At 42.7% G+C, this 218,304-nt stretch overlaps 6 protein-coding genes across 21 annotated transcripts; 2 read left to right on the top strand and 4 right to left on the bottom strand.

Annotated features, from left to right (window-relative positions):
- The first annotated feature begins 14,171 nt into the window (after positions 1–14,171).
- Positions 14,172–25,577, top strand: LOC129869612 (proteoglycan 4-like). Of its 3 annotated transcripts, XM_055944172.1 has the most exons (16): positions 14,172–14,381; positions 14,509–14,600; positions 15,063–15,179; positions 15,393–15,515; positions 17,384–17,458; positions 17,581–17,664; positions 17,776–17,850; positions 18,587–18,646; positions 18,785–18,988; positions 20,139–20,999; positions 22,135–22,221; positions 22,672–22,808; positions 23,025–23,181; positions 23,566–23,673; positions 24,124–24,252; positions 24,876–25,577. In XM_055944172.1, the coding sequence occupies exons 2-16, from the start codon at positions 14,534–14,536 to the stop codon at positions 24,992–24,994; spliced, it is 2,403 nt and encodes an 800-aa protein (XP_055800147.1). In that variant the 5' UTR covers positions 14,172–14,381; positions 14,509–14,533; the 3' UTR covers positions 24,995–25,577. The 3 variants fall into 3 exon arrangements, with proteins under 3 accessions (XP_055800147.1, XP_055800148.1, XP_055800150.1); XM_055944173.1 differs by lacking the exon at positions 17,384–17,458 and having other exon boundaries at positions 14,173–14,381; XM_055944175.1 differs by lacking the exons at positions 17,384–17,458; positions 17,581–17,664 and having other exon boundaries at positions 14,173–14,381.
- LOC129869611 (nucleoprotein TPR-like) lies at positions 25,040–83,401 on the bottom strand. 7 transcript variants are annotated; one of them, XM_055944165.1, is made up of 49 exons: positions 83,213–83,401; positions 82,171–82,275; positions 81,904–81,977; positions 77,746–77,842; positions 77,559–77,662; positions 77,265–77,429; positions 75,365–75,538; positions 75,042–75,129; positions 74,802–74,942; positions 73,915–74,021; positions 73,504–73,701; positions 66,643–66,750; positions 66,254–66,480; positions 65,820–65,983; positions 65,474–65,607; positions 65,026–65,174; positions 64,580–64,742; positions 64,271–64,405; positions 63,994–64,134; positions 63,614–63,788; positions 59,200–59,366; positions 58,723–58,875; positions 58,383–58,499; positions 57,916–58,119; positions 57,433–57,620; positions 57,169–57,316; positions 56,823–56,960; positions 56,475–56,606; positions 56,119–56,249; positions 55,646–55,856; positions 55,158–55,304; positions 54,780–54,978; positions 37,354–37,550; positions 37,191–37,261; positions 36,880–37,079; positions 36,424–36,702; positions 35,995–36,239; positions 35,695–35,910; positions 34,418–34,549; positions 33,758–33,851; positions 33,285–33,445; positions 33,071–33,154; positions 32,351–32,445; positions 32,145–32,254; positions 31,814–31,912; positions 28,737–28,893; positions 28,478–28,596; positions 25,641–25,724; positions 25,040–25,385 (listed from the first exon to the last, which is right to left on the bottom strand). In XM_055944165.1, the coding sequence occupies exons 1-49, from the start codon at positions 83,361–83,363 to the stop codon at positions 25,333–25,335; spliced, it is 7,131 nt and encodes a 2,376-aa protein (XP_055800140.1). In that variant the 5' UTR covers positions 83,364–83,401; the 3' UTR covers positions 25,040–25,332. The 7 variants fall into 7 exon arrangements, with proteins under 7 accessions (XP_055800140.1, XP_055800141.1, XP_055800142.1 ...); XM_055944166.1 differs by having other exon boundaries at positions 32,351–32,442; XM_055944167.1 differs by having other exon boundaries at positions 33,089–33,154.
- A 9,457-nt stretch (positions 83,402–92,858) lies between these two features.
- LOC129869610 (plasminogen activator inhibitor 1 RNA-binding protein-like) lies at positions 92,859–104,203 on the bottom strand. 2 transcript variants are annotated; one of them, XM_055944162.1, is made up of 9 exons: positions 103,838–104,203; positions 102,258–102,453; positions 97,546–97,689; positions 97,111–97,182; positions 96,824–96,898; positions 96,489–96,660; positions 96,342–96,401; positions 94,543–94,788; positions 92,859–94,389 (listed from the first exon to the last, which is right to left on the bottom strand). In XM_055944162.1, the coding sequence occupies exons 1-9, from the start codon at positions 104,091–104,093 to the stop codon at positions 94,330–94,332; spliced, it is 1,281 nt and encodes a 426-aa protein (XP_055800137.1). In that variant the 5' UTR covers positions 104,094–104,203; the 3' UTR covers positions 92,859–94,329. The 2 variants fall into 2 exon arrangements, with proteins under 2 accessions (XP_055800137.1, XP_055800138.1); XM_055944163.1 differs by having other exon boundaries at positions 97,111–97,179.
- A 7,779-nt stretch (positions 104,204–111,982) lies between these two features.
- On the bottom strand, positions 111,983–166,185 carry LOC129869609 (discoidin domain-containing receptor 2-like). Of its 3 annotated transcripts, none has more exons than XM_055944159.1 (17): positions 166,020–166,185; positions 142,351–142,478; positions 126,649–126,751; positions 122,966–123,197; positions 122,601–122,748; positions 122,359–122,461; positions 121,202–121,385; positions 120,501–120,741; positions 120,298–120,369; positions 120,000–120,136; positions 119,554–119,773; positions 119,138–119,376; positions 118,720–118,847; positions 118,316–118,513; positions 117,966–118,200; positions 114,957–115,106; positions 111,983–114,857 (listed from the first exon to the last, which is right to left on the bottom strand). In XM_055944159.1, the coding sequence occupies exons 2-17, from the start codon at positions 142,430–142,432 to the stop codon at positions 114,726–114,728; spliced, it is 2,604 nt and encodes an 867-aa protein (XP_055800134.1). In that variant the 5' UTR covers positions 142,433–142,478; positions 166,020–166,185; the 3' UTR covers positions 111,983–114,725. The 3 variants fall into 3 exon arrangements, with proteins under 3 accessions (XP_055800134.1, XP_055800136.1, XP_055800135.1); XM_055944161.1 differs by having other exon boundaries at positions 119,554–119,722; XM_055944160.1 differs by having other exon boundaries at positions 120,000–120,112.
- Positions 166,186–168,822: 2,637 nt separating this feature from the next.
- Positions 168,823–202,192, bottom strand: LOC129869607 (UDP-N-acetylhexosamine pyrophosphorylase-like). Of its 4 annotated transcripts, none has more exons than XM_055944154.1 (12): positions 202,104–202,192; positions 198,192–198,352; positions 196,835–197,172; positions 190,589–190,793; positions 186,115–186,290; positions 185,861–186,033; positions 180,407–180,600; positions 171,937–172,077; positions 171,212–171,400; positions 170,977–171,018; positions 169,786–169,852; positions 168,823–169,590 (listed from the first exon to the last, which is right to left on the bottom strand). In XM_055944154.1, exons 3-12 carry the CDS (start codon positions 197,115–197,117, stop codon positions 169,498–169,500), a joined length of 1,563 nt encoding a protein of 520 aa, XP_055800129.1. In that variant the 5' UTR covers positions 197,118–197,172; positions 198,192–198,352; positions 202,104–202,192; the 3' UTR covers positions 168,823–169,497. The 4 variants fall into 4 exon arrangements, with proteins under 4 accessions (XP_055800129.1, XP_055800128.1, XP_055800131.1 ...); XM_055944153.1 differs by lacking the exon at positions 202,104–202,192 and adding an exon at positions 199,892–199,976; XM_055944156.1 differs by lacking the exon at positions 202,104–202,192 and having other exon boundaries at positions 196,835–197,168; positions 198,192–198,993.
- Positions 202,095–217,668, top strand: LOC129869608 (serine/threonine-protein kinase Kist-like). 2 transcript variants are annotated; one of them, XR_008761996.1, is made up of 8 exons: positions 202,095–202,404; positions 204,749–205,083; positions 205,296–205,493; positions 207,124–207,218; positions 207,434–207,510; positions 209,319–209,417; positions 210,642–210,745; positions 211,807–211,895. XR_008761996.1 is itself a non-coding variant. In XM_055944158.1 (8 exons), the coding sequence occupies exons 1-8, from the start codon at positions 202,095–202,097 to the stop codon at positions 212,197–212,199; spliced, it is 1,350 nt and encodes a 449-aa protein (XP_055800133.1). In that variant the 3' UTR covers positions 212,200–217,668. The 2 variants fall into 2 exon arrangements, 1 of the variants encoding a protein (XP_055800133.1); XM_055944158.1 differs by lacking the exon at positions 210,642–210,745 and adding an exon at positions 212,053–217,668.
- The last annotated feature ends 636 nt before the right edge of the window (positions 217,669–218,304 follow it).

Below are 218,304 nucleotides of genomic sequence, written 5' to 3'. Positions count from 1 at the left end.
CTATTTAGGCCTATAAAGCATTTGCAAAGCAAGTCATCAGCAGCTAGTTTATATTTAACCCAGGATTCAACAACAAAATGTACAATAGATAGGCCTAGGGTTTCAAACTTGGGTTGATTTAAAATATAATCTTCAGGTTAATCATTCATATTTTGGATTCAAGTCTCCATTTCAACTAAAATTCTAAGTTAAAGAATAGGACTAAATCCAATCAAACTTTATTTAAAGTTTGATTAGATTATACTCCATTCTTTAACTTTGATTTTTGGTTGAGATGGACATGTGAATCCAACATATTAACTATTAATTTGTAGACAAATTTGGGTATTGAATTGTGTTTGGTTTTCAACACAACCAAATATCAACATTTGAAGCAGATGCTGATTAATTTTCTGCTTGGATAGTTTGATCCGTGCCACTGATTTAGTCTGGCTTTAATTCCAGTTTGTCTACAAATTAATACATTTGCCAACAGCATACCACCCTGCATCCCACTGCTGGCTTGCTTCTGAAGCTAAGCAGGGTTGGTCCTGGATGGGAGACCAGATGCTGCTGGAAGTGGTGTTAGGGGGCCAGTAGGAGGCACCCTTTCCTCTGGTCTAAAAAATAAATATCCCAATGTTCCAGGGCAGTGATTGGGGACATTGCCCTGTGTAGGGTGCAGTCTTTCGGATGGGATGTTAAATGGGTGTCCTAACTCTCTGTGTTCACTAAAGATCCAATGGCACTTATCTTAAGAGTAGGGGTGTTAACCCTGGTGTCCTGGCTAAATTCCCAATCTGACCCTCATACAATCACAGTCACCTAATCATCCCCAGCTTACAATTGGCTCATTCATCCCCCCTCCTCTCCCCTGTAACTATTCCCCAGGTTGTTGCTGTAACTGAGAATGTGTTCTCAGTCAACTTACCTGGTTAAATAAAAAATATGTTGGATTCAATTCTCCATCTCAACCAAAAATACATATTTGGTATTATTATTTATTAGGGTCAACACTGACTTGTACCAATTACAGTGTCTTATGAAATGTTGATTGTTAGGTGAAATGTATATATTGTTTGTTGTGATTCTGTTGCGATCTAAAAACCAATTAATAAAAACTATTTAAAAAATGTTTTTGTTAAAGAATAGGACTAAAACAAATCAAACTTTAAATAAAGTTTGATTTGATTTAGTCCTCTTCTTTAACTTTCATTCTTGGGTGAGATGGAGATGTGAATCCAACATACAGATGAAGTCGGAAGTTTACATACACTTAGGTTGGAGTCATTAAAACTCGTTTTTCAACCAGTAGAAAGAGGAGGAAGGGAAGCGCTACTAAGGGACACAATAGTACATTTTGGTAGACAGAAGGTGCTCTTTGGTAAAAGGGGTAAATTGGTCATCAGAAAGAAAGGAGGACCAAGGCACTCTTCATATAATTAATTAAAATACCTTTATTTGTATGGCATGTTCAATAGAAACAGTTTTTTTTTTAAACGACGCATTTCGGCTGCATGGCCTTCGTCAGGGAGTACAGAGCAATAATACAATGTCCTCTTTTGAAATGCTTTTCCAATTAGCCCTAATTAGAAGAGGGAGTGGTTACAAAATTGTTTGGACACACCTAGTAAGCAACACTATACACATTAAAAAGTTAAATACTGTAGCTATGTTATCAAAAAATTAAACTCCAAGCTAGAAGTATCAGAACACTTAGAAAGGTAGTTCTAACCTTAAATATGACTGGGAGAAGTGTCAAGAATAAGAGAGCAATATATTCCATAGTACACTAGAACACAGCAAACATGAACAACAACAGTCTAAACATAGCTGAGGGCAATTGAGCAAAATGTCCACTAGATGACAGCAAATGGACCCATCACGACCCTACAGGAAGGGTGAGAAATCCATATCTTCATTTAAACCAGAGAACTTAGTGGCCTGTAGTTTGTAAATGCATATCTTCATTTAAACCAGGGTACTTAGTGGCCTGTAGTTTGTAAATCCATATTTTCATTTAAACCAGAGAACTTAGTGGTCTGTAGTTTGTAAATGCATATCTTCATTTAAACCAGGGTACTTAGTGGCCTGTAGTTTGTAAATGCATATCTTCATTTAAATCAGGGTACTTAGTAGCCTGTAGTTTGTAAATCACTAAACTTTCCCTATGGTTTAACTGTTTAAGACGGTCCCCTTTTCTAATTGAGGCCGGGACATGATCAATACCCATAGCTTGTAGGGAGGCAGGGTTGCCATGGTGTAAGGACTTGTAGTGCCTTGCCATGGGGTAGTCTTCATTGCCTACCCGTATGGTGTACTTGTGTTCCTCTAAGCGGTCTTGAAGGCGTCTCGTTGTCCGTCCAATGTAGAACACCTTGCACTGTGGACACTTCAATCTATAGATGACATGAGTGGTTTTGCAGTTAATTAAATGCTTGACGTAATACTCCATTTTAGAATCTGTGTCAACAAAATACTTTTTCTCTGCAATATTTCTGCAGTGGTTGCACTGGTTACATTTAAAAGAGCCCTTGGGTTTGTGGTCAAGCCAAGTTTTTTGAGAGTCACCAGGAAGATAGCTGTGGACTAATTTGTCATTTAGGGTAGGACATCTCTTAAAGCTTATGACTGGTGGCTCAGGGAAGACATGGCGTAGTAGCGTATCACTTTAGATATTTCCCCAATTATTTTTAATGATTCTTTGAATGTTCTTTGCTTCAGTGCTGTATTTTGATACAAAATACACTCTCTCTGATGTATCACAAGGAACTCCCCTTCGCAACAAGTTCTCTCTGTCAAGTATTCCAGCCCTTATACCTGCATCTTTCAGGACATGAACGCTGAAGTCAGAAGTTTACATACACTTAGGTTGGAGTCATTAAAACTCGTTTTTCAACCACTCCACAAATTTCTTGTTAACAAACTATAGTTTTGGCAAGTCGGTTAGGACATCTACTTTGTGCATGACACAAGTAATTTTTCCAACAATTGTTTACATACAGATTATTTCACTTATAATTCACTGTATCACAATTCCATTGGGTTTACATACACTAAGTTGACTGCGCCTTTAAACAGCTTGGAAAATTCCAGAAAATTATGTCATGGCTTTAGAAGCTTCTGATAGGCTAATTGACATCATTTGAGTCAATTGGAGGTGTACCTGTGGATGTATTTCAAGGCCTACCTTTAAACTCAGTGCCTCTTTGCTTGACATCATGGGAAAATCAAAAAAAATCAGCCAAAACCTCAAAAATGAAGTTGTAGACCTCCACAAGTCTGGTTCATCCTTGGGAGCAATTTCCAAACGCCTGAATGTACCACGTTCATCTGTACAAACAATAGCACGCAAGTATAAACACCATGGGACCACGCAGCCGTCATACCCCTCAGGAAGGAGACACGTTCTGTCTCCTAGAGATGAACGTACTTTGGTGCGAAAAGTGCAAATCAATCCCAGAACAACAGCAAAGGACCTTGTGAAGATGCTGGAGGAAACCGGTACAAAAGTATCTATATCCACAGTAAAACGAGTCCTATATCGACATAACCTGAAAGGCCGCTCAGCAAGGAAGAAGCCACTGCTCCAAAACCGCCATAAAAAAAGCCAGACTATGGTTTGCAACTGCACATGGGGACAAAAATCATACTTTTTGGAGAAATGTCCTCTGTTCTGATGAAACAAAAATAGAACTCTTTGGCCATAATGACCATTGTTATGTTTGGAGGAAAAAGGGGGAGGCTTGCAAGCCGAAGAACATCATCCCAACCGTGAGGCACGGGGGTGGCAGCATCATGTTGTGGGGGTGCTTTGGTGCAGGAGGGACTGGTGCACTTCACAAAATAGATGGCATCATGAGGATGGAAAATTATGTGGATATATTTAAGCAACATCTCAAGACATCAGTCAGGAAGTTAAAGCTTGGTCGCAAATGGTTCTTCCAAATGGACAATGACCCCAAGCAAACTTCCATAGTTGTGGCAAAATAGCTTAAGGACAACAAAGTCAAGGTATTGGAGTGGCCATCACCAAGCCCTGACCTCAATCCTATAGAACAGGGGTGTCAAACTCATTCCACGGAGGGCCTAGTGTCTGCAGGTTTTTGGTTTTTCCTTTCAATAAAGCCCTAGACAACCAGGTGTGGGGAGTTCCTAACTAATTAGTGATGTTAATTCATCAATCAAGTACAAGGGAGGAGCAAAAACCCGCAGACACTCGGCCCCCCGTGGAATGAGTTTGACACCTGTGCTATAGAACATTTGTGGGCAGAACTGAAAAGGCGTGTGCGAGCAAGGAGGCCTACAAACCTGACTCAGTTACACCAGCTCTGTCAGGAGGAATGGGACAAAATTCACCCAACTTATTGTGGGAAGCTTGTGGAAGGCTACCAGAAACGTTTGACCCAAGTTAAACATTTTAAAGGCAATGCTACCAAATACTAATTGAGTGTATGTAAACTTCTGACCCACTGGGAATGTGATGAAAGAAATAAATAATTTTCTCTACTATTATTCTGACATTTCACATTCTTAAAATAAAGTGGTGATCCTAACTGACCTAAGACAGGGAATTTTTACTCTGATTAAATGTCAGGAATTGTGAAAAACTGACTTTAAATGTATTTGGCTAAGGTGTATGTAAACTTCCGACTTCAACTGTATACATTAATAATTTGTCGACAAACTGGAATTTTTGTCAACCAAACACAATTGAATAATCGTTTCGTAATACAGTAAATAGCCTTAAGTTAAGGCTATCTTACAAACTAATGTAAGAGTATTTATTTAACCTTGTCAAAGTGGAAGAAAAATGTTATTTGTAAAAAGAATTATAAAAAATAAAACGAATTTATCTTGATTAGATATGTATTCAACCCCCTGGTTCAATACATGTTAGAATAACATTTAGCAGCGATTATAGCTGTCCGTCTATCTGGTTAAGTCTCTAAGAGCTTTCCTTTCCTGGATTGTGCAACATTTGCCTATAATGTTTTTCAAAATGATTCAAGCTCTTTCAAATTGGTTGTTGCCAAGTCAAAACTGTAACTCGGCCACTCCGGAACATTCACAGTTTTCTTGGTAAGCAACTCCAGTGTAGATTTGGCCTTGTGTTTATCCCTACTCCCTGTTTATTTTTTGTTGTTGTTGAAAATCTCCCCAGTTCTTAATGATTACAAGCATACCCATAACATGATGCAGCCACCACTATGCTTGAAAATATGGAGTGGTACTCAGGTAGCCTAGTGGTTAGAGCGTTAGGCCAATAATCGAAAGGTATGCTAGATCGAATCCTCGAGCTGACATGGTAAAAATCTGTCGTTCTGCCCCTGAACAAGGCACTGTTCCTAGGCTGTCTTTTTAAATAAGAATTTGTTCTTAAACTCTTGTGGCTGAAGGGGCAGTATTGAGTAGCTTGGATGAAAGGTGCACAGAGGTGCCCAGAGTAAACAGCCTGCTCCTCAGTCATAGTTGCTAATATATGCATATTATTATTAGTATTGGATAGAAAACACTCTGAAGTTTCTAAAACTGTTTGAATTATGTCTGTGAGTATAACAGAAATCACAGCGAGATATGAATGAGTATTCACTTCCTACGGCTTCCACTAGATGTCAACAGTCTGTAGAACTTTGTCGGATGACTCTACTGTGAAGGGGGGCCGAAGGAGACAGGAATGAGTCACCACTGCCATGAGGTGACCATTCTTTGACCATGCGCGTTCACATGAGAGGGAGCTCCGTTCCATCGCTCATCTGAAGTCAATGTAATTCTCCGGTTGGAACGCTATTCGAGATTTATGTTAACAACATTCTAAATATTGATTCAATACATCGTTTGACATGTTTCTACTGACTGTTACGGAACTTTTGGACATTTCGTCACGTTTTAATGAACGCGCTTCGTGACTTTGGAATTGTTTACCAAACGCGCTAATCAAAGTAGCTAATTGGACATAAATAACGGACATTACCGAACAAATCAAGCATTTATTGTGGACCTGGGATTCCTGGGAGTGCATTCTGATGAAGATCATCAAATCATCATGTAATTTCTGGTTTCTGTTGACTCCAACATGGCGGCTAATTTGACTATAGTTTTGAGCGCCGTCTCAGATTATTGCATGGTTTGCTTTTTCCGTAAAGTCTTTTGGAAATCTGACACAGCGGTTGAATTAAGGAGAGGTATATCTATAATTCCATGTGTATAACTTGTATTATCATCTACATTTATGATGAGTATTTCTGTTGAATAGATGTGGCTATGCACTATCACTGGAGGTTTTTGGAACTAGTGAATGTAACACGCCAATGTAAACTCAGATTTTAAAATATAAATATGAACTTTATCAAACAAACATACATGTATTGTGTAACATGAAGTCCTATGAGTGTCATCTGATGAAGATCATCAAAGGTTAGTGATTAATTAGGCTGTTTTCATATCATCCCCTTAACGGGATTGCAGCCATAAGAAGTTAACTGACTTGCCTAGTTAAATATATATATATTTTTAAATGTGTTGTATTGGATTTGTCCCTAACATAACACTTTGTATTCAGGAAAAAAACTTAATTCCATTGACACATTTTTTGCAGTATTACTTTAGTGTCTTGTTACAAACAGGATGCATGTTTTGGAATATTTGTATTATGTACCAGCTTCCTTCTTTACTCTGTCAATTAGGTTAGTATTGTGGAGTACCTACAATGTTGTTGATCCATCCTTATTTTTCTCCTATCACAGACATTCAACTCTGTAACTGTTTTAAAGTCACCATTGGCCTCATGGTGAAATCCCTGAGCGGTTTTCTTCCTCTCTGGCAACTGAGTTAGGAAGGACACCTCTATCTTTGTAGTGGCTGGGTGTATTGATACACTATTCAATGTCTGCCACACGGAGTGAGTCCATGCAACGTATTATGTGACTTGTTAAGCAAATTTTTACTCCTGAACTTATTAAGGATTGGCATAACAAAGGGTTTGAATGTTATTGATTTAAGACATTTCAGCTTTTCATTTTGACATTATGGGGTATTGTGTGTATGCCATTGACAAAAAAAATCTACATTTTATCCATTTTAAATTCAGCTGTAAGACAACAAAATGTGGGAAAAGTCAAGGGGGCTGTATACTTTCTGAAGGCACTGTAAATGTCTTATGCAATCATAGAACGCATGTTTGTTTAAGATATCATGCAAAGGTACTGTAGGCGGTCTGTGGAGATCTTCACAATTGCTGTAATAATCTGTGCAAAATCTTGAAAAGCATTGATCACTTGCGCTATGTACTTTTAATGTAATCTCAGCTGCAATCCAGGTCATTTGGTTGTGCTATCCCTCTTTCTCTAGGGTCTCCCAGTATCAGGGAGCTTGTGTATGTTTGAACCTCTGGATCAGCCATCTACTTAAAGGAGTCTATGTCCTTAAGATGCAGTTTGAAAACAGGTGCTAACTGGTCCTGGACATCGCTGGTTCAGACACACACCTCACAAAGTTATCACCCCAAATGCCTTGTCTGTGGAGACAGTTACTACATCACTGTAGTTGCCAGGGACAACGGCGGTGGGTACTGGTGCCAGGCTGGCTCGACCACGATCTTACTCAGTAACCCCGCCCCCCACCTTCCCTGGCAGTGATCCCCAGCAGCCAACAGCACTTCCAAAGGGAGCTCTTCTCTCTCCAGTGCCCTGCTGTGTCTGAGAGTAACTCCACAGAGAGTAACTCCACAGAGAGTAACTCCACAGAGAGTAACTCCACAGACTGGACATTGTGGCAGCTCACTGACTTTGGAGTTAGGTCTGGGTGTCAGACACTAGGGGGCACTGTCAGGAAGGAGGTTCCTGGAGCATGCAGCCTCTCTCTACTGTGGGCTGTACTGGTGTGAGAGCGGCAAAGTCACAGTGATCTGTGATTCAGGCCACCTGTATCACTGATCACTGATTCATTGGCAGCATTGGGGGGGGGGGGGGGGTGCCTTGTGCAATGGAGATTATGCATAACATACCAAATAATCTGCACTAGATGTAGTAGTCTAGTGTCTTTTCTTGTCCTCTCTGTCTCACAGGTTCCATTAACATTCTGGGCCCTGCTCACCCTGTCACTGAGGGAGATGTGATGCCAGTACTAGTTCCGCACACCTAGCCAGACCACCATCTACAAAGATAGAGGTTGTTTCTGTGAAAGTCACAGAGATGACCATAGACAATATGACCAGTGCAGGCACAGGCTTCTACAAGTGTGCTGATCACGACAAGAAAATGGGGAGCCAAGAGAGCTGTCTGGCTGTGAGAATTAAGACCTAATGGTTGTGCGCGACTGCGGCCCAAATATTTTACTGCCTTCTTACTGCTTGAAATACAGATTAATATACAAAATACAAGATGCATAAAAATAAGGAAAAAGTACAAACAACAATCTAATAAAGCAATTAAACAAAACAAGTGCAATCCTGTATGAGCAGGTGTTCTATTAATGCCTTGAAGCAAGCATAGGGGACAAAACTATCCAGTTTAACTGTGCCCTGGAGTTCATTCCAAGTCTGTGGGGCACAGTAACTATGTACGATCTGCTATCTTCATTTGATCACTCTGTTGTTGCAGATACATAACAGGAAATGCAAATTGTAGTATATTTAAGGTTTAAAAAGGATTCTAAAGTTAGTAATTTCCTCTTAAAAATATGACTTGATTTGTTCTAACGAAAAATGTATCAACCCCTACAAAAATGTACATGAATTATAATTCACATTTCCTCTTGCTGCAGGATTGAATTAAGATAGTGTTTCTGTCTCAGTTCATTAATTACACTCAACAGCCATAGAAAACAGCATGCAGGGAGTTGGGAGCAAATGTGTGGCAAATGCCACTAACCTGCCTGTTATTGTGTTCAAGGTCGCATATGTGGTGCACTAGCAGCTGTTTCTCTTGCAAAAAAGGTCCACCCCCAGGAGAGGAGCCCCAGACCAAGAAGGATGTGACAGATGACAGATTACCAAGATGACATTGAATGTTCCTGAGTGGCCTAGTTACAGTTTTGACTTAAATCATCTTGAAAATCTATGGCAAGACTGTTTAGCAATGATCAGCAACCAACTTGACAGAGCTTGAAGAATTTTTAAAATAATAATGTGCAAATATTGTACAATCCAGGTGTGCAAAGCTCTTAAGAGATTTACCCAGAAAGACTCACAGCTGTAATCACTGCCAAAGGTGATTATATTGGCTCAGGGGGTTGAATACTTATAATCAAGATATATATATTAGGGTTTTATTTGTCATACATGTTTTACAGATGTTAGAATGTTTCTTTAACTTTGCTATTCCAAAGTATTTTGTGTAGATCATTGACTAAAAATTACAATTAAATCCATTCCAATTCCACATTGCAACAACAAAATGTGGAAAAAGTCGAGGAGTGTGTATACTTTCTGAAGGCACAGTAACTGCCAAATGTTTTATTTAAAAAAATGTATTTCACCTTTATTTAACCAGCTAGGTTAGTTGAGAACAAGTTCTCATTTACAACTGCGACCTGTCCAAGATAAAGCAAAGCAGTGACACAAACAACAACACAGAGTTACACATGGAATCACAAACATACAGTCAATAATACAATAGAAAAAGTCTATATACAGTGTGTGCAAATGAGGTAGGATAAGGGAGGTAAAGCAATGAATAGGCCATAGTGGCTAAATAATTACAAAATAGCAATTAACCACTGGAGTGATACATGTGCAGAAGATGCGTGTGCAAGTAGAGATACTGGGGTGAAAAGGAGCAAAATAAATAAAAGTAATGGGATGAGGTAGTTGGATGGGCTATTTACAGATGGGTTATGTACGGGTGCAGTGATCTGTGAGATGCTCTGACAGCTGGTGCTTAAAGCTAGTTTTATTTCACCTTTATTTAACCAGGTAGGCTAGTTGAGAACAAGTTCTCATTTGCAACTGCGACCTGGCCAAGATAAAGCATAGCAGTGTGAACAGACAACAACACAGAGTTACACATGGAGTAAACAATAAACAAGTCAATAACAAGTCAATAACATGGTAGAAAAAAAAGAGAATCTATGTACAATGTGTGCAAAAGGCATGAGGTAGGCAATAAATCGAGTAATTACAATTTAGCAGATTAACACTGGAGTGATAAATCATCAGATGATCATGTGCAAGAAGAGATACTGGTGTGCAAAAGAGCAGAAAAGTAAATAAATAAAAGCAGTATGGGGGGTGAGGTAGGTAAATTGGGTGGGTAGTTTACAGATGGACTATGTACAGCTGCAGCGATCGTTTAGCTGCTCGGATAGCAGATTTTTAAAGTTGTTGAGGGAGATAAAAGTCTCCAACTTCAGAGATTTTTGCAATTCGTTCCAGTCGCAGGCAGCAGAGAACTGTAAGGAAAGGCGTCCAAATGAGGTTTTGGCTTTAGGGATGATCAGTGAGATACACCTGCTGGAGCGAGTGCTACAGGTGGGTGTAGCCATCGTGACCAGTGAACTGAGATAAGGCGGCACTTTACCTAGCATAGCCTTGTAGATGACCTGGAGCCAGTGGGTCTGACGACGAACATGTAGCGAGGGCCAGCCGACTAGGGCATACAGGTCGCAGTGGTGGGTCGTATAAGGTGCTTTAGTAACAAAACGGATGGCACTGTGATAAACTGCATCCAGTTTGCTGAGTAGAGTATTGGAAGCTATTTTGTAGATGACATCGCCGAAGTCGAGGATCGGTAGGATAGTCAGTTTTACTAGGGTAAGTTTGGCGGCGTGAGTGAAGGAGGCTTTGTTGCGGAATAGAAAGCCGACTCTAGATTTGATTTTGGATTGGAGATGTTTGATATGAGTCTGGAAGGAGAGTTTGCAGTCTAGCCAGACACCTAGGTACTTATAGATGTCCACATATTCTAGGTCGGAACCGTCCAGGGTGGTGATGCTAGTCGGGCGTGCGGGTGCAGGCAGCGAACGGTTGAAAAGCATGCATTTGGTTTTACTAGCGTTTAAGAGCAGTTGGAGGCCACGGAAGGAATGTTGTATGGCATTGAAGCTCGTTTGGAGGTTAGATAGCACAGTGTCCAAGGAAGGGCCGGAAGTATACAGAATGGTGTCGTCTGCATAGAGGTGGATCAGGGAATCGCCCGCAGCAAGAGCAACATCATTGATGTATACAGAGAAAAGAGTCGGCCCGAGAATTGAACCCTGTGGTACCCCATAGAGACTGCCAGAGGACCGGACAACATGCCCTCCGATTTGACACACTGAACTCTGTCTGCAAAGTAGTTGGTGAACCAGGCAAGGCAGTCATTAGAAAAACCGAGGCTACTGAGTCTGCCGATAAGAATATGGTGATTGACAGAGTCGAAAGCCTTGGCCAGGTCGATGAAGACGGCTTGGATTCCCTAGTGAGGGAGATATGAGTCTCCAGCTTCAGTGATTTTTGCAGTTCGTTCCAGTCATTGGCAGCAGAGAACTGTAAGGAAAGGTGGCCGAAGAAGGAATTGGCTTTGCGGGTGACCAGTGACATATACCTGCTGGAGCGCGTGGTGGGTGCTGCTATGGTGACCAGTGAGCTGAGATAAGGCGGGGCTTAACCTAGCAAAGACTTATATAGACGACCTGGAGCCAGTGGGTTTGGCAACGAATATGAAGCGAGGGCCAGCCAACGAGAGCATACAGGTCGCAGTGGTGGGTAGTATATGGGGCTTTGGTGACAAAACGGACGGCACTGTGATAGACTGCATCCAATTTGCTGAGTAGAGTGTTGGAGGCTATTTTGTAAATTACATTGCCGAAGTCAAGAATTGGTAGGATAGTCAGTTTTACGAGGGTATGTTTGGCAGCATGAGTGAAGGATGCTTTGTTGCGAAATAGGAAGCTGATTCTAGATTTAATTTTGGATTGTGAGTCTGGAAGGAGAGTTTACAGTCTAACCAGACACCTAGGTATTTGTAGTTGTTCACATATTCTAAGTCAGAACCGTCCAGAGTAGTGATGCTGGATGGGCGGGCAGGTGTGGGCAGCGATCGGTTGAAGAGCATGCATTTAGTTTTACTTGCATTTAAGAGCAGTTGGAGGCAACGGAAGGAGTGTTGTTTGGCATTGAAGCTCATTTAGAGGTTTGTTAACACAGTGTCCAAAGAAGGACCAGATGTATACAGAATGGTGTCATCTGCGTAGAGGTGGATCAAAGAATCACCCGCAGCAAGAGCGACATCATTGATATAAAGAGAAAAGAGTCGCCCCGAGATTTAAACCCTGTGGCAACCCATAGAGACTGCCAGAGGTCTGGACAACAGGCCCTCCGATTTGACACACTGAACTCTGTCTGATAAGTAGTTTGTGAACCAGGCGAGACAGTCATTAGAGAAACCAAGGCTGTTGAGTCTGCCGATAAGAATACGGTGATTGACATAGTCGAATGCCTTGGCCAGGTTGATGAAGACGGCTGCACAGTACTGTTTTTTATTGATGGTGGTTATGATATCGTTTAGAACCTTAAGCATAGCTGAGGTGCACCCGTGACCAGCTCGGAAACCGGATTGCATAGTGGAGAAGGTACGGTGGGATTCGAGATGGTCGGTGACCTGTTTGTTCGCTAGGCTTTCGAAGACTTTAGAAAGGCAGGGCAGGATGGATATAGGTCAGTAATAGTTTGTGTCTAGTGGTTTCGCATCCCTCCAATAGAGTTCCAGACACATGTAGAATCTATGCCAAGGCGCATTGAGGCTGTTCTGGCTTGTGGTGGCCCAACACCCTATTACGATGTTTGTGTCCTTTATTTTGGCAGGTACCTGTACGTGATTACATGGGCATGCTCATTTATACTGTCATTTTTATTCAACATGTCCTCACCTGGGATTTTTCACAGCATTATGATCTTCCTGCTAGGCCACCATGTCTATGTCAATGTCTCATTTAACCTGTAGTGCTACCCTTGGGACCATCAGGTGACATCTTGATGACTGATACACAGGAGAGTTCTTGCAACGTTTGCATGAAACGTGTCTAGAACATTAATATCTTATATTCTGAGAACATGTTCTGTGTATGTTTGGTGTGACGTTGATGGAATAATCTCCTAACCCTCAGAAAACTGGACACAGGAATATTTTTGCAAGGTTCCAATAAAACGTGTCTAGACACATTAATATTGAATATTCTGAGAACATGGTAACCACTTTCTGGGTAAGTTCTGTTTGACATTATTAAGGGAATGGCCTCTTGGAAACTGTCCTTGCACATCACTGTAACATTTTTAAGAAAACATTAGGTAATGTTCTCTGAAGGTATGGGAACATTTTTAAGAAAACATTAGGTAATGTTCTCTGAAGGTATGGGAACATTTTTAAGAAAACATTAGGTAATGTTCTCTGAAGGTATGGGAACATTTGTTGTTAGCTGAGTTTGATGTGATAAGTAACTTGGCTATGCTACTTTAACATTTCAGTGACCGGTCAGCATTGAATCAACATCTGCATTGAATCAGGTAGGTCTAGGTTTTTAGCATTAAGAATAACATTGATCCCATGTGTCATTATGACACATTGTTTTCTTGGCAATGGGGCATGGATATGGTTTTGACAGACTTGCCCTGCTTTTCAAAGGCAGTCTCACAGTCAAGTTCACTAAATCACACTTTTATTTATATGTGGCATGAGTAACAACCAGTGACCAGCCTGACCACACAGGCTAAACCACACCAATCATTCTAAGAATAAAAACAGTCTTCTGAGTAGAAGACTGGCGTGGTCCCACCAGTCTATTCGTTTCTAGTAAAATATTACCATAACCATTGCATAATCACATAATCATGCAATATCCTAATCGAATGAAATAGGCTACTTCTTCCTGAAAAATAGTGGCAAAAGATATTTTGGATCTGAACACAAAATATTTATTCAAGTTTCCTTGGTTGAATTTTGAGATGTTATTTCCGAGAACAGAATTTTATTGAATTCAGAAAAAGATAGAATAACCCTACCCATTTCAGATTGCCACCTTAGCCAATATTCATAGGAATGATCTGAAAAGACTAAATAAATAGCATAAGCCTATCTTGAGTTAATGTAATACCCTTTTGCTGAACTTCTTTTTGTAATCTTGTTTTGAAAGAAAAGGGTACACCAGTCTGTGTGATGTCATCTGACTGGCACAGTAAACACGTGTGTTGGAGCAGGTCCAACTCTTACTCAAAATGTGCAGGGAGAAATGTGCGGTCTTGGGTTCCCTCCCTTCAGTGCGTAGGAGTCTAGTCTGCGAATCACTTGTGGGTTTTAATTGGACCAGATTCTCCAATTAACGGGAATCCCTGTCAGAGAAGAAACCGGCAGCCTGCCTCTCACATCTCTTATAAAAGCAGACACAGTGCAGGACTCAGCAGGATCTGGACGGAGGTTCACTCTTTCAAGGTACAGTGAGACCTTTCACTCTCAATTCATTGTGTATAGGCTATATGATTTATAATGGAATATAAATTAATTGAGTTGTGATGTTCTTTCTTCTCTCCTTTCTGTCTGTCTGAATGCCATTGCTCAGGTTGAAACAGAGAACACCTGTGAAGATGACTCCATCAGTTCTTTCTGCTCTTCTTCTGCTGGCTTGTGCTCTCCCATTCAATTCTGCTCAGTGTGAGTATTTCTAATCACTGCATATGTAAATTGCTTTGATTTGTTTTCTGATGTGTGGTGTTTCTGGGTTTTACTCTAAATTGTTCTAACCTCCATTAGAGATGAAAAAGGATGCATGTTGTCACTACGTAAATTACCATGAGCATACTGAATTTCTTTCTGTAAAAGTATAACAGACTGTATATGCTTTATATACACTGATTTCTATTTACTCATTCACAAATGATTAACTAGGAGGGGGAAATAGTTTTTTCTGGCTCTGTAATGTAGGATTCCACCATTATCTTGTCAGTGTGACAAGTGACAAGTCCATGTAACAAGGCCTTATTGTTGGAATGATGTTGATACTGTTGCCATAGCTGGTGACTTGTGACTTTCTTTTTGTAGATATATCTCCATGACTGTGTGCTAGACTACTGAATGACACAAAATATTATTTATGTTGTTGACCTTTCTGTATAGCAAGCTGTAGTGGGAGATGTGGAGGAGAGTATTACAGAGGTTACATGTGCCAGTGTGATTATGACTGTCTCACTCACGAGGAGTGCTGTAAAGACTACGAATCCCAGTGCACCACCAGTAAGGACTTTTCTTATCTATTTATTTGTGGTATCCGAGTGACATTACATTATGATAAACAAGATGTGGATCATAATAACCCATGAGAATGCGTGACATGTTTTTAGATGATATAGACGCACATGGGTGTACAGGTATTATGCATGGGTTATAACATAACCAGGAGGGGACTGGTGTGATAATGGATGTACTGTATGTCTGACTGTGTCCCAGGTGACTCGTGTAAAGGGCGATGTGGCAAATCCTTTAAGAGAGGCAGGCAGTGTGACTGTGATCCGGACTGCGCTCGCTACAGCAAGTGCTGCCCAGATTACAAGAGCCAGTGTGGTATTGAAGGTTAGTAAAATGTCAAACACACTTAGCATGGTCTTCTGAAGTACAATTCTACACTGAAACCATGCATGTTTTTTTTGCATGTACGGTACCTTCAGAAAGTATTCATACCCCTTGACTTATTCCACATTTTGTTGCGTTACAGCCTGAATTCAAAATTGATTCAATAAATGTATTCTCACCCATCTACAAACAATAACCCACAATGACAAAGTGAAAACATGTTTTTAGAAATGTTTGCTAATTTATTGAAATATGTAAATGAGAGATTTCTGTAAGTATTCACACCCGAGTCAATACTTTGTAGAAGCACCTTTGGCAGTGATTACATCTGTGAGTCTTTCTGGGTAAGCTTTCCACACCTGAATTGTGCAACATTTGCCCATTATTATTTTCAAAATTCTTCAAGCTCTATCAAATTGGTTGTTGATCATTGCTAGACCTCCATTTTCAGGTCTTGCGCTCGATTTTCAAGTAGATTTAAGTCTAACTGTAACTCGGCCCCTCAGGAACAGTCACTGTCTTCTTGGTAAGTGTATAATAGATTTGGCCTTGTGGTTTAGGTTATTGTCCTGCTGAAAGGGGAATTCATCTCCCAGTGTCTGGTGGAAAGTTGACTGAACCAGGTTTTCCTCTAGAAATGTGCCTGTGCTTAGCTCTATTCCGTTTCTTTTTTTATCCTGAAAAACTCCCTAGTCCTGAACTATTACAAGCATACCCATAACATGATGCAGCCACCACTATGCTTGAAAATATGAAGGGTGGTACTCAGTAATGTGTTGAATTGGATTTGCCCGAAACATAACACTTGATATTCAGGACAAAAAGTGAATTGCTTTGACACATTGTTTGCAGTATTACTTTAGTGCCTTGTTGAAAATAGGATGCATGTTTTGGAATATTTGTATTCTGTTCAGGCTTCCTTTTTTTCTCTTTTCACTCTGTCAATTAGATTAGTATTGCAGAGTAACTACAATGTTGTTGATCTATCCTCAGTTCTCTCCTATCACAGAAATTCAACTCTGTAACTGTTTTAAAGTCACCATTGGCCTCTGAGCGATTTCTGAGCGATTTCCTTCCTCTCCGGCAACTGAGTTAGGAAGTACGCCTGTATCTTTGTAGTGACTGGGTGTATTGATACACCATCCAAAGTGTAATTAATAACTTGACAATGCTCAAAGGGATATTCAATATCTGCTTTTTTAAAACGTTTACTCATCTACCAATAGGTGTCCTTCTTTGTGAGGCATTGGAAAACCTCCCCGGTCTTTGGGGTTGAATCTGTGTTATAAATTCACTGTTCCACTGAGGGACCTTACGTATGTGTGGGGTACAGATATGCGGTAGTCATTAAAAAATAATGTTAAATGCTATTAAGCTGACTTGTTAAGCACATTGTTACCACTGAACTTATTTAGACTTGCCATAACAAAGGGGTTGAATACTTATTGACAGAAGACATCTAATTTATTTGTATTTTTTATTAATTTGTAAAAATAATTATACTTTGAGTTATGGGGTATTTTGTGTAGACCAGTCACAAAAATTCTCAATGGAATCCATTTTAAATTCAGGTTGTAACACAACAAAATGTGGAAAAAGTCAAGGGGTGTGCATACTTTCTGTAGACACTTACTTTTCTGTATTGCATCCACAGGTAAAGATAGCATATCATTTAAAGTATGAAATATTATGTATAATATGAAATAACATCGTATAAATTATAGTATTGACTTACAATGAAAAAGTGATTAGAGGTAGTTGATTTAAAGATAGGCATGTTGGCACTATGCATGTAAATATGCATGTAAATGTTAAACTCATGCAGTAGCTTACGTCAGTTCATTATTTTCTCTTTTAATAATTACTAGACACCAAAAAACCAGGCAGCACAACACCACTGAAGACTAGCTCATGTAATAACGTAAATGATGAAAAACCAAAAGGTATAGCTTTTATTTAAAGATAGGCATGCTGGCACTATTCGTGCAGTATATTCATATCAATATCGTTATGCATGTTAAAATGCAGAAGCCTGTCTGTTCATCTTAACTATTTTCTGTTTTAGTATTTACCACTTCAAGCACAAAACCAGCCAGTACAACACCGAAGACTAGCTCATGCAATAACGTAATTGATAACAAACCAAAAGGTATATTTCATAAAGCAATAATTATGATAAGTAATAGATTTGAGAGATATTATAGGAAAGTTTGTTGCTTTTGGATACTCTGACTCATTTAGTACTTGGTTGACACACCAGAGCCAGAGCCTCCCCAGATCCAGCCAAATGAGGAGCCAGAGATGACTCCCAATCCACAGGAGGAACTAAATGAAGGTCAGTGTCTTCAGAACAACTTTACTGAGGAGATGGATAACCAACACTTCAGCCCTAAATAAGAATGAAAATTGAATTTTCACAATTATTCACTCAGCCCAACATCTTCCAACAACAAAGTCAAACCATTCCCTGTAATAAGAGAGTAATATTGTCTAATGAAAAACACAGATCTTTTGAACTTTTCCTGACCAGTCAAAAATGGAAGAGAGTGTGATTCCAAGATATTTTGGATTGGCTGCCTGTCCTGCTGCTGTGACATTCTCTCTAGCTGTGACTTGAGCCGGAGCCCGGAGGCCATGTCTCCTCAGAGGTAGCCAGCAGCTCTGTGTCCGTGCCAGCCCCAACGGCCAAGAGAAACATGGGGAAATAATGTCATTATGAGTGGGCCGTGTGGAGGAGGGCAACAGGCACAGTCTCAATCAAAGAGAGAAGTGAGGAAAGGAGAGATGAGGCCAGGATGGATGAGGAGATGGAAGTGTTATATGTGGGTTGCAACACAAAGGTCGATTCGGGACAAAACAGGGTGTTTTTGGATTGATACACTCTGGCCAGCCCACTACAGATCCGGTGGCACTGTAGAAGTGTATTCCAGCCTGGAATGTCATCAGTGTCTGTGGTTTGATTCAAGACATGCCAGGATGAACTAGAAAAATAGAAAAATATCAGAGAGACAGAGTTGTGTAATTACACATGCCACCTATAACTCAGTTAAATTCATTTTCAAATTTGTCAGATGACTTGTTCATGCCATTGGTCACTCCAGAACCAGAACTCCAGGATGAACAGGGAGATGGTGAGAGAAACTTTTTTCCCTTTCAACATTTCTCAACATCGCTACAAATTCACTTTTTATTCAGCCTATGCTGAATTGCTAGTTAGAAGATGTGTGATTGTGAATTTTACATTAATTTGCCATTATTCCCTTCCACAGATATAAAGGGTGAGACCTGGCCAGATCTCCCTGTTCCCTCTCCTGAGGCTGAGCAAGAGGCCATTTTAGAGGGGGACTACACACCCTTCCCTGAGGAATTGGATCCAGAGGCAACACCAGGCCAAGAGTGGACCCCACCAGCAGAGGCCAACCTCAACCCCTACCTTGCCGAACCAGCCAAGGTGGCTCCCACTGAGACAGCAGGTAAGTGATTAAATTAAATTCAATCTTTATTGTCCCAGTACGGCAATTCATTGTGCAGTGAGGACAGGAGTTTACAAATTGCATATATACTGTTAGGTTCTTGTTTTTCAGAGTAAATAACTCAGACACTAGAGAAACTTAACCAAGTCTAATTCTGCCAAAGGATCTTTACAGCTGTAATTCAGACAGCCAAACAAACATTTCTCACCATCACAGGTATATACAGTGGGGCAAAAAATTATTTAGTCAGCCACCAATTGTGCAAGTTCTCCCACTTAAAAAGATGAGAGAGGCCTGTAATTTTCATCGTAGGTACACTTCAACTATGACAGACAAAATGAGGGGAAATAATCCAGAAAATCACATTGTAGGATTTTTTATGAATTTATTTGCAAATTATGGTGGAAAATAAGTATTTGGTCAATAACAAAAGTTTATCTCAATACTTTGTTAAATACCCTTTGTTGGCAATGACAGAGGTCAAACGTTTTCTGTAAGTCTTCACAAGCTTTTCACACACTGTTGCTGGAATTTTGGCCCATTCCTCCATGCAGATCTCCTCTAGAGCAGTGATGTTTTGGGGCTGTTGCTGGGCAACACGGACTTTCAACTCCCTCCAAAGATTTTCTATGGGGTTGCACAATTGGTGGCTGACTAAATACTTTTTTGCCCCACTGTATATCCCACTTAAGACACTCCTCCTTCTTATGGTTCCACAGGAAGAGGGTAACAGGATACTAAACCCTTATTACTCCCTTCAGGGGATCTGACCTCACCTCCTGACCTCAACCCCTCCTTCACCTAGTTAACAGATGTCCATCTGCCTCCCCTATAGCAATCCTTTGATCTCCTCCCGTCCACCCAGCACAATCCACAGCCGCACTGTCTTTCTACAGATCTCACTCAATATACTATGCGTCTGGTCTATCATGTCTTTAATATCTCAATGTTCAAAATTTCGAACCCAACAATACACACCACAGCATCTGGGCACAGTTTGGGAGATGATAGCGGAGCCATATCACACATATCACTATTTCACTGTTCCTGGAAATTGCATTTGACAAGGTGTTTCACAATCTACTTTGAGTCATTTGGAGTCAAATCAAAATCTGACAGACATCAAATCTCATGTTTTTCTAACTCACAGACTCCAGTGTTCCTGAGGGACAGCCTGATTCCAGCAGCAGCCCGTCTGCATTAGACACAACTCCCCCTGGATCCTTCTCTGAGCCCACCTCTGCCTCCGACCAGGTCTTCCCGAGCTCAGAGCCCCAGCCTGGGCCTACTCCTGCAGAGGACACCCTTGAACTCCTATCTGAAGGACAGAGTGAATTGGACCCTGAGGGTCAGGAGGCAGAATCTGAGAACACACTGCCAAAGGACTCTGAACCCACACCCTCAAACCTAGAGAATGCTGCCACCACACCAGCCTCCGACCCAACCTCTACCGGCCCCACACAGGGTACAGAGGATCCTGAGGCTACCCCTGCATCTCTAGACAGCACCACCCCCCCCACCAAGCCTGACCAGACACCCAGTGCCACTAAAGGAGATAACCCAAGCTCAGAGCAGGACAGCTCCAAGGAGAATGCCCCAACAACCACCCCTTTAGACCCACAGGATCCCAATGGGGCCTCTGAGGCACCAGCATCTGAGAGTGGTCCCGAAGCTAAACCTGGCAGAGGGGACACCCCAGATAGTTTTGATGACAGCAGTGTCCCCCAGACTGGAGATCTGGCAATGCCTCCCACCTCAGATCCTCAGGCCACATCAACAGACCCAACGGAACATGAAGAGAAAGGAGACAAGGCCGCACCAGAGGAGACCACTACCGACCCCATGAAGCTCACTCTCGTCCTCACCATCAAACCCACCCCCAACAAAACCACGGAGAAACCCAAGCCCAGCAAACCCACAGGGAAACCCAAGCCCAGTCCTACACGGCCCAGCACCCTCACTGATATCAACCAAGATCTGGGCACAGACAACCCCAGGGACTACCAAGCAGGTAAGCTTAACCATGTTGGACCTGCTTTGTCTTACTTTAATACTATTGCAAAGAAACAGTCAGTGGTAGAGTCACCAGCCTCATTACTGGGCAATGGTAGAGTCACCAGCCTCATTACTGGGCAATGGTAGTCACCAGCCTCATTACTAGGCAATGGTAGAGTCACCAGCCTCATTACTGGGCAATGGTAGAGTCACCAGCCTCATTACTGGGCAATGGTAGAGTCACCAGCCTCATTACTGGGCAATGGTAGAGTCACCAGCCTCATTACTGGGCAATGGTAGAGTCACCAGCCTCATTACTGTACAATGGTAGAGTCACCAGCCTCATTACTGTACAACGGTAGAGTCACCAGCCTCATTACTGGGCAATGGTAGTCACCAGCCTCATTACTGGGCAATGGTAGTCACCAGCCTCATTACTGGGCAATGGTAGTCACCAGCCTCATTACTGGGCAATGGTAGTCACCAGCCTTATTACTAGGTAGATTTGGCAGCCTATCCTTTCCTTAATGTGTAGAATGGGATTGTATTACTTCTCTTGGATGAAAAGAGCTTCCTCTTGCCAAGTGGAGCTGCACTATATTAACTGGTGACAGTCAAAGGTGACAGTTTTCCCATAGCCTAACAAGACAGTCCAGCACTTTCTGTGGTTTGGAAAAAAGTACTCCGCTCCTTCACAGAGAAAAACAGAAAGAGGTCACATTAAAGCGGCAATCAGCAGTTGAAACAAAAACAAAGCGTTCTCACGCCACTGTTTAAGTAAAAAGCTGAGGGATGGGCCTGGAGAAATATAGACTATGGATACAAGGACTGACCAACCCTGATATCAAAATTATAGTTTTAACCATGTTGAGGCTATATAGTGTTTGTTTACATTTACTTTGTTTACAAACATTGGAGTAAAACAAGCTTAAATTTTGGGTTCTGATGAAGTACGACAGCTAAACTAAGCTCATGAACTGTTATATTCTTCAGGAATCAATGGGTACATGTCATTCATTTATAAGGAAAAAATAATTGCTGTAGCAACTGCTGATTGCCCCTTTAGCCAATTAACACTTGGACAGACAATTCAAATGGTCCTGGTTCACTTGTTTTTCTTATTAGTCCTCATGTGGTTCCTTTTTCTCCAGATGAACACAATGACACCAACATCTGCAGCGGTCGTCCCGTCGGCGCGGTGACTACGCTGAGGAATGGGACCGTGGTGGTTTTCAGAGGTCAGTGCCAGACCATAACACTTGGTCTAGATACTGTAATTACATACGTCTATGTACCAGACACACCAGATGTTGGGTTTGCATTCCCAGACTGCATCCTGTCTGTCAGGCCTTTGTGATGTTGTGACTGGACTGTCCTTCAGCTCTTATTAACATTTTATAGATGGGACACTGATTATTTTTCAAACCCAAGAGAACCCCAAACATGTTGTAAATGTTTCACGTTCATTTACAAGGGTAAAGATGGTTAGCTACAGTAAGACAACCCTCTAGTATCTATCTTCTAGTCTATAATACAGGTGTAGGCCATCATTGTAAATAATTTGTTCTTAACTTGCCTAGTTAAATAAAAAAAATAAACAAATAGATTGAGGATGAAAAGTAAATTGGACTCGATGCAGATGGACATACCATAATACCAGTGTTGCTTCCACTGTCCACCTTCTTTAGGACACTATTTCTGGGTGTTGGACAGCAATAGGGTGCCAGGACCTGCCCGTGGGATCACAGACGTGTGGGGTGTCCCTTCTCCCATCGACACAGTCTTCACCCGCTGCAACTGCCAGGGCAAGACATACTTCTTCAAGGTACACCACCTATGTAACATTAAAACATAAGATACCCAAAGCAAAATGGGACAATTTCCATTTTGTCATACCCTTCACTTCAAGTCAGTAATATCTGTTCAATAGGCCTAGAATGTGACTATCCCAAACAGTGTTATAAAACCTACTTTTATACTACATTAAGTGGAGTTGATAGAGAACAAAATTGTTTATCTATGTGTCTTCTCCCCTCCATAGGGTTCTAACTACTGGAGGTTCGAGAATGGCATGATGGAGCCCGGCTACCCCAAGCTGATCAGGGTGGGCTTCGATGGGCTGCAAGGACAGATCACGGCTGCCCTGTCTGTGCCGGAGTACCGCAAGAGGAGAGAGTCTGTCTACTTCTTCAAGAGAGGTGACTGACTGCTGTACACTACTTACCCAGTGGAGGCTGCTGAGGGGAGGACGGCTTATAATAATGTCTGGAACGGAGCGAATTAAATGGCATCAAACACATGGAAACCATGTGTTTGTTGTATTTGATACCATTCCACTCCAGCCATTATGAGCCCGTCCTCCCCAATTAAGGTGCCACCAACCTTCTGTGACTAACACCATAATGCGACAATATTAACTCTGATATAAATACATTCGAATATTTTTATTGCTAAAGCCAGTGACAATATATTTACTCATAGGTTTCGGCTGTCTCTGGTAAAGCACAACAAACAAGCATGCCCATGTCATCCGTAGTATCCTGAGTTACCACGTCTGATATCTGTATGATTGTCTGTTCCAGGAGGCTTGGTGCAGAAGTATTCCTACCAGTCTGGCATCAGCCCTACATGCGGCAGGAAGGTCCACTACTCTGTTCATACCGTACGCAACCGTGTTGCCAGGCAAGCAGGTAATGAGCTGCCCAACTTGACATTTCAGTCCTTTCACTGAACATTTTATCAGACTGAGGCAGGCAGTGGTGAGAACCTTGAAAACCAGTCACGGACAGGTTTTATTTGATCTGAGATGCATTAGTTCTCTATAAAGACTCAGAGATGCGGCTCGGAAGGAGGGTAAGAGAAAGAGGAAACGAGGTTCACCGAATGTAAACAGGTTATTCAGAGAAAGCAATCACAATAGTCAGGTTGTGTGGGTGCAGAATCAGATTGTAGTGGGATGTCGCAACAATGTTTTTATTAGAAGTAAACTGACAGATTGCAACATGACAAATTTAAGAACTACATAATTTCCTCAAACTGGAATTTGTACTCCAAGACACCTAGACAAACGTTCCAGTTCAAATATCACTCCTCAATAATGACATTTGTCATTCTCTAAACTGAACGGTCTCTCCTCTCAGTGCCTCTGCTGGGAAAGGAGATCAACATCCGTCTGACCTGGAGAGGCTTCCCGTCCACCGTGACCTCCGCCGTGTCCATCCCCACCCACAGGAAACCAGAGGGATACAACTACTACCTCTTCTCACGCTGTAAGTATTTAGCCAATCTAATATTTTTATTAACCAAATCAGAGCCTGTACCCTGTCTTTGATGAAAGAAATTAATTAAATGGTTTGGTGGAAAACTCTGCACCTGTCGGTCTGCTGTAAAAATCCAGTCCTAGACTAGACCTTACACAACGTAATGTTGGACACGTCTGAGCCCCATGTGTCTGGGCGGGGTGTGTCAGAGAGAGGAAGGTGGAGTAGATGGGTCTGCTGGCACAGCTTGGTCCTGATCCTGTCCTAGGAGTTTGTGTCAACAGCAGCCCTTCCTTACTCCATAAGGAGGGAGGTGTTTGTCTGTCTAGTCATTGTCATTAAGATACACTAAATTGAGGCTCAGAGTCTGCTGTGGCCAATTAAGAGGCCTCCCACAGGTCATGTTTTTCTGACAAAACATTGATCATTGTTGGTGGTTCTGTCAGTATCGTATTATTACACAAACTTAAAAATTCTTGGACATATGAAGTGATTAACATTTTCCTTTGCCAGTTTTATATTTTGCATGGTTCAAGTCAAAACAAGGGTACTCTACAAATGACTACAAGTCCAGACCTCAAGTGAGCCCATATTTTCCTCACATTAACACACCCTCTTCCCGTGTCTTTCAGCCAAATACTACAACGTCAATATGGGAGATGAGCGACCTTTCATAGCTACTCCCCCGGTGAGCTCCGCTCCCCAGAAGAACTCAGCCAAAGACTTTTTCAACTGTCCAAAGGAAGTTTGAGGAGAAACAGCAGGGACATTCAAAAACAGATTCACTGACACACCATTTTCCTAATGGATCTCAAACTTTATTAGCATCATTATTCATAAAAACAATACCACAATGTTTAAGCAAGGACTCCACGTAACAAATCAAAAAAAAAATATATATATTATTCATCATAACAATGAAATGATCAGTGATCATCATAACTACAGCTGATTCTAAAGCACGATACATAATTTAGATTTATGGTAACCGCGGGTGTTCTCTTTGGAACCATGGTGACCAGTCTTGTAGCGGGAATCATGTCTTGTGGAGATGGAAATCATGTTGGGGCAGGAGCTCTGATCGGTTGTTTATCGGGCAAATCTCCTCCCAGTCCCAGTTACACCCCGTGATGGCAACGTCCCTAGTTCCCATCAAACGAGACATAATGATATAAGACAAAGGTCTGCTTTACCAATGTAAAAACAAGTCATTCTGATTCTGTACAGCGCCTGTATAATGTAAAGACGATGCTAATGTAACAAATCATTTTAGATTAAACGTTTCTCTTCTGTATTTAATGGACTATTAAAATCGATTTAACATCAACAATGAATCTCGACTTGGTTTTATATGTTGTATTAAGAGCTGTGTACAGTATAATTGTCTGTTCTCTCACCTCTCCTCATGCGGTTCTCTGTCCAGCGTTGGAGCTGTCGGCTGTGTCCTGGTCTAGAGGGTTTGGGCTGAGTCCTACTAGTGTCTAAGGCAGAGAGACAAAGGGAGCAGTTACACTCATTCTAACACTGGGTGCTACTACAGCCAAAACTGAGAAAGCAATACGACCTACTAGTCATAGACAATGGACCATTTAATTAAACATTCCGAGGTCAGAGCAAAGCTCCTATAAAACCAGCATTAATACTCAAATTTTAGAGGAATCTCACTACTAGAATGTAGACAATACACAATTCCAACAACCAGTATGAATGGAGGGGTATTGGTAAGGGTATAGAGTAGGCCTCTTGGCTTGGGTAGGGTAAGGTATTGAGGGTTAGCTAGTGGATAAGGGGTCCATAGGTTAGAGGTTAGAGTACTGCAGACCTGTCAACCCTGTCCAACTTTTTAGAGTACCAGACGCGCACAGCACATTGGAGATTCAACTCGTGTGCTGTTTGCGAGTCTGATCGCAATTATAGAAATTTACCAAATCAAGTCTATAAAAGGATGGAATAATTTCTGACAGCATTCCATTTACACATGGAAAAAGTCACTAACAAGATGTAATTAGAAAGAACACAAAGGGCCTTTATTCTTGGAGATTACATGTACAGTGTAGAATGGAGATAATTATCTATAACGTCTTTCTTAGCACATTCCCCCAGGTTTAGTCTCTATAGTAGAGGAATGCTTGTCACCTCTCAAACAGGGCCAATCACTAGGGCCAGCTCACAAGTATTGGCTTTTTAGACACGGTTCCTAATCAACACTAAAAGCGAAATCATTTTGAGAAAAAAAACAACTAATTATTGCATCGACACAGACCACAAACTGGCTACACAAAGCTTAAGTAGGCTACCACAAAGGGAATCTGAACGCTGTTCAGTAGGCTACCACAAAGGGAATCTGAACGCTGTTCAGTAGGCTACCACAAAGGGAATCTGAACGCTGCTCAGTAGGCTACCACAAAGGGAATCTGAACGCTGTTCAGTAGGCTACCACAAAGGGAATCTGAACGCTGTTCGCTAGGCTACCACAAAGGGAATCTGAACGCTGTTCAGTAGGCTACCACAAAGGGAATCTGAACGCTGTTCGCTAGGCTACCACAAAGGGAATCTGAACGCTGTTCGCTAGGCTACCACAAAGGGAATCTGAACGCTGTTCGCTAGGCTACCACAAAGGGAATCTGAACGCTGTTCAGTAGGCTACCACAAAGGGAATCTGAACGCTGTTCAGTAGGCTACCACAAAGGGAATCTGAACGCTGTTCGCTAGGCTACCACAAAGGGAATCTGAATGCTGTTCAGTAGGCTACCACAAAGGGAATCTGAACGCTGTTCGCTAGGCTACCACAAAGGGAATCTGAACGCTGTTCGCTAGGCTACCACAAAGGGAGTCTGAACGCTGTTCAGTAGGCTACCACAAAGGGAATCTGAACGCTGTTCGCTAGGCTACCACAAAGGGAATCTGAACGCTGTTCAGTAGGCTACCACAAAGGGAATCTGAACGCTGTTCGCTAGGCTACCACAAAGGGAATCTGAACGCTGTTCAGTAGGCTACCACAAAGGGAATCTGAACGCTGTTCGCTAGGCTACTACAAAGGGAATCTGAATGCTGTTCGCTAGGCTACCACAAAGGGAATCTGAATGCTGTTCGCTAGGCTATCACAAAGGGAATCTGAACGCTGTTCACTAGAAGAGTCCGCTGTTTCAGCCTATTGCATTTCTTCAGCGCATACATCATTTCAGATTTTGAAAATTAAAAAATCTCAACTCTAGTGCAAAGGTATTTCAGAAGCATTGCCTCTATAGCTAATACCGGACACGCGTCCATTTTTCATTGCGCAGTCTTCTAAACTCCCGACTCCATTTAAGGCCAAGATGTTGAGATGCATCTTTTGTAATGTTTTGTGTGACGTGGATCATAATTACAGTTAAATCAGGTTGCATGATCCTCGTAATGTTACGTGGAAAATACAACTAATGGGATGCAGAATTAAAAGTATTGTAATGAAACAGGCAGGGCGCAGGTCTCCAACCCTCGACCTTCTAGCCCGAGGTCCGGCGCGCTATCGACTGTACCGCAAAAGCATGCTCGTGCGGCAGTCGATTTCCATGCTTATAAACCCAGGGTCGTTACACTACTTCCTCCTTTCAAAGAGCGCGTCCTCGCGCTAGCTTGCGACTCTACGTCTTACAGGAACGCGCTCACCGGCCAAGCACCTGCACTGTCGTGGATGCAAGGGTCGTTACAGTATATCACACTCGCACAAATGCAACCAGTTATTTCTCGTATACGCATTTAATTTCTTTCACTAGCAAACGTGAGTGAACTGCTGGCACTTTAGAGCCCACCGAATGTCCATCTTATGTTCGCTAACGTTAGCTTGAAACAATTAGTGTTTACCTTTCCACAACACACGGAGTGGAAAAGGGATTTGCTCATGTGCTTACGTACAGCTGACAGTCGGCAAACTCAGCATCACAACAAACAAGAGGGGCAGACAAGGGGGTAGCTACGTCCAATAATGATGTATTAATCTCCATGTCCATTTACACAAACTCAGTACATGTCTGTGTGTTGCAGCTCGGGAAATCGGGATGTTAGATTTACTCAGTGGATTTATTTTGATTAAAATGTATTTAAAAAAAATAAGTAAATAAACAGGCCCTATTCATTTCTGCTTACTTTTAACTCGGATCTCGTACCTGCATACACGGACAGAGAATTGCGTAGTTGGTACGCAAAATGTGTGCATGTTGGCGGGTCTGGTACTGTAGAGAGTTGGGGTCAGTACCTGGAGAGCTGGAGGAGAGTTCCTGGCTGGTAGAAGGCAGGCCGCAGTCGTCTGAGACCTGGGCAGGTTCCTCTATCTCCCCCGCCCGAGACATTACAGGTTCCAGAGACACCTCCACACTGGACACGTACACAACACACACAGGTCATTCACTATGGAGGATCACACTATTATTACTGTTGCGGTTCAAGTTCAGTCAGCTATACAATTTGAAGCTTTACTTTTGATGAATTTCATAGAGTAAGCAAGGTGGTCTCACAGGTCTCCCCCAGGCGCCATGAAGACATCTTCCCTCTCGTCCCCTGGACTTGGTCCTTCGGCCACCACTAAGCCTGGGGTTGAGGTGGTTACCATGGGAACAGACTGAGAGGCATGTTCCGTGCTGTCAGATGGCGGGACCTCTGCAAATATGGACACTGGAGGGAAGGGGAGAGAATTAGCAGACGCTTATCCAGAGTTTGTTGAGATGTGTGTTACTTGAACACTGTGAAACATTTATTTGGGCTGCAATGGTGCAGTTAACTCTAATGAATTTATCCTCTTCAGCAGAGGTAACTCCGGGTCTTCCGTTCCTGTGGCGGTCCTCATGAACGCCAGTTTCATCATAGCGTTTGATGATTTTTGCGACTGCACTTAAGAAACGTTAAAAGTTCTTGATATTTTCCAGATTGACTGACCATGTCTTAAAAGTAATGGACTGTCATTTCTCTTTTCTTATTAGAGCTGTTCTCGCTATAATATGGACTTGGTCTTTTACTAAATAAGGTTATCTTCTGTATACCACCCCTACCTTGTCACATCACAACTGATTGGCTCAAACGCATTAAGGAAAGATATCCCACAAATTCACTTTTAAACAAGGCACAACTGTTAAAAGGATCAGACCCTTTTTTTCAATTTTCGCCTAAAATGACATACCCAAATCTAACTGCCTGTAGCTCAGGCGCTGAAGCAAGGAAATGCATATTCTTGGTATCATTTGAAAGGAAACACTTAAGTTTGTGGAAATGTGAAAGGAATGTAGGAGAATATAACACAATAGATTTGGTAAAAGATAATACAAAGAAAAAACAACCGTTCTTTGGTATTTTTTTTTATACCATCATCTTTGAAATGCAAGAGAAAGGCCATAATGTATTATTCCAGCCTAGGTGGGATTTAGATTTTGGCCACTAGATGGCAGCAGTGTATGTGCAAAGTTTTAGACTGGTCCAATGAACCATTGCATTTCTGTTCAAAATGTTGTGTCAAGACTGCCCAAATGTGCCACTTAGAAAAGTCGTTGTTGTGAAAGAAAAGGAAATTTATTGTCCATTTTAAAACATCAAATTGATCAGAAATACAGTGTAGACATTGTTGATGTTGTAAATGACTATTGTAGCTGGAAACGGCTGATTTTTAATGGAATGTCTACGGAGGTGTACAGAGGCCCATTATCAGAAACCATCACTCCTGTGTCCGCTAATCCAAGTTCATCATTTTAAAAAGGCTAATTGATCATTAGAAAACCCTTTCGCAATTATGTTAGCACAGCTGAAGACAGCTGTCCTGATTAAAGAAGCAATACACAACTGGCCTACTTTAGACTAGGCCAGCATCCCAGAGTCGCCTCTTCACTGTTGAAGTTGAGACGAGCATTTTGCGGGTACTATTTACTGAAGCTGCCAGTTGAGGACTTGTGAGGCGTCTGTTTCTCAAACTAGACACTCTAATGTACTTGTCGTCTTGCTCAGTTGTGCACTGGGGCCTCCCACCCCCCTTTCTATTCTGGTTAGTCAGTTTGCTCTGTTCTGTGAAGGGAGTAGTGCACAGAGTTGTACGAGATCTTCAGTTTCTTTGCAATTTCTCGCATGGAATAGCCATCATTTCTCAGAACAAGAATAGACTGACGAGTTTCAGAAGAAAGTTATTTGTTTCTGGCCATTTTGAGCCTGTAAATCGGACCCACAAATGCTGATGTCCAGATACTCAACTAATAACACAACGTGCTATTGGAACACAGGAGTGATGGTTGCTGATAAATGGGCCCCTGTACACCTATGTAGATATTCCATAAAAAATCTGCAGTTTCCAGCTACAATAGTCATTTATAACATTAACAATGTCTACACTGTATTTCTGATAAATGTTATGTTATTTTAAAATGGACAAAAAGAAGTGCTTTCCTTTCAAAAACAAGGACATTTCTAAGTGACCCCAAACTTTTGAACGGTAGTGTATATATTCATTGACCACAAGAGACAGGTTGGAATGTGACAAACACGTGACAAACCAACTTTCCCCCCCATAAATTAGTGCAGTTTGAATTTGTTGATTAAATACAGGACATTGTAAACAATGCCGGAAGAATTGTGTCATACAACCACTTAAGGAGATGTACTGTATGCTCAATACAAAATAACCAACTCATTGCAGCTCTGCTACAAAAATGGAAAAGGCAATTACTTAAAAGAGAAGGAAATTAATTAGTTTGTCATCCACCAAAAAAAAAAAATGGCTGAAAATTACTAATATAAATCGTAAAATGTATTAGTTTCACTAACAGTCAAGAGGGTTGACAACTATGCCTCATAAAATTCAAGATAGTTGGGAACAGATTTTCGATGTCCCAATATCATCGGATTTATGAACTGATATACAATACAACTGATGCATCAATTCGTTATTTTCAATTAAAGCTATTATCTAAAATTCTCACTACAAAAACAATGCTCAGTATACGGGGTATTCAACAGCCAGACCGGTGCAGACTGCCAAGCGGAAACAGAATCAACAGAGCATCTCTTTTGGTACTGTCCATCGGTGGCTTGTTTTTGGAGTCAGGTCCAGTAATGCTTATTATGACATAATATCTAGGTGTGGTTGGACCTGCAAACTGTATTGCTGGGGGACTTTGAAGACCAGTCAGTCAACAGGAAACATTGTGCACTTGGGTTAAAAAAAAAAAAAAAAACGTGGGGGGGGGGGCAATTTCAGCAGAATTGTTGCAGATGGGGGAGGATCAAGTCCCTATTGTGACACCATGGGAGAATGGAGGGATGCATTGCAAGAGGAAATGGTAGAATTGTGATTTATTGGGAAAAATTGGTTTATCTGTGGCTATCTGAAGGGTGGAATAAGTATATTGGCAAATATACAGTGTAAATGTCTGAGCTCCTCCAATCATGGGCGAGGGTCGGGATTATTGTATGTTTTGCTTTTCGTTATTTCTGTTTTGTTAAAATAAAATGTAAAAAAATTCAGGACATGATTGTTTGAAGGACAAAAGGGCCAAAATGCAGTACTGTCCCGCACAATCCAGGGACATGTGGTCACCCTCGTGTGTGTGTACTGTACCTGGTGCAGCCACCTGCAGGGGTGTGGTGGGAACGCTGAGGCCCCCAGACTCATCCTCATGACCAGGCAGGAACAGAGGACTATCATACATCCTAAGACCTACAACAAACACACACACTTGACTTTACCAAAGAGAGATGGACATGGCAAAAGTAAGATCTCTCCTAATCAAATGTCTCTAAAAGGTATCTGAGAAAAACAGTGAGAGGAGAATATAACTAACATGTTGATCTCAGTGGTGTGTATGAGGACAGAGAGCGTGGGGGTGTCTCAATGGTAGGGTATGGAGAAATAGAAAAGGGATGAGGTGTGCCTAAGTACAGTCCAGTACCTCCTTGTGATGCCAGATGTCCCAGGTCAGAGTGGGAGGTGGTGGTCTGGGGCATCAGGTCCTCTGGGGTGCCGAACCTGAAACGGGGTACACCAGCCACCTGGGGAGAACTGGACCATAGAGAGCGAGAAGAGGTTAGAAGTAGTATGGGGTTCCTATGGGGACTTTACTAGTGGTGTTTAGCTGCTGATGTGTGTGTTTCTCACTGGATAGCTTCCGCAAAGCTGTCAGAGCGGTGTGGCGCCACCAGAGTAGGAGTACTGGGAACCATCCTGTCATCATCGTCAAAGAAGTGCTGCTGCTGTAGGAAGGCAGAGGGAGGAAAGAACATTATACTAGAGCCTGACTGAAATTTATTTTTGGATCCGATACCGTTTTTTGTGGGGGACAAAACTCACCGATACATCTGCCGATATACTGTTTTACAGCGGGTAAATGAAAGTTATATTTTTATACATCGAATTTTCCTAAATTGCCATACAAAAGAAGAATTGTCAAAGAAATATTCTTCAAATGGTGATTTATTAGATTGTGACAATGACACATGAGAATGGCCACATTTCAGATTGAGATTCCCTTTCCCCCCATTCTATTTATTAAATATCGGTTATCGGTAGAATTATCGTCCGATACCGATATAGCGCTAAAAAGGCCAACATCAGCCGATAATAAAATCGGTGAACTGAAATATCATCCGGGATCTATATTGTACAAACACTGACAACAGAACACATGAGTTGCAGTTTAAAAGGATAGCGCGAAATGTTCTACTTAAACAGATAAACTCATGTATACCATTTTATATGTCTGAGGGGCAGTTTAAAGGAAGTTGAAGGATGTTTTCACGAGCCATTGCTAACTAGTGTTAGTGCCTGAAAGTCTACGGGAACAGGTAGCATGCTACCTGTTCCCATATTGTGACTTACTCCAATATTGTGACTTACTCCGCCGCTGGCCATCCCAGGGGTGAGCTGAGGGACTCTGCCTACCGACTGGCGACGCATGGGGCGCTGTAAGGCACACACACACAACTCGGTACTACACAGATGTAACCATACCACAGAAACAGCAAAACAATTGTCTAAGCACAGACACACACAGTGTAACTGGCTATATTGAGTCATAAGCACAAACCTGTACCTGAGCGGGTGGTCCCCGTTCCTGGGTGATGTTGAGGCGGGGGGGCAGCGGGTGGGGTGCTCTCCGTGGAGACTGGTGCATTCTGGGAGCAGAGCTGGTTGGGTCGCTTGAGAAGGCTTCCATACGGCTGCTGCCCTCGACTGACAGAACAGGAGACGACACTGTGGTTTAGTTTGACAGAGTTCCTACATCAAAATCACAACACAAACGTAATCTCTCCAGACAGACGCAGTTCGCGTCACCTTTCCTTGTTACATCATTGTCTGTTGAACTAACAGATACCCTAATAATATTGTAAAATAGGCTCATGTCTATCAGTTTCCGACATGTTGGTTAATCTACCAACAGAGTGACTAAAATGTATCTCTCAATCCAGACAGACACCAACATTATACATCTCTCTGTCACTCAAAAGTGTCAGATGTCTAACTGACTGTGGAGACAAGTGTGTGACATAGTTTCCATCGTCTTACAGCTGTGTGTCTGGGAGTCAGCCGGGCGCTGGGTGGAGTCAGATGCTCCTAGACTCTCCTCCGTCTCCGTGCCTGGATCCGTCCCATCAGGACCCTGGGAGGGAGGGAGGCACACAGTGGGAGAGAGAGAAGACGAGCAAAGAGGGGATGTTACAGGATGTTTCCTACGCACTATCTACTGCCCTGCAGTGTTGTTGTGGTAAGCCGCACATGCTGATTATGATTAATTTCCCTTGTACAGGCATTCCCTTAGAGGTCTAGTAACTTTACAGCTAGCTAGACAGAGGGTGTGCCCCGCTTTCTTCTGCACCCACACCCTGACCACAAAGCCCCCACCCTCCACCCACCCTTCTCCCTTGCCAACCCTCCAGGACCTTCAGTTCCCACACACACCGTCACTCTAGATCACAACACAGACATGAGGTAGCAGAGTGTAGCAAGAGCACTGGTGAGGCACCAATTCGTCACACAGAAAAAAGTGCATGTGCACACAACTTTGGTTACAACATTGCCTGGCTGTAACATCAGAGAGAAGTGACAGTTGGAAAGAATTAGGGAGTGGGTGCAAGACAGGAAATGAGAGTGGAATTACAAAACACATGCTGGATATGACATCATTAAGTTTGTAACCGTGCGCGCGTGTGTGTGTGTGGATCTTACCTCTGTGTCTTCGCCTTCATATGCCTCATTGCCATCTCCGCTCCCTTCATTGCTCTCCTCTCCTTCATCCCCCATCCCTCCATCATCTTCATCTTCCTCCTCCTCGTCATCCTCCTCCTCTTCATCATAGTCCTAAAGAGAGGATGTAAAAGGTCTCAATCAACAGTCAGTTGAATTTAACATTGAGTATGGGCTGCATATCAACATTTTCATCCCTTCAAATAGAGTTCCACAGATTTCTAAGTGCCATATACTCTCAGATCATTTTAGGCAAGATTTTGCTAGAATTTGAGGGAGTTCAATTGACCATTCGCTAAACCCCGCCCCAAATGTTGGGAAACCAATCACAGCGAGAGAGCAAACACCTCAGGCAAGTTCACATTTGAAATGCATGAAAGCCATTGAGGGCATAACAAAAACTGAGTTTTCATCCAAAAACAAATTGTTTAAATGGCTAAATAATTTAACACTACACCAGGGGTACTTGCTACTGTGATAACCAGAAATGCAGAGCCTGTTGGAATATTTTTAGAATACAAAATTATACTTGTGTTACATTGTTTGCTAGCTCAGCTGGTTAAGTAGCCTTCACTCTATTGACCACTCAATGTTGCTAACGCTAGCTAGCTAAGGAGCCAGTTAATATAACTAGGCTTTTTTCTAAATGTATGTTAGCTAGCTAAGTTATCCATGCTATGAATAGAAATCCCATCTGCTGTCGACATCTGGATACGATTTGAGAGTGCTAGATAGCAACTGTGTGCCCCTGTGTGCCCCGTGTGGCTCAGTTGGTAGAGCATGGCGCTTGCAACGCAAGGGTTGTGGGTTCGTTTCCCACGGGGGGCCAGTACAAAAAAAGTATGAATGTATGTACTTGTAAGTCGCTCTGGATAAGAGCGTCTGCTAAATGACTTAAATGTAAATGTAACTGACTGCATGCTGACAGTGCATTCAGAGCCATCCAGTAGCTAGCAACACAACAACATTCATTTTACCAGGTTCCTGTGAAGCAATTGCAATGACAATCCACCATGACATACCCAAGAGTCTCCTGATTAGCAAGGGGTAGTCACTTTAATTTCATTGTGTATTAAAAACACACTATGAGATCATTGTGAGGGGATTTCGCCAGTGGTTAGAAAAGGGAATTGGGCTTCCCGGGAAAATGTTGTAACAGTAACCAAGGCTTAGCGAAGGATCAATTAAAGTGTCTAGCAACTAAAATATTTCAAATCGAATATCAAATATTTCAAACAGTCGATTCCCTCAGTCCGTACCGGTTCCTCTTCCTCATCATCCTCCACCTCCTCCTGCTGCTCGTCCTCGCTCTCAGAGTCGGTCACTATGACGATGACATCGTGCTGGGGGGGTTCTTCGTTGGCGTCGTATGAAAATGAGATGAATGCGGTCTCGGACAGGAGCAGCTCTACAGGGACAGACTGAGACGCTGTACCCTCCTCAGCCTCCTCTAGTACTGAGTACTCCTCTACCACCTGCTGACACACACACGATTAGACACACAAACCAGACTGAAAGACCATATCAGCCTCTCGAGAGGATGGGTAGTACACACATACCTGGCTGGTTTCTGGGGCTTCCTGGCTCTCTCCAGGCACCAGTCCCTCTGCACTGCCCTCAGCCAGCACCTCCTCCTGGGCCTCTGGCTCCTCTGGGTCGACTCTCTGGATGATGCGTAGCTTCTTGGGGATGGGGGGTTCAGAGGGGTCCTCCTGGGTGTTGTCTGTGTCAGCCACCATAGAGCTGTCCTGCTCCTCCTCACGAGGTCTCTTGGACATGGAGGCTGTTCCTGGGGTGGCTGAAACTGGAGAATTGAAAAATACACAATTCTAGCTTAACTTGGTAGATATGCAGTTCTTTCAATATTAGAGAACCAGTGGTAATGCAGTGAGAACTTCACTCATTGTCAACCCTTAAGCTTAGTTATACAACACTACTATACCCCAAATCTATAGAAACTCCTGGTTAGATTTAATCGAGACGCTCACCTGTCCCAAACACAGCTGTGGACGTCGACGGCCTCTCCATTTGCGCACTGGGTGCCGCTTCCATGACCGGGGTCGGGGGCTGCTCCTGATTGGCTGGTTCAGTGTGGGGCAGGTTCTGTTGCTGTGTTGGTTGGACGAAGGCTGTGGTCTGGGTCTGGGTCTGCTGGACCACCAGCATTGGGTTGGTGGTCTGAACGTTAGGGCTGGTTGACCGTACTGAACCACTGGCACTGCCGTAAACAGTCACATGCTCAGGCGGGCCCTCGGATGACTGCATTGCTGGAGGGGTCACAGGTGACAGGGTCAATACGGTTCAGAGATGGAAATACCATGTCTGCGGTCTGATTCTCTATCCTTCAGACAGCCATCCTGCGCTTTAAAAATGACCAATACTCAAATATTAATGCTATAACATTCACATCACACCAACAGTGATATTGGTTCCACAGAACTCACCTTCCTGGTTCTCCACCTGTGTGGTGGGCATGACGGTGGCAGTAGGGGTGGGGGTGGGCACGGTGGCGGGTGTGATCATGGGCCTGATGCTTGCCCGGGGGGTGGACTTGTTCCCGGGGATGGCAGGGGGCTTGCTGGGGCCTTGAGCTCCCAGAGGGGTGGGCTTGATGTTGGCAGTAGGGGGCTCAGAGGTACTGGCGCTATGGGGAAGGGGAAATACAGATGAAAACATCATTGCACAAGTTACCCAAGTGTAGTGAGTGTGTTTGCGGGGGAGAGAGAGAGTGTGTGTGTGTGCGCAAGTACTTTACCTGCCCCGGTCTGCAGCTGGGGTGGTCTTCAGTGGTCCTCGCTGCTCTGTGGTCCTCTGCTGTTCCTGAGCCTATAGGTAGGAGAGGAAAAATCAATAGCAATCCAGGCTAGTCAGGTAGAAAGCACAAGTGCTCTATTGAAATATATGCCTCCATCTCTCACCTTGCTGGGACCCTGTTCAGGAGGCTCATCCCTCTGCTCTCCGTGTCTCTCCTGCTGTTCCCTCAGGTCCCGCAGCTCCCTCTCCTGGCGGCTCAGACGGCCCTCGTATTGGGACTTCAGAGCACTGACTCTGACCTCCAGCTCCTCCCTCTGCTGTTTCAGCTCCTCATTTTCCTTCTGCAGCTGGTCCTTGGAGCCTGGGGACGAGGATGGGATAGGGTCAAAATGTCCCCCTTTTTTTGCTAACATTTCATGACAAGACAGAAAATATCAGAGATCAGCATTCACATACTGTTGCGGACAAATATATTTGCACCTTTGCACTTTTCTTAAAGCTGCAATATGTAACTTTTTGTGTGACCCGACCAAATTCACAAAAATGTGAGTGCACACTATTTCTATGGTTCTTGTTCTTAAGTTTTACTTTTGTACACCAGATTCAAAAAACTTAAGAAAAAAAAGTGATATTTCACAGCAGTTTAGATGTGACAATGATTCTCTACACTATACATTGCTTGTTTTGTCAAACTGAAATTACGCAAACTATTCAATACCGGTACCCCTTGTATATATCCTCAGTATTGTTATTTTTATTGTGTTACAATTTTTCCTTTAGTTTATTTGGAAAATGTCAAAAAAGTGTAAATCTCTGCATTGGTGAAGAGCTCGTAAGTTCTACAACTGTTGTACTCGGTGCATTTAACAAACACAATTTGATTTGAAATGGCGATTTCTGAATATTGCACCTTAAAATAATTCTCTATTTCTTCTCAAATATGGTCCACATCTTGTTATTGGACAACACAGCAGAACCAAATACCTTTTTGTAAAACTTAAATATTAACTTTATTTAGAAAATAAAGACAAAATGGCATGGACAAAATTATTGGCACCATTACATTTACATTTAAGTCATTTAGCAGACGCTCTTATCCAGAGCGACTTACAAATTGGTGCATTCACCTTATGACATCCAGTGGAACAGCCACTTTACAATAGTGCATCTAAATCTTTTAAGGGGGGGGGGGCAGAAGGATTGCTTTATCCTTCTGCCCCCCCCCCCCCCCCAAGTACTAGCACCATAGAGCTAGTACTTGGCTGCACAGCCTTTGGCCAAGATAACAGTTAAAAAATGCTTATTGTAGCCAGCAATAACCTTGCTGCACCATTCTACTGGTAATTTGTCCCACTCTTCAGGAGCAACTGCTCTAATTCTTTAATGTTTGAGGGGTTCCTAATATCTGGACTCTTCCCTGTCCACTCCAGAACAGTTCAGTGCTTCTTCTTGAACCATTCCTGGGTGCTTTTGGATGCATGGTTGGGGTTGTTGTCCTGCTGGATGACCTTCACAATCAAATACCGACCGTATTACCTCCCAAGAGAATTCTCTTTGGTTAAAGTCACAGCCATGTATATTCCCCTTCAAGCCGATACCACAACGCCCCTTAAGGAACTACACTGGATTTTGTGAAAACTGGAAACCACATGTCCTGAGGGAGCATTTCTTATAGCTGGGGACTTTAACAAAAGCAAATTTGAGGAAACCGCTACCGAAGTTCTAACACATTGCCTCTAGTACTCGCCCTTCAAAAACTCTCGACCATTGTTAGTCTCCCTTCACGGGATGGCTACAAGTCCCTCTCTTGCCCCCCTTCGGCAAATCAGATCACGACTCCATTCTACTCCTCCCTTCCTACAGGCAGAAACTCAAAACAGGAAGTACCCGTGCTAAGGTCTATTCAACACTGGTCCGACCAATCGGAATACATACTTCAAGATTGTTTTGATCACGCGGACTGGGATATGTTACGGGTAGCTTCAGAGAATAACACTGACACGGTGACTGAGTTCATCAGGAACTACGACTATTAAAACCTAGCCAAACCAAAAACCGTGCATAGATGGCAGCATTCGCGCAAAACTGAAAACGCGAAACACCGCATTTAACCACGGCAAGGTGACTGGGAATATGGTTGAATACAAACAGCACAGTTTTGCCCTCCGTAAGGCAATCAAGTACAGAGAGAACGTGGAGTCGCAATTCAATGGTTCAGACACAACGTATGTGGCAGGGAATCAGTGCCACAGACGCGGCTCACTCCTGAGGACTGTGGGCTCTTGTTCTCTGTGGCTGACGTCAGTAAGACATTTCACTTCTTATGGCTGGGGGGCAGTATTGAGTAGCTTGGATGAATAAGGTGCCCAGAGTAAACTTCCTGCTACTCAGGCCCAGAAGGAAATATATGCATATTATTAGTAGATTTAGATAGAAAACACTCTTAAGTTTCTAAAACTGTTTGAATGTCTGTGAGTATAACAGAACTCATTTGGCAGGCAAAAACCTGAGTAAAAATCCAACCAGGAAGTGGGAAATCTGAGGTTCGTAGTTTTTCAACTCTTTGCCTATCCAAGATAGTGTAGATTTGGTCCGATTGCACTTCCTACGGCTTCCACTAGATGTCAACAGTCTTTAGAACCTTGTTTGAGGCTTCTACTGTGAAGGGGGAGAGAGCTGTTTCAACCAGAGGTCTGGCAGAGTGCCATGAGCTTAGTCTTGCGCACCCGTGAGAGGTAGCTGCGTTCCATCGCATTTCTACAGACAAAGGAATCCTCCGGTTGAAACATAATGGAATATTTATGTTAAAAACATCCTAAAGATTGATTCTATACATCGTTTGACATGTTTCTACGAACTGTAACGGAACATTTTGACTTTGTCTGGACCTAGTGCTCGCGCCTCATGAATTTGGATTTGTGAACTAAACTTGAACAAAAAGGAGGTATTTGGACATAAATTACGGACTTTATCGAACAAAACAAACATTTATTGTGGAACTGGGATTTCTGGGAATGCATTCTGATGAAGATCAAAGGTAAGTGAATATTTATAATGCTATTTCTGACTTCTGTTGAACCCACAACATGGCGGGTATCTGTATGGCTTGTTTTTGTCTCTGAGCGCCGTATTCAGATTATTGCATGGTGTGCTTTTTCCGTAAAGTTTAAAAAAAATCTGACACAGCGGTTGCATTAAGGAGAAGTGGATCTATAATTCCATGCATAACACTTGTATCTTTTATCAATGTTTATTATGAGTATTTCTGTAAATTGATGTGGCTCTCTGCAAAATCACCGGATGTTTTGGAAGCAAAACATTACTGAACATAACGCACCAATGTAAACTGAGATTTTTGGATATAAATATGAACTTTTTCGAACAAAACATACATGTATTGTGTAACATGAAATCCTATGAGTGTCATCTGATGAAGATCAAAGGTTAGTGATTAATTTTCTCTATTTCTGCTTTTTGTGACTCCTCTCTTTGGCTGGAAAAATGGCTGTTTTTCTGTGGGTAGGTGCTGACCAAACAATTGTTGTGTGCTTTTGTCGTAAAGCCTTTTTGAAATGGGACACTGTGGTGGGATTAACAACAAGTATACCTTTAAAATAGCGTAAAATACTTGTATGTTTGAGGAATTTTAATTATGAGATTTCTGTTTGAATTTGGCGCCCTGCACTTTCCCTGGCTGTTGTCAAGTCGATCCCGTTAGCGGGATTTCAGCCGTAAGAAGTTAACTTCTTGACACTAGGGGGGCGCCATTTCGACTTTGTAAAAATTCGTTCCCAAATTAAACTGCCTCTTACTCAATTCTTGCTCTTACAATATGCATATTATTATTACTATTGGATAGAAAACACTCTCTAGTTTCTAAAACCGTTTGAATTATTTCTCTGAGTGAAACAGAACTCATTCTGCAGCACATTTCCTGTCAGGGAGTGAGATTTCAGAAATCGAGGTCCCTGTTCTGAGGCCAGTTTATAAGTCCCCATGTAAGCCATCGGGCTACATGCACTGCATACGCCTTCCTCTAGATGTCAGTAAGCGGGGAGAATTTGAATGGAGTGGATTGCGCAATCTTGGGCCCTATATAAGACCGTGGAACGGAAGTACCGTTATTTTCAACGGGGCGCCTGGCGCAGCAGGGACATTAGTGGCCTCCTGCAAAGCTTTCGTTTTAGCAGTTCTATATCTCCGGTCATGTTTTTATTCGTTATAGTTGTTAAAGACATCATAAGGTAGTTAACCTGTCTAGGATCAGCGTGGCGCTAGCGGCACCCCCCCCCCCCCCCACTGAAAAACCAGTGCCGCGAAATTCAAAAAAAATTTTTTTTTTAAATATTTAACTTTCACACATTAAAGTCCAATACAGCTAATGAAAGACACAGATCTTGTGAATCCAGTCAACATTTCCGATTTTTAAAATGTTTTACAGGGAAGACACAATATGTAAAGATGTACATCTATTACCTAAAAACACATTAGCATAATCCACCATCTTTTATTTGTCCACCAACACCAGTAGCCATCACCAATTCGGCTAAACTAAGATATTTATAGCCCCTAACCAACAAAAAAACTCATTAGATGACAGTCTGATAACATATTTATGGTATGGGATAGGTTTTGTTAGAAAAAAGTGCATATTTCAGGTAGATGGCATAGTTTACAATTGCACCCACCATCACAAATGGACTAGAATAATTACAATGAGCAACGTGTTTACCTAACTACTAATCATCAAACATTTCGTAAAAATACACAGCATACACGAATCGAAAGACACAGATCCTGTGAATACAGACAATATTTCAGATTTTCTAAGTGTCTTACAGCGAAAACACAATAAATCGTTATATTAGCTTAGCACATAGCAATTAGCAGCCCAGCATTGATTCTAGCCAAAGTGAGCGATAAAAGTCAACATCGCCAAAAGATATTAATTTTTTCACTAACCTTCTCAGAATTCTTCCGATGACACTCCTGTAACATCACATTACAACATGCATATACAGTTTGATCGAAAATGTTTATATTTAGCCACCAAAATCATGGTTAGACAATGTGAAATGTAGACAAGCTGGTAAAGAAAAAGTCCTTGCGCCACTTAGACAGTGATCTACTCTTATACATAAATACTCATAAACGTGACTAAAAAATATAGGGTGGACAGGGATTGATAGACAATTTAATTCTTAATACAATTGCGTTATTACATTTTTTAATTTATCCTTACTTTTCAATACAGTTTGCGCCAAGCGAAGCTACGTCAAAAAACATGGCGTCCTAAGCCACTAAAATGTTTCGACAGAAACACGATTTATCATAATAAAAATGTCCTACCTTGAGCTGTTCTTCCATCAGTATCTTGGGCAAAGGATCCTTTCTTGGGAGAAATCGTCTTTTGGTGGAAAGCTGTCCTCTTGCCATGTGGAAATGTCAACTGCGTTCGGGATGAACTGAAAAGCGTGCCCAACTTTTCACATCGTTGCAAAAATAAATGTCCCAAAATCGCACTAAACGGATATAAATTGCTATAAAACGCTTTAAATTAACTACCTTATGATGTTTTTAACTCCTATAACGAGTGAAAAGATGACCGGAGAAATATAACAGGCTAAACTAACGCTTGGAACAGGTGCGCGCCGGTGTCCTCTAGGCTCATGACGCAGCTCCCAAAGAATGACTAGCTTCAGGGTTTTTTCATTTGTAGGGCCTGTGAACGCGCAATCGACCCCGTTGGAATCGTCATCACGTAAAGGCATCCAGGGGAAGACGTAAGAAGTGTCCGTATAGTCATAGCAACGACAGTGCCCTTTTAACTGACTTCAGAAGATTGGCCAACATTTCTCAAATCTGACTCCATGTCAGGGAAATTGCTGTAGAATGGGCTCTGTTCCACTTAGAGACAAAATTTCAACTCCTATACAACTCCTATAGGACAGATTGCTTGAAGTTTTGGCCACTAATCACATTGTTAACCACGAATTGTGCCGCTAAATATGCACATTTTCGAACAAACTCTATATGCATTGTGTAATATGATGTTATAGGACTGTCATCTGAAGAATTCTGAGAAGGTTAGTGAAAAAATTAATATATTTTGGTGGTTTATACGTTATCGCTATTTTTGCCTTGAATCAATGCTGGTGTGATGTTTGCTATTGTGGTAAGCTAATATAACGCTATATTGTGTTTTCGCTGTAAAACACTTAAATCTGAAATATTAGCTGGATTCACAAGATCTGTGTCTTTCATCTGCTGTACGCTGAGTATTTTTAAGAAATGTTTTATGATGAGTAATTAGGCAATACACGATGGTCTCTGTAGTTATTCTAGTCGCTTTGGTGAGAGTTGTGATGGTGGCTGCAATGGTAAACTATGACTTATACCTGAAATATGCACATTTTTCTAACAAAACATATGCTATACAATAAATATGTTATCAGACTGTCATCTGATGAAGTTGTTTCTTGGTTAGTGGCTATTTATATCTTTATTTGGTCGAATTTGTGATAGCTACCTATGCAGAAAAATAATGGTGGACAAAAAAAGTGGCGTCTTTTTTTTTTTTTTTTTTTTTTTAGTTTATTTTTACAGGGACAGTGCACATTAATCAACGTTTCAGTAAAAGTGCCGGTTTTAGCCAGCCGGCTAATTTTCAACCGCAGTCCCTGGGCAGGTTATTAAAAACAATTACAATATAGACAATAGCAACATAGAACAAGACATAGCATACAGACATAGCAACATAGGACAAGCAAGACGTAGCATATAGACAGAGCAACATAGAACAAAAAGCAGTAAGACAAAATTCATAAAAGCAACGAAGTGTTTCCACACCTCACAAGTTACAGACAACAGACATGGAAAGCGGCAACACACAGCTAGGGACCATGTTCACAAATCTGATTGACCTTTAGCCATGTATTCAAGCATAATGGTTCCAAGAAGGCGTAGCAGTCGGACGTGTGTTTGTCTTGTCTTGTCCCGCGTAAATAGTCCTCGTATTTTTTGTATACATTTCGTATATATTTTAATTTCACTTTCCATCTTGGAACTGAATATACATTCCCGCAACCCGCCTCACCCAATGTGGTACAGATCTGCTATTTTTTATACTTTAGAACCGTAACCCCAATCAGAAGCTAGCCAGATAACTAGCTACTAGCTAGTAGTCAGTTAGCCACTGCTGCGGTCTTCGCCCTTAACTCGGACACCAGCCAGCTTCAGCTCGGGCAAATACCTGCCAGTCTGCAGGCGCGATATCAACCCAGAGAATATAGGACTGCTTTTTCTCTACCACATCACCGGATTCCTGACGCAAGCTCTGGACAATTACACCGGATCATCGTCGCTAGCTAGCTGCAACCAGGTGGCTACTACTGGCTAATACCTCTGTCCCGAAACAAGCACCAGTTAGCCTTGAGCTAGCCTCGAGCTAGGCCCATCTGCCGGCTAGCCGAAGAGGCCTACCAGCGAATTATTGGGCTACAATACCTCTTTTGCCAATTGGACTGGACCCTTTATTGCCGACACGGAGCCCCGCCGATCCATCACGACTGGTCTGCCGACGTAATTGTCCGAGGTGGTTTCAACAGGCTTTTCCATTGCGACGTTTCTGAATACCCATCTGCTAAATTATTAGCTGTCTTATCGGCTGCTATCTAAATAAATATACCGGACAATTTATTTTTTATTTTCTCTTTTTTCCTGGGTCACTATATCTATTTTGCCAATTGGATCGATCCCCTCTACCACACGGAACCCCACTAATCTACCGACGGAAACGAACGAGGTGACAAAAAAAATAAAAAAAAATAAAAACAGACCTCCATCCTATGTTATCTTGCTACCGATAGCCAGCTTCCCGGCCAGCTGTCTGGATCGCCGTGCCCCCAACCAACCTCTACTCACTGGACCCTTATGATCACTCGATTAAGCATGCCTCTCCTTAATGTAAATATGCCTTGTCCATTGCTGTTCTGGTTACTGTTTATTGGCTTATTTCACTGTAGAGCCTCTAGCCCTGCTCACTATATATCCAACCTCTCAGTTCCACCACCCACATATGCGATGACATCACCTGGTTTCAATGATGTTTCTAGAGACTATATCTCTCTCATCATCACCCATTACCTAGGTTTACCTCCACTGTATTCACATCCTACCATACGTTTGTCTGTACATTATTCCTTGAAGCTATTTTATCGCCCCCAGAAACTTCCTTTTACTCTCTGTTCTAGACGTTCCAAACGACCAATTCTCATAGCTTTTAGCCGTACCCTTATCCTACTCCTCCTCTGTTCCTCTGGTGATGTAGAGGTGAATCCAGGCCCTGCAGTACCTAGCTCCACTCCTATTCCCCAGGCGCTCTCTTTTGATGACTTCTGTAACCGTAATAGCCTTGGTTTCATGCATGTTAACATTAGAAGCCTCCTCCCTAAGTTTGTTTTGTTCACTGCTTTAGCACACTCTGCCAACCCAGATGTTTTAGCCGTGTCTGAATCCTGGCTTAGGAAGACCACCAAAAATTCTGACATTTTCATCCCTAACTACAAGATTTTCAGACAAGATAGAACGGCCAAAGGGGGCAGTGTTGCAATCTACTGCAAGGATTGCCTGCAGAGTTCTGTTTTACTATCCAGGTCTGTTCCGAAACAATTTGAACTCCTACTTTTAAAAATCCACCTCTCTAAAAACAAGTCTCTCACTGTTGCCGCCTGCTATAGACCACCCTCTGCCCCCAGCTGTGCTCTGGACACCATATGTGAACTGATTGCCCCCCATCTATCTTCAGAGCTTGTGCTGCTAGGCGACCTAAATTGGAACATGCTTAACACCCCAGCCATCCTACAATCTAAGCTTGATGCCCTCAATCTCACACAAATTATTAATGAACCTACCAGGTATCACCCCAATTCCGTAAACACGGGTACCCTCATAGACATCATTCTAACCAACTTGCCCTCCAAATACACCTCTGCTGTTTTCAACCAAGATCTCAGCGATCACTGCCTCATTGCCTGTATCCGTAATGGGTCAGCGATCAAACGACCTCCACTCATCACTGTCAAACGCTCCCTGAAACACTTCAGCGAGCAGGCCTTTCTAATCGACCTGGCCGAGGTATCCTGGAAGGATATTGATCTCATCCCGTCAGTAGAGGATGCCTGGATATTTTTTTAAAATGCCTTCCTCACTATCTTGAATAAGCATGCCCCATTCAAGAAATTTAGAACCAGGAACAGATATAGCCCTTGGTTCTCTCCTGAACCTGACTGCCCTTAACCAACAGAAAAACATCCTATGGCGTTCTGCATTAGCATCGAACAGCCCCCGTGATATGCAACTTTTCAGGGAAGCTAGAAACCAGTATACACAGGCAGTTAGAAAAGCCAAGGCTAGCTTTTTCAAGCAGAAATTTGCTTCCTGCAACACAAACTCAAAAAAGTTCTGGGACACTGTAAAGTCCATGGAGAATAAGAACACCTCCTCCCAGCTTCCAACTGCACTGAAGATAGGAAATACTGTCACCACCGACAAATCCATTATAATTGAGAATTTCAATAAGCATTTTTCTACGGCTGGCCATGCTTTCCACCTGGCTACCCCTACCCCGGTCAACAGCACTGCCCTCCCCTCTGCTACTCGCCCAAGCCTTCCCCATTTCTCTTTCTCCCAAATACAGTCAGCTGATGTTCTGAAAGAGCTGCAAAATCTGGACCCTTACAAATCAGCCGGGCTAGATAATCTGGATCCTTTCTTTCTAAAACTATCTGCTGAAATTGTTGCCACCCCTATTACCAGCCTTTTCAACCTCTCTTTCGTGTCGTCTGAGATTCCCAAAGATTGGAAAGCAGCTGCGGTTATCCCCCTCTTCAAAGGGGGAGACACTCTAGACCCAAACTGCTACAGACCTATATCTATCCTACCCTGCCTTTCTAAGGTCTTCGAAAGCCAAGTCAACAAACAGATTACCGACCATCTCGAATCCCACCATACCTTCTCCGCTATGCAATCTGGTTTCAGAGCTGGTCATGGGTGCACCTCAGCCACGCTCAAGGTCATAAACGATATCTTAACCGCTATCGATAGGAAACAGTACTGTGCAGCCATATTCATTGACCTGGCCAAGGCTTTTGACTCTGTCAATCACCACATCCTCATCGGCAGACTCGACAGCCTTGGTTTCTCTAATGATTGCCTCGCCTGGTTCACCAACTACTTCTGTGATCGAGTTCAGTGTGTCAAATCGGAGAGTCTGTTGTCCGGACCTCTGGCAGTCTCTATGGGGGTGCCACAGGGTTCAATTCTTGGACCGACTCTCTTCTCTGTATGCATCAATGATGTCGCTCTTGCTGCTGGTGAGTCTCTGATCCACCTCTACGCAGACACTATTCTGTATACTTCTGGCCCTTCTCTTGACACTGTTAACAACCCTCCAGGCGAGCTTCAATGCCATACAACTCTCCTTCCGTGGCCTCCAATTGCTCTTAAATACAAGTAAAACTAAATGCATGCTCTTCAACCGATCGCTGCCTGCACCTGCCCGCCTGTCCAGCATCACTACTCTGGACGGCTCTGACTTAGAATATGTGGACAACTACAAATACCTAGGTGTCTGGTTAGACTGTAAACTCTCCTTTCCAGACTCACATCAAGCATCTCCAATCCAAAGTTAAATCTAGAATCGGCTTCCTATTCCGCAACAAAGCATCCTTCACTCATGCTGCCAAACATACCCTTGTAAAACTGACCATCCTACCAATCCTCGACTTCGGTGATGTCATTTACAAAATAGCCTCCAAAACCCTACTCAATAAATTGGATGCAGTCTATCCCAGTGCCATCCGTTTTGTCACCAAAGCCCCATATACTACCCACCACTGCGACCTGTACGCTCTCGTTGGCTGGCCCTCGCTTCACACTCGTCGCCAAACCCACTGGCTCCAGGTCATCTACAAGACCCTGCTAGGTAAAGTCCCCCCTTATCTCAGCTCGCTGGTCACCATAGCAACGCCCACCCGTAGCACGCGCTCCAGCAGGTATATCTCTCTGGTCACCCCCAAAACCAATTCTTCCTTTGGCCGCCTCTCCTTCCAGTTCTCTGCTGCCAATGACTGGAACGAACTACAAAAATCTCTGAAACTGGAAACACTTATCTCCCTCACTAGCTTTAAGCACCAGCTGTCAGAGCAGCTCATAGATTACTGCACCTGTACATAGCCCATCTATAATTTAGCCCAAACAACTACCTCTTTACCTACTGTATTTATTTATTTTGCTCCTTTGCACCCCATTATTTCTATCTCTACTTTGCACCTTCTTCCACTGCAAACCAACCATTCCAGTGTTATTTTTTTTACTTGCTATATTGTATTTACTTCGCCACCATGGCCTTTTTATATATTTTTTTATTTATTTATATATATATTTTGTTTGCCTTCACCTCCCTTATCTCACCTCACTTGCTCATATTGTATATAGACTTATTTTCACTGTATTATTGACTGTATGTTTGTTTTACTCCATGTGTAACTATGTGTTGTTGTATGTGTCGAACTGCTTTGCTTTATCTTGGCCAGGTCGCAATTGTAAATGAGAACGTGTTCTCAATTTGCCTACCTGGTTAAATAAAGGTGAAATAAATAAATATATTTTTTTTTTGTGAAAGTGTGATATGTGGTGCAGTTGTGTGTCTGATGGCAGTGTATTCCAGACATGGGAAGCTCTCACAGAGAAAGCGGATTTACTAAAGGTGCTTTTCCTTAGGGGAACTATACAGTCACCTCTCATGGCAGACCTTGTAGATCTGCTGCCATATGTTTGGGTTTTCTGTTTAACAAAAATACTGAGTGGAGGGGGAGCCAAGCCATTTAGGATCTTGAATACAAGACATGCATCGATGTATTGCACAAGATTTTCCCAACTCAGGAGCTCATGCTTTCTGAGGATGTGAGAGTGATGATGGCTATTGGGCTTCCTATCAAGCACTTTGAGAGCCTGTTTGTAGACAGACTGAATAGGTCTTACTGTTGTACAGCAAGCTTGGGCCCAACTAGTCAAGCAGTATGTTAAGTGGGGGAGTATCATAGATTTGAAGTACAGTTTTGCTACCTCTGTAGTCAAACAATTTCGTATAAATCGGAAATTAGCTAGGTTGAATTTGGTTATTTGAATTACCCTTTTCACATGCTTTTTAAAAGAGGTTGGAATCAAGTATGATGCCAAGGTACTTAAAATCAGATACCAGCTGGAGCTTCCCCCCTGACACATAGACATCTGGCTCAGTAGCATCTGTTGCCCTCTTTGTGAAGAACATGCAAACAGTTTTTTTCACATTGAGATGCAAACACGAGTCACTGAGCCACTTTGTAACCTGGACCATTACAGTAGTGAGTTCTTGTGCAGCTTGTTGTTTGCTCTTTGCATGCACATATATCACTGTATCATCTGCATACATTTGAACTTCAGACCCAGTACAGACAGAAGGCAGATCATTAATGTACAGGCTGAACAGGAGGGGCCCCAGTATTGACCCTTGGGGCACACCCACATCATAGCTAAGAGTGGGCGACAGCTCATTGCTCACTCTGACACACTGAGTTCTGCCTTCAAGGTATGATTTCATCCATCTCAAGGCACCGGGGGAAAAGTTGAACTTGGACAATTTTGTGATGAGAATCTCATGGTTAACAGTATCAAAAGCCTTCCTTAGGTCCAGAAACACAGCCCCAACAACGCCCCCTTTGTCCATCTTGGACTTCACATTTTCCAGAAGAAAGCAGTTGACCGTTTCTGTGGAGTGTTTCGCTCTGAAGCCAAACTGCATGGAATGTAATGTGAAGGGGCTGTTGTTGAGGTGGGCAATCAGTTGTTCTGCTACACACTTTAACAACCTTTGACACCACAGGTAGTATACTAATGGGCCTGTAGTTACTCACGTCAGCAGGGTCGCCTGATTTCCATACCCTTGGAAACACCCCGAGACCAATAGATGTGTTGGTGACCTTAGTAATGGGGCCAATGAGTGACTCTTTGTAGTTTTTAAGAAAGGTAGAGTCCATCCCAAACACATCTTTGGCTTTAGAGTTCTTTAGTGAGCTAATCACCTTGTCCACCTTTGACTCAGAAACCTCCCTTATGATGAAGACAGGTTGAGCATCATTTACTAGCACTGAGCCCAAGAAACCAGTGGAAGGGTTCTGTGTCAGTACCCTGACAGAGTCAATAAAGTAGGAATTGAAGGCTATTGCTATTTCGACTGCATCCTGTGTTAGATTGTTATTCACCATGATTTCTAGTCTTTTTGCAGTGTTACTATGGTCTTTCCCTGTTAACTTTTTTAGATTCTCCCAGATCAGTTTAGAATTGCCTTTGCCTTGGCCTGTCTGATTTCTTTCATCACCTTATTTCTCAACATGGTAAACCTACGTCTGTCATGCTCTAATTTGGATCTTAGGGCTATTTTTAGATAATAATCTCGTTCCTTCATCAATTTCCAGATTTCTCCATTTAGCCAAGGAAGAGTGCTCTTTTGGCCAGGTTTGGATTTGATTTTCTTTAGGAAACCATTTAATGTAGTCTGATTGTGGATAGAAAAACTTGACTATCAGCTTCCACGTCTGCATAGGACAAGAGATCATTCCAGTTAATTCCCTTAATTGCGTTTTCAAAATAGCTTAATTCACTCTTAGGTATTCTTAGTTGATCAGGCTTTCTAACAGTAGAGAGGTTAAACCTGCTCTTAGACAGCTTTCTGGCTATAAGTGTCAGATTATGATCAGATAGCCCAGTAACCATATTGAATGATTTAGTCACTCTCTCTGGTTTATTACTGAACACCAAATCAATCTCTGTTTTAGAGCAACAAGTCACCCTGGTTGGCCCTTTAACTAGCTGTGTAAGGTCAAAGGTATTAGTGATCCGTTTGAGGGTTTTCCTACAACACTTGTCTTCATAATTAATGTTAAAATCTCCCATTAAGATGACCTCTTTCCCAAAATCACATTCCCTAAGCATGTTATTAAACTGATCAAAAAACACACTTTTGGTGGAAGGTGGCCTATACATTCCAATGAGGGTAAAAGACATTTGGGGAGACAGTGTAATGTTCAGGCCAATACATTCTAGTTCATTATCACATGACCACTCAATTTGTTTACATCGGATATGTTCTTTAATGTAAATCACACCCCCTCCTCTTCCTTCAGTCCTGTCTCTCCTGAAAACATTGTAGCCAGGCACAATCAAAGCAGCAGATGGAGAGTTTTTATGGAGCCATGTCTCTGAGAGGCAGAGAAAGTCAAGGTTGGAGTCTGTGAGTAGATGTTGAATTTGATCACTTTTTGGAATGACACTACGAATGTTCAAGTGCCCCCCTAGTAGTCCCTTGGGCTTAGCTCGTGGGTCCCAGATGACTCGGGAGTGATTGACACATTGAAAAAAGTTACATTTTCTGTGTTTTCTGACGGCTGGGTTTAGGCCGTTTTGTTTCGTTTTGATTAGGGACAGTTCGGTAGCGCAATTAACAATCCCTCCTGCCTGCACTGGATGCGGGGAACTAATTAAAACAGCTTGCGTACCAGAAGCAGAGTCAGGGATCGCATATAGCGACTTTGGTATGTTTGAAGAGTCAAAATCTATCCTGGAGCCGGGTGAGTCGAGAGAAACCATAGGACCATAGCACTCACCCACTTCCACAGCGGCGACGATCAGTGGACGAGGCCATCCACCGCTTTCCACTCCGGTGCGTATCGCTGGCTCGGTGATGTTGGGCCCAGGATTGAGTTGCACATCCCCGGAGAGCAGGAGGGTAGTGAACAGGTAGTTTAACAGTTTCCGATAAATGTTGGACTTGTGTTTGTTGCGCCTAAGCGGTTCAGTAGAATAAGGAGCGAGGTATACTTGGCCATTATTCAGAACATTATGGTATGCTGTGTACTGTCCGCTCCCGTGGAACGGTGAACCAATGTGTTTGGTGTTAATATTCTCCGGTAGTAGATTGATTGTGTCATCCCAGCAAGGACGCACTGAGATTATCAGTAGAACAGCTACATAACTGACAATCATGGCAGAGTACTGGAGATAAAACACATAATTGCGCTTTAACTCTTTGCATGAGTTACTTAGCTGGGGTCGGCGTACACCTGATGGTTTAGATAAAATTACAGCATTCGAATGAGAAGCGGCACCTGCCACACCACCCTGTCTTCCGTCCGCCATTTTGCCAAGGTTCCAATTCATGCGTGTTTTGCTAACGTGGTTAGCTAATAGATATACACATTGTGTCTTCCCTGTAAAACATTTTAAAAATCAGAAATGATGGCTGGATTCACAAGATGTGTATCTTTCATTTGGTGTCTTGGACTTGTGATTTCATGAACATTTTATTATATGATATCGGTTCTAGGCTAGGCTGTGGCTTTAGGCTAGGCTATGCTAGTCAGCTTTTTTGATGGGGGGGATCCCGGATCCGGGTTTGTGAGGCGTTAGAGGTTAACTGACTGGCCTAGTTAGAGGTAAATTAAAAATAAATAAATAAATAGCCATCACTAGCCGGCCTCCAGCTAGTACACTGCCCTTAGTCATGGTCGCTAGCCGGCTACCACCGAGTTACTCAACCCTGCACCTTAGAGGCTGCTGCCCCATGTACATAGACATGGAACACTGGTCACTTGAATAATGTTTACATACTGTTTCTCTAATTTCATTTGAATATACTGTATTCTAGTCAATGCCACTCTGACATTTCACATTCTAATATTTATACATTTCTTAATTCCATTCTTTAGATTGTGTATTGTTAGATACTACTGCAATATCATCTGCTGTGCCATATGTATGCGACCAATAAATTCTTATTTGAAGCACAACCTTTGATAAAGAGCCCGTTTTTGGACACTGGGTTGAACATTGCACTCCAAAATATCTTGATATTCTGCTGATTCCATGTCTTGTACACGTTCAAGGTCCCCAGTACCATAAGCAGCAAAGCAAGCCCACAGCATTATCAAATCTCCCCATGTTTGGTTGTAGGGAGGGGGTTATAATCTTTGAATGCTTAATTTGGTCATTGGTAAAAGGAAGTCCCCACTGCTGAAGGAGACAAGAAAGCCTGAGTGAACTTCTCAAAAACCCACCCAAAGAAGCCTAAATCCTGGGGGAAATGTTCTGCGGACCAGTATATCAAAATTACAGCTCTTTGGTAATACAGATCACTGCTGTGGGGATATCCATCACCTCTGGTGAGCCATCAGGGACACCGGCCCCCCATGTTAGGGTCCTGTTAACTCAGGCTAGCTTGGCATGCTAGCCTGCGACGGAGGCTCTTCACAGTGAAGAGGGCACAGTGTAGAAAGGAGCCAGGGAAGGCTAAAGCTTCCTGGAAATGTTGCAGCCCAAGGCAAGCGTAGCACACTGAGTGGGTGTCTTTGGCCGATGTCTTGTTTCCACAGGAGCAGATTCGTGCAGGGAGCCTTTCCTCGTTTGGGGTGGGAGATGCTTTTGTCGCCATAGCTTGGGTACTATGTTTTTAGCTGTCAGAAAAAAAAACTAGCTCGGTAGGCTAGTCCGATAACCCACTAATCACTAGCTATCTCTGATGGCGGCACTCGGTGTGATGGCCGGATACCGTTTCCGAAACAGGTCAGAAAAGTTTGCTCAGTGTAGCTAATAAACTTTTCTTGTTGAAGTAAAACTACCAAAGCTAGCTACCGGTGGCTAGCTTGCTAACGACTAGTCACTGTTTGGATACAGCTAACTTGGTCGTGAACGAGTTACCCGTTCCTCCCTCAAATCATTTCCCTCTAACTAAGGTGAAGGAAAATTGTCACTGCCGCTCAGTCCTGAGAATAGCACTCGGCGAGCGAGTTGTAAGCGCACGTCTGTAAACAGTTAAGCTAGTTCTGGAAAACGCAGTCGTCGTGTCGAGGTAAGCTTTCTAATGAAAAGCGGGAAGAGGTGTTTGAATGACTCAGATACTGGGTTGGACTTTTTGTAGGGTAGGAGGGACACCCTTCCCAGACGCACACGTCATCTCGACATCCAGCCAATAATGGCTGGCGTAGTGTAATAAAGGCTGCTGACGAATACGCTGGGGGAATATCCCATAAGTGAAATACCGAAACGAATACTTGAAAGAAAACAGCAGTTGATGTAGGGCACCTCTCAAAAATGTAAGAATTATAGCCGTTTGCTTCTGAAGAGTGGGCCAAATTGCTAGTGGAAAGGTGCAGCAGGTTCATTTGTCTGCAGTAATCTTGCCCAAAGGCTGTGCAACCAAGTACTAGCTCCAGGGTGCCAATTACTTAAAAAATAAAGACAACTGGCATGGACTAAATAAAAATTATTAACTTAATTTCAACAAAAATAAAATTGGTTATGCAATGCTGAAGATCCAATAACAAGGTGTGGAGACCAAAAGTGTTTTCAATTGCAACTTATTTTAGAAGAAAAAGGGAATCATTTAAGAAAAGTGCAAGGGTGGCAAAATATTTGGCCGCAACTGTATACTTCATTGCAAACCTCAGCCACACTCAAGCTTGAGCCACAGTCAGGTTTGTCTGGCCTGGCCTCTTACCCATAAGCTGGTTGATCCTCTGCTTGGCCCCGACAAAAGCCTTCCTGGTCTTCTCCTCCTTCTCAGCCATCTGCAGTCTGAGGGTGTCCTCCTGGGAGGCCTTCTCCTGCAGCTCCTGTCTCAGCCTGGTCAGCTCTGTCTGCAGCCTGGAGGCCTGCTCCTGCGACCCGCGCACCTCCGCCTCACTCTCACCCACCGCCTGAGAGGAACACACCATGGTTTGTGTTGGGAATATGGTATTATACAACCAGGTACCTTTACCACCCTTTCTGAGCCAGTGTTTCTCTTAACCCTCTGCCCAATAGGCATTTACAATTTTGGTGAAAGTTATTGTGGATGTTGCCTGGGAAAAAAGTATAGGGAAAACACTGCTCTGACCTTGTTGAGGTTGTCCAGCTGTCCCTCCAGGTCTTTGGTCCGGGTCTCAGCCTGTCCCAAGGAGTCCTTCAGAACCTGGAACTCCTGGGCTGAGGCCTGCTGGGCCTCCTGCTCCTGGGCTGGGGTGGACGCTGCCTCAAACACCATCTGGAGAGGAGATCAGTCCAACACTGAATACATTATGGCAGAATTCACACACTGGGAATGTCTATTTAAATCAAGGTCATCAGGTTAGACATTGAGTGTTCAACTTGATCCCACCTAGACCAGCACATTTGTTATTCAATGACAACATGAGTAAAGTTATTATTAGTTTCATGAGAAAACAATTGAGATTAATCTTGTTCTGAATCTTGGGAGTCTAAGTGAATTCAAGGCTGTGTTTCATGAAACAGCTTAGTTACAAATCAATATATATATATATATATATTTTTTTTACTTTGCCCTGTACAAAACCAGAACAGGTACCAGGTGTTTCACCAACTGACCTTGTCGTGCTCCACCTTGAGCTCCTCATACTGTGTCTTGTAGCGGCGTCCGATCTTCTTGACCTGAGTGATGGTGCGTAACTTCTCCTGGTTGTCCAGGTTCTTGGCCTCCACACTCCTCCTCAGAGCATCCCTCTCATAGCTCACCTTCCCCAGACCCTCACGCAGCATCTGCACCTGGCTCTGCAGGGACGTCACCAAGCCACCACTCCTACAGGGAGATCATACATTAATATAAAACATCCCAAAATACTTTTTATAGTACAATGAGCAGATTCTCCATTTTTATGTCTTGCGTTGCTTGCCAATTCATTGTGTAGCATGGTGCTTTTCAATGAGGAGCCTAATTTGTAATTCAGCTTCCTGGCTGTCGTTGGTACCATGTAATAACAGAAAAGTCACACTGAGCGATATTCAGTTTTGGATTCCAGGCTATATATTATGTTTGTATTACAGACTAGGCTAAGTCTCACCTGGCCACCTCAGCCTTGAGTCTGCCCGTCTCCTCAGTGAGCTGCTGGATGCGTTTGAGGTGAGCCTCCTTCTCAGAGTGGAGACGCTTGTACTCCTCTGGGTCTGTGTCCTTCTGCTGGCTCACCAGGTGCTATAGGGTCACACAGGAGTTAAACAGAACACATTACGTTTCAAATCCAAAGTCAATAAACAGGCTTTCGGACCTTAGACAAACTGTGAGTGACAAGGAATCGTACTTTGAGAATGTTTTTATAGTTTTATTTGGGGTGGGGGTATTTGTTTTCTGTCATTTAATAATATCTCATGGGTATGTTATAATATGATTGAGACAAATTGTGTAAGGAACAAAACTAACCTGTGTTCTGGCCTTCCAGCGTTTGATGTCCTCTTCCAGAATCCTCTTCTCTGCTTGCAGCATGCCGCTCTTCTCACTCAGTTCAGAGTTGGACTCCTGCATGGGCATTATGTCCGACTCCAGCTTACGAACCTGACAGACAGGGAGAGAGAAATGAAGAAAATGTCAATCAAAACAGAAAAAAATATATATATATATATGTTTTAATTTAAGTCGGCCTCTTGCCTAAAACAAAAAAGGGACCAAATTCACAGAAGGTTTCCAGAGAAAAATGACTTAAGATAGGGTTTTGTTATCACAACCAAAGGTCGGTGCTTTGACACTGAGAAAGTAAACCTGCTGTCTTACTTTAGCCTGTGTCTGCTGGAGCTCCTGCTCCATCCTCTCCTTCTCCTCCCTCAGCATCTTGTTGGTCTCCATCAGGACACTCATGGTCTCAGTCTTCTTCATCAGCTCATCGTGCTTAGCCAGGGTCTTAGCTGTCACCTGGGGTCAGGGGTTAAAGATCATAAGCAGCACTGAGATATTATCATCTTAAACTGCCCTCTCACCCACACCCTCTCCATTTATGAACAAAATCTGTTTTTCCTCTCTCCATTGAACGGGCATTTTAGTCTAGGAAAGGCTTAACCTGGGTCCAGGAAACTACCCTATGAAGCCATAAATCATTGGCTGTCCATAGTGTCCAGCTCACCTGCATTCGCTCTCTCTCAGCACTAAGGCCCTCCTGTAGTTCTCTCAGCTCTCTCTCCAGGTGCTCCACTCGCAGCCTATGACGAAGACTCTCTCCTTGGGCCACCTCGAATCGAGACTCCGCTATCTCCTTCTCTCGGCGCACAAACCTGCAGCGTGACAGGGAGCGGACAGAGGATATGATGAGAAAAAAGGGTGTTGTAGGAGTGAAGTAATTGCGTGCAATTGGATTTAAAATGGGGGGGGGGGGGGGGGGGACCATTACCTGAGTATCTCAAGGACCTGGTCCTGAGACTTGCCTTCCTCCGTGAGGGAGATGTTCAGAGGGCTCTCGTTGGCCTGGCGCTGCAGGGTGGCGGCCATCTTGCAGCTCATGGTCTGAATCTGTTCATGGAGGAGGCTGTTCTGCCTCTGCAGCTCCTCAGAACGAGACACCACCTTAGACATCTCCTCCTGACAGAGAGATTTCATGCACATTACAGCCTTGTGGTGCACACCAACTATGGTTGGTGTGCACCAACTACTTGGTTGGTGTGCACCAACTACTTGTGGTGCACACCAACTAAACTGTACAACCCTTGCAAAAGTGAGTGGCAGTTTACAATCACTAGCTAGCTTCCAACAAGTATAAAAATATATTTTACACTATCACCATCTACACTTCTAACCATTTGCCACCAACACCATACCTATTATTCATAATATAAGCATCTCCTTTGACTGCAATCAATCGACTGCAAATACATACCTTGAGGATCCTCTCCTGTTCTTCCCAGGAGACTCTGACCTCCAGCAGCTGAGCAGAGGCTCTCTGGGCCCTCTCCTCCAGCTGCTGTCTGAGCGTGGCTGCCTGCAGGGCCTGGGCCTTGGCTGCCTGGAGGGCCTCCACGTCTGCAGCGTGGAGCATCATCTCACGCTCATACTTATCCTGTGCCTCCGACGCCAGCTTGGCCTTGGAAGTGGAGAAGACCAGCATTATAGACAAGCTTTAGCTGACCTTCTAGCTGGAATGCAATACATAATGTAGTTGATATGGATGTATGAACCAGTATCACAGTTTACATGGTTAGCGACAATCAAGCTAGGTAATGCTCTATAGCAAGCATGTGGAAAACAAGGTAGCAAATAGCTTTGTCAGATAAGCCATATGAAATGTTGGGACACCACTGCAACAAGATAAGGGCCAATTAGCCACGGCCCACTTCTCCCTCTCACCTGCTCCTGGCTGTCCAGCATGGCCTGCTGTTCCTGGGCTGCTACCACTGCTGCCATCTGTAGAGCCTCCTGGTGGTCCGCCTGCACACTGCTCAGATTCCTCCTCAGCACAGCCACCTGACACACACAGGGATAAGGAAAACAGAAATTAAAGGTGTGGAACAATGGAGACCCACGCATTGTGTGAACCCAGCACCTACGTGCGCACTGGATGTGGTTAAATAATACAGAACGCATCAGCTACCATTTGAGCTATACAGTGTGGAAATGTTCCCTTAATAGTCATAATAAAGCACTGTAAGGGAATAGATGTTTAGCAATGGTCCTCTCTGCATCATACCTGCTGCTCCACGGAGGCCAGGGCTTTCATCTTCTCCTCCTGTAGGCCCTGCTTCTCCTTCTCTGCCTCCAGGAGCTTTTTCTCCAACTGACGGTGCTGCTCCTGGGCTTCCTTCACACGCTCCTCAATGGCAGACCGAACCTGCTCTGTCACCTAGAGGATACGAGGGAGAGAGTGCCAGAGAGATTTAGGACTGTACTGTTTATGATAGCGGTCTGAATAAGGGTATGAGGGATATGGTTTGAGGACTAAAGTTGGAAGGTCATGGTGTTTTTTTTTTTAACTTAAGTCATTTTTATGTCTCTGCATACATTATGAAGAAGTTAAAAGTTGTTTCGTGAGCCAATACTAACAAGCATTAGCGCAAAGACTGGAAGTCTACATACAGTACAATGGTATCCATGAGTATCCTACTAAGGGCTTAGGGGCCAGGGTAGTATCCTACTAAGGACTTATGGGCCAAGGTGGAGTAATGACCTGCATCTCCTTGTCCAGGGACTCCTCTAGGCTCTGGGCCATGGCTCTGTACAGCTCCATGCTGGAGGTGGCTGTCCTCAGCTGCTCTGTCAGCTCCTCTGCCAGTGTCTCTGCCTGCTTCAGGCGGCCACGCAGATCCTCAGAGTCCCCTTCTGAAACCTGGAGACCTTGAGGGGTGGGGAGTTAAGAGGTGAGGGGGAAAGATGAAAAGATGAAGTGAGGAGAGGTAAGTGTCACAGAGTACAGCTAGCATGGGCAGCATAGAACGAGAACCCTAATAAAACCTTGATAACACTGCTAATGGTGCATGCTCCAGAACACACCCTCCAGGACTGTTTCAGGGTTTTATTTAGCCTGTTTCACTACATTTCCTATAAAATGTCATAAGACAAACTAATGAAAGCATAGCTGTAGACACTGACCTATAGCTACATGGAAAACTAGGACACATCCCACAGCTTTAATAAGGAAACATGCTAACAAACGTTTCTGCTATGAAACTAAATAACTGCACTCTGACCCACAACATATTTGTAGTGATGCACCGAAATTACATTTTTGTCCGATACTCGATACTTTCCTTGCCAAAAAACCCGATAATCGATATTTAATTTTAGCTGCCTTTTAAAATCATTCTAGTCATTTAAATAGTTTACACACAGGCAGCAGTCCAAGGCACTGCATCTCAGTGCAAGAGGCATCACTACAGTCCCTGGTTCGAATCCAGGCTGTATCACATCCAACCGTGATTGGGAGTCCCATAAGACGGCGCACAATTGGCCCAGCGTCGTCTGGGTTTGGCCGGGGTAGGCCGTCATTGTAAATAAGAATTTGTTCTTAACTGACTTGCCTAGTTAAAAAGGCTACACACAAACACAGACCAAAACGTAATTTTGTTGGCATGTACGCATGTCCCCATTACCAGTACAACATAATCAAAACCTATTTCTTTCACTTACTTGTTGTTTCGTTGTTCAGTCGTATCATTCTCAATCAGGATTTCTATGGAACGCCGTTTGGGTCTTTGCATGTCAAAAAAAAGCTTGTTGACTAATCAGGACCTAAATATGACTGCACGTCACAATTTAACGCATTCATAAATGTTTTATGTAGTTATTACACAATCACTCGTATTTCAAAAGTCACAACGATATGTATGCTATGATGCTAGTAAAGTTGTCTCGCGCACCTACAGTGCTGGTCATAAAAACAAAAGCTAGCTAGCTCATGGATGCAAACAATGTTCTTCCCCAAAAACAACACTCTGTTTCAGTAGCTATCCGTTAGCTAGCTAACTATATAGCTAGGTGTCATCTAAAATAACCCTAATTTATAAGACAGTTCTTATTTGATTAACCTGTTTGGGATAGGGGGCAGCATTTTCACGTTCGGATGAAAAGCGCGCCCAGAGTAAACTGCCTGCTACTCGGGCCCAGAAGCTAATATATGCATATTATTAGTCGATTTGGATAGAAAACACTCTGAAGTTTCTAAAACTGTTTGAATGATATCTGAGTATAACAGAACTCATATGGCAGGCAACAAACCTGAGAAAGATTTCCCACTTCCTGGTTGGATTTGAGGTTTGTAGTTTTTCAAGTCATTGCCTTTTGAATATACAGTGTCTATGGGGTCATATTGCATATTCCTAAGGCATCCACTAGATGTCAACAGTCTTTAGAACCTTGTTTCAGGCTTCTACTGTGAAGGGGGAGAGAATAAGAGCTGTTTGACTAAGAGGTCTGGCAGAATGCCATGAACTAAGGCCGTGAGAGTGAGCTGCGTTCCATTTCATTTCTAAAGACAATGGAATTGTCCGGTTGAAACATTATTGAAGATTTATGATAAAAACATCCTAAAGATTGATTCTATACATCGTTTGACATGTTTCTACGAACTGTAATAGAAAGCTTTTGACTGTCTGGACTTGTCCACGCCTTGTGAATTTTGATTGGTGAACTAAACGCTCTAACAAAAAGGAGGTATTTGGACATAAAGATTAACTTTATCGAACAAAACGAACATTTATTGTGGAACTGGGATTCCTGGGAGTTCATTCTGATGAAGATCAACGGTAAGTGAATAATTATAACGCTATTTCTGACTTTTACTGACTCCACAACATGGCGGGTATCTGTATGGCTTGTTTTTGTGGCTTATCGCTGTACTCAGATTATTGCATGGTGTGCTTTTTCCGTAAAGCTTTTTTGAAATCTGACACAGCGGTTGCATTAAGGAGAAGTATATCTTTAATTGTATGCATAAGACTTGTATCTTTTATCAAAGTTTATGAGTATTTCTGTAAATTGATGTGGCTCTCTGCAAATTCGCCGGATGTTTGAGGCACAACATTACTGAACGCACCAATGTAAACTGAGATTTTTGGATATAAATATGAACTTTTTCAAACAAAACATACATGTATTGTGGAACATGAAGTCCTATGAGTGTCATCTGATGAAGATCAAAGGTTAGTGATTAATTTTCTCTATTTCTGCTTTTTGTGACTCCTCTCTTTGGCTGGAAAATGGCTGTATGTTTTTCTGTGACTTGGCGCTGACCTAACATAATCGAATGGTGTGCTTTCGCTGTAAAGCCTTTTTGAAATCGGACACGATGGCTAGATTAACAAGTTAAGCTTTAATTTGGTGTATAGCACTTGTGAATGTATGAAAGTAAAATATTTCAAAAAAATATTTTTGAATTTCGCTCTGCCATTTCAGCTGATGTTGGCTAGGGATCTAGCCTTAAGAAGTTTTAATGGTGGTCCGACTCATCTATGTGAAGCTAGCCACAATAGCGATTGGCCACAACAGGGGACTTGTAGTTAGCCTTCAAAATAAAAGTAGTAATGCAAATGAATACAAATAGTAGAATTATGCCATTATTGAATAGATCATGCTAAACGAGGTTGGAATGTTATTTAAAATCAACAAAAGACAAATGACAAATCTGTTGAAATCACACCGGATGTATTATACTTTAGAATTGCACTGGGGGCGGCAGGTAGCCTAGTGGTTAGAGCGTTGGACTAGTAACCGAAAGGTTGCAAGATCGAATCCCTGAGCTGACAAGGTAAAAATCTGTAGTTCTGCCCCTGAACAAGGCAGTTAACCCACTGTTCCTAGGCCGGCATTGTAAATAAGAATTTGTACTTAACTGACTTGCCTAGTTAAATAAGCAATTTATTTACATGAACCGAAGTTACATTTCAACAGGCGAACAACAATACTTACAAGGATTCCTAAATCATTGCTAAGAATAATGAAAATGACTGCAGTTTCAACTGGTCATTGTTTTTCAGGCTGGTTGTACTGGTGTTAGCTAGGTACAAAGCTAAAGCTAGCCAGCCCAGAAGTTGCGGTCAAACAAATAACGCTTCATTACCAACGCGGTATTCTAAACACATCGTTCGTAGCCGGTGTTTGCAGACTTTTTTGTACAGCTTTGACAGTGCTACTGATAGTAGTGGTGGGGCTTGGCTTGCACGTGCAATTTCAGAACACACATTCTATTATAGAACTGTTATTTGACGTGTCTAACAAAAATCATATTTAAAACGCATCAAAGTGTTATTTGCGTGTATCTTTGACACACAAAGACCCAAACAGCATTCCATAGTATGTTGTGAAGCTAATAGCAGTGAAGCTATTACTGTCGCGAAAGCCAACATTACCCACGACAGAACGGTTGATTGTCAAGGGCAATGAATTCCATTACCTTGGTGTTAAATGGATTTCGCCTTGGAGTTGTCTCGCCGAATTTTTTTTACTCTTTCAAATGACTGCTCGACTCGTTGACTGCTCGATCCACACAGCAGACATTGTGGGCTAGGTTGGGAATGCTGTGTTGCACGTGTCGTGCAACATTTTACATGGCGCCATTATGTCTTGTACCTACGTTATATAGGTATGCACGTCAGCTTTGACATCGGTTTTTCACATCTGTGTTAAACTAGACATCGAGCCGATACTGATGTTAGCATTTTTAGCTAATATCATCCGATTCCGATATGTTCACCGATATATCGTGCATCCATACTTATTTGATAGATTCATGACAGTGTTACACAAAGCAAGGAAAGTGAACTTCAAAACATGTTTAATTGGAATGTGCAGCTGTTGTTAATAAGTGATGAATCTGCTAGCTTCTGACATGACTGCAAGTGTGACATTTAGCTGGGAAATTTGAAAAATATCAGAGGCTATTTCGACAGGACAGCAAACTGGGATTTAAACACTCTTAAAATAGTAATTGTGTAAGTGGCTGTATTGAAGAAAACTGAGTACTATCCACATTCGAGCCATTCCAACATTCAGGCTACAAGAACTTCTATGGGTGGTTCCAAAACATTCTATGATGTCTCAAAAGGCAGTGAACCTGATGTGATTCTGTACATTGTATGTACTCTTACCTCTGATGCCCATGGGAGTGGGCGGGGAGCTCAGGGACAGACGACCACCCTCTCCACTGCCCTGCTGCAGCCTGAGAGAGCTCACCTCCAGCTGGGCAGCACTCAGCTGATCCCTGGTCTTCTGGAGCAGGGCCGTCTGGGTCTCCAGCTGCCTCTTGGCATCCATCAGCTGCAACTGGATGGGGAAAGGCGAGGAAGGGTTGATTTTGTGTATGGTATGTAAAAATGCTTGAGTTCTGCCTTTTTGAAGCAAGTCTCTTGAGGAAAAAAGTATAAGTGTTATATTAAAGGAGAAAGAGGAATATAACCCAGGTAGATATAAAATCCAAGGAGAGAGGGGGGTTGTAGTTGGACTTGGGATGATTGTTGGTTGGACTTACATCTTGGTTTCTGCTCAGCAGGTGGCGTTGCTCCACCTCGTTCTCCAGTCTCTTCTGCAGCTGGCTGATCTCCCTCTCCTGCTTCTCTATCTGGGCGTTCAGACGCTGCCTGGTGTCTGTCTCGGAGCGCTCCAACGTGGCCTGGATGAGCACACAGGGAGAACAGTTAAAACATGACACGAACGCAGAGAGAACAGTGCCTCAACCATTTTATGAGTGATTAGTGTGAGATGTATCAATTGTTTTGAGATTGGTGTGTGTGTGTGTCTGTGTGTACCTCCATGGTCTTGAGGTTGGTGAGCAGCATGTTCTGTCCTCGTTGTTGGGTCTGCATGGTCTCCTTCTCCTGGGTCAGTCTGGACTCCACTAGCTTCAGCATCTCTCTCTCCTTCCTGAGGCTCTCAGCACAACCCTGGAGGAGGAAAACACTCAACTCAACTGTGGCTTAGAAACTAGATGTAATACATGTATAGAAAGATGGCGCAAACCACTAACACACACATTACGAGAGTGAGACTAAGTATTGTATTTTTTTCTAACACAATGAACAAAATACTTGGAACACACAAACATGAGGGGGACACACCTCTGCCATGTTTAGTTTCTCCTGGGCAACCCTCAGGTCCTGGGTCATGGTGTGAACAGTCTGCTCACTCTTCTGGGCTGCAGCAGCCATCTTCTGTCCCTTCTCCATCAGAGAGGCAATCTCCTTCCTGTAGCCCTCCACATTATTCTGAAGCATCTCATACCTGGGGAGGGGGGGGGAGGGTACGTCACCAGACAGGTTCAGTAAGTTATCAAGTGAACTATGCAAAAAAATCTGAAATAACTTCCATGTTTCCACATTCAGAGAAAGACAAAATATCCAAAACACTTTATTCTGAAATGGTTGCAAATTTCCAGTAACTTTCCACAAATTCCAAGGATTTTTGAAAAACCAGGGAATTTGGGCAAAGTTCACAGAATTGTACAACCCTAATCATGTGCCATTGTGTTGAATAGTGACCTGAAAGTGATGTGCAATTATCTTACCTCTTGGAGGTAAACTCCAGTTGGGTGGATATCTTGGCATTCTGGAATCTCTGGTCAGACACCTGCTCCTGTAGCTTCTCACTCTGCTCCACCAGGGCCTTGTCACTCTCAGACCTCTCCCTCTTATAGGAAGAAAACACTTCCTGCAACTAAAACACACCAAACAAGATGTTCCTTTAAATAAGAGTAATGCAACCATTTTGTATAAAACTAATTGAAGGATGTTGTTTGTGATCTATCATAACATGGCAGTTTGGTGAAACAAAAAGGACAGATAATGTTTGATGTATCAAGCAATGCTGTATATACATGTACACTGATATGCATATTTCCATTCTCAATGTTAAATGGTAGACTGCCATAGAATTCCTGTAGTTAGGTGTATACTGCCCTCTAGTGACTGACTAAGAAAACGTGTAAAACAGCGCAGAGGATTGTGGGGGCTCACCTGTCGGAGGGCTGCCTTGGCCTCTACCACCTCAGTTGACTCTGTTGCCATAGTAATAATTCCAGTGGGTGTGGTGGGGGTGGCAGCTGGGGAGCGGCGGGGGGTGCTAGAGAACTCCTCAGCAGCTGCTGCACCTGAGACAAGAGGTCAGTATGTAATTAATATATACACATCGCAAAGTTTCCCACCGGGCCTGGGACAAAAATTACTTCTTAAAGAACCAAAAGCCTGCACACGGTATATGCTGCTCCAGTACTTTATTCATGCACCCACATATACATTTCTGCTACACTAGCCTCATCAGGCCCTGAAGAAGGAAATGTATGTGAATTAATCTGAACCCGACCTTGCTGAGGGAAGCTGACTCCGGTGGCCTGGGCCAGCAGCACTCGGTACATGTCTCTCTGCCTAACGATGGACTCAGCCAGCTGCATCTGGTGGCCCCGCCGCTCTCGCAGAGCCTCCAGCTCTGCATGGGCCTTCTCCAGACTGCGCTCCAGCTCATTGCACCTGGGGGGGGGGGGGGGGAGTTTGGAATTACCTTTATTTATCCACAGACAAACATTTTACTGACACAGGGGAACCAAAGGGGAAGGTGGAGCAGGAGCTACTACCATATTGCTTATGTCCATCCAACAATGTCAGATCCACAAAAGTATCTAGTCTAGTGGGTCGTTTTTGGATGGAGAAAAGGACAGTCGGACACTTATCTTGGGGGCTTGGGTTGAAAGCAAAACATAAATGATCTGCAAAGAATATGGACAATTAAGTATATCACACTTGGTGCCAGTGGTCTCTTCCTCCTCCCTCTCCTGTGCCTCGCTGAGCTCTCGAAGGGCCACCAGGAGGCGCTGGTTCTGCTGCTGGAGCTCCTCCACCCCACGGAACGTCACCAGGTGCTGCGTGATGACCTCCGACGTGCTGCTGATGTCAGCAGAGCTCACCTCCACGTCGTGGGCTACGTGGTTACCACGCGCCTCCTCCAGCTCAATGAGTAGGACACGGACCTGGTGGGGGAGGTGGTGAAAAAGTTATTGATTATGTCCCAAACCTGTATTCTTAAAACCATCACTTTATGATTGACATTGTTATTGATTCTCCCACACCTAATTCTATGACAATAGTGAGGTTTGTGAGGTTATAGACAGGATGTTCTGTTTGGGCCTTACCTGCTGCCCCATGTCTGCAAGCTGCACATCAGACCTCTGGTTGTCTCTCTCCAGGACAGAAGAGCGCTTGTTGGCCTCGTCAGTCACCTTCTGCAGACGGTGCACCTCCTGAAACACAGTAACTAGTTATAAGTCCACTGAATGGTTTCTGCCACACTATAAGTGCATATCATAGGCAAGTGCAGTTCACGAATACCAACCAAGGCAAGCGGTACCGGAGCATCAAGTCTGACACCAACAGGCTCCTGAACAGCTTCAATCCCCAAGCCAGAAGACTACTAAATAGCTACCAAAATGTCCACACTATCTGCATCGACCATTCCATTTTATTATTGCACTGTCTATGCATATTCTACACCCACTTGATTTGCTCATGCACACACAATCATATATGCTGCTGCTACTCTGTTTATCATATATCCCGATGCCTATTCACCTTACACCTATACATACAGTTGAAGTCGGAAGTTTACATACACCTTAGCCAAATACATTTAAACTCAGTTTCACAATTCCTGACATTTAATCAGAGTAAAAATCCCTGTCTTAGGTCAGTTAGGATCACCACTTTATTTTAAGAATGTGAAATGTCAGAATAATAGAGAGAATGATTCATTTCAGCTTTTATTTCATAACATTCCCAGTGGGTCAGAAGTTTACATACACTCAATTAGTATTTGGTAGCATTGCCTTTAAAATTGTTTAACTTGGGTCAAACGTTTCTGGTAGCCTTCCACAAGCTTCCCACAATAAGTTGGATGAATTTTGTCCCATTCCTCCTGACAGAGCTGGTGTAACTGAGTCAGGTTTGTAGGCCTCCTTGCCCACACATTTTTTATAGAATCAGGGCTTTGTGATGGCCACTCCAATAATTTGACTTTGTTGTCTAAGCCAGTTTGCCACGACTTTGGAAGTATGCTTGGGGTCGTTGTCCATTTGGAAGACCCATTTGCGACCAAGCTTTAACTTCCTGACTGATGTCTTGAGATGTTGCTTTAATATATACACATAATTCTCCATCCTCGTGATGCCGTCTCTTTTGTGAAGTGCACCAGTATCTCCTGCACCAAAGCACCCCCACAACATGATGCTGCCAACCCTGCGCTTCACGTTTGGTATGGTGTTTTTTGGCTTGCAAGCTTCCCCCTTTTTCCTCCAAACATAACGATGGTCATTATGGCCAAACAGTTATATTTTTTTTCATCAGACCAGAGGACACTTCTCCAAAAAGTACAATCTTTGTCCTCATGTGCAGTTGCAAACCATAGTCTAGCTTTTTTATGGAGGTTTTGGAGCAGTGCTGAGCGGCCTTTCAGATTATGTCGATATAGGACTCGTTTTACTGTGGATATAGATACTTTTGTACCGGTTTCCCCCAGCATCTTCACAAGGTCCTTTGCTGTTGCTCTGGGATTGATTTGCACTTTTCACACCAAAGTACGTTCATCTCTAGGAGACAGAAAGCGTCTCCTTCCTGAGCGGTATGACGGCTGCGTGGTCCCATGGTGTTTACACTTGCGTACTATTGTTTGTACAGATGAACGTGATACCTCCAGGCATTTGGAAATTGCTCCCAAAGACGAACCAGATTTTCCCATGATGTCAAGCAAAGAGGCACTGCGTTTGAAGGTAGGCCTTGAAATACATCCACAGGTACACCTCCAATTGACTCAAATGATATCAATAAGCCTATCAGAAACTTCTAAAGCCTAAAGAATCTAACACATTTTCCAAGCTGTTTAACTTGTTTGGGATAGGGGGCAGCATTTTCACTTTTGGATGAATAGCATGCCCAGAGTGAACTGCCTCCTACGCAGTCCCAGATGCTAATATATGAATATTATTAGTAGTATTGGATAGAAAACACTCTGAAGTTTCTAAAACTGTTTGAATGATGTCTGAGTATAACACAACTCATATGGCAGGCTGAGAAAAAATCCAAACAGGAAGTGGGAAATCTGAGGTTTGTAGTTTTTGAACTCACCCCTATCGAATACACAATGGGATATGGGTTATTTTTCACTTCCTAAGGCTTCTACTAGATGTCAACCGTCTTTAGAACGTGGTTTCAGGCTCCTCATGTGAAGGGGGGCCGGATGGGAGATGTTTTACTAAGGGGTCTACCTACAGCCTCGTTCTCAGTTACGCGCTTTCACTTGAGGTTGCTCTCGTTCCAGTGCTTCTCTACAGACAAAGGAATTCTCCGGTTGGAACATTGAACATTTATGATAAAAACACCCTAAAAGATTGATTCTATACTTAGTTTGACAAGTTTCTTCGACCTGTAATATAACTTTTTGAGCATTTCGTCCGAATTGACCAGATCGCGCGTTTGGATTGTTTACCAAACACCCTAACAAAAGAAGCTATTGGACATAAATCGTGGACATTATCGAACAAAACAAGCATTTTTTTGTGGAACTGCAAATCCTGGGAGTGCATTCTGATGATGATCATCAAAGGTAAGTGAATATTTATATATGAATAATGTTGACTACCCAACATGGCGGATATTTCTCTGGCTGGTTTGGGCTCTGAGCGCCGTTCTCAGATTATGCTTTTTCCGTAAAGTAAAAAAAAAAAAGTGACACAGCGGTTGCATTAAGGAGAAGTGTATCTAAAGTTTCATGTATAAAAGCTGTATTTTCATCAACATTTATTATGAGTATTTCTGTGAATTCATGTGGCTCTCTGCAATATCACTGCATGTTTTGGAACTACTGAATCTAACACGCCAATGTAAAATAAGATTTTTGGATATAAATATGAACTTTACCGAACAAAACATGTATTGTGTAACATGAAGTCTTATGAGTGTCATCTGATGAAGATCAAAGGTTAGTGATTAATTTGATCTCTATTTGTGCTTTTTGTGACTCCTCTCTTTGGCGGGAAAAATGGCTTGGTTTATCTGTGACTTGGTGGTGACCTAACATAATCGTTTGTGGAGCTTTCGCTGTAAAGCATTTTTGAAATCAGACACTATGGCTGGATTAACGAGAATTATATCTTTAAAATGGTGCCTAATACTTGTATGTTTGAGAAATTTGATTTGAGATCTGTTGATTTGTATTTGGCGCCCTGCAATTTTATTGGCTGTTGGCGAGGAACCCCAGTCCTAGACAGGTTAAAGGCAAAGTCAACTTAGTGTATGTAAACTTCTGACCCACTGGAATTGTGATAGATTATTTAATTTATAACTCAATGTGCCTGTAAACAATTGTTGGAAAAATGACGTGTCATGCAAAGTAGTTGTTCTAACCGACTTGCCAAAACTATAGTTTGTTAACAAGAAATTTGTGGAGTGGTTGAAAAACAAGTTAATGACTCCAACCTAAGTGTATGTAAACTCCCGACTTCAGCTGTACAGTACCAGTCAAAAGTTGACATTTACTCATTCAAGGCTTTCTTTATTTTTAAATATTTTCTACAACTGTATGTACCTCTATCCCTCCAGTTTCTCTGCACATTGTAAAATGTGGTATTGGCAGTGACCCTGGAACTGACCCTTTATATACAGTACCAGTCAAAAGGTTGGACACACCTACTCATTCAAGGCTTTTTCTTAAAATGTTGAATATTTTCTACATTGCAGAATAATAGTGAATACATCAAAACTATGAAATAACATATGGAATTATGTAGTAACCAAAAAAAGTGTATATTCAACAAAGTAGCCACCCTTTACCTTGTTGACAGCGTTGCACACTTTTGGCAATCTCTCAACCAGCTTCATGAGGTAGTAAGCAAAAAAAAAGACAGTCCATCAGTACTTTAAGACATTAAGTCAATACGGAAAATGAAGAACTTTGAACGTTTCAAGTGCAGTCCCAAAAACCATCAAGCGCTATGATGAAATTGTCTCTCATGAGATCTGCCAGAGGAAAGGAAGATCCAGATTTACCTCTGCTGAAGAGGATAAGTTATTTAGAGTTACCAGCCTCAGATATTGCAGGCCAAATAAATGCTTCAGAGTTCAAGTAACAGACACATCTCAACATCAACTGTTCAGAAGAGACTGTGAGAATCAGGCCTTCATGGTCTAAATGATGCAAAGAAACAACAACTTTTTTTTATTTAACTAGGCAAGTCAGTTAAGAACAAATTCCTATTCACAATGACGGCCTACACTGGCCAAACCAGGATGGCGCTGGGCCAATTGTGCACCGCCCTATGGGACTCCCAATAACGGCCAGTTGTGATACAGCCTGGATTCGAACCAGGCTTCAAACTACTTAAGGACACCAATAAGAAGAAGAGAATTGCTTGGGTCAAGAAACACGAGCAATGGACTGGTGCAAATCTGTCCTTTGGTCTGATGATTACAAATTTGAGATTTTTGGTTCCAACTGCCATGTCTTCGTGAGACGCAGAGTAGGTGAACGGATGATCTCCACATGTATGGTTCCCACCGTGAAGCATGGAGGAAGCGTGATGGTGCTTTGCTGGTGACACTGTCAGTGATTCATTTAGAATTCAAGGCACACAACCAGCATGGCTACCACAGCATTCTGCAGCGATATGTCATCCCATCTGGTTTGCGCTTGGTGGGACTATCATTTGTTTTCAACAGGACAATGACCCAACACACCTCCAGGCTGTGTAAGGGCTATTTGACCAAGAAGGAGAGTGATGGAGTACTGCATCAGATGACCTGCCCTCCACAATCACCCGACCTCAACCCAATTGAGATGGTTTGGGATGAGTTGGACCGCAGAGTGAAGGAAAAGCAGCCAACAAGTGCTCAGCATGTGTGAATTCCTTCAAGACTGTTGGAAAAGCATTCCAGGTGAAGCTGGTTGAGAGAATGCCAAGTGTGCAAAGCTGTCATCAAGGCAAAGAGTGGCTACTTTGAAGAATCTAAAAAATATTTGTATTTATTTAAACACTTTTTTGGTAACTACATGTGTTATTTCACAGTTTATTTTTTCACTATTATTCTACAATGAGAAAATACTAAAAATAAAGATAAACCCTTGAATGAGTAGGTGTCCAAACTTGACAGGCACTGTACTTTAATTACTTTCTCATGTTCTTATTTTTCGTACGACTTTACTTTTTTTTATTGATTTTGAAAGAGCAAGCAAGAAAAGGCATTTCACTGTACTAGTGCATGTGACAAAAACTAACTAAAATACATTGCAGTGCAGTTCACCAATACCAACTCAAATACACTGCTCAAAAAAATAAAGGGAACACTTAAACAACACAATGTAACTCCAAGTCAATCACACTTCTGTGAAATCAAACTGTCCACTTAGGAAGCAACACTGATTGACAATAAATGTCACATGCTGTTGTGCAAATGGAATAGACAAAAGGTGGAAATTATAGGCAATTAGCAAGACACCCCCCAAAACAGGAGTGATTCTGCAGGTGGTGACCACAGACCACTTCTCAGATCCTATGCTTCCTGGCTGATGTTTTGGTCACTTTTGAATGCTGGCGGTGCTCTCACTCTAGTGGTAGCATGAGACGGAGTCTACAACCCACACAAGTGGCTCAGGTAGTGCAGTTCATTCAGGATGGCACATCAATGCGAACTGTGGCAAAAAGGTTTGCTGTGTCTGTCAGCGTAGTGTCCAGAGCATGCAGGCGCTACCAGGAGACAGGCCAGTACATCAGGAGACATGGAGGAGGCCGTAGGAGGGCAACAACACAGCAGCAGGACTGTGCATGTGTCAGCATATGGTCTCACAAGGGGTCTGAGGATCTCATCTCGGTACCTAATGGCAGTCAGGCTACCTCTGGCGAGCACATGGAGGGCTGTGCGGCCCCACAAAGAAATGCCACCCCACACCATGACTGACCCATTGCCAAACCGGTCATGCTGGAGGATGTTGCAGTCAGCAGAACGTTCTCCACGGCGTCTCCAGACTCTGTCACGTCTGTCACATGTGCTCATTGTGAACCTGCTTTCATCTGTGAAGAGCACAGGGCGCCAGTGGCGAATTTGCCAATCTTGGTGTTCTCTGGCAAATGCCAAACGTCCTGCACGGTGTTGAGCTGTAAGCACAACCCCCACCTGTGGACGTCGGGCCCTCATACCACCCTCATGGAGTCTGTTTCTGACCGTTTGAGCAGACACATGCACATTTGTGACCTGCTGGAGAACATTTTGCAGGGCGCTGGCAGTGCACCTCCTTGCACAAAGGCGGAGGTAGCGGTCCTGCTGCTGGGTTGTTGCCCTCCTACGGCCTCCTCCACGTCTCCTGATGTACTGGCCTGTCTCCTGGTAGCGCCTGCATGCTCTGGACACTACGCTGACAGACACAGCAAACCTTTTTGCCACAGTTCGCATTGATGTGTCATCCTGGATGAGCTGCACTACCTGAGCCACTAGTGTGGGTTGTAGACTCCGTTTCATGCTACCACTAGAGTGAAAGCACCGCCAGCATTCAAAAGTGACCAAAACATCAGCCAGGAAGCATAGGAACTGAGAAGTGGTCTGTGGTCACCACCTGCAGAATCACTCCTGTTTTGGGGGGTGTCTTGCTAATTGCCTATAATTTCCACCTTTTGTCTATTCCATTTGCACAACAGCATGTGAAATTTATTGTCAATCAGTGTTGCTTCCTAAGTGGACAGTTTGATTTCACAGAAGTGTGATTGACTTGGAGTTACATTGTGTTGTTTAAGTGTTCCCTTTATTTTTTGGAGCAGTGTACATTATTTTCCACTTACCTAGACATTCTGGATGATACAGTTTAGTGCAGTTCAAAACCATCCCAAGCCATCGCATTTATCATGAGTTCACTGGATTGGTTTCTAATCCTTACATAACCTCAGATGTTTGACTAACAAAGGTCTCTTGGTCCTCTGTATGGCAATAATAAAATGCACAAACTAAAACCCACACACCTTAACTGCCTGTTCCAGCTTGGATGAAAGGCTGGTCACAGATTTCTGCATGCGTTCATGCTCATCCCTCTGGCGTTTGAGGATGGGACCCTTAGCCTCCACCTCCTGCACTATGTCATCCAAGTACTTATTCACCCGCTTCTTCTCCACACGCTCCAGCTGCAGTGCCTCCTGGGTCTCCACATACGCTGTGTACAACTGGAGAGAGGAGGTCGCTCAAACAGTTATACAGTCCCACCCTCAAACATTGGTACTATGAGCGTAATGTGTTTTAATATAACCGTTTTCTTTGCAAAGTAAATCTCGGCAGATTAATTCTGTAAATGTTAAGTAAATATGTGACATGAAAATGTGTAAATGTGTGACATAGAAGAGTCCTCTGTCACCAAAGCAGTGCAACTGTGGCGTTACCTCAGTCAGCTTCATGCCAGGTTTGACTATCTTGGCCACGGCGACTGCGGTCGGGGACATGGTGGTAATCGTTTCCTCTGACAGCACTGAGGCTGCACCGGCAGAGCCTGGACACACACACAACCATGCACAGGGTCAAAGTTCATCCTCCATTTCAAACTGAGGTCTCCAGAGCATGACCAAAGAAGCTACATCAACCTAACACAAATCAGTCAGTGGACAGTTTATATTAGCCATCGAATGCTCATTCAAATAACATCAAACTTGCTGGTAAAGGGGTTAATTCTGAGAGACATCGTCCAAAATAACGCAATTTCTTTTTTCTCTCTTTTTTCTTCTTTTTTTAAAATTTTCTCCCCTTTTCTCCCCAATTTTCGTGGTATCCAATCGCTAGCAATTACTATCTTGTCTCATCGCTACAACTCCCGTAGGGGCTCGGGAGAGACGAAGGTCGAAAGCCATGCGTCCTCCGAAGCACAACCCAACCAAGCCGCACTGCTTCTTAACACAGCACGCCTCCAACCCGGAAGCCAGCCGCACCAATGTGTCGGAGGAAACACCGTGCACCTGGCCCCCTTGGTTAGCGCGCACTGCGCCCGGCCCGCCACAGGAGTCGCTGGAGCGCGATGAGACAAGGATATCCCTACCGGCCAAACCCTCCCTAACCCGGACGACGCTAGGCCAATTGTGCGTCGCCCCACGGACCCCCCGGTCGCGGCCGGCTGCGACAGAGCCTGGGCGCGAACCCAGGGACTCTGGTGGCGCAGCTAGCACTGCGATGCAGTGCCCTAGACCACTGCGCCACCCGGGAGGCCCCAATAAAGCAATTTCAACACCCAGTCAACTGTTCAGTAGAATCAGACAAGATATTGTGTCTAAGGCCTGACCTCTGAGCTTGGTGTCGGACAGCAGTTCGTTGGCATTCTCCAGTTCTTTTTCCAAACTGATGATCCTCTCCTTCAGCTCAGCAGCCTCCTTGTCCCGACAGTCATCCATCTCCTGCAACCTCACCTCCAGGGCCTTGTTCGCTGTAGAGAGGAGAGGATAATGGTAGCCTACTCGTGACAAGCAAACCAAGTGCCCATGTCTGAAGGTTTTGCATTGAGATGGTGTCTGTGGTCTCTCACCCTCTCCAGCATCTTTCAACAGCTTGTGCAGCTCCTCTACAGCCCCACTCAATTCCTCACTCTTGGACTCAGAGTCTGCAGCAGCTCCCTGGGAAGACAAGGTAAAGGGTTGTTGGCCAGTGTTGGTAAAGGAACAATGCACTTACTTATTCAATGCTTCACATCATCCACCACAAAAATGTTGCATGCACCCGTTAACTAAAATGTTCCCCAAAAGTTTACTTACAAAAAAAACATCAAGGTAGCAATGACGACCGCCATTATTAGGGAGCTATGGACTATCCATTGGAATACAAAACAAATCCAAGACTTGTTCTACATACCTTATACAAGTTGGAGAGCTTTATGTTGGCATTAAGCTCGTTTCTAAACTTCTCCTCCATGCTAGCCTGCTGCTCCTTATCCTCTTTCAGTTTGTTGATTGTGTCTTCAGCCTGCTTCTGAAGGCTTTCATTTGAAGTCTTCAAACTGGTCACTTGGTCCTGGACTCTGTTCAACTACAAAAAAAACAACAGACAACTATAATGTTGACAGAGTACTGGGGGAGAAGCCAGTCAGGTTAATAGTTTGTTTTTGATATGTGAACGACTCCATACTCAGTAGATGAATAATGATACCCAGGATGTACAGCTATAAAAATATATACTGCTCAAAAAAATAAAGGGAATACTTAAACAACACAATGTAACCCCAAGTCAATCACACTTCTGTGAAATCAAACTGTCCACTTAGGAAGCAACACTGATTGACAATAAATTTTACATGCTGTTGTGCAAATGGAATAGACAAAATGTGTAAATTGTAGGCAATTAGCAAGACACCCCCCAGTAAAGGAGTGATTCTGCAGGTGGTGACTACAGACCACTTCTCAGTTCCTATGCTTCCTGGCTGATGTTTTGGTCACTTTTGAATGCTGGCGGTGCTCTCACTCTAGTGGTTGCATGAGATGGAGTCTACAACCCACACAAGTGGCTCAGGTAGTGCAGTTCATCCAGGATGGCACATCAATGCGAGCTGTGGCAAGAAGGTTTGCTGTGTCTGTCAGCGTAGTGTCCAGAGCATGGAGGCGCTACCAGGAGACAGGCCAGTACATCAGGAGACGTGGAGGAGGCCGTAGGAGGGCAACAACCCAGCAGCAGGACCGCTACCTCCGCCTTTGTGCAAGGAGGAGCACTGCCAGAGCCCTGCAAAATGACCTCCAGCAGGCCACAAATGTGCATGTGTCTGCTCAAACGGTCAGAAACAGACTCCATGAGGGTGGTATGAGGGCCCGACGTCCACAGGTGGGGGTTGTGCTTACAGCCCAACACCGTGCAGGACATTTGGCATTTGCCAGAGAACACCAAGATTGGCAAATTCGCCACCGGTGCCCTGTGCTCTTCACAGATGAAAGCAGGTTCACACTGAGCACGTGACAGAGTCTGGAGACACCGTGGAGAACATTCTGCTGCCTGCAACATCCTCCAGCATGACCGGTTTGGCGGTGGGTCAGTCATGGTGTGGGGTGTCATTTCTTTGTGGGGCCGCACAGCCCTCCATGTGCTCGCCAGAGGTAGCCTGACTGCCATTAGGTACCGAGATGAGATCCTCAGAGCCCTTGTGAGACCATATGCTGACACATGCACATTTGTGGCCTGCTGGAGGTCATTTTGCAGGGCTCTGGCAGTGCTCCTCCTTGCACAAAGGCGGAGGTAGCGGTCCTGCTGCTGGGTTGTTGCCCTCCTACGGCCTCCTCCACGTCTCCTGATGTACTGGCCTGTCTCCTGGTAGCGCCTCCATGCTCTGGACACTACGCTGACAGACACAGCAAACCTTCTTGCCACAGCTCGCATTGATGTGCCATCCTGGATGAGCTGCACTACCTGAGCCACTTGTGTGGGTTGTAGACTCCGTCTCATGCAACCACTAGAGTGAAAGCACCGCCAGCATTCAAAAGTGACCAAAACATCAGCCAGGAAGTATAGGAACTGAGAAGTGGTCTGTGGTCACCACCTGCAGAACCACTCCTTTATTGGGGGTGTCTTGCTAATTGCCTATAATTTCCACCTCTTGTCAATTCCATTTGCACAACAGCATGTGAAATTTATTGTCAATCAGTGTTGCTTCCTAAGTGGACAGTTTGATTTCACAGAAGTGTGATTGACTTGGAGTTACATTGTGTTGTTTAAGTGTTCCCTTTATTTTTTTGAGCAGTGTATATATTTTAAACTGTCATGTTCTTACCTCATCCTCTTTGTTCTCCAAGCTGCACTTCAGCTCCAGGATCTGGTTGCCCTTCTGGCGTGAAAGAGCCAGCAGCTCCTCACTTTTAGCCTTGAGCTCTGCGTTCAGCCAGGCCGTCTGGCCTCGCAACAGCTCCTTTTCCTGCTCCATACGCTTCTCACGGTACTGAGGGAACCGGCACAACAGCATGGATTACATATGATATATACATGTATTAGATCATTTCAACACCTTCCTTGAGAGGTGGGTCCTATTCAAGTGGCCACGAGCTACAGAGCGTTCAAATAGGCTCACCTTGATGTTGACCTCTGAGGATTCAAGCTCGTCCAACTTGAGCTGCAGCCCCATCTTTGAGGCATTGACTTCTGCCACTTTGTCATTGAGGCGCTGCAGGTCCTCTAATTAAAAACATTTATCCAATAGACATTAGATCAAGTGTGTGTCTGTGTGTTTACATCTCTCCACATAGATTTATCCATACCACTCAGATAGTCCACTTCCTGGGATCTCCTCTCCAATGTACGCACAAGCTCCCGCTTCTCTGCCTCCAGTTCATTTTTGGCTTTACAGAGCTGGGCCTAGAATAAAGATGTTTAAGTCAATGTCAAGCCCAAAAAAGGTGTCAACACGAACCTAGGGCTGGTTGCTATGGCCTAAAAATTATAAATTGTTGTAATGTTCTCTAAATAAGCTCTCTAAATAAAATGTCTAACACTGCATTTCAAACAGTCAGCAATAATCTAATGAATTCAGGGCTTTTGAAATTAAACTTTTTTTTTTTAACTAGGCAAGTCAGATAAGAACAAATTCTTATTTTCAATGGCGGCCTAGGAACAGTGGGTTAACTGCCTTGTTCAGGGGCAGAACGACAGATTTTTAGCTTGTCAGCTCGAGGATTCACTCTTGCAACCTTTCGGTTACAGGTCTAACGCTCTAACCACTAGGCTACCTGCCGCCCCATATATGCCTTCCACAACCACAAGACCGACTAATAATGTAATTATTGGAATTAACTTCCGACGCCGACAGAGATGGCCGCCTCGCTTCGCGTTCCTAGGAAACTATGCAGTATTTTTTTTTTTACGTGTTATTTCTCGCGCTCAGGTCTGTTCAAAGCTGGTCCGACCAATCTGATTCCACGCTTCAAGACTGCTTCGATCACGTGGATTGGGATATGTTCCGCATTGCGTCCAACAACAACATTGACGAATACGCTGATTCGATGAGCGAGTTCATTAGAAAGTGCATCAGCGACGTAATACCCACAGCAAAGATTAAAACATTCCCAAACCAGAAACCGTGGATTGATGGCAGCATTCACGCAAAACTGAAAACGCGAACCACTGCTTTTAAACCAGGGCAAGGTGACCGGAAACATGAGCGAATACAAACAGTGTAGCTATTCCCTCCGCAAGGCAATCAAACAAGCTAAGTGCCAGTATAGAGACAAAGTAGAGTCGCAATTCAACAGCTCAGACACAAGAAGTATGTGGCAGGGTCTACAGTCAATCACGGATTACAAAAAGAAAACCAGCCCCGTCGCGGACCAGGATGTCTTGCTCCCAGACAGACTAAATAACTTTTTTGCTCGCTTTGAGGACAATACAGTACCACTGACACGGCCCGCTACCAAGACCTGCGGGCTCTCCTTCACTGCAGCCGAGGTGAGTAAAACATTTAAACGTGTTAACCCTCGCAAGGCTGCAAGCCCAGACGGCATTCCCAGCCGCGTCCTCAGAGCATGCGCAGAACAGCTGGCTGGTGTGTTTACGGACATATTCAATCAATCCTTATCCCAGTCTGCTGTTCCCACATGCTCCAAGAGGGCCACCATTGTTCCTGTTCCCAAGAAAGCTAAGGTAACTGAGCTAAACGACTACCGCCCCGTAGCACTCACTTCCGTCATCATGAAGTGCTTTGAGAGACTAGTCAAGGATCATATCACCTCCACCCTACCTGACACCCTAGACCCACTCCAATTTGCTTACCGACCCAATAGGTCCACAGATGACGCAATCGCAACCACACTGCCCTAACCCATCTGGACAAGAGGAATACCTATGTGAGAATGCTGTTCATCGACTACAGCTCAGCATTTAACACCATAGTACCCTCCAAACTCGTCATCAAGCTCGAGACCATGGGTCTCGACCCCGCCCTGTGCAACTGGGTACTGGACTTCCTGACAGGCCGCCCCCAGGTGGTGAGGGTAGGTAACAACATCTCCACCCCGCTGATCCTCAACACTGGGGCCCCACAAGGGTGCGTTCTGAGCCCTCTCTTGTACTCCCTGTTCACCCACGACTGCGTGGCCATGCACGCCTCCAACTCAATCATCAAGTTAGCGGACGACACTACAGTGGTAGGCTTGATTACCAACAACGACGAGACGGCCTACAGGGAGGAGGTGAGGGCCCTCGGAGTGTGGTGTCAGGAAAATAACCTCACACTCTACGTCAACAAAACAAAGGAGATGATTGTGGACTTCAGGAAACAGCAGAGGGAGCACACCCCTATCCACATCGACGGGACAGTAGTGGAGAGGGTAGTAAGTTTTAAGTTCCTCGGCGTACACATCACGGACAAACTGAATTGGTCCACCCACACAGACAGCGTTGTGAAGAAGGCGCAGCAGCACCTTTTCAACCTCAGGAGGCTGAAGAAATTCAGCTTGTCGCCAAAAGCACTCAAACTTCTACAGATGCACAATCGAGAGCATCCTGTCGGGCTGTATCACCGCCTGGTACGACAACTGCTCCGCCCACAACCGTAAGGCTCTCCAGAGGGTAGTGAGGTCTGCACAACGCATCACCGGGGGCAAACTACCTGCCCTCCAGGACACCTACACCACCCGATGCCACAGGAAGGCCATAAAGATCATCAAGGACAACAACCACCCGAGCCACTGCCTGTTCACCCCGCTATCATCCAGAAGGCGAGGTCAGTACAGGTGCATCAAAGCAGGGACCGAGAGACTGAAAAACAGCTTCTATCTCAAGGCGATCAAACTGTTAAACAGCCACCACTAACATTTAGTGGCTGCTGCCAACATACTGACTCAACTCCAGCCACTTTAATAATGGGAATTGATGGAAATGTATGTAAAAATATATCACTAGCCACTTTAAACAATGCCACTTAATATAATGTTTACATACCCTACATTACTCATCTCATATGTACATGTATATACTGTACTCTATATCATCTACTCCATCTTGCCATCTTTATGTAATACATGTATCACTAGCCACTTTAAACTATGCCGCTTTATGTTTATATACCCTACATTACTCATCTCATATGGATATATTGTACTCGATACCATCTACTGCATCTTGCCTATGCCGTTCTGTACCATCACTCATTCATATATCTTTATGTACATATTCTTTATCCCTTTACACTTGTGTGTATAAGGTAGTAGTTGTGGAATTGTTAGATTAGATTGCTCGTTGGTTATTACTGCATTGTCGGAACTGAAGCACAAGCATTTCGCTACACTCGAATTAACATCTGCTAACCATGTGTATGTGACAAACAACATTTATTTGATTTTGATTTATTTGATGAAAATAGTCCAACCTGCCTTTTCTTTGCAATAATCACTCTTCTTGCTTTCAAGGCCGTCTACGCAAATACCCTTTGTTGCAAATGTAACCAGAGCCATGAATAATACACATTCACTAATTTTGACTAACTTCTTGTAGCAAACATAGAAAATTAACACAGGTCTCATAAACAATCCCTTAAGGACAAGACCACGTGCAAGTGAGTAGCCAGCTAATCTTTATAGTTCAAGTTTAACCAACTTGGATCGATTTGCTAGCTAACAAGGCAGAAAAGTTTCATTGTTATGAATACACCCTTCTGTCCGTCTCTAACTGTTTGAACAGCATGTTAGCCTGTCCACTTTGTCTAGATAATGAAATCAAGTGGTCTACCTTATTTCTCAGAGTGAGAACGAGTTGCCAATTCCTTATACAATTATGTTTTATGCTTATTTCACATTTAGAAAAACTGACTAGACAGCTAGTCGTCTTTGGTTGAAATGCCAAGGGGTGACAGAAGAATAACATTAATTTCCAAAGGATGTCATTAGAAAGCTTAAATTCTCTATTACAGTAAAATAATGTCTTAATGATTTTGTGTCAATATGACTAATTCTGTTGTACCAAACCGCACATAGCAAGTTGAAACTGCTTGTCAAAGAGGAAGAAGTTATCTCTTATCTTTGTTGTTGTGAGTGGCAGGGTCTTGGTCAGGGTGTGTGCAAACAGTGAGGAAGAGACTAACAGAGGTTTCACTCTCACCAAAATAAGCCCAATGTTATTCTATGGATATAAGCTTGCCGCCTTAACAACGACTCCCATTGTTAGGGCGGAGGCATGCGCATCTCGTCATTACATTCAGATCTCTGGTGTAAATGGAAGGTGCACACAGCACAGAAGGAGCTTAGGAGACTTGACCAAAAATACATAAGAACATGTGTAGATAAACACAAAAATACAAGTTCATTCATGTGATAGAAGTATATGGAATATCGTGCAAAACGAATTTGAATAAATTGAATTAATGTTATATATTGCCTAGCCCAACACAAAGCATTAAAGAGGTGACAAGACCATGAGGCTCTCACCTGTTCAGATGTCAACTTCTCTTGGTTGATTTCATACTCTTTATTCTTTTCTAGTACACTCTTGAGTTCTTCATCTATAGAAAAAAATTCAATTTCATAAAATGGTGGATCATCATCCCCAATGATGGGATGTACTTGACCAAAGGTCACATTTTGGAAATGGTCAGTAAATTGCAAAGAATCACATACTGGGGTTTACATACTGTACATGTACTGCAGTGGTAAGTAAAGAGCCTTTGAGTGGATCAAGAAGCTAGTTCCACTTACCGATCTTGGTGAACTCCTCTCGGAGTTTGTGGTGCTGTTCAGTCTGGGTCACAAACTGTTCCTGACTCTGTTCAAGACGTTGCACTTTCTCAAAGAACTGTTGTTCTACAAGAGTGACAACACATGTTAACTTTGCTGCTCTTGTCTCGAAGGCGAAATGATAAATCAAAGTAGTTTAATAAAGTTATCTGGGAGTATAGAGAACTTCTCAACAAACGAACTAGTCATCCACCACGTTGCCAACGTCAGCCAGTAAGCTAGCTAGCTAAACAATTTAGACATGGCTGATTAACAATGTTGGCTAGCTACCCTAGCTAGCTAATGATTATTTAATCCATCATATCACTATGCCTTGTGAGATAAACAGTTGTCGATGCAGCCGGCAAAGGCCATCCACGTTCTGCGCTAACGAACGTACACTGTCAAATATTTGTTTATCTGTGATACCAAATATATTTTTATAACTAAACCAAGATATACCACTGCCCGTCGTTTCAAATGGGAACAAATGTGTCATGGTGGGTAGAACAAGCCTGGAGGTGGGCGGAGCCAAGCACGAGCTAGCGAGATTCTATTGGCGCGTACTAACACGCATGCGCATATTTCCGTTAGTGAACGCCTACTCTATAGTACAAGTGCGCAATAACTCCACTCTTACTAAACACAATTTAAAAATAACACTTTGGCAAAGAGAAAAGTCTACAAAACTTAGTCCACTCTGTTCGTAACATATTCTAGTTTTGGGAACAGAACATTGTATGGAGATCAAATTTTTAATCAATGAGAAAATTAGCACAATGTCAGCCAAAATCCATCCCGTTCCATCTTCTCCACTGCAGGCAACAGGGCTTCCTCTCACTATCATATTTGGTAGTGAGTGGAAACGCCAAGCGGATGCTTCAAATGTATACATCCGGTGAAAGAACAATGAGACAGATTTATCTGTGATTCTGTCTTTAGCTAGCTACGTAGCCTAGATAACGTTAGCTAGCGAGCTGGAGTTGTACACATCATTACAATGATTTATTCGGATATAACTTACCGCTATCGACTCTAAATTGCTCCTGGTGTGACTTGAGGGAATCTATTTCATATTGCAGATCAGAAAATAACTTTTCTAGTTTATTTTGAACAGCTTTTGGTAGCTTCGCTATCTCAGCGCGCTCCAACGCTTGAAGTAGCACTGTAGCCATATTTCACCCACATCAACTGTGCTCTGAGCAGGCGCATTGATGACTTGTTCGCTCACAGCGTGGTGTATGATGGGAAAAGTAATGTTTAATTTTTTTTTAGGAACTAAACAAAGACATGTGACTGGGAATGTAACTTTAAAGTCCTGATTGAAAGTGCACTTCAGTCCAGCAAAAGGTCTTATCTGAGTCTTTGAAACCAGCGCTGAAGGTTTTCATCTCAGAATTTAATTACTTTTATTCTCATTAACAAACAGTTATATTGTATTATATTACCAGTACAATCGCTAAGTCCAATACAATATAACTGTCCTGTTACAATTCCCCCAGTTTACAGTGACTTTAAGCTGCTCTTTTTTTTATTTCACCTTTATTTAACCAGGTAGGCTAGTTGAGAACAAGTTCTCATTTACAACTGCGACCTGGCCAAGATTTTTATTTTACCAGGTAAGTTGACTGAGAACACGTTCTCATTTGCAGCAAAGACCTGGGGAATAGTTACAGGGGAGAGGAGGGGGATGAATGAGCCAATTGTAAACTGGGGATTATTAGGTGACCATGATGGTTTGAGGGCCAGATTGGGAATTTAGCCAGGACACCGGGGTTAACACCCCTACTCTTACAATAAGTGCCATGGGATCTTTAATGACCTCAGAGAGTCAGGACACCCGTTTAACGTCCCATCCGAAAGACGGCACCCTACACAGGGCAGTGTCCCCAATCACTGCCCTGGGGCATTGGGACATTTTTTAGACCAGAGGAAAGAGTGCCTCCTACTGGCCCTCCAACACCACTTCCAGCAGCATCTGGTCTCCCATCCAGGGCCTGACCAGGACCAACCCTGCTTAGCTTCAGAAGCAAGCCAGTAGTGGTATGCAGGGTGGTATGCTGCTGGCAGATAAAGATAAAGCAAAGCAGTGTGACACAAACAACAACACAGAGTTACACATGGAATAAACAAACATTCTGTCAATAACACAATAGAAAAAAGTATATACAGTGTTTGTAAATGAGGTAAGATATGGGAGTTAACGCAATAAATAGGCCATAGTGGCTAAATAATTAGAATTTAGCAATTATACACTGGAGTGATAGATGTGCAGAATATAAATGTGCAAGTAGAGATACTGGGGTGCAAAGGAGCAAAATAAATAACAGTATGGGGATGAGGTAATTGGATGGGCTATTTACAGATGGGCTATGTACAGGTGCAGCGATCTGTGAGCTGCTATTTACAGATGGGCTATTTTCAGGTGCAGCGATCTGTGAGCTGCTATTTACAGATGGGCTATGTACAGGTGCACCGATCTGTGAGCTGCTCTGACATCTGGTGATTAAAGTTAGTGAGGGAGGCCTCCCGGGTGACGCAGTGGTCTAAGGCACTGCATCGCAGTGCTAGATGTGCCACCAGAGACTCTGGGTTCGAGCCCAGGCTCTGTCGTAACCGGCCGCGACCAGGAGGTCCATGGGGCGACGCACAATTTGCCTAGCGTCGTCCGGGTTAGGGAGGGTTTGGCCGGTAAGAATATCCTTGTCTCAATGCGCACTAGCGACTCCTGTGGCGGGCCGGGCGCAGTGCACGCTGACCAGGTCGCTAGGTGTACGGTGTTTCCTCCGACACATTGGTGCGGCTGGCTTCCGGGTTGGATGCCATTCCCCTCCTGTACTCCCTGTTAACCGACGACTGCGTGGCCAAGCACGACTCCAACACCATCATTAAGTTTGCTGACGACACACGACAGTGGTAGTCACCAACAACGATGAGACAGCCTATAGGGAGGAGGTCGGAGACCTGGCAGTGTGGTGCCAGGACAACAACCTCTTCCTCAATGTGAGCAAGACAAAGGAGATTATCATGGACTACAGGAACATCGACAGAGTTGTAGTGGAGCGTGTCGAGAGTTTCAATTTCCTTGGTGTCCACATCACCAACAAACTATCATGGTCCAAACACACCAAGACAGTTGTGAAGAAGGCACGACAACACCTTTTCCCCCTCAGGAGACTGAAAAGATTTGGCATGGGTCCTCAGATCCTCAAAAAGTTCTACAGATGCACCATCGAGAGCATCCTGCCCGGTTGCATCACCGCCCGGTATGGCAACTGCTCGGCATCCGACCGTAAGGCGCTACAGAGGGCCCAATATATCACTGGGGCCAATCTTCCTGCCATCTAGAACCTATATACTAGGAGGTGTCAGAGGAAGGCCCAAAAATTGTCAAAGACACCAGTCACCCAAGTCATAGACCATTCACTCTGCTACCGCACAGCAAGCGGTACCCGGAGTGCCAAGTCTTGGTCCAAAAGGCTCCGTAACAGCTTCTATTCTTAAGCTATAAGACTGCTGAACAATTACTCAAATGGTCACACGGACTATTTACATTGACACTGCTGATACTCGCTGTTTATTATCTATGCATAGTCACTTTACCTCAACTTGCATGTACAAACTACCTCAACTTGCATGTACAAACTACCTCGACTAACCTGTACCCTCGCACATTGACTCGGTACCCCCTGTACATATCCTCATTATTGTTATGTAATTTTATTGTGTTACTTTTCATTTGTTACTTTAGTTTATTTAGTAAATAATTTCTTGAACTGCATTGTTGGTTAAGGGCTTGTAAGTAAGTATTTCATGGTAAGGTCTACGTGTTGTATTCGGCGCGTGTGACAATTTTTTTAAAATTTGATTTCCAGACATTATTATGAACCGTCCTACCCTCAGCAGCCTCCACTGCTCTACAATAGTACTGGGATATGCAGGGTCAGACTTAGCATCCTGGATCCTTAGATAGAGTACAGGTACTTTATAGTTGTGAAGAGAGGAATCATTGTGGAGAAAAAAAAATTGCCTTGACATTTCAACTTTAAGAGAGGTTGGAATTTTAAGTATTTTGGGGGTCTTTGAATCACAGTTACATTTGGTTATCAACTAAAATCAGCCTGCATTTCAAGTCTACAGTTAATCAGAGAGCAACAATAAGCAAAACACACAAACAACCTGTGGTGAGCAAACAGGCATGTATTCTGAAATAAATAAGAGATAGATATTGGGATCCAGATTAGATGGATAAACGGTTTCAGATACTGTAGTTGTCTCCTATTTAGCTTTCAAGCATGATGTACTATACAGTTTAACAGTGGTTTGTTATGCAAAGGGGTGGCTGGCAACATAACATATACAATGGTTCAAAATTGCTGTCTTCATTAGCAACAGGCACTAACATTAGCATAATCACCAACTAATTGACAAATTACTAACAATGTAATTATTTTAGGCCTATGTTAAGTTCAAGATCTTTTGAAGACCTAAATCCAAATACCCAATAAAACATTACTGCAGTATCAGGATTTGAAAGAGACTATAGCCTCATAATTCAGAATAATAAAATATACCAGAGTTGGGGAAGGTATTTGGCTCTTTACATGATGTGAAAGTGACTTTAGTAAGTGTTGAGGTAGAAACACTTATTTTTGGAGTACATTTATACAGAGCAAAGAGTAAAACCAGAGATGTGAAGCTTATGAGAATGACCAGAAACACAATACAAGCTTTGTCATTGTCTGAAAAGAGAGAATGGTACAAGGACCATATGGTAAAGGGGCATGTAGTTAATTTGATGTCAGAAATGAATGTTGTACTGGAGGTTGGTCTAGTGGTCACCACAGTCGCCTCCAGATTACACATGCCCCCCAACAATGGGTTCACATAATGTTTGTACTTATTCAAAAGCTTATCATTGTGATCATTCTTTAACTTGTTTAAATGAATGAACTGCATCATGTTGATTAAGGGTGTTCTCACATACTGTCCTCTTTAAAGTGAACTATAAGGTAAAAAAGCTAAAGAACTTTTCCTTGTATTCACACTGCCCTTGCCTTTGAATGAGGACTCAACTCTTTTGCCAATTCACTTCACCTATTTTGTGGTCCGAGTCCTCTTTGCATTCACATTGCTATGTTTAGAAAGGAAACAAAATATTTTGCCAATATTCACTCAATGCACACTGGGTTTTAACAAAGTGCAGGACAAGTCATTCCACCAGAATGTGCTATCGGACAGCTAATAGATTGCTTTTTATTAAGAGGAGACATAATCATTGCAATCAGAACATAATATTAACATGTAAATATTATTGGTAACATAATAAATAGCAGAAGAATAACTTCAGATTAAATAATGCTGTAATTGAAAATTGAAAAGGCTACAGCCCCTTTAAGTGCTAGCATTAATTTTGTTCCCCATGTTGTGATTTTTACCAAATATTCTACATATACAAAAGTATATGGACACCCCTTCAAATTAGAGGATTCGGCTATTTCAGCCACTACCATTGCTGACAGGTGAATAAAATCGAGCACACAGCCATGCAATCTCCATAGGACAAGCAATGGCAGTAGAATGGCCTTACTGAAGAGCTCAGTGACTTATAACGTGGCACCGTCATAGGATGCCACCTTTCTAAAAAGTCAGTTCGTCAAATTTCTGCCCTGGTCAACTGTAAGTGCTGTTATTGTGAAGTGGAAATGTCTAGGAGCAACAATGGCTCAGCCCGCGTAGTGGTAGGCCACACAAGCTCACAGAATGGGACCGCAGAGTGCTAAAAATCGTCTGTCCTCGGTTGTAACACTCACTACCAAGTTCCAAACTGCCTCTGGAAGCAACGTCAGCACAACAACTGACCTCAACCCCATTGAACACCTTTGGGATTAATTGGAACGCCGACTGCGAGCCAGGCCTAATCGCCCAACATCAATAATGTCCTTGTGGCTGGAAGCAATGTTACAACATCTAGTGGAAAGCCTTCCCAGAAGAGTGGAGGCTGTTGTCGCAGCAAAGGAGGGACCAATGCCCATGATTTTGGAATGAGATATTCGATGAGCAGGTGTCCATATACTCTTGGCCATGTAGTGTATATGCTCATCATTGACAAGTAATTAGAGCTTTCAGGCTTTAACAACAGTACCTTCAACTCATGGCACAGCAGAGAGATCAGATTTATTCATGACCTATACTCAAACAATGTTCTTTATGTCTTTTACACAAATCTAAGCTACATTTGGTATCCCGCAAAAATTACATTTATTGTTTCTTGCAAGTTGAACTCTTTATTTAGAGAGACATTACCTCCAGATGCGTCAATGAGCGGTCCAGCTGATAAATGTTTCCCCAATTCACAGACTCAAAGGGTTTTATCTACTACTTTTGAGTCAATTCATACTTGGGATAAACACAATATAGATGATGTAGAAAGAATCTTGGAGGGACCTTGAGATGGATTATGACAAGGAGGAATGGGCAGCATGTATCTACTCATGCAACACCACATTCTGCTGTTACAGGCTCAAAGAGTTCCAGTACAACATTTTACACAGACAACATAGAACCCCATACATTCTTAATACGTTTGACCCTCAAAGAACCCCAAAGTGTTTAAAATGCAAAACAGGAAGTGGCACATACAGTTGAAGTCGGAAGTTTAGATACACCTTAGCCAAATAGATTTAAACTCAGTTTTTCACAATTCCTGACATTTAATCATAGTAACAATTCCGTTTTAGGTCAGTTAGGATCACCACTTTATTTTAAGAATGTGAAATGTCAGAATAATAGTAGAGAGAAATATTTATTTAAGCTTTTATTTCTTTCATCACATTCCCAGTGGGTCAGAAGTTTACATACACTCAATTAGTATTGGGTAGCATTGCCTTTAAATTGTTTAACTTGGGTCAAACGTTTCGGGTAGCCTTCCACAAGCTTCCCACAATAAGTTGGGTGAATTTTGGCCCATTCCTCGTGACAGAGCTGGTGTAACTGAGTCAGGTTTGTAGGCCTCCTTGCTCTCACACGCTTTTTCAGTTCTGCTTACATATTTTCTATAGGATTGAGGTCAGGGCTTTGTGATGGCCACTCCAATACCTTGACTTTGTTGTCCTTAAGCCATTTTGCCACAACTTTGGAAGTATGCTTGGGGTCATTGTCCATTTGGAAGAACCATTTGCGACCAAGCTTTAACTTCCTGACTGATGTCTTGAGATGTTGCTTCAATACATCCACATAATTTCCCCTTCCTCATGATGCCATCTATTTTGTGAAGTGCACCAGTCCCTCCTGCAGCAAAGCACCCCCACAACATGATGCTGCCACACCCGTGCTTCACGGGTTGGGAGGGTGTTCTTCGGCTTGCAAGACTCCCCCTTTTTCCTCCAAACATAACGATGGTCATTATGGCCAAAGAGTTCTATTTTTGTTTCATCAGACCAGAGGACATTTCTCCAAAAAGTACAATCTTTGTCCCCATGTGCAGTTGCAAACCGTAGTCTGGCATTTCTGTGGTGGTTTTGGAGCAGTGGCTTCTTCTTTGCTGAGCAGCCTTTCGGCTTATGTCAATATAGGACTCGTTTTACTGTGGATAAAGATACTTTTGTACCCGTTTCCTCCAGCATCTTCACAAGGTCCTTTGCTGTTGTTCTGGGAGTGATTTGCACTGTTTGCACCAAAGTACGTTCATCTCTGGGAGACCGAACGCGTCTCCTTCCTGAGTGTTACGACGGCTGCGTGGTCCCATGGTGTTTATACTTGTATATTATTGTTTGTACAGATGAACGTGGTACCTTCAGGTGTTTGGAAATTGCTCCCAAGGATGAACCAGACTTGTGGAGGTCTACAATTTCATTTCTGAGGTCTTGGTTGATATCTTTTGATTTTCCCATGATGTCAAGCAAAGAGGCACTGAGTTTAAAGGTAGGCCTTGAAATACATCCACAGGTACACCTCCAATTGACTCAAATGATGTCAATTAGCCAATCAGACGCTTCTAAAGCCATGACATAATTTTCTGGAATTTTCCAAGCAGTTTAAAGGTCAACTTAGTGTATGTAAACTTTTGACCCACTGGAATTGTGATGCAGTGAATTATAAGTGATATAATACGTCTGAAAACAATTGTTGGAAAAATTACTTGTGTCATGCACAAAGTAGATGTCCTAACCGACTTGCCAAAACTATAGTTTGTTAACAAGAAATTTGTGGAGTGGTTGAAAAACGAGTTTTAATGACTCCAACCTAAGTGTATGTAAACTTCTGACTTCAACTGTACAGTACCAGTCAAAAGTTTCTTCTTCTTTATTTTTATTATTTTCTACATTGTAAAATAAAAGTGATGACATCATACTATGAACTAACACATATGGAATCATGTAGTAACCAAAACAGGTGTTACATCTAAATATATTTTAGATTTTACATTCTTCAAAGTTGCCACCCTTTGCCTTGATGACAGCTTTGAACATGCTTGGCATTCGCTCAACCAGCTTCATGAGGTAGTCACCTGGAATGCTTTTCCAACAGTCCTGAAGGAGTTCCCACATATGCTGAGCACTTGTTGGCTGCTTTTCCTTCACTCTGTGGTCCAACTCATCCCAAACCATCTCAATTGGGTTGAAGTCGGGTGATTGTGTAGGGCAGGTCATCTGATGCAGCCTTCCATCACTCTCCTTCTTGGTCAAATAGCCCTTACACAGCCTGGAGGTGTGTTTTGGGTCATTGTCCCGTTATAAAACAAATGATAGTCCCACCAAGCACAAACCAAATGGGATGGCGTATCGCTGCAGAATGCTATGGTAGCCATGCTGGTTAAGTGTGCCTTGAATTCTAAATAAATCACAGACAGTGTCACCAGCAAAGCACCCCCACCTCTATGCTACACGGTGGGCAGCACACCAGAATTCGCAAATTTTACTAATCAGACCAAAGGACAGATTTCCACCGGTCTAAATGTCCATTGCTCGTGTTTGTTGACCCAAGAAAGTCTCTTCTTATTGGTGTCCTTTAGTAGTGGTTTCTTTGCAGCAATTCAACCATGAAGGCCTGATTCACGCAGTCTCCTCTGAACAGTTGATGTTGAGATGTGTCTGTTACTTGAACTCTGTGAAGCATTTATTTGGGCTGCAATCTGAGGAGCCGATTTCCGAGGCTGGTAACTCTAATGAACTTATCCTCTGCAGCAGAGGTAACTGTGGGTCTTCCTTTCCTGTGGCGGTCATCATGAGAGCCAGTTTCATCATAGCGCTTGAGGGTTTTTGTGACTGCACTTGAAGAAACTTTCAAAGTTCTTGAAATTTTCCGTATTGACTGCCCTGCATGTCTTAAAGTAATGATGGACTGTCGTTTCTCTTTGCTTATTTGAGCTGTTCTTGCCATAATATGGACTTGGTATTTTACCAAATAGGGCTAATCTTCTGTATACCACCCCTACCTTGTCACAAAATAACTGATTGGCTCAAACGCATTAAGGAAAGAAATTCCACAAATTAATGTTTAACGAGGTACACCTGTTAATTGAAATGCATTCCAGGTGACTACCTCTGTCCTTTGGTTTGATGAGTCCAATGAATGCTCTTGAGCAGGTTTTCATCAAGGATCTCTCTGTACTTTGCTCCGTTATTCTTTCCCTCCATCCTAACTAGTCTCCCAGTGCCTCCCACAGCATGATGCTGCCACGACCATGCTTCACCGTAGGGATGTTATTGGCCAGTTGATGAGCGGTGTCTGGTTTCCTCCAGACGTGACACTTGGCATTCAGGCCAAAGAGTTCAAATTATATGGTTCGGGATGAGTTGGACTGCAGAATGAAGGAAAAGCAGCCAACAAGTGCTCAGCATATGTGGGAACTCCTTCCGGGCTGTTGGAAAAGCATTCCAGGTGCATTCTCATGAAGCTGGTTGAGAGAATGCCAAGAGTGTGCAAAGCTGTCATCAAGGCAAAGGGTGGCTACTGATGAATCTCAAATATATTTACTCTTGAACACTTTTTTGGGTACTAAAATGAATCCATGTGTTATTTTATTGTTGAGGTCAAGATTATTCTAAAATGTAGAAAATAGACCCTTAAATGAGTAGGTGCGACCAAAATTTGACTGGTACTTATTTATGTAACCATTACTTAACTAGGCAGTTAATACCATTCTTATTTACAATGACAGCCTAGGAACAGTGGGTTAACTGCCTTGTTCAGGGGCAGAACGACAGAATTTTATCTTGTCCGTTCGGGGATTCGATCTAGCAACCTTTCAGTTACTGGCCCCAACACTAACCACTAGGCTACCTGCTGCCCCGGTACTGTAGATGGCGCAGAGAAAGGTCTTAGCTTTCAATTCATACAGCCAAATTACAGTCAGGGAGCTAAAACTTCTGCCATCAGAATTAAGTGAATTGGCCCTATGTTTAATTTCTTAATTCCACTATACTCAGGACCCAGTGCACCATTAAACTAGCCTGGCTGACAACCCACATGGTACACAATGACTCAGGACTTCCAGGTTGGTTTTAGGACTTCATTTTGTATCAGCCAAACTACCATAACACAGCAGTGGGACATACATTTTCAGACTTCACCATGTCAGTGGCAAGCAACCAACTCACAAAATGACTTCATGTGTGTGTGATTCTGTATCAATACATGTGTCGGAATTTAAGTCAACAACGCAAAAATGAATCGACCTTCTTTATTTACCGACAGAGGTCTATAATAGCAGGGTTAGAGTTCACACAGATCTGTAGAGCATTTGGCTGATCCACACACACACACAACTGTATTTCTTTCAGAGCAATTACGCAGTAGTGCCGCAGTAGGGAACCAGAGGTAAAAATCAAAATGGAGGATATTCAACCACCACAGGAAATACTGCAGGAGCAGGTTCACAATTGTATCAGTATACCGGGCCCCGTTCAGCAGGGTGCGATGTACAGAGCGTTGCAGATAGAAATGCCACGAGTAGAGCTGACATGACTTCTCACTCTACATTTCAGAAGAGCACATCTGTTATAATTAGGTATATTTATATTTTAACATTGCGTGACACGGTGCCCTGCTGAACTCTGCCCTGGAGTGGAGTGTTAAAACAGTGCAAGGCCTGAAGGCTTCCAAATGACCGAGGTCACAGCTCAATAGACTAAAATTGGCTTCCTCTTCTTTCCTTGGACCTGAACTAATATGTTAACTGTGTTTCCAGATCAGTATCAACGAAACAAGGAGAGGAAGCCATGGTACACCATTGAGACACAGCCCAAGAGTGTGTACATTGTACCGAAACAGTACAATGTTCACCTTTAGGAGCCACACGATCAAAGATGTCAGTGATACATATTAAATAATTGAAGTATTCCTTCCCCCTGCAAGTGATCTATTGAGTCATTTGGAAACGCTTTTCTATACAAAATACCTTTTAATACATAAGTGAATTAGGCTCTATTCTAACAATTTGTTGGGTGTAGGTACAATCACTAGATCAACGATCAAGGCATGTCCTTATCTGCACCATCAGAAATACAAATCACACTCGAAGAGCTCTTACCATGGAAAAAAAGTTTACTTTTACAGGCCTACATCAGAGGTCTAGGCCTTAACTTTAAAAAAATTATAATACATAAAACCCTAGAACTAAAGCAGTCCTTAAAATCTCACTGAGTGATGATGCAGAAACTTCTTCAGAAATACCCAGTATGGTAAGAGCTAGTTGGCTTCGGTTCCATCCCTCCACAGCTATGGGACACCACAAGCTAAAATGATAACTCTTCTCATACCTTATATTTGGAAATGCATATTTTCAAGCAGCAATACAAAAAAAACTATTCATGAAGAACGCATAATCTCTGAAAAAAATACCGAATGAAAACGTCCCTGCTACCTTGTTTCTAAGTACAAAACCTCCGGAAGTAGCAACAAGTCCTTTTCTTTTTTCTTTGTTTTTTTTCTTTTCCGTATTTTTCCCCCCTCTTCTTTTTTCCAAAACCGGGTAAAATTCAGTCCTCAGATGCGAGTGTCATGAGCGATGACGGTCATCTCCATCATACCATTTCTGCTGAAGGATCCAGAAACATGCGAGCCTCGTAGAGGGGCCTAGGGGTCTGCTTGGGGGGACTGCTAAGGGCTCCTGGGGGCCTATGGGGCAGCCGCTCCATCTTAAGCCAGGGCCGGGAAGGCCTCTGGATCATCCACATTGGGCACAATCACCCCGCTCGGCTGAGAGGAGGGTTAGGAAAACAAGAGGAAATGAGATTGATCAGACATATACAGTGAAATGACCATGTATGTTGTACCTAATCCAAATTCCTTTTTATCTCAAATCCTTTCCACAGCAGCTGTAACAGACTAGTAGTAATTAGTATTCTTTACCTTGTCAGTGCGTCCTCCACGGGCCGGCCTGGTGGGGGCTCCACTATCACGCTCGCGGGGCTCCCTGGGCTCACGCTCACGAAACTCTCCACGGAACTCTCCTCTGCCCTCTCCGCGCCCTCGGCTCCCCCTGCCACCACGGGGCCCACCACGACCACGGCTGGGGCGTCCAAGGTCCCCAAAGTTTATCTCCAGCTGGGCTGTGATGTCATTGGCCGGCTTCCGGAAGTGGTGATCATCCTCAGCCTGAGAGACCGGTGGGGGTGGGAGAGAGAACATCATCAAATGACAGAACACACGCCTGAGCCACATTCTGTCTTCTTATGGCACGGACAGATCAGTAGGATTTGTTTAGCGTCTGCTGGTCAAAAGTACTTAGCACCTCTGAACAGAGTGCTGGCTGTAAATTTGCAAACCAATTCTACATGTAGAAATAGGCAAAAATTACAGCCGTCAGTTGCCCACCGGTGGGAAGTCCCTAAAACCACATAGCCGACAGCAAGCGAACAAACGGCCCCTTACTGTGCATACTGACAATCGTTCTGGTGAGTTCTGTGTTAAAGGGATAGTGCAAGATTTTGACAAACAATCCTTTTTATACTTAACCAGACTCGGATGAACTCATGGATACACTTGTAAAGTCACTGAGTGTATAGTCTAAAAATAGAGTGAACAAATGTTAACAATGAAGATGCCAAGGCCCAGCATGATGACTCGATCACCATTTATGATATTGTTTGGATGGCTGACCATCTGTGGGCTATCACAGGGGTCAAGCACATCTTATCTGTGGCTTTCTCTGAGGCGGGATGTTCCCACAGAACCCTGGGAGAACAGACACTGTTGGAGGTGTGCAGACAGATTAAATTAATGTTACTGTGTCAATTAAATCGTCATATTTGGATTGTTTTAAGAGATCATAAAGAGCTGAGAATTATTTTTTACATGTTTTATTGTGCTGTAAGTGCTATAGATTTATTGTTACCGGGAAACTGCTATTTTTATTTTTTTTATTTTAATTTTCTCACATTTTCTCCCCAATTTTTGTGGTATCCAATCGCTAGTAATTACTATCTTGTCTCATCGCTACAACTCCCGTATGGGCTCGGGAGAGACGAAGGTCGAAAGCCATGCGTCCTCCGAAGCACAACCCAACCAAGCCGCACTGCTTCTTAACACAACGCGCCTCCAACCCGGAAGCCAGCCGCACCAATGTGTCGGAGGAAACACCGTGTACCTGGCCCCCTTGGTTAGCGCGCACTGCGCCCGGCCCGCCACAGGAGTCGCTGGAGCGCGATGAGACAAGGACATCCCTACCGGCCAAACCCTCCCTAACCCGGACGACGCTAGGCCAATTGTGCGTCGCCCCACGGACCCCCCGGTCACGGCCGGCTGCGACAGAGCCTGGGCGCGAACCCAGAGACTCTGGTGGCGCAGCTAGCACTGCGATGCAGTGCCCTAGACCACTGCGCCACCCGGGAGGCCCGGGAAACTGTTATTTTGTTGCCGGACAGCAGTCAGTTCAGACGGCGTGAAGCAGATGTGCGCTCATATCATTTAGATAAGAGTTGTGATGATTAGATCCAAGCATGTTCGCTGTTTCTGTGAACTTCAAGTAATTGTGCTAACGCTAGTTAGCAATAGCTTACAAATCAACCTTCAACTTCCTTCCAACTGCTATCCATGAGTTCAAGGGGGTAGACAGAAAAAGAGCCAGAATTTCCAAAATATCACACTCTCCCTTTAATTTTCATGGGGGGAGAGAGAGAGTGCGCGCGTCTGTCAGATGTGATACTCACCTTAGGGGCAACTGCCTCAGCCTCCACCGCAGCTTCAATAAGAGCATCAGCTTTCTTCTCCTTTATTGGAGAGGGACAAAAACATAGGTCATGTAAAATAAAAAAATGGAGGCTAAGTCAGTATTGTGCTTTTGACAGTCTACTCACGTCCTTGGACTTGTGCAGCACGTATCCTTTCTTCCATTGGCTGTCGGCTCCCTCGTTGGCCTTGCGGATGTTGAACTCCACCTTGGTTTTCTCCTTGTCCTGCTGGGCCTTCCATTCATCCAGAGTCATCTCCTTGGGTTCCACTTCCTTAGGTTCACCAACCTCGTTCTCCCTACAACACACAGCAGAAAAGAGAACACACAACTGGCAGGAGAATATGAGAAATATGGTGGAGAACCCATCCAGACTGGGCTTTTAAATTCCTGAGAGGGAGTGAACGAGTGCACACTGGGCAGAAGAGGGAGAAATTGTTTAAGGCTCAGCCCTCAACTCACTTGTTCTCAGAGTCAGCAGGCCGAGGCTCCTCTCCCTCGGGGGTCTCCTCGGTCACGTTCGATTGGTCGTGCTCGCTGTGGAGAGGAAAAAAACAAGTTTAGCTCTCATACATTGAGTATGTTGACAGGTGACCAGGACAGTATAGAGACCAGGGGTCTTGACTCAACACGTTGACTTAGTTTACACACAACTGAACAAGGGAAATCAAAACACTTTAGGTTTGCAGACAGCCTTTCAGAAAGTCGAGAGAGAAAATGTGTTGTGCTAGGTCGGCTGTGCTACTCACCCCATCTCATCCTTGACGGTGCCCCAGTTGTGAGATCCACTTCCTCCACGCTTCTCCTCACCTTTCTGGCTGCTGAAACAACATGGGCTTTAGCGCACAGCTTCACATCAATAGTCTCTCCAGCAAAAACATAGTTTATCACACACACACACAAAAAAAACTAGTTCTTATACTTCAAATAAGTAGTTCTAATGCGCCAGTTCTCCAGACAAAGATTAAGCCTAGTCCTGGACTACAAAGCAATCTCAATGGATAATGACCCTAAAAATTATTTTTTATCCCCTCATAATCTGGACCAAAAAAATCGAGTTAGAAAAGAGATTCTCCATTGAGCATGCCATTCAGATCCGGAGTAGGAAATCAGCCTAATAATGAGATATGACTTATCCATCCCGGAGTTAATATATAATTCACAACATGGCACAGAAGACGTACGATCGATCACTGCCGCTGTGTCTGTCGAATTCACGCTTTCCTCTGGCGTCGAAGCCGTCGCTCCTGCCCATGCCCCGGCCCCTGCCGCCACGGATACCACCGCGGCCACCTCCACGTCCTCTCATCTGCCTATCACCAATGGGCCTGGACAGACAAGGAAACCAACCAATCAGCAGGCTGCCTCACAGGAAGGTACAGGTGATGTGTATTGCACATATAAATGTAACGAATAGAGCAGACATCTTAATGGAAAATATAACAGCATTAAGTGGTACAATGAGGACCCAAAACACAATGTGTGAAAAAATCACCAATACTGTGAACTACACTGAAACAGTGTTATGCCATAGCCATACAGATCTTACCTTTCCCTAGGCACTGTTTGAATACCTCCAAAATGCACTCTTAGTTCCATCCTTCCTTAGAGTAGAGTACTGCAGGGATCCGTTTTTTGGAGCAGCATCCGCCCCGGCCACATAAATTCCGAGCCCCACCCATTATCAGGAAAGAGTTTTCTCCGCAACCCGACCCACCCAGATAGATAGAATTGTTCTGTGAGCCGATCCGTTACCCGCCATATAACATCAATATATTTCATTGTTTTTATGACTCCAGAGTAGTAGGCATAATTATTATTATTATTCCCCTTCCCTGCATTAATTAATTTGTCTGCATGTCTATTCAACATTTGGATAAACAGAAACCATACCATGAATTAAAAAAATATTTTTCTTTTCACAATGCAACAAGTCACTCAAACCACTGAGCCTTCTAAATAGCCTTCTTACCTGTAATGAAAGCCAATAGCTTTCCTAAAACAATACCTTTAGATGAAATATTGTTTAGATTGTCAAATAGTTTAGGCCTAATTAAACCATTCCCAGAATGGAATATAGGTTGCAAAAACAGGCTACATTTACTTAGTAGGCTTATCAAACTTAACTGGTTTACACGGTATATAATGAACGAACACCTGAATTAATGTAATGACTGAATTATCGCAAACAAATAGGCCTACCTGCTTGCACTTTGCAAGCAGGTACCGCATTGTTATCCATTCTCCCAAATTGGGATTCCACTGGCGCAGCAACTGTTTCCGCGATGGTGTTGTAGCCTATTCCCTTATCATAACCTTTCTTTTGTGTCTCCAATTAGGCCTATGCTAGCCATTTTTGCGTGAGCTAAGCTACCCAGGGGAAGTTAACTTGGTAACGTGTCGTATTCTCACGTGAGGAGAGGGAACATGATATGATCTCTGCATGTGGACAAATTAGAATGTTTTGGCACCACACAAATAAGGGACAGTTTCCAGCTCCACACACACTCAAAGCGTGCATGGCTGATAGCCTTATGCCGGCCCCACCGGTCACAGAATGGAATTCGCAACCCAATAAGCTCCCGGGTTTAAAAAAGTGTATCATCTTTATTTAAAATGTTTCAGCCCACAATGTAATTGTTCTGAACCACGACCCGACATGTTGAAAGAATGTTCATTTCACCCCCAAGGTTATATTTTTGCGACTCACCGATAGGGAAGCATGGGTATCCGACCCGATGCAGGATTCTAACTTAAGACAAATCACTGTTGAATTGTGAGTAAAACAATAAAACAATCCCCTGGCCTTCATGATAGAATCCCCACACCTTCTCCGCTATGCAATCTGGTTTCAGAGCTGGTCATGGGTGCACCTCAGCCACGCTCAAGGTCATAAACGATATCTTAACCGCTATCGATAGGAAACAGTACTGTGCAGCCATATTCATTGACCTGGCCAAGGCTTTTGACTCTGTCAATCACCACATCCTCATCGGCAGACTCGACAGCCTTGGTTTCTCTAATGATTGCCTCGCCTGGTTCACCAACTACTTCTGTGATCGAGTTCAGTGTGTCAAATCGGAGGGTCTGTTGTCCGGACCTCTGGCCGTCTCTATGGGGGTGCCACAGGGTTCAATTCTTGGACCGACTCTCTTCTCTGTATACATCAATGATGTCGCTCTTGCTGCTGGTGAGTCTCTGATCCACCTCTACGCAGACGACACTATTCTGTATACTTCTGGCCCTTCTCTTGACACTGTGTTAACAACCCTCCAGGCGAGCTTCAATGCCATACAACTCTCCTTCCGTGGCCTCCAATTGCTCTTAAATACAAGTAAAACTAAATGCATGCTCTTCAACCGATCGCTGCCTGCACCTGCCCGCCTGTCCAGCATCACTACTCTGGACGGCTCTGACTTAGAATATGTGGACAACTACAAATACCTAGGTGTCTGGTTAGACTGTAAACTCTCCTTCCAGACTCACATCAAGCATCTCCAATCCAAAGTTAAATCTAGAATCGGCTTCCTATTCCGCAACAAAGCATCCTTCACTCATGCTGCCAAACATACCCTTGTAAAACTGACCATCCTACCAATCCTCGACTTCGGTGATGTCATTTACAAAATAGCCCCCAAAACCCTACTCAATAAATTGGATGCAGTCTATCACCGTGCCATCCGTTTTGTCACCAAAGCCCCATATACTACCCACCACTGCGACCTGTACGCTCTCGTTGGCTGGCCCTCGCTTCACACTCGTCGCCAAACCCACTGGCTCCAGGTCATCTACAAGACCCTGATAGGTAAAGTCCCCCCTTATCACAGCTCGCTGGTCACCATAGCAACGCCCACCCGTAGCACGCGCTCCAGCAGGTATATCTCTCTGGTCACCCCCAAAACCAATTCTTCCTTTGGCCGCCTCTCCTTCCAGTTCTCTGCTGCCAATGACTGGAATGAACTACAAAAATCTCTGAAACTGGAAACACTTATCTCCCTCACTAGCTTTAAGCACCAGCTGTCAGAGCAGCTCATAGATTACTGCACCTGTACATAGCCCATCTATAATTTAGCCCAAACAACTACCTCTTTACCTACTGTATTTATTTATTTTGCTCCTTTGCACCCCATTATTTCTATCTCTACTTTGCACCTTCTTCCACTGCAAACCAACCATTCCAGTGTTATTTTTTTTACTTGCTATATTGTATTTACTTCGCCACCATGGCCTTTTAATATTTTTATTTATTTATATATATATATTTTGTTTGCCTTCACCTCCCTTATCTCACCTCACTTGCTCATATTGTATATAGACTTATTTTTCACTGTATTATTGACTGTATGTTTGTTTTACTCCATGTGTAACTATGTGTTGTTGTATGTGTCGAACGGCTTTGCTTTATCTTGGCCAGGTCGCAATTGTAAATGAGAACGTGTTCTCAATTTGCCTACCTGGTTAAATAAAGGTGAAATAAATAAAATAAATAGATCAGCAACTCTTTCCACAACGGAAAAGGCGTATTTGAAATGCATCATAACAGGGTTTTATATGTTTACTGTCACTCTTTACATACACACCCTGCTGTGTGGTTACAGTTTAATCTAAGTGGCAAGTTGAAAAACCATCAGTGAAGGTGGCATGACTTTGTAACTTAACAGTAGAGTGGTGGTGGAGTGGAACCCATAATTAAGGTAAGTTTGGGTTACCTCTGACAGCCTGAAGGGAATAATTCCTGTCAAATAGAGAAGGGGGTCACTTTTGTTTACACAATAAACGACTGGTAAGTTTTTTAATTTTACATTTTTTAAGCGAGAACAATACTGTCTTACATTAGAAGGCCAGTGTGGGTTATGTCGTTTGTATCAGTCTTATCACTAGAACTGCTAAAGCAGTCAATTGGGCTGCTCATGAATTTAAATACAATTATTACTCTGCCATCATGTCCCCTCCGTACTTGACATTTCCTAAAAAGTTGTTACACACTGTCGCTAGAATCTTAATATCACAAACAGAACTGGAGTTATAACCAGTTTTAGGAGGGTATGTCATTTAAGTTCGTGGGTTTTCCCGTTGCCCCTACTTCTCCCGATAGTTGAAGGTGCTGTGCCCAGTTGGGAGAAGAGTGGATGAGCACAGGGAAGCAAACAATGCATAATTATGTAATCACCAATTGTCAATGAAAAACAGGGCGGGCCATTCTACTGTATTTATCTACTAATTATAATCTCTAAATTATATTGTACCCTATATTAGTCCACCAAATCCAAGCAGTTTTATCAGTCCACTCTGACCTACTTAAGAGTACACAGTGAAAGCGTCCATAATGGACCAAGACGAATGGATGCACATGCTGCGTTAGCGTTTCTACAAAATCCCAATGACAACGGCTCAGATGGTGGGGAAGAAATTAATCACGACATCTCTGATGATTATTCTTCTGAGCCTCAGCCTGAACCTTCACCCTCGAGGCTTAAGCGTAAAAAAGTCAGAACGGTGCACCCTGAGAAGGTGACCGAGCCACCACCAAATGAAACTGTGAAACAGGAGAGGAACGGACGGCACCGTTTAGATAAAATAAGACAGTGACAATGCTAGCATAAAATGTCATCAGAGAACAGACCCTACATCACAAACAAAAAACAATATCAGCAACGTCTCGTTGTTTATGTGACACCATGCAAGCGCGAGCTAACAATTTACCATTTTTGACTGCTGTCATACTGAGAAAGTTAATGGGTTACAGATGGGTTACTGCTTGGCTGCAACAAAGGCCTGCACCCACAGGGATCTGAGTCATATTATTGTTGGGGTTAGTATCTCTTCCTTTCACTCCGTTTCAAAACACTCCTGTTTGGTGCCAACTGAACCCAGCCTTGCTCTACCCAGTACTCACTTCTCCACAGAGAACTCTCCTCCCTCGGCTGGCTTATCTTCTCCGCCGGGGGGCCGCTCGAAACGGCGTGGCGGCCGCCTGTCTGTTCGGGGGGGTCTGTCTGTAGGGGGGCGGCTCTCGCCCTGGCCCTCACGGGGTGGAGCCCCGGCGGGGCCCTGACCCTCCCGTCTGGGACCCATCCTCCTGGGACCAGGTCCTGGAGTAGGACAGGACAGTTAGTAATTGATCCCCCAATAAAACAAGTACAATACTAATTTTATCCAATGATTCTCTACAAAAAATAACTCAAAACAGGGGTTTAATGGAGACTACAGTTAGAACCTTTCTCAAGACCCAACTCCAAAAGAGAGCAGGATGATGTGCTAAGGGCAAACTATTAAAATACAGAGAATTTAAATAAAATGCCAACTTCTTTACAAACATAAACCGAGGTTGAGTTTTGTATTATCCACCATGCCAGTACACAGCAGATGAAAACATGCTCTGAGACTGGTCTGACAAGTCCCTCCCACTGTTGACCAAAATAGACTCCCACACCATGCACCACCAGCAGCTGAACGCACGTTGGTGCATGCACCTGTCTCTTCTCTTGGGGTTCCTTTTTTTTTATTTTATTACTTTGCCTCTGACTGGTGTAACTAGGCTGCTAACAAAATACAGGGGCCTCCTATTTTACATTGTCATGGTTAGTGTATAGGCGAGTAACACTAGTTTACTCACGCAGACGTAAACGACAATGTAATTGTTTGGTCAATATATATCGCCTTTCCTCACCTTGTTCGTTTACCGAGTAGCAGAAGAAAGCATACTCGTAAAGCTTCTTTATTTGAGACTAACACAAAACGCCCATATTCACAACCGCGCTACGCAAGATGACATCATTCCCTGCCTAGTCGAGAACAATGTTGTGCGCCATTTAGCGAGTGACAGTTAGGTGGCTGCCGCTGTTGCACACTCCAAACCTGGGCCACGAGGTTTGTCACGACGCGGGTTAATGCAACCAGGTAGCAAAAGACAAGTTAACTACCTAGCCAATTCGTATGTTAACTAGTTAGAAAACAATCCTCAATTTTAACCTAGCACGATTGCTTCACATGTGAAAGTTGGCTTACACCCCGGTGTGAATTCACCGTTAGCTAGGTAAACAATTTGTTGCAAAAAAAAATAATTCGACAATCGTGCATTTAATAAGTATGCACTAATCAAACACTGGTCAACGGGTAGTTGGTAGCAAGCTAGCAAATGACTTTGGTTAGCTAACGTTAGCTAATTAACTTGCGGCTAACAATCCTGGCTAAACAAGGCCAGAGGCGTTTTAATATTGGCAGCAAAACAAGTTCGCCTGCAAGTTCTTTTTCAGGGGGCACAATACTGTACCACACCTAGTTACACTGTCGTGACTTTTTTGTGCAACGACTGTGATACGCGTTTCAACTTTAGTTGACAAAGGGAATCATGTCGACCTCATGGAGGCTTTGAACGCATTGCTAGCTAGCTAACTTAAAGTTAATACTTAACTATCCAGGGCGAACTGCGATTTTGCAGATCAAGAGGACAACTATTGCGGGAAACAGTCTTACCATCTTTCTTCAGAGTCACCGGTGCCAGAGGCTCATCTTTCTTATCTGCAGGGACGACCTTCCTGTCTTTCTGGGACTCCTTTTTCTGGAGCTTGGCAACTTGCGCCGCGGTCTTGGCGGCACCAGGGACAGGAGCCTCCTTCTTCTTGTTCTCCGCCTCCTTCAACAGCTCGAACGGGTCCGACTCGTCGTCAAATAGTTGGTCGAATCGGTTGGCTATGGCGCAGCCGAAACCTTCTTGCATATGTCCGGGCATGATGGCGCCCCTTAAGCAGGATTTTCCTCCGATTCTACGAGGCTTGGTGCGAACACTTCGCTAGATGTTGCCACAAGATGGCTGAGGAAAGAACCTACTTCTCTTCCGGCGTGATAGACATCCGGGACACAAACTTTGGCGCCGGGTGGGGCGTGTAGTTCTTTGATGAGGGAGAGTGTCGGAAAAACATAAGGGGCGGCTCACTCAAATAAACTACCATACCCACAACGAGGGAAGAGTTAATAATTTAGTTTTTCTCCAGTTGACAAACATGAATGCTCATGCTGTCTGTTGTAGTTTTCAATTTGCATTCAAGCATTTACTTTGTATGAGGCTTGTATGGGAGATCTTTCCCACCCTTTCTATACTCTAAATCCACTGTATATACACACACACACCTAATAGCCATATTCACTGTCAAACATTTTGCAACATTGTTGCTCCATAGAATGCCTCCACAGTTCTTTGCAATGTCAATTAGGCCTAGGCCTGACCAAGTCTGACTCACAAATCTAAAACACTGTTCTGGTAGTGACCTGAGACATCTGTGCATAATTCAGAACAGTCAATCATTTGTGATCTTTTAAGTATCAGTATATGTTGGTTCGCTACACTTGCAATAACATCTGCTAACCATGTGTATATGACCAATACACTTTGATTTGATTTATAGGCCCTAGGGGCTATTGATAATTTCATTGCATATGGGTAGGAATGCTGATCAGCAACTTACAGTGAGTGACACAGAAAGTATGAGGGCCAGCTAGTATGCAGACTCCTTTAGATGGGATGCTGCTAGCTAAAAGAGAACAAGGGGTCATGGTCAAACAGGAAAGGTCTGGAAAGATCATTTAAGGGCAGCAGATGGCAGCCATAGGTTACTTTTCAGTCAGAGGAGAAGAGCCAGGCCCACTGCCTAACAGATGTGTGTCTTATTATGTCTCTATCTTATTACAAAGAGGATTAATCAGGGTTTGAATTACTATGTGTAGCCTATGGAGGGTATAAACATGCTATTTGTGTGGAGTGGCCTCTGAAGTGCTGAGATTTGGGCCTGTATTTATCAAGTGTCTCAGAGTGCTGATCTAGGATCAGGTCATGTCCATAATAATCTGCTTCATTATAAAAGGCAACATTTATCCTAAATCAGCACTCCTACTCTAAGACACTTGGTTAATATGGACGCAGACCTAAATAGGTGTATTTTTCCTGCTAGGAGTGCATAAGGCACCTGATAACTCCTAAAAAATAGAGAGAAATATTTATGTCCAACGTTTCGACAGACAAGCTGTCTTCATCAGGGTATAATGCCAAACACTGCGAGATGACTCATTTATATAGTGATAACCTCATAACTCCGAACTTATGTCGGTCTACATTATTATGTACATTGAGAGACATAGTCTAGCCATGTCCATAGTGGAGGAATCAACCAGACTCTGAGGAATGGTACTACTTTGGCACCACAGATGAAAGGGGGTTCGTTCCAGAGAGGGAAGCTCCATTTTACATCCAATTGTTTCTGTCTGCCTAGTGCCCACCCTAGCCATGACTGGTTCTGTTAAAGGTTTAGCCCATCCCAGGATGCTGTCCTCTCTGAAATAAGAATATGATGAATCATGTTTTTGAGCCCTGATAGCCATTGCTCATGATCTCCACCGCTCTACAGACGGGACAGTAGTGACTGTCATTGTCATTGAGCTGTCAGGACATCACATCAGACTGCGCAGAGGGAATGCTCCTCCGAGGCTGGATCAAAGCCATTTACTACCTTCCAAGTCATCTCTGGCGGGATATCAATGTTTGTCTGGATTTCTATAGCTCTCTATATCATTTTATAGCGGCGATTTATCTGCTTGCTTCAGCCTATTGTTGCTGGGGAGAGAGAGAAGTGTTTGGTTGGTGGAAAGTGTATGCACATTAATTACGCACAACATAATTCACATGAACGATGACATCTGCAGTTACGAAGGCGATGATCGAATCTTACGCTCTCATGGTCTTCGTCATGGGGTCGTTTTTCGTGTATTTCTGCGGCATGGTTTGGGCATTCTGCAACCCGAAACTCAGCGGTGTCGAGGAGGAGATGCTGACAGAGGCTCCGGCAGAGGACGACAGCTGCTGGGTGTGCGCCCAGCCACCCCCGGAGCAGATACACTACCACACATGTGCGCACCCCGGCGGGACACCACAGAGGACAGGGGACTGGCTCACACAGACCACATATGTGAACTTTATGGGGGATAGTAGACCTACTGCTGACAGCCTCCTAACAATGGACCGCACAGGATTTGCATGTGGAGACAACAGTCAATCGTGGCGCAATTTGGATTGATTGACACTATGCATTTATTTAGACAGTGATGGCACGTCATGTGAATATTTCTGTTTTTGTGTAGCCTATGCTGTGAGTAAGCTATGTGCAGTTTTGCTTTTATTTCAATGTCTGGTGAAACCTTTTTATTGATTGTTATCACAGCACTAAAAAACAAGCAAGCCAGAGAAACAATTATGTGAAGTGGATCATGCATTTACAGTAGTAGGCCCTATATGCTGGTTAAAATGAACAAAATCATTACAGTTAGCCTAGGTCTACCACTTTGAATCCACAAAGTCATTCAGGGCATCAGTGGGGCAGACATCATTAATAAAAGTCATATGGTTTATTGGAATGTTATTACATTATTTGATACATTAAATAATACACATACTTTAAAATGTGTTTGTGACAATACATGCAATACAAATACAATACATTAGTAGCAGCAGCAATGAGTGACATGGTGGTAATCAAATTGGAACATAATACCAGCACTCATTGTCTTTGAGGCCTGCCAATGTAGAAAAATAAGGCAAACAGTATTCATCACTTCCGTCAATGACATAGTGTCAATCAGATTCGTTTTTTATCGCCTCAGTCATCTGCAGGACAGGATAGGAGTGTCTGTCCATTAGATAGGAGTTATCTCTTGTCCAGTGTTCCTTCATCTAGGCTACTGTGGAGTTGCTCTAATACCCTGCTTTTCCTCCTTCAGTTTCCTGTGCACTTTGTCTTCCAGTTCCAGTAGTTTATCATACAGGGCATCTGACATGTCCCGTCAATATCCATCTGAGAAGGGAACAGAGAGGCGATCAGACACAGCAGGGGACTGCTGCTAAACAACCCGCTGACTGATAGTATGCTCTGGCAAATGGCTTTCTGGAGTGGATTTAACAAGAATAGAAACGCAAGTCATGACACCCAACAGATAGAATAATTACTTAATATTTAATCATTTGGACGGATGCAATATTAATCTACAGTTACAATCCACCACTTCAAAATTATCTAACGAGTAATATAATCAGACAAATGAATATCAATACTTGCCAAGCTGATATGATTGTAATTGAGATCTTGCTTGGTTGGTAGATTGGTACTCAAAAATAGTTAGGCTGGTACTGTATTTATAAAACAGAACAATAGAAATATGTGATGTTCATGTCGCAGATTCAGATAACTTGAGGTTGTTGTGAAAACGGCTTACAACTTTTAATGTGTACAGTATCACACACTTGAATTGACTTGGGTTTGTACAGCTATAGCCTAGCTAGTTAGCTTGGATTGACTGGATATCTGTGGTTTGTACAGCTATAGCCTAGCCAGTTAGCTTGGATTGACTGGATATCTGTGGTTTGTACAGCTATAGCCTAGCCAGTTAGCTTGGATTGACTGGATATCTGTGGTTTGTACAGCTATAGCCTAGCCAGTTAGCTTGGATTGACTGGATATCTGTGGTTTGTACAGCTATTGCCTAGCCAGTTAGCTTGGATTGACTGGATATCTGTGGTTTGTATAGCCTACCTTGTGAGGGTGTGTGTAGTTGTTTCCCAGGCTTGAGGTTAGACTTTGGTATTTAGCACGAGGATCCAGAATCAGGTTTTTGCATAAACAGCCAGAACTGCACAATTAAAAGAGGTATAGATTAATCAAACCCTTAAAATGGAATCCTTAAGTCACAGCATTAAAATACAAACAGAGATGAGCGCTAATATTGTGTGCGATATAAATACAGAAAGGTAATCTGTTTCAATGGTTCACTGTGAGAGGTAGAAGTGCTATTGATGCTTGTACATACCAGTGAGGGCATGTTATCTGTGGTAAATTCCAGAGCCTCTGCTATATTTTGTGTGTGTGTGTGTGTGTGTGTGTGTGTGTGTGTGTGTGTGTGTGTGTGTGTGTGTGTGTGTGTGTGTGTGTGTGTGTGAGTGAGTCGGTGTGTGTGTGTCTGTGTGTGTACATACCAGAGCCTCCGCTCCATTTTACTGAGTCAAGGTGAATATGTTGGTAAAGATTCTAATCTATCCAAATAAGCAAGAGAGATCAGACTCATCATCATGATGAAAGCAATACAGTGCATTCGGGAGTATTGTTACGGCAGATTTCCTCCTCTTCGTCTGAAGAGGAGGTGTAGGGATCGGACCAAGACGCAGAGTGGAAAGTGTTCATTATTTAATGAAAGTAAACTGAACACTTCAAGATACAAAAACAACAAACGTGACCAAACCGAAAACAGTCCCGTGTGGCACGAACACTGACACGAAATACAATCACCCACAAAACCCAACACCAAACAGGTTACCTTAATATGGTTCTCAATCAGGGACAACGATTGACAGCTGCCTCTGATTGAGAGCCATATCAGGTCAAACACAGAAATAGACAAACCAGACACAAAACAATGAATGCCCACCCAACTCACGTCCTGACCCACTAAAACAAACAATTAACACAATAACTAGGGTCAGAACGTGACAAGTATTCAGACACCTTCCCATTTTCCATATTTTGTTACCTTATAGCCTTATTCTTACTCTAAAATGGATTACATATTTTTCCCATCATCAATCTACACACAATACCACATACCACAATACCACGCCCGTGTGGCTCAGTTGGTAGAGCATGGCGCTTGCAACGCCAGGGTTGTGGGTTCAGTTCCCACGGGGGGACCAGGGTTCAATACCCACGGGGGGACCAGGATGAATATGTATGAACTTTCCAATTTGTAAGTCGCTCTGGATAAGAGCGTCTGCTAAATGACTTAAATGTTATAATGACAAAGAGAAATTAGGCTTTTAGACATTTTTGCAAATGTATAAAAAACAAAAACAGAAATATCTTATTTACATAATTATTCAGACCCTTTGCTATGAGACTCGAAATTAAGCTCAGGTGCATCCTTTTTCCATTGATCATCCTTGAGATGTTTCTACAACTTGGAGTCCACCTGTGGAAAATTCAATTGATTAGATATGATTTGGAAAGGCACTCACCTGTCTATATAAGGTCCCTCAGTTGACAGTGCATGTCAGAGCAAAAACCAAGCCATGAGGTCGAAGGAACTGTCCATCGAGCTCCGAGAAAGGATTGTGTTGAACCACAGATCTGTGGAAGGGTACCAAAAAATGTCTGCAGCATTGAAGGTACCCAAGAACACAGTGGCCTCCATTATTCTTAAATGGAAGAAGTTTGGAACCACCAAGACTGTTCCTAGAGCTGGCCACCTGGCCAAACTGAGCAATCGGGGGAGAAGGGCCTTGGTCAGGGAGGTGACCAAGAACCCGATGGTCACTCTGACAGAGCTCCAGAATATCCTCTGTGGAGATGGGATGGAAAAAGGACAACCATCTCTGCAGCACTCCACCAATCAGGCCTTTATCGTAGTGGCCAGAAGGAAGCCACTCCTTAGTAAAAGACACATGACAGCCCGCTTGGCATTTGCCAAAAGGCACCTAAAGGACTCTCAGACCATGAGAAACAAGATTGTCTGGTCTGATGAAACCAATATTGAACTCTTTGGCCTGAATGCCAAGTGTCACGTCTGGAGGAAACCTGGCACCATCCCTACAGTGAAGCATGGTGGTGGCAGCATCATGCTGTGGGGATGTTTTAAAGTGGCAGGGACTGGGAGACTAGTCAGGAGCGAGGGAAAGATAAACAGAGCAAAGTACAGAGAGATCCTTGAGCGCCAGAGAGCTCAGGACCTCAGACTGGGGCAAAGGTTCACCTTCCAACAGGACAACGACCCTAAGCACACAGTCAAGACGACACAGTAGTGACATTGGGACAAGTCTCTAAATGTCCTTGAGTGGCACAGCCAGAGCCCAGACTTGAACCTGATTGAAAATCTTTAGTGAGACCTGAAAATAGCTGTGTAGCGACTCTCCCCATCCAACCTGACAGAGATTGAGAGGATCTGCAGAGAAGAATTGGAGAAACTCCCCAAATACAGTTGTGCCTGTAATCGCTGCCAACGGTGCTTCAACAAAGTACTGAGTAAAGGGTCTGAATACTTATGTAAATGTGATATTTCAGTTTAAAGGTTTTATACATTTGCAAAAATGTATAAATAAACTATTTTTGCTTTGTCATTATGGGGTATTGTGTGTAGATTGATGAAGGAAAAAATCTATTTTAGCAATTTAACAGTAATTCTGTGAAGTAACAAAATGTGGAAAAAGTCAAGGTCTGAATACTTTCCAAATGCACTGTATATCTTGGAAACTGAATACATCTTGAAAACTTGAGCGTTGACATGCACAGTTTTGTGGAACAAGTTATTTGAGTAAAATTCCCCTTTAAATAAATACTATTATCACACACGTACACACACACACACAGACCAGCCAGAAAATGTGCATGAGCAGGTACCAGAGGTGGGCGGGGAAAGAGTGCAGGATGCTGTAGGTTGGTCATCAATACAGAAGTGATAAGAGACACCACCACAGTCAACTGGGCTCTCCAATACAGAGCCCTGAGGTCAGAAGAACCCTGAGGTAAGCAGAATAGTAGAGGTGACTCTGGAATCAGCAGTGAGCAAATAAAATCTCCAGGGAAGAGGACAGAACTATTGTCATAGAAACTGTGGTGTTAATTTTTTATGAAGTGTTGCTATGAAAAGGCAGTTGGTGAAGGGCAGATGGATCCAGTGTCCTCAATGTCTTTACAAAAACTACTATCTCAGGTGATGTATAACAAGTTAATAAGATAAGATTACATGACCCAAACAGATGTCTTTATGATTATCTATCTATACACTACATGACCAAAAGTATGTGAACACCTGCTCGTTGAACATCTCATTACAAAATCATGGGCATTAACATGGAGTTGGTCCCCGTTTGCCTCTACTCTTTTGGGAAGGTGTGCTAGAGGGAAAACCTGCAGGAAGGTTGCGCTCCAGGAAAAGGGTTGGTTTCACTAGTTACCACAGCCACAAAGTCAAAGTTGTATATATAAAATTAGCTTTTTGGTCTTAATTTAAGGTCAGGGATAAGGTTAAGGATACGGTTAGGTGTAAAATCACACTTTAAAAAAAATACATTGTAGAAATAGGCGGGGTGCCTGTGGTAACTAGTGACGACGCTAATCTATTTGCAGTTACAGCGCTGTCCACTAGTCTAGCGGAGAAAGACAAAGTTGCAAAAAACTTGTTTCCTTCACCGATACAGTAATAAAACCAAGACGTGTATATTTACGTGTTCGCTCCGGTAACTAACACGTCCTTGGTTTAAATCAATATAATTATATATAAATACAGCAACAATTTGTCCACAAACTGTAGAGTACGACGTTGAAATCAGACTACTGCGACATCCTAGCCCTAGCCCCAGCCAATAGCGTTTAGACTACTGTCAGCCCAGATATAGGAAAATAAGAAATGGTTGAGTAGAAAATCCCGTCGAAGTGTCACATATTCATATCCTGAACTCTGTGATTCACATAAACCTATATCCATTGGTCACATGAATGTAGACTTTATTGTAAATCAAAACAATAGACAATGCATCATTTAGGTGATTTGTTTTATTTCGTCTGTAACAAATTATCACCATGACAAATCAGACAAAATTCAATGTTTTTATTGATAAAAAAAACCCATTTGAGTACAAAGAACTTATAAAACTCAACCACTATTTAATTTTCTTGTGCACTGACACACTAATAACCTCTATACAACTTCATTACTATACAATAAGTATCCCCTCATTTGCTTTATAGATGCAAAATCTGTAATAATACAATAAAGCATTCAAACAAGCTGAAACATTGAGATGCTGTGAATGGGTCCCATTTTGGTCTTAAGGATATATATCAATGCATGCCTCATCCATACTACTGACTATCAAACCATTACTATGGACTAGAATATATGTACAAATATACTTCCCACAGGGCAATATAAGGTCAGTTCATGGTCAGGAGAAAATCAGAAAATGATAAATGAAATACAGAAATAAAACAACTGACTTTTAAAATATTTTCTGTATATAGTACGCTTACTTACTTGATCGTGTAGTTCATAATTCCTATTCTTATTTCTTGTTTTTTTTTCTATTTATACATTGTTATTGAAAGCCCATAGTTGGGTTTTGAGTTGGCAAGAAAAGCAATTCACTGTGCTTGTGCATGTGTCATTAAAACTTGAATAGTGTTTGATTTGTGTCTCAGCCTATAACTGAACACAACCTATAAAGATGGCCCATAATGACACCAGAATGTGAATAATAAGGTCCAGGGGCGAAGGTTGCTGATAAGAAGGAGAAGGCCCCTGAGTAAAGTTGCATCTGTGTGTGATTGTAGGAAGCAGGACATCAAAACTAAGCCTGTAGACCATGAAGACTGGAGACAGGTTGATAACATATTGAAGTCATTTAGGGTTCAAACCTAAAGCTAATGGTGAAAGAATTGCATAATCCTAATAGCTACTATAGTAACGGTCTTGTTGTACAACAACTGTCCTTGTGTGCAGTTGAGATTGTCTGAAATCCTTCTGACTGATTATCATCCTCACTGTAACTGTATTCAGAAACCCTTTAATCACCGTTCAGCTCTCACTCTCTTTCAACAGAGATACATCATAAACAGTTGTTGTCCTGTTCAGAACAACTGTGCATTTTAACACGTTCAATACAACACAATGATAGCATAGCACATTTGTTGTACAAAGGTAGTAAACACACTAACCATTTAAAAAATCTTTCTCTCTAGAAGCATCGTTTCCTACAAAGACCCATCAGAACTTAGTTAGCACATCCTCTCCCCTCCAGTCTGGATCCTGATTAGCACCATAATCTGATCAGTATGGACCAGCACTAATGCAGTTTATTTATAATCTGCTCAGTATGGACTGAACATGGACCAGCACTAAGGCATTTTATTTATAATCTGCTCAGTATGGACTGAACATGGACCAGCACTAAGGCATTTTATTTATAATCTGCTCAGTATGGACTGAACATGGACCAGCACTAATGCAGTTTATTTATAATCTGCTCAGTATGGACTGAACATGGACCAGCACTAAGGCATTTTATTTATAATCTGCTCAGTATGGACTGAACATGGACCAGCACTAAGGCATTTTATTTATAATCTGCTCAGTATGGACTGAACATGGACCAGCACTAAGGCATTTTATTTATAATCTGCTCAGTATGGACTGAACATGGACCAGCAGTACTGCAGCTGATCTACGATCTGATTTGGACAGTGATTTGGTCACAAATATGAATGAGAACCATCATTTGTCCACCCCACATTCCACAAAGCCTACTGTCATTTTCTGAAACTACTCTCGACTGAGATGTTCAACAAAATACAAAACTACAAAACTGAATCTTGAAAATTGCACAACGTACAACTTTGTACAAATTTTCCCATGCAAAAAGAAGCTGATCAGTACCCAAATATATAAACAGAAAGCAAACTGAAATATAAACAATACATATAAATATCAATACAAAATATTACTATTTGAGATTTAACAAGATCTATTGAAGTACATACACACCAATGTCTTTGAGCACTCTTGGTCAAATATCACTGGCAGACACTGTGGCAAAGTGTACTGCCAGAGAGTACTATAGCTGAGATATGGTCGAATAATGGTTATTGCCTGTTATAAATTTGTTCATCACTTGTAACTCTTTACTCAAAGCCAACAGATTAGATATGTTATATCTATATGACACATTGTCAACAGATTCAAAATGGGTGATAGTAAGTCAGGATCATGTAAAGAGTCATATAATGCATTGACTACATTACCATTATCCCTGTTAACTCTAAGCAAAGTGTACAAAGAAACGGTCAGAGTGACTGAGATGAATAACCTTGCAAAAGAAAAAGAAAACTTTTAATGTATCAAAATTCTCCAAACTGAACACTGATGGTTTGCTTAATGAAGACATCTGATTTACATTCAAGCAGTCTTCTTAAAGAAAACACAATTGAATTCATAGACATGGCATTACATTGCATTAAACAAGGTGGAAACTTTATACTTATTTCTAGCACCATTTGGAATAAATGATACATTTTAAAAAGTGCAGAACTTTCATTGATAGATTTCACTTTTACTTCTCTAGCTGAGACAACAGACAGCCATTCGTAATTTTTCTGTGCATCAAAGTTGAACTGAGTTGACCCTTTGACTTATAGACCGATGCTTAATGTGTTGTTGATGCGTTTCGTCTGTCTGTCTGTCTGTCTGTCTGTCTGTCTGTCTGTCTGTGTGTCTGTGTGTGTGTCTGTGTGTGTGTCTGTGTGTGTGTGTGTGTGTGTGTGCTGGCCCAGGGGTTCGGGCCCTAAGCTGGGCTTTCCAGCAGCACTCGGTGAATCTCCTGGAAGGAAGGCCTCTCCTTGGTGTTCCTTCTCCAACAACACAGCATGATCTTATACAAAGAGTCAGGACACAGCACTGGCTGGGGCAGGTAGATCTACAACATATAGAGAAGACAATCAGGTACAATACAGTAGATCATAGGCAGGTAGATCTGCAGCAAAAGAGAGTGAGTCAGTTTGAGTGTGTCTCTCACCTGTCGTTTCTGGTCCCTGAAGAACTCCCCAGTGTTCTCTATGACCTGTTCATCAGTCAGCTGGGAGTAAGGCTGCTCCTTACAGAAGGTCAGGGTCTCCCACAGTGTCACCCCAAACGCCCACACGTCACTGGCTGTGGTGAACTTACCCTGGGAGTGAAGAGGCAGAACAACAGACATTAGGCTACATAAGTTATTGAGTTTAGATGATTTGTAGGGGCTTAAAAAAGGGGATAGTTCAACTGATAACCAAAGCCCTCATTCACAGGCCCATTACAGTAAACATACACTGAGTATATCAAACATTAGGAACATGCGCCCCCCCCCCCCCCCCCCCCCCCCCCTTTGCCCTCAGAACAGCCTCAATTTGTCAGAGCATGGACTCTACAAGGTGTCAAAAGCATTCTACAGGGATGCTGGCCTATGTTGACTCCAATGCTTCCCACAGTTGTGTCACAGACGCTTGGACCTTCTTTTTTGATATTTTCAGCGGTATTATTAACAAAGAGGCCCCCATAAAGAAAATGAGAATTAAAAACAGGTTCAGCACATGGTTCGACCGAGATCTTGCAGAGTTACTCCAGCTCAAGAATTGCATTTGGCGAAAGGCTCGGCAAACACATACTCAAGCTGACTGGCTATCGTTCGGGCAAATGAGAAATAAGTGCACTCAGGCTATCCGGAAGGCCAAAGTTAGTTACTTTAAGGAGCAGTTCTCTCTCTGTGGGTCTAACCCCAAGAAGTTCTAGAAAACGGTTAAAGACCTGGAGAATAAACCCTCCTCCTCACAGCTGCCCATGTCCCTTAAAGTTGATGATGTGGTTGTTACTGACAATAAGCACATGGCTGAGCTCTTTAATCACCACTGACCACATTAAGTCAGGATTACTATTTGACTCAGCCATGCCTCCTTGCAGGTCCAACATTTCCTCATCTCCCACCCCTTCTAATGCAACTAGCCCCGATGCTGCTCCCTCTTTTCCCCCTGCCCCGCTACAAAACTTTTCCCCACAGGCGGTCACTGAGTCCGAGGTGCTAAAGGAGCTCCTTAAACTTGACCCCAAAAAACGGGGTCAGATGGTTTAGACCCTTTCTTCTTTAAGGTTGCTGCTCCTGTCATCGCCAAGCCTATCTCTGACCTTTTTAACCTGTCTCTCATCTCTGGGGAGGTTCCCATTGCTTGGAAGGCAGCCACGTTTCGTCCTTTATTTAAAGGGGGAGATCAAGCTGATCCTAACTGTTATAGGCCTATTTCTATTTTGCCCTGTTTATCAAGTGTTGGAAAAACCTGTCAATAATCAACTGACTCGCTTTCTTGATGTCTATAGTATTCTCTCTGGTATGCAATCTGGTTTCCGCTCAGGTTATGGATGTGTCACTGCAACCTTAAAGGTCCTCAATGATGTCACCATTGCCCTTGAATCTAAGCAATGTTGTGCTGCTATTTTTATTGACTTGGCCAAAGATTTTGATACGGTAGACCATTCCATTCTTATGGGCCGGTTAAGGAGTATTGGTGTCTCCGAGGGGTCTTTGGCCTGGTTTGCTAACTATCTCTCTCAAAGAGTGCAGTGTATAAAGTCAGAACATTTGCTGTCTCAGCCAGTGCCTGTCACCAAGGGAGTACCACAAGGCTCGATCCTAGGCCCTACGCTCTTCTCAATTTACATCAACAACATAGCTCAGGCAGTAGGGAGCTCTCTCCTCCATTTATATGCAGATGATACAGTCTTAAACTTAGCTGACCCCTCCCCGGAATTTGTGTTAAACGCACTACAACAAAGCTTTCTTAGTGTCCAACAAACTTTCTCTGCCCTTAACCTTGTTCTGAACACCTCCAAAACAAAGGTCATGTGGTTTGGTAAGAAGAATGCTCCTCTCCCCACTGGTGTGATCATTACCTCTGAGGGTTTAGCGCTTGAGGTAGTCACTTCATACAAGTACTTGGGAGTATGGCTAGACAGTGCACTGTCATTCTCTCAGCACATATCAAAGATGCAGGCTAAAGTTACATCTAGACTTAGTTTCCTCTATCGTACTCGCTCCTCTTTCACCCCAGCTGCCAAACTAATCCTGATTCAGATGACCATCCTAACCATGCTAGATTAGGGAGATGTAATTTATAAATCGGCAGGTAAGGGTGCTCTCGTGAGGCTAGATGTTCTTTACAATTCGGCCATCAGATTTGCCACCAATGCTACTTATAGGACACGTCACTGCACTCTATACTCCTCTGTAAACTGGTCATCTCTGTATACCCGTCTCTGTAGACTCACTGGTCGATGCTTATTTATAAAACCCTCTTAGATAGGGGGAGGCCTGAGATATTTACTGCAGCCCTCATCCTTCACATACAACACCCGTTCTGCCAGTCGCATCCCTGGGTCGCTCCTCTTTTCAGTTCGCTGCAGCTAGCGACTGGAACGAGCTGCAACAAACACTCAAACTGGACAGTTTTATCTCAATCTCTTCATTCAAAGACTCAATCATGGACACTCTTACTGACAGTTGTGTCTGCTTTGCGTGATGTATTGTTGTCTCTACCTTCTTGCCCCTGTGCTGTTGTCTGTACCCAATAATGCTTGTACCATGTTTTGTGCTGCTACCATGTTGTGCTGCTGCCATGTTGTGTTGCTACCATGTTGTTGTCATGTTGTGTTGTTACCATACTGTGTTGTCATGTGTTGCTGCCATGCTATGTTCTTGTATTAGGTCTCTTTTATGTAGTATTGTGTTGTCTCTCTTGTCGTGATGTGTGTTTTGTCCTATATCTTTTTTTAAATGTTTAATCCCAGCCCTCGTCCCTGCAGGAATCTTTTTGCCTTTTGGTAGGCCTTCATTGTAAATAAGAATTTGTTCTTAACTGACTTTCCTAGTTAAATAAAGGTAAAAAAAAAAGAAAAAAAAAGAAAAGTGAACTAAGGTATCTATTCCATATAAGACCACCAGGGGGCCACCACGTCTCACCAGCTTCTCCCTCCCTCTCTCCCTCCGTCCCTCAGTCCTCACCAGCAGTATGCTCTCCCAGGACATCCATCGTATGGGCAGCACGGCCCGACCCTGGATGCGGTAGTAGTCTCCACTGTACAGGTTCCTGCTCATGCCAAAGTCAGCAATCTTGATGGTGTAGTTCTTCCCCACCAGACAGTTCCTCGTGGCCAGGTCTCTGTGGACAAAGTTAAGCGAGGAGAGGTACCTCATCCCTGAGGCAATCTGAGTGGCCATGTAGCGCAGGTCACTGTAGCTGGAGCAGAGGAGAGGCAGAGATGTAGAGAGAGAGAGTCAGCACCAGGAGAGGTGAAGAGATATACAGGATTACACACACACCCCTGCCCCAGCCTCCATCCCCTTATCCCTACCCGACAGTGGTTACGTTGCTGATGAGTGCTATCTGTCCCTCAGGTTCATGGCGGGACAGGAACTGGTTGAGGTCACCGTTCTCCATGTACTCTGTGATCATGCAGAGGGGGTCGCTGCAGATACACACGGCCAGCAGACGGATGATGTTGGGGTCCTTCAGACGTGACATGATCTTAATCTCCTTCAGAAAGTCATTCCTGATTATAACACAGAGGTCAGCGGTTAGAGGTCAGTAGGGAGACTGTGAGAGCTTTGAATGATAAATAGGAATTAATCCCAAAACACACACATAAAACATGTGCTGGAGGAATCACTCAAAACATGTCTACGTGGTCAATACATTTGGGAGCAGCATAGGCAGACATTCACTGTGTTCTCTGATCAGGAGTGTGCTTCCCCTCACCTGGCGTTTTTGTTAGCATCTGCTCTGAGCATCTTTACAGCAACCAGTACTGGCTGGTTGTCACTGATGTTGAAGGATAAATCCTCATCTATAAACTCCTTCATGGTCTCTGCCTCACACAAGTGGACCTGTAGGGAGACGGAATATGAAGACTCTGATCACTACATTTAGTGGTCACTAAAGATGGTTCTGAAGAGCCTGGAGACTCTGATCAACACATGACATCTAGTGGTCACTAACAATGGTTCTAAAGAGCCACAAAGGTTGCGCAAGCTTTTTCTTCAGCCTAAATCCCCAGATTAATCTAATTAATGACCCTGATCAATATTGTTAATCTCAGAAGTGCATAAGAAATTAGTTGAAATAATGTAACTCAAACATGGCATTGATTACTATGTAATGTCCAGAGAACACAAACCTCTCCAAACTGTCCCTCGCCCAGCTTCTCTTTGAAGGTGAGCAGTTTCCTGGGGAACTCTTCCACTGCCACGTCCTTCCCTGACAGCAGGTCCATGGTTAAAGCAGGGACGGCGTACGTGTTGCCCCCGGTTACGCCCTGCAGGTTGACGATGTCTGCCTCGGCATAGTGAGGGACTCCGTCCTGAGCAACTGTTGCAGTGGGAGCCTTGGAGGCTGTCACTGCTGTGCTGATCAAAGCTGATACCAGACAAAAGAGTTGAAGGTAGATTCAGCAATATGAGATCATCATACACAATGGGGTGACTTCATGCTTACAGAATGAGCAGACATGATCATTTTTCAACCTCCTTAATTCAACTCTCTCATGTCTTTTCTGGTCATTTAAACTCTGCCTTGTGTGTCTGGTCTACTCACCGGCATCCTCGGAGGTGTGGGAGAACTCAGGTAGCATGCGTATGAGTCGTGAGGGTTCCTGGTAGTCAGGGCCCAGGGGGAAGATACGCTCGTAGGTGGAGCTAGACTCCTGCTCGCTGGGTGCTGACGATGATGTCGGGTTGTTGTGGCTGTAGGCGAACGTCTCGCTCTGTAGTGACAGACTAGCAGTTAGTTCATCGTCCAGCATCCGCCGCGAGGCCTAGAATAAAGGATGCTGGGGTAAAGAGACACATCTGACCAGCCTTGATTGATCAACACATGGTAGGATTTATTTACCCAACTTTTAATAATATTTTACATTTCCGGATAGTTACAAACAGTCACAATAACTAACGTTCACAATTCAGAGATATGGAGCATCAAAATGCTTTTTAACTCAGGCAAAACTAATTTGTATGTATGTGTGACCAGGTGGCATCTCTCACCTTCTCCAGCATCTTCTGCCAGACCTGCCTCCAGAGGATGATGACAATGATGGCGACAAGGATAAGAATGATGGCCACCAGGCAGACAATCAGAATTCTGGTGTTGCTGTCATCTATTTTGTGGGTGGGGTCATCCCCTGGGGAGGGGATAGAGGAAGACATAATTTGATTGGATTACATAATTAAAGCAGGAAATTCTTTGCACGAAATGCATTGCTCACGGGTGGGAGTGTGTGTTAAAAAAGGTAAATACTGTTACAGCTTGTGTTTGTGTGATGCATGTGGAGTGGGCACTGACCTGGTTGAGTGCTAGTGGGGGGGCTGCTGCCAGTCTTGGGGGGAGCCAGGGTAGTGTTGTACATGGCTGTGTCTGGAAGAGCAGAGACAGACGTGAATCACAACAAAGAACAGATAATAGTTTACAGATTCATATTGAAAGGGGTGTTCTCTATACATGAGTTGGAGGTGATCTGAGGTGTGTGTACCGGTACACATGTTTACCTGACTGGAAGGTGATTTCGCTAAACATCATCCAGGCTTCAGCGAAGTAGAACTGGCACTTGATTGCGCTGGCCATATGATTGGCCAGAGAGATGGTGACGAAGCGGGCGCTGAGATTGACGTCATCCACCACTGGACTAAAGGAAAGGGGCGTGGCCTCCCAGTCAGCCTCAGAACGGAAGTAACACACCACCTGGCGGAACGCCTTGACATGCTTCATGAACATGTTGTTACAGTGCACCTAGAAACAGAGAAAGAGAGAGACAGAAAGAGAGAGGGGAGAGCAAGAGGGGTATATGTTGTTACAGTGAAACAGGTTATTACAATCAACCTGCAGGAAAAACATTTTAGGGTGATGGAAATAGGGTCAAGAAGCTGAAAGATTTAGAAATGCAATGCCTGTTATTTGGGAGGTGGTGAACACTTGAAATGCCAGCTGGAGTAGAAATGGGGCTCCCGAGTGGCGCAGCGGTCTAAGGCACTGCATCTCAATGCTAGAGGCGTCACTACAGACCCTGGTTTGATTCCAGTCTGTACCACAACAGGCACAATTGGCCCAGTGTCGTCCGGTTTAGGGTTTGGCTGGGGTAGGCCGTCATTGTAAATAAGAATTTGTTCTTAACTGACTTGCCTAGTTAAATAAATAAAGGTTAAATTAAAAAAAGAGGTTGTCTGCCTCCCCACAATCCTTTCACACACACCTTCATGGTGGTGAAATTGCGAGTGCGGTCAAACTCGAACATGATCTCCACGTATCCATTGGGAAAGCTCTCATTGGTCCATCCCACGTAGTCGTAACCAGGCCACACATTGTAGACGTGGCTGTGGCTGAAGTCATCTAATCCACACATTCCATCAGTCAGCTGGCCTAGCCCCTCCGTCATACTGGGGATGGAGAAGAAAAAGGGGAGAGGAGAGGAAGATAGAGCTCAGTGTTGGAGTATTTTGAGGTAGTCAAAATACAAAGTAAAAATGTCTAGAAAACTTTGTTTCTGTGGTGAACAAGAGAGTCTGTGGCTGAACTATCCTTTTAAGGAGACCTGGCGACATGTAAACAACTACTTGACAACCTTGCTTGGCACACAATAATGACTAGTTTCATGTTTAATTACAAATTTTATTTACAATGCTAAATATTTATTTTGTGAGGAGGAAGGTGGAGAGAAACTATTTCACTATGTGTTTGTTCAACCTCCCTCCACCCACCACTAGGTGGTAGCATCATATTATCCACCACCCTCAATATCTCATCTTGGCTGTGGTGTCAAAACAGCCATTTTCTCTTCTTGGACTACTTTAACAGACTCAAACTCAGAGAGTGAGAGGAGAAAGAAAGAAGCGAGGGAGAGAGACTTCCTGACTACTATAGCAGAGACAAACTGATGGCAGTGTAATGGAGGATATTGTTCAGCACACAGTGACTCAAACACTAACACAGAAAGGAAGGATACCCAAATAGTAATTTATGCTCCCAAGACGTCAGGTTTAATTCCAAAGACACTTAATCAAACTCTCCCACGCGTTCATGGATCAGAAGCCATCCGTGGGTGTAATTGTTTGTGTGTGTGTGTGGCATAACCACAGTGACCCATGCCACGGTCTACATCCTGCCAGAACTATGGCAACCAGGCAACAACAGGGCCAGTGTAGAACCAAGGCTCAGAGGTTGGTGAAGGAAAGACAAAAGCAGTAGGAGGAAGAACAGAGAATGAGTTTGGATGAACCGAGAGAGGAGGGATATATTGAGAAGCGGAATGAGAAGGTGGAAAAAATAAGGACAAGGATGAAGGAAAAGAGAAAAGAGGAGGAGCAAGATGACGAGGGAGAACGAGAAGGAAAAGGAGTTATGCACACCCACCTGTAGATGACGGCTCCATCATACACCGAGTCATTGAGGTGGACAGGCTGGCCCTCCAGACTCATCTGTTCTCCTGCTGGGGCGTTGTAGGACACCAGACCATCTGAAATAGAGAGAGAGAGAGAGACTGCATTAGCCCACTGAGCTAAAGCCTAGGCAGTGAGTTTGCCCAATTCTGTCTACCTATGGCTCAGAGTAGGGAGCTCCTCCTCCTATCCCTTTCTCCTCTCCATCTGTCTTACCAAGCCACTCACAGCCGTAGAGCTCTACCCTCATGCAGACGTTCATGGAGTGGTCTGAGACGGGCATGAACCTCACGAAGCGGGCGATGATCGGAGGCTCCAGGTCCTTCAGCACAATGTCATATGCATTCCTGTTTCCCTCTATCACCTACAGCCATGTCACACACAGATATTAATCAATCACCAATTAGCCTAATTAATAAGAAATAAATCACACATTCCAGTTCCCCTTAACCACCGAGAGTGACGTCACAAATCACCAATATGACCATTATCAATGTATTAACATTTTTATATTCCTGTCCTCCTTGTCAATCATTAATCTTGTAAATCAATATTCAATAACTGACTGACTGACTGATTACCTGTTTGCCATGCCTGTTCCTCCAGGAAATCCAGCGGCTGCCGTCACGGCTATATTTAATCTTGTACATCTGGGCGAACTCGTTGCCGATGCCCCCTGCGTGGCGGCCCTGGGTGCCCACCAGGGTGATGAAGTGGAGGGAACGCAGGTCTATCTGGAGGAACTCCTTCAGGCTGTCTGGTTCCACCGTTATCTCTGGACACCACGCACCATCACCCTCCTCAAAGTCTAACCTGAGGGTGGGAGATAAAGGGGTGGAGAGGATGGGACAGAGAGGAAGGGGTGAAGAGGGTGGGAGAGAGAGGAGGGGGTGGAGAGGGTGGGAGAGAGAGGAGGGGTGGAGAGGGTGGGAGAGAGAGGAGGGGGTGGGAGAGAGGAAGGGGTGGAAAGGGGTGGAAAGAGGGCAGAAGAGGGAGAGAATAGAAATAAAAAGGAGAGTAGAGAGAAAGGGAGGTGGTGAACACAGATAGAGAAAGGGAGGAGGGAACAGAGAGAGATGGAGGGAAAGGGAAGAGAAAAGGGAGAGAGAGGTCAGTGGAAAGTGAGTGTGTTGGGTGGATGTCAGTTCATACAGTCTGTTAAACAAACACATTTGTCGTAAATTAATGTGAAAGTGTTAATGTAGGGTTGAGCTGGCAGGGGAGAGGGGAGGCTAGGCCAGAATAAAACTATGCTGTCCAGAACAGAACCTAGATTACACCATTATTCTAAAAATGAGAGCAGGCCACCCATTCTCCAACAAGCACACATGCACACGCACACACAATCACTCTCTCTGTTTCTTATTTTTTTCTCTCGCTCTTTCCAGGCTTAACCATGTTTTTTTTTACACACAGAGAGCAGAAACTGATACAAAGTTAACTGAAAACACACACAATCTTGAAAACTGTATGCGAGTGTATATGAATGTGCATGAGTGTTTGTGTGTGTAGTTGTGGGGGGAGCCTGCATGTGTCCAGTCCACAATCGAAATTGAGAGGTATTTATGGATGTATGTGTGTGTGTTTGTGTGTGTCACTGGCGGCCGGTGCAACTTAAGATGAGGGAGGATGATTATTGTTGTTATGAGCATGGCTTTATTTCTATTACAGCATAATGGATGCCTGTAATTCATATTCTATTCACCCAGATAAATGTAACATCAATAGGTTTAGGCTACTACATGATACTCTAATTTCCCCTATACCCATTGTCGTGTCTTTGGCATCATTAAAGTGAAGACTGTTATTTTATCAAATCAATTCTCTGTAATTATTATTACGTGATTAAACTAATCATGTAAATGTAATTAACTACGAAGTTGGGGCACCAAGGAAAATCTTCAGATTACAAAGTTATAATTTTCCTAATATAACTCTTCAGATATTTCAATATCTGATCAATTAGTCTTCTAATTAATGAATTATTCTTTACCTCACGTTAGTCTCATTCCAAACATCGTAAATGGTTGGTTATCTGCACAAACCCAGCCTTTACTATGAATCATCCATACACCAATTGTCTTAATCATTTATTTACTAACTAACTAACTAATCACAGAAATGCATTAAACAAACAACACAGTAGATATGGTTACAAGGAAATGATAGGGGAGGTTCCCTAGTGGGCTAAGCATGACGGCTTGGTGGACAAACGGAAGTGGGTGTAGACTGAGAAGGGCGGGAAAGCCAAAAATTAGTCACTACACAGTTGATAATTATATTAATTGAAATGCTAATCCTCTGCACATGAACGCTCACTCATTCGGGAATAATTGCAATCAATATATATTTACGCTCAGTGTGTCGTCGTGATCTCTGTTGGAATATTACGTCTTTCTGTCGGAGAGTTCGTCCGAGCGTCTCTCTCTGCTTCCCTGAAGTATTTCGTGGTTAGAATGGATACTTCAGAGTACCATTCAGAAATGTTCTCATAGGTATAGATGTTTCGGCAGTTGTCAGTCTTCGCATCCCAGGTTGACATAATTTCTAGCGGCAGACTAGTGATTAGTATCTAAGATTTGCTCTTATTCTGTAGGGATCGATAATCTCAGAGTTGAACCATTTCCCGAGTGTAGCCAATGCTCCACGTGGTATGGTTAGGAATTCAACAACCATTACAACCTTAGCTTAAACTGAGGTTTTTGTGGTCTCTACTCAAACCTTTGCCCCCTCAGCTGACCGAGATATGCATGGTCTGAAGAGGATTTCTTCAAGAGGGTTTTTTATTCGTAACAGTAGAAAAGGGCTGTTCGTGTAGGAGAGAGAGGTGGAAGCCACTAGCTAAACCCAAAAAGGGACACGTCATGACACCATCATGAGGTTGCTACAACCTAGCCTATGAATGAAAGTTTACAATGTAGCTGGGTGCACAGGTAGAGTAGTCAAGGTGACAGAGTGACACATTCAATACCGCCTTGCACACCCTTGCCTGCATCTAGATGATTTTGGGAGTAATCATTAGCCCAACAGTTGAAAATGTGAATTTCTATTGGACAAATTCAGTTTTTTTTTATTTTTATCCCTGCTTCTTTCCGTTAGCTTCCGTTTAAGAAACATTTTTCAACAGAATCGGCGTAGAGTTCACTTTCATAGCAGCCACATAAAAACAGCACAATCACTTTGCTTGTTATATATATATAATTCCTTCTCACAACCATCTATGTGCTCTCCTCCTCTCACCTTGTCTGTGGACTTGTGCACAACACATCAGCTGTCTGTAACCAGGCAAAAAATACCTTTCCAACCAAACCCGCATATCATGACCGCTACACACATCCTACATCGTTGTCACATCATAGTAAGCATAGCTACTAGAACTAACTCATTAGTAAACCCACTACAATCATGCAGTACAGTGTACTGTCAGAAAGCAGATTAGCAGTTACACCGGTGGGCCGGTGGCAATGAATTAATAAAACCAAAAGCTTACCTTGACTTGGAAGAGTTCCAGTGTTGGATAGCCATTGCCTGCTAGCTAACATAGCATACGTCTCTTTTTGAGCCAGGTGTTTGAGTAGGCTAAACTAGCTAGCTGCATATGCTATCTAAATGAAAGTTAAAAAAAATACAACCAAATATAGTTAGCGCTCTCTCTCTCTTGCTTCTCCTTAATTTAGGAAGAAATTCATTTGTTCAAAACTGTTCAACTATTGTCTTTCTCTCTCTTTGAGTCAACTACTCACCACATTTTATGCACTGCACTGCAGTGCTAGCTAGCTTTAGTTTATGCTTTCAGTAATAGATTAATTATCTGATCTTTTGATTGGGTGGACAGCATGTCAGTTCATGCTGCAAGAGCTATGATAGGTTGGAGGACGTCCTCCGGAAGTTGACATAATTACTGTGCAAGTCTATAGAAAGGGGTGAGAACCATGAGCCTCGTAGGTTTTATATTGAGGTCAATGTACCTAGAGGAAGACAGACGCTAGCTGTCCTCCGGCTACACCATGGTGTTACCCTACAGAGAGCTGTTGAGGATACTGTAGACCTTCAATGCAAAACAGTGTGTTTTAATCAGTTATTTGGTGATGTGAATATATTTAGCATAGTCTTAACTAAAAAGGTTAACTTCAATGTTTCACTATTTTATTTGTATGAAATTCACTGAGGAGAATGGTACTCCCCTTCCTCCTCTGAGGAGCCTCCACTGTGGGTGTGTGTGTGTGTCCGCGTGTGTGTATACACGTGTGTGTGTATACAGTACCTGCCGTATCTAGCAGCTGTAGACTCAGACCACTGACTGGAGGCTGAGATGTCTTCATCCTGAATCTCTCCTCCGGACATCCCCAGAGGGTACCGACACACACCTACAACACAACTCAGCTTTTAGTACAAGCATGTATGTGCGCACCCATGCAAATGCACACATATATGCAAAGCATATACAGTTGAAGTCGGAAGTTTACATACACCTTAGCCAAATACATTTAAACTCAGTTTTTCACAAATCCTTACATTTAATCAGAGTAAAAATCCCTGTCTTAGGTCAGTTAGGATCACCACTTTATTTTAAGAATGTGAAATGTCAGAATAATAGTAGAGAATTATTTATTTCAGCTTTTATTTCTTTCATCACATTCCCAGTAGATTCAGAAGCTTACATACACTCAATTAGTATTTGGTAGTGTAACAGTATAACTTTAAACCGTCCCCTCGCCCCGACCCGGGCGCGAACCAGGGACCCTCTGCACACATCGACAACAGTCACCCACGAAGCAGCGTTACCCATCGCTCCACAAAAGCCACGGCCCTTGCAAAGCAAGGGGCAACACTACTTAAGTCTCAGAGCAAGTGACGTAACTGATTGAAATGCTACTAGCGCGTACCCGCTAACTAGCTAGCCATTTCACATCCGTTACAGTAGCATTGCCTTTAAATTGTTTAACTTGGTTCAAACGTTTAGGGTAGCCTTCCACAACCTTCTCACAATAAGTTGGGTGAATTTTGGCCCATTCCTCCTGCCAGAGCTGGTGTAACTGAGTCAGGTTAGTAGGCCTCCTTGATCGCACACACTTTTTCAGTTCTGCCCACAAATTGTCTATAGGATTGAGGTCAGGGCTTTGTGATGACCACTCCAATACCTTGACTTTGTTGTCCTTTAGCCATTTTGCCACAACTTTGGAAGTATGCTTGGGGTCATTGTCCATTTGAAAGACCCATTTGCGACCAAGATTTAACTTCCTGACTGATGTCTTGAGATGTTGCTTCAATATATCCACATAATTTTCCTCCTCTTGATGCCATCTATTTTGTGAAGAGCACTAGTCCCTCCTGCAGCAAAGCACCCCCACAACATGATGCTAACACCCCTGTCCTTCACGGTTGGGATGGTGTTCTTCGGCTTGCAAGACTCCCCCTTTTTCCTCCAAACATAACGATGGTCATTATGGCCAAACAGTTCTATTTTTGTTTGATCAGACCAGAGGACATTTCTCCAAAAAGTGTGATCTTTGTCCCCATGTGCAGTTGCAAATCATAGTCTGGCTTTTTTATGGCGAATTTTGGAGCAGTGGCTTCTTCCTTGCTGAGCGGCCTTTCAGGTTATGTCGATATAGGACTCATTTCACTATGGATATAGATACTTTTGTACCTGTTTCCTCTAGCATCTTCACAAGGTCCTTTGCTGTTGTTCTGGGATTGATTGGCACTTTTTGCAACAAAGTACGTTCATCTCTAGGAGACAGAACGCGTCTCCTTCCTGAGCGGTATGACAGCTATGTGGTCCCATGGTGTTTATACTTGCGTACTATTGTTTATACAGATGAACGTGGTACCTTCAGGCGCTTGGAAATTGCTCCATTTTTTTCTGAGGTCTTGGCGGATTTCTTTTGATTTTCCCATGATGTCAAGAAAAGATGCAATGAGTTTGAAGGTAGACTTTGAAATACACTGCTCAAAAAAATAAAGGGAACACTAAAATAACACATCCTAGATCTTAATGAATTAAATATTCTTATTAAATACTTTTTTCATTACATAGTTGAATGTGCTGACAACAAAATCACACAAAAATTATCAATGGAAATCAAATTTATCAACCCATGGAGGTCTGGATTTGGAGTCACACTCAAAATTAAAGTGGAAAACCACACTACAGGCTGATCCAACTTTGATGTAATGTCCTTAAAACAAGTCAAAATGAGGCTCAGTAGTGTGTGTGGCCTCCACGTGCCTGTATGACCTCCCTACAACGCCTGGGCATGCTCCTGATGAGGTGGCGGATGGTCTCCTGAGGGATCTCCTCCCAGACCTGGACTAAAGCATCCGCCAACTCCTGGACAGTCTGTGGTGCAACGTGGCGTTGGTGGATGGAGCGAGACATGATGTCCCAGATGTGCTCAATTGGATTCAGGTCTGGGGAACGGGCGGGCCAGTCCATAGCATCAATGCCTTCCTCTTGCAGGAACTGCTGACACACTCCAGCCACATGAGGTCTAGCATTGTCTTGCATTAGGAGGAACGCAGGGCCAACCGCACCAGCATATGGTCTCACAAGGTGTCTGAGGATCTCATCTCGGTACCTAATGGCAGTCAGGCTACCTCTGGCGAGCACATGGAGGGCTGTGCGGCCCCCCAAAGAAATGCCACCCCACACCATGACTGACCCACCGCCAAACTGGTCATGCTGGAGGATGTTGCAGGCAGCAGAACGTTCTCCACGGCGTCTCCAGACTCTGTCACGTCTGTCACATGTGCTCAGTGTGAACCTGCTTTCATCTGTGAAGAGCACAGGGCGCCAGTGGCGAATTTGCCAATCTTGATGTTCTCTGGCAAATGCCAAATGTCCTGCACGGTGTTGGGCTGTAAGCACAACCCCCACGTGTGGACGTCGGGCCCTCATACCACCCTCATGGAGTCTGTTTCTGACCGTTTGAGCAGACACATGCACATTTGTGGCAAGCTGGAGGTCATTTTGCAGGGCTCTGGCAGGTAGCGGTTCTGCTGCTGGGTTGTTGCCCTCCTACGGCCTCCTCCACGTCTCCTGATGTACTGGCCTGTCTCCTGGTAGCGCCTCCATGCTCTGGACACTACGCTGACAGACACAGCAAACCTTTTTGCCACAGCTCGCATTGATGTGTCATCCTGGATGAGCTGCACTACCTGAGCCACTTGTGTGGGTTGTAGACTCCATCTCATGCTACCACTAGAATGAAAGCACTGCCAGCATTCAAAAGTGACCAAAACATCAGCCAGGAAGCATAGGAACTGAGAAGTGGTCTGTGGTCACCACCTGCAGAACCACACCTTTATTGGGGGTGTCTTGCTAATTGCCTATAATTTCCACCTTTTTTCTATTTCATTTCCACAACAGCATGTGAAATTTATTGTCAATCAGTGTTGCTTCCTAAGTGGACAGTTTGATTTCACAGAAGTGTGATTGACTTGGAGTTACATTGTGTTGTTTAAGTGTTCCCTTTATTTTTTTGAGCAGTGTACATCCAAAGGTACACACCTCCAATTGACTCAAATTATGTCAATTAGCCTATCAGAAGCTTCTAAAGCCATGTCATCATTTTCTGGAATTTTTCAAGCTGTTTAAAGGCACAGTCAACTTTGTGTATGTAAACTTCTGACCCACTGGAATTGTGATCAAGTGAATTATACGTGAAATAATTTGTCTGTAAACAATTGTTGGAAAAATGACTTAAGTGTCATGCACAAAGTAGATGTCCTAACCAACTTGCCAAAACTATAGATTGTTAACAAGAAACTTGTGGAGTGGTTGAAAAACGAGTTTCAATGACTCCAACCTAAGTGTATGTAAACTTCCGACTTCATCTGTAAGCCAGGAATCATCTACTAGATTCAGCTGCGGGGCGATTTCTTTGGTCGGGGTGCCAGAACATAATTACAAATAATTTGTTGACTGCAAATTGACCGCAAGAAGCCCAAACAGAGATGATATTTGACTAAAACATTCATTTCAAACCTTGCTTACATTTTTAAATGATCACGTCTCTCTACTATGCATGGAAATACTTGGGAACAGATTCTCCAAATGAAAATCACTTGGAGCTGATTTCCTGGTGTTTTTACAGTTTATGACCAACAATGAAAATGTAACCTCCCAAAAAAACGTTCTTTGGGAAGCCAAATAAAACCACACACGGCCAAATCCGGCCCGCGAGTCGCAGGTTGGGATACCCTAATATAGGCAATAGCTCCAGAAATATTCAGGTCTGGACCACCTCCGCTACACAAAGGTGTATGGTATTAACTTTTACAGGCTGACTACACTGCTCGCATCGCGTGCACGAGCATTGCAAATTAAATGTAGAAATGTATATTATTAAATTATTGCACCCACACTGTTCGGGCGCGCCAACGAGCGTCTGCGTTGCCAAGGGCTAAAATAGAAGTCAGTTCTATTTGTGACGCAGATTGCGCTGCAAGTCCTGCCTCTCCCATCTCCTCATTGGTTTATAGAAGCAGGTTATATTGCGATTGGCAACTTTCATAAATTAGGTGCATTACCGCCACGACCTCGTTCGTCTTTCAGTCACCCACGTGGGTATAACCAATGAGGAGATGGCACGTGGGTGACTGAAAGATGAACGAGGTCGTGGCGATAATGCACCTAATTTATGAAAGTTGCCAATCGCAATATAAAGTCAAAAGAAGGAAAGCCTAGAAGGAGGAGAGATGACTAGAAACGATTCGGGTTGACCGTTTTATGTGTGGATTAATTGTCGGAGTAGAGGACCTTGTGCATTTCAGGTAAAATAACAACTCAATGTTTATATCCCAGGACAAATTATCTAGCGTTAGCAAGCTAGCTAAATTGGACAAATTAGCTAGCAACTGCAAGCTAGCTAGCTAAATTGCCATAAATGTTTAATGCTTTTCGACCTGTCCCCAAATTAATGTAATTGGTTCAGAGTTTGTTTTGATATTTTAATCTGCGTGTTGTGATCGCGTTTGGTGTGGGGGAACAAAATACATACATGCACGATGGCGTACACGCGCAGCCGGTTTGGGTTCCGTGTTACTGGTGGGAGTGCTGAGCTCTCAGACAAACACATAGTCTGTATTGACCAGGCTTATCTGTCTAATCACAGAAGACATACCTACTACTTTCTTCTACAATAAAAAAAACTTTTATGTTTTGTCTTGCCCATTCACTGTCTGAATGGCACACATACACAGTATGTGTCTCAATTGTCTGAAGGTTTTATAATCATTTTTTAACCTGTCTCCTCCCCTTCATATACACTGATTGAAGTGGATTTAACAAGTGACATCAATAAGGGATCATAGCTTTCACCTGGTCAGTCTGTCATGAAAAGATCAGGTGTTCTTAATGTTTTGTATACTCAGTGTAGACGGTATCTATTCACTTTTACAAGCCTGAAATAGAATATCATTTACTTTTGTTGCTGTTTCTAAGAGTAAAAATAAAAGGTGATTTTCCATCAATATTATCCCAGCAGGGCTGGGTGTATATGGAATATTTATTGAGGTTTATGGTTTATAATCACTGCTTCAACTGTCTTCTCTACTCAGTAGAAAACGGATGTTAACAATTAACTTGAATACAACCCAACCAATGTCTTAGATGATTATGCAGAACATTTCATCAAACTGTATAGATGTCCTGTGTGAGTGTGTGGGTGTACAGTGTGTGTGTGTGGGTGTACAGTGAGTGTGCACAAGTTTGACTGGTCAGTAGGAGAGGCAGAGGAAATGCAAGGGGACACTTGGTGAGAGAGATAGAGAGAGTGTTTCTGCGTATACTGTAGTGTACAGTATGATGGATGGTCACAGGGAGTAGAGGAGGTGGTGCAGGCCAGGGGGACTCTCCCTTCAGCATGGCCCCTCAGCTCAGCTCTGTCTGAGACACAGGAAAGTCTTTGTGAAACTGCCAGAAACAGCACACAGAACACACAACGCTCAAAGCCCTTTCTGTCCTCCCTCGCTTTTTATCCTTCCTTTCTGTCCTCCCTCTCTCTTCCAAATATTTGTTTAAAAAGTCAAGATGGGGAAACATTGCAGAGTTCATCCTGGCAGTGACGGTGAGATTCAATTCAGAAAGAGATCAGTCCCAAAACAAACAATTATTTCTGATGTGAGACTGCCGTCTCCTCTGCAGATCCCCGATCTTCCCTTCCCCTTTCTTTATCTTCCCCTGACCTCCTCCATCCCTTCCCTCCCTCATGCCCCGACAGACGTAAGCCACAATCATCACACACTTCTCATATTTCCAGTCTATTAGTGGTCATCTTGGTAATATAATTGCAATCAAATGTGATAACATCTGCAACTCCTCCAATAATAATGTCCGTTTTGATTCATGTATTGTATTTGGAAACATTTAATTGGCTCTCCAGGCAGTTCAGATACTCGATCCTAGCCCCCCAGGTTTGGGAAACCCTTCCATAAGTGAGAAAAACATCCATAACAATTTTACTGCAGTTTACTCCCCTCTGGTAAAATAATAATGTTTCAAATGAAATCACGCTGCAGATTATAGTACATTTGATCATTTTTCACAGATCTGTGCTCTTTTGCGTGATGTAAATATTTCCCTAATGAGTGGTGGAGGTTGGGCTAGTTGACCATGGTATTTCACCACTGCTCTGATGAACGAAGAGAAACATGAGTCCATTCACATACAGGTGTCCACTGCAAACAGAGGCAGGGAGAAAGAGAACCAGAGAGAGAAAGAGAGAAATAGGAGAAGACGAGGCCTGAATTTGCATGCATTGATAGTTTATTGATTTCAGACTAGAGTAACTGAAAAATCACATTATTTATGTGTCGTATTACTTATTATTGTGTGAATGAAGCTCATGATGTTATTGTCACAGCAGGACACAAATACAACAGAATGAAACTCTGAACAACAACATTATCTGGGATTCACTTGGTGAAAATAAGCAAACTGATGCATAATAATGTAATGTTCCATCAACTACAGCCAGACAGATCCAATGGCTCAGCCCACAGACAATAGAGGAGAAGGCAGAGAAAGTGTTTGATATTTCCTGGGATGTAGTTGGTGAAAATAAGAGTCATTACCAGTGGCTAAATCAGACTCCATCCTAAACTAAAGCATGGAACAGAGGTGGAGGGGGAGAGCGAGAGAGAGAGAGAGAGCTAGACGAACCCTGTAACGTCACTATTGGCTAATACACTCTTACAGGTCACATGCACGCACACAGCATACACACACCGATCCAGCTCCAAGTGGCTTATTTCCCTCTCTCACCACTTATTTTTTTCTATGTGCCCTGGCCAGTGAAAGGCAGGCTAGTTTCATAGTGTTTGCTGTCTAACCACAGGATCCAAGCACACGCACGCACCCCCCCAGTCATCAATTCTGATATTATAGTCAATTTAGTTTGTGACCGTCTCGTGTAAACTCTCATAAGCTTTCTATTGTATTACTATGAGAGCAATATCGCAGAGGCTCAAGATAACCTAAAACAACTGGACGACCTGACCTTGGTGGGAGTTGATGACATATTGTGTGTGTGTGTGTGTGTGTGTGTGTGTGTGTGTGTGTGTGTGTGTGTGTGTGTGTGTGTGTGTGTGTGTGTGTGTGTGTGTGTGCATGCAGAGGATCCAGCTATCCCACTGGAGTCTGTGGTTAATGCATTCCAGACATTCTGACAGCGGGAATGTACATTGAAAGGGGCTTGCCATGTGTATTTGCTGGGATTGTTGTTGACCACTTACAAGTGGTGGAGTGCAGAGTACTAATGGATCGGAACATGGCCAAAGTTCATTTAAATTCTTTCAACAAAATGTTCTAAATCCAAAATATGCCCCATTGTGGGACAATCATTTTGAAGACAAGTGAGGGAGAAATCATCATTCTTTCCATATTTCAAATCCTCTAGACTAGACAAAGACTTTCTAAACGCAAGAATGGATGAGGGAATTGTGTGTCTGTCCAATAAGCTATATCTTTACGTCCTTTGTCATTCAACAGATTTGCTATGAGTCTTGTTGACTCCATCACAGGTCTTACTGTGTCTAACTACCATTCTGTTGCATGGATGAAGAAAAATAAATATCAGAATGCATGAAATTTGCATGGCTGCATTTAGTAGCACTGAGAGGCAAGGTGATGCCAACTTTCCCCTTTTTAAAATCCTTGAACAGTGCTGTTATACCATCTCTGTCTTTCCTATTTCCACTCTGAGTGGGCGACAAGCTTTTCGCTGTAGACTGGGAGCCATATAGAGACTCTGGAATAAGGCTTTAGTAGAGATAGATGGAGGAGAAATAGAGAGGGACTATAAGGCTGGAGTAGAGATGGAGCAAGAGAGAAAAACGGTATAACGCTGGACTATAAATCGAGTAATAGAGATAGGTGAAAGCTGGATACTGTCAAGATGATCCACTCTGCTGTATATCTGATTTACCAGATCAGAGACTTCTATCAACAGTCATAACGAGATGTAGAGGCCTGAAAACAACCACAGCACCCACCACTGCCCTGTCCCTTTGGAGAGAACACCCTCTTCTTAAAACCTACTCTCTCGCTCAGCCTGCCATTATAGCAACATGCTAGTCTTAAAGATCAGCCACATTGTAGGCTGTAAAATACACACACGAATGGAGAGAAGGGCGTGTCAAGTGTGTGTGTCACTCCACTGAAAGATATGTTAAAGTTGTTATGTATGATCATGAAAGTCCACGAAAACGAATTGTCATTTCTCTGCACCATGCTACAGATAAATACAAGTTTACAGCATATGAAACATAGCCTTTGTTTACTTTGAGGCGCCCCAGACGAGTTAGTGAAAAATGTTCTGGTGTGTTTGTAGTTTGCCTTGAGCAGGATGTAATTAAACAGCTATGTTAATGTGGAGGACTGACTGTCCACATATCTCCCTCAAAATATAGACTGCCACGCCACAGCTGTAAAAGACCTCAAAGCACACACGCACGTGCAGACGCGCAAGCGCTCATGCACACACACACACACACACACACACACACACACACACACACACACACACACACACACACACACACACACACACACACACACACACACACACACACACACTCCTAGGTCTATTGCTTGGCCCTGTGCCCTGCTCTTTTATACAATTCTAAACTTCTATTTAATGAAAGCAGCTCTATAATGTTGTGAAACATACTACAGTCCATAATGTTGTGACACATACTACAGTCCATAACGTTGTGACACATACTACAGTCCATAACGTTGTGACACATACTACAGTCCATAATGTTGTGACACATACTACAGTCCATAATGTTGTGACACATACTACAGTCCATAATGTTGTGACACATACTACAGTCCATAACGTTGTGACACATACTACAGTCCATAATGTTGTGACACATACTACAGTCCATAATGTTGTGACACATACTACAGTCCATAATGTTGTGAAACATACTACAGTCCAGAATGTTGTGAAACATACTACAGTCCATAACGTTGTGACACATACTACAGTCCATAATGTTGTGACACATACTACAGTCCATAATGTTGTGACACATACTACAGTCCATAATGTTGTGACACATACTACAGTCCATAACGTTGTGACACATACTACAGTCCATAATGTTGTGACACATACTACAGTCCATAATGTTGTGACACATACTACAGTCCAGAATGTTGTGACACATACTACAGTCCAGAATGTTGTGACACATACTACAGTCCATAATGTTGTGAAACATACTACAGTCCAGAATGTTGTGAAACATACTACAGTCCATAATGTTGTGACACATACTACAGTCCATAATGTTGTGACACATACTACAGTCCATAATGTTGTGACACATACTACAGTCCATAACGTTGTGACACATACTACAGTCCATAATGTTGTGAAACATACTACAGTCCATAATGTTGTGACACATACTACAGTCCATAATGTTGTGAAACATACTACAGTCCATACTGTTGTGAAACATACTACAGTCCATAATGTTGTGACACATACTACAGTCCATAATGTTGTGAAACATACTACAGTCCATAATGTTGTGACACATACTACAGTCCATAATGTTGTGAAACATACTACAGTCCAGAATGTTGTGAAACATACTACAGTCCAGAATGTTGTGACACATACTACAGTCCAGAATGTTGTGACACATACTACAGTCCATAACGTTGTGACACATACTACAGTCCATAATGTTGTGACACATACTACAGTCCATAATGTTGTGACACATACTACAGTCCATAATGTTGTGACACATACTACAGTCCATAATGTTGTGACACATACTACAGTCCATAATGTTGTGACACATACTACAGTCCATAATGTTGTGACACATACTACAGTCCATAATGTTGTGACACATACTACAGTCCATAACGTTGTGACACATACTACAGTCCATAATGTTGTGACACATACTACAGTCCATAATGTTGTGACACATACTACAGTCCATAACGTTGTGACACATACTACAGTCCATAATGTTGTGACACATACTACAGTCCAGAATGTTGTGACACATACTACAGTCCATAACGTTGTGACACATACTACAGTCCATAATGTTGTGACACATACTACAGTCCATAATGTTGTGAAACATACTACAGTCCATAATGTTGTGACACATACTACAGTCTATAATGTTGTGACACATACTACAGTCCATAACGTTGTGACACATACTACAGTCCATAACGTTGTGACACATACTACAGTCCAGAATGTTGTGACACATACTACAGTCTATAATGTTGTGACACATACTACAGTCCATAACGTTGTGACACATACTACAGTCCATAACGTTGTGACACATACTACAGTCCATAATGTTGTGACACATACTACAGTCCATAATGTTGTGACACATACTACAGTCCAGAATGTTGTGACACATACTACAGTCTATAATGTTGTGACACATACTACAGTCCAGAATGTTGTGACACATACTACAGTCTATAATGTTGTGACACATACTACAGTCCATAATGTTGTGACACATACTACAGTCCATAATGTTGTGACACATACTACAGTCCATAACGTTGTGACACATACTACAGTCCATAATGTTGTGACACATACTACAGTCCATAATGTTGTGAAACATACTACAGTCCATAATGTTGTGACACATACTACAGTCCATAACGTTGTGACACATACTACAGTCCATAACGTTGTGACACATACTACAGTCCATAATGTTGTGACACATACTACAGTCCATAATGTTGTGACACATACTACAGTCCATAATGTTGTGACACATACTACAGTCCATAACGTTGTGACACATACTACAGTCCATAATGTTGTGACACATACTACAGTCCATTATGTTGTGACACATACTACAGTCCAGAATGTTGTGACACATACTACAGTCCAGAATGTTGTGACACATACTACAGTCCATAATGTTGTGAAACATACTACAGTCCAGAATGTTGTGAAACATACTACAGTCCATAATGTTGTGACACATACTACAGTCCATAATGTTGTGACACATACTACAGTCCATAATGTTGTGACACATACTACAGTCCATAACGTTGTGACACATACTACAGTCCATAATGTTGTGAAACATACTACAGTCAATAATGTTGTGACACATACTACAGTCCATAATGTTGTGAAACATACTACAGTCCATAATGTTGTGAAACATACTACAGTCCATAATGTTGTGACACATACTACAGTCCATAATGTTGTGAAACATACTACAGTCCATAATGTTGTGACACATACTACAGTCCATAATGTTGTGAAACATACTACAGTCCATAATGTTGTGACACATACTACAGTCCAGAATGTTGTGAAACATACTACAGTCCAGAATGTTGTGACACATACTACAGTCCAGAATGTTGTGACACATACTACAGTCCATAACGTTGTGACACATACTACAGTCCATAATGTTGTGACACATACTACAGTCCATAATGTTGTGACACATACTACAGTCCATAATGTTGTGACACATACTACAGTCCATAATGTTGTGACACATACTACAGTCCATAATGTTGTGACACATACTACAGTCCATAATGTTGTGACACATACTACAGTCCATAATGTTGTGACACATACTACAGTCCATAACGTTGTGACACATACTACAGTCCATAATGTTGTGACACATACTACAGTCCATAATGTTGTGACACATACTACAGTCCATAACGTTGTGACACATACTACAGTCCATAATGTTGTGACACATACTACAGTCCAGAATGTTGTGACACATACTACAGTCCATAACGTTGTGACACATACTACAGTCCATAATGTTGTGACACATACTACAGTCCATAATGTTGTGAAACATACTACAGTCCATAATGTTGTGACACATACTACAGTCTATAATGTTGTGACACATACTACAGTCCATAACGTTGTGACACATACTACAGTCCATAACGTTGTGACACATACTACAGTCCAGAATGTTGTGACACATACTACAGTCTATAATGTTGTGACACATACTACAGTCCATAACGTTGTGACACATACTACAGTCCATAACGTTGTGACACATACTACAGTCCAGAATGTTGTGACACATACTACAGTCTATAATGTTGTGACACATACTACAGTCCATAATGTTGTGACACATACTACAGTCCATAATGTTGTGACACATACTACAGTCCATAACGTTGTGACACATACTACAGTCCATAATGTTGTGACACATACTACAGTCCATAATGTTGTGAAACATACTACAGTCCATAATGTTGTGAAACATACTACAGTCCAGAATGTTGTGAAACATACTACAGTCCATAATGTTGTGAAACATACTACAGTCTATAATGTTGTGACACATACTACAGTCCATAACGTTGTGAAACATACTACAGTCCAGAATGTTGTGAAACATACTACAGTCCATAATGTTGTGAAACATACTACAGTCCAGAATGTTGTGAAACATACTACAGTCCATAACGTTGTGACACATACTACAGTCTATAATGTTGTGACACATACTACAGTCCATAATGTTGTGACACATACTACAGTCCATAATGTTGTGACACATACTACAGTCCATAATGTTGTGACACATACTACAGTCCATAATGTTGTGAAACATACTACAGTCCATAACGTTGTGACACATACTACAGTCTATAATGTTGTGAAACATACTACAGTCCATAATGTTGTGAAACATACTACAGTCCATAATGTTGTGAAACATACTACAGTCTATAATGTTGTGACACATACTACAGTCCATAATGTTGTGAAACATACTACAGTCTATAATGTTGTGACACATACTACAGTCCATAATGTTGTGAAACATACTACAGTCCATAATGTTGTGAAACATACTACAGTCCAGAATGTTGTGAAACATACTACAGTCCAGAATGTTGTGAAACATACTACAGTCTATAATGTTGTGACACATACTACAGTCCATAACGTTGTGAAACATACTACAGTCCAGAATGTTGTGAAACATACTACAGTCCATAATGTTGTGAAACATACTACAGTCCAGAATGTTGTGAAACATACTACAGTCCATAATGTTGTGAAACATACTACAGTCCAGAATGTTGTGAAACATACTACAGTCCATAACGTTGTGACACATACTACAGTCCATAATGTTGTGACACATACTACAGTCCATAATGTTGTGACACATACTACAGTCCATAATGTTGTGACACATACTACAGTCCATAATGTTGTGAAACATACTACAGTCCATAACGTTGTGACACATACTACAGTCTATAATGTTGTGAAACATACTACAGTCCATAATGTTGTGAAACATACTACAGTCTATAATGTTGTGACACATACTACAGTCCATAATGTTGTGACACATACTACAGTCTATAATGTTGTGACACATACTACAGTCCATAACGTTGTGACACATACTACAGTCCATAATGTTGTGACACATACTACAGTCCATAATGTTGTGAAACATACTACAGTCCAGAATGTTGTGAAACATACTACAGTCCATAATGTTGTGACACATACTACAGTCCATAACGTTGTGACACATACTACAGTCCAGAATGTTGTGACACATACTACAGTCTATAATGTTGTGACACATACTACAGTCCATAATGTTGTGACACATACTACAGTCCATAATGTTGTGACACATACTACAGTCCATAACGTTGTGACACATACTACAGTCCATAATGTTGTGACACATACTACAGTCCAGAATGTTGTGACACATACTACAGTCCATAATGTTGTGAAACATACTACAGTCCAGAATGTTGTGACACATACTACAGTCCATAATGTTGTGACACATACTACAGTCCATAATGTTGTGACACATACTACAGTCCATAATGTTGTGACACATACTACAGTCCATAATGTTGTGACACATACTACAGTCCAAGGTCGTTGCATTTCTCAAGACTTGACTGATTTGCTTGCTGTTGCCATGGTGTTAGGGCTCCATCTCTGCACACCAAATTTGGCACTGGGTTTCCTTGTAAAATATAATTGGTCGTCTCATTGACATCACACTTTCCCTCAGTGAACCACCCCTAGAGTGGAAACAGAACAGTGGAGAGACCCATGGACAACAGAACAGTGGAGACCCATGGACAACAGAACAGTGGAGACCCATGGACAACAGAACAGTGGAGAGACCCATGGACAACAGAACAGTGGAGAGACCCATGGACAACAGAACAGTGGAGACCCATGGACAACAGAACAGTGGAGACCCATGGACAACAGAACAGTGGAGAGACCCATGGACAACAGAACAGTGGAGACCCATGGACAACAGAACAGTGAAGAGACCCATGGACAACAGAACAGTGGAGAGACCCATGGACAACAGAACAGTGGAGAGAACCATGGACAACAGAACAGTGGAGAGAACCATGGACAACAGAACAGTGGAGAGACCCATGGAAAACAGAACAGTGGAGAGAACCATGGACAACAGAACAGTGGAGAGACCCATGGACAACAGAACAGTGGAGAGACCCATGGACAACAGAACAGTGGAGACCCATGGACAACAGAACAGTGGAGACCCATGGACAACAGAACAGTGGAGACCCATGGACAACAGAACAGTGGAGACCCATGGACAACAGAACAGTGGAGACCCATGGACAACAGAACAGTGGAGACCCATGGACAACAGAACAGTGGAGAGACCCATGGACAACAGAACAGTGGAGACCCATGGACAACAGAACAGTGAAGAGACCCATGGACAACAGAACAGTGGAGACCCATGGACAACAGAACAGTGGAGAGACCCATGGACAACAGAACAGTGGAGAGACCCATGGACAACAGAACAGTGGAGAGACCCATGGACAACAGAACAGTGGAGAGACCCATGGACAACAGAACAGTGGAGAGACCCATGGACAACAGAACAGTGGAGACCCATGGACAACAGAACAGTGGAGACCCATGGACAACAGAACAGTGGAGACCCATGGACAACAGAACAGTGGAGAGACCCATGGACAACAGAACAGTGGAGACCCATGGACAACAGAACAGTGAAGAGACCCATGGACAACAGAACAGTGGAGACCCATGGACAACAGAACAGTGGAGAGACCCATGGACAACAGAACAGTGGAGAGACCCATGGACAACAGAACAGTGGAGACCCATGGACAACAGAACAGTGGAGAGACCCATGGACAACAGAACAGTGGAGAGACCCATGGACAACAGAACAGTGGAGACCCATGGACAACAGAACAGTGGAGAGACCCATGGACAACAGAACAGTCCCACTCACATCAAAGAGACAGCAGTAGCAGTTAAGGCCACCAAATGGAAACGTACACACACATGCTCACACACACACACAATGTTCCCCATACCGTTCCCATGCCAACACTCACCTGGGTTAACCTGCGAGGTGACGTCTCCTAACAAGAAGAGCAGGATGATCAGCGGAAAGTGTCCCCACCACAGGCACTTCATCCCAAACACACACACACAAACTTTCACACACAGAGGGTCTTCAAACCTGAAATCAATGAGAAAACAACAGTCAGAATATGTCATACAAGTTGAAGTATTTGGACTGTGGTGAAATGAAACAGAAGTTTTAGGGTCTGTATTCGGATCCATGTGGTATATTCAGGCAGATGGTGCAGTTTCATGTCTTTCCTCCAGGGAACCAGATCATCTGAGAGGTTCAAGGGAAAGCTGCAGCTTTTACTGGAGGAATGGTTTTCATTTGCTCAATAAAAACAATAATTGCTGTCTGAAAGTGGAATTTCCATTCATTCATTATCTTACCACGAGTGAAGAGTGAAAGCATATTAAAATGGCGGGGATAATTCAACATTACAGTAGCCAGCGCTGAGTAATAAAACTGTACATAAAACTATATCCATACATCTAAATGTAAATACTTTAACATTCCTTAGTAGTTCCCCATCCCCTGGCTGTGTGTGTGTAACGGATGTGAAATGGCTAGCTAGTTAGCGGGTACGCGCTACTAGTGTTTCAATCAGTTATGTCACTTGCTCTGAAACCTAGAAGTAGTGTTGCACCTTGCTCTGCAGGGGCCGTGGCTTTTGTGGAGCGATGGGTAACGACGCTTCGTGGGTGTCAGTTGTTGATGTGTGCAGAGGGTCCCTGGTTCGCGCCCGAGGTCGGGGCGAGGGGACGGTCTAAAGTTATACTGTTACGTGTGTGTGTGTGTGTGTGTGTGTGTGTGTGTGTGTGTGTGTGTAACATTATTCAGTAGTTCTCCATCCCCTGTCTGTGTTTGTGTGTGTGTGTGTGTGTGTTAGAGAGGACTTCAGACAGGAGGCAGGAATAAATTAAGGCAGCATTTCAGAGAGGGAGACAGAGAAAGACAGATAGAGGAACAGAGACAGACAGAGACAGCGAGAGAGAGAGAGCGAGAGACAGAGGCAGAAAGAAAGAGAGACAGATCGAGGGACAGAGAGAGAGAGAGAGAGAGAGAGGTCCAGCACTCCTCCTCTCTTCAACAGCCCCAAACAGCCAATGGTCTAATCTCCTCTTACCTTAGAGGAAATGTCGATGTCCACTCAGTGATTTACTCTAGTCTCATGTGGTTGTCTGACCTACCACTAATAATGATCCAGTAAAAGGTGTGGGGGGAGAGAGTCAGGGTTGCACATGTAAATGCTTTACTGTCATTCTAACTGATTGTTACATAATTACATACAGTGTAAGGATGTGGCGATCTCACTGTGTTAATAGCTTCTTATGTAACAAACACCATTTAAAGAAGGAGAACGACTGCAGCAGAATCATTAGTGGTTGTTCTATCTCTGTTTATATAAAAGTGAACATTTCTCTAGCAAGATTGTAATCTTTGGACAGCAACAGTTGGAAGTACCATGTAACAATGTGGAAATGCAATGTCAATACACTGCACCTATGCAACTACCATGTAAATTCATAGAGTTTCGGATCCTTAGGTAAAGTGGCAGTGTTGTTTCGAAGAGAAAGGCAGAGGGGTGAAGAGTGTACTATGGACTAGAGGTCGACCGATTAATCGGGGCCGATTTCAAGTTTTCATAACAATCGGAAATCGGTATTTTTGGGTGCCGTTTTTTTTTACATTTTTTTTTTTACACCTTTATTTAACTAGGCAAGTCAGTTAAGAACACATTCTTATTTTCAATGAAACGAGGCAGAACGACAGATTTTTAACCTTGTCAGCTCGGGGGATCCAATCTTGCATTGATTACATTGCACTCCACGAGGAGCCTGTCTGTTAGCGAATGCAGTAAGCTAAGGTAAGTTGCTAGCTAGCATTAAACTTATCTTATAAAAAACAATCAATCAATGACTGTCATTGCTCCAATGTGTACTTAACCATAAACATCAATGCCTTTCTTAAAATCAATGCACAAGTATATATTTTTAAACCTGCATATTTAGCTAAAAGAAATCCAGGTTAGCAGGCAATATTAACCAGGTGAAATTGTGTCATTTCTCTTGCGTTCATTGCACGCAGAGTCAGGGTATATGCAACAGTTTGGGCTGCCTGGCTCTTTGCGAACTAATTTGCCAGAACTTTACGTAATTATGACAACATTGAAGGTTGTGCAATGTAACAGGAATATTTAGACTCATGGATGCCACCCGTTAGATAAAATACGGACGGAATAAACGTTTTGTTTTCGAGGTGATAGTTTCCGGATTAGTCAAAGGTATATGGTTTAGAGAGAAATAGTCGACGCGTTATAATTCCTGTAATAACTTGCGGCTGAATTTGAAAGGGGTTCCTTCGTTATTTTACCGTTCATGTCTTCCATAGAGAATGTCTTGATCTACTTCAAATAAGGTCTGTGTTTCGTGCAGGCTTAAACCGCCTTGACGCTTTGACACCCGTGTAAATCTCACTAGGATAAGGTAACGTTTGTCAACATATTTTCATAAATCCACTCTACAATTATTTTTTTTATCTTCGCTTATATTTAGCCAATATTGATCAGAGTTACCTTGTCCTATGGATATCTATACAGTTATAAAATTGGCACGGTGATGTAAGCCTACACGAAACACAGACCTTATTTTAAGTGAATCTAAATATATCCTATGGAATAAATGAAGGAACCGCTTTTCAGATTTTGCTAGGTGTCATGGGAATTATGACTCGCACTTTGGTTGTCAATTCTTACCATGGCCATTATTAAAATAGGATTTCCTGCATATAGAAATTAAAGTTTTTGTTTTCAACATTCATCACAGGTAACTTAAACTCTATTTTTATTCAAACAGTTGAGAGTATTTGTCTCCTAAGCAGACTCTTCAGTATCATTGTCACTTCAGAGCTGTGTGCGTGTGTGTAATTATGTATTATATTAAGTTAAAATAAAAGTGTTCATTGTTCATTCAGTATTGTTGCAATTGTCATTATTGCAAAAATGTGTGTGTGTGTATGATATATATATATATATTAAAATAATAATAATAATTTAAATAAATCGTCCGATTAATCGGTATCGGCTTTTTTGTCCTCCAATAATCGGTATCGGCATTGAAAAATCATAATCGGTCGACCTCTACTATGGACTGTATAGAGTTAAGCTGGAGAGATCAGAAAGCCAAAGAGGAGGTTCCCTGGTCTTCATGATAGGCCAAAGGGGCACGTGTGTAGGACATTTCCGGCTGTTCATCCCTGGCCAAACAACTTTCTCTTGGCGGTGCGAGGCTGCGTAGGAGTGGCTGATAGATCAACATGTCAGGGTCAAGCAGCACAGTACTCCTCACAACCACACACACGCACGCACGCAGGCCCACACACCCACACACAGACAGTCTTGTATAATTCACCTTGTGGGGACACTCAATTCAGTCCCATTCAAAATCCTATTTTTCCTACATCCCTTACTCCAAACCTTACCCTAAACGTAACCCAGGCTCCTACCGCTAACACTAATTCTAACCTTAACCCTAAACCCCCTAGAAATAGCATTTTAACTTGTGGGGACTAACAAAATGTCCCCAGTTTGACATTTTTTGTTTGTTTACTATACTTGTTGGGACTTCTGGTCTCCACAAGTATAGTTAAACATGACCATACACACACACACACACACACACACACACTAAACTTCTCTGTGCCCTCTGCAGTAAACATTTACACACATTCACCATCCTCCACACACACTCACCCCTCCACTAAACCTCTAAGTGCCCTCTGCAGTAAACATTTACACATACTCACCATCCTCCACCATCCTCCACACACTCACATACCTCTACACCCAGAGACCACACTTACACCACCTCACAATAACCAGGCCACTGACAGATATCAGTGTTAAAACCTGGAGTTTCATACAATATAACAGAGTTGTATTCTGGCTGTGGGATACATATTCAGATCTGCTGCCCAATACCACTGCCAAGATGGAACTCTGATGACACCCGACATTACAGAATGACTTCTTCATTTCTATACAGTTCCTAGAAACCAATAGACATTCACGACATCTTAAATTCCAGAATATAAGGAATCCTGCTTTCATGCAAGTCGTCAGACATTCGGTATACGATTTCTAAACCATCCTTCCTTTCACAAATACACACATCACTGTAATCATTTTATTGTCATCAGCTAATCAGAGAACCAAACAGCTGTAAAACTGTACAAACTCTCTCAACAGCTCCCCTTCACCAAAACCCATTGACCTCTAAATGGCCTCATTGTGCATTCACCATCAACAAACATCATCGAGTTAGTTTCTCCTTCAGAAGTGCTTCATTTCCTGTTGTATTAGATTACAGCCATATCACACTAAGACACTGGCCTCCTTATAAGGGTAAATATATAGGTGCTAATGCTGGGCTTAAATAGTTAATGAAACACAAACAGCTGGTGGCTTGTGTCATGTGTTGGGGAGGGAGAGTCAGAGAGGTATTTACCATGTGGCCAGAGAGAACAGCTCTCATGTAAAAGTGGACATAGAGTTAGCATGAAAAAAAACACATTTTCCATTTACCAAGGCCCTGTTCTGTTGAAATACTCTTAAAATCTGTCCTATCTTCCCTTCCTTGAGGTTAACACTGATCTGCATGTGATTGTGTAACAGAGCTTTAACATGCGCGCACACACACACAAACCTTTCTACAACTTTCCAGTGGTGGTAAAAGTGACCTTCAACATGGCACTGTCATAGGATCCCACCTGCCCTGCTCGAGCTGCCCCGGTCAACCATAAGTGCTGTTATTGTGAAGTGGAAACATCTAGGAGCAATAACGGCTTGGCCGCAAAGTGGTAGGCCACACAAGCTCACTGAACGAGACCGACAAGTGCTGAAGCGCGTAAAAATGGTCTGTCATCGGTTGTAACACTCACTACTGAGTTCCAAACTGCCTCTGGGAGCAACGTCAGCACAAGAACTGTTCGTCAGGAGTTTCATGAAATGGGGTTCCATGGCCGAGCAGCCGTACATAAGTCTAGGATAAAAATGCGCAATGCCAAGCGTCGGCTGGTGTGGTGTAAAGCTCACCACCATTGGACTCTGGAGCAGTGGAAACGCGTTCTCTGGAGTGATGAATCACGCTTCACCATCTGGCAGTCCGACGGACAAATCTGGGTTTGGCGGATGCCAGGAGAACGCTACCTGCCCGAATGCATAGTGCCAACTGTAAAGTTTGGTAGAGGGGGAATAATGGTCTGAGGCTGTCTTTCATGGTTCGGGCTAGGCCTCTTAGTTCCATAAATCTTAACGCTACAGCATACAATGACATTCTAGACGATTCTGTGCTTCCAACTTTGTGGCAACAGTTTGGGGAAAGCCCTTTCCTGTTTCAGCATGACAATGCCCCCGTACACAAAGTGAGGTCCATACAGAAATGGATGGTCGAGACCAGTATGGAAGAACTTGACTGGCCTGCACAGAGGTTTAGAACACCTACTCATTCAAAGGTTTTTCTTTATTTTTACTATTTTCTACATTGTAGAATAATAGTGAAGACATCAAAACTATGAAATAACACATATGGAATCATGTAGTAACAAGAAGTGTTAAACAAATCAAAATATATTTTATATTTGAGATTCTTCAAAGTAGCCACCCTTTGCCTTGATGACAGCTTTCCCCCCTTTCCATTCTCTCAACCAGCTTCACCTGGAATGCTTTTCCAACAGTCTTGAAGGAGTTCCCACATATGCTGAGCACTTGTTGGCTGCTTTTCCTTCACTCTGCTGTCCAACTCATCACAAACCATCTCAATTTGGTTGAGGTCAGGGGATTGTGGAGGCCAGGTTATCTGATGCAGCACTCCATCACTTTCTTTCTTGGTAAAATAGCCCTTACACAGCCTGGAGGTGTGTTGGGCCATTGTCCTGTTGAAAAACAAATTATAGTCCCACTAAGCGCAAACCAGATGGGATGGCGTATCGCTGCAGAATGCTGTGGTAGCCATACTGGTTAAGTGTGCCTTGAATTCTAAATAAATCACTGACAGTGTCACCAGCAAAGCACCCCCACACCATAACACCTCCTCTTCCATGCTTTACAGTGGGAAATACACATTCAGAGATCATCCGTTCACCAACACTGTGTCTCACAAAGACACAGCGGTTGGTACCAAAGGACACATCTTCACCGGTCTAATGTCCATTGCTCGAGTTTCTTGGCACAAGCAAGTCTCTTCTTATTATTGGTGCCCTTTAGTAGTGATTTCTTTTCAGCATTTAGACCATGAAGGCCTGATTCACGCAGTCTCCCCTGAACAGTTTATGTTGAGATGTGTCTGTTTCTTGAACTCTGTGAAGCATTTATTTGGGCTGCAATTTCTGAGGCAGCTAACTCGAATAAACGTATCCTCTGCAGCAGAGGTAACTCTGGGTCTTCCATTCCTGTTGCAGTTCTCATGAGAGCCAGTTTCATCATAGCGCTTGATGGTTTTTGTGATTGCGCAAGAAGAAACGTTCGAAGTTCTTGAAATTTTCCGTAATGACTGACCCTTCATGTCTCAAAGTAATGATGGACTGTCGTTTCTCTTTGCTTATTTGAGCTGTTCTTGCCATAATATAGACTTGGTCTTTTACCAAATAGAGCTATCTTCTTTATACCACCCCTACCTTGCAACAACACAACTGATTGGCTCAAACTAATTAAGAATGAAAGAAATTTCACGAATTAACTTTTAAGAAGGCACACCTGTTAATTGAAATGCATTCCAGGTGACTCCCCCCACTCACAAAGCTGGTTGAGAGAATGCCAAGATTGTCCAAAGCTGTCATCAAGACAAAGGGTGGCTACTTTGAAGAATCTCAAATATAAAATATATTTACATTTGTTTAACGCTTTTTGTTACTACATGATTCCATATGTGTTATTTCATAGTTTTGATGTCTTCACTATTATTCTACAAGGTAGAAAATAGTAAAAATAAAAACCCTTGAATGAGTAGGTGTTCTAAAACTTTTGACCGGTAGTGTAAGTACAGTGGTGGAAAAAGTACTCAACTGTCATACTTCAAATTCCTTAAATAAAGCCAACCAGATGGCACGATTTAATTGTTTTTTTAATTTACCGACTGCCAAGGGCACACCAACACTCAGACATAATTTACAGACACATTATTTGTGTGTAGTAAGTCCGTCAGTTCAGAGGCAGTGGTAATGACAACACATTATATTGATGTGTGTGTGAATTTGACCATATTGCTGTTCTGCTTGAGCATTCCAAATTTAACAAGTACTTTTGGGTATCAGGGAAAATGGATGCGAGTAAAAAGTACATACTTTCTTTAGGAATGTAGTAGAGTAAAAGTTGTCAAAATACAAATAGTAAAGTACAGATACGCAAAAAAACTAATTAAGTAGTACTTCAAAGTCCTTTTACTTAGTTACTTTACACCACTGCCCCTTTCTCTCTCTCTCTCTCTTAGTAAGAGCTGTATTCTCCATCCAGGTAGGTATCTGCAAGGAGCGTAGGGCTGTTGTCTCATAACAAGGCTTTGCTATGGTAACATCAGAGCAGGCTCTGACACACAGGACACAGGGTTATGGGCTGTCTCACATTCACCATTATGGAAAACTTCTGCTCATTCTCATTTCATAGCAGCATGGAACACTTATCCACTCACCAGTATCGTTTTAAACTCAAATTCATTTTTCATGTGAAAAGTTGCGATAGTTATCAAGTCCAAATTGCCATTTTCGGTAAATGTTTTTGCAATGTCTGTAAAAGTTTGCTGACATGTTAGGAGCTGAGATCAAGCTTTCAGTAATGATCAGTGAGTAACTGCTCTTGACAATGTTTTATTCTGATGCAGAAAACTATTGAGAGTAGTGTTTCTACAGTCCAATGGTTGAGCTGCTGTTCAGTTACACTCACCTCTCACTGACAGGCTGTCAGTACTGGAGAGAGGGAGGGGGAGAGGGAGAGGGAGGGGGAGAGGGAAGAAAAAAAGAAGAGAGCACAGGTACAGTATGTCCACAGGTCAGAGATGACAGGTGCATAAGCCCGACGTCTCACCTCACTGATTAAAATACTTCCTGACTAAAATGAGGTGGAGAGGATCAGACTATTCACCCCCCAGCTCTTCAGGGTCCAACTAACTATCATTCTGCAGCTATACTATACTAGGCCCTATAGACAGCAGAGAGATTTGTTGGATCTTCTGATCTGGAGGTAAATTCAGGGGAGTAGAGGGAGACAGGGGAGGAATAGGGGAGACAGGAAGAGAGGCAGAGGTATTAGGACAGAACAAGGTACAGGAGGAGGCACAGGGGGAGTTAGGGCCCCTCCTAGGCCTAAGGTGAGGGGTCGGAGTGGGGCAGAGTGGACAGACAGGACCTGTGTCTTGCCATACACTGTCCCTCACATTCCCCCTCACACAGCCTGCTCAAGTGGGCTTGCTGCTAGGGGTCTACTGTTGTGTGTTTGTGTATGTGTGTGTGTGTGTGTTTGTGTGTTAGTACACAGCCTGCTCTATGGGGCTGCCGGGGCCGACTATAGGGCTAATTTTACCCAGGAATGGGTTTCATACACTCCTATAGCTCCTGCAGGAATCAACCTAGACTTACTAAGTAGGGCCTCCCCAAAACCAGCTCTCAAAGCCTATATTACTCACTGGGCTCTGGTTGGAGTTGTATGTACCATACTGTGCATAGTGTGCACATATGCACCCTAAGTGATACAGTGGACTTCTGATACATGCAATGGGCTTGACAGTGTGCACTAAACTGGAGCATGCAGGGAATAGAAGTCATGGGTAGAGGATAGGGTATAGGGTTAGAGGCTGGGGATTGATATTTAACAAAGCAAGTGAACGGTTGTGCTTTGGTCCAATGCTGTCTGTCCCTCATTACTGCTGTCAAATAAACTGACATCATGAGACAGGGGCAAACTAAATGCTTGAGTCTATTTCTGTACTAAATCCTGAAGGGGAGTTCAACCTTATGGTCCACCCTACCATATATGCATTAATAACAGATTAAGCTGGGCATCTCAGAGCATGTCTGTCTGACAAAGTCAAACAGTCAACAGAAAACTCAGATCGAAGTCATCTTTAGAATAACAAACGAATGTCAGACAGCAAAGCACTTCTCAATGCTTTCATGGCGGCCACAAAGGAAATCAAGCAGGCTTGAACCAGTGGGAGAGAAGTCAAACAAAGCACTCACAAGGGCCATATCTGATACCTGGAGAGTCTGAGGTGTGGAGGTCAAATCACTGATGGGGTTATCAGAGAGAAAGAGTGAGACAGAGTAAGATGAAAATAAATTGAGACCACAGTTTTCTTTTTTATGAACTCAAAACTGCCAAATAAAATCCAAACGGGATCCTAAATAATAAGTAAATAATATTATACAGATATAATAATTGTCTAAAATGGTTTAACCGTTGAAGAGAAAAAAAGACAATTTTTTTAATGATTTTACTGTGTTACAGTTCATAAGGAAATGACTCAATTGAAGTACATTTATTAGGCCCTAATCTATGGATTTCACATGACTAGACAGGAGCGCAGCCATGGTTGGGCCAGGGAAGGCATAGGGCCCACCCACTGGGGAGCCAGGCCCAGCCAATCAGAAAGAGTTTTTCCCCACAAAAATGCTTAATTGCAGACAGAAATACTCCTCAGTTTCATCAGCTGTCCAGGTGGCTGGTCTCAGACAATACCGCAGTTGAAGAAGCCGGATGTGGAGGTCCTGTGCTTGCATGGTTACAGGTGGTCTGCGGTTGTGAGGCCAAATTCTCTAAAACAACGTTGGAGGTGGCTTATGGTAGAGGAATTAACATTAAATTCTCTGTCACCAGCTCTGGTGGACATTCCTGCACTCAGCATGCCAATTGCATACTCCGTCAAAACTTGCGACATCTGTGCCATTGTGTTGTGTGACAAACTGCACATTTTAGAGTGGCCTTTTATTGTCCCCAGTACAAGCTGCACCTGTATAATGATCATGAGGTCTAAATCAGCTTCTTGGTAAATCACACCTATCAGGTGGATGGATTATCTTGGCAAAGTAGAAATGCTCACTAACAGGGATGTAAACACTTTCTTGCACAACATTTGAGGGAAATTAGCTTTTGTGCATATGGAACATTTCTGGGATCTTTTATTTCAGCTCATGAAATATTGGACCAACACTTTACATGTTGCGTGTGTATTTTTGTTCAGTATAGTTCTATCTGAACACAGTGCCCTGTCTTGTGCTCTCAGAGCAATACATTATGTAACTGTCAAAAGGAAAGACTCATAAACTAAAGTTTTCCTTGTATATTTTACTACCACAGAAGAGTCTACTCTCCCTGTATAAAATATGGACGTATTCCTCTTCAATGGACTCTTTGTTGAAGTGACACATCTGGATAATTAAAGGGAGGTGAGACGTGGCAGTGTGTGTGTGTGTGTGTGTGTGTGTGGACTGTGTGTGTAGGCTGGTGGATAATTCCTACTGATGAATAGGCTGATGTGACTGAGAAGTCTGACTGACTGACCCTCCCTCACACACACACACACAGCTGGTCAAAGCACTGCATAAGTATTCCTGTTAAAAAAATTTTTTTAAAACAATCATGGGAATTAGCAGAAGAAAATACACAATGGTACAATTTGGTACGTTGTTAAAGGTTTGGACATGACAATGTGTGTAAAATAAAAATGCCTGTGAAACACCACAGGAACACTCAATCCCACATCCCCATACAGCTTAACCTCCCATCCACCTCTTCCCAGCTTCACCTCATCCCACCTGCCAGGAAGACAGTGAGAAAGGGCAAAGGGCAAAGGGGGAGGCTGAAAACTTCCAGTACTGGGGAGTGGTTGGGACTGGTGGGACAGCTAGGAGAGGTCCTGGGCTAGCATGGTTACAGGTGGTCTGCTGTCCCACCAGTCCCAACCACTCCCCAGTACTAGAAGTCCTCAGCCTCCCCCAGCCACCCACCCACCCCCTTTGCCCACCATCATCAGGTTCCCCTTCCTCCCACCGGACCTAACCCCACCCTCCTACTACCCCACCACTCCCCTGCCACCAGAACCCGACCAGTCAGAAATATTGACTTAACTTCTCACAGGTTCACAGTGGTAAAACCTATGGGACAGACATATTACTGTGCTTAAAAGCTTTCATGAATGTTTTTACTTTTCATTAATGTTTTATTTTGAAGATTGGATCAGAAATGTTCTCACTATCATCATGCTCTGTCACTCCCTCCTGCTTTAATTTAACTCCAAATGTATGTTCACGTAAAGTGGGGCGGCAGGGTAGCCTAGTGGTTAGAGCGTTGAGCTAGTAACCGAAAGGTTGCAAGTTCAAATCCCCGAGCTGACAAGATAAAAATCTGTTGTTCTGCCCCTGAACAAGGCACCCACTGTTCCTAGGCCGTCATTGAAAATAAGAATTTGTTCTTAACTGACTTGCCTAGTTAAATAAAGGTTAAAAAAAAGTGAAGTTAGTGGGTTGAAGTTGTACAGAACAGCAACTTAGTCTGCTGTTCCTGAATATGAAGACCAGAACGTTGCTTCTGGTGCTGGGAAAAAGAACATTCTCCAAAACTATTGGTTCCCCCAGGCTCAGAACAGGAAGTGGCCAAGGACAGATACTCCTGTCAGAAAACCACAGACTGGGCTTTGTGGGGCTGGAATTGGGAAATCTTTATTCAGCTACAGATATCATGAACTGGCTGCACTGGACAGAAACCTTTATGTTGACTGTGTGGAGACAGACACATACCAAGACGTGTGAACTGAAACGGTCTGCTACTACTGATCAAACCTTGCACACTGTATTTAGTACAAGGTGGGACTGAAAAGAGAGGGGATGTGGGTTTTATGCTGTTTGCACAGGGGTTTTGGATGTGCAGAAACAAATCATCTTCTCCTGGAAAGACTTCCTCTCCTTCTCTCGCCCTCTCACGGTCAAACAGAGGGCTGATGGTCCTTGCACCATGGGAGAACCGGTAGAGTCAACACACAGAGGTGCCCTGCTCTGGTCCCCTGCTCTAGTCCCCTGCCTTGGTCCCCTGTCCTGCCCCTGCCATGCCCTGGTACATTGTCATAGTTCCCTGCCCTGCCATGGGCCCTCTGCCCTGGCCCTCTGCCCTGGCCCTCTGACCTGTCCTGTCCTGCCTGGCTCTACTGTCAGCAGCACTCACATGCTATGCCATGAGTGAGAGGAGTAGTGGAGAGAGGAGAAGGGTAGAGAGAACGACTGGAGAAAGGAGAAGGGTAGAGAGGAGAGTGGCTGTGGAACAAGCCCATGCTCAGAGTAAAAGTTAACTGCGATGTGAATAACATTTGCTCCAGACTTTTCATGGGGTGATCAGCTCAATAACGGCAAAGGACGACAGCAAAATGGAAGCAGAGTGAAAAATGGTTATGCAACTAAGATCATTTGATGGTGTAGGAACAACTGTTGAATATACTTGTAAAAGTAAGTCTATGTACAGTATTCTGTGCATGGAGGAGAGCTTAATGACAGTAAAGGAAGAGGAATGGAGAGGTTTGATTTACTGTGGAACCAACTGGGCTCTATTGCACAACCTGAGACCATTGAGTAAAGTCTGCAATGTGTGTAATTCTGTCTCTGCGTGTGTGTGTGTATGTGTGTGTGTGTGTGTGTACGCGCGCGCATGCTTGCCTGTGTGTGTAGGGTCTACCTTCCCTCAGCCCGACTGTGTAGTGTGCCAGGCAGGGTAGGTATCTTTTATATTGGCCAATTACAGTGAAGTAAAGCTGTACAGACCAATGATAGCAGCCTGAAATCACCAGTCAGCCTTGATTAAAGGGGCATCCCTACAACTTACCCATAACCTGCTCTGAAACACACTACCTGCCACTATACACAGCCTGCTTTGAAACAGTCAACCACTAGGATGTGAGGTCCTGAAAGTTCCTAGTTACACATGAACGAGGAGAAGGCTAAATTAATAAATACAGAATAATATAAACTGTGACCCCTAATTGTTTCTCCTTCCGCACCCCCCTCTTCCTCTTGTATTCAGGTTGTGTAAACCAATTTTCTTTATACAGAATCTAACCTTTCCTAACCTATCCTATGATGTGGCTTCAGGAAGTGTCATGATTGTGCATATCGGAGCTGAGATCTTTACATCTTTCCCTGTACATTAATACACCATAGAGCTTGACTGAAAGATATCTGCCTCTGAAACAGACTGTTAGACAGAGAAGAGAAAAAGCAGAGAGATTATCTGAAAGCTATAATTTACTCCCAACTTCAGTCAGTGTTGAGATCTGGTAGTGATTAGTGGGCTAAGAGGGTGGCACACACACACACACACACACACACCACCATCACCTGCAAACTACCTGCTCTCCAGGACACCAACAGCACCCGACGTCACAGGAAGGCCAAAAAGATCATCAAGGACAACAACCACCCGAGCCACTGCCTGTTCACCCCGCTATCATCCAGAAGGCGAGCTCAGTACAGGTGCATCAAAGCTGGGAAAGGGAGACTGAAAAACAGTTTCTATCTCAAGGCCATCAAACTGTTAAAAAGCCATCACTAGCCGGCTTCCCCCAAGTTACGCAATCCTGCACCTTAGAGGCTGCTGCCCTATATAAATAGACTTGAAATCACTGGCCACTTTAATAAATGGAACACTAGTCACTTTAATAATGTTTACATATATTGCAGTACCCATCTCATATGTATATACTGCATCCTATACTATTCTACTGTATCTTATTCTATGCCGCTCTGACATTGCATGTCCATATATTTTTATAGTCTTAATTCCATTCCTTTACTAGATTTGTGTGTATTGGGTATATGTTGTGTAATTGTTATTTTTGACTTGTTAGATATTACTGCACTGCACTACACGCACAATAACATCTGCTAAACATGTGTATGTGACCAATAACATTTGATTTGACACACACACACGCTGGCCACACAAGCACCAACATGCGTGTACACTGCACACACACACACACATGCAAACATACAATTATATCCACAAACTATTCTTCTCTGGGAAACATAAAAAATCTAAACATTTGATTAATTCAAGGGTATGAAAGTACAAGCTTTGACTGGTACATTCCTGCACAACAAGAGCAATGCAACCTGGGCAGACAGGCGGGGCAAATGAACAGAAAGTAAAACAATGCAGAGAGCATTTTATTGGCCTTGCGTTCATTAGCTGGAGCTGTGTATGTGTGTGTATGCAGCCATACGCTAGACAAGCTACCATGACCAGCCACATCAGCTTCTGATTACAGCCTCTCTAGTTTCCCCTTAAGCCCATAACATAACATGCCATAGCAGAGATTTCATTTGGATGGGAATGCATGAAAATCCTAATCAAATGTAGTTGTTTTTTTTTATATCCAAAACCAGAGCCAGGTGAAGGCATGTAAAAAAAATAGTCTGTAAAGTTTCAGACTGTGACACAAGCGCGCCACGCATGCACGCCACACACACGAGAGGTGGGAGGGAGAGGAAACACTGGAGAACACAAGACTCCATTATGTGCATTTATGTGTAATGCTAATGTGTGACACATGGCAGGGAGGGGAAGAAGGGAAGATAATATACAATGATGGCCGGTCCATATGTGCTACCTAGGATGATAATGTAAGGATGAAGTCCAAATCAACAACACAATTGTAGGGTTCTGTGTGACACACACTCAAACACTACACACTCTCAATTGGTGTCACACCCAGCCCTGATACTAGTGACCCTCTCCCTGACTGTCTGGCTGGTAAGACTATCTGGACTGTATTCAGCGTTAATGATACCCAGCTGGGCTTAACGAGATCTCTGTGTGTGTGTGTGTGTGTGTGTGTGTGTGTGTGTGTGTGTGTGTGTGTGTGTGTGTGTGTGTGTGTGTGTGTGTGTGTGTGTGTGTGTGTGTGAGAGTGTGTGAGTGAGAGAGAGAGAGAGAGAGAGAGAGAGAGAGAGAGAGAGAGAGAGAGAGAGAGAGGGAGACTGAGGGGAAGAGTCAGAGAGAGTAAAGAGGAAAAGACAGAAAGTAGAGAGAGAAAGACAAAGCAAGAAAGAGAGAAAGAGAGGAGAAAAAGGAGAGGTTTTTCACTGAACCCTCCCTCAGTATTGGATGGAGTTTTCAGAGTTAAATGAAGCCCTGTGGAAATTCAACAGTCAGGTCCAAGAAGTTATTTTCCATTTCCCCCCATAACAGCAGCAGTCAGTCTGCTGGACCATGGTGTTTAAATCCTCTCAGAGCCCCAGACCCACTCCACTCTCACTTTCCCCATCCATCTCAATTCTTTACTACTCAACTAAATCTGTTCATGTCAATATTACCACTTAAAAGTACAACTACCGCTGCTTCAATAACTTACCCAACTACTGCTGCTTCAATAAATTACCCAACTACTGCTGCTTCAATAACTTACCCAACTACTGCTGCTTCAATAAATTACCCAACTACCGCTGCTTCAATAAATTACCCAACTACCGCTGCTTCAATAACTTACCCAACTACTGCTGCTTCAATAAATTACCCAACTACTGCTGCTTCAATAACTTACCCAACTACTGCTGCTTCAATAACTTACCCAACTACCGCTGCTTCAATAACTTACCCAACTACTGCTGCTTCAATAACTTACCCAACTACTGCTGCTTCAATAAATTACCCAACTACTGCTGCTTCAATAACTTACCCAACTACTGCTGCTTCAATAACTTACCCAACTACCGCTGCTTCAATAACTTACCCAACTACTGCTGCTTCAATAACTTACCCAACTACTGCTGCTTCAATAAATTACCCAACTACTGCTGCTTCAATAAATTACCCAACTACTGCTGCTTCAATAACTTACCCAACTACCGCTGCTTCAATAACTTACCCAACTACTGCTGCTTCAATAACTTACCCAACTACCGCTGCTTCAATAACTTACCCAACTACCGCTGCTTCAATAAATTACCCAACTACTGCTGCTTCAATAAATTACCCAACTACCGCTGCTTCAATAACTTACCCAACTACTGCTGCTTCAATAACTTACCCAACTACTGCTGCTTCAATAAATTACCCAACGACTGCTGCTTCAATAAATTACCCAACTACTGTTGCTTCAATAAATTACCCAACTACTGCTGCTTCAATAACTTACCCAACTACTGCTGCTTTAATAACTTACCCAACTACTGCTGCTTCAATAACTTACCCAACTACTGCTGCTTCAATAACTTACCCAACTACTGCTGCTTCAATAACTTACCCAACTACTGCTGCTTCAATAAATTACCCAACTACTGTTACTTCTATAAATTACCCAACTACTGCTGCTTCAATAAATTACCCAACTACTGCTGCTTCAATAAATTACCCAACTACTGCTTGCAAATGTAACACTACTACTGCTACTACAAATATCTCCACGGTCACACTTTATTTGGATCGTCCCATACAGATGATCCACAGATGGTCATACTATACAAACAAACTATCCGTTGATAAGCAACTGGTTTAGAATTAGGGTTAACGTAAAGGTTAAGTTTACAGTTCGTGTAAGGGTTAAGTTTAAGGTTAGGATAAGGGTTCATGTTAGGGCTAGTGGAGTTAGTTGAAATGTTGTTGACAGTTATTGAACGTCTACTGAACATCTACAAACATCTCCTTGGGACTATCCAAATAATGTGTTACCGCTCCACTTCTACTTCTAAAAACACCACCATAAGTACTGTTCTATTACTACGCTACGTCTGAGTGGTTTCAAGCTGTCAAGACATCTCTCCCAAGACACTCCAGTACACTCAGACAGTTTGGATCATTATGTTGCCTTGAATATCGTACTGCTTATTCATGATACTCAACAACATGTTCCATTCTAAAGTAGTAGTCACGAGAAAGAGAGAGTTGAGATATTTCTCTAACGTTTCCTGTTGTTTTCAGGTTTTTGCCAATCCATCCATCTGTGTGAGGCGTTAAGAGACCAGCTCCGTCTCAGCGGTCTTCCCTCTGTTTTTCTCTTTCCTCTCTCTCCATCCACTCAAGGCATATTCCCACTCAAAGCAAAGTCATTATGTTTAATTCATCTCTTTCTTCACTATGTTCTCATCATGTGGACCTCAAAACTGAACCAGCAAGAGACAAACAACTTCAGCCTAGTTTGCTAAGCATTGATCACGAACCAGTTTAGACGTTTGGGTGGTTGTGATATTTATGTACACTGGTACTTAGAGTGGGACAAGACTGAGTGTGACTGTGCATACTAACCAGTAGTTCACCCTGTCTTCAAATATAACACTTTATTTGTATAGTCCATCTGTAAACGCACTACATACTATCAGTAACATTTTAACCAACTATCTACTAATCCCAACCCTAGCTCTAACCCTAACCTTAAGCCTTACCCTATCCTCCGCCGAGTCCCTAACAACCGGATGTTCCGGTTTTCAGGGGAAATGGAAATAGAGCCTGTGACACTACTTCTGCTTTTGGACATTAACAAGGGGCCCGTTTGAGTGGTAAGGTGAAAACAAACCGACTGTAGACGAAAGTCGAGGAGTGAAGTCGGGTGTGGTGCATCTGGGACAGCCAAGAGTCGGACACTGATGTGGTTTTCCAACAGCAAGGCTCAGTGCAACATGGCGGTGTTGACATTGTTTATACAAGAATGTCTTTGTAATGTCAAAATAAACATGTCTCCAACCCCCATATCACACACTCATGAAGTGAAAATATAGGTGTGTACATTGTACAATAAATTGGTATGAGAGCCTCAAACATCACATTAATTTGCTCATATCCATGTATACACGAATTGGGGAATGTTGGTTCCTTTTTCAGTCACATCTTGGGTCACGTTTGCATGGGTGAAACAAAATCACCTCCAACAATGCAGGCGATGGCGGCAGGATAAGGTTGGTGAAGAGCAACTGCAGAGACTTGCAGTTGACTGCAGTCAAAATGTCATGGCCTTTGATCACATGATTTTTGTTGACCTGTAGGCGCATGCCGGACACATTTTTTCCCCCCCAATTTTGTGGTATCCAATTGGTAGTAGTTACAGTCTTGTCTCATCGCTGCAACTCCCGTACGGACTCGGGAGAGGCGAAGGTCGATAGCCATGCATCCTCCGAAACACAACCCAACCAAGCTGCACTGCTTCTTGACACAATGCCCATCCAACCCGGAAGCCAGCCGCACCAATGTGTCGGAGGAAACACCGTACACCTGGCGACCGTGTCAGCGTGCACTGCACCGGGCCCACCACAAGAGTCGCTAGTGTGTGATGAGACAAGGATATCCCTGCCTGCCAAACCCTCCCTAACCCGGACGATTTTTAAGACCAGTATGTAGGTGATCTATACTGAGCAAAAATTAAACTCCCAAGTGGGTGGGCCTATTCCCTCCCAGGCCCACCCACCTGCGAAATCCATAGATTAGTGCCTAATGAATTTATTGAAATTAACTGTTTTCCTTCTATGAACTGTAACTCAGTCAAATCTTTGAAATTGTTGCATGTTGCATTTATATTTATGCTCAGTATAGTTTCAGTTGTTTCTTTTACCCCTGTTAGGTTAGTTTACATATACCCTAGCCCTAACCCAAAACCTTATTCAAAGGGTGTTTTCACACATGGCCCCCTTCGGCCAATTTTAGTGAACTGAGTGCGGTTTGCTTAATTTTTTTGTGCAGCGTGAACACTCAAAAGGAACTCCGGACTAGCGGTCGACCGATTAATCTGAATGGCTGATTAATTAGGGCCGATTTCAAGTTTTCATAACAATTGTCAATCTGCATTTTTGGACACAGATTATGGCCGATTACATTGCACTCCACGAGGAGACTTCGTGGCAGGCTGACTACCTGTTATGTGAGTGCAGCAAGGAGCCAAGGTAAGGTGCTAGCTAGCATTAAACTTATCTTATAAAAAACAACCAATCTTAACATAATCACTAGTTAACTACACATGGTTGATGATATTACTAGTTTATCTAGCTTGTCCTGAGTTGCATATAATGGATGCGGTGCCAGTAAAATTTGTCATTGAATCATAGCCTACTTTGCCAAACGGGTGATTTAACAAGCGCATTCGCAAAAAAAGCACTGTCGTTGCAACAATGTGTACCTAACCATAAACATCAATGCCTTTCTTAACCTGTCTAGGATGAGGGTGCCGCTAGCGGCACTCCCCCCCCACCCCCACTGAAAAGGCAGAGCCGCGAAATTCAAAAAAAATATTTTTTTTAAATATTGAACTTTCACACATTAAAGTCCAATAAAGCTAATGAAAGACACAGATCTTGTGAATCCAGCCAACATGTCCGATTTTTAAAATGTTTTACAGGGAAGACACAATATGTAAAGATGTAAATCTATTACCTAAAAACACATTAGCATAATCCACCATCTTTTATTTGTCCACCAACACCAGTAGCTATCACCAATTCGGCTAAACTAAGATATTTATAGCCCCTAACCAAGAAAAAAACTCATCAGATGACAGTCTGATAACATATTTATGGTATGGGATAGGTTTTGTTAGAAAAAAGTGCATATTTCAGGTAGATGGCATAGGTTACAATTGCACCCACCGTCACAAATGGACTAGAATAACTAGAGCAACGTGTTTACCTACTTACTAATCATCAAACATTTCGTAAAAATACACAGCATACACTAATCGAAAGACACAGATCCTGTGAATACAGACAATATTTCAGATTTTCTAAGTGTCTTACAGCGAAAACACATTACATTGTTATATTAGCATAGCACATGTGCAAACATTACCCCAGCATTAATTCTAGCCAAAGTGAGCGATAACGTAAACATCGCCAAAATATATTATTTTTTTCACTAACCTTCTCAGAATTCTTCAGATGACACCCCTGTAACATCACATTACAACATGCATATACAGTTTGTTCGAAAATGTGCATATTTAGCCACCAAAATCATGGTTAGACAATGGGGAAAGTAGCCCAGCTGGTGAGAAAATGTCCGTGCGCCATATTAGACAGTGATCTACTCGTATACATAAATACTCATAAACGTGACAAAAAAATATAGGGTGGACAGCGATTGATAGACAATTTAATTCTTAATACAATCGCGGAATTACATTTTTTAAATTATCCTTACTTTTCAATACAGTTTGCGCCAAGCGAAGCTACGTCAAAAAACATGGCGTCCTAAGCCACTAACATTTTTCGACAGAAACACGATTTATCATAATAAAAATGTCCTACTTTGAGCTGTTCTTCCATCAGTATCTTGGGCAAAGGATCCTTTCTTGGGTCTAATCGTCTTTTGGTGGAAAGCTGTCCTCTTGCCATGTGGAAATGCCAACTGCGTTCAGCATGAACTGGAAGCGTGCCCAGCGATTCACAGCGTTTCAGAAATAAATGTCCCAAAATCGCACTAAACGGATATAAATTGCTATAAAACGCTTTAAATTAACTACCTTATGATGTTTTTAACTCCTATAACGAGTCTTAACATGACCGGAGAAAGATTACTCCCAACACTAATGCTTGGAACAGGTGCGGGTCGGTGTCCTCCACGCGCATGACGCAGCTGCAAAAGACTTACTAGCTACAGGGTTTTTTAATTTATAGTGCCTGTGAACGCGCAATCGACCCCATTCAAATCGTCATCACGTAAAGGCATCCAGGGGAAGACGTAAGCAGTGTCCGTATACTCATAGGAATAACATTGGCTTTAAAACTGACTCCAGAACAGTGGCCAAAATTTCTGAAATCTGACTCCATGTCAGGGAAATTGCTGTAGAATGGGTTCTGTTCCACTTAGAGACAAAATTTCAACTCCTATAGAAACTATAGACTGTTTTCTATCCAATAATAATAATAATATGCATATTGTACGATCAAGAATTTTGTAGGAAGCCGTTTCAAAAATTACACGATTACCATAAATAGTGACAACAGCGCCCCCAGCCTCAACAGTTAAAATCAATACACAAGTATATATTTTTAAACCTGCATATTTAGATAATATTGCCTGCTAACATGAATTTCTTTTAACTAGGGAAAATTGTGTCACTTCTCTTGCGTTCTGTGCAAGCAGTGTCAGGGTATATGCAGCAGTTCGGGCCGCCTGGCTCGTTGCGAACTGTGTGAAGACCATTTCTTCCTAACAAAGACCGTAATTAATTTGCCAGAATTTTACATAGTTATGACATAACATTGAAGGTTGTGCAATGTAACAGCAATATTTAGACTTATGAATGCCACCCGTTAGATAAAATACGTAACGGTTCCGTATTTCACTGAAAGAATAAACGTTTTGTTTTCGAAATGATAGTTTCCGGATTCGACCATATTAATGACCTAAGGCTTGTATTTCTGTGTGTTATTATATTATAATTAAGTCTATGATTTGATAGAGCAGTCTGGTAGGCAGCAGCAGGCTCGTAAGCATTTATTCAAACAGCACTTTCGTGCATTTGCCAGCAGCTCCTCGCTGTGCTTCAAGCATTGCGCTGTTTATGAAGGAAGCCTATCAACTCCCGAGATTAGGCTGGCAATATTAAAGTACCTATTAGAACATCCAATGCCCATATGAATAACCCCTATGATGTAACTGGAATGATGTGATAGATGTTCTTCTTCTATGTTTTTGTTTTATTATTTCACTGCCATACTGTGTTCGATCTTGTCTAGCCATCTTGTCTCAAGAGGACCACAATGGAAATAAGTCCCAGACTTTATTGTGTGTTATCCTCAATGATTTTATTCATGTGCATGTATGGCTTTTAAGTTTTATTTCTGCTTGTTTTTTAAAAAAATGGTCAAATTAATAAACTAAACTAAAAGGTATATGAAATACAAATGGCATAGAGAGAAATAGTCCTATAATAACTACAACCTAAAACTTCTTACCTGGGAATATTGAAGACTCATGTTAAAAGAAACCACCAGCTTTCATATGTTCTCATGTTCTGAGTACATTTTTTTTTTTTTTTTACCCCCGAGTTTAAAGAGGACAGATGAGTTATTTTAAAGAGGAAAATATGTGAAAACACCCTTTAAGCCTAACCCTAACTTTAGCAAGCAGTTTGTTATCAACAGATAGTTTCAGAGTAGAGCACCTACAGATGGACTTTCCAAATAATGTGTGACCCACAATAATACATAGAAAAAGTATTCTATGGCATATCCAAACTATCCAAATAAAGTGTGAGCCATAAGAGTACATCAAAATTGTATACTATGGAATATGCTGCCAGCGAGGGGCCTGATCTGTATGGGCTCAGTCAGACATGGACCTACGGCAGGCAGGCAAGTCCATGTAAGCACTGGGTGCCTCTGCTGTGTTTTGAAAGGAGTTGAAATTACACCCGGACCCTGCTGGTTCAGTAGTGTGTCATTACATCTCTACCTCTGTATCTGGACAGACTCTGAGGCCCCAGGGGGAAGGAGGGAGAGAGGGAGGCAGGGATGGAGAGATAAAGAGAGCGAGGGAGGAGTTGCTAATTGAAATGATATGTCTATTCCTCTGATAACTTAAAGCACATGTTGAGAGCTGGAAGAGAGATGTCAGGACTGGCTATTACCATCAGTGAGGTCATGAACCTGGCTCAACACACACTCTCACATACCCACTCACACCCTGAGAGGAATGGCTAAAGGGGTCACACCACATGCCTCACCACCTTGACCTCCCCAGAACAACTGTCCTTAATGACTGTGGTCATTTCCACTAACCTGGCTCAGATGGCTCAGCCCGGCTGGAGCAAGGTGTCGGCAACACCAGACCAGTGACTATTACATCCTGTATGAGTCATGACTATGTATATATTGATATTTATTTGGGATAAAAGTGCCTGCTAAGTGATTGTGTTACGTCCCCACATCAAAATGGCTGAATTTAGCATCTGTTTGGATTGGATCTGTCACCCACATACCACCTACGTAATACCTATATACTGCCTGCATGACACAAGAGGACAAGGATAGACACACAAAGATGCATGGTATGTATGATAATACCAAGCCAAAATAGCGTATCAGGGCCAGGAACTCCAGTGGTCTACAGTTGCTCAACTCTTCCAAAACACAGTAAACAAATGGCCAGAAAAACAAAGCACAACAAATTATCTCTGGGGTTTGAACTCGATGCACGAAATTGAAAAAGCCTCAAGCTATTTCTGCATTAGTTCCACTGCTGCTTCTCCAGACAATAAAACAAGACTTTCATTATCCCTCTATCAATGGGCAAGCACAACATATTTTTGCCTTCAACATTTTTAAAGAGATGTCGTTTTAAACCAAACTAGACACATTATGATACAGTATGAGTGTAAAGGCCTCTGTGTATAGCAGCTGGATTGCAGCGGTGCTTTTCACAGTGAAGTGTGGATCTGAGATAGGCTGCATCTCATCTCTCTGCTATCTTCTATTCTAGTCTGCCATGCAAACAGTAGCTCTCTCTCACTCAAGAAAAACGGGGATATTGGGTTCAAAACTAGACTATAAACACGCTGAGACACCTAGACTAGTGTGAGGTAGTGACACAATTCTACAGAAAGCAAAAGCATCACTATAGCTTCCAGTGGAACCCTTCACCCTTCACCCTTGGAACACATTTAAAAAAAAATATTTTGGAGAAAAAGGAGGATTGAAACGTACTTTTAAAGAGTTTTGTCCTTTCAAACCATTTGTTCAGAGGAAGCGGTGGAGTATTCCAGTGAGTGTCCGTGTCCCCAGTTCTGTCAGAATCCAAGCCTTTTCGATCTTTTCTTCCTCGCTCCGCTCAGTTCCCTCTCAAACACACTGGGCTGATGCAAGACACCCTTGAAAATAGAAAAAAATAATAAAACGGAGTTTGGAGCGGAGGCAGAGAAAGAGGGGGGAATCACATTCTGAGAATTCTTAGGGTCATGCCAAAGTCCCAGAATTTCACATGCTACAAATAAGGTTTCAATTAAGTCAGAGCCCAGTACCCAATCAGAATGCTTTTTTCTCCTTTAGGAGAAAGTTATTTTGACAGCCTGGGGGAGCGATGAAACCACTTTAATTCACGGCAGCAAAAATTCAGAAAGCACAAAAAAACGTAAATTCAACGTTGCATATTCTTGGTGTGTGGAAGAAATTACATTTGATACTGTTGACAGTGCCTTCAGAAATGGTTCATACCCCTTGAATAATTCCACATTTTGTTGTGTTAAAGCCTGAATTCAAAATGGCTTAAATATGTTTTCTCACCAATTTACACACAATACCTCATAATGACAAAGTGAAAACATGTTTTTGGAAATGTTTGCAAATTTATTGAAAATGAAAAACAGAAATATCTCGTTTACATAAGTATTCACACCCCTGAGTCAATACTTTGTTGAAGGACCTTTGGCAGCAATTAGAGCTGTGTCTTTCTGGGATTGTCTCTAAGAGCTTTTCAACCCTGGATTGTGCAACATTTGACCATTATTCTATTCAAAATCCTTCAAGCTCTGTCAAATTGGTTGTTGATCATGGCTATACAACCATTTTAAGGTCTTGCCGTAGATTTTCAGTCAAAACTGTAACTTGGCCACTCAAGAACATTCACTGTCTTCTTGGTAAGCAACTCCAGTGTAGATTTTGCCTTGTGTTTTAGTGTGAATTAATCTCCCAGTGTCTGGTGAAAAGCTTACTGAACCAGGTTTTCTAGGATTCTGGCTATGCTTAGCTACATTCTATTTATTTTTTTTATCCTGAAAAACATTCTAGTGCTGAACGATTACAAGCATACCCATAACACAAAGAAGCCACCACTATGCTTGAAAATATGGAGAGTGGTACTTAGTAATGTGTTTTATTGGATTTGCCCAAAACATTACACTTTGTATTCAGGACAAAAAGTGAATTGCTTTGTCAATTTTTTTGCAGTATTAATTTAGTGCCTTGTTGCAAACAGGATGCACAGGCTTCCTTCCTTCTGTACAGGCTTTCTTCTTTTCACTCTGTCAACTAGATTAGTATTGCGGAGTAACTACAATGTTGTTGATCTATCCTCAGTTCTCTCTTATCACAGCCATTCAACTGTGTAACTGTTTTAAAGTCACCATTGGCCTCATTGTGAAATCCCTGAGCAGTTTCCTTCCTCTCCTGCAACTGAGTTAGAAAGAACACCTGTATCTTTGTAGTGACTGGGTGTATTGATACACTATCCAAAGTGTAATTAATAACTTCACCATAATCAAAGGGATTTTTAAGGTCTGCCTTTTACAAAAACATTTTAGACCGATTTACCAATAGGTGCCCTTCTTTGCGAGGCATAGGAAAATCTCCCTGGTCTTTGTGGTTCAATCTGTGTTGAAATTCACTGCTCGACTGAGGGACCTTACAGATAATTAGATGTGTGGGGTACATAGATGAGGTAGTCATTAAAAAAAAGTTTAAAACGCTATTATTGCAGAGTGAGAAAATGCAACATGAGACTTGTTAAGCAAACTTTTACTCATTCATTTATTTAGACTTGCAATAACAAAGGGCTTGAATACTTATTGACTCAAGACATTTCAGCTTTTCATTTTTATTTTGGGGTACTGTGTGTAGGCCAGTGAGTACACACAGATACTTACAATTGTTATACAATTCATGAAGCACTTTTATACGTTGATAACACTCGGACCACAGAATGAGTTCACCTTAGTGATGAGTAAGGACAGTCACCACCTGATGACGTCATCACCGCCAGTGTTCCATAGCTGATGTGGACTAAAACACCAGACTCAGGAAATAAAAGGGATAATGAGGATTAAGAAGGTAAGGATCAACGTATCAAATAATGATAAGGAGGTGGAATTCCCCTTTAAATGCATCCCTTCCTTCATGATGGAAAAGCATGGTGTGGCTTAGTGAGGAAAGCACGCTCTACAGTAGTTCAGTTAAGGACAGTCCAGTGTGCTAAAACTCTATCGATGCACATTTCATATCTGCCTGAAGAAATATAACATTCTACAATATACATCAAGGTAATTTACCTCAGTCAATTCAACATTTACATTGAGGTATCCTTTATAAAAGTGTTACGTAAGCATATCCCTCGGTCACTGCAATATCTTCTGTGAGAGATAATGTAGCTGGAGTGAGAGCAAGTGAAAGGAGAGGAAGAAAAAAGGAGAAAGTCAGAGATAGAAAGTGAGAGGATTGTTTGTGTGTGAGAGACAGAGACAGACAGAGGGAGAGAGACGGTAAGCAGGCACAGAGTAGATTTCCTGAGTGGCTGCAGCAGTAAGTGTAGCATGCTCACTATGGCCCATCTTAAAACACAAACCATGTGCTGCTTCCTGGAAACTCTGATTCAACACACCAGGACTTCTAATGCAAAAGACACAACAATCACACACAGAGACCGACAAATCTACACACACAGGGTGTGCAGACACACAGGTGCACACACACACACACCACGCTAACCTTAGATTTAATCAGAGAAGACTCATAACTCTTCAAATTGGATATTTCTTTAATAAAGAAAATGGAAAACAATTCTTATGTCAACAGCGTCATTTGGAAGCCAATCAGGCAGAAGACTAGCAGTAGTGTGCTATGCAACCCAGTTATCATCAAAAAACTCTTTCCATGAACAAACATTACATGTTAATAATAAATCAATCATTTATATTAGGTTCATCTGACTACAATTGCTGTACCCATCTCTATTTGTATCTGTATGTACAAATCACTTGGTAAAATGCATAGGTGGTAATTTCCATCTACAAGACAGATAAAAATATTGGACTTAAGCAAAATAAATAGCTTGATCTTCAGACTGCTTCATCCAGCCCCGCAAGGCTTCTGTCCTTCATCCTGTGCTGCGGCCACATGCTCCTCAGAAAAAACAAAAATTTGGAAAACATTTCAACTGGGGGTTGGATCTCCTGAGTTATAGTACAGGTTTCCCACTTAAAATTCCAATTAAGAAGCTCGTTTTTGGATGTCGGAAATGCATTGTGTTTCAATTCTTTAGGAAAGCAAATGAACGCAGCATTATTGCACGGAAACAAACGTCACAGTTTCTTCCAGTTGTAGGGAGGAGGAGAGGGAGTGGGGGAAGGAGTGGAATAGGTCTTTGGCTCATCTCTGGTTTTTGCTCACTCGCTCTCTCTCCATTTTCCATCCCTCACAAGCCATTCTTCACCAGTTCGTGGGCTCCACTTTTATCGATGACCAGGGTAGGGCGGAACTCTCGCCCACTCACCAGCTCCTCCAAACCCTGCAACACAACAGGAAATGACATCAGGCTATTATATCATCAACACTGGTAAAACTGAATTAAGTAACTATAACAAAGAATCACTTTTTAATATTTATTTATATTTGAACTGAATTAACTAACTATAACAGGAATCACTTTTTAATATTTATTTATATTTGAACAGGTCCCTACTGTTAAGTCCCTCCCCCTTACCTCTCCTCCATAGGACACCAGTGGGGAGATCTCACATTTGATTGGCAGGTCTGTTCCATCCTTCAGACTGTGGGGAAAAGAAGAGGAGGAAAGGTTGAGTGCTTTTCTCTTGTGTATGGAGTAAGAAAAGAGAAGAGGCAGCTGGATGTGTGATTCTCTCCTCCAGCTGTTCTTAGATGATTCGATGTTTGGCGCAAAGCATTAAAGCGTTCACATCCGAGAGACTCCTAGACCTTTTTCCTGGACCCAGATGAACCCTATTCCTGGGCTAAAAAGCACTTTCAGAGATTCCATTTAGTCCAGGAGTAGGCTTCATCTAGGTCCAGGAAGACTAAGTAGGTAGTTTGAAGTGGAAGTGAATGAAGTCTATATTGATTGGGAGAGAGCATATATCATACAGAAAGAGCCATTACACCTTATTGCAATTTAATGACACCACTAAGTAGCATTTATTAACATTTATGAATGTAATACATATTTTAAAAAATGCTGTTGAATACACTACTTTCAATTAAATCATAATCTTTGAACAATGATTTAAATGTATTTAGTGTTGCCGTCACAATCACAGGTAACTGGCCAACATCCGATCTGAAATGGCCACTCAAAATCAATTGCAAAGCATGCCCAGTGCCCATTACCCAGCATGCTCCACATTCCGTGGGTTAGTAGCTACTGTCCCCGTTAGCACTAGGCCCTGCACCAATATCTTATGCATCCTTCCTTCCTTCCTTCCATCCTTCCCTCCTTCCTTGAGATAATCACTGCTCTAGTATGGTTGATTGGTGAAACCAACAGGATGATAAACTGGCCTACACTTACCTAATCACATGCAGACCATTGATTGGCTAAATAAAGAAAGGAAGGAAGGATGCATATGAAGACTATTGGACAGGAACCAAGTCAGTGGGCAGGTCAGGTACCCTGTGACCTCCCTATGACTTTTGACCTGGGCCCTAGCACAGCTAAACCCCAGGCTGCATCTCAACATCCTAGTCCCTTCCTCTCCTTCCCTCACACTGATAATAAACTGATCAGGTGAAAGTAGGACAGGAGACAGAGGAAGCCAGTATACAGAATTGAGACACAGCCCAGGTGTGTGTGTGACAGTGGGTTACAGTGAGCAACTGTGTGAAAGCCAAAGCCCCGTCACCATGCAGTAACTCAGTCAGTAGCACAGAGAATAGTTACTTCTGGTTGACATCAGCTGTGCCACATCCTGCAGGTCCATCTCTGGAAACATTAAAACATTACACAGGACACACAGGGTTAAGGGGAACCGTGACAGGGATGCTGTGAGAAAAAGTGGGATTGTGGAAAAGGTGTGACAGGGAGACTGTATGGTGATGAACGTGACAACAGGTGGAGAGATAAATAGAATGTATACTCACTGTGAGTGTGTTTGGTGTGTGTGTGTTTCTCTCACCTGGGTATAGCAGGCACACGTGTCCCGTTCTCATCTATAAAGTGTCCTGCAGCATTGAGGACCCAGCGGTGATGCAGGGACATGAGGGCGTGTTTCACCGTGGTGGGCGTGTCTTTACCGTCCTGGCTGTCAGCATTCTTCAGGGCAGAGAACTCGTCTTCACGAAGAACCTCATACACCACAAAGGCCCTGAGACACACAAAACAGTGTGAAAATGCATCTTTAGTGCTACCGTTTCCAAGGTAACCCACCCCCTGAACAACAAAACATATTTATCATCTTTATCAAAACAACCTGAGAATGGCAGAGATCTAAAATAGAGCCACATAGAATTGCGTCCTCATTGCAATGAGGAATCCTTTGACTCCATGTAAAGTTCTAAAAGCAGCAACATGACACAGAAGTGATGTCATGAATCAACCGCTGAGAGAGACTGGAGCAGCTCGTAAAACCTATATCTTACAGGCCCCAGCAGCAGGAGGAGGAGGGCTGGGCTGGCTCTGGGGCAGTGGCTATGGAGCTGGGGTTTGGGCTAGGTGTCTGAGGTCCTGGAACCTGCCAAGGAGATGGGGGATGGAAGCTGGGGCTCCAGAGATCTGGGTGTCAGGACCTGGGTCTTACTAACGGATTCCTGGCTATGTCTCCCCCTTTCCTCTCCGCAGGTTAAGGGGAAATGCAGCCAGCTCCACACATGCTAAAGCCAGCTGGAAAATCACTGCACTTACTTGGCAAACTGGAATATGTCAAAGACAAATTTTTCCATTTTAATCCCGTTGGGTTTGTCGGGTTTGATTAGCCGTCCCTGCGTGTCCACATACGAGATTTTCTTCTGGGCCACGTGATGCTGCAGCTGAGGCTCGAACGTCCTGAGAGAGAGTTTCAAGTTTCAATGTCACATGCACAAGTAATGGCTTTTTTTGCGAGCTCTAACTCCAACAGTGCAGTAATTAATAACAATGTAATACAGAAAATAACAAGGTAGAACAAAAACACATGAGATATAAAAGAACAAGCGCACACACACACATATATTAAAGGTCAGTTCCTGTACCATATTTACAATGTGCAGGGATACTGGATTGATAAAAGGTAGATAATAGTGCCTTCAGAAAGTATTCATACCCCTTGACTTATTCCACATTTTGTCATGTTAAAGCCTGAATATGAAATGGATTACATTTTTACCCATCTACACACCCCATAACGACAAAGTGAAAACAGGTTTTTTGAAATTTTGGCAAATTTATTGAGAATGAAATACAGAAATATCAAATTTACATAAGTATTCACACCCCTGAGTCAATACATGTTAGAATCACCTTTGGCACCGATTACAGCCGTTAGACTTTCTGGGTAAGTCACTAATAGCTTTGGATACCTGGATTGTACAATATTTAGCCATTCTTTTCAAAATTCTTAAAGCTCTTTCAAATTGGTTGTTGATCATTAATACACAACCATTTAAGTCTTGCCATAGATTTTAATGACGATTTAAGTCAAAACTGTAGGTTGGCCACTCAGGAACATTCACGGTCTTCTTGGTAAGCAACTCCATTGTAGATTTGACCTTGTGTTTTAGGTTATTGTCCTGTTGAAAGGTGAATTTTTCTCCCAGTGTCTGGTGGAGGGCAGAATAATCCAGGTTTTCCTCTAGAATTTTGCCTGTGCTTAGCTCCACGCCATTTATTTGTTATCCTGAAAAACTCCCCAGTCCTTAATGATTAAAAGCATACCCATAACATGCTTGAAAATATGGAGAGTGGTATTGTGTTGTATTGGATTTGCACAAAACATAACACTTCATATTAAGGACAAAAATGTAATTGCTTTACCCGTTTTTTTCAGTATTACTTTAGTGCCGTGATGCATGTTTTGGAATATTTTTATTCTGTATAGGCTCCCTTCTATTCACTCTGTCAAGTAGGTTAGTATTGCGGAGTAACTACAATGTTGTTGATCCATCCTTAGTTCTCTCTTATCACAGCCATTCAACTCTGTTTTAAAAGTCACCATTGGCCTCATTGTGAAATCCCTGAGCAGTTTCCTTCCTCTCCTGCAACTTAGTTAGGAAGGACACCTGTATCTTTGTAGTGACTGGGTGTATTGATACACCATCCCAAGTGTAATTAATAACTTCACCATGCTCAAAAGGGATATTGAATGTTTTTACTTTACTTTTTTACCCATCTACCAATAAGTGCCCTTAATTGCAAGGCATTGGAAAATCTCCCTGGTCTTTGTGGTTGAATCTGTGTTGAAATTCTCTGCTCGACTGAGGGACCTTACAGATAATTGTGTGTGTGGGGTACATGAGGTAGTCAATAAAAAAAATCATGTTAAACACTGTTATTGCACACATAGAGAGGCCATGCAACTTGTGACTTGTTAAGCAAACTTTTACTCCTGAACTTATTTAGGCTTGCTATAACAAAAGGGGTTGAATACTTATTGATTCAAGACAATTCAGCTTTCATTCTTAATTCATTTGTTTAAAAAAAATTGAAAAACATAATTACACTGACATTATGGAGTATTGTTTGCAGACCAGTGACAAACTCATCTCAAATTAATCCATTGGGAAATTCAGAATATGGAAAAAGTCAAGGGGTGTGAATACTTTCTGAAGGCGCTGTATGTATAGGTGTACGGTGACTAGGCATCAGGATATATGATAAACAGAGTAGCAGCAGCGTATATGATGATTGTATGGGTGTGCGTTTGTAGAGTCAAATCAAACTGTGTTACATTGGCCGAATACAACAAGTGTACTTTACCGTGAAATGCTTACTTACAAGCCCTTAACCAACAGTGCAGTTCAAGAAGAAGAAAATATTTACCAAGTAGACTAAAATAAAAATTCATAATAAAAAGTAACACAATAAGAATAACAATTCTATATACAGGGGTCACCGGTACCGAGTCAGTGTGCGGAGGTACAGGCTAGTTGAGGTAATTGGTACATGTAGTTGGGAACGAAGTGACTATGCATAGGTAACAAACAAACAGCGAGTAGCAGCAGTGTACAAGAGGGGGGGGGGGGGTCAATGTAAATTGTCCGGTGGCGATTTTATGAATTTTCCAGCAGTCTTATGGCTTGGGGGTGGAAGCTGTTGAGGAGCCTTTTGGTCCTAGATGTGACGCTCCGGTAGCAGAGAAAAACAGTTTATGATTTGGGTGACTGGAGTCTGACGATTTTATGGGCTTTCCTCTGACACCGACTATTATATAGGTCCTGGATGGCAGGAAGCTTGGCCCCAGTGATGTACTGGGCCGTTCACACTACCCTCTGTAGCACCTTACGGTCAGATGCCGAGCAGTTGCCATACCAGGCGGTGATGCAACCGGTCAGGATACTCTCGATGGTGCAGCTGTATAACTTTTTGAGAATCTGGGGACCCATGCCAAATCTTTTCAGTCTCCTGAGGGGGAAAAGGTTTTGTCGTGCCCTCTTCACAACTGTCTTGGTGTGTTTGGACCATGATAGATCATTGGTGATTTGGACACCAAGGAACTTGAAAATCTCGACCCACTCCACTACAGCCCCGTCGATGTTAATCGGGGCCTGTTCGGCCCGCCTTTTCCTGTAGTCCACAATCAGCTCCTTAGTCTTGCTCACGTTGAGGGAGAGGTTGTTGTCCTGGCACCACACTGTCAGTTCTCTGACCTCCTCCCTATAGGCCGTCTCATCGTTGTCGGTGATCAGGCCTACCACTGTTGTGTCGTCAGCAAACTTAATGATGGTGTTGGAGTCGTGTTTGGCCACGCAGTCGTGGGTGAACAGGGAATACAAGAGGGGACTAAGTACACCCGAGGCGCCCGAGTGTTAAGGAACAGCATGGCAGACGTGTTGTTGCCGTCAGGAAGTCCAGGATTCAGTTGCAGAGGGAGGTGAATAAATGTACGTGCATATTATGTGCGTGAGTGAGTGTCAGTGTGCATAAGTGTGTAGGGCCTTGTGAGTGTGCATAGAGACAGTGCAAAAATAAGAATAAAATACATGGGTCAACTCAGATTGTCCATGGAGCCATTTTGTTAGCTATTTAGCAGTCTTATGGCATAGGCATAGAAGCTGTTCAGGAGCCTGTTTGTATCAGACTTGATGCACCAGTACCACTTGCTGTGTGGAAGCAGAGAGAACAGTCTATGGCTTGGGTGGCTGGAGTCTAACAATTTTCCGGGACTTCCTTTCACACCGCCTGGGCTGCCGAGTGGCACAGCGGTCTAAGACACTGCATCTCAGTGCTTGAGGCGTCACTAGAGACTCCCTGGTTTGAATCCAGGCTGTATCACAACCGGCTGTGATTGGGAGTCCCATAGGGCGGCGCACAATTGGCCAAGCGTCGCCTGAGTTTGCCTAGTTAAACAAAGGTTAAATGTAAAAAATGAATAGATCTCGGATGTACTGGGCTGTCTGAAACACCCTCTGTAGCACCATGCGATCGGGGGCAGTGCCATTGCACTACCCTCGATCGTAGCAGGTAGCCTAGTGGTTAGAGCGTTGGACTAGTAACCGAAAGGTTGCAAGATCGAAATCCCTGAGCTGACAAGGTAAAAATCTGTCGTTCTTCACCTGAACAAGGCAGTTAACCCACTGTTCCTAGGCCGTCATTGAAAATAATAATTTGTTCTTAATTGACTTGCCTAGTTAAATAAAGGTAAAATAAAAAAATATATATTAAAATTGCCATACCAAGCAGTAATGCAGCCAGTCAAGATGCTCTCAATGGTACAGCTGTAGAACTTTGAGGATTTGAGACCAAACAACCTGGTGAGGGGGAAGAGATGTGGTAGCATCTTCTTCCCGACTTTATGTGTGTGTGTACACCATTAGGTTCTTTGCGATTTGGACACAGATATTGAAGCTCTCAACCTGCTCCACTGCAGCCTCGTTGATGTGAATGGGGGCGTACTCACAACTCCCCCCACCCCCTTTCCTGTAGTCCACGATCAGCTCCTTGGTCTTACTGATGTTGAGGGAGAGGTTGTTGTTCCGGCCCCACACTGCCAGGTCATCATCGCCGGTGATCAGGCCTACCAGAGTCGTGTTGTCTGCAAACTTGATGGTGTTGGAGTTGTGTGCGGCCATGCAGTCGTGGGTGAAAAGGGAGGAGGGGACTAAGCACACACCCTGTGGGGCCCCCAATCCCAGGGTCCTAAGCTTGGTGACTAGCTTGGAGGGACAATGGTGTTGAACACTGAGCTGTAGTCAATGAACAGCATTCTCACATAGGTATTCCCCTTATCTAGGTGGTTGAGGGCAGTGTGGAGTCCAATTGAGATTGCGCCGCTTATGGCTCTGCTGGGGTGGCACGCAAATTGGAGTGGGTCTAGGTGTCTGGGATGATGGAGTTGATGTGTGCCATTAACCAGCCTCTCAAAGCAGTTCATGATTACAGATGTGAGTGCTACAGGGTGGTAGTCATTGTGGCATGAAGCCTTAGAGTTCTTGGGAACAGGAATGATGGTGGTCATCTTAAAACATGTGGGGATTACAGACTGAGGTAAAAAATTACTGTGAATATGCCGGCCAGCTGTTCTGCTCATGCTCTGAGAACGCACCCTAGAATACCATCGGGCCTTGCAGGTGTTGACCTGAATAAAGACTTTACTCACGTCGGCCTCAGAGAGCGAGATCACCCAATTTTCTGAGTCAGTGGCGGCCCTGACACGCGGCATGATGTTATTATCAAAGCGTGTATTAAATGCATTGTTCTCGTTCGGTAGAGCGGCATCACACTGGGTCTTCCTTTGTAATCCGTAATGGACTGTAGCCCCTGACACATGGCGGAGCCTGTGTAATATGACTTCACCTTATTCCTATATTTCCCTTTTGCTCGTTTGATGAGTCTGAGAAGGTCATAGCGGGAGCTCTTATACTTGTTCCTGTCCTCAGTCATAGTCTCAGGGATGTCTGCGATAGCCGTGTATGCGGTAGCTCCATCCTTTAGTTTAGCGCCAACCTCCATGTTAATCCAGGGCTTTTGATTGGGGAAGCAGAAAACCTTCACTGTGGGGACAACGTTGCTGATGCATTTCCTAATGAAGCCGATGACGGAGGTGGTTGGCTCTTGAACGGGTGAACAATGGGTCAACACTTCCACCACGCTCGGGTCAGCACTCCAGTTGTTGTTGATGAAGAGGCCAACCCCCACTTCCTCAATTTTCATGACTCAACTGTCCTGTCCGAACGGTGAATGGAGAATCCATCTTGTCCGAGAACCATGTTTCAGAAAAGCAGAGAAAATTGCAGTTGAGAGTCCCGTTGGTAGCAAATCCACAATCGGAGATCATCCATCTTATTATCAATTGGCCAGTAGAATGGAGGGAAGAGGTGGCTGGTTCTCCCTTGACCTTAATCTCGCCAGGAACCCCCCCCCCCCACTCCTGCCTCTAAAGTCAGCTGATCCTTGTCGGAATTACAGAAAGAGCCCAGGCCAGATGAATAGAAGTCAGAATTGAGGTAAGTAACTGCCGATCTGATGTTCAAAAGTTATTGTCGGTTGTAAGAAATTATAGCAGATACATTCCCTGCAAATAAAGTAAAAATAAACAAAATAATCACAAAATAGCAAAGTTGGATCGACCTTGCAAAACCACAGCCATCCAGTACAGGGGAGGAGAGAGAGAGAAAGCGGGTTGCATGATCATTCCACAAGATGGGGATGCAGAGCGAGAGAGAGTGAGAACAACAAAGACCCCACAGAGAGTACACAGTGGCTGACCACTGTGACTGACCCAAAATTAAGAAAATCCTTGACTGTACAGACTCGGTGAGCATAGCCTTGCTAATGAGAGAGGCAGACCTGGCTCTCAAGAGAAGACAGGAGGTGCCCACTGTCCACAAAATGAGGTGGAAACTGATCTGCACTTGCTAATCTCCTGCCAAATGTATGACCATATTAGAGACCCATATATTTTACAGACCCACAAAGAATTTGAAAACAAATCCAATATTGATAAACTCCCATATCCAGGGCATACAATTAACACCTGCCAAATGCGGGTAGATTTAGGTATTGGCAGGTAAGAATGTCTATATCCCCAGCCACGTTGGCGGTTGGTCAAGTTGCAGGGCTCTACAGTACGAGCATAACATTGAACAAAAATAGTAAAAAGTCAAGTATGAGCACATGTGTGAGTTAGGGTTAGAAAAATGCTGCAGTAGCTGTTTTCAAAGTATTTCTGCTGTTTTGTTTCATAGCTGCTAAATTGCAAAAAGAAATAGAAATCCTAGACTGAACAAAAACATAAATGCAAAAGTGTTAGTCCCATGTTTCATGAGCTGATATAAAACATCCCAGAAATGTTCCATACGCACAAAAAAACATCTCTCTCAACTTGTGCACAAATGTGTTTACTTCCTGTTAGTGAGCATTTCTCCTTTGTCAAGATAATCCATCCATCTGACAGGTGGCATATCAAGAAGCTGATTAAAAAGCATGATCATTCCACAGGTGCAGCTTGTGCTGGGGACAGTAAAATCGTCGATTGTTTGGTCGATAGGCTGTTGGTCAACCGAGATTTCTTAAGTTGAGCAGTAGCAAAAAAATTAAATACAAATATCGTGGTGTACAAGACACCTGTCTGATTCGCATCTGTTTGAGTGGACTAATCCATTGTGGAGGCCCTGGGGATGGTACAGTTCATCACTCTAAGACATGTGCTACTGCAATTGTATATGGTTATATTACATAAGAACAATGGTAAAACAAACGCGCTTTCTCCCGTGTTGGATAGTGATAGCTGTCCGCGGTTCTGAAACACATCAGTGCATTGTTGAATTGGCGCCTTTTCCTAGACAATGTTGCTATGTGCATAATAGCAAAGTTAACCAGTACATTGGTGTTGAGAACAATGCAGAGGAGGCAGAAGCAGAATGTGGAGAAGAGAAAACTGCCATTGCCTTTTCTACGAAAAGTGAGGAGAGGAAATCACAACTTAATTAGGTCTATAATCAATAGCCTAACTGTTAAATGTGTGTGGCTTTATAAATCAATATCTACAGAAATAAGACAGATCCTGCTTCTGTTGCCTGTTTGAGTGTTTGTTTAATAGCCTACTTATTCCATGAGCATCAAGCCTCACAACAACATGTCAAGTAAACATTTTCACAAATTCGGCTGTTTTTAATCTTTTCTTTGCTGTAATGAAGGCTTTACACTTTTTGTCCCTCAGAACAGCCTCCCTGGTATTATTTATGTAGTGTTGTTTACACTGCTCCAAATTGTCAGAAAAAAATATTATTATAACAATGCTCCTTTTTCTTGATCTCCTTATTGTTATTACTATTATTACGGCACAATCAAATCAATTGCTGTCGGACTCCCTCTAATCATTTGTGTGTCTTAATTATTTAATCAAACAGTGTGCTTAAAGCATCAGGCAAGCTCAGTGAATATGGTTGATTTGATTAAAACACATCAAATGTGTCAATATATGTAAAAAAATATGTTTTAAAATTTCGACCAATTAATTGGTCAAAAGAACAGACGACTCCTGGTCAACTAAGATTTTTTTTTGTCAAGGACAGCCCTACTTTTGTTTAATGATTATTTCACTTGCTTTGGTAATGTAAACATATGTTTCCCATGTCAAATCAAGCCCATTTCAATTGAACTGAAAGGGTGGATGCAGAGAGAGAGCGAGGTGGATGCAGAGAGAGAGCGAGGTGGATGCAGAGAGAGAGCGAGGTGGATGCAGAGAGAGAGCGAGGTGGATGCAGAGAGAGAGCGAGGTGGATGCAGAGAGAGAGCGAGGTGGATGCAGAGAGAGAGCGAGGTGGATGCAGAGAGAGAGCGAGGTGGATGCAGAGAGAGAGCGAGATCAGGAATTTTGAAACACACACTTGGTTTTAACTGTTAAAAGTGAAGAGGGAAAAAAAAGAAGAAAAAAAAGTCCAAACTAAACTTCAGCTTTGGCTCCTTTCATTTACTTCACCTTAGATTCTGGGTATTCATTAAAGTCACTTCGATGTTTCCAGGGATATATCAGCTGACAGACACTGCTCATTAGAAACCAGCTATGTCCAAGGCCACTACTAAGCTCTCAGGTTATGAGGCTTCCACTAGGCAAATACCTCAAATACCTGCTTAATGAGGGATACACATTCACCATTTAATTACTCACTTACTGTATGGAGGTGTGTGTGGCTGTGTGTGTGTGTTTGCATAAATGTTTGTGTGTGTTGAGACTCACTGGACGATGTCCCTGAGGAAGGCTAGGGTGAAGAAGTGATTGGCAACGTTTCCTGCATTGAACATCAGCCGTCCGTCCGCGCTGCGCTTCTCAGCCGTAGCCAAGGTGATCTCGCTGTATTCTACCACCTGGTAACGTCCGTCGACCTTACAGACCACGCCCACCGCCTCCGTTGGATTGGTCTTCTCCACAACCTGGAAGTGATGCCACAGGAAGGGATTTTACCTGGGTCAAAACGTCTCAGAAATTTTGGTCATTTTGGTCTGAATCAGAAATCCAGCCCTCAGCCCATCTGGTTGGTAGTCAAAATGACAGAGCTGGGCTTGATGAGGGGGTTAGTCTTGGGGCAAGAATCCACATCAACTGTAATGTTTGTCAGTTAATGATACGAGGGTGGGTCCCTGCATTCCTCTGATCCTAGCAGAACCTCCACACCACAGCTCTTAATCTGACACACAACAGGAATGGGTTTACTACAGCTCTCAACTTGGAGTTAAATATATATATATATATACACACACACACACACACACAAAAGTATGTGGACATCAATGCTCCCTCTAAACTGTGTGGTGCACGGGGCGAGACTGCCGTGCAGAAATACCGTATCCTCCCACGGAGAAGCACGAGATTAGAAAGTTGAGTGAAGTTCAGAGTTTTCCCTGTTAGTTAACACTATCAACGTTTTTCTTTACTGTGGAAATTGTGATAGAATCAATGTAATATTAGCCACTTTCAAAGCACATACGAACACAAAACTAACTATTCAAGACTTATTAGTATGCAAAACAAACTACACAAGACTTAGTTGTCGGCAGAACACATCAGAGTAGGTTTCTATTGCATTGACACGCATGCCTCAGCCCGTACTCCACACAGACCGGTGCGGCATAACCAATAAGAGCTACAGTGGGTTTATATGCAAATAGACCATTGCCATATATGGATCTGTGCCATTTACTTTGAACTGGGCTGCGTTTACAGCATGAGCGGTCTTGAGTAGATGCGCTTGTTTTAAGATCAAAGCGAGAGCTGCATGAAACAACCATGTGTGCACATTCTGTTAAAATCCTTTGCTAGTTAGTGAGTCGTCAGCAATAGGGGAGTGATTTCTTCCTACAAGAGCACAAAACATGTACATTTCAAAAAATCTTTGAAAAGCAAGTCAGGTAAAAAAAAAAATGTTAGTCTTAAAGGGATATTTTTTTATTTTGAGACAGGCTTGAATAAGCTAAGTAGCCACTAGACAGAGGGTAGCATAATTTGTCTGATTCTCTGTAATAATAGTATGGGAATAATAATGCATTTAACTTTGTAAAGTGTTTTCTTGAATCAAACAACACAGAACATTTTCAGTCACCTCCTTGACTGAAGGACAAGGGGATACACAGGTTAATGTCAAGCCCTGCATGTTTTTTTCAAAAGTCTCATGTAATGTAGGCCTACACAAACACCACACTTTGGCCGCAATTGTAAGCTGAACTACAAATCAGCCATTTCCATGTTAAAATGTTATGGGATGCATTTTCTCCCTTGTTTTTGATGGTAGGCCACTCTGGTAGGCTTATATTATGATTAAATAGCCACAGTAGCCTACTTGGCCACAGTTAAAACTTAAAGCAGGTACAGCCTCAGTGTTCACAGTAAACGCACGCCGGAAGTTGCACAGAATTTTCACAACTTTCAAGTTTGCGCTCAGCGAACCTGAAATTTGCTCAGTACCCCCAAAAATTAGAGGAACATAAGTATACAGCCCTTCAAATTAGTGGATTAGGCTATTTCAGCCACAGCCGTTGCTGACAGGTGTATAAAATCGAGAAAACAGCCATGCAATCTCCATAGACAAACAAGGCAGTAGAATGGCCTTAATGAAGAGCTCAATGTATTTCAAAGTGTCAGTCATAGAACACCACCTTTTCAACAACTCAGTTCGACAAATTTCTGCCCTGCTAAATCTGCCCCGGTCAACTCTAAGTGCTGTTATTGTGAAGAGGAAACTTCTAGGAGCAGTTCTTGGCTCAGCCGCGAAGCGGTAGGCCACACAAGCGCACAGAATAGGACTGCCGAGTGCTGAAGCGTGTAAAAATAGTCTGTCCTCGATTGCAACACTCACTACCGAGTTCCAAACTGCCTCCGGAAGCAACGTCCGCGCAAGAACTGTTCGTTGGGAGCTTCATGAAATCGGTTTCCATGGCCGAGGAGCCGCACAAAAGCCTAAGATCACCATGTGCAATGCCAAGCATCGGATGGAGAGGTGTGAAGCTCACCGCCATTGGACTTTGGAGCGGTGGAAACGCGATCACTGGAGTGATGAATCAAGCTTCACCACCTGGCAGTCTGACGAACAAATCTGGGTTTGGCGGATACCAGGAGAACGCTACCTACCCCAATGTATAGTGCCAACTGTAAAGTTGGGTGGAGAAGGAATAATGGTCGGGGGCTGTTTTTCATGGTTCGGGCTAGGCCTCTTAGTCCCAGTGAGGGGAAATCTTAATGCAACGGCATACCATGACATTCTAGACGATTCTGTGCTTTGTGGCAACAGTTTGGGGAAGGCCCTTTCCTGTTTCAGCATGACAATGACCCCACGCACAAAGCGAGGTCAATACATTAATGGTTTGTCGACATCGGTGTGGAAGACCTTGACTGGCCTGCACAGAGCCCTGACCTCAACCCTATCAAACACATTTGGGATTAATTGGAATGCCGACTGCGAGCCAGGCCTAATCGCCCAACATCAGTACTCCACTTCACTAATGCTCGTGGCTGAATGGAAGCCAGTCCCCACAGCAAATGTTCCAACATCTAGCGGAAAGCCTTCCCAGAAGAGTGGAGGCGGTTATAGCAGCAAAGGGGGGACCAAATCCATATGAAATGCTCACAACCTTGGAATGAGATGTTTGATGAGCAGTTGTCCACATACCTTTGGCCATGTAGTGCATTCAATTTATTTTTAGGGACAATCTCATGGTCTATCAAGTGACTGAGAAGAACCCAAGCCAATAATGCAGAACTAAAGCCTAAAATGTCAACTGAACAATCTGCTGAAGGTCTTGCATTGGTGTGTGTGTGTTAACTGCTAACTGTTTGTTCCAACAGGAGCAGGCCTGTCAGTAATAACTAACTAAAGGAGATAGGAAGGAGTTTAGGGGGAATACAGAGGGTGAGGGAGGCCTGTCGACTAATGTAAGAAAGCACACTAATGAAGAGTAATAGCAGCTTCTAGTGTCAAACTGGGACCAGCCAGCTACAATATTGCTGAGTGTTTGTGCGCGTGTTCCTGTCCTGAGACAGTGATGAGAGGATGTTATACGTCACAAAGCTGCCATCAGGAGGAAATGGATGATAGAACAGCTAGGGCCCCATCTCTACTCGTAATTCCCACGAATCACCCAAGTCTGAGTCTTACTACTTCTATTCTCTTCACATTACTCATGAACTGGCCTCACAGTGTGTGTGTGCTCGCGCACGCATGGTGGGGATGCTGTACTGCTGAATTTGAGCCAGATCTCCCCAACATTAAGGTCAAATAAATAAAAAACTATAAAAAGAAAAATTGTTTAATAGTTGCACTGCCACGCTAGTTAAACAAGTCGTAAAAACTGTCGCTTTCCTGAGAAAAAAAACCCAGTTAAATTTCGTATTTAACCACTGTTCCCTGTAAAGTTTTCTTCCCTATCAAAAATAGTACGCTGTGCCCAAACTCATTGTCTAGAAAAAACAGATCATATATCAGAAGCGAGTTCAACAAGACTTCTCTTTGCGGCGAACACGTTGCCAGAGTAACAATTTCAGTTGAACATTCCAAAATGTTACGGTGAAACATCAAATACCTACTTTTTGTAAGGATTACTGTAGCAACAATATTCAAACTGGGAATGACTTAAGTATTCCTACTAAATTCATTCTACTAAATGATTGAGGGGTTGGGTTAAATGCGGCAGACACATTTCAGTTGAATGCATTCAGTTGTGCTGGCAACTGACTAGCTTTTCCCATTCACTTCACCTAAAAATAGTAGAAAGTTTACAGTACATGGCCACTATTATGTGAAGAGTGTGGGTGGGGGTGGTGAAGAGGAGTATTTTTGTCTGTAATAAAGCCCATTTGTGGGGGAAAACAAATTCTGATTGGCTGGGTTGGGCTCCCCAGTGGGTGGGCCTGGCTGTCAAGTGGGTGGGCCTATGCCCTTCAGGGCCACACATGGCTGCACACCTGCCCAGTCATTTGAAATCCCTAGACTTGGGCCTAATGAATTTATTTAAATTGACTGGTATCCTTATATGAACTGTAACTCAGTAACATTTTTTAATTGTTGCGCTTATATTTTTGTTCAGTATAGATTTTATTTTATGTGTCCTATATAATCTCAGCCATCAAACTAGAGATAAATACTTGAAGTAGCAATGAATGCATCCCTGGATGTGTTTTAAATTGAATAGTCTATCATTTAGTTCCTTACATTGTCTGGCTAAAAACTCAGCGCTCTGCTACTGAACTCCTGAATGATAGCAGACTACACCCCCACCTAGTGGTGAATTAGAAGTGCAGGTCTTTATAGAGGAAGTCGTGCCAGGGCAGTTTTCACTGTTTCAATAAGGGGATTCGGTTAAACTGGCCCAGGTTGCACTGGGCTATGGTCCATCATGTGACCATGCAAAAGACTGAGGGAGGCGCATCCCGCTCAAATGGTACAGTAATCTGAGCTGCTCTGTAATATTGTCAACAAGGTGGCATGATGCATCGTACAGAAACATTCAACATTTATTTTCCATAAAATATACGTTTGAATTTCTAACTAGTTTTCATTGGGAAGGCAGGCAAAGCGTTTTAATCACAAGCAATCACTTTTGCATGTGAAAGCACAGAATCCTACTCATCACTCCACGTGTTTAACCTAAGTCCCTTTTGTTTGAGTCTACTTCACCATCGGCCAGAGGGGCGCCCGGCTCACACCCAGGAGGCAGCCCGTTTCCAAAACAAATGCAATTAGTTTTTACTCGTTGCAAACTCCGCCTACCCGGGCCAGTTTAATAGGATCCCCTCAATCACACTCTCTTACCGAAACACAGTCAACACACCTTCACTGAACACATAGAACCAAGATTACTTCCTGGTCTGGTATTGTATAACAGGAGATGAACAACCAGGAGATCAAGGATTTGTCTAAATTAATTTTAATTTCTTCCTTCTTATTCAAAAGTGACCAACCATATTGCTTTCAGTTCAAAGCCTTTGTGAACATTGGCTTAGAGGGAGCGGGGAACAGGAGAGGAAACCAATTTAGGATAGAGAGAAAAGGACGGAAGTCAATTAAGAGTGTTGGATCACATTTGGTTAATCACCTTTGGCCCCCAGTTGAGAGAGAGACACAGAAGAGGCCAGAGAGAGACAGCTAGAGAGAGAAAGAAAGAACAAAAACTTCCAGTGAGAAAGAGACGGAGGGCTACTAACCTTAGCCCCACAGTCTCCTCCTTTCTGGACACAGAAGCCAACAAAGGCAGGGTCTGCTACTTTAACCAGGATGTTGTCCACACAGTAGACATGGATGAACTTGACCCCCCTCCGATCCATGTCCTCCACGATCCCCTGGGTACCCAGAGCTCTGTAAAGACCCCCGTTACCATCTGAAACACACACACACGAGACCCCTGTTATCATCTAAAATACACAGACATACACGCACCGACACATGTTAGGTTATGTACCTGGGGCCATGGCCAGCTTGTTTTTGCTCTCCAGGATGATCTTGCCATTGTAGTCCATGGCAGGCAGCATGCCCTGCTGGAAGAAAATCACGTTGTCTTTGCACAACCCAAAGTAGCTGTGGCGCGAAAAAAACTTTTTAGTTGACTCCATGGTCCGGCCGCTCGTCATGATGTACCTAGGGGGAAATCAGGAGGCACAATTCAGTTCATGATTCATTCATTCACTGGTCATTATGCACAGGGAGAATTGGGTGATACATTGGGTTTGATTCAAGACTAATACAACTCTCAAGACAGTGCTTCAATTGTTTTTTTTATCAAAAGTTTGACTTTTCACTGTATCAGTGACTCATAAGAAGTCCCATAAAATAACTTTGGCAGAAAATTATTCATAATCCACATTGCCAGATTAGGCTAACATTTTCATCCAGATGAATTTTAACATCTGAATGCTCTGATCTGACTAAAGCTAAAAAGACATGGTGGCAATGTGGTTAACTTTACCTAGCTAAGATTAAGGGGAGGCCTCCAGATTTTAGCTAGCTAACGTTAGCATTGCTAGCTATTTTGTACAAACGTTGCCATTTGTCTAAAAGTACATTTGACATGATGGGAAAGCTTATTCTTACTAAATGTCTCTACTTCACTAATGTCATCGTATTCCCAAGCCCCTATAGTGTAATTTAGACCGAACAGTCCTTAGCCCCCGAGCATCAACATGGCAACGACGTGACCGAGTGATGGAGGTGCAACCAATTAATTCATTTTATTTCTATTAACATTAACTGAAATGTCCGTTTATTTTCTGTTTTTAAATAACCAATTAAGCACAGACAGCGTGCTAATTAACCACAATGACCAGAATCCATTGCGCCCTACAGCTGCCTGCTCTCATTGGTTCCTGGGGCAAACCTATGGGGCAGTTCGACAGACATGGAGAGGAAGAGCGATAGAGACACACGAGGGGGATAGAGCGGTTGCTTAGGCATCTCTACCTGACAACTTGATTGAATATTTTATTTAAGTGAAGTAAATAAGATGGTTATAGCCTAATAAGTGACAGTAATGAGCAGTCACTCACCATCAATTGTTTTATTCCATGTTACAGCATTGAACACACAATGCATTTATTATTGTTTTTTTTCTTCTTCTAAAACTCAACCAAAACCGAACCCAAAAAGCACTAATCCCTCAGCACTAATGAACAACAGTTGATGTTCATCCTCCTCAGTGAGTTTCATTTAAAAGAAAGTTAGTTAAAGGTATCCTTTTTCGATAAAACTATACTAAATATAAATCACGTCACCAAATAATTTATTAAAACAAACTATTTTGCAATGAAGATCGACAGCTAGCTTCCGTCCTCCTCTGGGTAAATTGAATTCAATACAAAACCTAGGAGGCTCATTGTTCTCACCCCCATTCCATAGACTTACACAGTAATTATGACAACTTCCAGAGGATGTCCTCCAACCTATCAGAGCTCTTGCAGCATGAACTGACATGTTGTCCAGCCAATCAAAGGATCAGAGAATAAATCTAGTACTGAAAGCATAAGCTACAGCTAGCTAGCACTACAGTGCATAAAATGTGGTGAGTAGTTGACTCAGAGAGCGAAAGACAATAGTTGAACAGTTTTGAAAAAATATTTATTCTAAAATGGAGAAGCAAGAGATTTGATTTTTTTAAACTTTCAATTTCACTTATTTAGCTAGCAAATGCAGCTAGCTAGTTTAGCCTACTCAAAAAGATGGATGCCATGTTAGCAAGCTGGCTATGACTATCCAACACAACACTGGAACTTAAGATAAGGTAAGATTTTGGTTTTAATAATTTAGTGCCACCGGGGCCCACCGGTATAAACTGCTTAATGACCAAAAACTTACCTTGACACTAACGTTATTGCATGATTTTAGCGGGTTTACTAACGCGTTAGTTCTATTAGCTATGATGACTATAACATTACTTTAGCTAATATGGTGACAATGATGTAGGCTGTGTGTAACGGTTATGATATGGTTTGCCTTGGAAAGGTTTTTCACCTGGTCACATACAGCTGATGTATTGTGCATTGAAGTACACAAACAAAGGGAAAAGGTGAGAGGAGGAGAGCGCGAGAAGGAATACAATGTGGCTGCTATGATAGTGAACTGTGTTTAAGCATGATCAGGTATGTATTCATTCTGCCAATTCTGTTGAAAAAAAGTTTTTTAAAACGGAAGCAAACGGAATAAAACGTGGATAAACATAGCTGAATTTGTCCAATAGAAACTCTCATTTGCAACTGTTGGACTAATGATTACACCCTATATCAACTAGATGCAGGCAAGAGCGTGCAAACCGGTATTGCATGTGCCACTGTCTCACCTCAAAAACATTTCTCGAACTGTGTGCACATACGTTGGTAACTTTCATTCATAGGCTAGGTTGTAGAAACGTCATGATCGGTATAAGGAAAATTAGAGTATCATGTAGTAGCCTAACCTTATCAATGTTACATTGAACTGGGTGAATGGAATATGAATGACAGTCATTCAATATGCTGTAATAGAAATAATGCCATGCTGATGAGAAAAGAGAGAAAAAAAGGCCTCATCTTAAACGACCCTGATCACCCATGACTAGACAAAACCAGAAGTACTTCCTTATGACTGGAATGAATGTCACCTGGCATCTCATGGTGAGCTCTTAGTCCTGACCTCTGACCTTAATTACAGACAGAGCCCAGCCCAACCCTGGACGCCAGCAAGACGTCGCCTTCCGTCAACCCACTCCTGAATCGTCTTAATGACTTCCTTCATCTACTCCACAGGGAATTATAATCCTGCTCCTTTCCGGGATCAAACCACTTCCTTGATAGATACAGGTGAGCGCCTTCAGAAAGTATTCATACCCCTTATCTTTTTCCACATTTTGTTGTTACAGCCTGAATTTAAAATTGATTCAATTTAGATTTTCAGTCACTGGCCTACACACACACACACAATACCTCATAATGTCAAAGTGGAATTATGGTCTTCGAAATGTTTACAAATTAATAAAAAAATGTAAAGATGGAACGTCTTGAGTCAATAGGTATTCAACCCCTTTGATATGGCAAGCCTAAATAAGTTCAGGAGAAGAAAAAAAAAGTGCTTAACAAGTCACATAATAAATTGCATTGAGTCACTGTTTGCAATAAGTGTTTAACATGATTTTTGAATGACTGCCTCATCTCTGTACCTCACACATACAGTCGAGTGAATTTCAAACACAAATTCAACCACAAAGACCAGGGAGGTTTTCCAATGCCTCGCAAAGGGCACCTATTGGTAGATGGGTAAAAAAAGAAAAATAACCAAACATTTAATATCCCTTTGAGCATGGTGAAGTTATTAATTACACTTGGGATGGTGTATCAATACACCCAGTCACTACAAAGATACAGGTGTTCTTCTTAACTCAGTTGCAGGAGAGGAAGGAAACCACTCAGGGATTTCACAATGAGGCCAATGGTGACTTTTAAAACAGTTACAGAGTTGAATGGCTGTGATAAGAGAGAACTGAGGATGGATCAACAACATTGCAGTTACTCCGCAATACTAACCTAATTGACAGAGTGAAATGAGGAGAGCCTGTACAGAATAAAATTATTCCAAAACAGGCATCCTGTTTGCAGCAAACCACTAAATACTGCAAAAAAGTTTTGGGGGGAGCTAAACACAGGCAAAATCCTCGCTAAATACCTGGTCCAGTCTGCTTTCCACCAAATTCACCTTTAAGCAGGACAATAAACTAAAGCCAAATCTACACTGGAGTTGCTTACCACTGGAATTGGCAAACTTACAGTTTTGACTTAAATCTGCTTAAAAATCTATGGCAAGACCTGAGAATGGTTGTCTAGCAATGATCCACCACCAATTTGACAGAGCTTGAAGAATTTTGAAAATAATAAATGAGCAAATGTTGCACAATCCAGGTGTGGAAAGCTCTTAGAGACTTACACAGAAAGACTCAGAGCTGTAATCACTGCCGAAGGGAATTCTAACATGTATCGAATCAGTGGGTTGAATACTTAGCTAATCAAGATAAATGAGTAATTTACAAATATTAGAAATTTCCGTCCACTTTGACAGAGTATTTTGTGTACACAGTTGACAAAAAAATTAATTTAATCCCACTGTGTAACAACAAAATGTGGAAAAAGACAAGGGGTGTGAATACTTCCTGAAGGCTCCTTATCTAGGTCTAGTAAATAATCAGACCGATGAAACTGGAGAACAGAGGGGGAACATAAAAAAAACGTATTTTTGATACAATAACAACATTGTATGGCTTGTTTGATTTCACAAATGGGGCTAAAACAAAAATGAGCTCTTCAGGAATGGATTGAGAAACAGTGCTTTGTGGTCAGTTTGCTGGGGTGCTGTATGTTTTATACAGTATATCCCCCATAGTGTATCATTATGCCCTTATCTGCCAGTCCCACTCTCACCAGGGGATGCAGCACTTGGCTCCATGTCTCTGTTCTGCCAGCTGTTGCAGCCTCAGTATCCTCTCTGCCTGGATCTGGAACAGGGTCTTGTGGGAGGGCAGGCCCACGTCGTACATGCCTTTAGGGTAGGACACCCCCAGCCTGGTTCCCTGGCCGCCCGCTAGCAGGAGAACAGCCACCCTGCTCTGGGAGATACACCGCAGACCTGGGAGCGGGGAGAGACAATAGAACAACAGTTAATGTACAAAACTATAATTTATTTTACAAAATGTAAAGATAATAATAAATTCAAATTTCACAGAATCTCAAAGTGTTTCAAAGGACATTTTTTTTTGGAGAAACCACATGAGATGGACAGTTCTTACAAAGTTCATGGCTTGAATATTGATCTGAGAGAGGTGGTCAAGCTGGAAGAGAAAGTCCAGAGGCAGGCAGGAAGCGCTGTCTCAAAGGTCTCCCACCGTCTGTCTTTTCCATAGTAGAACTCAGTCAGTTTAAGTTTGAGCTAAGCCACTGTAGTCCATGTACCTTGTAGTAGGTACAGTTGAAGTCGGAAGTTTACATACACATTAGCCAAATACATTTAAACTCAGTTTTTCACAATTCCTGACATTTAATCCTAGTAAAAATTCCATCTTAGGTCAGTTAGGATCACCACTTTATTTTAAGAATGTGAAATGTCAGAATAATAGTAGAGAGAATGATTTATTTCAGCTATTATTTCTTTCATCACATTCCCAGTGGGTCAGAAGTTTACATACACTCAATTAGTATTTGGTAGCATTGCCTTTAAAATGTTTAACTTGGGTCAAACGTTTCTGGTAGCCTTCCACAAGCTTCCCACAATAAGTTGGGTGAATTTTGGCCCATTCTTCCTGACAGAGCTGGTGTAACGGAGTCAGGTTAGTAGGCCTCCTTGCCTGCACACACTTTTTCAGCTCTGCCCACAAATTTTCTATAGGATTGAGGTCAGGGCTTTGTGATGACCACTCCAATACCTTGACTTTGTTGTCCTTTAGCCATTTTGCCACAATTTTGGAAGTATGTTTGGGGTCATTGTCCATTTGGAAGACCCATTTGCGACCAAGCTTTAACTTCCTGACTGATGTCTTGAGATGTTGCTTCAATATATCCACATAATTTTCCATCCTCATGAAGCCATCTATTTTGTGAAGTGCACCAGTCCCTCCTGCACCAAAGCACCCCAACAACATGATGCTGCTACCGCTGTTCTTCACGGTTGGGATGGTGTTCTTCAGCTTGGAAGCCTCCCCCTTTTTCCTCCAAACATAACAATGGTCATTATGGCCAAACAGTTGTATTTTTGTTTCATCAGACCAGAGGACATTTCTCCAAAAAGTATGATCTTTGTCCCCATGTGCAGTTGCAAACCGTAGTCTGGCTTTTGGAGCAGTGGCTTCTTCCTTGCTGAGCGGCCTTTCAGGTTATGTTGATATAGGACTCGTTTTACTGTGGATATAGATACTTTGTACCTGTTTCCGACCAGCATCTTCACAAGGTCCTTTGCTGTTGTTCTGAGATTGATTTGCACTTTTCGCACCAATGTACGTTCATCTCTAGGAGAAAACTCGTCTCCTTCCTGAGCGGTATGATAGCTGCGTGGTCCCATGGTGTTTATACTTGCGTACTATTGTTTGTACAGATGAACATGGTACCTTCAGGCATTTGGAAATTGCTCCCAAGGTTAAACCAGACTTGTGGAGGTCTACAATTTTTTTCTGAGGTCTTGGCTGATTTCATTTGATTTTCCCACGATGTCAAGCAAAGAGTCACTGAGTTTGAAGGTAGGCCTTGAAATACATCCACAGGTACACCTGTTAGAAGCTTCTAAAGCCATGACATAATTTTCTGGAATTTTCCAAGCTGTTTAAAAGGCACAGTCAACTTAGTGCATGTAAACTTCTGACCCACTGGAATTGTGATAGTGAATTATAAGTGAAATAATCTGTCTGTAAACAATTGTTGGAAAGATTGCACAAAGTAGATTTGTTAACCGACATGCACATTTGTGGCTGCTGGAGGTCATTTTGCAGGGCTCTGGCAGTGCACCTCCTTGCACAAAGGCGGAGGTAGCGGTCCTGCTGCTGGGTTGTTGCCCTCCTACGGCCTCCTCCACGTCTCCTGATGTACTGGCCTGTCTCCTGGTAGCGCCTCCATGCTCTGGACACTACGCTGACAGACACAGCAAACCTTTTTGCCACAGCTCGCATTGATGTGCCATCCTGGATGAACTGCACTACCTGAGCCACTTGTGTGGGTTGTAGACTCCGTCTCATGCTACCACTAGAGTGAGAGCACCGCCAGCATTCAAAAGTGACCAAAACATCAGCCAGGAAGCATAGGAACTGAGAAGTGGTCTGTGGTCACCACCTGCAGAATCACTCCTTTTTTGGGGGTGTCTTGCTAATTGCCTATAATTTCCACCTTTTGTCTATTCCATTTGCACAACAGCATGTGAAATTTATTGTCAATCAGTGTTGCTTCCTAAGTGGACAGTTTGATTTCACAGAAGTGTGATTGACTTGGAGTAACATTGTGTTGTTTAAGTGTTCCCTTTATTTTTTTGAGCAGTGTATATATATAGACGCCTTGCAATAAGGACGCAATAAGAACCTACACATGCAGACCGTACTTGCTACAAAGTTACTGAAAGCTAAACCAACAACCACACAAACGGAAATTGGATACATTGTAAACACAGGATTAACAAGTAAAAAAATAAAATGTAAATAAAACCTTAGCTAGCTAGCAATGTAGTGAGTGATGAACATGAATTTCTTTGGTTCCTACTGTTGCAGTCATGACGCAAGTGGCGCTATGGCGTCAATTCCTCCCAAAGTTTGACGAGCTGTTTTCAGCAACTGATATTTTTTAAATTCAGGTTTGTTCGTAACAAATTTACTATTTAGCTTCTAGCAATGCAAGCTCCTCATAATGAACAGTTTCGAGTGTCCTGATGAGAAGGCAAATTTTTCTAGCTATGCCAGGCAAAAATTGGGCATTATCAGCTCATTGTTATGGATGTATCCAAATGAATATCAATAAAAAAATCAGCAACTTTTCTGTTACTCTGGCTATCGTGATTGTGTTAGCCGTAGCTAGCTGGCTAGCAAGCAAGGTATAGGAACTTTACCAGCGAGTATGGCAACGGATCAAAGAATGAACGACTGGGTAGCGTCTCTAGCAATCAAAAGATAAGTAGGAATTTGCTTATAAAAATGTATAGATTTACAAAAAAAAGTATTTATACCGGTAAATGTGTGCTTTCATATTGTTTTATTTGGCAATTGTGGTATAAGCGGGATAAATGCCTACATTCTGTACATTACCTTGGAAAAATAGACTCCGAAAAGTCATAAGGTAATGTACAGAATGTCACCATTTATCCCTTACATATTAATTGTTCATTCATAAAAAAACATAAGTTAAAAAAAATGCCATAAATTAAAAACATTCACAAAAATGTACAGGAGCCATCTGCTTAGGCTCCTGCTAGGGAACCATGGCAACTGTAGAACTATGAAATATGGTACAAACAATAGGCCTATAGCTCATTCAAGCAATATAACTCAAACTAAACATACTTGTGATGGTTGCCAAAACTCAAGAACACTATGGACTTTTTATGGCTAAAGTATAATCTACCTTGGCAAGGAGTTCTGATAATCATTGCAGGTGAAACAGCAAGATAAACTCAGAATAACCCATAGAGATTGACTGACTGTAATTGAACTATCTAAACATACCAGGTCAACAACACCCTTATTATACAGCTCTACTTTATTTTACAATAAACTGTTGCTATGTGAGTCAGTGATTAGCCCACAAATACACACACACACACACACACAAGGGTCCTAAGCCATTGAGAGTTGACTGGGAGGTGCTATTGTAGGCTTTGGCTATCCTGATTCATATGCACCCTGGGGTGTATGTATCCTCAGCTTGCTGCTGTAGATGATGGGTGCCCTGACACACACACACTTAAGAACTGACGCAAAGCTGGATGACCTCATGAGTGAGGGCACAGTGAGCAGCACCCCATTTACGTCCCAAGCAGAACCAGAAGCTCCCGCTTTTCTCCTTCATCCCTCAGGCTGGACATCCCCGACTATAGGTCAGGCCTGATGAACATTCAGAGGTTTTACTCCAAGGAAGTAGTCTATTTCAGAAGGCTACGCCAGTTAAATTTCTCAAACAATGCCATATTTCCTAGATCATGAAGAATGAGAAACTGGACAAGGGAATGGTGTGACTGAATTGATGTTCTCAATAAACCCATATCTCAGCTTTCATTATGAATCAGTGTTAAGCATTATAAGTGTCGTTAGAGATGCACCGATACATTTTTGACCGATACCGATATTTTCCTTGCCAAAAAAAATGATACTGATATTTACAATTTTAAAGCATTTAAAAGCATTCTAGTACAGTTAAATAGTTGAAACAAAGTTATTTTGTTGGCATTTATGCATGTCCCCATTACCAGTAAAACATAATCAAAACCTATTTCTTTCACTTACTTGCTGTGATGTTTCATTGTTCATTTGTTCAGTCTCAACCAGGATTTCATCATACATCTGTCATCATCATCATTCAACTCTGTCTGTCAGTGGTCTCTCTTCCTCGGTGTGCACTATCACTGTGTCCATTTCCATCTTGTCCAGCTGTCTAACATTTCACGTAAACCCTGTTTCTTGTCTGCATCAAAGTAGCAGTCCTTGTACCTAGCATCGAGCATGGTGGCGACAGTAGAGGCTCAGAGAGAATGCCACCGAATCGCTTGTTCACAGCCTCTTGTAGAGTAGTTTTGCAAGTTTTAACCCCACGGTCTGAATCTGAAGTTTTGTTGAGCAGGCGTTAATGCCATGTCGGCTTTCACGTCTGCTGCAGATGCAGTTGATTAGCTTATTTCTCAAGTTAGTTGTTCGAATGGAGCTAGGAGTGTGTTCATGTTTCCAAGTTTAAAACATGTTCTCAAATGCAATTAAAATGGCAGCATGAGAACCTGCACATTCTTGAGCATACAATACTCAGCATTCTCATGGGGCTGACGTCACTGGTCCAAATGTCAGTCGTGAATCTAATAGCAGTGCCGCCCAAAGCAAGTAGCTCAGGGATGTGCGTTTCAACAATATTGTGTAACTCTGGTAGAGTAACAACCGAAACGTAGCGCCTACTTGGTATTGTGTACTGGGGCTTGAGGTGCTCGACCAGTCGGCGAATGCCAACATCATCCATGACAGAGAACGATTATCTTGGCGTTAATGGTTTCGCCTTTGAGTTGTCTCGCTGAAAATGTTCCTACTCTTTCAAATGACTGCTCGACTTGAACTTGTTCATTTGTTCGAAGTGCGCCTAGTATTTTTCTGCTTTTGTTCTGTGTAGCACTGTATTTTGTGGCGTCATTACATCATATACCTACGTTATATAGGTATGCACGTCAGCTTTGACATCGAGTTTGCACATCAGCAGTTTTTGCTAATATTGGCCAATTCCGATATATCGTGCATCTCTAGTTATTAGATGGCTAACTCACTGACGGTGCTTTGTGAAATAAAAGCCAGGACCCCACTTAGCCATTTCAACATCACAAGCCATCATGGTTTACCCCCTTTACCCTAAGGGTTGCCAGGTCTTGTTTAACCTCAGGATTTGCATTATCTGAACCCAGTAAATCCTCCATGCTGCGGCTTGTCACTGTGCTGTTTGAAGTGGTTTACCAGAGACATGTTAGATGGGTTAGTTTCAGTATCCCTGCAGAAATAATCATCCCACTACCTGGGAGTGTTGCATAAGGTTTGACCACAGTTAATGCCCTTGCGTAACTGAACACACACACACACACACACACACACACACACACACACACACACACACACACACACACACACACACACACACACACACACACCATAAAACCTTATACGATTTCCCCGTCTGTCTGTTTCATTTCCTGGTAGCATATAAAATAATCGAGGTTGTTGTAAATCGGTGGAATTCAATCCCTTGAATGAAATAAGCTCCAGTTTATAAAGCTAAATAGAAACTGCTTCAGGCTTTGCTGAAGCAATGCATCATTATGACTGAGTCACAAAAGTGTCAACTCCAAGCTAAATCAAGATTGGAGTTTTCATGTATTTGACATACAGTACTTGATCCTGGTCTTGTCCCAACAACCCCCCCCCCCCCAAAAAAAGAGAACCCCTGTACCAGCCAACTCACCCTTCTCTTCCCAGTCCTTGATGCAGTCTCTGTCCCTGGTCACGCTGCCCAACACCTCCCTGGGCACCGGCTCCATGCGGGCGTCCATCTTCTCCTGCTTGCTGCTGTGCGACACCTCCATGGCGCTGCGGAAGAACTTGTTGATCTCCTGGAAGTCCATAGCTTCTAGGTCAGAGGTCATCTCAGCTTGCTGCTCGGGGGTCAGCTCGTCCCAGAACTGCACAAGGTGAGACTGGCCGGCTTCAGCTAGCCTCTGGGCCAGTCTGCTTCTGGTGCTCTCCATGACAATGATCACACTGCTGGGTTAGGGCTCAAATAATATCTTCTAGGGAATCTACCTACCACACCCAGAACAGAATAGGAAAGTGTTGTGAGTGTCAGGAATATGTAACTAGCCTACACAGTCATGATGGTTGACCAAATTACTGGGCACAACTCCTCTGACAACTACCACACCCAATACAATGGAAATGTATTGTGAGGTTCAGAGTCACATCAGATATAAAAACACTTGTACAGCGTCATTTCAATACACTTGTTCTAAATATAAACATAGATGTTGGTAGCTCTCTGGTTCAACAATGGCCATATTTATGACTACAAAGATTGTACAATGTATTATCTGAATTTTAGCCATACAGATGGGCAACACGTATATCATTGATCTCTGTGGTACCATAATGACACGGGTGTGCCTGCCATGTTTCTTCAAGCAAATCATTAGCTAGGTGACTTCATTAGGTACATATATGAGGACACTCCAGTAAGGGACTTGTTACAAACTAGACTACATGCCCATCTGACCATTTTCCCTTTGATTTACATCAACAGAAACTGAGCAGTCAATTTGCCACCCCAATACTGGCGTAAATGTGCTTTATCTTGAAGCCTAGTCTAATGTAATAAGCAGGCCAGAACCATATCCCCGGGACTCCAAGTGGTGTTTACTTATGTTGACACTAAACAGAACATTTCCCCTGTCAGACAATCCAAGAGATAGGAAGTGTTCTAAAATGCAATAGATACAGAAGTCCCTCTTTGATGCACCAAATCTATTTCCAGGCAGGATATTTCTACGTTAGCTAACTATTGTAATACTACACATTTAACACTATCATATAGAGCCATAATTCCTCGGTTATGTTAACTAATAAAAACGGATATTAGCTAGCAACCTGACTAAATGATGACTATCATCATCATACCATTTGTGGTCCTAAACAGTAAGCTAGGGGGCGAATGATGATAATTGAAACCTCGTATTCTACAAACCTGGTTTATATATTTTTTGGGCTAACTAGATTATTCGATGTAAATGTAGCTAAGATAGTAGAAATTTGAGTTCATATAAGCTTACCTTCAACGCTGTGTCTAGGAATCAATTTGGCCGGACAGCGTCTAACAGCAGATTCTTGTATTGGCCACCGTGCCCCCCGCCCCCTCGAGTACACCTCCTACATCGCTTTGACGTGGCACTCGAGTCGAATGGGAACGCCCTGCAGCTCACTTACATTTTGCCTTTACAGTATTGAAGAAAAAGTCAGCAAACTCAAAAAGATCAGAAAGATTAGATTAACCATAAAGATGAACCATGAACAGACTATGGTAGTAAAATAGTTAGGAGACCATCCAACGAGAAAAATTGCCGTCGTTATAATTATTTGTAATTTTTTAACTGTAGATTGATCCCATATCTGTAGGGGATAACAACTATCCATCCAATCAGGTACGAGAAGAAGTAGAAACGTGACGTTTGACTTTAATTACGGAGAAGTCTAAATGAGATCCTTGGGACGTAACAACTCTGATACCCGGTTGAAGTTCACATTTAAAAGTTAAAACCAACTTCTTATTTCGAAAACACCCTATGTGCATCGATATGAGTCAGAAACATTTATTATACTGTCAAAATTGAGCACAAAGTGTAAATAGGATAATTTTGGTCATAAAGTCAGTCTTGTCCAAAACTGAGTTTTGTGAGACTTCTGGTCATGATAGCGTTACAATTGGCGAATTCCTTTGCCCAGGTGTTGCTGACGCCTGTCAGATCTTACAACGCCTGGAAAGGTATTTTAAGTATCAGCTAAGCACATCATATGCGATAGCAATTTGTCAGTCGATGTGAATATTCCACGTTCAAAACAACGGGGAACACGAAACTCTAAAATCTCTGACTTCAGTGCGTTCAAGACAACTGGAAAATCGGATTGAACAGTCATCCAACTCGGAATACAAAGTTGAAAAATTTGACATCTTTCGAGAACTCTGACTTTCCGACCTGAAGATCAGTTGTTTCTACATTTCTTAATTCTATCATTTTACTTTCTAGATTAGTGTGTATTTTTAGATATTACTGCACTGTTGGAGCTAGGAACACAAGCATTTCGCTACACCCGCAATAACATCTGCTAAATATGTGTATGCGACCAATAACATTTTATTTAATTTGTCTCGAACACCAATAGACGGATTAGCTGACAACGTCACAAAGACGATGCACGCACTTCAATGGGGCAGAAGTTTCCGCGTTACTGTGATCCTGGATGGCCAGATCGCTTTCAACAATGACAAAAGCTACCATGATGGAAATCGGAGGTGACTCGTTTAGTTTTATCTTGTTCTTGATACTATGTCTTGCTTTGAGGTGTTTGACTGATGTCACATCTATGGTAATATGGCTAGCTAGCTAACCAACAACTATAATGATGCATTTGAGACAAGTGCTCATTGTGCAAATGTATTTATGTTTTCAATAAACATTGAAGACTAAATATAGTTCACATGTTGTCAACAATCTAAGCCAACCCAGTCTGTTTTGCCCCATAGTTGCGCATGCGTCGGTTTTATTGCTAAACAACCAACCTGTATATGCAACGTCTGAGCAGAGGAACACGACCAACGTAAATGAAGGTTGAGTTTGTTTCAAACCTTCCCACAGCTTGCAGCACACAAGTAATCGGGCGTGTTGCTCTGACCAGGTGTGGCTGACGCCTGTTAGATCTTACAATGCCTGGATAGGTATTTTATGTATCAGCTAGGCACATATGTTATAGCAACCTGTTAGATAGTGACACAGTCGATGATGTGGAAGCAACCATTGGTTGATGCATGCAGCGTCTGAGCAGGGGAAGGTGACCATAATCCGTTCGAATGCAGCTGCATGCGACCCAATCATAATGTCCATGGTCAATTTGGGTTGGGTATGGGGCTAGTCAGGAACCATTGGTAAATTAGAAAATATGTTAAAATTTCAATAGCTCCACATTTCAATGACTTAACTTCAAACCAACTTTAAATTGTATAAATTCATATACAAATATTGAAAGCATTAAATTAGAAAAATAAAAGGTGTGCAAAATGAAAATATTGTCTAATTTATATTGTGTAATTTATTGACAGTGCCTAACTAGCCCCGAAGCTAGGCTTTCCAAAGGCAAACCAATTTTTCCACAGTTGCATACCAGTTCCACAGTTGCATACCAATATTGACACAACATACAACAATTTCATGCGGTCTGGCCAGAAAAAGAAAAAGCATGACATGCCATACTCCCTTTATCCAGACAGCATCAGAGGGGCGCTGTTTCACTCGCTCGGGTGCGTCGTTCTGTCGGCGCATGTCTTGGTCCAATAAATTCTATATTTCATTTGGACGGGTAAAGAGGTACGGTGGGCCAGGCCACGTCTAAGATGTTGGTTGCTTTTATAGGAGACCAGAGTTCATATTCTTCATGTAACGCCTACAAGAGAACTGCATGAACTTTCAAAAACCATGTGATCAAAGGTAATTTAGTTGACTGTACATGTCTGCAGTTACAAGCTGCAGCCATTAACTGCATTATGGGAGGCTCCATTGTCAACCAATCATTAGGGAGTTTTTGTTTGACTCACGCGAATGTGACGGAAGACCTGACTGAAACAGGAATCAACTTTGCCACAATTCATGTAACAGTGGATATGTACAATTGAATATGGTATGAGGCTCTCTCTCACCAATTGATAGTACAATGTACACACATACGCTGAGTGTACGAAACATTAGGAATGACTTCCTAATATTGAGTTGCACCAACTTTTGCCCTCTGAACAGCCTCAGTTTGTCAGGCCATGGACTCTACAAGGTGTTGAAAGCATTCCACAGGGTTGCTGGCCCATGTTGATTCCAATGCTTACAACAGTTGTGTCAAGTTGGCTGGATGTCCTTTTGGGTGGTCAACTGTTTTTGAGACGTGGGAAACTGTTGAGCATGAAAACACCAACAGCATTGCAGTTCTTGACACACTCAAACAGGTGTGCCTGGCACCTACTACCATACTCCATTCAAACACTCTTAAATATTTTGGCTTGCCCATTCACCCTCTGAATGGCATACATGCACAATCCATGCCTCAATTATCTCAAGGCTTAAAAATTATTCTTTAAACTATATCCTCCCCTTCATCTACACGGATTGAAGTGGATTTAACAGGTGACATCAATAAGGATCATAACTTTCACCTGGTCAGTCTGTCGTTAAAGAGCTGGTGTTCCTAATGTTTTGTACGCTGAGTGTATATTTCGTTTGGGAGTGTGTGATATGGGGGTTGGAGACATGTTTATTTTTACATTACAAAGACAAACTTGTATAAACAATGTCAACACCGCCATGTTGCACTGAGCCTTGCTGTTGGAAAACCACATCAGTGTCCGACTTCACTCTTCGACTTTTGTCTACAGTCGGTTGCTTTCGCGTTACTACTCAAATGAGCTCAAGGTTAGGGGGTAGGGACGTCCCAAGAATCCCAATAGTACTGTTTCGTTACAGTACTAACCATTTAATGACGGCTGCTGCTTCCGGGAAATGGCCGGCTAAACAATGACAAAATATACCATTATACAAATCAAGAAGGGAGACCTTTTTGCTTTTGCAAATGACTTGGATTAACCAACGTGTTCGGAATAAATGCTTGCATTTAGGTCGTTTATTTTGTGACCGTGTGCATGCATGTTAAATTACTGTTTGAGTTAACTAAATTAGCTAACACATGCGAAGTAGCTAACATGTCAGCTATTGGTAGCTAAAGTTGAAACCCGTAACTAACTTATTGAGTTCAATGTTCGAGAAATGGAGAGTAGACACGTTTACAGTGCTGGCTAGTGTCGAAACGTGCGATATTTTTTTATCGGGGTGTCTCGCTGGTCGATTGCTATGTTCCCGCAGCTGCATACAACTGTCTAAAACTTAACTAGCTAGCTAATTTGCCTTGATTCACTCATCTCAATGGCTCACTGTAGTTCATCAGATCCAAGTGGGAAGATACCCCGTCCAGATAGCAGCGCAGTATTGATGGCAGGATCTCCCGGAACCGTTGATCAGGCAATGAAGCCGGTGTTGTTTGAAATATTTGGAGAAATTTGGAACGTCCAGGCCCGACTCGGGCAAGGCGTCTCGGCCTCGGTATACCGGGTGAGCTCGGGAAGGACGAGTACGGCCGCCGTTAAGGAGTTCCTGGCGGACGCTCAGGGCGGAGATTACGGGTACCACAAGGAGAGGTCCGTGCTGGAAGACATCCAAGGACACAAAAACATCGGTACGGACCTTTTTATTGTATTGTAATATGGTTGTAATGTTACTGTGCACAATCTCTGGAATTACAGAGCTCGTCTTCTAGTGAACCTGGTCATTGATGATGTAATCTGAGAATCAAATTATGAGTCGTATTGCAAAGGGTTTAGCCTCATACTTGAAATCTGTGTTTTTATCAAGCTGATTGCCTGTCAGTCATTACAACCAAGTCACAAATCTCAATATTGTCTCTGATCTGTCATAGTAAGCTGTTTTTCTGCAACGCTGGTTTTTAAAGCCTTCATTGGCATGTCGTAAAGCCCTTCTCAGCCACGTCAAACCAACACCTGACGATGATAACCCTGACTGACGCATCGTAATAACTAGAGAATGGATTTTTTTTAGGGCCAATATCAATTCTTGGGGGTCAAGGAAGCTGATATTCAGTATGCATAATGCATAGATTTTAAAACCAAACAATACATTTGTTTTTACCAACATAACAACATAAAGGTAATAATTTAATTTGAATGGTAAATCTCTTGATAAAGTGGGTCAATTAAGATGGTATAGGCATACTCACAATACAGGGGAATACATATTCAATAGGAGTATGTGCATGCATTGAGTTATTGCGCGTGTTTTGGCTGATCAGTGGAGTCTGGTGCTACAGATGACAAACTATGTTTGCCTTCCATTTGGGACTTATATTAGCCTACTGAGCCACAACATTTGCAAGGAAGCATCACTCCAGAATGTCATGCCTGTATGGAAGGACATCATATAGGCACAGATGTTAGTTTGAGAACATAAAAGAACATAGACTCAATGCAAATGGGTCCAACATGATGACTTGTGATCACGGATTCTTATGAACCGAGTATTTTTGTTATTGTAATTTTCCGTGATCGGGAAAAGTATTTATTTTTCAGCTGCCAGGATGAAATTCGAAACGACTCAATTGGCTAGTTCAGCTATCTGTCAAGAAATGGGTGGGTTGATCCTACTGCTATGACTTGATAAAGCGAGGCTGTAACTCCGCTCCCTTTCACATCTCCACATCGCTCATGTCTCTTGGTGAGGTTTATGGCCACTATGAGAACTAGCTCAATGGCGATGACATTAGCTACCAAGTCATAATGTGCATAATATCTAACAAGGAGAGCGAGGGTAGGAAAAAAGATGAAACAACGATGCACGTTCTGCCTGAATGACTCAAACCTGCTCATAGTTTGAGAATTTAGAGCGTGCGTACGGATTGTCGTAATAGGGAAAGGAGGAACGCTGATCTACACCGTTTCATAAACATGCAGGAAGATTCCTCCTTTCCCTATTACGACAATCCATTTAATCCGACTGTCACCACAAGTCAGATGGCTCCTTGCAGAACATGTTGCATGTTCATCGGGATTTTGAAATTCAACAGCGGGCTGCATTTTTTTGGGGGACCTATTGTTTGTTAAAATCAATTTGCAGGGCCTTCTGGCTGGCGCAGCAGTCTAAGGTTGAGGCGTCCCTACAGACCCGGGTTCGATCCCAGGCTGTGTCACAGCTGGCTGTGACTGGGAGACACATGAGGCGGCGCACACCGATCGTGCTCTAGCGACCCCTGTGGTGGGCCGGGCGAATGCACGCTGACACGGTCACCAGGTGTACGTTGTTTCCTCTGACACATTGGTGAGGCTGGCTAACGGGTTAAGCGGGCATTGTCAAGAAGCAGTGCGGCTTGGCTGGTTTGTGTTTCGGAGGACGCACGGCTCTCGACCTCTGTACGGAAGTTGCAGCGATGGGACAAGACTGTAACTATCAATTGGATACCACATTTTTCTTTTTTTTGTCTCGCGGGCTGGACTAATGCGGTCCGTACTTTGCCCCCCCATGTAGAGTGACTATCAGCGGAGGGTCGATAGACTACAAAAAGCCAATATCGACCCGATATATCGGCTCAACAGATTATCGGTGGTTCTCTACTAATAGCCCAACCTTGTTCTACAACAATTAAATGAAAGATAAGATATTGGAGAGTTTACTTTGCCCCTATATAAAACAATTCAATGTTCTCTATATTTATTGATTATCACCACGTTTACAAGTGGACTTTGAAATTGTTGCCGGAGTGGGCTTTAAAAGAATATGATTTTGATTATTAAATCGATATCGCCATACACTTACTTTACATTCATGATATGTGAATACTCAGACAAGACTTCCATGTTTTTATAACAGAGTGATAACCTTGCTTTACAGATCACATCAGTGTAACCTCAAGGGAGGGATGCATTTTTGTAGTATTCAAACAGAGCCCACAACTTCACCACCCAATCAAATATGTGCTTATGCTGACTGTTCATTCCTGTATGTCTCCATAGTAACGCTGTATGGGGTGTTCACCAACCACAGCCATGTGGGTGTGGCCACACGCTGCCTGCTGCTAGAGCTGCTGGATGTCAGTGTGTCTGAGCTGCTGGTTAGGGCCAGTACCCAGGGCCAGGTGGGCAGCCTCCAGAGTGGTGGTGCCCAGCAGCAGGGCCACTCCATGTGGCTGGTGCAGCACTGCGCAAGAGACATCCTGGAGGCCCTGGCCTTCCTCCACCGAGAGGGCTACGTCCACGCAGATCTCAAGCCCCGCAATGTGCTCTGGAGCGCAGACGACGAGTGCTTCAAACTCATCGACTTTGGACTCAGCTTCAAGGAGGGTAACCAGGTGAAGTGGAGTTGAGAACAGGGGTTGGTGTGGGCTACATACCTCTAAGGGAGGGTTTTCAAGTTGGTTTTAGCATCTTTGGACATTAATCAGTTATGCATAAGATTAGTTGACATACAACTAGGAAACAATTATATGGACCGGGCTAAACTTTGGTGTGTGTGGTTTTCTGCCCGTATAATAGTGTCTGTTCTTTCCTTGTGTGTTCCAAGGATGTGAAGTACATCCAGACGGATGGGTACCGTGCCCCGGAGGCTGAGCTTCAGAACTCGCTGGCCCAGGCGGGGCTCGAGGCGGAGGGTAACTCTGGCTGCTCGGCCACTGTGGACCTCTGGAGCCTGGGTATCATCCTGCTGGAGATGCACTCCGGCATCAAACTCAAAGACACTGTCAGGTCACCCGAGTGGAAAGTACGTCCACAGCACGGCTCTCCGACTCTGGGCCTGTATTGCCACTATACTGACTGTGCAGGCTTTTGTTCCACCCCAGCACAAACACACCTGTTTAAATGACTGTTCTTTACCACATTGTCATATACAATGCAGTGGACTCTGATCCACCTGTAGCTAATAGATCAATATGTTCTTCACATACAGTGCTTTCAAAAAGTATTCAGACCCCTTCACTTTTTCCACATTTTGTTACATTACAGCCTTATTCTAAAATTGATTTATATAGTTTTTTCACACCCTCAATCTACAAACAATAACCCATAATGACAAAGCAAAAACAGGCACATTTATTAAAAATAAAAACTGAAATATCACATTTACATTAGTATTCAGACCCTTTGGCAGCGATTACTGCCTCGAGTCTTGGGTATGACTCTACAAGCTTGGCACCCCTGTATTTGGGGAGTTTCTCCCATTCTTCTCTGCAGATCTCTCAAGCTCTGTCAGGTTGGATGGGGAGCTTCAATGCACAGGTATTTTCAGGTCTCTCCAGAGATGTTCAATCGGGTTCAAGTCCGGGCTCTGGCTGGGCCACGCAAAGACATTTAGAGACTTGTCCCAAAGCCACTCCTGTGTTGTCTTGGCTGTGTGCTTAGGGTCGTTGTCCTGTTAGAAGGTGATCTTTCGCCCCAGTCTGAGGTCCTGAGCGCTCTGGAGCAGGTTTTCATCAAGGATCTCTCTACTTTGCTCCGTTCATCTTTCTCTCAATCCTGACTAGTCTCCCAGCCCTTGAAAAACACCCCCACAGGATGATGCTGCCACTCATGCTTCACCGTAGATTTGGTATGTGCCTTTTACTGAGGAGTGGCTTCCATCTGACCACTCTACCATTAAATCCTGATAGGTGGAGTGCTGCAGAGATGGTTGTCATTCTGGAAGGTTCTCCCATCTCCACAGAGGAACTCTGGAGCTCTGTCAGGGTGACTATCGGGTTCTTGGCCACCTCCCTGACCAAGGCCCTTCTCCCCCGATTGCTCAGTTTGGCTGGGCGGCCAGCTCTAGGAAGAGTCCTGGTGGTTCCAAACTTCTTCCATTTAAGAATGATGGAGGCCACTGTTGTTGGGGACCTTCAATGCTTTAGACATTTTTTGGTACCCTTCCCCTAATTTGTGCCTCAACACTATTCTGTTTGAGCTTTACGGACAATTCCTTCAACCTCATGGCTCGGTTTTTGTTCTGACATGCACTGTCAACTGTGGGGCCTTATATAGACTGGTGTGAGCGTTTCCATATCATGTCCAATCAATTGAATTTAACACAGGTGGACTCCCAAGTTGTAGAAACAGCTCAAGGATGATCAATGGAAACAGGATGCACCTGAGCTCAATTTCAAGTCTCATAGTAATATGTCTAAACCTGCTTTTGCTTCGTCATTATGGGTTATTGTGTGTAGATTGAAGAGGAACATTATTTAATCCATTTTAGAATAAGGCTGTAATGTAACAAAATGTGGAAAAAGTGAAGGGGTCTGATCTTTCTGAATGCACTGTACACAGATAAGACATTTAGGTAATATACAGTTATTAGACAGATATGGGAGTGTTGTCCAACCTGCTGTTATGTTGCCTACTGTTCTTTGCTCCTGCAGGACAACAGTGCAGCGATAGTCGACCATATCTTTGCCAGTAACAGTATGGTGTGTCCTGCTATCCCTGTCTATCACCTCAGAGACCTGATCAAGAGGTAACAACATGCATTCATTCATCCATATGCATTTAGTTTTAGTTTGTGCATAAATGCAGACATTTGATCCATTGTAGCAAATTGACTCTGCGCTCCCTTAAAAAAAGTTGTCATTTTAAAAATTGTAAACTTATTGAAATGCATGTGATGATTTTCCTGAGAGAGGGGTTCCTAACGTTGACATTCATTTTTGTAATGTTTGTGTGCACCTGCAGCATGCTTCACTATGACCCCAAGCACAGAGGCACAGCCGAGACGGCCCTGCTTAGCCCTTTTTTCAGTATTCCCTTTGGTAAGTCAGAAACACCAATACAAAGTCTACAGCAGACATTTTGTTGCATTACAAACTGGAATTGAAATGGATTTAATTGTTTTTCTTTGTCATTGATCTACACAAAATACTCCATAATGTCAAAGTGAGAAAAAAATTCTAAAAATGCTTACAAATTAATACAAACTTAATAAAAATATAGTCGTTGCAGAAGTATTCACCCCATTTGTTTAGGCAAGCGTAAATTAGTTCAGGAGTAAAATTTGGCTTAACAAATCACATAAATGAAATAATAGCGGTTGACAGAATTTTTGAATTACTATCCCTTCCTCTGTCCCCATACATACAACATTTGTAAGGTCCCTCAGTCAAGTATTGCATTTAAAGCACATATTCATCAACAAAGACCCGGGAGCTTTTCGAAAGTCTCATAAAGAAGGGCAGTGATTAGTAGCTGGCTAACAAAAACAAATCAGACATTGAATATCTCTTTAAGCATGGGCAAGTTAATAATTATGCTGTTGATGATGTCTTAAACCACCCAGACACGTCAAAGATACAGTTGTCCTTCTGAATTGAGCAGCAGGACAACAAGGAAACTGCTTAGGGATGTCACCATGAGGCCATTGGTGATTTTAAAACCGCTACAGAGTTCAGTGGCAGTGAAGGGAGAACTGAGGATGGATCAACAACATTGTAATGACCTCAAGGACAGAGTGCAAAGAATACAAATATACAGAATAAAATAAACTTGCATCCTGTATACAACCAGGCACTAAAGTAATACTGTTAAAAAAAACACAAAGGAATATACATTTTGGTTTAAATGCAAAGCTGTAATATTGGGGAAAAGGCAACAGATCACTGAGTAACTGCCTCCATATCTTCAAGAAGGGTGCTGGCTGCATCATGGTATGAGTATGCTTGACATTGGAAAGGACTGGGGAGATTTTCAGGATAAAAATAAACGGGATGGAGCTAAGCACAGGTGAAATCCTAGAGGAAAACTTGCTTAAGTCTACATTCACCATACACTGGGAGATGACTTCACCTTTCAGCAGGACAATAACCTACATACACCATAAGGCCAAATCAACAATGGAGTTGTTACCAAGAAGTCAGTGAAGTTTCCTAAGTGGCCAAGTTACAGTTTTGACTTAAGTCTGCTTGACAATCTATGGCAAGACTTTGCTGTCTAGCCATGATCCCCTAAACCTTGACAGAGGCTTGAATCATTTTTACCCAAGAAGACTCACAGCTGTAATCGCTGCCACCAAAGGTGTTTCTAACATGTATTTACCTAGGGCAGTGAACACTTATATAATCAAGGTATATTATCGTTTTGTTTTTCATAAAAATACAAACATTTTTCTTCCATGTTTTTTTATTTTTTTATTACACCTTTATTTAACCAGGTAGGCTAGTTGAGAACAAGTTCTCATTTGCAACTGCGACCTGGCTTTGACTTTGACATGTATTCGTTTTTTGTGTGGATCATTGACAAAAAAGTACAAATTAATTTTAATCCCACTTTGTAACCCAATAAAAAATGAAGAAATCCAAGGGGGGTGGATACTTATGATAGGCACTGTACCTCATTCTCAGCCAGCTCATATGATAGCTTGCATTATAGCATAATCTTATCTCTCTCTGCACCTGTTCCCAACCCTCTTTTTTCCTTTATGTTTGTAATCTACCTCTTTATGATATGCATATAGAGTTTTCACTGAAAACAAAAAATATTATAATCATAGTAGAGAGGTTGGGTGGAGCTGTATAAACCATAGAGAAGGCTTCTTAAACCTATTGATTGAGGAAATGTGTGACAGCTCCTCACATAGAAGACTTGGTTCTGCTGCCCTCTCCTGTTCTGCGCCTGCTCAACCTGATTGACGACAGCCACCTACACAATGAGGAGGAGTATGAAGGTAGGTCACAGCCCTAATTTCTCCTACAGTTGATAATTTTGAAGATCGGCGATGGAAATACACTGGGGCTCGTGGAACCACAAGTCAGTGCCACGAGTCATCGGTGAACTAAACCATATGATGAGGCTATATATAGACTCAGCGATATGACGTTGCCACGAGCAGCAGCAAGACTATGTAACAGAGTATCTGTACATGTGGGACCAAAACAGCTGAGAAGTTTGTCTGCGCCCTTAGTTGCGGAAGTCTGCACAATTCTGCTGTCCACTTCATGTGTCGCTGACTAGCTTTTAAAGGGACACTGCAATATGCTGTCAATTAAGACATTTTTCTACTTACCCAGAGTCAGGTTAACTTGTGGATAAAATGTTTGTCTCTGCATGCAGAATGAAGGAAGTTAGAGGTAGTTTTGCGAGTGTACCGGTAGACTTCCAGTCAGCTAACACTAGTTAGCATTGGCTTGCAAAACTACACTGCCTACAGAAAGTATTCATACCCCTTGACTTATTCCACATTTTGTTGCGTTACAGCCTAAATTCAAAATTTATGAAATAGATTTTTTTCATCACCCATCTACATACAATACCCCATTAAGACAAAGTGAAAACATGTTTTTAGAAATGTTGGCTAATTTATTTAAAATTAAATGCATAAATATCTAATTTACATAAGTATTCATATCCCTGAGTCAATGCATGTTAGAATCACCTTTGGCAACAATTACAGTTGTAAGTCTCTAAGAGCTTTGCACACCTGGATTGTACAATATTTGCAGTTATTTTATTCTTCAAGCTCTGTCAAGTTGGTTGATGATCATCGCTAGACAGCCATTTGCCAAGTTTTGTCAAGGTGATTTATGTTCAAACTGTAATTAGGCCACTCAGGAACATTCAAGGTTGTCTTGGTAAGCAATTTGTTTAAATATGGCCTTGTGTTTTAGGTTATTGTCCTGCTGAAAGGTACATTTGTCTGCCCGTGTCTGGTGGAAAGCAGACTGAACCAGGTTTTCCTCTAGGATTCTGCCTGTGCTTAACTCTATTCCGTTTCTTTTTATCCTAAAAAAAACTCCCTTGCCTATGACGAGCATACCCATAACATGTTGCAGCCACCACCATGCTTGAAAACATGAGTGGTACTCCGTGACGTGTTATGTTGGATTTGTCCCAAACATAACACTTTGTATTCAGGAAATAAAGTTAATTTCTTTGCCATTTTTCTTTGCAGTTTCACTTTAGTGCAAAATTGCATAAAGGATGCATTTTCGAGACAGGACCATTTGTAATGTAACTGGGACCTTTTGGAGTGCCAACAGAAGAAGCTCTTCAAAGGTAAGGCAAGACGACCTTGAATGTTCCTGAGTGGCCTAATTACAGTTTGAACGTAAATCACCTTGAAGATCTATGGCAAAACTTGAAAATGGCTGTCTAGTCTTTTCACTCTGTAATTTAGGTTAGTGTTGTGGAGTAACTACAATGTTGTTGAACCATCCTCAGTGTTCTCCTATTACAGCCATTAAAGACCCTCTAACTGTTTTAAAGTCACCATTGTCCTAGTGAAATCCCTGAGCGGTTTACTTCCTCTCCGACAACAGAGTTAGGAAGGACACCTGTATCTTTGTAGTGACTGTGGGTATTGATACACCATCTAAAGTGTAATTAATAATTTCACCATGCTCAAAGGGTTAGTCAATGTCTGCTTTTTATTTTTACCCATCTACCAATAGGTGCCTTTCTTTGAGAGCTATTAGAAAACCTCTCTGGTCTTTATGGTTGAATCTATTTGAAATTCACTGCTTGACTTCGCGACCTTTCAGATAATTGTATGTGTGGGGTACAGAGATGGGGTAGTCATTAAAAAATTATGTTAAACACGTTGATTGCACACAGTGAGTCCATGTAACTTTATTATGTGACCTGTTAAGCACATTTTTATTTCTGAACTTATTTAGGCTTGCCATAACAAAGGGGTTGAATACTTATTGACTCAATTTCAGCTTTTCATTTTTAATGACTTTTGAAAAATGTCTAACAATATCATTCCACTTTGACATTATGTGTAGGCCAGAGACAAAATCAAAATGGAATACATTTTAAATAGAGGCTGTCACACAGCAACATTTGGAAAAAGTCAACGGGTGTGAATACTTTCTGAAGGCACTGTATCTAACTTCCTTCATACTGTGAGCAATTTTTTTTATCTGCCTCTGGGTAAATAGAAAAATATATTAATTGCCAGAATCGTGCAGTATCCTTTTAAAACATATGATCAGATGCTACATTGTGAGAAAAAAAATATATGGAAATTACACCATTTTTTTGTGGCAAAAATGCCCCTGAAAATGTGACTATTTCGATTTACACTGATCAAAATGATGCTGTTGTGTTGTCAGACATCTTGGAGGACATGAAGGAGGAGTGCCAGAAGTACGGCTCAGTGGTCTCTCTTCTCATTCCCAAGGAGAACCCAGGCAAAGGACAGGTAAGACATACACTAGCCCCATAACCAGTGGTCTATTGTTGTCATTTAAATACTTCCATACAAATTAGAGATTTGTACATATTGTAGACCTGCATTTTTACTGTCTCGGCTTGTCTTAATCTGTGTGTGTGTGTGTGTGTGTGTGTGTTTCCCCCAGGTGTTTGTAGAATATGCTAACGCAGGCGACTCCAAAGAGGCCCAGAGACTGCTGACGGGACGGACCTTTGACAGGAAGTTTGTCGTTGCCACATTCTACCCCCTGAGTGCTTACAAGAGAGGCTACTTGTACCAGACCGTGCAGTGAACACACACACATGCGCACTGAGAGCTCACACACCGTTAGTTGAAGAGCACAGGCCTAGGCCCCATTCAGTCCGTCTCTATCATGATGTGTATACTTACAGTTGAAGTTGGAAGTTTACATACACTTAGGTTGGAGTCATTAAAACTAGTTTTTCAACCACTCCACAAATTTCTTGTTAACTAACTATTGTTTTGGCAAGTTGGTTAGGACATCTACTTTGTGCATGACACAAGTAATTTTTCCAACAATTGTTTACAGAGATTATTTCACTTATAATTCACTGTATCACAATTCCATTGGGTCAGAAGATTACATGCACTAAGTTGACTGTGCCTTTTAAACAGCTTGGAAAATTCCAGAAAATGTCATGGCTTTAGAAGCTTCTGATTGGCTAATTGACATAATTTGAGTCAATTGGAGGTGTACCTGTGGATGTATTTCAAGGCCTACCATCAAACTCAGTGCCTCTGCTTGACATCATGGGAAAATCTAAAGAAATCAGCCAAGACCTCAGATAAAGAATTGTAGACCTCCACAAGTCTGGTTCATCCTTGGGAGCAATTCCCAAATGCCTGAAGATACCGCGTTCATCTTTACAAACAATAGTATGCAAGTATAAACACCATGGGACAACGCAGCCGCCATACCGCTCAGGAAGGAGATGCGTTCTGTCTCCTAGAGATGAATGTACTTTGGTGCGAAAAGTGCAAATCAATCCCAGAACAAAAGCAAAGGACCTTGTGAAGATGCTGGAGGAAACCGGTACAAAAGTATCTATATCCACAGTAAAACGAGTCCTATATCGACATAACCTGAAAGGCCGCTCATCAAGGAAGAAGGCACTGCTCTAAAACTGCCATAAAAAAGCCAGACTACAGTTTGCAACTGCACATGGGGACAAAGATCGTACTTTTTGGAGAAATGTCCTCTGACCCACTGGGAATGTGATGAAATAAAAGCTGAAATAAATCATTCTCTTTACTATTATTCTGATATTTCACATTCTTAAAATAAAGTGGTGATCCTAACTGACCTAAAGCAAGGAATTCTTACAAGGATTAAATTTCAGGAATTGTGAAACTGAGTTTAAATGTATTTGGCTAAGGTGTATGTAAACATCCAACTTCAACTGTATATCAAATCACCACTCTGCTTTCTGCAGCCTCTAGGGCCAGAGTTAACCTAATATGCCCTGTAGCTTTAACTACTGTATGTAGCTACAGTATGGATTATACAAATCTGTCCTTTCACAATTTTCCATGTCCTCCTATTGGGATGTATACTGCTGGAGTCTGCTTTTAACATTGATCCAGATTGGTCATATGTTTATCAGAGGGAGATGGCTTGACTCTCAGTAGATGGAAAAATCCATACTGTCCCACTCTACACTGTGCTGATGTCAAACCCCGAACAAGAGAATTACTTTATGTCCACCTACCTTTTTATAGAGCACAAAGAGTACAGTACCAACTGCCCTATGGTTTTCTCATAAACCCAGCAGGCTGTTTAGCTTGAGTAGGGCCCATGGTTTTTTTCATACTCAACTACTTGAATATGCTATCTTTAAGTAATTGAAACCGTTCCTACTGATTGATCTTGGGTCTCTTGTTGAAGCCTGAGCCACAATTTCATCTTATCCAAAGTTACCTTCCTATGACATATTTTTCTATGAGATGTTGTTTGTTTTGAGACTTGAATTCCAAAGGTACCACTCAAACATCAGTAGAATCACATTCTGAGACTAAAGTCCAATCATTCAACTGTGGCACTTTTCTATGGTACATAAAAATATATATATATACTTTTTTTGTAATTTCCACCATATATAGTGTTATTCAATTTTGTCCAAATTGCCACATATACTATGTTTACTCCTGATTGGTTGGGCTGATGTGAATGGAAGTTAAGTTTTCGATACGTTATGAAAGGGATGGGTCATTCCCTAGCTCTGTACAGTACATAGCAACAAGCCTACTGTCCGCTCAGAACCCATGAATAGGGTTTTCACAGTTGAATATTTCAGTTGGAGAGCATTACAGTTGTCAGTGTTGTAGCCGACTATTCCAGTTCTCTCTGTCTGAGTTTTATAGTCTGCATGACAAATCAATGTGTGAGAACAGCTAGTTTAGGTGAGATTATAGGCTACAAAAGTCTTGAATTATTCTATGTCGTGTGTTGATGTTGAAATTAACAACAAATTGTTGCATGCACTGAACTGAAATGTTAGAGGCAATATTTATTCTGCATTTTTGACTCTCCCCCTTGTTTGTCTGCTGCTCTTATTCAGTCCAATGTGAATCCTATGCGGGGCACAGGGGCTTCTGAATCAGTAGGTTGGCATTGAAACTAGAATGGTTTCAGGCAGGGGGCTAGTGGTATCCTGCCCATCTATATAAATACTGCAGCACCCCTTAGCGGTCATGCTAGAGAAAGGCCTTGTCTTCCTCTCCTATACTATACCTACAGTAGCTGATCTTCCAAAGCTCCGTCCTGCCTGTCCAACCTTTCCAGATGCTTTTTTAAGTTGTTTGAAAAAGAGACCATATTAACATGAGCAAAAATAACTACAATTTAAAGCACATTATTGTTGATACACTGCGATTTACTCCATTTGTAACTCACACTTCCAGTCAACTGGCATCATGCGACAAGTGTGGATGCTGATTGAGACATCGTTGACGACGTCCTGCCTATGTGAAGTACTGACTTGCCTATGTGAAGTACTGACTTTAGGACTGCTGGGTGATGTACCACCAATATGTGAGGTGATCCATCCACTGCCTCAGCTACAGTACATTCTCTGTGTTTATAATCTAGAGTCTACCACTATAATGTTCCCATTTAGTATATTTGTTGATGTTTTGGCACATTGTTCCTTAGGTGTGTTATTCAAAATAGATCTCAATGATTCCTTTCTAATCCCCACAACCATTGAGCATGATGGCATTTCTTCATGGACAAATGTTCAGGTAGCTCCATTGTGTTTTGTTTACACTTTGGGTCAGCTATCTGAATGCAGTGTCAGGTTCTTTTCTATGTCTTCTTATATAGAAGTACTAATATGAGTACTTCAAAGTGTCTGATAAAGCTGGAATTGATTTGTGGGCAAGGCGATGTCAGGTATTAGCACACAGGTAGCAATATACTAGGCCTTATATATGATATGTTCTAATGGCAGAGAATATAATATTAGTATTAGAATGCAGGTGGCAGAGCAGGATTCCTCTGGATGTTGACTATGGACACAATACTGATCAGGGAAAACCGGTACCTATACTGTACATGAGAGAGTAACAGAGAGAGGGAACTCTGCTGCTAGTAAGTCACCAGGGCTGTAGTCAGGGTCTGAGTACCCCCCCTCCATCCAAGAAATGAAGGAAGTTGAAGCTCATTTACTTCATTTCTATGCATTTTAAAGGTACAACATGTAGAAATCACGCCACTATTTCCTGGTTGCTAGCATTCTAATAGTTTGCTTGTTGTATCACAAACTGAAATTAGCAATGTGCAGGTATTTATTTAAAATTTCCAATTGGTAGTTAGTCTTGTCCCATTGCTACAACTCGCCTATGGACTCGAGAGGCGACAGTTGAGAGCCATGCGTCCTCCAAAACACGATCCTGCCAAGCCGCACCTTAGACTGCTGTGCCACTCAGGAGGCGCTACCACTTCTTAGATTTGCTTTCAATGAGAATTACATATCTATAACTCACATTTCTATGTGAATTTGGTCAGGTTGCCCAAAAAGTTACATATTGCAGCTTTAAAAACTCTAAAACACTATTTGGAGGACAGCAAAAACATAGTAGGGTCATTCACCTCAGTCGATCTACAAATAAATAGCCTATTAGCTATACAATTAGCCGCTACACGTTAACTCAGCACCGGGATCAAAAACTATAATTTAATACGTTCACAGTTCTGTTTACAAAAAAGTATTTTACAGCTAATTTCCAGCATTTCTACACATTTTGACATGGGGGGGGGGGGGGGGGAGACATTTTTGCAATTTTAAAAGCTAATCTCCTGCATTTTGCGATGACATGTTATGATATCTGAGTGAGAGTGAATAACAAAATCAATGGGGGCCCCCTGGAGGTCAGGGCCTAACTGGCTAGAGGCACTCGAATAATTTACCAATCACATTTTTTTTCACTGACATTGGCTAATTGAGTGACTGTCAGTGAGTGGCATGCAACAACAGGATAACTGCTGATGCACAACCAAGTTTATAAATTGTACCACATGTATTCTACTATTCTAACTCCCAACAGTAAGTTGAGACGGCAAATTAGTTCCTATTTAATCGTTTTGTTCTTAAAAAAAATTACCTTCCATACCTTGGTTTTCTCGTGTGTGTATAGCTACGGCTCTGCATTTCACGCTGCTTTGGGCCGAGGTATTCTTTAGGGTACAGACTCATCTAGTTAGGTGTTTCATATCCCGGGACTGTGTTGGTAAGACTAAAGAGCTTCCTAGCTAGCCCTGCAGGCAGTGTGTAGAACTATAAGCTACTGAATAAAATAGATCCTGTTTATTGCCCAACTCCATCTCGAGAGGAAGCAGAATGATTGTATAACTTTCTTTGTAAAGATTTGTTGTTACTCTGAGCAGTTGTAGAAATATCACTGAGCAGCCTCCTGACTGTGCCAACCCCAATATATTTAGAAACAGATGGAAGGAGTGTCTTTGTTTGCAGACACCCTGGGCAATCAGAGAGATTAGTGTGTGTATTTACATGTATATTAATTTATAGGTTTGTATGTGGGGAGGCTTCCTGCATCCTCCCAGTTTGTTGATAGGCATTGTTATGTTTCATTCAGGTTTATTAGTTAGTGGAGTTATGCTGTTACAGAACTGCTGTTGTCAGAAATTGTACAAATTGGCGATTTCCTGAACTGAATTGAATCAACCCTGCTTTACAGCACTGATCAAATGAAAGAAAAATCTAAGTCAGCAATGATGTAGACCAATCCCCTGTTGCCATATGGTATAAAAAAAACACACAAAGATGACAGGATTGAAATGATGCGTTTTATTGTCAATGTTTTGTCTGCTAGGCAATATTGAAGGAGTCTCCAAAGACTACAGCACTGATATCAATGTGTTAAATAAATAATTTCCCTTCCCCACTCAAAAATTATCATGATTGTCTTTTGAGCAACATGTCTCCTTTGGGTTTTGTGAAAGCCTGCTGCATTGAGCAGCTGTCAGCCACCCTGTTACAAAGAACAACTGTCTCCAACAAAACTAAAACTGACTTGACTGTGAATCAATCACACTATCTGATCTGTGTGATCAGGATTATCGAAGGCACATATGAGTATAAAACAAGTGTATGTATGTATGATGGAACAAGCGTGTGTGAGAGTCCATGCATTGCCACACAGAAAGAACCCTGTGATTGTAAGGGTGTGATTATATATGTTCGTATTGTTTCCATATCTCAAAATAAAGAAAGCTACTTGACTATGTGTCCACAATATATGTTAGTCCTATATGTCTGTTTTTATGGTCTGGATAAGCTATATCAATATAGAGTAAAACTACACATGATGTAATAGCATAGTACTGCCACTAGGGGTCAGCACAGCTATACTTTACAACATACTGCTACCACTAATATATTTTTTTACTACTTCTGCCACTTAATAAATAAGAATTTGTCAAGTTAAATAAAACAATGATGGCCTACCCCGGCCAAACCCTAATCCGGGCGACGCTGGGCCAATTGTACGCCACCCTATGGGACTCCCAATCACGACCAGTTGTGATACAGCCTGGAATCTAACCAGGGTCTGAAGTGACGCCTCTAGCACTGAGATGCAGTGCCTTAGAACGCTGTGCCACTCGGGAGCCCATTGATCCCCACAGTTGTCTCGCTGCTGGGTAGAACAGACCACACATATACACACAAATTAATAATCTAACGAGGCCTATTGATCTCTGTTATACTCTGATCGATTGCCCTGCCATACTGTTTTTACCAAGAAGCAAACAAATAATTGCTTTTCACAACTCTTTTGGGGTGGAAGGAGCTGTGCTGACAGAGAATTATTAAAGAAATAGAAGTGAAGAGAACTCTCTCCCATAGTGGGAAAGCCT

The sequence above is a fragment of the Salvelinus fontinalis genome, chromosome 14 (genome assembly GCF_029448725.1).
Source record: "Salvelinus fontinalis isolate EN_2023a chromosome 14, ASM2944872v1, whole genome shotgun sequence".
In the NCBI taxonomy this organism is placed as follows: Eukaryota; Metazoa; Chordata; class Actinopteri; order Salmoniformes; family Salmonidae; genus Salvelinus; species Salvelinus fontinalis.
The sequence above is the reverse complement of the archived record's forward strand: the minus strand, read 5'-3'. Positions and strand labels throughout refer to the sequence as shown.

Bases quoted from the DNA above. Each gene is read 5' to 3' on its own strand.
- LOC129869612 (XM_055944172.1), top strand. From the start codon at position 14,534: ATGACTCCATCAGTTCTTTCTGCTCTTCTTCTGCTGGCTTGTGCTCTC. The intron at 15,180-15,392 runs GTAAGGACTTTT...ACTGTGTCCCAG, and splicing joins CGAATCCCAGTGCACCACCA to GTGACTCGTGTAAAGGGCGA. The intron at 21,000-22,134 runs GTAAGCTTAACC...CTTTTTCTCCAG, and splicing joins CCCCAGGGACTACCAAGCAG to ATGAACACAATGACACCAAC.
- LOC129869611 (XM_055944165.1), bottom strand. From the start codon at position 83,363: ATGGCTACAGTGCTACTTCAAGCGTTGGAGCGCGCTGAGATAGCGAAG. The intron at 64,406-64,579 runs GTGTGTCCCCCT...TTCCTCCTCCAG, and splicing joins AGAAACTAAACATGGCAGAG to GGTTGTGCTGAGAGCCTCAG. The intron at 56,607-56,822 runs GTAAGACAGCAG...CCTGTCTGTCAG, and splicing joins TCCAGCAGACACAGGCTAAA to GTTCGTAAGCTGGAGTCGGA.
- LOC129869610 (XM_055944162.1), bottom strand. From the start codon at position 104,093: ATGCCCGGACATATGCAAGAAGGTTTCGGCTGCGCCATAGCCAACCGA. The intron at 102,454-103,837 runs GTAAGACTGTTT...GTCCTACTCCAG, and splicing joins GGTGACTCTGAAGAAAGATG to GACCTGGTCCCAGGAGGATG. The intron at 96,402-96,488 runs GTGAGTAGACTG...TCTCCAATAAAG, and splicing joins TGCTGCACAAGTCCAAGGAC to GAGAAGAAAGCTGATGCTCT.
- LOC129869609 (XM_055944159.1), bottom strand. From the start codon at position 142,432: ATGAAGTGCCTGTGGTGGGGACACTTTCCGCTGATCATCCTGCTCTTC. The intron at 115,107-117,965 runs GTGAGGACTGAG...CTTCACTCCCAG, and splicing joins CCTGGGAGAGCATACTGCTG to GGTAAGTTCACCACAGCCAG. The intron at 114,858-114,956 runs GTGAGAGACACA...TATATGTTGTAG, and splicing joins TCAGGGACCAGAAACGACAG to ATCTACCTGCCCCAGCCAGT.
- LOC129869607 (XM_055944154.1), bottom strand. From the start codon at position 197,117: ATGGAGAGCACCAGAAGCAGACTGGCCCAGAGGCTAGCTGAAGCCGGC. The intron at 186,034-186,114 runs GTACATAACCTA...TGTGTGTTTCAG, and splicing joins CAAGCTGGCCATGGCCCCAG to ATGGTAACGGGGGTCTTTAC. The intron at 171,019-171,211 runs GTGAGAGAAACA...TAATGTTTCCAG, and splicing joins CGTGTGCCTGCTATACCCAG to AGATGGACCTGCAGGATGTG.
- LOC129869608 (XM_055944158.1), top strand. From the start codon at position 202,095: ATGGCTCACTGTAGTTCATCAGATCCAAGTGGGAAGATACCCCGTCCA. The intron at 202,405-204,748 runs GTACGGACCTTT...ATGTCTCCATAG, and splicing joins CCAAGGACACAAAAACATCG to TAACGCTGTATGGGGTGTTC. The intron at 205,494-207,123 runs GTACGTCCACAG...TTGCTCCTGCAG, and splicing joins TCAGGTCACCCGAGTGGAAA to GACAACAGTGCAGCGATAGT.